This window comes from Bidens hawaiensis, unplaced genomic scaffold (genome assembly GCF_021521415.1).
Source record: "Bidens hawaiensis isolate Kalapana, Puna unplaced genomic scaffold, B.hawaiensis_p1.1 tig00015188_1, whole genome shotgun sequence".
NCBI lineage: Eukaryota > Viridiplantae > Streptophyta > Magnoliopsida > Asterales > Asteraceae > Bidens > Bidens hawaiensis.
Window position 1 is genome coordinate 105,378 of NW_027492346.1, and position 288,358 is coordinate 393,735.

A 288,358-nucleotide genomic window follows, 5' to 3' on the forward strand; every position below is an offset into this window, starting at 1 on the left:
AAATAAATATTACATGAAAATAAAAAAAAACTATTCGTCGTCGTCTTCACCCTCTTCGTCGTCGTCGCCGTCCTCGTCGTCTTCATCGTCGTTTTCATCGTCGCCGTTGTCTTCATCATCGTCTTCATTGTTTCCCTCGTTTTGATTATCGTTTTCACCAGGCAGAGGTCGATACATTCAAAGATGTTGGACCAAATCCTCCTTTAGTGCGTTATGTATCTCTCTTGACCGCACGGAATCCGAGTTTTTGAGTCGTTGCTCCATACTTGCCGGAGTCCGTTGTGAATCCAGGTCCGGTATGAAAGTTGGACATATTGCTCTTCCCTCATCCTCGATGATCATGTTATGCATTATGATACACGCATACATAGCACATCTCATTCTTTCTAAAGATCACAGACGACAAGGAATTTTAACATAATGCCATCGTTGTTGAAGAACACCAAAACACCTCTCGATATCCTTTCTCGCAGACTCTTGCACTTTCTTAAAATACTGTCTTTTTTATCCATCGGGTCTCTGAATGTTTTAACGATTATCGCGAACTCAGGATATATTCCATCACCCAGATAGTACCCATGATGGTAGAAGTTATCGTTAGCCCAAAATGAAGCGACGGGAACGGTCCCAGATATGTAACTCTCCATCACAGGAGACTGCTCTAAGACGGTTATGTCATTGTTGGAACCAGGAACACCAAAGAATGCCGACCAAATCCAAAGGTCGTATGAAGCGATCGCTTGAAGGCTGACCGTTGGTCCCTTTTGGTCACCTCGTGTGAATTGACCTCGCTACGCAGTTGGACAATTAGCCCATTCCCAATGCATGCAATCTACACTCCCTATCATGCCGGGGAAACCATGCACCCTTGTATGTGCCTCGTAAAGACGTTGTAGATCGTTAAAGTTGGGCTCTCTCAGATAATGTGGTCCATATACTTTCAATATTCCTATATTTTACAAAACTTTTATAAAATAAATGATCACAATAAAAGGGTGATAAACTATTTAAAAAAAAAAACAAAACGTACCGTAACAAAAATACTCCAAGGTGCCCCGAGTTGTTTTTTCGGCCATTTTTAAATACTCGTCGTTGATGTCGGTCGTGTTTCCATAGGCGAGCACGCGTATGGCTGACGTAACCTTCTGAATAGCCTTGAATCCTAGCGTCCCTCGAGCGTCAGGCTTTTGCTGAAAGTAATCAAACTCACGCTCCAAATCATTGGTGATGCGCATAAATAAATTTTTAGACATCCGAAAACGACACCTAAAGGTTTTCGGGTTCTTGTATCTCGGCGAGTCGCAGAAGTAATCCGCCATCAACCGGTTGTTGGCTTCGGTACGATCTCTTTCGATATATGCTCTTTTTGAAACGGGTGGTGGTGGAGAGCTAATCGCACTCGTAACGGAACTCATATACTTTGTCGCGAGCATAATCTCACTCGTAACCGCCTGTTCCTCCTCCACGTCCTCGACTAGTTGGTCGGGCCCGAAAAACTGTTTATATATTTCCTGCTATGATTGGAAATCCTGTATTTTACATATCCATACGATTGAGTCCTTGGGTTTCCGAAATAGTGTAAAAAGAAGTGCTTCAAATCATTGCTATTTGACTCGGACCTGTTCTAAAAAGTCGAGGTATTTCGAATTGTTTGTTGACACGGACAAAGTCAGGGAAAACCTTTGAAATTTTTTCAATATTGAACCTTAGACATATAATAGTTCCGAATCGAATCTCTTTAGAAAGAAGATCTTTTGTCTCATGGTAGCCTGCTCGAGTCCCCTTACGAAACTTTCGTTATTGGGTTAGCCATACACTTCACATGTTTATAGCGATTCACATGGCATCATTAAATGATACAAGTCTTGGATAAGAATCCACAACGCACTAGAACGCCCTTGTTGACGATCCTTTACTCCGATAACATCTAGGGTTCCTCGAACAATGTGATATCTCACACCGGGTAAATCCTTAACCCTCCCCCCTCTTACTAAGACTACAGAATGTTCTTGTGAATTATGGCCAATACCGGGTATATAAGCAGTGATTTCAAATCCAGAGGTTAATCGTACTCTGGCAACTTTACGTAAGGCAGAGTTTGGTTTTTTTAGGGTGATAGTGGAAATCCATATATGGTGAATTTTGTGTAAGGAATTATAGAGTTGAAAGAGAATTTTTATAAATTTGATGAGTTTTGATTGGGGATAAAATGGTTTAATATATAGGAAATAAATTTTTTTTTTATTCTCCAACAGTAATAAGCAACGGTCATGTCCTTGAATTTCGTGCCATTCCTAGCGTTTTACATACAACGCAGATAAAAAAAATACATAACGCAGAGGGGGCGGTGAACCCCCCCCCCCCCATTTTCCTCCAAAACGCTGGTGGCAAAAAATTTGATTCAAATCATCCAATTAAATGAGGACACATCATATTTTGACGGTGTATCAAAAAATTGTTAACTTAATATATAGAGGTAGGGGTGTTCTTCGGGTTTCAAATTTTTAAATCTTGACTCGAAACCCAACCCAAATCTCTCACGGGTTTTTCGGGTTGGGTTAATCGGGTTTCGGGTATCCTATCAAAAAAACACAAAACCACAAAATTTTTAATAACTACAATGCTAAAATTAAACCATCATATTCTTCTTTGCTTATAACACAAATAATCAAATAATAAACTAACCTAACTTGATAAAACCATTCAAAAGACGAGTAAAACTAACTCGAACGATAATCGTATTCAATCGGTCGTGTTTGGTTGTTCGATTACGGTTGCTATTAGTAATAAACGGAAAACATAAATTAATAATAAGCAATCGATCCATAATAATAGAATGACAACAGCCGATTAGAGCCAGTTATTGATAACTTTAGTGGCTAAGAATTAACATATTATACAAAAATATATTTAATTTTAAAACTAAAAAGTTTATTCGGGTTTTTCGGGTTGACCCAAATCTTATAAATCAAACCCGAGAACCAACCCGAAATACTTCGGTTCGGGTTCGGGTTAGTCTTTTCTCGGGTTTGGGTTCTTCGAGTCGGGTTAGTTCGGGTTCGGGTACGTGTTTTTTCGGGTCGGGTTTCGGGTAAAAGTGACAGCCCTATATAGAGGTGGTGTTTCAAACTACTAAAAGTACACAAATACATCTTTCCAAATATATTCATCTCTCTCATTCAACTACCCGATCATTTAACTTTTTTTAGTTGGCCGAATCAGTTGAGATATGTGACGCTGAATTACTCGATGTACTTCATGGAGTACCCGTGGTGCCACTAGTGACCTTCAGAAATTTAGTATTGCAAAATGATGTAACATCTCTATTTATTTCATCACTTCAGTATTGTATCTATTGTCCCGAAACAAAGTACACATATTATAACAAATTAGATAAGTTACTCTACCATACCACAATTAACATGTTGTCATAACTACCCGAATGATTTATAATTTTTTTATAATCTTCCACGCTGAACTTCAACTTCTAAAACTTAATTAAATTGCAGTTAAACAGATTAAATTTACTATTGAGTAATTCCATGAATATTTTTAAAATTTATTATTTGAGTCTTTTTACGAAAAAAACTCTCATTTCTTTCAAAATTCGTAAATGGTCATTTTCAAAATACCAATTTATCATGCACAATATTCTTGATTTTAATTAAAATTACATTTATTGTTATTAAAAACTTAACTTCAATTAAAAGCCAACTTTATGTCAATTTGAGGTGGAATGAAAAGAATCTACATCCATCAACAACTTGATCATGTTTAGTTGGTATTAAGCCTTTCATTCACCAATTCTAAAGGAAGTGTCAATTTAAGCCGAACATAAAAAATCACATCTTGTACAATTTAAATCAAGCTTGACTGAATAGACTTTTAAACACTCAAATCTCACCTTCTCAACTTTGCGCAAATTCTAGTTTTTCCTTATTTTATCAATAAGAACAAAACATACCTAAAATGATTTTTTTAGTAATTCACTTTCACACTTAATTAATTTATAATAAATTAATAATAAAGTATTACAATGAAAATTATCGGGTTCTTCATGTAACATATGCAATCAAGGTAGTGAATTTCTCGTGCTCTAGGGTTTGGACTTTGGATGATTAATAGCTAAATCAAAATTGAGAGTTTTCAATTTAGTTTTTTAAACCTTTCATTTTTTTTTGTTTTAACTTAAAGATCCTTTTAACTAGAAGTGTAAATAAGCTTAAATGAGTTAAAGTTTGCATGGTCGAGCTCAACTTATAAGTAATTTTCAGTTTCCGGCTTTCTTGGTTTCGACTAATGTATTATTTTATAACTATTTCATAATTTTACTATTATACATGCGTAACTATATATGTATATATATAGTTGTACTTTTATGCACAAGCTAGGTAGTATATATTATTTAGTTGTTTTATTATAATTTATAAATTCATAAGTGATAATAATTATTCGTAACTATATATTATATAGTTATTGTTTCAAAAGAAAAAATGGTTACTATATGTATATAAATTGTTGACTTGGTTAGGCTCGCATGTATAATTACGTTTGATATTTGAAGCTCAAGTTCGTTTATTAAATGAACTCTAAAATAAGCTTAGCTGGCTCGATTTGGTCTTTTATTGAACAAGTGTTCGGATTATTACATCCTTAGTTAACCTAACAATAACTAAATATTCTGGTCATATCTTTATTGTGACAACTCACAACTATAAAATATTCTCTTAAAGCATAAATCAAACAGTTAAAATGATTAAATTCAAATACTGTTGCACTAAACTCATATCAAAATAAAAATTGGGTCATCTTCGGGCGACTGTTGACTAATCAAGTGGGTAAAATTTAGCCTAGTAATTAGGTCACCCTCCAAACACTATGTTTGGCCTGTTATTGTTACGTTTAGTTTATAACTATTTATTATAAAATTTAGTTATGACTTTTCTTAATTTGCATTACTGAAGCAGAATTTGAAATACAAGAAATATGATACATATTATTATTGGATAAACTCAAGTGCCAATGCACCATAACACATGTATTGATTTTATTCTAAAAATCGTAGGCAGCAATGGAAATGCGACATGCGTATGAGTTTTAGTGGCAAGAGTATTTATGTCCAATTTAAGAACGCAAGTTTCTGGCACCAATATCAGTTTCATGCATAATTGCATAAAAGCACTTGACTTCTTTGTAATCAAAGTATCATTTCAGATCTACACGTAACAGTATAATTCACAAGCCACATAATAACACCGTTAAAATTAGATAACACCACAGTGTATAATGACATAATAGCACCGTTGTATGTACGATGTGTTACGTCTTTTCTATAATAAATTTTATCTGAAAATATGTAGTGATATTTTATTCATATTACAGAGAATAAAATAATTTAATTTTATGATATAGTTTTATAAAAAACAATAAAGTGAGTTTAAAATATCGGTTGAACAAGTATCTAATGAAAAAAGTTAACACAAGAGACAAATTCCCCCTTTTACCCTTATGGCTTTACGAACTTCTAGTTCATTACTCAACTCTTATAGCGTCAATTTTAACCCTTAAATTCATTAAAGTCCCATAACGGTATAATAATTATTTAAAAAAATTAGTAGGGACATTTTTTACTTGTAATTGAACTACCGTTATGTGTAATGGTCTTACTAAAAAGTGTGAAAAATGTTGCCACATACCGTCACGTAGGTAGAAGTATCACACTCCCTAGGATGTGTAACAGTCTCACTTAGAGGTGCACAAAAAAACCGAACCCGGAACCGGACCCGAAATAAATATCCGGAACCGGTTTTTCTAATACCCGGGTTTTTAATACCCGAACCCGAAACCGACCCTACCCGTAGGGTACGGATAGGGTATGCATTTTGGCACTAAAACCCGAACCCGAACTGGACCCGATTTGTACCCGGTACCCGAAAACCCTATTTGTACCCGGTAATACCCGAACCCGGAACCGAGGTTTTCCAATACCCGAAACCGGGTATTTCAAATACCCGATGTATACCCGAAAAATACCTTAAAAATACCCGAATAATACCCCTAAAAAGTGTAAACTTTTAAAAAATTCAATCTATATAAAAAATATACCGGAAAAAAACCCGAAAAAACCCGTAAATATAGTTTTTTCAATACCCGATAATAGGGTATTCAAATACCCGGTTTTAGAATACCTGGTTCTATACCCTACCCGAACCCGATGCATAGGGTATGATTTTTAGAGACAATACCCGACCCGAACCCTACCCGACTATTACCAATACCCGTACCCGGTTATACCCGAACCCGGTTCTATACCCGAACCCGGGTATTTAGAAAACCCGATTTGTGCACCTCTAGTCTCACTGAAGTTTCACTTTTTTATATAAAAAAATTAAAGAATGGTTCTAAAACATTTCCCCCACTATAGATATTCTACATCATCAATATTGTTAGGGATATTGGTTTTTAATACTCTCAACTTTCCCTCAGTGTTAGATAACACTCCCAACTTTCGATTTGTCACCCACCACTCCCAACTTTCACCCTATTTTCCTGTACCACTCCCCGTCTAAATGAACACTAACCTCGTTAATGTTTTGGGCTAAAAATGTCACTCAAACTAGTTGAGGGGGTAAAACAGAAATTTTATTTTAAACACACAACCTCCATTTTCGGTGACCTCGTTTTTATGGTGAAAGTTGGAAGTGGTGGGTGACAAATCAAAAGTTGGTAGTGTTATCTACCAATAAGGGAAAATTAAGAGTATTAAAAACCAATATCCCATATTGTTATTATTATTATTATCGATAATAATCAGCATATAAAATTATGTACATACATAATTCTCTTTATAGCTTTAAATAATTACACACTTATCCTCCTAAAACATTGAAATAAACCACATCAGAATACCAGAACACACAGATAATACTAAATAAATTTCTCATTCTACAACTAACAAAATGTAACTAAATCTGCATTTTAATACACCAACATTAGCCTATTTTCCCAACTTGCTATCATCTACCTGGTTCTATATATACAGCAACTTTCATGGCCAGTTTCTGTTCTAAAACTCTCAGATGACCACTTTCTTCTAATAATACACACCAAACAATCAAATATCAAAGTTAGCATATATACATGGTTAATCACTATACTATACATTAGTCCCTTTGGTTGGCCCATTACTTCAAAGGTCAACGGTCAACCCCCATCTGATGTGGTCAACTCACATCAGTTTCATCTCTCCCCGGCAACACATCCATCTTGCTCTGTGCATGTATTTACCATTCGGTTCACTTCACATGTTTGCAGTTCAGGTTTTTGTGCAAGTGGCTAGCATCGTGCTTGCACTGAACCGTCTAACCCGACCCTTTGACCGGATCTTTCTTTGTTTATTCAGCTTATTTTTCACCTTTCTTTGTTTATTCAATACCCTTTTGACTTTTCCATTTCAGCCTCTTTTTTTCTTTTTTTCTAGTTCAGCCTGTTTATAATTATCTTCATGGGCTTTTCGAAATAACCTCACAAAGTTTAAAAGAGTCTGAGTAACTGCAAACCATAAAAAAATATCCACGTGTTTGTTATTTATCCAACATAGAATTGTAATTTAGAAAAATCAAACTTTTTATAGTTTGTATGTTACCTTGTTCAAAAGGGCAACGAGCAGGGTCTTCACCAAAATATAGGGATAAGGCATCAGCATTTCTACCCTGTAATTAATACAAAAGATATTACACAACCAGAAAGTGAAGATGATGCCATTATAAAAAGGAATATATGTTTCTTGATTCTTACCACCACAGAATACAAATTTGTTACAGACGCCACTTCTGACTCAGCAAAGCCGATGAACTCGTTCAATGTCTAACAGTTCAAGAAAAATAATTACTTGACAGATTGTTAAGTTAAAAACGCAATCTTCAACTATATTTATAGTTGAAATAATTAATTACACAGATGGTCCATGTGGCATGATCATACTGCAACTTTAGTCCCAAAATTTTAAAAGTTACAACTTTAGACCAACCGTTTACACAAACGTAACACAAGCGGTCCCTGAAATGGATGGAGGTTAGCATGTCCCAATAAGCGTGTGTGAAACAATAAAGTATTAATTACATATACGCTTATTCATTTTTCTTTTGTTTTTTCGATATAAGAGTATTTTAGTCATTTTAAAAAGTTTAATGGAAAAAGGTAACCTCAATCCATTTCAGGGACCAATAGTGTTACGTTCATGCAAACACTTGTTCTAACGTTGTAATTTTTTTTAAATTGGGAGACTAAAGGTTCAATACGAGTATATGACCAAACCAAATGGACCATCTGTGTAATTACTTCTAGTCTAAAAAATGCAATGAAAATGATTTTTCAGTTACCTTATGAAAAACTTGAGATACAGGGCCATCATTTGCAGATGCAACCAGTTCTTGTTTAACCTTTTCAAGTCCTTTAATAATTGCCTGCATTTCTTCTGCTAAAGATTTCAATTGTATCTGCAATTCAACCCTTTTTGTTCATATTTTTCTTTACCAACAATAACTGAAGACTACATGTAAATCACGTAAATTATCTTTATACATTGATGTGGATCGCAAACATTGTTATGACTATGCTTAAGTATTTCAATGTTGTTTTCATCAATATGCTTATCTTTGAGATTTCATCACACATAGTGACAACTTAAAATAAGTCATCTAACATTTCATATTTTGACCCATTTTTTATTCCATTGAAGCTTCAAGACTTGTCTTTATAATGCACAATTTAATAAATGTATATGAAGAGGAATGGGTCGGGTCACCCATATCAAGGTAACCCGGTTTTAGAAAAAGGTTACCCCAATGATGTCAATGAGTCCGTCCTTAAATCATGTGGCCCACAAGATGACAAAAAGGAATATTTCAATCAGCCAATAAAAATAAAAGATGTCGCTATCAAGCCGCTCAAATAATGGGGACCGGTAACGTCATCAATGATACCAACCATATTCTCGACCTCTATAAATACTACAGATTAGCTAGAGGTACAGTTATGCTATCTCAATCTCTCATTTTCTTCAATGAGAAGAGCTTGGTACTGATTCTCACAGACGGTGGTTATAGGAAGAACCCCCTTCTGTAATGAGGCTCATAGTGTTCGCTATGCAAATTCTCGGATCTCCTTTTGAAAGATAGATTTGAGGAGTGGAATTCCAACATTGATTTATCCGTACCGGAATTTCCTTCTTCCGAATATATGCCTTTAAAAATGACTGGTTATAAAGAAAATATTTAACATGATGTAAGAGTGGGAGGACTGACCAAGACCCAAAACAGAAGCGTAATTTCAAGCATATGTAAAGGTTTTTCAAGTTAACTCCGAGCTAGTTACAACTTACAAGCCCACGAGTTAGATGACCGATTAATCTTTGTCAAAATAACATTTTATTCATTTTGGGTTTAAATCATCAATCCGCGTCGCATCTGTATCATACATGTCACATTCTTTCATAAAAGCTAGCGAAACTCAAGTACATAAAACCAGTAAAATACACCTGCTCATAGCCCAAATGGACTTTAGTCATAATAGTGCAGAAAAAAAATGCTAATATTACAACAGAACAAGTTTCTGTTGATATCACAACAGTTTTCTTTCAGTTAAATAACAGCAGGAAGCCTATTTAGGACCAATGTCCTTGAAAGCACAGATCTGCTCCTCGCCCATCGCTGACATCACACTCACAACCAGATCTTTTCCCTCTGCAAATCCATCTTTTATCTGCACATTTTATTTAAGCATAAACTTCATATATACATATATTATAGATACAAAAACTAAGTTCATAATTCAATCATTCATAAACAATATATAATATACCTGTGTGAGAAGAGCGTCATCAGTTGGTAGTTTCAGATCATCCTTGGTGTTACCATTTTCGGTCAACAAACTCACCTGACATAATTCATTAATTCATAGTTCATTAATTAACAAAATCAAACCACTATTTAAAAAAGTAAGTTAATCAAGAAACAATGAAAGAACCATACAAATCCATCTTCAGAGATATCAATGAGCTGGTAGTCAGTGCGGCTAACATGTGGAACCTGCAAAATAGATACAAAACAAAAACAAACAACTTGTTTAATAAAATCCATAAAAACTAAAAAAAACCGGTAGCTTTGTGGAAACAGTGATTGCATACATCACAGTTATGGGAGGACGGAACAATATCTTCAAGCTTTTTTCCATTAAAAATGTCAATTGCAACAAAGTGACACTTAGCGTGACCGTGCTTCCCGGTCTTGGAAGTAGAAACTTCAACAACCTAATAATATTATCAAAAAATAAGCACCAAACATGAGTCTAACTTACAAACAAGCAAACTAATAAAACAATTATAACTTACAACCAATTAAAGAAATCAAAATGGTACTACTACTTGATTCTTAGATCACAATCGATTTGATTGATTGTGATCTATTTTTAGATTCATATAACTTTGTATCATGATTGATGATACGAATTCAAATCTAACAGTACCGTCAGCAGCCACGATGATCCAGTTTACTTTATAAACTATGAACAAATACATATAAATTAGATCAACAAAATCTGATAAACGAGTGAGTTATATATATAAATATAATAGAAACCTTGCAGGCTCTGTTTTTAATAACAATGTGACCGCCCTTGCGGATGGTACCAGCTTGCTGAGGGTAGGTTTTGGAAGCTCCGGCGTCGGCTTTCGATTCAAAATGATGCTCTTCGTCCGACATACTTTACCGATTTAATCAAACAGAGGGTGTTAGTAATAGAAGATAACCAACTTTGAAGACAAAAATGATACTAGTTTGGTTATACATTTGGTAAATGTTGCCTCATTTGTTGCATATGAACTAATGTTGGGTTAGACTTGTAACAATAGTGGATGTGATGGTGCGGCCGTTAAGGTGGGCAAATAAACCGGTCAACTGAACCGATTTAAAAATCAAACCGGTTTGAAACCAATTATGTTAGAGGTGGGCAAATAAACCGGTTAACCGAACCAACACGAAAATCAAACCCGAACCCGAATCAAAACTAATCGTAACATGGTAAGAAACCAGTTTCAAATCAAACCGAAACCAATTATAAACCGATTTTGACGTTTGTTAACTAAATCTAACCGGTTTCAGCCCAAACTGGTTTTGAGTTTTAAACCGGTTTGTGCACCTCTAGCGGTTGTCGCATCATTTATGTGTCATTGTTACATCTTGTTTGTTATAACATTATTATTATTATTATTATTATTATTATATAATAATTATTATAATGATAATTATTGTCATTATAAATATTAACGTGATTTTATGTTTGATAGAATAATAATAGTTAAATGTGAACAATTAAAACTTTAGTTTATAAAAATGAAGATGAAGAAACGAAAAGGAACTAAATTGTATTTGCATAATTTAAAAGCCTAGTTTAAGTGAATATGTCTATGCGTGTGCGTGAATGTGTGGGTGGGAGTGAGATGAAGAAGGGGAAGGGTTGATTTTTAAATAAACCGATAACTTAAAACAAGACATTAAATAAAAAAAAAGGTGTTTTGCCTAAGTAGTCCAAAAAGACATCTTGACCTTTCATTTTTTAATCAATGGTTAAGATCAAAATGTAGAAAAAAATATATGAGAATGATCAAACGAAAAAGTTGTTTTGATTAACTTTGAATCTTTGAACTCTATAAATTCATGATTTGTGATGGGTTTAGTATTATGTGATGAACTACACTGAAAATGCTAGCAACTATTATATTAAGTGCATAAAATGTATGCTACAATTAGGTCCAAAAGAGGATTTTAGATGGCCCAGGTGAGAAATACCCAATAAACTTTTTTAAAAACATCCAGCCCAGTTAGTTCTGCTGAGTAGGACACAGTCACACCGTAGAGGTGCACACAGAAACCGGCTGTTAGCCGGTTTGTACCCGATTTTATAACCGGTTACTAACCGGTCTAATTCTAATCGATCCTATCTTTCGGTTAGTAACCGGTTTGTATTATTGATTTCAAAACCGGTTAACCGATTTTTTTAATTATTATTTTATTGAAAATCGGGTTTTTTTCCGGTTAACCAGTCCAGTCTAACTGGTCAAACCCGTTTCTCTAACCGGTCAAAACCGATTACTACCTGACCCGAAAAACCGGTCTAACCGGTTAATTCTCGAAAAAAAACCGGTTAGCATATTAGTAACAGGAGATATCCCTTTCATTTGAACCATTTCCGGTCAACAATGTTGATGTCGTACATTCATCCTCATGCAAATAATTTTATGGTCTGTTTTTATTATTTATAATCATTGTACCAATTAATGGTGTAACTTACATAAACGACGACACTAGAATGATTAAATAAATGTATCTAAATTTGTAGTTATATGTTTGTAGCTATTAGCATTGTTTTCATAATCAAGTCAGACCGACCGAGACGTCTAAGCAACCAATTCGGTTAAGTACTTTAAACCACTTTCATTTGGACAACCGGTTAAACCATACCAACGAAAAGAAAGAAAAGGGAAAATAAATGATGTACACACCAATGAGCATTCGGTAGGTCTCATGACCATTATGAGGGAGGTAAATCACGTATCCCGGAGTAAATCAAATTATGACAGGGATTCATTCTCAGGCCTCCACAACAACAAAAAATTGAGTGCACGTATAAACTATTATTTAATGACTTTAATTAATTAAGAGAAAACTTGGTTACTATTATGTGAAGATTCTCATTTATATTTTTACCCTGTAAACTATTATAACATCACACGGTTTTTTTAATGCGGTCCCATCGAGACCAGCAAGACAACCGATTATGTTGTCAAGAAGACAATGTTTATCCGTGGTCTACGGTTGATGGGTTATTAAGAAGTTACTTTCTCAAGCTTTTCTATTTAAAAATAAACTCTTGATATGGTTTATAAAATGTATCTAACAATCCTATTAAAGCAATACATATTGTCCACATGTCATTCAACTAGCCTCTCCACATCAATGCCAAGTCATCTGTTTCCTTTCCTATCTTGTATATTAATAAATCAAAAATGATGTTAATGATGGGAATCGAACCCTGGCACAAAACCGAGATGGAAACTTAACAAATGCAACAATGGCCAACCAACCAATGACTACTGATGTTCAATTAGTTGAAAACAAATCCTTTACATTGAAAGAACCATTGTAAATGAAAGGTTTTTATAATTATGGAAATGGCTGAATTTCTCAACTTTATACTAATAACAATTGTTGTTTTATATATATTTGAAGATTTAATTTTTCTTTCCTCTCATATATTCCGGCTAATCTAGATCTAGATTTGTATTAATCATTTTCCGGTAAGTTTATATTTTATAATAAACTTTCGATTGTTGATACATGTATTTCCGGCAACATTATATTTTCTTCTGGTTATTGTTTCCTTTAACATTTTTATCTTTATTTTCATTGTTAACTGATTTTATTAAAATCAGTTTAGGTTGTAAATAAAAAACGGCGATGAAGCTAATATGTGAACGTATTTACGTTTTTCCGGTAAGTTTTTCTGGTCATTTGTTATACCTATAACAATGGTTGTTTTATATTTATTTGAAGTTTTATATTTTTCTTTCCTGTTTTTTTTGTTTTACATGTTGTTCTTCTAGGTTCTAAATAAAAATCACCTTCATCCATGGACAATATCATTATTTCGTGTTTCCGGTAAGACACATTTAAATTATCCGATTATAAATTATAATTATAATCTTTCATAATATCAAAGTTATAACGAAACTTTATTATTTCAGATTATTTACCCGATTGATTTACGAAATATTTCAGTTTACCTTCTAAATCAAAATATGAGATACCATGGTTATTATCATTATATTGTTTTTTTTCGGTAAGACATTCAATTTTTCCGGTTATAAATTAAATATCAAATTTTCCATAATATCAACATTAATATTCTACTTTATAATTTCAGGTTAATGTCCTGACTGATACAAGCTAATTTTCATGGATTGAGCATTATTTTATAAAATTTATTTTTTTATATTGATGTATATTTCTTTTTTGAATATTCAATTATATTCATTATTTGTAGATAAAATAATATATTGATGTATATCGGAGATACATTGATTTATATTTTTTTTCCGGTGTGCCATAAAATACATAAATTACATATTTAAGTATCCAATTAATACAATTTATTGAGTTTGACTATCCTTATTTGTTTAAATAACTAATAAGGATAGTCAAACTCAATTAATTGTATTAATGGTTTTAATACAATTTAATTAACATATTTAAACTCTTTTTAAATTCGGAATTTAACCAATCTTTCAACAAAGTTTTAAAGGTTTAATACTCTCCATAATTTTAAACTCATTTCAAATTCTTTTCATACTTTTTTGAAGTTTTCAAATTAACCGATTTGATTTTCATTTTTCTAATTATTCCTAAATTAATTAGTTATAATAGTAAAATTAGAATATATTTGATTTTAATTTTTGTGATTTGACATTAACTAGAATAAGTTATCATTTTAATATTCAAAAACTGATTGTCAAACTAAAAATACTTATCATAATTGTAATGTAATCTTACTTTAATTTACGTGAATATTAGTTATTAATTAATACTAAAATAATAACCGCGTTATTTTAGAACACAATATTTAAATTGATATAATTTCTAATAATCAATACTTAATATATCATAAATTAAATAACCGTTTTATCATCATTTTTAAATATTATTTGGCACATATGATTTAGTGAATATTATTAAACATTACAACTTTTCATAATTTATTAATATTATTATTCCCATGAATCAAGATATTTCAAATTATTTCTATCTTTACATGGAAGACCAAATTTAAACTTGAATTTCGGTCACTTATAAGTTTACCATTCGATATCGTATTATTCATTGATATTCCATCATTAACTACATCCAAATTTCAATATTTTCGCTACAACCATGTAATTTTTTCAACGAATTATTAATGTACATTTCACTTTGTTTTTCATAAATTAAATTAATCACATATTAATTTCTTATTGTTATTATTTATAGTAGATTCAATTGATTATAAGATTCCACACCTGAAACATAATTTTCTTTTTATATTCACCGTTTTAAATTTGGTTATGTATGTTTAATTTTTTTTTAAATTTGTGTTTACAAAATAGTAATGTCACTAAATTTCTCAATAATGTATAATAAACACGTATTATATTTTTATTCATTTTAACTAAAAAGTTTTTTAAACATAATATAAATCTTTTAATTATAACATCCAAACAATTTGATAGTTTAAGTCTTCATAATGTTTTCAAAGAATATTAAAAATATTTGATAATTTATTTCCTATACGTTTATATTTTGTTTTCATTGATTTTTTGTATCATATTTTTTCACATTTAATTATTTTTAAAGTCAACATAAAATTTTTTAATATTTTTAAAGTTATTTGAAAATTCATTTATTGTAAAACGTTTTTAAGTTTTCCAAGTTTAAAAAAATATTAATGTCAGTGATTTAAAAATTTGTTGCAAGATTGGTCAAAATCAAAAAAAAAATTCATAATTTTTTGAAGTTGACTAATTTCATTTTTTTTATATTTTGTAACTATTTTGAAAATATTTCAAAATAGGTTGTTTTAAAAGAATATAAAATTTGTTAGGTATAAAATATTTCAAAATGGTTTAAGTTAGAAAGATGTTTTATGTTATCATTTTACTTTGTTTGTTGTTGTATGTTATTTTGTTTTAATAAAAACAAAAATTTAATAAAAACAACTTTATTAATGTTCAAATGTTACTCATTATTAAACATGTTATTATGGTATATTTAATTTGATGATATTGTTTTATTATATTTTTCAGGTGGTGAAGCAAAATGAGTTTCTTTTGGTAGAATGTTTGAAGAAGTTGATGGTGGTTTAATATGAAAGAACATGGTTGTGTCTTTTGTTGATGTTTCTTGGTTGTTCGATGTACATTAACTTACTGTAACTTTAAGATCTAGACAATGTAAATGGTTAAAGTTTTAGTCTGAAAGTTTGAAGAAGTATTGTGTTGCTTGAATTTGTTGTTTAAATTTATTATGTTTGTTGACATGTTTTTCCACCCGTGTGTAACACGGGCTATACCTTATGAACATGTAACGGAGGGGTTTTTTTACCCTTATCAAAACAAGGTTGTGATCATGTTTGAGAATGGACAGTATAAGAATTTTAAGCCTAAACAACTATTGTCATGTGATGATTTGATCATGCTGAGAGAGCTTGACATGTTGAAGTTATCTAATGCAAGAAAAGAAGTTGCACATCTCGATTTGAAAGCGGAAGTGAGTTTGAAGGTCAAATGGTTAGAACAATGTTGTAACTATGAAAGTGATTATGAAGGCTTTCCACCCGCGTGTCACGCGGGTCTATTTTCCACCCGGGTTTGTTTGGTTTATATTTTATATAATCTGCTATTGTGTTGTAACAGTTTTCAGGTGTGTTAGGAAAAGGGATTTTCTTTTAGTTGAAGTTTTCAATATGTTGATGATGGTTTAATAGCAAAGAACATTATTAGTTATTTTGTTAATGTGTTTTGGTTGTTATGTTCAAGTTAACTTCCTGTAATTTAGAAGTTTTAATATTAAGATAATGTAAATCTGTAACTTTTTGGTTGGTATGGTGATGCGTTTAGTGACAATGTAAATCTATCAAGTTTAATAGTTAAAGAAATATTATGTTTGTTTAAATTGATGTTTGAGTTGATTATGTTTAGTGATATGTTATTCCACCCGCGTGTTCGCGGGTATATACCCTAGTTATTTTGTATTTTATTTCAACAAACTACGACAAAAGTTAACTTTCATATAAGGAAACAAAATATTATGAATTATTTAACAAGTATTTCGACCCCCCGCGTTGTGTGAAATCGTAGCCAAAGTTCAGACGTTTCCCGAAATATACAACAATCATATAACAAAAACTAACCAACCTCACCAAAGGATAGTAAACATGAGTATGAGCACCAAAACTTAAAACTTTATCAGACAAAATAAATCAAGATTTCCACACAAATGTCTCTTATAATAAATTAAATGAAAACTTATATTTACAATACCCGGACCTCAATTTAAGATAAAAGGGATGGAAATAAAAGTGTCCCGGACCTCCACATCCACTCACTCGCCGTAAGCCCAACACCACTATCATCACCCGAAATCGTGACGTCTTCCAATCTAATGTCCTCCAACTACTAAAGATTACCATAACTGTTAGTTACATGACTTGGTATTATCTCTCATGTAGCACAATGACCCAAAACAAACATTAAAGTGATCATATAATCACCTTCTCGCATTAACGGTAATATTAACTTAGTTCGTTACGGCATAGCCACTTTTAGTATTTCATCCAAGTGTTATGTTGACTCAAGTATGCGAAATCTTTGATAACGTCCCCCTGCACCGAGTAGACTGTAGTATATGCTATAAAACATATACGTAGATGATCTAATCTAGTCGCTTTTAATTCATATTGTTATTTTATTTTAATAGTGTATACAGTTTTTCAAGAAAGTTTAAACTCTGAAGTATCAACAGATATGTCATTTTCTTTTGTGACATTTACTTATCTTAATGTACAACTTAAATGGCCGTCAATAAACAGATAGTAGAGTTCTTTCTGGAATTTTGGAAATCATTTCTTTATGATCCTTATTTGTATGAGTTGAGGTTTTGAGCACGGTTTGATGCCCCAACGGCCTCTTTAACCACATGCACATGGCTCCATATTTCTTCCCTATTTTATTTGCAACTTCATATGCAACCCCATTGAGGCTAAATTAATATTCTTTCATTAACTAATTCATGCTATGCAAAAAACAAAACTGTTGTAATGTCATGCTAAATGTGCATTATTGCATGATAGCCACATCATTTGGTACCTTTTCTTAATGCTTTATGCGCAACTATATCTTGCTAAAATACTAAATAGAGCTAAAAAAGAGTGACACCTTTGTTGTTCGTCTACATCTTTACTGCGCTTCCATTGCCTTCTTAACCACCTTCAACTATTGTTGCCGACCTTCCACTTATAAGGCGACTACTTGTTCAGGAGACTCACGTCTCTCTGTTGGAAATTCAAATTAAATTAGGTAAAAAAAACAATTGCAATTGTTATAAAGCATTATCCAATACGTGTTGCACTAAAGTTGTTACCTTTTTCTACTTGCTTCTTGAACTGTGAATGTGATACCTGCACATTTGTTAAGACAAATAAGGAATGAATACACTTCAAATTTCACCAAACATAACGGAAAATACTTGTAAATATATGAAAACGCCCAACTCATTGGATAATAGGCTTAATATATATACCACCTTCACAAAAATACACAAACTTCAATACTGCCGTATAAGAGTGAGAGAGCAATTCAATATAACATTTCATAAACTAAAACATTGTTGGTTGTATCATTGTCGTCTTAAACATTTGTTAACATCCTATGGTTATAATTTCTGAAACAATAAAATGTTTAACTGGTTATTAAGTTATAATGAATTAACAAAAAATTCTCACAACTTAAAAAGCCGTATTTGTAGCATAACACATTAGGACGTAGAATGAACCCACCCAGTATGTGTGTTTTTGAATTAATAATCATCCAAATTCTAATGTAGTAAGTAGAGCATATATATAACTTGATTCTAGTTAAACCAATGCAATCACACTCTGTCTTTCGTTAGTCAGAGGCCAAAAACCCCTAAAATTATAAGCAATTAGCTAAAAATTAGAAAACCCACGGTTTAGTTCAACCAACCAACCAACCAACCAACCTGAAGCTGAAATCTGAACATTTTCAGCACATATTCTGAGATTAAGTTTGTCTTTGGCTAGAGTATGCGGGCCTCCATCGAATCCCTTTCAAGCCTTTAGTGATCTTCGGTCGTCAACATCTTTCTCAAACGCCAATGAGGTCGACCGATTGAAGTTAGAAACTCAGCTTGGCAAACACATTGCAAGAAAAGGAATCATGAGTTGTACTCACAGTTTTAGTGTTAAAATCTGGTCAAAGAGGATGAAATGGCGGTGGAGTTGGCTGAGAAGTGAAGGGTGCTATTTGTGGTCCAATTAGAAGAGCACGCATTTCAAAAATGTTTTAGAAAAAGAATAGGAGAAGGTGTACAATATATGAAGCAATGAGTACAACATTAGAAGCTTTAAGAAGTTCAAAATTAATATATAGGATAATAAGTTACAAAATGATACCACAACAATTGGGTCGTCCAAATTTTGGACAACATAACAATTTTTCTTGTTTAAATATATAAATTCGTGTAAGTGTAAATTTATTTTAGGGTTAACTTTGAAAACTAATAATTTATTTTTACTTTTACCATACATATTGAAGCTTCAAAACCGTTCCCACGTCACATCTTTCTACTTGGTCTATGATTTGCCCTTCTCACAATCAATATTGGCTTAACATCACGACTAAAAATGGCTTAAAAGCCGCATCCCTTACCTTTCTCACTGTCACACCCCCCGTCTTAGGCCTAGGAGCGTGACCCAATAGTTTGTATCAATATTGTAAATAAATCAAAGTTGCGTTAGTTTGCGGAAGTCTTATAAAACTTTAAGCATCAAAAGTGTAACATTTTATATATACATTCAAAAAGACGGGAATTGTAAAACACCCGTTTAGAGTTAACAAAGATTACTTGTTTATGTTTACAAACCACCATATAAGTTTATACAAAATAAAATCCGAGCCATCGGATATATAAGCACTTCGTCATTCCAAGTGCTAAACTTGTTCACCTGCAAAATGTAAGAAAATACGTCAGCAACGAATGCTGGGGAACACGCTGACGCAAAATAATTTCTTTTACTTTATTATTCCTCGAGACTACGCCTGCCTCGGCCCAACGTGGCTTAGGAATAACAAAGTCAAACAACACATTATAAACTTGAGCATCTACTCTAGGTCACCTCAGCAAACACCGCAGCGTTCGACTTAGTTAAGTACTTGTAAATATACACATAAGGTCGTACTCCCTGCAGGAGAGCGTCCTACGACAAAGGGTGGTGTGATCATGCCCATTCATCGCATAGTACCACCTATGTAAGGATCCAGACATATGTATACCACAGCCTGAGGGCTAGGTTTATACCCATAGTTATAACGGTTTTAGGAACACATAGTTCCTTGTAAACAATTTCATATAACAAGTTTGACTCATTTGAAAACAAGTTTGAAAGTTTGGGGGCGTATTCACCTTATCTCTTTAGGATCGGCTTCACTCACCGTGTCTTTCCCTTCTTTTTCTCGCACCTATAGTACGAGTATAAATATTTGTTAGTCGGATACACGATCCGGCTTAAGACCTTTAGTCTTATTTTATATCTCAATCCTCGATTGAACCTTTAGTTCAATTCTCTTTTACTTGAAATCTTTAGTTTAAAAGTAAATTATAAACCTTTAGTTTATATTGGAAACCCGACGTTTCTTCTTCTCTAAGAAACGTAATCTTTTTCTTTTATTATTTAAGAATACTCTTTATTCATTAAGTAATATTTTCATAACAAAGAATATATACATATATAATTACACACATATATATGTAACCACAATATTCAATACTCATTCATGTCTTTGTTATGTTTTCTTTTCTTTTATCGAGGTATCGAGTATAACCTCGACTTAGGGCTTAAGCCTTTAATATAATATTGAATTATATTGAATTCATTATTACGCCTAACCTTAGTGGCGTATAGAAACCCTAGGGACTTGAGCAGCACTCCAACGCCGCTTGATCTTCTTTGTCGTCAATTGATAACGCCAACTTCAACACTCGTCGACACGCTTTACGAGATTCGTCATCATTACGCCAAACACCTTCTTGGTATGTGAGTGGAGGGTGGCACGTACTTCGAGGAAACGTTATACACAAACAAAGGATCGGGACACGTTTTACAAGGGATTATGGCACGCTTATTGAGGTGGATCGCATATACGATTGTCGGGATTTAGAGAGATGTTATAGAGAGAGAAGTAGGCTGTGTTTTGGTGTGACAAATGAAGATCCCGGACCTTGCTATTTATAGACGAAATTTGGGCTCCCATCGCGATACGCGATGGGTCCCTGGGCAGGCCTATCGCGTATCGCGATATAGGCCTGCTGAATCACCACGTAGACCTGCCACGTGCTGACACGTGGCAGGCGCCGCTACACGTGGCAGCACCTAGTGCCACCGTGTGCCATGTGGCACACGTGTCACAAGCTCCATCGCGGTACGCGATGGGCTTCTTCTTTTGTCCATCACGTAGCGCGATAGGACAAGAAATCGGATTTTTTATTTTTAACCCTCAAGTTTAGAATTTGGCAATTTTAGTCCCTAGACTTTGGAAAGTTGATACTTTGAACTCGAAATTTTCACGTTGTTACACTCACCCACTCCTCAAGTTTTATATGCTCTTAGGCCAAGTGTGGTGGGCGGCAAATAAAGGCGATTTGGGGCGACGTTGGTGGAGAGCACCCCCCCCCCCCGGTTGATAAGAGGGGTGATAATTGTGTGTGTGAAAATTGTTGCCGTGGCGATCAAGTATTAGTGGGCGGGGTGATTTGTGAGCTACAACCCACCCCCACCCCCGGGCTACATATCGCTATCTTGGCCACATGTTAAAAATCCCCCTCAATTTTATAGTCATCTACTGCACATAGTCTTAAGTAGTATAGGCACTATAATAAGTACATGTACCCGATTCTTAGGATCATTATTCAATTTTACTTCATGTGGTATTTAAGTATTTTATATAATAGTATTTAAGCATAATGAGTTGCCCAAAGGTCAAAGGTGACACGGGCAAAATATTTAATTGCTAGAGTAAGCAAATTTCGAAAAATACAAGTTTATTATATTTAAGGAAACAATTGTTAATCATATATTATCATTTAGTCATTTTTATCATATAATTTTTTTTTCATGTAAAAGGACTCTGAGAACTTTTATTGAACTTTTATAGTAGATTAAATTCTTATAAAATAAGTCAAAACCATTTTTTCATTACCATAGTTTGTGCCTAGATTTATTTCTTTGACCATTGTAATAGTTATCAAACAAGTCAGGAGGTGCGAGTTGTACGCTTATTGTAGTTTATTATAATCTTAGGGGTGTTTCGGGGGGGGGGGGGGGGATCGAGTTAGCACTCCGGATAGCAGGGTTCAACGGGTGATAGCCCATGGTGGGGCCAAGCGGCATTAGAAATTGAATTTTCAGAATTTTACACATGAAATCCGTGGCCAAAATATGGCGCATTTTAATGCTATTTTGAATTTCAAAATAGAAATTGCCAGACAATTTTTAAGTATTGCGATTCCAACCGACTTGAGTGTATTCCCTGAAGATTAGGACCTGGTCATGTGCTTCTCCTGAGAGGAGCACCAATCTCATGGTAAACCAACAAGTAATCGGTCTTTCCCGTCCTTCAGTAGAGGCAGGGTTTTGATCCATGATGTCTACTGTTAGTGAAGCTTTGTGGGTTCGGTAGCTTTTAAAGGAACATGATATTCCTTGCAACTTTGTGACACCCAACACATATAGCTAATAACCCTATTTTTCACGATCGAATCAGACATTCTGAAATGGATTGTTACGTTGTTCAAGGGTTGATTCCAAAGAGGTTCAAACTCTTGCTTTGACACTAAAATGCAAATCACGGATCTTCTCACCAAAGGATTAGGTACTCAACACCTTCATTGAAATTAAAATTATAGTTTTCTTATTTATGTTGGTGACATTTTTTGTTTGTTTCTTATGTTTAGCAACTGTCTTATTTATCTTGTAGAAGATTTTTATTTAATTAACATTTATACCCATAATCAATATTCATATATTACTCAAAATTCAGTTTTCACAAAACCCTTTTATCATTCACAAAGGGAGATCCCGATTTGATGAAGATCCATCATATCCCTTCTATGCCTTGTTTTCCAATGTTTCTAAATTACCAAAAGACTTCTTATTTTGAGGTACACATCTTGATGTTTTTAGTTAGGAAAATTGAAAGTAAATTACTCCATAATCTAGAAACATAATATTTTTGTTTTTAATTCAATGCTTTCATTTAAAATTGAAAGTAAATCACAACGTGTCAGAAGCTCCATTGCGGTACGCGATGGGCTTCTTCTTTTGTCCATCGCGTAGCGCGATAGGACAAGAAATCAGATTTTTTATTTTTAACCCTCAAGTTTAGAATTTGGCCATTTTAGTCCCTAGACTTTGGAAAGTTGATACTTTGAACTCGAAATTTTCACGTTGTTATATCCTCCCCACCTTGAAACAAATCTCGTCCTCGAGATTGCTTTTACAAGAATAGTTGGGGGTATTTCTTTCTCATTTCCGATTCGAGTTCCCAAGTATATTCGGGCCCTCTACGCGAGTCTCATTTAACTTTCACAATTTTCAAAATTCGTCTCTTTAATTTCTTTGTTTTCGAATATTCAATTTTAATTGGACTTTCTACGAATTTTAAATTCTCGTTTATTTCTACGTCTTTTAAATGGCATAGCCAAAGATTCATCGGTCAAACATTTACGCAGATTCAAGACGTTGAACACATCATGTATCCCTTGCATTTCCTCGGGTAGTCACAAACGGTATGCAACATTTCCGATTCGTTCGAGTACCTCAAAAGGTCCAACGAATCGAGGACTTAACTTTCCTTTCTTACTGAAGCGAACAACACCTTTCCAAGGCGAAACTTTCAATAACACTTTGTCACCGATATTAAATTCTAACGGCTTACGGCGGACATCAGCGTAACTCTTTTGACGATCACGCGCCGTTTTAAGTCGTTCTCGGATTTGTAGTATTTTATCGGTGGTTTCTTGGACTATCTCAGGTCCAGATAACTGATTGTCTCCGGTTTCAGACCAGCACACGGGCGTTTTACAATTTCGACCATATAACGCCTCGAATGGTGCGGCTTGAATACTTGTGCGATAGCTATTATTGTACGAGAATTCCATTTGAGGTAAGTGGTCGTCCCAACTTCCACCTAAGTCGATCACACAAGCGCGAAGCATATCTTCCAATGTTTGAATCGTTCTTTTACTTTGCCCATCGGTTTGAGGATGATAGGCGGTGCTCAGGTTTAACTTCATACCAAGAGCTTGTTGGAAGCTTTTCCAGAAATGAGTCGTAAAACGACTGTCTCGATCAGATGTTATAGACTGCGGTACTCCATGTAAGGCAACAATGTTGTTCACATAAATACGCGCTAGTCTATCCATTGAGTACGACTCATTGATGGGTATAAAGTGTGCGGATTTCGTTAATCGATCCACAATAACCCAAATAGCATTGTGTTGTCGAGTCGTCTTTGGGAGTTTGGTAATGAAATCCATAGTAATTAACTCCCACTTCCATACAGGAAGTTCGGGTTGCTGAAGCAATCCCGAAGGCTTTTGATGTTCAGCCTTGACTTGCAAGCAAGTTAAACATTTCGTAACATGCGAAGCGACATCCCTTTTCATCCCATTCCACCAATAATTTGTTTTGAGATTGTGGTATATCTTATCACTTCCGGGATGCATCATGTATTTCGACTTATGAGCTTCGTTCAAGATTTTCTCACGCAATCCTCCAATGATTGGTACCCAAATCCTATTACCGAGTCTAAGGATACCATCGTCACCTTTGACTAGCGAGTCAATGGTACCGTTACGTTTTTAATCGGAGATTTTGTTCTCATTGATCGCTTGAGTTTGAGCAGATTTGATTTGTTCGAAAAGATCAATTTGAAGTTCTAGGCGTAATGCTCGGACTCTTTTTAGCTTTTCATGCTCTTTACGACTCAAGGCATCGGCCACGACGTTGGCTTTGCCTTCATGATAAACAATCTCACAGTCGTAGTCATTGAGCGTTTCAATAATCGCCTTTGGCGCATGTTGAGTTCTTTTTTATCAAAGATGTGCTTTAAGCTCTTATGATTAGTGTACACGGTAAATCTTACTCCATAGAGATAGTGCCTCCATATCTTTAGCGCTAAGATTATGGCGCCTAACTCTAGATCGTGAGTCGTGTAATTCTTTTCGTGTACTTTGAGTTGGCGAGAGGCGTAAGCGATTACTTTCTTGCGTTGCATTAGTACGCATCCCAAACCCGAGTGAGATGCGTCACTAAAGACTACAAAATCCTCAGTACCTTCTGGCAAAGCCAAGATATTTGCTTGGGTAAGCTTTTGTTTAAGTATATCGAACGCCTCTTGTTGCTTCGTTCCCCATTCATACTTGATGTTCTTACAAGTTAAGGAAGTTAGAGGAACGGCGATACGAGAAAAATTTTCGATGAACCTAAGGTAGTAGCCTGCCAATCCTAAGAAACTTCGGATCTCGGTTGGCGACTTCGTGACCTCCCACTTAGAGATAGCTTCAATCTTAGCGGGGTCCACTTGAATACCGTTGACGTTAATGATGTGACCAATAAATTTCACCTCGTGCAACCAGAACTCGCATTTCGAGAACTTAGCGTACAACTTCTCGGTTCTAAGAATTTCGAGCAAAGTTCGAAGATGAATTTCATGATCGGCCTTGGACTTAGAATTAATAAGTATATCGTCGATGAATACGATAACAAATTTATCCAAGTAGGGCTTACAAATTCGGTTCATCATGTCCATGAACGCGGTCGGAGCATTAGTAAGTCCAAATGGCATGACACTGAACTCATAATGGCCGTACCTTGTTCGAAACGCGGTCTTTGGAATGTCTTCGGATTGAACTTTGAGTTGGTGATAGCTGGAACGAAGATCAATTTTAGAAAAGAAGCTAGCACCTTGAAGTTGGTAGAAAAGATCATCGATACGAGGGAGTGGATATCGGTTCTTGATTGTGACTTTGTTCAACGCACGATAATCGATACACATTCGCATGGAACCATCCTTCTTCTTGACAAACAGAATTGGCGCTCCCCAAGGCGACGAACTCGGTCGAAAGAAACCTTTCTCCAATTGCTCATCGAGTTGTTTATTCAACTCCTTCATTTCGGTCGGCGCTAAACGATACGGAGCTTTTGCGATCGGAGCAGTACCAGGAATAAGATCAATCCTAAACTCTACTTCACGATCGGGAGGGATTCCAGGAAGTTCATCAGGAAAGACGTCAGAAAAGTTAGAATCAATAGGAACGTCTTTGATTTCTTTTGGCTTTGATTCTTCAGTGACGTAGGCCATGAATGCGAGGCATCCTTGATTCAAACATTTGTTAGCCCTAATCATAGAAATTATGCTAACTTGGCCAGCGTCTTTGTCCCCTTCAATTCGAATCGTTCGTTTATCAGGGGATTGAAGTTCAACAGTTTTGCTATTGCAGATGATACGAGCATGGTTATCGGATAACCAATCCATACCAAGTACAATATCAAAACCAGCCAGACTTATGGGTAGCAAACAAATAGGCAAGATATAACCAGCTAAGAGAATTTTTCCGTTTTCAATGGCTTCGGAGATCTTAATGATTTCGCCACTTGCAGTCTAGACGCTTCGAGTTTTATCTAATTTTCTTAATGGTTCGTTTAATAGACTACATAAATTATAATCTATAAAACTTAGATTGGCACCCGAATCAAACAAAACTCTAGCATAGGTGTCGTTGACTAGAAACGTATCGGTTATGGTTTTCGGCATGTCAGCGGCCTTCTTTGTGTCGAGCACGAAGACTCGAGCGTTTCCCTTTTTGTTTTGGCCACTTCCACCCGCACCAGCAGCAGCGGGTTTGTTCTTTGGGCACTCAAAACTTAAATGGCCCATTTCCTTGCAATTAAAGCAAGTCATCTTCTTCTTCCAACAGTTAGCAGCATCATGTCCCGTACGATTACAGGATTCACAGACTTTAGGAGACGGGGCGAAATTGCATCGGCCCTTGTGGTACCTCCTACACGTCTTGCATGGCGTAGAGTTGTTTCGATTTACGCCTTTGCATCTAAAGTTGGAACCTCCTCCAGTCTTTCTTGAGCAGCTGTTGGTGTCACCTTCTTGTCCTCTTCTTTGTTGCGGACCATGCCGCCCATCAAGTAACCAGTCAACTCCATTGCAGAGTCAGCGGTTTGAGGCAAGTGCGACCTCACCATGTCGCGGATTTCCCGCGGCAATCCCCATATGTATCTTGTGACTTTGCTGGACTCAGGGTAACCAGCTGGGGAACAAGGCGACAGTACTCGAGGAATTTGGTATTGTACTCTCGGAGGTTTGTCCCTACGACCTTATGATTAAGGAATTTCGTTTGGATTTGGTCGGTTTCATGCATGGGACAAAACTTTCCCATCACCATGGCCTTAAACTCATCCCATGTCAGACCATACATCACGTCTCTTCCTTTGCTCAGGGCAGAGTACTGAATTTTCTCCTCCTCAGAACACTTACTTGTTATAACAATAGTCTCCATCTCTTCGAGCCATCTCACGGTTGTGATAGCTCCCTTATCACCATGGAACTATTTTGGTCCATAGTATTTAAAATCCTTAAACGAACAACCACTTATCTTGAGTTTCTTGAACTCACGTCTAACTCCATTGTCGGCGTTAGACTCATGAAAACTACCCTTCTCATGAGAGGGTTTTAGACAGGATTTTACAGATTTTGAAGGATGAACAGAAGGATTAACAGATCGGGAGTGTTTGGATTGTCTAGATTGAGATCTAAACTCGGTTTCCTCCCTAACAGCTTTCTTTATCATCATTTGAATTTTATTCATACATTTCTCAGGAATTTCTTCCTCTCGCTCGTTCTCATTTTCGGGGCCTTTCCCCTTATCTTTTATCTCTTTCTCTCTACGAGCATTATTGTTGTTACTTTGTTCAGACGTATTTCTCTTTTTCTTTTTCAATTAAGTCTGAAATTTTAACAACATTTCTTTTATCAAATACACACTTTTATTTATTATACAATTATATATATCCCAAGGATATATATTTCATATTACACATACTTATATATATATATATATATATATATATATATATATATATATATATATATATATATATATATATCGTTTTAACGATATATATAGCTTGTCTTATCATTACATGAGAACGTTTCAAACGTTCTTTATTTATACACATAACATACAGGACACATAACCTCACATCCTATTCCACCATCTTTAGTTCTTCAAGAACTTCTTCACAACCTTCGTTAGTTTGGTGCACTTACGAAGGAGTGTTTCTCCAACTTTCTTCTTTTTCTTTCCTTCCTCGTCTACCTTCTTCCTCCAATCGTCGGTATCGTGTAAGACACGATCCAAATGCTCTTCATACGATTGTGGGACTATGTTGGGGTATCCATACTACGGAGGTGAGTCGCGATAACCCAGTGTCACCATCTCGTAGTGATTCCTCGGTTCTGGATACGGAACATAGTCCATGTCAGATGAAAGGTAGAGGTAAGTCTTGGCAGCTTGGTTCTGCTCTCAGATCTCGTCGGCTTGCTCTTGGATTGATGGAATTTCTCCTTGGAATGGTGGGAAGCTTGATGAAGCTTGATTCCTAAGTTTCTCAAGGTGTTGGACATACGGATCCATAGAACCATAGCTTGCGTTTTGGGAAGTGAGTGATCCATTCATTGAGCTTGACATCTCGTTAGGATTTTCAGGATGCTCTTCTTCCAGTTCTTCTTCAGACTCTTCCTCGGGTTCTTCTTCTTCGGGATCTTCCTCCTCTTCTGGTTCCTTTTCCGGTTCCTCCTCTTCTGGTTCATCTTCCTCCATGGGTTGTGTAGTTTCAATGTTTATTGGGATCATCTGGAAAGTCTCAGAAGGCATCATTATTCTCATCTTGGGTCTACGGGACGGTCCTTCACCGTTGTTTGGTTGGGAACTAACTTCTTTGAAGGTGGAACTTCCTGCATGCCATTCCTGTTGTTCAGAGAGATATCTCATCCACTCGGAGGATGGTTGAGAGTTTGGTAGATATCCGGTTGGATAATATTGTGGTATCTCCGAGGGTTGGTAAGTGGGGATCTCTGTTGGATGGTACGTCGGTATTTCGGAGGGATTATACATCGGTATTGTTGATGGATGGTAGCTTGAGTGTCTTGGTGGCTCAATTCCTTTTTTCGGTGGACTCTCGGAAACATCTATTGGGTAGTGCCTGCTTCCGGGGTAGTACACAGGTTTGGTCAAGTCGTGTTCTACATCTTGATTGAAGTAGGCTTCATAGTTTCCATCACTCATGTTGTCTTCGGGGTAGGGTTCGGCAATTCCATCCTCTTTTGCCTTGCGCACAAAGTCTTCGATGTGAGCTTTGAATGACATCTAATATTATGGGTGGTTTAGAATGTAGAGTGGGAAAGAAAGGTTACCAGCCTATCTTATCCGTAAAACACATAAACAATTATTTCCTATACTTGAATCGAAGTTTGGGTATTGTTTTATGATACCCAATTCGCTAAGATCGATGGCTCTGATACCAACCTGTCACACCCCTGTCTTAGGCCTAGGAGCGTGACCCAATAGTTGGTACCAATATTGTAAATAAATCAGAGTTGCGTTAGTTTGCAGAAGTCTTATAAAACTTTAAGGATCAAAAGTGTAACATTTTATATATACATTCAAAAAGACGGTAATCGTAAAACACCCGTTTAGAGTTAACAAAGATTACTTGTTTATGTTTACAAACCACCATATAAGTTTATACAAAATAAAATCCGAGCCATCGGATATATAAGCACTTCGTCATTCCAAGTGCTAAACTTGTTCACCTGCAAAATGTAAGAAAATACGTCAACAACGAATGCTGGGGAACACGCTGACTCAAAATAATTTCTACATAATATCTTGTAGAAGATTTTTATTTAATTAACATTTATACCCATACATCACGTCTCTTCCTTAAACTCATCCCATAATATCTTGTAGAAGATTTTTATTTAATTAACATTTATACCCATAATCAATATACATATATTACTCAAAATTCAGTTTTCACAAAACCCTTTTATCATTCACAAAGGGAGATCCCGATTTGATGAAGATCCATCATATCCCTTCCATGCCTTGTTTTCCAATGTTTCTAAATTACCAAAAGACTTCTTATTTTGAGGTACACATCTTGATGTTTTTACTTAGGAAAATTGAAAGTAAATTACTCCATAATCTAGAAACATAATATTTTTGTTTTTAATTCAATGCTTTCATTTATTGCAAATATATTAAATATTTTTAATTTAATAAATTGAAGTAAGCAAATATGTTTTAATGACCAATATATGATATTTAGAAGGTTCACAAAGATACACATGATTCTCTTGTCTTATTATTAGGGAAAATAAATAAAATAAATTTGACCAAGATATCATAACATTTACAGCCCAACGAACTTCCATGTTTAAAAAGGTGGCAAATGTCGGATGATTTTAAGGAATGTCCAAAAATAAACAAAACAAAACAAAACAAAACAATCAACCCGCACGCGTGTACAAAACTAAACTATGATTATGAAGTCATGACATTAATAAATACTTACCCATTGATTTATATGCTCAATTTGTTCAAATATAAACAAAATTAAGGTCAACTATAGGAAAATTAAACCCTAAAATGCCGACAAAACCATTAAACTAAATAATTTATTAATATAAAATCAAACTAATCAAAAAAGTTTTCTTTGGTGTACTAAGAATTTTATTCTGCAGGCTCCCCTATATTCCCATTGAATCATTCCACACTTCTCTTCAAATCTTCAACTTGTCAACTCTTTTAATTCAATTTGAACCATCAATCACAAGAACCATTGAAACAAATCGATGTCAAAAGAAAATATTGTATTCATCCTCTTCTTCGTGTTCATCACAGGTAAATTAATAATACACCAGAAGTTTTCTATGGTTTTTTAAGGGTCGGTTTGTATTCATGTATCGTCTTGTCTAGTTTCTTTATTGTTGTCTTCTAAAAGACATATTAAAGTAGCACTAGATAACAAAATTTTGTTCGCTTTTTACGCAAGTCATGTATGGTCATGTCTAGTTTCTTTATAGTTGTCGTTCTAAAAAAATATTAAACACTAGAAGATTAAAAAATATTTTGTTCAGCTTTACAAAAATCGCGTGTTTTAAGAAAAAATAATGAAACTTTATGTTATGTTATAATTTCAGGAAGAGAGACAGTTGGAGAGTTGCTAGACTCCGACAAGGAAATACTCCTAGGTTTCAAATCATTTTTAGAACATAAGAATCTAGTGAATCATGGACACTATAACCGGTGGGACCCACACGCCCCGTCACCGTGCAACTGGCGGGGAATATCCTGCTCAAACAACCGAGTCACCGGAATAAACCTCGCCAACAACAACATAGCTGGAGACATGTTCACAAACTTCTCGGCCTTGACCGAGCTCACCCATCTTGACTTATCAGCAAACAATATCATGGGCCGCCTGCCTGGGGACTTGGGCAACTGTCAAAACCTTAAGGTTTTGAATCTATCCTATAACATGATAGATGGTGAGCTTAATTTGATTGGACTTGATAGCCTGCAAATTCTTGACCTATCGTTTAACCGGCTCTCGGGTGAGATTTCAAAGGGTTTTCCAACAATTTGCAATAGTTTGGTCGTCGCTAACCTGTCGGGTAACAGTTTTACTGGTGAAATCGGGCACTCGCTTGACGGGTGTATGAAACTCGCGCACGTGGATTTAAGTGCAAACTTCTTGACTGGTAATTTGTGGTTTGGATTCCACATGTTTAAAGAGTTCACCGTGTGTGACAACCGGTTAAATGGCACATTACCCGCGTGGGTTTTCCCAGAAAACTGCAGCTTAGAGTCACTAGACATGTCGGAAAACGCGCTTATCGGGGAGATCCCGAAGGAGATATCAAATTGCAAAAATTTAACAACATTGAACCTTTGGGGAAACTATCTTTCGGGTAAAATACCGGGAGCAATCGGATCAGTTCCGAATCTTCAAAAGCTTTTTTTGGGTAATAATACCTTTACAATCGATATTCCCGATTCGTTACTTGATTTGAAAAACTTGAGGTTTTTGGATTTAAGCCGGAACCGTATGGGTGGCCATATACCCGAGATATTCGGACGGCTTACGCAAGTAAAAACTTTACTTCTGCATTCGAATGAGTTCACGGGCGGGTTATTGTCATCGGGTATACTCGGGCTGCAAAATGTTACAACTCTAGACTTGAGTTACAACAAATTAACGGGTTTATTGCCGGTTGAAGTCACTCAAATGGCGAGTTTGAAGTTCTTATTTCTTGCTGATAATCGATTCTTCGGGAACATACCAATAGAATACGGTAATATGCACGGACTACAAGCTCTTGATCTGTCCAACAATCAACTAACCGGGTCAATTCCGTCAAGTTTTGGTCAACTGACAAAACTGTTGTGGTTAATGATCGGGAACAACTCGTTAACGGGTGAAATACCTCCAGAAATAGGGAACTGTAGTAGTTTGTTGTGGCTAAATCTACAAAACAATCAACTTTCGGGTCCGATTCCCGCTGAGATGGCGAATATGGGGAACAATGCAACGCCGTCTTTTATAATAAACCTAGAAGATGACCTAATTGCAGATTCGGGAGAGTGCTCGACCTTGAGAAGATGGATACCAGCTGACTATCAACCGTTTTCTTTCGTGTATACACTTCTTAACATGAAGAAATGTAGAAGTTTATGGGAAAATTTACTTAAAGGGCACGGAGTCTTCCCGGTTTGCAACCCGGAATCTAACATCCGAATCGAGAAGATCTCGGGGTATATTCAACTCAGTGAGAATCGGCTATCTGGGTCAATACCATCAAGTATCGGGAATATGGTTGACTACAGCATGTTGCATTTAGGAGGAAACGAGTTTTCGGGCACGCTTCCCGATGAAATCGGGAAGATGATGCTCGTTGTGTTTAATGTTTCTTGGAACAAATTCTCGGGTCAGGTTCCGACGCAGCTCGGGAATCTGAAATGTTTGAGGAATCTTGATTTATCGTATAACAACTTCTCCGGTACATTCCCGACAGATTTAAACGCTTTGGCCGAATTGAGCCTTTTTAACGTCTCGTACAACCCATATATCTCCGGCTACATTCCTGACACAGGACAGTTAGCCACTTTTGACATATGGTCGTTCGTTGGTGACCCGTTGTTACGTTTACCTTCTTTTCTAAAGAACTCAACAACAGATTCATCTGCAACGACTACTGGGAGACCTGCACGACCAAAATGGGGCGCGCTTTTAGTTTTCGTTTTTCTATTATTCGCATTCACTGTGTGTGGAATAATGACGATGGTCGTCTGCTTAGCAACCAAGACCACCACGAATCAACCACATGTTTTGTTGTCTGGAAGTGGCGGCTCGTCACCATGGTTATCAGACAAAGTGAAGGTAATCCGTTTGGACAAAACTGCGTTCACACATGCTGATATTGTAGCTGCCACCGGGAACTTTTCAAACGATAGAATTGTAGGACGGGGCGGTTACGGGACAGTTTACCGGGGAGTATTACCGGACGGACGAACAGTTGCGGTTAAAAAGAAGTTAAGAGAGGGTATAGAAGGGGAAAAGGAGTTTAAAGCTGAAATGGAAGTGCTAACCGGTAACGGGTTCGGGTGGCCCCACCCGAACCTGGTTACCTTATACGGGTGGTGCTTAGATGGATCAGAAAAGCTTTTGGTTTACGAGTATATGGAAGGTGGCACATTAGAAGATCTAATTCCCGACCGTATTAGGTTCCCATGGAAAAGAAGAATCAACGTCGCGATAGACGTAGCTCACGCGTTGGTTTTCTTACACCACGAGTGTCACCCACCAATTGTGCACCGAGACGTGAAAGCTAGCAATGTGTTACTAGATAACAATGGGACCGCCCACGTGACAGATTTCGGTCTGGCACGAGTTTTTGACCACGGTGGGAGCCACGTCAGCACGATGGTGGCGGGGACGGTTGGGTATGTGGCACCGGAGTATGGGCAAACCTGTAAAGCCACCACGAAAGGCGATGTGTATAGCTATGGTGTGTTGTTGATGGAGCTTGCAACCGGGAGGCGGGCAGTGGACGGTGGAGAGGAGTATTTGGTGGAGTGGTCTAGAAGGATGATGAGGCGGCGATCAATCATCCCTGTGTCGGTCCTGGTGGGGGGGTTAGCTGAGGGGGCGGGGGAAATGCGTGAGTTGTTGCGGTTGGGAGTGAGGTGCACGAATGACGCACCTCAGTCCCGGCCAGACATGAAGGAAGTGTTGGGATCGTTGTTTCAAATATTGGCTAGGTTGAAAGGGTTTTAGACATGGTAATGTGAATCTATAGATTTTATAAAGTTATTGATGAAGGTTGTGTAAGAATGAAATTATTATAGTTCTATCTGCAATTAGTTAGTTAGTTAGTTAGTTAGTTAAGATACACCTTAAATGAATAACATTTTTTAGTCTGATTAATAATCAAAGAAAATGCATAGGTAACATTATTAACTGAGCAATCTAAGTGATGTTTTAGCATCTGAAATTCATAATAAAAAAGGCCAATTTTAACATAACTCATCAACTACATGGATGCGGTAAATTGATAAAACCTTGAATTGAGTTTTACCTTCAAAACGAAGTCCATAGCTTCCAATCCTGCAAAAGCTTTCTTTTCTTGTCATCTCCATTGATTTCTTCATAGTTTTAAGCTTCAATTTCTCCTCTGTGAAACCTTTAAACGAACAACAAAAGAAAGAATGCTATGGTTTTAAGCTTTTCATTTTACAAATCTTACCAACTTACTTTTTATTTAACTCAGTAGCAGGACCCGCGTGTCCAGTACAGATACCGTTGCGGAGAAGCTTGATGAAAATGCAGATAACAATTTTCATAAAAGGAGAGTTTTGACTGAAAACAAGCAAAGTTCATTACGTATAAGAATTTTTAGACTAAAATGGGTAAACTTATACTGCCAACAAAAAACCCGTGCCCTAGCCGCTTGAGAAGCCTCGCCCCTGAAACGGAGCAAACCCGTGCATCGGATCAACTGAAATCCACTAAAACGAATGCTGATCATGATATTGAAACATGTATCTATATTGTAAAAGATATCGACACGTGTTTTACATTAGAAAGATAAAAGTTAAAAACATGTTCACATGTTATACCGGGCTGTAGGTGTATGTGTAGGAAACAAACATATAAAGTATAAAGTACAAGATTTATTAAAAATCAAACTAAAGCATAAAAGTTGTTTTTTTCAAGAAAAAAAAAAGGTAAAAGTTAATAACATTTTTAAGGGGAAAAAAATAAAAGATTATTATAAGATGCATAAATATGAAAGCATGAGCACAAACCAATATGAATAGTGAAAGTCTAATATGAATACTGAAGATGTGTGAAAATAACATTTTTGACAATTAATATATAAATAGAAAACAATATATTTTCTTAAAAAACATCCTTTAAACTTGCCACTAAATTTAGTGTCTATTATAAGATTATGAATTTTCAACAAATTGAAAAAGAACAAGTTTAATACACCCCTTAATATCAATAAATTATAAATTATAAAATCGTTTGTAACAAGGTGTTATGGGTGCTCCCTAGAGGCCCAAGTTCTCCCATCCCAACCCTCGGTGCGCGCGCACGTAGTGGCGTTATAGGGGGTGGGGTTATGTGCATAGCGCCTCCCCAATCTTCAACCAATCATGTTTTTTCCTCGATCACATTTATATTTTTTATGTATATTAAAACATTAAAAATATAATAATTATGTAATGATTAAAATGAGACTTTATACTACTACATTTATTTTTATTATAACTCCATCTTGCTAACATGACTAACATGTGTCACAATGCACCTCACAAAAGGAGTTATGATTACACGTCTAAATACTTTGTTACAAGTAACATCAAAACAACATACAATATTATTTTCTTCAATTAATATTATTTCTAAGGGTAGATATGCACTATTTCCATCTTAGTTTAACTATATATTCTTGAAAGATAATAATAAAAAGAGAACATTACACAAGGTGATCCTTTGGTAAAACAAATTTTTATATTTGATTGTAACTTTTCATGATTTACCTTTAGATAACCCTTTGACCTGTAGTCAAAGTCAAATGCCAGCCAAAAAGACTAAAAGGACTAAACAAGAAAGATATGGGAAGTAGGAAAATCAATGACCAACATTTATGCAATTTAAAAACGTAAAACTATTTCTAAACATAGACAATAATCTTGTGTTTTAGAAACCAAATCCATTATTTTCCCCTGTTTTAGATTTTCAAAATATCAAAATTCTCCCAAAATTTTAAGTTTCCCAAAAACAGGCACCAAATCCGATTGTTGGTAAAAAATCTTCCGCAACTTCATGCAACCAAAAGGGTCAGAAGGTTTCCAAGATTCAAACTCAAAAGGTCTTCATTTCATCATTGACATAATTCACCAACTTTTTTTTTACCATTTGATTGATTCATTATGGCTGTTCCTTCCAAAATTTTGTTTGGTATAAAAACATATTTTCTGAATGTCAAAATGGACTTTCATGTGATCAATATATTATTTTCTTGGTTCAAACTTTTTTAGATTTTTTTCACAATGCATTTGTAATGTCTTGCAGGAACATGGATTCAAATTGAAATCAATAAATCATCCTTTACATGAACCATTCACGAAAAAGCTCACCGAGGACCATCAAAATGGAGCCCACCGGACCAAAGGTTCCAAGCCGGTATCTCACAAGTCCAACAGGTTCATGCCATGATCACTGCAAACCAACCACCCCAACAAAGCCAATAAACCCATTGCCCAAAAGAATATCAAAACCTCATGTAGATCCGGCACCAAAAATCAATAAACCACCTTCGGTCATTCCCAAGATTACAACGCGCAGTTCCAAGAGCGACAATGTTGCCAAGGATCAAACTTCAAAGAGAGACATCCATACTGAACCAAAGAAGCAAGATTTTAAGCTAAAGTCTGTGAATTCACAAGCTAAAACTAACAATCGGACGTCTCCAACAACTCCTAGAAGAAGACTTAGTGACATATGTGTACCCAAAAAGGATATGTCACTCCCATCTCCAAGATTTCCAAAAAGACGACTCAGTGATGTTCCATCGGTTTCTAATGGGTCAATGGCTCGAGGATCTGGGATCAACAAGAATGAATCAAGAAAAGATTCAAAGCTTCCTTCGGCGAACAAGATATCTAGCACATTAAAAACTAGTGCTTCTACCTCAAAAACAAATACAAGGGTGTCACCTTTGAAAAGTTATAGAAGTATCCCAAAACCGGAGCTTAAGGGGCAAAGAAAGTCGAAACCCGTGAAACCCATTGAAGAATTTGTGCCAGAAGAAACTCAGAAAGTTATTGAACCTAATAATGATGTTGGAATTACTAAATGTCAAAGTTTGTCGGATTGTTCTCCTTCAAGCTATGAGGTGAAAGCAATGTTAGATGATCAAAATGAGATGGTTGAACCTTCATCACCATTATTAGATGGTCCAAATGAGGCAGTGGAATCTTCACCGCCATCATTGGAAGATGCTCAAAATGTGGTGGCGGAATCTTCTCCACCATCATTAGAACGGGATCAAAATGTGGCTGTAGAATCTTCACCGCCATCATTAGATGATCAAAATGTGTTGGTGGAATCTTTACAACCATCATCAAATGATCAAAATGAGGTGGTGGAATCTTTACCGCCATCATTGGAAGGAGATCACAATGTGGCGGTGGAATCTTCATTGCCATCATTAGAAGAGGATCAAAATACGGCGGTGGAAACTTCGCCGCCATCATTAGATGATCAAAATGTGGCGCCATCATCAGATGATCAAAATGAGGTGGTGGAATCTTTACCACCATCATTGGAAGATGGTCAAAATGAGGTGGTGGAAACTTCACCGCCATCAATAGATGATCAAAACGCGGTGGTGGAACCAGATGATCTAGTGGTGGAATCTTTACCGGCAACATTAGATGAACAAAATGTGGTAGTGGAATCTTCACCAACATCAATAGAAGACGACACCGTCGCAAAAGATGGTCAACAAAACGACAACATTTCAGATGCTAAACTCAATGACACAAAAGAGACGAAACACGTCGAAAAATTAGTGGCAGAACTTAACGAGTATTCAGTAGATGATCTAAGCTTCAAACGAGGAACGATTCTGAGTCCTAAATCCGGAAACAATAGACTTGCAGAACTGCAATTCAAGAAAAGTAACAAAGACCTAGAAAACGAAACCGAAAAGGGTGAGAACATTAGTTTAAGAAGATTGTCATCTGATGGTGATGTGGTAGGCATTTCCGAAAGTCAAACAATCAGCGTTGACCTCAAACACCAAGAAGTGGAAGAAAAGAAGGATGCAGTGTTGTCCAACAACGTCATTGAAGAGACTGCTAGCAAACTGATTCAAACGCGAAAGAGTAAAGTTAAAGCTTTGGTGGGTGCTTTTGAAACCATAGTTTCCTGTGACTCCCCGCCAAAAACTTATACAACCAGAGGTACTTAGAAGTGAATTGGAATGTTTCAAAGGAGAACTGAAATCTGAATTAATTTCATTAAATATTGACGAGATGCGTTGGAGTTTTCATTTTTCGGACCATGGGGATTTGGTAGCGGGCTCAATAGTCTCGTTGGAGGCGATTTTGCATTAATATACATGATCAAAAGATATTTGTTTACGCGTATATAATTACACCTTGGCAAACTTCACCACCTTCAATACAATCTCCACATTTAATGTTACTTCAAATATTAGAAACTTAGAATAGATGTTATCGGATTTCAATCGAATTTCATGTTAGATATAAATACATAAGATAAATTTACGAAAACCCAAGTCTACAACAATCATAAGTTTCCACAAACATGAGTTTAAATAAAATCACCTAAGTAAATTGTTTAATACAAATCAATAATAATTAAACCTTTGATTCAAGAGGGTTTTGGTTCAAGCATTTCATCAAACAGTTGTTGTGCATAAATGAGTTATGACAATATGACATATACATGCTCAAGTTAGTAACAAAGCATCAACTGATATTGATAATATATAAATATACCTCTCTACAATTCTGTCCCCAAAACTGATGATCTACACGGTTAAACGGATTAATGTTATAATCAAACTTCTTTAGGGTGTCCTCAAATACACCCTTTGAGGAAAAAACTCCGAAAAGTTGGTGTTTGTTGAACAAAATTGGCGGCTAAAGAAATACATTTAATTTTGAGATAATGGCCGAATACACACATGCATGGTTGATGCTATGCGCGGGGAAGTTAACAAAATGTATGCATACAAACCATCAACAAAAATATATCACTATGAACTAAATAAACTAACAATATAGTTACAATTGAATGTAAATAAACAATCAACTAACTAATATTTGGTGATAATAAATTGTTAAAAATATATTGGGAGATAATAAATCAAAAACATCTCGATACAACACTCTCATACAGTCACACTTACGAAGCAAAAAAGAAAATAAACTACAAAAGTAAAGTGTATTGTCAAATCACTTTTGTGCTTTTACGGAAGTAAACGTATAAGACCATGTGTAGTGGATGGAGCTCCTATAGAGGCTTTATGTGTCATGTTACGTCATATTATTATAGAGGCTTAATGAATTAAATAGGTGTAGTGGATGTAGCATCTTCAAATGATTACCTCATTATTTTTTTATTATTATATTATTGAGATTACTTTATTAAATATATTCCAGTTTTAAAATTGTTTCAATCAACACTTATAAAATCTTTTGTTCAAATCAGGTCATTAAAGTTTCATTTGTGTTCCAATCCTGGATATTTTACTTGGATAGCAGGTTATGTTTTTTTTTTATTTTTAAATAGTTTGACATTACAAAATTATTTTTTAAAAAATTAATAAAAATTGAGAAAAGTAATTTTTCAATTGTGAAAATTTGTGAAAGAAAAGTAGTAAGAAATACCCTTTTTTAAGTTACGGTTTTTTTATAAGAAACCAACATTTTTTTAGAAATATTTCAAAAAGATAGTTAGATGATATTAAATATTTAATAGTAGAATTATTAATTGCTTCCATACAAAAAAATAAAAAACAAAAATATGAACATATTAATTATAGTGTAAAGTTAAAATACAAAAATGAGAAGTGTATGAAGAATTTTTGACCACACAAAAAACCCTTTAAAAATAAATTCAAAAAAAATAATAATAAATCATAACTCAAAATATAAATAAAAAACGAAAAAAAAACAAAAATGTTTCCGCCATAATTCCCGTTCAAAATTTAAAAAAATAAAAGAAAATAAAAAAATTGACGAAAAGACACAATGGTGAGATCAAAGACACAATAACGAAAATGAACAAAATACACAATTATAACTAAAAAAAGACACAATAGATCGCAAAATATAACACAATGTTAAGTAATATAACACAATATAAAGAAAAAAAGACACAATGTCAAGGAAAAAAGACACAATCAATAACGAAAATAAACAAAAATACACATCGACTTTTTTCACTTTGCATTGTTTTTTTTGTTTGTTTTTATTTTTTATGAGAACGAGAAAGACAGTGCAAACATTTTTGTGTTTTTACTATTTTCGTTTTTTTATTAAATTTTTGAGTTATGAAATTTTTATTTATTTATTATTTAAATTTGTTTGAGGGGTTTTTTGGTGTGACTAGAAATTCTTCTCATTTTTGTTCCCATTTGTAGATAACTTGACCCATTAATTATATTATTTATTGCAATTTTTCAATTTCTCCATTGTTTTTTTTTTGTTTTTGCATTTTTGCAATTTAAAAAATCTTAAAATTTAGTAATTATTTTTAAAAAATTTGCAATGTCAAACTATATAAAATAAAAAAAACCTACATAATTTGTTATCCAGGTATATATTTAGAATTGAAACACAAATGAAACTTAAGTGACCTTATTAGAACAAAGTATTTTATTAGTGATATGATTGGAACAATTTTAAAACTTAGTCACTATTATGAAGAGTAATCTCTATATTTTATAAAAGAAAATAAACAAAAAACCAAACCCACCAATCAACTTCCACCTATTTCCCTCACTCGGCGCTATGTGGGAAACGCCACCCACCCCACCCCTCCATAGCGCCCTGAGACGGTGTTCTCGACGCCATGGGCTCCATAGGTGGGGATGACGCCCCACTACCGATGGTCTAATAACTAAAATATAAGCTTTAAGATAACTAGTACATTTTGATCTTGGTTCAACCTTTTACTTTTTTTATATATCTACTCAACTTGAACCAAAGCTTCATCATGGCATGAAAAATCTCCACTGCTACATCTTACTTCATTAGTTTTCTATTTAGTTGAGCATTGTCACATCTCAACCTACGGCGGAAATGCCGTGACGTGAACTGATTGTCACAGCTCTCAAGCTTACTATCATGCATTATTAAAAGTTTTGATATCTATTAAATAAGTTTTCAAATAACTATCATCCATACAAATCCAATAAACGAAGTACATATATCAATCAATAACAATATGTCTCATAAAGTTTTTTTCTAGCATAAATCCTTAAGTGATCTTGCACTTCAGTTACTTCACATCAAACGATAACCTGCATATGCGTTAAAAATAGAATGGTTTTTTCAACACAAGGTTGAGTGAGCAACACACCAATTTAAATGATCATATAGAAAATAAGTAATTACAACAAGTCATATGAGGATAACAAATCAACCAATGAGCAAGTATAACTGAGATGTCGAGAAGCACAAAGCTATAACGACTGGCGTATGATCATACTATTTTGCGATTATGTTGGACCTCTCCGAATGCGAAAGCATATAAGCATATAAACAAGTAAAGTATAAGTTGTTAACACATAAGACAATAGTTGTAGTTTTGTGTATAATATATATGAGAAATACAATTTACGCATATGTCCCCAAAACGTAGAAAAAGAAGTAAAATGGGGGAATGTGGTACACACCTGATCGGATGAACGAAATAAAATGGAGAATGTGAGGATGAGAGCAGTTAAACCCCTTCGGGATTCACCGACAAGAATTCATAGTTAAATATAATAATATTATGAGTTCAATTATAAACGATATAACATGTATAATGAGTTTAGGATTTTGATACGATTTGAGTTATGTTTGGGATTCGGGTGTTATTGGTTGATCGATCTCTACGGTTATTGTTATTGCGAAATCGTTATTATTGTCATTATTTGTTTATAACATCATTATTTTTATTATTTATAAAATCACCATTAATTATTCTTATATGACTAATTACTTAAATAATTTAAATAATATACGATATGCTTGAAATAATAAAATCTAAATAAATAAATGATCAAATATACAAATTAAATAAAATAATGCAAATAAATATAAAATGAGATATACTTTTAATTATTTGATTAAATAAAATACTTAATCATAATAATAATGATAAACAATACACAATGATAAACAAAAAGATACAACGACTTTTTTCACTTACAATTGTGTTTTTTTTATGAGAACGAGAAAGACTGTAAAAATATTTTTGTGTTTTTACTTTTTTTGTTTTTAATTATATTTTGAGCTATGATTTTTTATTAGTTTTTTTTATTTTTTTAGGGTTTTTTTTGTATGGCTACAAATCATTCTCATCTTTTTTATTTTTGTTCCTCTTTGTAGAATAATTTGTAGCCATACAAAAAAAACAAAAAAAGTAAAAACACAAAAAAATAAAAAAAACTAATAAAAAATCATAGCTAAAAAAAAACCCTAAAAAAAAGATGAGAATGATTTGTAGCCATACAAAAAAAACCCTAAAAAAATAAAGATTTCTGTTACGAGTGCGATTAGCTCTCGACAACTTGTATGAGTTCTGTTACGAGTGCGATTAGCTCTCCACCACCCCCCGTTTCAAAAAGAGCATATATCGAACGAGATCGTACCGAAGCCAACAACCGGTTGATGGCGGATTACTTCTGCGACTCGCCTAGATACAAGAACCCGAAGACCTTTAGGCGTCGTTTTCGGATGTCTAAAAATTTATTTATGCGCATCATCAATGATTTGGAGCGTGAGCTTGATTACTTTAAGCAAAGGCCGGACGGTTGAGGGACGCTAAGATTCATGGCTATTCAGAAGGTTACGTCAGCCGTGCGCGTGCTCACCTACGGAAACACGGCCGACATCAACGACGAGCATTTAAATATGGCCGATAAACGACTCGGGACACCTTGGAGTATTTTTGTTACGGTACGTTTTGGTTTTTTTAAATAATTATATCACTTTTTTACTTTAATCAATTATTTTATAAAAGTTGTGTAAAATATAGGAATATTGAAACTATATGGACCACATTATCTAAGAGAGCCCAACTCGAACGATCTACAACGTCTTTACGAGGCACATAAAAGGGTGCATGGTTTCCCCGGCATGATAGGTGGTGTAGATTGCATGCATTGGGAATTGGCTAATTGTCCAACTGCATGACTAGGTCAATACACACGATGTGACCAAAAGGGACCAACGGTCAGCCTTCAAGCGATTGCTTCATACGACATTTGGATTTTGTCGGCATTCTTTGGTGTTCCCGGTTCCAACAATGACATAATCGTCTTAGGGCAGTCTCCTGTGATGGAGAGTTACATATCTGGGACCGTTCCCGTCGCTTCGTTTTGGGCTAAAGATAACTTCTACCATCATGGGTACTATCTGGGTGATGGAATATATCTAGAGTATGCGATAATCGTTAAAACATTCAGAGACCCGATGGATGAAACATGATAGTATTTTAAGAAAGTGCAAGAGCCTGAGAGAAAGGATATCGAGAGGTGTTTCGGTGTTCTTCAACAACGATGGCATTTTGTTAAAAATCCTTGTCGTTTATGTGGTCTTTAGAAAGAATGAAATGTGCTATGTATGCGTGTATCATAATGCATACCATGATAATCGAGGACGAGGGAAGAGCAATATGTCCAACTTTCATACCGGACCCGGATCCACCACGAACTCTAGCAAGTATGGAGCAAAGACTCGAAAACTTGGATTTCGTGTGGTCAATAGAGATACATAACACACTAAAGGAGGATTTGGTCCAACATATTTGGATGAATCGGCGTTTGCCTGGTGAAAACGAGGGCAACAATGAAGACGATGATGAAGACGACGACGAAGAAGACGATGGCGATGAGGGCGAAGACGACGAGGACGAATAGGGCGAAGACGACGAGGACGACAACGACGACAAGTAGTTTTGTTTTATTTTAATGTAATATTTATTTAATAAAATATTATTGTTATTTGATTATTCTTAATAAAAAATTAAAAAAAAAACATAAAAGTGTACAAGTGACTGGGCGCCACGTGGCGCATGACGCTTGTGGTGGGGCTTCATGACTACACCATGTTTTTGTAAAAATTATAACTTTAACTGGGCGTCACGTGACACATAATGCTTGAGAGTGAGGCTTTAGGACTAGAAACATTTTTAATCGAATAATTGGTCAGGGTAATAATTCAACACAAAATCTCCAAACTTAAATTTTTTAATAGTTGAATTGAAAACTCTCATTTTTAATTAAAAATAAACAGCCCGTTAAAAGTCTTGACTCATTAAGTAAACCTTCTGTACAGAGTCATCACACCGGCAGCCACCACTCCAACTTTAATCGGTAAGGAGTCATTCTAACCTAGGTTTGTTATTTATTAAAAGTGTTATTAACATATTTGTTTTACTTTAATTTGATTCTTAATTTTTAAGTAATAGTTGATTAGATAGTACGTGTGGAATTAGATTACTTGTTACAATATAGATACTAGTGTAGTTACTTGTGAAGCTTATCAATGTTTAATGTTAGTACTAGTTTCTATTGACATGATTGTTGGCTAATTTTAATTTCATTTTTTTTTTCCAATTTTAGGGATTATGGAAAAATATGAAATTTTTTTGAAGGCATTACAACTTTTGGAAGAGCAAAATGAAACCTTTGATCAGTCTATGTTAGCGGATGCATCGGGAAATAGCCTAATAACATGTCCAAAGTTCCAAAAATATGCCACTGATTGTTTTACACAACAATTACTAAAACAGATTTTTGAAGATCTCGGTGACGATGTGTTTTCATTATTAGTCGATGATTCAAGTGGTATAACGAATGAGCAACAATTGTGGTTATACGATACATCGATAAATGTGGAGTTGTTAAAGAGAGATTTATTGGTTTTGTTCATGTAAAGGAAGTGTCTGCATTATCTCTCAAATCTGCTATCGATGATTTGTTTACCCGATATGGATCGAGTTTGAGTAAGGTTAGAGGTCAAGGTTATGCTGGTTCAAGTGGTATGGATGATGAGATCAACGGTTTGAGAGCTTTAGTTTTGAAAGAAAATCATTCAGCATATTACGTACATTGTTTTTCCTATGAGCTTCAACTGGTTGTTGTGGAAATTGCACAAAAAGATATGAGTGTGCGGAGATTTTTCGAGATGGTAGGGACTTTGGCGAGTATCGTTTGTGCATCTTGCGAACCACAAGACATGCTTCGAGAAAGTCAAAAAGAGAAATTGGAAAAGGTAATTGGTCATTTAGCAATTGACAAAGAAATTGGTTTAAATCAAGAAGTTTCTCTTGCAAAAGCCGGGGATACGCATTCGAATTCTCATTATAACGCACTTACTCATTTGGTTAGTTCGTATTCATCCGTTATTGAAGTGCTTGAATATATTGAAAAAACGGGTAACACTATTGCTAGTCGAAACAAAGCAAGTAATCTTCTGATGGATTTGAATACATTTGATTTTGTGTTTTACTTACACTTGATGATGCGTATTTTAGAGATCACAAGTACATTGTCGCAATGTCTTCAACGGAAAGATGAAGATTTGTTGAATGCAGTCTTGTTGGTTAATTCAACTAAGTTACAGCTTCAAAATTTTAGACAAAAGGGTTTTGATTCATTTTTTGAGGATGTAAACTCTTTTGGTGATCAACATGAGATTGAAGAAGTCAACATGAACGACAATTACGTTAAACCCAAAAAGGCCAAGACAAAGGACCAACATCACGTATCGCCAACATTATGAGTTTGATTGTTTTAACAAGGTGCTAGATATGCAAATCCAAGAGTTTGAGAACCGTTTTAACGATGTATCATCTGAATTGCTAGCATGTATGGGTAGTTTGAGTCCGTGTGACAATTTTCGGGAGTTTAATATACCAAAGATACTAAGGTTAGCCGAAATGTATCCATATGATTTTGATGAAGATGATAAAAGAAGACTTGAGTTTGAACTCCCAATCTACGTTGATAATTTGAAAGCGGATCAAAGGTTTGCCAAATTGAATGGTGTATCTACTCTTGTAAGATTGATGGTGGAAACAAAGAAACATCTTTCATTTACATTGGTGTATCGTTTATTGAAGTTATCATTAGTTTTACCGGTCGCAACAGCAAGTCTTGAGAGATGTTTTACTTCAATGAAGTGCGTGAAGTCCGATTTGCATAATCGGCTTGGTGATGAATATTCGAGCGAAAGGTGTATCTGTTATATTGAAAATGAGTTGCTCATGAATGTTAATGATGAAGATGTAGTAGATCTTCTGGAAAGTATGACAAACCCATAGAGAACATGTGGTCTAGGATCACTGCAACCCATGGTCTGACCTCACTTTTTGTCAACTTAGCCACTATGTTATGTTTTATTGTGTCTTTAATTTACTTTGTGTATGTCATCAGTACTTTTCAGTCTGCATAATATATCAGCTGTCTTTCTTTTGTGGATTGTACTGTGTGTACTAATGATCACATCTTTCACCAAGAAACAAGATCCACAACTGATACTAGGAATAAATACATGAAAGAAACTTTTACATGACCAACATATAATGCATAAATAGTTTTAGTAAACATTAATAATAACCACAAGGTGCTTTTTCTGATTTTCAATTCCCTCGAAAATAAAAATATCCACGATTATATGCTTCAACAAAAAGTGACTTATAACAATTATTTTTAATTTGAAAACTAGAAGTTTGACTACAAAAAGTCAAACATGAATTATCCCCTTTCCGATTCTTGACATACTTGTGCTAGAAATGCACTACGTGGATCGCTGAACGGATCTGTGGTGTTTGCGGGCGGGTGATTGTGGATTGTTTGTGACCAGGGGCCAGTCATTGTTTGCGGGGACCATAAATGGATGCTGATGTGGCAGGGGCATACCCATCTGAAGGCCAAATCCCATTCCCATTTGGGCTAGCATTGACATCTGAAGGTGGTGTTGCTGTTGTTGCAATTGAATTGACATGTTTTTCATTATGTGCACTTGTGTTTTTAGTTTCTTTAAATAATCTATCACTTCATCCAGCATCGAAGCTTTATCCGTCTATACAACAGTTCCCAAGTTTAGATACTTTACAGTTTTCACACTGAAATGAATCGAAATGAGGTACATGTTGACTTGTGAGGTCAAAGGAACTAAATTATAATTCCAAATAGAACAAAGAGTGATAAATTTTTTTATTTTTATTTTATTTTAATATATTTTGACAAACCATTTATCTTAAACAATTTGCTACATATACAAAGGTTTTAATTCTGTGTCTTCAAACAAATGAAGAAAAAAATTTGAAAATGAAATTGGTAAGATTGACTTTAAAAGTCAAACATTACAAAGATTCAGTGTATATTCTGACCTTATTAGCATTAGGCACCAGCTTCTGTAGAGCTTTCATCTTTTCATTAATCCTTTCTCTTCGCCTCTAAATAATGACATACCGTGTATGATCACCGTAAGCGATATTTTCAATTTTTTAGTATTTTTATAAATTAATAAACTTTCAAACAAATTACCCGCTCAGACTGGTTATGAACAGCTGCAGCTCTGCTTGGCCGATTTGACCGTGATCGTATCGTGTCACCCTCGTTTAGGCATTCTTTATCTTCTTGATTTTCCTGTTGAAAATCAAGATTTGTGAATTTCAGTTACTTCAATATACATATATCATCTAAAGTTTTAATCTTTCTACCCATCCATGTTGACAAGCAGAGTCATCATCTGTGTTTTTACTCTTCAAGCTCTGATTAGGCGATTCGAATGAATGCCATGTCATCATTGTTGTGTCATTATCTTTGCTGTTACTAATATTATGTTCTTGCAAACACAAAATTCTTACACACTGATCATGATCAATCACAGACGATCTGGGCCGTTTCTTTATGTAACTCGGGCCTGCGATATCGACCCGTTTCTCACCGGAAGATGCAGCTTGCAGATTTTGACTTTTTTGTAGGTCAGTTTCTTGATTTTGACTTTGGTTGTAACATGTTGTAGCCTGATGAACAATGGATTCTAGTGTTTCATTGGTCCTTCCAAGCACATAGTCACTAAGCCTGAAAAGTCATACAAATAAAGAGGGAGTAGATTACTAAAATACGCATTGCTCAAATTGTAAAAAAGATGATTTCTTGGATGTTAAGCATCAATCTTTTTATACTATTTAACCTGGAAAATGTCATTTATTTATTTGTAAATGATTGAATAAGCAAAAAGGATGTCACTTGCAGGCTTGCAGCTTGCAAGACATGCTCTTTGTAGAATAGTGTAAAAGAAAAGGAAAATGATTTTATAGTGGGCATGTACATTGGGACCAGAGGGGTATGCTGCTGCTTCTGTTGCCTATGCATGTGGGAGGATCTTTATCTTTCTTCTTATTGTTCTATATACGCTTTCTTTTGGTGTTATCAAATTCAATAGTTTAGATTCTCCACTAATTTGGGGTCATTTATAAGTCATGGTTTTAAGTTTAAATCACTGCTTTCAATTTGATGGGGTTTTGTGGGTCCCAACAGGGATTTTACAAATAGGGTTGTGAAGTTGTGATGGACCAAACAGTTAATGTGATGTGGACTGAAGTGGGTCCCAACAGGGATTTTCATATTATGGTTGTGAAGTGTGAACTAGCTAGTCATGGACCAGACTAGTTAATGTGGGGAGAAGTGGATATTATTATTATTATGATTATGATGATGATGATGATGATGATGATGATGTGTTTAGCTTCTTTTCTTTTCAATCATCATATAATTTAGGCTTATTCTTTGTGCATGTTTCTTCATTTGTCCCTTTCTTTTTTGTCAAGTTCTTGTCTTTGTCATCAGTAATGTCAATTACCAACCCCAATAGCATGAAATTATGATGAAATCTAATGCATTAATGCCAATATGTTAGAAGTGGATCAAATCCCATCTTGATTTATGTATTTTTATTGCAATATCAGCAAGATAATTGAAGTTTGGCCGATTCATGGGTTACATATTCCGCTTCAACGGCCCACACAACATCAACCTGGACCTTGTTAGAGATGCAACACCATACCTGTCACATATGTTAGAGATCTAACTAAAAACGTTACTTGTGGGACGTACTATGCGCGCTAATGATCATATTTTCCATGACTATATACGGGCCCGTCTTGAGTGTAACCTGCTTTTTGGTTCTATAAATGTACTTTGACAAAACATATCAAACTGGCACAATTGATACTAGGATCGATAAAAAAAAAAACTTTCAAATGATCAACACAAAATGCACAACTAGTTGTAATAAACATTATCAATAACGACAAGATGCTTTCATGTGTTCGTTTAAGTATAAATATGCTAACCGACTTAACCAACTTGATAATTAAGCGGTTAAGAATTTACAAAACAAACCTCTTTGACTAATATTAACTATTTATTAGCTACTATAGTTCAATAGACATAAGTGAACTAAAGTTAGTATTTAACGTCACATCAGTTTCAAATCTCCTCGATAGAACATGCATCTTGTTCTGTATATATATTTATGGTTCGTGTTCATTTCACATGTTTACAATCCAGCTTTCCAGTTTGGTTCACTTCACGTGTGGCTGCCACTAGCATCGGGCTTGCATTGATCCGCCTCACCCGACTCTTTGACCGAATCATATGAAGAATAAATCCCATTCAGCTTATTCTTCACCTTTCCAGTTCAGCTTGTTCATAGTTCTCTTGACGAGCATCTTGAAAAAGCCTCACAAAATTTAAAAGAGTCTGAACAACTGCAAACCATAAAAAATATCCACGTGTCGGTTATCCAACATTTAATTGTAACATAAGAAAATTATAGTTTAGATGTTACCTTGTTCAAAGGGGCAACGAGCAGGATCTTCACCAAAATATAAGGCTAACGCATCAGCATTTCTACCCTGTAATTAATACAAAAGAAATTTACGCAACCCGAAAGTGAAGATGATGCCATTATAAAAGGGTTTCTTGATTCTTACCGTCACGGAATACAAATTTGTTACAGACGCCACTTCTGACTCAGCAAAGCCGATGAACTCGTTTAATGTCATAACAGTTCAAGAAAAAGAACATGTAAAGTTAAAATGTAATATTTGACAACATTTATAGTCTGAAAATATAATATAAATGTTTTATTTTTCTTTTGAACAAATTGCGTGGGATTTTTACTTACTTTATGGAAAAATTGAGATACAGGGCCATCATTTGCTGATGCATCTAGTTCTTGTTCAACCATTTCCAGTCCCGTACTGATTGCTTGCATTTCTTTTGATAAAGACTTTAATCGTATCTGCAATTTAAGCCTTTTTGTTTATCTTTTCCTTTACCAACAATAAACTGTACGTGATTAAATTTCAAGAAAATAGGTGAACCATGAATATTAACCTTAGTTGCAGACTCCAGACTAACAAGATCCACATGAAAATCTAAAAGCTCTGGTGACTTAGAGGGTAGAACCTGTAAAATGGTGATATAGTTGATAAACCTATCAGAAACTAAAGATGTATAAATATTAAATGGTAGTACTTATGCATAAGTGACTTGAACCTTGCAAAGATAATGCATTAAAGTCCTGTTGCTGTTAGAAGCCCGCGTGTCAGCGAGTTTCAAAAGACTGTCCAGCTTGAAACCGACTGCAGAGCCTGAAAATTTGTAACGAACCAAATGTGAAATGATCATATAATATAGTATTCAACCTTGTTCTTAGTTCTTACCTCTATTGGTTCCTTGATTTAATTTATTCAACAATTGAAAACTTCTCTTCATGATTTCTCTCAGTTTAACAGATTTCTTGACCTAATATCAGACAACAGATTATATGAGATAAATTAAAATAAATTACTAAGGATTACAAACGGAGTCAACTTTTATAATAAAGTACCTCATCACATGCATTGTTTACAGTGTTCAAACTATTCTTTAGCTCTAAAAGCTGAAACAAAGGTCAAAATGAGATTACTATAACAACAATAATATCAAATGAACAGAAAAATAATAACATTAGCATGTGAGTAGAATAATCAAACTATACCATAAAACTTACCTGGGTGTTGAATTGAATTTTAAACAGAAAAACACGTAGCTTTGACTCCATACGTGGCACCTTCATGAGCTCCAGGAAGAACTAGAAGATAATTTGTTTGAAAAGGAATGAAGAATAAGTAAAGAGGTGACATACAAATTATAAAAAAAATGATATATTAATCCATTATTTGGGTACCAACCTTTTCACACTCACCTAGCATCTCCTTGTCACCTGTATAACCCTGAACAGTTGCAATGCACAACCATTAATACATAAACAGATAACAAAACTTACATGTTTTGACCCATTATCTAATCAACCATACCCGTGCATATTGCAACCTCTAATAATACAAAATCATTATAGAATAAAATCTATTTACAGTACCTTGACAAGTTCCATCTCTTCTTTAGTGGGACAGAAGTTGATAAGATTTTCTATTTGATCGGCATCTAAGATTGATTCATCCATAGCTAAAGCTGCAGCCTGTAAATGCCAAATAAACTTGATTTTATTCAACTCATACTCATGCAATTAAGAGTGCAAAAACACTGACATTTATCCGGTATAAATAATAAATCTCAGAACTATAATGAAATTTTAACACCATGAAACCATACATGCAGAAAAGAGCTCTATAACTCTATTATTCACGTCACGAATTTAGGAAAACATAAGCATCAAAATCCAAAAACCAAAAACCAAAAACCAAAAAGTCAAATATATTAAGGCGTTACGCTAATATGATAAGTCCACACTTACCATCATGCCGGGAAGGGGCATCTTAATCTTCGAGAGCATGATTTCCGTCTGATTGGCCCTCCTCAATTCAACCTAATAAAAAAATTGCAATAGCAAAATGGAAGGTCAATATGTAAAGGCCACCTGTATGTAACTCCAGTTCTCAAAGAGTTTACATAAAATAAAATTATCAATTTACTAAAGGTGATTAGTGGTAAATAAACATCTGAATCAATTATACTAATCACATTAGGATATTGTACTACAAAAAAGTAGATAAGATATTTAATTAATTTAACTTGCATTATACCATGTGGACTTTCTCAAGTTTTGAACCGGAAGGCTTGCGCCACCCTCCTCTAGAGGTATCTTTCTCAGGGACTGTAGCAGAAAACAATGTCTCAAGTTCTGACACATCAAAATCTTGTTCACTGCAATCCAATAAAGTTATTATTGAGATGAAAACCAAATTAAAGGTGCAGAAAGTGGGATACCTTTGGGGCTCTCCAGATATTTGCCATTCTTCCCAGAAGCTTACTGGCAATACACCTGGACCCTTGCTCCACTAATATTATTATGAAGAAATCCAATGAGTGTAAGAAAATAATAACTTTGCAGCGGTGTAAGGAAAGGGATGATTACAACGGAAAAGATAATTAATAAATGGGTCGAACAGGGCATTAAACTGAAGTTTGGTGACCTGGATCGATAAATACAAAAAACGCAATTTAGATCATAAGCTCGATCTTTGTAATTCTCATTAGCTCGAAAATTACAATACTCAAATCTCTTAATGATATAACCCATAAACTCGGGTATATATACTAGTTTAAACATGAAAACCTAATTAGACTAGAAAACAAACTCCTTATCATACTCAAATACTAATTAGTAAAAACATATTTAAACAATAATTAATAAATAAATTCCTTGTTGTCCAAATCATTGGCTCGATTTGTTCACCAAGTAATTTATTCCATGTAAACCAAGTTACGTGCTCATCTTGATAAACAAGACACCAACTCATCATATGCTCGATAGGTCGGCCCAACCCGCCTCATTGACTCAAGGACGGAACTTAAGTCCAACATAAACAGCCTAAATAGGTTGATCTATTTGAGTGTTGGAACAAGATTTTTGATCTATCGGAATCATCTAAACAGATCGGATCAGATAGATTCAAATCTAGATCTAGATCCGACCCATGGACACGTCAACTTGCTATAGATGCTTAACAAAAGGTTAGCCATTTAGGCTATTGGAGACAACTACATGAGGAAATGAAACACCCTCGAAACATAGTAAAGGCCTTTTAAGACTGTTCTTTTGGCATGGAGATACTAGGACAATTGTGTTCTATTCGAATCTTCTTACACAAAAATAAGTAACATGATATCATGCATGTAGAAAAAGAATTCTATTTCTTCATATATTTAATTGAGGAAAAGCATGCCATATGTCATAAAGAATAAAAGTTATTTGGGAGAAAATATAATTAATTAATTTAAAATGCAATACCGATAGGACCTTTTCAGGTTTAGCAGTATCTTTCTTTCGAGGCGGCGGTGGAGGAGGAGGCGGTTGTCCTCTCAACAGTGGGGGTGGTTGAGGTGGAAGTGCTCTGCGGATTGGAGGTGGTGGAGGTGGTGGTGGCAGAGTTGGCCTGACCCGATTCGCTTCAACCTGCATCAAAACTAAAATATTACAAAATCCATACACGATTCAATGAACAAAAGGAAGGATAAGTGTGTACAAACAGTGAGACTAATTATGATGGTGTATTTTACCATTGGTCAAAGAACAACTTTAACAGCATTAATTAATATCATGTTCAAATATCACCTATGTCATTTCACTACCTTAAGTCCATCCTCATACTTATTTGGCGGCTTTTGAAAATCAAGCGCTCTCTTCAGCTGTTCTACAACACGTGCAATCGTTGGCCGTTCTTCACGAGATTTTTGCAAACACTGAAACGCAATGCCTGATAATGTTTACAAAGAAGTTGACTTCATTGGTGGCGTTAGATCTTGAAAGACAATCTCATGAAACCTCTTCTGTTTGTAAGCTTTTTTCCATGTACGAACCAAGATATTTAACTGGCCATTGCTATAATCACAGCATAATCTTCCACATAAGACTCCAAATAACACAACGCCAAAAGAGTATACGTCTGATTCTTTAGATAGGATGTATGAATTCATATATTGTGGGTCACAATACCTGAGAGTACCTACAATATTGCGGGTGATGAGAAAAGTATGTGGCTGATTAGCAGGTCCTAGTTTAGATAGTCCCATGTCAGAAACTTTGGCATTCCAATTGTCATCCAAGAGGATGTTGGAACTTTTTATATCACGGTGAATAACTCTTTGCATTGTGCCCGTGCCATCGTGGAGGAAGCTTAGCCCTCTAGCAACATCAAGGCATATCTTGATTGTATCCACGTTAGACGAGTGGAATTTAAATAATGATCAAGGCTTCCGTTAGATGCATACTCATACACAAGTACCCTCTCACCACCATCATCACAATATCCTAGTAGAGAGATCAGATTTTCATGCTTGTATCCAGAAAGCATCAAGATCTCCTTCCAGAACTCAGGGTCTCCTTGGCCAAGCCGAGGATCCAGACGCTTAAAAGCACCCATGCTTTTCCCCTTAGAGTGATAAACTTCTCCTAGATACACCTTCCCAAATCCACCTCTTCCGATGACTTTGTTTTCACCTAAGTTATCAGTGGCTGATTTTATATCTTCTAGTTGGATTTTAAGATGTTCAAACTCCTTCAGGAAGGGGACCATTATTTGAGGAAATGGAGCTGCAGGTATTGGAGGTGGGGGTGGGGGAGGAGGAGGCGGTGGCGGTGGGGCTATATCACCATTTTTAGGATCCGCCTTAATTTCACGTAAAAGATCATCTTGCCCATCAACCACATTGCTAAAAATCTCTTCTACCTCAATAACCTCTGCATGTGCATGACTTTCTGTCTCATTCTTGTCTTCAAATACTTCTCCAGTAGTGATCATAGATGCTAGATCATCAGCATACGAAAAAATTACCTGGTACATCATACATGTATGAAGTATACATTCAACTTCTAGTGTTTAAAAAAAAAGGCATTCTCAATGTACAGAAAGGCCTATACCTCTGCTCTAAAGTTCTTTGGCAACTTGTCTCTTGCATCCCACAAGGCGTCGACTTCATCGCGATTAAGAGAAAGTACATTGCTTCGCACAAATGTTGTGTGAAACATTACTCGAAATATCATTTCCTCATTATTGTCATCCAAATGTATGCATTCAAAAACTACATCTCCTTGAACACGGCGATCAATATTAGTTTTCACCAGTTCACACTCATCCTGCAATCAGAAAATCATATATAAGATTATATCAGATGTTTGTTTTTATAGGCGTTTTGAAAATGATTTATCTGATTATTTTGACTTATAGCCACAAAAGCCAGTTTTTAATGTCTGGATAAACATAATCTGCATCTGATTACTTAAGAGGCAAATAATCAATTTCTAACAATTAGTTTCAAATTACCCGTTCTTCTAACCAAAATTCAAAGATGCACAGATATATATTCTTTTATAACAAGAATGTCATCTTTGATCAGTATATGAACTAATTACGTAAATGATCAGGATTTGTGACACTCTCGAGCAGCCGATTATCTTATTATTACAATTTACAACTTCAAATAATAAAAGCACATTCAAAATATATCTTCTATACCGACTCACTGATTCTCATTATTTAAAGCAAAACAAAAACAAATATAACACCATCCTCTACAGCCTGTTCTATCATGGCTGGCTATCTGATTCTGTTTATCTATATAAAGTCAGTTTCAAAACACCGCCTTAAGAAGGAAGATAAATCTCTTAAACTGTTTGGTAGAAAAACTTACTGGTTGATAGTAGTGGACTGGTTTGTTGGATGTAAACAAAAGCTTAGAGCCCTTATTGGCTGTTGTTGAAGATGAATCCTGGCCATAGATTCGAATTACAGGTCTTGAACCCTTTTCACCAAACAAAGGAAGAAATCTAAGACCACCCGTAGTGGTGGCTTTGCCCGTAGCGTTATGAAGCAAAACGCGGGGGGTACACCGCCCACTGCGTTATGTTGATTTTCATTTTGTGTGCGTTGTATACAAAACGCTAAGAATGGCAAGTTAATCAAAATTTGACCGTTTTTTTTACCGTTGGATAATTAAAAAAAAAAAAAATTATTTCCTATATATTAAACCATTTCATCCCCAATTAAACCTTATTAAATTTATAAAAATTCTCTTCAATTCTATAAAAATTCCTTTACACCAAATTCACTATATATGGATCCTCCATCTATATATAAACAGTTTTTCGGGCCCGACCAACAAGCCGGGGACGTGGAGGAGGAACAGGCGGTTACGAGTGCGATTATGCTAGGGTTTTAGCCCATGTAGTTGGTTAAAGCCCATGGGCCTTTTATGGGTTGAAAGCTAGGGTTTGTTTGTGTATAAATAGATGTAGTTGTCTTTGTATTATTCACACCTTCAAGTAATAAACATTACTTTCACTACAACCATCTTATTCTTTACATGGTATCAGAGCCAAGGCTCTCGGTACAAACCTGAATCCCGGTTCCCGTCCCGACTTCTGTTCCAAGATCTGTTCAAGTTCAGATCTGTTTAAAAGTTCCAAGTCACTGTTTGAGCTGCTGTCCGAAACAAATCTTTTTCGGCAGATCTTTACAACTCACCGCCCCTGCCATTATAACCTACACCCTCTGATTTGCCTTCCCTAAAAATCCGACGTCCATCCGTTGCCGCACGCGCCCCCACGAGCCTCCCGTTGTCCGCCGCTGCCACCCACGTGCCGGCGAGTGACGGCGCGTGACCCCACCTCTGGTCACCGGATTTTTCCTTGTTCATTCTTTTTTCCGTCCGAAGCTCCCTGTGTTGTTAGTTTTCTGATATAACAACCTTTTTTTTCTGTGTGTCTCGGTTATTGTGTTCGAGTTTGTTCAAGCACCTAAGCCACCATATCTGAAACAAACCCCCACACCGGTTTCCGGATTTGTTTCAAACCCGTCCAGCCAGCCACTGTCGGAGTACTGTCACCGTTCACGCTGGATTTACTGTTCACGACGAGTTACTGTTCGCTGCCGGAAGAGTTACTGTTTGTCGCCGGGAATATTGTTCGCTGCCGGAAGTTACTGTTCACTGTCGGAATCTACCATGGGAAACGAAAAACACACGTATACATTTACTAAGGAGGAGTATGATCTGATTCAACGGTTTCTTGCCTCCCAGTTGAATCCTCCTCAAACCAACTCAGCACATCCGGGTAAGTTTTCTAGCCTCGACTCATCGTGGGTAATCGATTCTGGAGCCACACATCACATGACTGGGAATCGGGGTATTTTTTCTAGTCTTCAAAATGTTTCCCATGCACTGGTACGTCTTGCCGATGGATCTTCATGTCCCGTTCTCGGCATAGGATCCATCAGTAACTCGGAAAACCTAAAACTGTCTTCTATCCTATTTGTTCCTAAATTTCCTACCAGTCTTTGTTCAGTGAGTCAGATTACCAAACAAAACAACTGTTCTGTGACCTTTTACCCAACTCACTGCGTTTTTCATGAACTAGGAACAAACCAGGTAATTGGTACTGGTTTTGAATCAGGAGGTCTCTATCGTATATCCCCGTTTTCCCATCCTGTAGCAAACTTATGTGATTCCGCTATCAGGGAGGCTCACTGTTGGTTAGGTCATCCCTCTACAGCAGTTCTGAGGCAAATGCGACCAGATTTACCACTTTCGTCTTTAATTTTCATTGTGAGTCGTGTCAACTTGGTAAACATACCAGGCGTCCCTATCCCCCTAGGGTGCCCAATCGAGTCAGTTCTTGTTTTGAACTGTTGCATTCTGATGTATGGGGTCCTTGCCCTATCAAATCTACGTTGGGTTTTGAATATTTTATTACCTTTATTGATGACTATTCTCGCACTACTTGGGTTTATTTGTTGAAATATCGTAGTGAGGTATTTTCCATATTTCGAGAATTTAATGCTTATGTTCAAAACCAATTTAACACCACCATTAAAACTTTACGATCTGATAATGCTAAAGAATATTTTTCCACCGACTTTTCTTCATACTTAAAAAGCAACGGCATTATTCATGAATCATCGTGTGCTTATACATCTCAACAAAATGGTGTGTCTGAACGCAAAAATCGTCACATATTGGATGTTGCTCGCACAATCATGATCCAATCACGTGTTCCTTATCGTTTTTGGGGAGATGCCGTTCTCACTGCCACATATCTGATTAACCGCAGCCCTCAACCGTTCTTCATGGTAAAACACCGTTTTCTGTACTATTTCCCAACGATGATCCATTTCCTCTCGAACCTAAAGTATTTGGTTGTGTCGCCTATGTTCATGACCATCGTCCGAAAACCATCAAACTTGATCCCCGAGCCATTCGTTGTGTCTTTCTTGGTTACTCACGGGTTCAAAAAGGGTATCGATGCTATAGCTCATCACTTCACCGATACTTTACTAGTGCCGATGTCACTTTTCACGAGTCTCCTTACTTTCCCGAGTGTTCCACTCCTGTTTCTGACCCGTTTCCCGACCTCGATATACCCACATCTCCCTTCCTCCCCACCATTCCTGTGTCGATTCCCTCTACCGATCCAATCTCTACTGATTCTGACCCACCGACAGAACCTCCGCCACTGCTTTTCACATATGCTAGGCGAGGTAAGGGTCAAATATCAGAGACACTTGATTCACATTCAGGCCACAACCCCGAAATACCCTCATATCCTCCGTCTGCATCCGAACAATCTACACCTCTCACTGATACATCCTTACCCGATCCGACACCTTTACCAGAATCTACCCCTGATACACCCGTTTATGATCCTCTTGGTGCACCACTACCCGATATACCTATTTCTTTTCGCAAAGAACCCCGGAAATGCACTCGTTACACAATTCAGGACTATGTTGCCTACACCCACCTATCTTCTGAATCTCATGCGTACACCACTACTCTTGATTCCTACCCGATTCCCAAAAATGTGACGAGCGCTCTCACTCACCCAGGATGGCGAAAGGCTATGGAAGACGAAATTGGGGCTCTAAAGTCCAATCATACATGGGATCTTGAAACACTTCCTAAAGGGAAGCGTATTGTTGGTTGTCGTTGGGTGTTTACGGTTAAACTACACCTGGACAGCTCCTTACACCGCTTGAAGGCTCGGTTGGTCGCAAAAGGGTATTCTCAGGCATATGGCATTGATTATGATGAAACCTTCTCGCCAGTTTCTAAAATGCCATATGTCCGTATTTGTGTTGCTCTTGCTGCCATTAATTATTGGCCGCTCCACCATCTTGATGTCAAGAACGCCTTTCTTAATGGTGTTCTTGAGGAGGAGGTATATATGGAGCAGCCACCAGGGTTCGTTGTTGAGGAGGAGGCCTCGAAAGTTTGCAGACTACGTCGTTCTCTATATGGTCTTAAACAGTCTCCTAGGGCATGGTTTGGTCGATTCTCTAGTGTTATGGGACAGTTTGGGATGACTCGGAGTGCCTACGATCACTCTGTCTTCTTTAGACACCAGAAAGGAAAGAGGATTATCGTAGTTGTTTATGTGGATGACATTATAATCACAGGTGATGACGAGGTCAGGATCACCGAACTCAAGCAGTTTCTTCAGTCTCAGTTTCAGGTCAGCGACTTAGGTCGATTGAGGTATTTCCTTGGCATAGAAGTTCCTCGCTCTCCACAAGGAATACTTCTCTCCCAACGAAAGTATGTCCTTGATATGTTGACTGAATGTTGCTTACTGGGTTGTAAACCTGTTGATACCCCAATGCTTCCTACAAAGAAACTCCTCCCAAAGGAAGGAGATCCAATGAAAGATCCTGAGCGATACAGACGGTTGGTTGGTAAACTTAATTATTTAACCGTCACACGACCGGATATCTCCTTTACTGTTAGTGTTCTGAGCCAATTTATGGCTGCGCCATACACCGGTCACTGGGATGCTGCCATTCGTGTCTTAAGATATCTTAAGACCTCACCTGGTTTGGGTATATTATACTCTGATCAGGGTCATTGTCGTGTGGGTGCCTTCACGGAAGAAGGAGATGGTCGGATATCAGGGTTCTTAGATGCAGATTGGGCAGGTTGTCCGATTTCTCGACGATCTACCACCGGATATTGTGTGTTTGTTGGAGGAAATCTTGTATCATGGAAGAGTAAGAAGCAACACACGGTTTCCCGGTCGAGTGCCGAATCGGAGTATAGAGATGACATGGGTACGTCGTCTTCTCATAGAACTCGGGGTTGTTTCTAATGACTTGATGCGGTTATACTGTGATAGTCAATCAGCCATTCACATAGCCAAGAATCAAGTATTTCATGAGAGGACAAAACATATTGAGGTCGACTGCCACCTTATCAGAGATCGAGTAGTAGGCACACAAACTGATCCTCCATCCATTCAACCAGTTCATGTGAAGACAAATTTTCAGCTAGCAGACATTCTAACTAAACCGCTCCGGAAAGCTTAGATAGATTTTATTTGTAACAAGTTGGGCATGATTAACATCTATGCTCCAACTTGAGGAGGAGTGTTAGTTGTATTTAGTTATAATTAGGGTTTTAGCCCATGTAGTTGGTTAAAGCCCATGTGCCTTTTATGGGTTGAAAGCTAGGGTTTGTTTGTGTATAAATAGATGTAGTTGTCTTTGTATTATTCACACCTCAAGTAATAAACATTACTTTCACTACAACCATCTTATTCTTTACAAATTCTATAAAAATTCCTTTACACCAAATTCACTATATATGGATCCTCCATCTATATATAAACAGTTTTTCGGGCCCGACCAACAAGCCGAGGACGTGGAGGAGGAACAGGCGGTTACGAGTGCGATTATGCTCACGACACAGTATATGAGTTCCATTACGGGTGCGATTAGCTCTCCACCCCCCGTTTCAACAAGAGCATATATCGAACGAGATCGTGCCGAAGCCAACAACCGGTTGATGGCGGATTACTTCTACGACACGTCGAGATACAAGAACCCGAAGACCTTTAGGCGCCGTTTTAGGATGTCTAAAAATTTATTTTTGCGCATTACCAATGATTTGGAGCGTGAGTTTGATTACTTTAAGCAAAAGCCTGACGCTCGTGGGACGCTAGGATTCACGGCTATTCAGAAGGTTACGTCAGCCGTGTGCGTGCTCGCCTACGGAAACACAACCGATATCAACGACGATTATTTAAAGATGGCCGAAAAACAACCCGGGACACCTTGGAGTATTTTTGTTACGGTACTTTTTGTTTTTTTTAAATAGTTTATCACTTGTTTACTGTGATCATTTATTTTATAAAAATTTTGTAAAATATAGGAATATTTAAATTATATGGACCACATTATCTGAGAGAGCCCAACGTTAACGATCTACAACGTCTTTACGAGGCACATACAAGGGTGCATGGTTTCCCCAGCATGATAGGAAGTGTAGATTGCATGCATTGGGAATGGGCTAATTGTCCAACTGCATGGCGAGGTCAATTCACACGAGGTAACCAAAAGGGACCAACGGTCAGCCTTCAAGCGATCGCTTCATACGACCTTTGGATTTGGTCGGCATTCTTTGGTGTTCCCAGTTCCAACAATGACATAACCGTCTTAGAGCAGTCTCCTGTGATGGAGAGTTACATATCTGGGACCGTTCCCGTCGCTTCGTTTTGGGCTAACGATAACTTCTACGATCATGGGTACTATCTGGGTGATGGAATATATCCGGAGTTCGCGATAATTGTTAAAACATTCAGAGACCCGATGGATGAAAAAAGAAAGTATTTTAAGAAAGTGCAAGAATCTGCGAGAAAGGATATCGAGAGGTGTTTTCGTGTTCTTCAACAACGATGGCATTATGTTAAAAATCCTTGTCGTTTGTGGTCTTTAGAAAGAATGAGATGTGCTATGTATGCGTGTATTATAATGCATAACATGATCATCGAGGACGAGGGAAGAGCAATATATCCAACTTTCATACCGGACCCGGATCCACCACGGACTCCGGCAAGTATGGAGCAACGACTCGAAAACTCGGATTCTGTGCGGTCAAGAGAGATACATAACGCACTAAAGGATGATTTGGTCCAACATCTTTGGATGTATCGGCCTCTGCCTGGTGAAAACGATGATCAAAACGAGGGTAACAATGAAGACGATGATGAAGACAACGACGACGATGGCGAAGACGATGAAAACGACGACGAGGACGACGACGAAGAGGGCGAAGACGACGAAGAGGGCGAAGACGACGACGACAACAACAACGACGAATAGTTTTTTTTTTATTTTCTTGTAATATTTATTTAATAAAATATTATTGTTATTTGATTATTCTTATTAAAACTTAAAAAAAAAACAAAAACTGTAAAAGTGACTGGGCGCCACGTGGCGCATAACCCCTGGATGTGGAGAGTTATGACTACAACCTGTTTTTGTACAAAACCATAACTCTGACTAGGCGCCACGTGGCGCATAACCCCTGGATGTGGAACTTTATGACTACACATGGTCTAAGTATGATACAATCCAAAACTAATGGTGTGTCTGATGGCTGCCAATCAACACCTACATTTTTCCTGGATATATACTAAAGATACCTCAGTTGAGAAGGCTGTGGATTTAAAAGTGTTAAAAGATGAATAAGCTCTGTAGGAGCATGTTTATACACCATTTCAAGAGTTTTTTGTTCACCATTATATTTTTTTGTAAATAAAAGAAGAGCTGCAAGCATAAATGCAAGCACGGGCCAGCCACCCCTTTCACAGTGCATCAGAAGCACGTTTTGTTGACCCGCTAAAGAGAGCCAGCTTTCGCAAGATCTCAAAAAGTGATGGATCATTTCTAATGGTAGCATTGGGCAGCCTTCATATTGTCGAGGGTATTCCACTACTGTGATATCAAATTGGGATAATATGTGTGATATTTGGGTCCTTTTGTCACCTTCTCCAAAGTTAAAAACCATGAAAGAAGAATCATGGTAATAGTCTTGAAGTTGAGCCACAATGTCACCCATGTAGGCCTCGTACTCATCTTCTTCAAGTACTTCAGTTAAAAAACAACTATTGAATACTGCAAACAAATTTTAACAAAGTTGTTGTTAACATTAATCTTATAATCACTAACAGCAAATGCAAGAGGGGGGGGGGGGGTTATTATCGAAGGAGAACAACAAACCCTAAACATTCAAGAACTTCCCAATTTCCAATTTGGTTCATATTGTTCTAGCCGGTATCAGTGTGGAACTGTGAAATTGGCAGTCGACACCCGTATCATAATGAATTTCACCCACATTTTGTCATTAATAACCAGAAATATATGATTATCAAGTTCAGGTACACTGCTATACAAGAACCAGAAAGCTTAGCCTCTTTCTTAATAGTTTCAACTATTTTATCATTCAAGTCAACGCTTTCACAGACCTAAAAGAAGTTACTAACAACTAACCGTTGACAGCTTAATTAGTAAACTGATGCATCCTAAATAACATGAGAAATTAAACTCGAGAAACATTTAAAGTAGAAATCACGAGTTCAACCAATAAACTAGACATTAGAAGATGCGTACCATAAACCCTATCGGAGATCTCAAGCAGTCGATCCGGCAGCTTCTGGTAAAAGAAGTGTTTGAACAACGCCATCTAATGGCGTTGACTGTTATGCAGATCCAATATTTTGATATATGCGGTAATTGATTTCGTCGAACTGAAAATGTTGACTATATAATCCCTAAATCGATCTCCCTTTCCAATTAACACCTAATAAACAGATCATGGAGAAGTGTTGAACTTGAATCCAGTCTTCAATTGACAAATTTTGATCCCCAAATTGTGTCAAGAAGTCAATGGAGTAATAATATATTCAAAGGAGACATGGTTTGCGGGAAATTTATTATAATGGGTTAGGTAGCGGTTATTATGGAGGGAGAGAGATGAAATGGTCGACTCTTGAAAATCGTATTCATGCTTTGGAGCCGTTTTTAAAATCAAATAGTCTTATAAATGGTCCCTAAGCTTTGATTACTTTTATAACTCTTGTCTAGAAGGACCCCTCAGGTTTCCCAATTATTGCGGATGCCATCTAAATAAATGATTCATACTCGTACTATTTTCGTCATTAACTTAGGGGTATATCTGTCTTTTTATCTTCTTATTCTTTTTATAATTTACATAACAATAATAATAATAATAATAGTAATAATAATAATAATAATAATAATAATAATAATAATAATAATAATAATAATAATAATAATAATAATAATAATAATAATAATAGTAATAATCCCAACCCTACCCCATCCCCATCCCAATCTCGTCTTCTTCGGCGAATGCCGACAAGACTGTCGCGTGCTTCACACGAACGGAATTCAACGTTGTGTCACCGAGTTCATTTAACGAGAAAAAGAAAGTGTTTTGGATAAAAATCTCTCAAGGATAATGTATCCAAATATGTTATTGTGAGGTCTAGTGCTATGATGATAATAATAATTGTATAATCGAAATCTTGATGAACTCGGGTATTTGATCACGAGGGAAAAAGCCCTTGAATACGATAATCTTACTTCGGTCCAAACTTAACAAGGTAATCTTTGATCGATTGACTTCGGTCAAGGATTAACGAGATAATCTTTGGTCGAATCACTTCGGTCAAGGATCAACGAGGTAACCTTTGGTCGGATAGTACGTGATTATAGTAATCTCCGGCACAAAAAACCCCGGACGGTGAAAACTATCACCGTCGATTATATTGATAACAAAAGGTGGTTACAAGTGTTGTGGAGTTGATGATCAAGATTACAAAGTAAACTAGTGATTAGATAGAGTTTATTGCTTCTGCTCTAGTGTGTGTGATGATACATGTTTTTCCTAACTGATCATCATCTCAATATAAATCAAAGATAATAACTCAATGGAGTTATTAATAATAAATACAATTAACTATTTTTCCTAAAAATTCTCCTTTATCTTGAATATACTTGTAACAGCCACTTTGACCACGTGCTCCATCACTCAGGCTGTGAAATAGGTGGTAGACCAAGTCTTCTGGCCGTTACATCTGTTATATATAATGTTATACACAGGAAACAATCGTTAGTAAATAACAAGTACTGAGGATCCTTGATCCTGACGGGATCTGACTAAGGATCACTGATCCATAAACTTATGCCAGGATAACGTATCCACAGTATCAAATTTCTGTGCACTAACAATTACCCCCCAAAATGGCGGTTTTGATAAGATCAAAGCTGTCATTTTGCCTTTGAATTCAAACTTCCTGCAAAAACATATGAGATTTGACAAGCTGGATATAATTTTCATATTTTAATGGAGTTTCCTTGGGAACTTCCCTTCCGGTTGTATATCCTTCTCCCTGCAAATCATGAACAACTAGTAACACCTGTTTAACCCGGGTGGATGATCCATTTTTATGAATGGTGAAATCCGGGTTAAGATTTTTGGTAATTGCAAGTAAGTTTAATAAATAGTATCTTTTAACTATTTGTTGATTGTCTGTTATTTTGAAAGTTTGTCTGATATAGCTTTAGACTTGTTGAAAGTATTGAGAAATATTCTTTAGTAAAAAGTTTTTAGGATAAAATATCCTTGCAAAAATAAACTAGGATCTTAAATCCTTATAAAAATAGATTGAGAATAATGAATCCTTATATCTATGAAGATATAAACTGAAATCAAATAAGTGTAAACTGATAAACAGAAATCATACCGTAAGGTCTGGTTAGACCTAAGTTACCATAAGTATTGATCCTTTTGCAATCCTTATAAAACTGAATTAAAGGATTATGAATCCATAAGTATTGATCCTTTGGTGATCCTCAGAATCTAATTTATGACACTTGATGTAAATAATTTATGATATTATCTGGGACTAAACCCAATAAACCGGGGAAAAGCCCAAAAAATAAACTGGGGACAAGCCCGTGCAACTGGGGACAGGCCCGTGTAATCTGGGGACAAGCCCGTGTAATCTGGGGACAAGCCCGTGAACTGGTGTTAAACTGGGGACAAGCCCAAAAACTGGGGACAAACCCAAACTGGGGACTGGCTCAAGGATACGGATGTTAACTGGGGACTCGCCCAAACCGGGATTTAGCCCAAACGTGAGTGACGTGAAAACGCCAAAACCTTAGCTAACATGAAAATGTTAGAAACCTTTGTCTTGAGATAATGTGAAAACGTTATAAACCGGTGGTATGGTACGTCTATCAAAAATAGTAGGATCCTTCATATAGCCGAAGACAACGAAATTTTCAGCCACTAAGCGTGTACTGGTCCCGCTGCCCAGACTATACGTTGGATAGCGTGCGCTCCAGGCGAGAGTGTAGAAACTTTAATTTATAAGAAAGGTGAAAACCTTTAAACCTTGGAGGATATGACCATCAGGGGTCATATCCAATCGTGGGCTAGGCCAAGGAAAATAGCAATGTACCTTAAGTGTGAGGGAGAGGTGGCCAACCTCTTAGACATTGAATCTCTTTTTGAAATCTGCATTGTTACTTAAAAACAATTTTAGGATCCTTAATCCTAGATGGATGCTTGATTTTCGAAGGATACTAGATCCTTACTAGAAAAAATACTTCTTGAGATGGATAGCATTCCATGCTCTTGGTAACATGTTGCATTCCTTGGTGAGCAAATGACATGCCCCCTTCCCTGCTTCCGACTCGATCAGATAAGGACCTTCCCACTTGGGTGCTAGTTTCCCATCTGCTGGATTGGTTGTGTTTTGGAAGGCTTTTCTCAATACCAAATCTCCTTCTTGAAATCTTCTTATCCTTATATTTATGTTGTATGCCCCAGCTACCCTTTGTTGATATGCTGCCATTCTGATCTTAGATAGGTTTCTGAGCTCATCAACAATATCTAGATCTTGGAGAAGGATTTCATTATTGGCCTCAGGATCACGGATGCTTGTTCTAGTAGTAGGAACCACCATTTCTGTAGGGATTACAACTTCTGATCCAAACACCAATGAGAAGGGTGTTTGACCTGTTGCATTCTTAGGTGTTGTTCTATCGGCCCAAAGAACATAAGGAAGTTCCTCAGCCCACTTGCCTTTCTTGGATCCTAGCTTCTTCTTCAAGTTGTTGATCATAATCTTGTTGTTTGACTCTGCTGACCATTAGCTTGAGGATGAATTGGTGTGGAGGTAATCATCTTAATGCCCCAACTGTCACAAAAGTTAGTGGTTCTTTTCCCGATAAACTGGGAACCATTGTCACAAATAATTTTTGAAGGGATACCAAATTTAGTAATAATATTTCTTTTAATGAAGAATATCACCTCTTTTTCGCGGACTTGAACGAAAGCTTCTGCTTCTATCCACTTTGAAAAGTAATCAGTCATTGCAAGCATGAATACTTTTCCTCCTGGCACTTTAGGTAGCTTACCCACGATATCCATGCCCCACTTCATGAAAGGCCATGATGAGGATATAGGATACATAGGCTCTGCTGGCTGATGCAGAATATTGCCATGTCTTTGACATGAATCACACTTCTTTGAGTACTCCATGGCGTCTCTCTTCATGGTAGGCTAGAAGTATCATGTTCTCAGAATCCTAGAGAACAGGGCTCTACCTCTGGTATGATTACTGCAATCTCCTTCGTGAAACTCTTTGAGCACCTCTTGAATTTCAGGATCTTCTATACATCTCAAGTATGGACCTGCAAGAGATTTCCTATATAGGATATTATTTAATAAAATGTATTGTGATACCTTAAGTTTGAAGGACTTAGGATTTTCTGTGGCTGGAATCTCTCCATTTTGAATGAACTTCTTGATCGGGAGGATCCAAGATCCTTGATTACTTGAGGATAATGGATCCAAAGACACAATATCTTTGTCAGTTGTTATCTCCCCAACTTCTTGTTCTCCTATTGCTTGTGAGAGTACATGGATGATTGGGATCTTTGTATCTTGTGGAATCTTCAATGATGAAGCTAAATTTTCTAAAGCATCTGCCCCAGCGTTCTCTTCTCTTGGTACCTGCATAATACTAAAAGAATCGAAGAACTTTTATAGTTCCTTCACAACATCTAGATATTTGATTAGTTTTTCACCTTTAACAGCATATGAGCCATTAAGTGGTTAGCCATCAATAACGAATCTAAATATACTTGAAGATACCTGATCCTCATGTGTTTAGCTAATTGAAAACCTGTGATTAGAGCTTTGTATTCCGCTTCATTATTGGTGGCTTGGAATGCACATGCAATGGACTGGGGTATTATGCCCCCCTGTGGCGATTTTAATAGGATACCCAATCCTGTTCCTCTTACGTTGGATGCTCCATCAGTAAAGAGGATCCAAGGATCCTTGGCTTCTTCCAGTTGTTGAACCTCCAAATCAGCTTCCTCTTGCATGTCACTACTGAAATCAGCCACAAAGTCTGCAAGCGCTTGTGACTTAATGGCTGTTCTCGGCTCATACTGAATATCATATGCACTCAATTTCACAGCCCATTTGGCCATCCTTCTTGACAATTCTGGTTTTCCAAGCACATTCTTAACATGATAATTAGTTCTTAAAATAATAGTATGTGTTTCAAAATAGTGTCTCAACTTGGTTGAGGCCATAATCAAAGCAAGAATTAATTTTTCAAGGTGAGAATACCTGACCTCTGCATTTAACAGGCTTTTACTTACATAATATACCGGGTTCTATTGTCCTTCATGATCCTTGGCCAGAACAGCACTGATTGCATTACCTGACACAGCTAAGTACAGGGACAGCGGCTCACCATCTTTTGGCTTCATCAAAGCAGGCGCTGAGGATAGATAATCCTTAAGAGCCTTTAGTGCATCTTCGTGCCTTTGAGTCCATTCAAAATTTTTATTTTTCCTCAAGATATCATAGAAGTCTTTGCACTTCTCTGAGGATCTGGAAATGAATCTGTTGAGAGCAGCTATTCTTCCCGTCAGCCTTTGGACATCTTTAGCATTCACAGGAGACTTTAAATTAATGATGACTTCTATCTGCTCTGGGCTCGCTTCTATTCCCCTTTTGGTCACCATGTATCCTAGAAACTTTCCAGCCTTAACACCAAAATGGCATTTTGACGGGTTCAGTTTCATGTTATATTGGTCAAGGATATTGAATGCTTCTTCAAGATCTCTAAGGTGATCCTCAGCCTTCTTCGACTTCATTACCATGTCATCTATGTAGACTTCCATGGTTTTGCCTAACTGATCCTTGAACATCATGTTGACCAATATTTGATATGTTGCCCCTGCATTTCTTAGTCCAAACAGCATAGCAATATAACAATATATGCCGGTAGGAGTCATGAATGCTGTATCCTCTTGATCAGATGGTTCCATCTGAATTTGTTGAAATCCAGAGGAAGCATCCATAAAGGTAAGAATCTCATGCCCTGCCGTTGCATCCACCATGGAGTCTATATGTGGTAACGGGAAAGGATCCTTGGGGCATGCCTTGTTTAAATCGGTGAAATCGACACACACCCTCCACTTTCCATTATTTTTTGAAACGACAACCACATTAGCCAGCCATCGAGGATATTTAACCTCTCTGATCATACCGGCCTTAAGAAGTTTTTCAACTTCTTCTTGTATGATCGCGTTCCTCTCAGGAGCGAATTCCTTCGCTTCTGATGGACGGGTTTAATAGTATGATCAAGGCCTAATTTATGAGTAATTACCTCCTTAGAATTACCTGTCATGTCTGAATGTCTGAAGGAAAATGTGGGTTTTCGTCGCTTTAGGAAGGATACTATATCCTAATCGATCTCGTCAGGGATACAGGATCCTAGGAACACCTTCATGTCTGGATCTTCAGGATCTAAAGATACTTCTTTTACATCTCGCTCCCAAGCTTCCAGCACGTCCCTAGGATGTTGCTGTAATTGCTATGCTATCGTTTGTTTATCTGTCGGCTTCATGGATGAAGAATAATAATTCTTGGCTTCCACTTGGTCACCATCTATCCTTACTACTCCCCAAGGAGTTGGTAGTTTGATGCACTGATGGTAAGTAGAGGCTACAGCCTTCATTCCATGTATCCAAGGCCTGCCAAGAATAACGTTGCAACAAGAAAGATTGTCAATAACACAAAACTTTTGGTAAGAGTTTAGCCCTTCGATGTATATTGGGAGTTTGATGTCCCCCAATGTTTTCTTGGTTTCACCACTGAAACCCACTAGCACCGACGTTCTCGGGATGATTTCCGAGTCCGGGATGTTCATTTTCTGCAGCACGTCATGTTGGATGATGTTGACCGAGCTTCCACCGTCGACTAGGATCCTGCGTACATAGTGGTTAGCAATAAATAAAGTTATAATCAAACCATCGTGGTGAGGATCCTGGATGCTTTTCTTATCTTCTTCGTCAAAGAATATTCTTTTGTTAGTCGTCAAAGTAGTGGATATGACTGGTCGGTCTCCGTTCTCCAACTTCGTTTCTTTGGCGTGTCTTTTTGCTGAGGAGAAAGAAGTTCCGCATATATCCGAGCCACCGGAGATGAGGTTGATTACTTGTGCGTCTGGTGGGGGCGGAGTTGCTTTCTGCGGTACATCTTCAGGATCCTGGATCCTAGACTTTTTTCTTCCCAAGAGCTCTTTGAAATGGCCCTTGCTCAGGAGGTATCCAATTTCTCTACTTAAACCAATACAACCTTCTGTCTGATGGCCAAAGTCTTCATGGAATGCACACCACTTGGACTTTTCTTTGAAAGATGTTGTTTTCTCATTTTTTCGAGGCCACCTTGCTTTCTCTCCAAGATCCTTCATGGCACAAATCAAACCATAGGTATCAACAGAGAAGCAATACTCGGAAATACTTGGGTAGTCCTCATCATCTTCTCCTTCTTCAACTGCCCGGACATTTTGATTGTTGAATTTTGTGTACGGCTTTGAGTCGTTGTTCCTGTATGAGGATCCTTGTTTCTGGTTAGATGACTCTTGTTTTTTTGGAGCTCCTAACCGTTCTTGGATCTTCTTGTCATCCTCTAGCCTTATAAATCTGAGTGCCCTATTTCTGACTTCATCTAAAGTCCTGTATGGGGTCATCACAAGATCGTCATAAAATGGGGAACCCCTTTGAAGTCCCATATTGAATGCTTCAACAGCCATAGCCATATCAAGACTAGGGATCTCTAGGGCTTCCCTGCCAAACCTTGTAACAAAATCCCTAAGAGATTCATTATAAGGTTGGACAATTCTATACAAATCACTAGTTAACTTCTCAAATTTCCTACTACAAGAAAATTGGCTGTTGAACAAGTTAACTAAATGTGAAAAAGAAGTAACAGAAAAGGGAGGAAGACTTAGCAGCCATTTTAATGCAGATCCTGTTAGTGTGGATCCGAAACCCTTGCATAGACAAGCCTCCTTGAGTTTTTCAGGAATTGGATTGATTTCCATTATTTCCCTGTATTGAGCCACATGCTCTTTGGAATCAGTTGTTCCATCATACACCTTCATATTCGGGGTGTGAAATCGTTTTGGGACTTCAGCATCACAAATAGGTGGAGCAAATCTGGACAACTTGTGGCTTCCTTCTGGTATTTCAGGAATCGGACGGACCACTCCTGGAACGCTGGATATAATATCCTTAACCTCCTGAAGTTCCTTAGCCATAGCCTGGTTGATACCTGTATCCTGCATAGAGCCAAGGTTAGTGTCTAAGGATATATGATTATACATGTTACCTCTCAGTTGATTGAATGTTGGCATCCCAAAAGTGTAGCCAAGTTAAGAAGCATCTGCCATGGTAGCTGGTCCAACAGAGGCAATGGTTTGCATGGGGATGATGTCTCCTTCATGGACCTCCAAAGACCTCTGATGTTGAAGTCCTGAGGATCCTTGATTCTGGAAGAAGGATCCTTGAAGTTGGGAGTTGAAGGATCCTTGGTGATAAATCCTAGAGGATCCTGGCTGAAGGAACGAGGATCCTTGAGTTTGCTGACCCATGGATCCCTGTTGAAGGATAGATGATCCTTGTTGAAGGAACGAGGATCCTTGAGTTTTCTGACCCATAGATCCTGGTTGAAGGATAGATGATCCTTGCTGGAAGATGGAGGATCCTTGAGTCTGTTGAGCCACAGATCCTGGAGTAGTGAAATCCAGAATCCTTGGCATTAAAGGAGCCTGATCCTCCAGCGACCTCTTATTCTTCTTGAGATCTTCAATTTCACACAGGATTTTCTGGTTGGTTTTGTTCTGCTGCTCCATGTATGCCTTAACCTGTGAAAACATAGCAGAAACATCATTGTTAGAGTTAACCACTGAAGTGGCAGCAGTGGTCTTTGAGCTCTGGAAGACTGGAATTTGCGTCTTGTTTCCAGCAGCAGCAGCCCGTGGTCCTCCGGTGATTGGAGAAGGCATCGGCGACAAAGATCTTGATGAGAGAGGAACCGAAGACGGCATGGTTGATGAAGCAGAGGTTGATTGAGAGGTCATTGATGGTGATATGGGTATGAATGGTTGAATATTGATAGGGTATTTTCTGGATTATAGCACCAATGGCCCCATGGTGGGCGCCAAATTGTTTTGGATAAAAATCTCTCAAGGATAATGTATCCAAATATGTTACTGTGAGGTCTAGTGCTATGATGATAATAATAATTGTATAATCAAAATCTTGATGAACACGGGTATTTGATCACGAGGGAAAAATCCCTTGAATACGATAATCTTACTTCGGTCAAAACTTAACAAGGTAATCTTTGATCGATTGACTTCGGTCAAGGATTAACGAGATAATCTTTGGTCGAATCACTTCGGTCAAGGATCAACGAGGTAACCTTTGGTCGGATAGTACGTGATTATAGTAATCTCCGGCACAAAAAACCCCGGACGGTGAAAACTATCTCCGTCGATTATATTGATAACAAAAAGTGGTTACAAGTGTTGTGGAGTTGATGATCAAGATTACAAAGTAAACTAGTGATTAGAGAGAGTTTACTGCTTCTGCTCTAGTGTGTGTGATGATACATATGTTTCCTAAATGATCATCATCTCAATATAAATAAAAGATAATAACTCAATGGAGTTATTAATAATAAATACAATTAACTATTTTTCCAAAAAATCCGCCTTTATCTTGAATATACTTGTAACAGCCACTTTGACCACGTGCTCCATCACTCAGGCTGTGAAATAGGTGGTAGACCAGGTCTTCTGGCCGTTACATATGTTATATATAATGTTATACACAGGATAGTAAATAACAAGTACTGAGGATCCTTGATCCTGACGGGATCTGACTAAGGATCACTGATCCAGAAACTTATGCCAGGATAACGTATCCACAGTATCAAATTTCTGTGCACTAACAGAAAGGAATGAAAGTATGTCCCTTCATTTCCGTTCTTTTTTCTTCATCTACTTTCATTCCCTTTCCTTTCCTTTCTTTCCAATTTGAAGGGAAACAAAACCTCCAAATTTAGCCTTGATTTTATCTCCGTTTCTTTTCTCTTCTTTCTTTAAATGAACGGGAACAAACTTTTTCTTATTTCCTTAAATGAAATTTGTGAACATAACCTTGATACCTTTTCCTCCCATTCCTTTCCTTTCTTTATTTAATTGAAACTCGAGAGTACAACACAAATGTCTAATGTTGGCCACACGTTCTTGTTTTGGTCAAAAATCGGTTTAAGGATAATGTAATCAAATATGAATTTGTGAGGTAGAGTGCTTGTATAATAATGAAGAATATGCAACAAAATAAGGATGAACACAAGAATTTGTTACGAGGAAAATCCCTTGATCGGATTATGATCGCCGGCACAAAAACCCCGGGTGATGACAATTGTCGATCACCATATTAATCAAGAAAATAAGATTACAAGGTTGGAAGCTATGATCAGTGAATACAAAGATTCTAAGTGTATGTTAACTGCTAGGATTTATGAGTAAATCGTGAGCTATCACCTTGTTAGGCCACGATTTTTATACTGAGGATCCTTTATCCTTAACTATCTAATGGATAGTTTATCCTTGAAATTTGTGTCAGGATATAAAGGATCGACGATCCTCGGTATTGTTTGTTAACTAATGATTGCATTTAGTATGGTGATGTGTTAGACAGGTGTATCAACTCCAAGATGAATTTGCATCAATTATCCTCATGGAACATCCTATAGCTGGAACATGGATATAGGATCCTAATTCAACATAGCTGATTATGGACGAACTCTCTAGAAGATTGAAGTTTAAATATCATCAACGGCTGTGTGACTTATTCTTCCGCTTATTTCGCTACTGGGTGACTATTGGCACGTGGTCAAAGGTCGTGGAGCGGCTAGGTGGAAGACTTCCGGATAGATAGGAAATGTTGTTATTGATATTTTCTTATTTAATCGAGTAATGGTCGAATAGAAAACACACATGTACTTACACACACACTTGAGCAGAACTAAACACTCTCTCAACACTAGCTTTCATTGTAATCTCGATCATATTCTCCAACACACTTGTAATCGCGTTTTGTTCATTAATAAACTTGACGGTGATAGTTTTCACCGTCCGGGGGTTTTTTTGTGCCGGAGACCGAGATAACCATATACTCATCGACCAAAGGTTACCTTGTTGATCATTGACTAAAGTGCTTCGACCAAAGATTATTTTATTAATCTTTGACCGGAGCTATTTAACCAACGATTGCCTTGATAAGTTTTGACCGAAGTAAGACTATCTTGGTTAAGGGCTTTTCCCTCGTGATCAAACCATTGTGTTCACCGATATCACGCTTATACACTTGTTATTATCGAATTGACACCTTACCTAACATAACAGATTTGGATACTTGATCCTTAGCTGATTTTTGTCCAAAACAATTTGGCGCCCACCGTGGGGCAATTGGTGCTATAATCCATATTGTTCTCATCAAGCTTCATTTTTCCATACCCTGAACACTCACAATGGCCTCTCAATACACCTCTGCTTCGTCTATGCCCTCATCAATTCCTCTCTCATCGAGGACCTTGCCACCATTGCCTCCGCCAATCACGGCAGCACAACGAACTACTACTGGAAGCAGAACGCAACTACCAATCTTCCAGAGCTCGAAAACCACTGCTGCTGCCCCGGCGGTTAACACTAACAGTGGTGTTTCATCTATGTTATCGCAGGTTAAAGCGTATATGGAGCAACAGAACAAGACTAACCAGAGGATCCTTCGTGAGATAGAAGATCCCAGGAAGAATAAGAGGCCAGCAGAAGATCTCACTCCCCTGGTGCCCAGGATGCTGGATTTCACCAGTCCAGGATCCATGGCTCAACTTTCGCAAGGATCTTCACTGTTTCAGCCAGGATCCTCTATCCTGCAACCAGGGTCCATGGGTCAACCGGCTCAAGGATCCTCAATGTTTCAGCCAGGACCCTCTATCATGCAATTAGGATCTGTGGGTCGACCGGCTCAAGGATCCTCAATGTTTCAGCCAGGATCCTCTATCCTGCAACCAAGGTCCATGGGTCAGCAGGCTCAAGGGTCCTCGCTCTTTCAGTCAGGATCACATATCCTTCAACAAGGGTCCGTGGGTCTACAGGCTCAAGGATCCTCACAATTTCAGCAAGGTTCGTCAATCATCCCGCCGGGATCATCTGGGTTATATGCTCAAGGCTCCTATGGTTACCAACCTCAAGGACCCTTTGTTCAGGATCAAGGATCTTAAAGAATACAACAAATACAGTCTTCCGAAGTCCATGATGGAGACATAATCCCCATGCAGACCATAGCTTCCGGAGGGCCCACTCAAGGCTCCTATGGTTACCAACCTCAAGGACCCTTTGTTCAGGATCAAGGATCTTCAAGAATACAACAAATACAGTCTTCCGAAGTCCATGATGGAGACATAATCCCCATGCAGACCATAGCTTTCGGAGGGCCCACTCCTATTGCTGACTCCTCTTATCCCAGATACTCGTCTGGAATACCAAACTCCACCCAGCAGAGAGGTAACTGGTACGATCCTATATCTTTAGATACTAACCATGTTCCCATGCAGGATTCAGGTATCAACCAGGCCATTGCCAGGGAGTTGCAGAAGCTAAAGGATATGATATCCAGTGTCCCGGGAGTGATACGTCCAATTCCTGAGATGCCGGTGGGAAGTCACAAATTATCTAGATTCGCTCCGCCCATATGTGATGCTAAAATTCCGAGGCGGTTCCAAACTCCCAACATGAATACGTATGATGGGAGCACCGATCCTGAGGAACATGTTGCCCAATATAGGGAAATGATGGAAATTAATCCTGTTCCTGAAAGGCTCAAGGAGGCTTGCCTTTGTAAAGGATTTGGAGCCACATTAACGGGAGCTGCACTAAAATGGCTGCTAAGTCTCCCCCCTTTCTCGGTTACATCTTTCTCTCATTTAGTTAATTTGTTTAACACTCAATTTTCCTGTAGTCGGAAATTTGAGAGGTTAACCAGTGATTTATATCGTGTTATCCAACCTAGTGATGAATCCCTTAGGGATTTCATTACCAGGTTCGGAAAGGAAGCTCTAGAAATCCCAAACCTTGATATGACTACCGCTGTTGAAGCATTCAAGGTGGGAATTCAAAAGAGCTCCCCTTTTTATGATGATTTAGTGATGACTCCGTGCAGGACATTAGATGAAGTCAGAAGCAAAGCATTAAGGTACATCCGCTTGGAAGAAGATAAAAAGATCCAGGATCATCTTGGGGGACAGACAAAACATGAAACTCCTGAGAAGAATAAAGGATCTTGGAATAGGAACAACAATTCGAAGCCATACGCCAAGTTCAACAATCAGAACGTACGGGCAGTTGAAGAAGGAGATGACGATGAAGACTACCCTTGCATCTCTGACTATTGTTTCTCTGTAGATACTCATGGCTTGATTTGTGCCATGAAGGATCTGGGAGAAAAAGCAAGGTGGCCCCGAAAGAATGAGAAGGTCGTCGGCTTCAAGGACAAGTCTAAGTGGTGCGCCTTCCACGAAGACTTTGGCCACGCGACAGACGAGTGCATCGGCTTAAGGAAAGAAATTGGGTACCTCCTGAGCAAGGGTCAATTTAATGAACTCTTGGGAAGGAAGAAATCCAAAACCCAAGATCCTGAAGACCTTCCACAGAAAGCAACACCACCACCGCCAGATGCTCATGTGATCAACTTTGTCTCCAGAGACTACGAATTATTCAGAGACTCTTGTGCCATAGAAGAAAGCCCCATAGAGGAATTCGAGTTGGACAATGAGAGAAGACCACTCATCCCTACTACTCGGGTGACTGATCAGAGAGTCTTTTTCAACTCAAGGATCCAGGATTCTCAACAAAACAAGCCAGATGTGCCAACCGTTAATTTCATCTCGGGGGGTTCAGACATATGCGGAACTTCTTTCTCCGCAGCCAAAAGATTTGCCAAGGAGATCAAGATGGATAACGGAGATCACCCAATAGTCTCAACTACATTAACAACAGACAAGAGAATCTTCTTCGATGAGGAAGACAAGCTGAACATCCAGAATCCTCATCATGACGGTTTGATTATTACTTTATTTATCTCTAACCATTATGTACGCAGGATCCTGGTGGACGGGGGCAGCTCAGTTAACATTATCCAGCATGACGTCCTCAAAAAGATGAACATCCCGGATTCAGAAATCATTCCTAGAACATCGGTGCTAGTCGGTTTCAGTGGTGAAACCAAGAAGACATTGGGGGACATCAACCTCCCAATTTATATCGAAGGGTTAAATTCATACCAAAAATTGTGTTATAGATAACCTTTCCTGTTGCAATGTTATTTTAGGTAGGCCTTGGCTCCATGGAATGAAGGCCGTAGCTTCAACTTATCACCAATGCATCAAACTACCAACTCCTTGGGGAGTTGTAAAGATAGTAGGTGACCAAGCGGAAGCTAAGAACTACTATTCATCATCAATGAAGCCAACAGCCAAGCAAACTATAGCATAGCAACTACAACAACACCCTAGGAACGTGCTGGAAGCTCGGGAGAAAGACCTCAAGAAAGTATCATTGGACCCCGAAGATCCAGAGATAAAAGTGTTCCTAGGATCCAGTATCCCCAGCAAAATCGAGGAGGATATAATATCCTTCCTAGGGCGAAGGAGATCAACTTTTGTCTTCAAGCACTCAGACATGACAGGTATTTCGAAAGAGGTAATTACTCATAAACTCGGCCTTGATTTATCTGTTAAGCCCGTCCATCAGATGCGAAGAAAATTCGCTCCTGAGAGGAACAAGATCATACAAGAAGAAGTTGAAAAACTTCATAAGGCCGGTATGATCAGAGAGGTTCATTATCCTCCATGGCTAGCTAATGTGGTCGTTGTTTCAAAAAAGAATGGAAAGTTGAGGGTGTGTGTCGATTTCACGGATTTAAACAAGGCATGCCCCAAGGATCCTTTCCCATTACCACATATAGATGCCATGGTGGATGCAACGGCTGGACATGAAATGCTCACCTTTATGGATGCTTCCTCTGGATTCCAACAAATTTAGATGGAACCATCTGATCAAGAGGATACAACATTCATGACTGCAACCAGCATATATTGTTATACTTCTATGCCGTTCGGACTAAGAAATGCAGGAGAAACGTACCAAAGACTAATCAACATGATGTTCAAGGACCAATTGGGCAAGACTATGGAGGTATACATAGATGATATGGTGGTAAAATCAAAGAAGGCAGAGGATCACCTCAGAGACCTCGAGGAAGCATTCAATATCCTTGACCAGTATAACATGAAACTAAATCTGTCCAAATGCCATTTTGGTGTTAAGTCTGGAAAGTTTCTAGGATATATGGTCACAAAGAGAGGAATTGAAGCAAGCCCGGAGCAGATCGAAGCTATTGTCAATCTCAAATCTCCTTCAAATGCCAAAGACGTCCAGAGACTCACCGGAAGAATAGCAGCCCTGAATAGGTTCATCTCAAGATCCTCCGAGAAGTGCAAAGACTTCTACGATATCCTTAGAAAGAACAAGAAGTTTGAGTGGACTAAAAAACATGAAGCTGCTCTTACAGCCCTGAAGGATTACTTATCCTCGGCTCCAGCTCTGATGAAGCATGTGGATGGAGAATCCTTGTATCTATATCTTGCTGTTTCAGGAAATACAGTGAGTGCAGTCTTGGTAAAAGATCATGAAGGTGAACAACATCCTGTATACTATGTAAGTAAAAGTCTTTTAGATGCGGAGTCCAGGTATTCTCATTTAGAAAAGCTAATTCTTGCACTTATTATGGCTTCTACTAAACTGAGACATTATTTTGAAACTCACCCTATTATTTTGAGAACTAACTATCCTGTAAAGAATGTTCTTAGAAAACCAGAGTTATCAGGTAGAATGGCTAAGTGGGCTGTAAAGTTAAGTGCATATGATATACAATACGAGCCAAGAACAACAATAAAGTCTCAAGCATTAGCGGACTTTGTGGCTGATTTCACTAGTGATCTACAAAAAGAAGCTGACATGGAAGTCCAACAACTGGAAAAGACCAAGGACCCTTGGATACTCTTCACGGATGGAGCATCCAATGTGAGAGGAACAGGATTAGGGATCCTACTGAAATCGCCACAGGGGAACATATTACCCCAGTCCATAGCTTGTGAGTTTCAGGCAACAAAAACAATGAAGCAGAGTACGAGGCTTTAATAGCAGGTTTGCAATTAGCTAAAAACATGAGGATCAGGTATCTTCAAGTTTATGTAGATTCTTTATTGATAACTAACCACTTTAATGGCTCGTATGCTGTTAAAGGTAAGAAACTAATGAAATATTTAGATGTTGTGAAGGAGTTATCGAAATCCTTCGAAATATTTAGTATTACACAGGTACCGAGGGAAGAAAACGCTAGGGCAGATGCCTTAGCAAACTTAGCCTCATCTCTGAAGATTCATGAGGATTTGAAAATCCCAATAATCCACATTCTCTCGCCAGCAATAGGAGAACAGGAAGTTGGAGAGATAACGAATGATAAAGAAATCGTGCTCTGGGATCTTTATCCTCTAATAACAGAGGATCATGGATCTATCCTATCAAGAACTACATTCAGACTGGAGAAATTCCAGCCATAGAAAATTCCAAGTCCTTCAAACTCAAGGTATCCCAATATATTTTATTAGATGATATGGTATATAGAAAATCTCTTGCAGGTCCATATCTGAGGTGCATCGAGGATCCTGAGATCCAAGAAGTACTCAAGGATTTTCACGAAGGAGATTGCGGTAATCACACAGGTGGAAGAGCGTTATTTTCCAGGATACTCAGAACTGGATACTTCTGGCCAACAATGAAGAAGGATGCAGTGGAATATTCAAGGAAATGTGATGCTTGCCAAAGACACGCGAACATCCTTCATTAACCGGCGGAGCCTCTGTATCCTATATCCTCTTCATGGCCCTTCATGAAATGGGGTATGGATATTGTGGGCAAGCTACCAAAAGCACCCGGTGGAAAGGTCTTTATGCTTGCTATGACTGACTACTTCTCCAAATGGATTGAGGCAGAAGCATTTGTACAAGTCCGAGAAAGGGAAGTAATATCTTTTATTAAACGAAATATTATAACTAGATTTGGTATTCCTGCTGAAATTGTTTGTGATAATGGTTCCCAATTTATCGGGAATAGAATCACTAACTTTTGTGACAGTTGGGGCATCAAAATGATTACTACCACTCCAGTTCATCCTCAGGCCAATGGCCAAGCAGAGTCTAGCAACAAGATCATCATCAACAATCTAAAGAAAAAGCTATGATCCAAGAAGGGAAAATGGGCTGAAGAACTTCCTTATGTTCTTTGGGCATACAGAACTACACCAAAAAATGCAACAGGCCAGACACCCTTCTCTTTGGTCTTTGGATCAGATGTAGTAATTCCAACAGAAATGGTGGTTCCTACTGTGAGAACCAGCATCCGTGATCCTGAAGCCAATGAAGAAACCCTTCTTGAAGACTTGGATACTATAGAAGAACTCAGAGACTTAGCTGTAGGTTCCCAGCCGGATCTACACGGAATATCTCGTTCTACGTAGGTGCGGAATCCCTACGTAAGACGTTACGAGCGTAGAAGACGATACGAGCTAACACGATCGAACACACGTTACAATAAACAAAGACACGTTGTATTGCAACTGGAAACACGTGATATAATGATCACTGATTACACAAACTCTCTGACTCGTTACAACTCGATTAACAACGAATCCTCTGTTAACCTAAAACTGCCGTAACCTAAACCTTATAAACACGACAACTTCGCCTGGCATGTTCAGGCGAAGTTGTTCCTAACTTCGCTTGTTCCACAAGTTCGCCTATACAAGCGAACTTGTGAGAACTTCGCTTACATACAAAACACAAATCCAACTAACTCGATTACTGACACTATATACTGAACTACTGACATCATGCACCAACAGACTTCCCCCTGGCAGTAGCTTCATATCTTTATCTTCAAACACGTGTCTTGTAATCTTCAACAATCTTGTATCTTTCGTCTTCAAGCATGAACTCCTTCTCGTACACATACCGAAACAACTCTTTGATATTACTTCGCTTCGTCTTTCCAAGCAGGAATATAAAATATCTTCTTTTCATTCAGCACCTGCAGATCAGCTTGAGACAAGTTCACTAGATGCATCGGATCATAAACTCTCAGCAGCTCTTGTTCATCTTCATCCTCCATTACTGCCTCAGCTGTTTCACAATCAACGTACCACCACTTCAGATCTTTCAGCACATCCTTGGGCATTTGTTTCATCGGCACTTCTTTCAAACACCGGATCGGCTTATACTTCATGATCATCCAAGGCTTGCCATCTGCTCTCATTCCTCTATCTTTGTCTTCAATAAGTTTTCCCTTTTGTGGTTTCAACAGCTCGAACTTCTTTTCTTTTATACTTTCCTTCCAAACAATCTTCCCAATGACTCTAGCCATGTTATCATCACTCCTGTTTATTAACCCCAATCTGGCTAAGTCCTTCACTTCACACTCTGGCAATGTATTCAACGATCTCAACAGCCTTTTGAAGTACTGAACACCATCATACCTCTTAATCACAAAGAGCCTCAACTGCTCATCATATATCCAGCATATAGTCCCCTTTCTCGATTCAGCATAACCTCTAATGTTGTAACTTTTCTTAAACATAGTAGGGACCGCTGGTTTCTTCGTTTTTACGAACCACTGAGCATAGCCTTCTTTCCATCTTGGCTGCTCTTCCCATTCCGTCTCATCACTTCCCATATCTTTACTCATATCTGCCTTATCAACATCCGGAATCTCATGCTCAATATTCTCCTCTACAATCTCTCCCTCTTCAATCTCACTATCAATAACAATCTCAGCACCAATCTTCTCTATCTCTTCAACTGGTAATACATCATCATCACCTATAAACTCATCATCCATCTCCTCAACATCCATGACCACCACCTCATCACCTGTACCGCCCGCTGCACTTGTTGACTCCCCCTGAGATGTGGAAGTCCCAAGAGCTTGTTCAGTTCTTTGCAACTCTCCACCTGCACCTTTCGATGCATTGGGATCATCGTCTCGATCATTTCGCTTCTTAGTCCTCAGCTCATCGCCTTTACAGCTCGTCTCCCCCTGAGATGCCAAGAACTCCTTCAAAGCATCAATGATTTTGCCATGTTCTATCAGCAGGGACGACTGTATCTGATTCTCTGCAACGAGGCGCTGAATAGCATGGGTCTGGATAAGATTTACCATTGATTGTTCTGCCATGACCCTTTCAAGCGCTGCTATTTTTTCCGAGTCGGATAAGGTTGCATCAAAATCAAACCTCAGATGTGATATATCTTGAGTGTACTGAGGAGGGATTTCCAATGTAACCGGGACCTCAGAAGTAGGCATAAACGTAACCGCAGGTGGTATCGTAACTGACAACCCTGCAGTCGCTACAACCGTCGACTCAATAAATCTTGTGACGACCTCCGATGGAGTAAGAGTTGGAGGTGGCAAAGATATAATCTCCGGAGTCGATAGTTGGAATGTAGTGGGCGGGAGGCCGAATGAGGATGAGGTAGCCACCACGGGAACGTCCGTGGCGCTTGGCCTTGTAACTGGTAATGGTGTAGGAACCATAGTCATACCGGATAGTGCGGGTGGGGTGAAATGAACCACCCTTGAGCTCTCACCAGCTCCTGAACCTGCACCTGTCCGTTCCCTTCTTGATCTGCGAACCAACTGATGTACTTCTTCCTCATAATCTGACTCGCTGTCATCATCGGTTCTCTTCCTTTTCCCATGAATTCGTTATTGAGTTACCAAAATTCGTCTCGCTTCAGCCACATCATCATCAGAATCAGAATCAGCCACCGTTGTAGCTGTCCTAGTCACATTCACACTCGAAACCCTTTCAACTGAGACTTGCACATTTTCCTCAGGGTCAACCCTCTCCATATCAAAGAATCCTTGACCGCCAAACGCAGCATCAAGGTCTACATTCTCCTCCGGTGACACAACAAGAGCAGCAGGTATAGCTTGAGGTGCTCCAGCCTGTTGTGGTTGAGGATCCCGAAACTCGTCCCCACGAGCTGGAACATACTCCGGGTTGATCAAGTACCCGAATAATGGAGTATGTCGAGGACGGAGCTCAGGTTTACTCCTTGCACTGGAAGATCTGCACTGGGCGAAAATCCTTTTGCTTACACTTTCCACGTATCGAATCGGGCGATGCTGAGGTAACGTGGGAGCAACATGATTCAAGATCATTTGGAGGAATCTTGGATACATGAGAAATCTCTCACGCGCCACCGCTCTTCTCTGACGATCTATCTCGTAGAAGACCATCTGACTGAAGCTGTAACGCTTATTGTAAGTCAGAGCAGTCATCGCCGACTGCATGGTCGCGCCCATCCCATCAGTACCAGCCTTTCTCCCTGACATGCACACTATCATCACATGCATGAGAAAGCGCCACTGGTCGAGCAAAAACCCCTTGCGTCTCTGAGTGTCCCCAAGGGACCAGAGTATCCCATTCTCAGAAACGCTCCATCTCGGAATGGAGCCACAAAATCTGTCGGATCGTCTCTTGTTTCATCTCCGAACCGCAAAGCCGCCCGGATCTGGTCAGATGAGAACTGAACAATCTGATTGTTGACCGTTGCTCGCATAACCGGGGGCTCGACTCGACAGTCATATTCCACTGTCTGCCAAAAATCCTCAATGTTTGGCAAGGATATCGGCAGTGTTGTGGTAATCGCGTGGAATATACGCGAGCGTAGTAGAAACGTGATGATCTCGTGGAAATCATCAACACCGCTCGCATCCGGGTCCAATGTGATGTACATGTTATGCCCCGGGAAAAACTGTCGATGGTTATCTCCTCCTTCGTCACCACCTGCACCGCCTGCTCCAGCTACAGCAGCCATTTCTGCAACAAACAGGCTAAGTTAGATAAACGTCAGGGCAAATCACAAGTTCGCCTCTTACCATGAACGAAGTTATGATTTATTCTGTATAGGCGAAGTTAGAGGTGGGGCGAAGTTGGGAACAACTTCGCCTCAACTTGAACTTCGCCTGTTAACAGTTAATTAAAATTAAAAGGGCCAGGCGAAGTTAATGATAACTTCGCCTAACCACAAGTTCGCCTCATATACTGTTACATAATTAATTATCAGGCGAAGTTAAACCTCAGGCGAAGTTACGGATAACTTCGCCTAAACTGTAACTTCGCCGAATATGAATCGGCAACAGTTTAATCTGTTCAATCGACGTGTAGTTGGTGAATTTGGAGATTACGGATCTCGTAGAACATGTTTTTAAGACGATCTAGACGTCCAAGTTGATTGTGACCACGTAATAACAAGTTTGAAAATCGGGTAATGAAGTTCCGAATAAACGGGGTCGTGAATCGGGTCGATACGACCGATGATTAACGTCAAGGATAGTGATTCTACGACACTACAAGCCTACACACCTTTAATCGGAATAGTAATCGAGAAAATAACACAGATCGGAATGATATGTAACTTCTCTTAGGTTTCAGGAGATAAGTTCGCTGGGTTAAAGAAAGACAAGTTCGCGTGTTTTTGAAATAATGAACAGTTTGACCTTTAATTTCCTTTATATAGGGTCAGAGTTATACCGGCGAAGTTATGGATAACTTCGCCTATTGCAGGCGAAGTTATGCACAAGTTCGCCGATATATTGAACTTTACAAAACAAACCCCATAATTTGAACAATTTGCAATTAAGTTTTAAAACAACCTTTAAAGCGTTAAATGATACGATCAAGACCAAGTAACCAGGTATAAAATCATACAACTACATAAGTAAAAAAGAATTTTAACAATAAAGTACACGGGATCAAATTTCAGTCTCAACAGGGACCACTATGTTTTAGAAAAGATCCGAACAGGAATCATACTAATTAAGTGACTGTCACACAGATCCGTGTTCAGCTGTATTATGACATAAAGAAACAGGTTGTAAGCAGGTAAATAACTTAAAATGGTTTTCATCGCTTCTGTGATACGGGTTAGGTTCAATTAAGCTCAAAACTTAAATGGGCAACAACTCAGAGATTATGATGCCTCCTATCTATTCTCAAAGCGTATTTGGCTTTCCCCAAGTCACCCCGAGTTGACCTCGACCCGTAGTGTTTGATTAAATAGTAAGTACTCTTCGATCTTTAGACTCTTTATCCCGTTCTCTTTCTTACATCTTGATTGAGAAGTATGAACATTATGAACTCTAGAATGTCTCATAACACACCCTTTTTTTAAGCATTTAAACAACTTCAGAGTAGTAAACAACTGCAAGTCCCGAATCTGGATCACTGCAGTTTCTTGACACGCTATCTTCACGGGAATCAGAACACTCACGGGCTCGTGTATGACTGGGTAATCGCTTTTCTGCCTATCATTCGGAAAGATATATATGGAGACATACACAACTCTTAAGGAGTTTCCACGTAAAATCGAGTAGATTTAGTTAGTATCACTTCTACTTTTACGCACCATAAGAAGCTACCATGACATACAATGATTGTTCTAAAGTCTTTTAGGCCTAATAACATCACTAGTTAAGCACACAGAATCAGTATATATATCACTTTCCAAGGTTGGATCAATTTTCTGTTAAACATAGTAAAGGAACTTCATACGAAGTAGTAGACTTGAAAAATAATTTCATCTCCCGAAAAAAAAAATTTAAGTTCTATCGCCCCGATCAAATTGAAGTTTTCAGGTAAACGGCTATCCTGAAGATCCAATGGATCAGCTGGACCGACCACATACAAGTATGTGTCCTTCTAACTAAGTATGATCGACTAATTTTCAGCGAAAGAATAAAAACACATCATAAACCGCCCGGTCACTTTCAGTCATCTGGTTAATGGCTATCCTCATAGTCTACAAGTAGAAATGAGGACCAAACATATCCGAAGATATGTCCTTCAAAATGAGGCAACCGACATAATTCTAAGCGATAGTGATGTTTTTTTTTTTTTAAACAAAAACACAAAACACGGTTACTCGGGATTGATCATCCCATTTAGCTCAACAAAGTTTTGAAAACGATTTTTGTCAAACGCTTTAGTAAACAAGTCAGTGAAAATATCTAATGTATCAACCTTTTCGAGCACAATCAGTTTCTTCTCAGCACAATCCCGTATAAAATGATGACGGATGTCAATATGTTTAGTTTTGCTATGCTTTACGGGATTTTTAGTTACTGAGATAGCAGCAGTGTTATCAATGCAAATAGGAGTATGAGTGAAATTCAGACCATAATCGCGCAATTGCTGTTGAATCCAAAGAACCTGGGAGCAGCAGTTCGATGCTGCCATGTATTCTGCTTCACAGGTTGAAATGGCGACTGAGGTCTGCTTCTTGCACTGCCATGACACTAATCTGCCTCCAAGAAACTGACATCCACCTGTTGTTGACTTCCGATTCTGATTGCACCCTCCATAATCAGAATCCGTGTAGGCGACCAACTCCAAGTCTCCTCCTTTCGTGTACCACAACCCCAGCTTAGGTTTGCCTTTGAGATAGCGCAATATCCTCTTCGCACCCTTCAAATGAGATTCCTTTGGGTTTGCCTGAAAGCGTGCACAAAGATAAACTGCAAACATAATATCAGGTCTAGAAGCAGTTAAGTACATTAAAGAACCTATTATTGCCCGATATTGGGTTGGGTCCATGTCTGCATCACTGTCTGAATCAGCACCCAATTTATGGTTGACGCAGACTGGAGTATCAAATGGAGTGCTGTCCTCCATCTTGAAGCGTTTGAGAACATCATGGACATACTTAGTCTGATGAATGAACATCCCATCTTTCTTCTGATCAACCTGCAGTCCTAAAAAGAAAGTTAGTTCACCCATAGCACTCATTTCAAACCTCTTTTTCATGACGGCCTCAAACTCCTGACACATGACGACTTTTGATGCAGCAAAGATGATGTCGTCCACGTAGACTTGCACCAGAAGAAAGTCGCTCCCTTTTCTCTTAAAGAACAGTGTGCTATCAATCTTTCCCCTTTCAAACTCATTCTCAAGCAAGTAATCGGATAGTGTTGAGTACCAGGCACGAGGGGCCTGATGTAGCCCATACAGTGCTTTACTTAGCTTGTATACGTGATCAGGAAAGTGTGGGTCAGGAAAACCCGGAGGTTGCTCAACGTACACAACCTCATCGACTTTACCGTTAAGGAACGCACTCTTCACGTCTAACTGAAATACCTTCATCTCCTTGTGTGCAGCAAATGCCAAAAACAATCGAATGGCTTCCAATCTCGCCACAGGAGCAAACACCTCATTGTAGTCAATCCCCTCTTGCTGATTAAAACCTTTTACAACCAGCCTCGCCTTGTTCCTGATAATAATCCCTTTCTCATCTTTCTTGCATTTGAAAACCCATTTGGTGCCAATCGCATGCACATTCTTCGGTTTTGCAACCAAGTTCCATACCTCCATCTTTTTGAACTGGGCTAACTCTTCTTGCATGGCTTCGACCCACGAGCTGTCCTTGAGAGCCATTTGATAGTTCTTTGGTTCAATCTGGCTGATGAAGCAGGTGTACAAGCATTCGTTAATTATGCCCGTATCTTTAATGCTTGTGTAAACACAGCTCATTCAAGCTTTGTCTTGTTTGTACACCGTCGGACAGATCACCTATCACATTCTCCAAAGGGTGATTTTTGTGAACTCTCGTAGTCGGAACCGAAACGACTTGCAGATTGTCTTCCAGGTTCGAAGGTAGCTCATCAATGGGTGATTGTTGTTGAGAGTGAAACGGATTGAAGAATTCCTCTTCTGTAGAGGTAGCAGGGGTATCGACAGTATTTGACGAGGAAGGCTGACATTCATCGTACAGCGGTCTTTGCACAACATTGTCTTCCTCATCGTAAAGTATCTTCGTAGCTATTCTTTCATCAACTTCTGCACAATCCAAGTAAGGTATGTTAAAAGATTTAAAAAGCCTATCATAGTCGAAAACCCCAGCGGGTCCTGTGCTTGGTTTTGGTGATTTGTAACTTGTGATATCAGTGTTACACACCACCTCAACCTTGCTGGTCGATGTATTAAAGACTCGTCTGTTGGGAGTCCCAACAACATATTCGACTAAAATACCTTCGTCGGCTATTTCACCAAATTTAGAATTTGTCTTTAATATCGAACACGGGGACCCGAATGGTTCGAGACCACTCAAGTTGGGCTTTCTCCCATGCATAAGTTCATAACATGTTTTATTCAATCTTTTAACAGTTAACACTCTATTAAGGATATAACAGGCTGTTGCAACAGCTTCAGCCCAGAACACCACAGGAAGTTTCGAATCAGCCAGCATGGTTCTGGCTCCTACAATTAACGTTCTGTTCTTCCTCTCAGCCACCCCATTTTGTTGCGGAGTATACGGAGCGCTGTACTGGTGTTCTATCCCTTTCTATAAGCAGAAGATCTCCATCTGATAGTTTTTGAACTCAGTCCCATTGTCACTCCTGATGTATTTAACTCTTTTCCCCATAATATTCTCAACTTTGGTAATCAAATTTATTACCATCTGAACCGTTTCATCCTTTGACTTCAGGAAATATACCCAAGAGTATCGAGAGAAATCATCAGTGATCACCAAGCAGTATGATGTTCCACCTAGGCTTTTTACATTCACGGGACCGAAGAGATCCATGTGAAGTAGGTCTAGGGTACTGACTATTGAATTAACCTTCTTGGTGTGATGGGATTTCTTGTGTTGCTTTCCCTTTTTGCACGATAAGCATTGGTCTTTAAAGTTGAAATTCTTCAAGGGAACACCCAGCACCAGCCCATTCTTGACAATGTAGTTCATTTTCCGAAGATGAATATGCCCCATTCTTCTATGCCATAATTCGGACTCCGATTCAGTTGCTTTTGACAGAAGACACGATTCTTCTGTTGCCATCTCAGTCGACCTCATATCCATAACATACGTATTCTTTTCCCTTGGAGCCTTCATTACTATCCAATCTTCTGGTATCTTGAAACCAGGATACAGCACGATCGCTTCATTCTTGGTAAAGTGCACGGTGTAATCTTTGTCACAGATCTGCGATACACTCAGCAGATTCTGCTTCAGTTCTTCAACAAAATTCACTTTCTCTAAAGTCATTTTTCCATTAGTCACCGTCCCAATTCCAGTAATCCTTCCACCGCTCTCTCCAGCAAAACTCACTCTTCCTCCTTGAACAGGTTTCCATTCGTGTAACAAACTCTTGTTACCCGTCATGTGCAGGGAACAGCCGCTATCCACAACCCATAGATTGTTTGCAGCCCTGTTCAACTGTTCCTGCACGATTAAAGCAGAGGATTAAAATCTGGGGACCCAAGACCTATTGGTCTTGGGTCGATACATCCCGTACTTTGGCTGTCCAAAGTTAGTATCAGAATAATTTCTTTAAGTCCTAAAAGGATACCTTCTTGTAGATTGACTATGAGGCCATCCAAACCTTCGAGAATTAAATGAATTATTACTTATGGTTTGGTTGTTAGCAGTGAAAAACTGAGATCGTTTTCTTTGAAAACCTGGATTAGTCTAATTTCTGAACTTTGATGAGTTTCATTTTTACCATTATTGTACTTACTATTAGTTCTGTTCTCAGTTTTCGAAGGCCTCATACCTCTGAATCTCTGCTTCAGAGGGCAATCAGCAATTAGGTGTCCTAATTGATTTCATCTGAAACAACTCCTGTGTTCAACTTTCTTTTCAATAGTTGTTTTAGATGTTGAGGCTGCATTACTTCCCGTTTGTCTCACATATGGTGGGACATACGGGTTTAGTGGAGAATTCTTTTCATATGATTTATGTTTCTCTCCACCTTTTGGTAACACTGCTTCTTCTTTTGTTTCACTCGACTCGGATGACTTGTCCGAGTTTGATGAGACAGGACTAGGAACAGAAATTTTAACACTCGAAACAGGCTTACTTGTTTCACCTTTACTAACTTCTGGTTCTTTAATAGTAACCTTAACCGGAACTGTCTGACCAAAATCAACATCAACAGATTTCTGATTACTAGGATCATAAGTATAGTTATGATTGTAAGGTGGTGGAACTTCATGATATCCAATTCCTCCCCTTTTAACTGGGGAACCTTGATCACTAACGAGGTGATCAAGTATAGCGGAGGAATTTCTAAATTGCTCAAGTTTCCTGTTTAGTTCCACCACTTTCACCTGGTGATCAGATATCTGTTTATCCCTTTCAGCTATTAGTTTGGTTTTCTCTTCTAACACTTCATAGCTAAGATCAATTACTTGAATTTTTTCAGCTAGATTTGCTTTAAGACTTCTAATATTTTTTCACTAGCTTTTATTTTTACCTTATAACTATTTTCTCTAGCTTTAGTGAAATGATGATCTTCTTTTAATGTTTTAAATTGAGCATCCAAATTAACAAACTGATCAGTTATAGTTGTCAATTGTTCAGACAGATTTTCACATTTCGTACAAGGGAGTTTAGTACTTACCTCGGTGAGCTGGTCTACCACTTCTGCCATGTAAGCTTCATTTTCGCCAGTCACTTTCTCACTATCTGCAGTTTCGATGTTCGCCAAATTGGCATGTTCGAACACTTCTTCAACATGCAGATTCCAGTTGTACTCCCCGTTCTGTCTGGATATCATGGCTCTATTCTTATTACTTCCACCACTCTGTTGTGTAGACCTGGTCTGAGTGCGTTCTACACGTTCATTTGTGCACTCCTTCGCAAAGTGGCCATTCTGTTGACAGTTGTAACACCTAACCTTCGACTTATCAAACCCTGGTCTTTCACCCACAAACTTCCTACCAGTCTTCTTCATAAACCGTTTAACCCTTCTCGCAATCATCGCCATCTGCCACTGCAGATCCATCTCTTCCAGATCATCAGCATCGATCTGATCATAGTCTTCGTCTAACGTTGCAGGATCAACAATTTTACCTTGAATGTAATTTTCATACGAAGCAATGAAAGATGCATAGAGAGCAAACTGCTGTTCGGCAGATTTAACACTCATGGGCATCTTAGAGTAGTTGATGTTTGGAACATTTGAGGAAAAACTACTCTTGTTTGCTTGAGGTTTAGAAGCATTTGATCCACCAGCAACAAAACACACATCACCATTCATGTTGAGAGATACATGACCTTCATGTGTTGAGTTAGCGCCCGACTCTCCTTTGAGTAGTAAGCAGATGATTCAGACTTCGAACTTGAACTTGCATTAACTTTTGCACCATACATTCCCGGATCCTGAACCTGATCAGTAGGTGTCTCTTTTCGAACCATGTTAAGTTCAAAAGTTCGTAATTTGTTGACTGCTGTTTCCAAGTCATAGTCGGCAAACTCTTTGTCTTCTCTCATCAAGACAGTGTACATCTCCCATTTCGGTGGGAGAGCATCAAGAAGCTTTTCCACGATCTCATCTTCTTTGTAAGCAATTGAATAATTGCTGAGTTCTGTCATCAGATGATAATATCTCGTGATGATATCATCAAGTGATTCATTCTTCAAGTACTTGAACACCGAGAATTGGGTTTTAAGTAGTTTAATCTTTGATGCACGTATCCCCACATTACCATCAAATCGGCTTTCAAGCGCTTCCCAAAGTTCTCTAGCACTTTTATACTTCCTGAAGGTGTGAAGAATCTCTTGTGGAAGAGCCATAGTTATCGCTGCATGAGCTTTGCTTTCAGCCTCATACATTTTCTTTTCTTCTACTTCCATCTTATTGTATTTCTTAATCTGATCACGACCCTCATACTCAGCAGTTGGTGGAATGTATCCATCTTGAATGCACACCCACATTTTAGCATCTTGGTACTTGAAATATTGCTCAAACCGATCTTTCCACGCCACAAAATCGGTTCCCTTAAGCATCTTTGGTGCCTTAGTAGCTGAACCCGCTTCCACTTCCATCTTCACCAGTTCCGTAATATTTATTGAAGTCATCTTTCACGAAACACAAAGAAACTCGAAAAATAAAAATTTTATTCTTAACAGTACTGTAGGCGAAGTTGTGGATAACTTCGCTTAAGTCTTAACTTCGCTGATTCTTAACTTCGCTCCCCTTTTTAAATTCGCCTGATTCGGCGAAGTTGTAGATAACTTCGCTTGATATAGGCGAACTTGTGAAGTAGGCGAAGTTCTGGATAACTTCGCTTGAGATAAGCGAACTTGAGAGGTAGGCGAAGTTGTGGATAACTTCGCTTAACCTTATATCTTCTCCTAAACCCTACAAACAGTGACGACAACTTCGCCTGATGAACACGATGATTTTGCAGGTTTGATTTCTGGATTTTGCGAGGTATGTGAAGGTGTTATGGGTTGTTTATGATGGTGGGAGGTGAGTAGGACACAAAAACTCGGTAAACTCGTCCCGCGAATAGTCAAACGGAACGATTTCTACACCCGCGTGATAATCCCGAACCACACAATCACGAGCCAATGCTCTGATACCAATTGTAGGTTCCCAGCCGGATCTACACGGAATATCTCGTTCTACGTAGGTGCGGAATCCCTACGTAAGACGTTACGAGCGTAGAACACGATACGAGCTAACACGATCGAACACACGTTACAATAAACAAAGACACGTTGTATTGCAACTGGAAACACGTGATATAATGATCACTGATTACACAAACTCTCTGACTCGTTACAACTCGATTAACAACGAATCCTCTGTTAACCTAAAACCGCCGTAACCTAAACCTTATAAACACGACAACTTCGCCTGGCATGTTCAGGCGAAGTTTAAGATCGGATGGGGCTGTCGGGGCTTGGACTTGAAGATAAAACGGGCAGAAACGAAGGTAGTGAGGTTATACCGATAAGACAACTCCGGAAGGCCAAAATCAATTTTTTCCTCCTTATTGATTCTTTCGATGGTGCTGAGAACCCTCCAAATCATCGGCATGGCTTGTATGTAAGATATGCCGGTTGAATCGAAAAAACTTTGGGTAAAAGGCGGAAAGGGGTATTTATAGCCGATAAGAAAGGGATTTGCCGGAAAGTAGACCCAAACCTTGGAGTAAATGTCGCATCTAATGCTGGATTCATAGGGTCGGAACAGGGTTTCTGGAGGAAATAATGTACAAAAACTGTCGACCTCGGGATCCGTGAGCTTACAAATTTCAGAAGATGGGTTGGAAAGCAGACCTTGGGGTTCCATTTCGACCAGTTCGGAACCACCGGATGACTGTTCGGAAGGTTTAGAAGGGGCCGGAGAAGAAGAAGAAGCGGCGGACATGATTAAAGAAAATAAGAAACGAGGGTTAGAAGAATACCTGATGCGTCGGATGAAGGTGTATATAATCAAAGATGTAGGGCGGCATATATAGACGGTTATAATTAACCTTGAGGGCTAAATGGTAAATTTTCTGGTAAAACCGTCCCATCATGCAATTTTCACAGTGATTTTGAATTTCATAATGACAGCTGTGCTCCACTGTCACCCGCCGATTTGGTGGCAATTGTTAGGCCACGATTTTTATACTGAGGATCCTTTATCCTTAACTATCTTATGAATAGTTTATCCTTGAAATTTTTGTCAGGATATAAAGGATGGACGATCCTCGGTATTGTTTGTTAACTAATGATTGCATTTAGTATGGTGATGTGTTAGACAGGTGTATCAACTCTAAGATGAATTTGCATCAATTATCCTCATGGAACATCCTATAGCTGGAACATGGATATAGGATCCTAATTCAACATAGCTGATTATGGACGAACTCTCTAGAAAATTGAAGTTTAATATCATCAATGGCTGTGTGACTCATTCTTCCGCTTATTTCGCTACTGGGTGACTATTGGCACGTGGTCAAAGGTCGTGGAGCGGCTAGGTGGAAGACTTCCGGATAGATAGGAAATGTTGTTATTGATATTTTCTTATTTAATCGAGTAATGATCGAATAGAAAACACACATGTACTTATACACACACTTGAGCAGAACTAAACACTCTCTCAACACTAGCTTTCATTGTAATCTCGATCATATTCTCCAACACACTTGTAATCGCGTTTTGTTCATTAATAAACTTGACGGTGATAGTTTTCACCGTCCGGGGGTTTTTTGTGCCGGAGACCGAGATAACCATATACTCATCGACCAAAGGTTACCTTGTTGATCATTGAATAAAGTTCTTCGACCAAAGATTATCTTATTAATCATTGACCGGAGCTATTTTACCAACGATTGCCTTGATAAGTTTTGACCGAAGTAAGACTATCTTGGTTAAGGGCTTTTTCCCTCGTGATCAAACCATTGTGTTCACCGATATCATGTTTATACACTTGTTATTATCGAATTGGCACCTTACCTCACATAACAGATTTGGATACTTGATCCTTAGCTGATTTTTGTCCAAAACACCTGTCATGTCTGAGTGCTTGAAGGCAAAGGTAGATTTTCTTCGCCTCAGGAAGGATATTATATCCTCCTCGATTCCGCTAGGGATACTGGATCCTAAGAACACCTTTACATCTGGATCCTCGGGGATCTAAGGATACTTCTTTTAGGTCCTGTTCTCGAGCTTCCAGTACATTCCTAGGATTTTGCTGTAATTGCTATGCTATCGTCAGTTTAGCTGTCGGCTTCATGGATGAAGAATAATAATTCTTGGCTTCCATTTGGTCACCATCTATCCTTACTACTCCCCAAGGAGTTGGTAGTTTGATGCACTGATGGTAAGTAGAGGCTACAGCCTTCATCCCATGTAGCCAAGGCCTGCCAAGAATAACATTGCAACAAGAAAGATTGTCAATAACACAACTTTTGGTAAGAGTTTAACCCTTCGATGTACATTGGGAGGTTAATTTCCCCCAATGTTTTCTTGGTTTCTCCACTGAAACCAACTAGCACTGACGTCCTCGGAATGATCTCCGAGTCTGGTATGTTCATCTTTTGAAGCACATCATGTTGGATGATATTGACCGAGCTTCCACCATCAACTAGGATCCTGCGAACATAATGGTTAGCAAAAAACAAAGTAACAATTAAACCGTCTTGGTGAGGATCCTGGATGCTGGTTTTGTCTTCTTCATCAAAGAAGATTCTTTTATCAGTCGTTAAAGTGGTGGATATAACCGGTCGTTCCCCGTTATCCAACTTGGTTTCTTTGGCCAGTCACGTAGCTGCGGAGAAGGAAGTACCACATATATCCGATCCACCGGAGATGAAGTTGATTACTTAAGTATCTGGTGGGGGCGGAGTAGCTTTTTGAGGAACCTCTTCAGGATCATGGATCCTGAACTTTTTTCTTCCCAACAGTTCCTTAAAATGGCCCTTACTCAGGAGGTATCCAATTTCCCTCCTTAAACCGATGCAATCATCCGTCATGTGGCCACAATCTTCATGGAATGCACACCACTTGGACTTGTCTTTGAAGTATGTTGTTTTCTCAATTTTCCGAGGTCCCCTTGCTTTCTCTCCAAGATCCTTCATGGCACAAATCAGACCATGAGTATCAACAGAGAAGCAATATTCAGAAATACTTGGGTAGTTCTCATCATCATCTCCTTCTTCAACTGCCTGGACGTTTTGGTTGTTGAACTTGGCGTACGGCTTTGAGTTATTGTTCCTGAATGAGGATCCTTGTTTCTGGTTAGGTAACTCTTGTTTTGCTGGAGCTCCTAACCATTCCTGGATCTTCTTATCATCCTCTAGCCTTATAAATCTGAGTGCCCTGTTTCAGACTTCATCTAAAGTCCTGCATGGAGTCATCACAAGATCATTATAAAATAGGGAGCCCCTTTGAAGTCCCATCTTGAATGCTTCAACAGCCGTAGCTATATCAAGATTAGGGATCTCTAGGGCCTCCCTGCCAAACCTTGTAACAAAATCCCTTAAGGATTCATCATAAGGTTGGACAACTCTATATAAATCACTAGTTAACTTCTCAAATTTCCTACTACAAGAAAACTGGTTGTTGAACAAGTTAACTAAACTTGAAAAAGATGTAACAAAATAAGGAGGAAGACTTAGCAGCCATTTAAGTGCAGATCCTGTTAGGGTGGATCCGAAACCCTTGCATAGACAAGCTTCCTTGAATCTTTCAAGAATTGGATTGATCTCCATCCTTTCCCTATACTGAACCACGTGTTCTTCTGGATCAGTGGTCCCATCATACACCTTCATGTTGGGGATTTGAAAGCGTTTCGGGATCTCCGCATCGCATATCGGTGGAGCAAATCTGGACAGCTTGCGGCTCCCATATGGTATTTCAGGAATTGGACGGACCACTCCTGGCACGCTGGATATCATATCCTTAAGCTTCTGAAGTTCCCTAGCCATAGCCTGATTGATACCTGTATCTTGCATAGAGCCAAGGTTAGTGTCTGAGGATATGTGATTATAAATGTTACCTCTTGGTTGGTTTAACATTGGCATACCAGAAGTGTAGTTAAGATGAGAGGCATCTGCTACAGTAGCAGGTCCACCAGAGGCAATGGTCAGCATGGGGATGGTGTCCCCTTCATGGACCTCAGAAGACCTTTGATGGTGAATTCCTGAGGATCCTTGATTCTTCCAGAAGGATCCTTGAGGTTGGAGCTGAAGGATCCTTGAGAATACAACCCAAAGGATCCTGGTTGAAGGATGGATGATCCTTGTTGAAGGAACGAGGATCCTTGAGTTTGCTGACCCATGGACCCTTGTTGAAGTATAGATGATCCTAGCTGAATGAACGAGGATCCTTGAGTTTGTTGACCCATGGACCCTTGTTGAAGGATAGATGATCCTGGCTGAACTAACGAGGATCCTTGAGTTTGTTGACCCATGGACCCCTGTTGAAGGATAGATGATCCCTACTGAAAGACCGACGATCCTTGAGTTTGTTGACCCAAGGACCCTGGTTGAAGGATGGATGATCCTTGCTGAAGGATCAAGGATCCTTCAGTATGTTGAACCACGGATCCTGGAGTAGTGAAATCCAGCACCCTAGGCATCAAGGGAGTCTGATCCTCCGCTGGCCTCTTTATTTTCTTGAGATCTTCAATTTCACGTAGGATCCTCTGGTTGGTTTTATTTTGCTGCTCCATGTATGCCATAACCTGTGAAAACATAGCAGAAACATCATTGTTAGATTTGACCACCGAAGTGGCAGCAGTGGTTTTTGAGCTCTGGAAGACTGGAATTTGTGTCTTGTTTCCAGCCGCGGTGGTCCTTGGTGCTCCCGTAATTGGAGGAGGCATTGGCGGCAAAGTTCTTGATGAGAGAGAAACCGAGGATGGCATGGTTGATGAAGCAAAGGTTGATTGAGAGGCCATTGATGGTGATATGGGTATGAAAAGTTGAATATTGATATGGTATTTTCTGGATTATAGCACCAATTGCCCCACGGTGGGCGCCAAATTGTTTTGGATAAAAATCTGTTAAGGATCAAGTATCCAAATTCGTAAATGTGAGGTAAGGTGCTAACTCGATAATATCGAACGCGTAATCATAATCTGGGTGAACACAATGATTTGATCACGAGGGAAAAAGCCCTTAACCAAGATAGTCTTACTTCGGTCAAAACTTATCAAGGTAATCTCTCGGTCGAATTTCCTCAACTAAGGATTAACAAAATAATCGATGGTTGAATCTTTTCGGTCAAGGATCAACAAGGTAACCTTTGGTCGATAAGTATGTGATTATCGTTATCTCCCGCACAAAAAACCCTCGGACGGTGAAAACTATCACCGTCGATTATATTGATAATAAAAGGTGGTTACAAGTGTTTGGAGATTGTGATCGATATTACAACGAAATGCTAGTGTGTAGAGAGAATTATCAGTTCTGCTCTAGTGTGCGTCTACAATGTGTTCTCCAACTGATCACAATCTCCATTATATATATCAAAAATAATAACTCAAGGGAGTTATGATTAATAAAGACTATTAACTAATTCCCTAAAAATCCTCCATGTCTTCAATATAATCGTAACAGCAACTTTGACCACGTGCTCCATCACTCAGGCTGCGAAATAGGTGGTAGACCAGGTCTTCTAGCCGTTACACTTGATAAATATCAGCCTTCATATAAGAAACAACCGTTAATAGCACCAAATATCGAGGATCCATGATCCTGACATAGCTCTGGACCTCTTCAGAAGGATAATTGATCCAGACACGTCAATATCTTCTTGACTGCAAGTTAGTGGATAGACTGAGTCTTCTAACCGTTATACCTGCTAAATATAAGACTACACATGAGAACAACCGTTAATAAATAATAAGTATTGTGGATCCTTGATCCTGTCGGGATCTGGAACACGCTAAGGATAACTGATCCAAAACATATGCTAGGATAACATATCCACAGTGTCAAATTTCTGTGCACTAACAATCTGAGTGCACTGTTTTTGACTTCTTCTAAAGTCCTGCATGGAGTCATCACAAGATCATCATAAAATTGGGAGCCCCTTTAAAGTCCCATCTTGAATGCTTCAACAGCCGTAGCTATATCAAGATTAGGGATCTCTAGGGCCTCCCTGCCAAACCTTGTAACAAAATCCCTTAAGGATTCACCATAAGGTTGGACAACTCTATATAAATCACTAGTTAACTTCTCAAATTTCCTACTACAAGAAAACTGGCTGTTGAACAAGTTAACTTAATGTGAAAAAGATATAACAGAATAAGGAGGAAGACTTAGCAGCCATTTAAGTGCAGATCCTGTTAGTGTGGATCCGAAACCCTTGCATAGACAAGCTTCCTTGAGTATTTCAGGAATTGGATTGATCTCCATCCTTTCCCTATACTGAGCCACGTGTTCTTACGGATCAGTGGTCCCATCATACACCTTCATGCTGGGGGTTTGAAAGCGTTTCGGGATCTCCGCATCGCATATCGGTGGAGCAAATCTGGTCAGCTTGTGGCTCCCATCTGCTATTTCAGGAATTGGACGGACCACTCTTGGCACGCTAGATATCATATCCTTAAGCTTCTGAAGTTCCCTAGCCATAGCCTGATTGATACATGTATCCTGCATAGAGCCAAGGTTAGTGTCTGAGGATATGTGATTATAGGCATTACCTCTGGGTTGGTTGAACGTTGGCATCCCAGAAGTGTAGTTAAGATGAGAGGCATCTACTACAGTAGCAGGTCCACCAGAGGCAATGGTCTGCATGGGGATGATGTCCCCTTCATAGACCTCTGAAGACCTTTGATGGTGAATTCCGGAAGATCCTTGATTCTGCCAGAAGGATCCTTGAGGTTGTGAGCTGAAAGATCCTTGAGGATACAACCCAGAGGATCCTGGTGGAAGGATAGATGATCCTTGTTGAAGGAACGAGGATCCTTGAGTTTGTTGACCCATGGACCCTTGTTGAAGGATATATGATCCTGGCTGAACGAATGAGGATCCTTGAGTTTGTTGACCCATGGACCCCTGTTGAAGGATAGATGATCCTGGCTGAAAGACGAGGATCCTTGAGTTTGTTGACCCACGGACCCTTGTTGAAGGATAGATGATCCTGGTTGAAAGAACGAGGATCCTTGAGTTTGTTGACCAACGGACCCTGGTTGAAGGATGGATGATCCTTTCTGAAGGATCGAGGATCCTTGAGTATGTTGAGCCACGCATCCTGCAGTTGTGAAATCCAGCACCCTAGGCATCAAGGGAGTCTGATCCTCCGTTGGCCCCTTTCTTTTCTTGAGATTTTCAATTTCACGTATGATTCTCTGGTTGGTTTTGTTCTGCTGCTCCATGTATTCCTTAACTTGTGAAAACATAGCAGAAACATCATTGTTAGATTTGACCACCGTAGTGGCAGTGATGTGTAGTAAAACACACTTACTTTCCTTATGATTTTATCATGGTTTTTGTGCTTAATTGTTTATTTTATGAAAGTATTGGGGGTTAAGTGCAATAATTTACAAAGTTTAAATGTTAATTGTAGGTTTATGAAAGATGGTGAAAAAAGAGTTAATTTGGAAGATTCTAGAGGCCTTGTTGGTCAAGTTTCAAAGCTACAACTCAAGGCCCAACCCAAGCCCACAAGTTAGAAGCCTTGCATGATATTATATTAAGTTAATAAACTTAATTCTCAGCCATACTCCAGCCAAGAAACCCGAAAATAAAAAAACCCTAACTCCTATAATAAGTTCCGATCGGCAGCAGCATAAAAAGGAAGAAAAAGAAGAAGAAAAGGCGGCTGCGGTAGCTGTGACGGCTGGAGAGGAAGAAGAACATCAAGGAGAGTCTTGTGCAGCTGCTAGGCATCAAATACATCCATAAACTCAGCCATATAACCCTAAGTAATCATCTTTAAACTTTGTTTATTGTTCAAGAACCCTAACTAGTTGAATTGATCTTTTTCTTTGGATTGTTTTGCAAGTAATTGATTTTTTGACTTTGATTTAGTTATTCTTGGATCTTGAATGAGTTTGATTATGTTTATGTTGATGTTTATGATGATTTACTTGAATGTTAATGGCTGTCCAAAATTAATGAGTAGCTAATCTTGTTTGTTCTACCTAGGTTTGATGAATATTGTTAGGTTTTGACTAGTAATATGGATTGTTAATGATCATGGCTTAAATTGTTAATGTAAAGTTTGATTTAATAGTAAATTAGATTGTGTTTGGTGGCTGTGTTTTGTTTGATTATACCTAATAACCTCGTGCTTTAATTAATTGAATCGGTTTTGATTAGTTGCTGCATGTTTAAGGCTCTTTACTTTGTGTTTAGGGTTTGTTTTCGGGGTGTACAACCGTAGGGATAAGTGGGTAAATTAATTAAATAAAATCAGTTGTGAAACACCTTCTTAGAGACCGAGAGCTGATAAGAAGTAAACTCGTCTCATTACTTTTGCTTGTTAGAATTAAGATCGCGCGAGAGCGGGTTTTGTTCTTGTCGGGTTTGGGTGTTTGAGCGATTAGTTGGTCTAGTTTAAGTTAAGTTGAATTGTTCCTCTATCCTTGGTTGCGTAGTATTCGTTTCCATTAGGCTAGTGTGTCGGTGAGACCGAGAGGTGAGTCGGCATTAGAACTCGTTAATAATTTGTTTTCACGGTTTGTTCTTAAAATCAACTAAGATAAGTTAGAGTTTGTTAGTGAGACCGAGAGGTGATCTGACCTTCTTGAGTGAACCTTAGTTGTGTCATCCTTTAGAACCGGTGTCGTGAGAGTTTTTCAATCCATTGTCTTGTTATCTCCTTCAATATGATTCTTACCTAGGTAGACTTTTTTATCATTGCAGTCAAAGTTTCCGAAGTTTTGTTAAAAGTTTTCATTTAGTTAAGTTAAGTAGTTAAAATAAATCTAAAAAAAATCAATTAAATATTTTGGTGAGTCTTGGTTAGAGTTTAGTGATTATAAACGTTTTCACGTGTCTTTGAGTTCGATATCCGGACTTTCTTCATTTGTGCTATACGCGACCGATACACTTGCCGTTTGTGTGAACTAGGATAGATTGTTTGGTTTTTAAAGCTTAGTTGCGACTTGTGTTTTATTTATATATATATATTCGCACATCAGGCAGCAGTGGTTTTTGAGCTCTGGAAGACTGGAATTTGTGTCTTGTTTCCAGCAGCGGTGGTCCTTGGTGCTCCCTTAATTGGAGGAAGCATCGGCGGCAAAGTTCTTGATGAGAGATAAACCGAGGATGGCATGGTTGATGAAGCAGAGGCTGATTGAGATGCCATTGATGGTGATATGTGTATGAAAAGTTGAAAATTGATAGGAAATAATCTGGATTATAGAACCAATTGCCCCACGGTTGGGGCCAAATTGTTTTGGATAAAAATCTGCTAAGGATAATATATCCAAATTCATAATTGTGAGGTCTAGTGATATGATGATAATAATAATTGTATAATCGAAATCTTAATGAACACGAGGATTTGATCACGAGGGAAAAAGCCCTTGAATACGATAATCTTACTTCGGTCAAAACTTAACAAGGTAATCTTTGATCGATTGACTTCGGTCAAGGATTAATGAGATAATCTTTGGTCGAATCACTTCGGTCAAGGATCAACGAGGTAACCTTTGGTCGGATAGTACGTGATTATAGTAATCTCCGGCACAAAAAACACCCGGACGGTGAAAACTACCACCGTCGATTAAATTGATAATAAAAGATGGTTACAAGTGTTGTGGAGTTGATGATCGATGTTACAAAGTAAGCTAGTGTGTAGAGAGAATATATGGTTCTGCTCTAGTGTGTGTGAGAATACATGTGTTGTTCTAATCGATCATATCTCAATTATATATATAAGATAATAACTCATTGGAGTTATTAATAATTAAGACTACTAACTAATTTTCCTAAAAATCCGCCTTTATCTTGAATGCAAATGTAACAGCCACTTTGACCACGTGCTCCATCACTTAGGCTGGGAAATAGGGGGTAGACCAGGTCTTGGAGCCATTACACTTGATAAATATCAGCCTTCATATAATAAACAACCGTTAATAGCACCAAATACCGAGGATCCATGATCCTGACATAGCTCTGGAACTCTTCAGAAGGATAATTGATCCAGACACGTCAATATCTTCTTGACCGCAAGTTAGTGCATAGACTGAGTCTTCTAATTGTTACACCTGCTAAATATGAGACTACACATGAGAACAACCGTTAATAAATAATAAGTATTGTGGATCCTTGATCCTGACGGGATTTGGAAAACACGCTAAGGATAACTGATACAAAACATATGCCAGGATAACATATCCACAGTGTCAAATTTCTGTGCACTAACAGAAACCAAGAAGAAGAAGAAGGAGAATCGGTTTTCGACCCGAGGTAAGATTAGTATGATGATGAAGTTGTTAGATCTAGTCACGAAATGACGAGCCGACACCTTTAAACCGTTAAAGTCGCGAGATCCGGGTGAAATCGGGTATAAACCGAACCTAAGATGAGCTTAGGGGTCACCCTAGCTCAGATCTGGATCAAACGGGATGACAAACGGTGAAAACGGTGGTGAAACAGCTGAGATATCGTTTTTCCGGCGATATCCGGTTTTCCGGTGAAGGCGGCGCCGGAAAGGCGGCGTCGGAGTTGGGTGTACGAGGTAAGAATGTTAGAGAATGTTCTCTGACATTCTGACCTAACCCTAGTTCGTTAGCGGCAACTTGACGAACTAGAAGGTAATTCGTTAATCCATTTCGTTAAGAGGAAGTAACGAACTAGAAGCTGTTCGTTAAGTCGTTCGTTAAGGATATGTAACAAAGAAACTCCATTTCGTTAAGTAGTTCGTTAAGGAAGAACTATCGAATGAACCCCAGTTCGTTAAGGGTTCAGGGGTCAGTTCGTTAAAGGACTAGTTCGTTATAAAGGTCCAATTCGTTATGAAGGATGACGAACTAAAACCAGCTAACGAATCAGATCATGTGTTTTGATAACGAATTAGACGGTGTTTTGATAACGAATTAGGCTTAATTCTTTATAGTAAAACAAGTGGGCGAATTAAATAATAACTTAAAATCGTAATGGAAAATGTGTTAAGACGGTTAACGAATCAGCTCGACCCCAGCCAGGGGCTCTGCCCCTTGGACCCTGCTAGGGGCTGCCGCCCCTAGACCCCGCTGCCAGGGGCGCCGCCCTCGGACCCCCGTTCATTGTGGGTTGTAGTTGAACTAGAAAATACGATATGGATAGATATAGTTATTTGATATGTGTAATTGTTATACAGTTAGCCGTGCACAGCCCAAGAAGGGAATAACTATTAACAGTGAACGTAACCGAGATCAGATGAGTTTCTAGCCCCATTTCCTTGTTATGTTTTCGGGGCTGTGTGCATACTCGATGTAAAGTGTGAATACACTTACCTTAAGTGGTAAGTGTATGCTATAGATGTTATACGAGGTAGCTATTATATAATGCTTGTCGATGCGTGAACGATCTTCGGATATTGCACGTATTGTTAGGGCACGGAAATTTGACACTATGGATACGTTATCCTGACATATGTTCTTGGATCGGTTATCCTTAGACAGATCCTGTCAGGATCAGTAATTGGTGTTATTAACAAGGAAAATTGGTTATAAATAATCCAAACTATGGCCTATTGATAAATATCCCTCCCAAATTTACACTTGCCTGCTGGCAGTACCAACTACATATGCATTTGTTTTAAACCGGCCGCGACTAACGGATGTTAACTCCGTTAGTCTTTTGCTGACGTGGCCATCCGAGCTGTCAATAATTAGATTAGGTGGACGTCTACGTGGCATGCTGACTGTGTATAACGTATATGTGTAACATTACGTGGCCGGCTCACTTTATATAACGATTTTTGAACCCTAAAACACTAATTTTGTTCAATTGAAAAACCCTAAAATACGAAATCAATCAATTGAACAACAATCGATAGATGGAAATGAGCTCATCCACCGTGTCTTCATCTCGTGCCAAGAAAAACCCTAAAAGGTTTAAGCTTGATTTCGATGGAAACGTTTACTGCAATCATGATATCCTTGCCATTCCAAGGATTGCTAGGCGTAGAAGTATTCGAATTTGGCATGAGTTTTATGGTTGCCCTTTATGGCCGGTACATCACTTATCTAAGTTTCATGTTTTTATTTACAAATCTAATTAGGTTAATTGATTTTATGAGTAGAATGAAGATTGTAAGTTCTTCATGTGGAAAAAAGAAATTTATGAATTCTTGAAGCAACGTGGAGTATGCAACTGCAATGCAAGAAAAGATCAAGAATTTAAAGATATAAAAATAGAGAATTTGAAGTTGCACAATATTATCTTGCAAGAAGAGAACAAAAACCTGAAACAACAGTTGTCATTGAAGTCCAATTGGAAGAATAAATGTGTTTTAGGTTTAGTGGTCTTTCTCATAGCAACGTGGTGGATATTACATGTGTAATGTTAATTATGTTAATGGCAATCAATTGAATCTGTGTTGGTAATGTTATGTATGGAACCTTGTTATGTAATGTTAGTTGTTAATTAAGTAATGGAATATTTGTTTGTTAATCTTTGTTTTAGAATTTTGATTGTTAGTGTTTGATACATAGTCTTTGATTGTTGCACATGTTGCTCTTATGACAATTTGACCCCGATTGACCATTATGCCCATATTGACCATTTTACCCCTAAAGACCATCTGTGATCTCTAAACAAGTTGCTGCACATGTTGCCCCTACTGACAATTTTACCCCTAATGACCATTATGCCCATATTGACCATTTTGACCAACCATATGTTATAAATGAGCATTTGATACATGCTGCAACATATTGACCATGTTTAACAGGCTGATGCAACTTGAGTTGAATGTTGGGGAACTTGAGTTGACTGCAACATATTGACCAACCATATTGATACATGCTGACTTATCATATTGATACATTTTTGACCATTTTTGTTGCACAACAGTCAACTCAACCATTTGATACATGCTGCAACATATTGACCAACCATATTGATACATGTTGACTTATCATATTGATACATTTTGACCATTTTTGTTGCACAACAGTCAACTCAACCATTTGATACATGCTGCAACATATTGACCAACCATATTGACCAGTTTTAACTGGTGCTGCTGCACATCTTAACAGGTTGTGACCTCTACTCATAGGTTGCTGCACATGTTGTGACCAATCACAACTGATACATTTTGACCTCTAAACATGCTGCTGCACATGTTACCTCCCTAATGACCATTTTGCTCCTAATGACAATTTTGGCCCTAATCATAGGCTGCTGCACATGTTGTGACCAATCACAACTGATACATTTTGACCTCTAAACAAGCTGTTGCACATGTTATCTCCCTAATGACAATTTTGCCCCTAATAACCATTATGCCCATATTGACCATTTTACCTCCCTAAACAGACTACTGTCTAAACAACTAACAAACAATCATGAATAGGAGACTGCAAAATACATGAATAAGAGACTACAAAATACACATACATGTTGGTACATGTGTGTCAGTAGTTCATAGTCTAGCAATTGTAATCGAGTCTGTAATGTAATTATGTTTATAATTATGTTTATGTTTTTGTAACAAGCGAAGTTGTCAACAAGTTCGCTCAGGCGAACTTGTTGAACAAGCGAAGTTATTGACAACTTCGCCTATGGCGAAGTTGTCGTGTATATAAACTGTTCAGCGGAACAGTTTCGGGTGTTGGTTTTTAGGTTTTCGTTTCAGTTGTTCAGTAAACGAGTTACGTGTCAGTGTCTGTAATAGTGACATCGAGTCACGTGTTCGGTTATCAATATAACGTGTGCTTTCATTGTTCGTGTGTTTCTTTATACATGTTCTGCACTCGTATCTAACTACGCAGGGATTCCGCACCTGCGCAGATAGCGACATCCCGTGTACGATCCGTCCAGGAGCCTACAATTGGTATCAGAGCCATCGGCTCGATTGTGAGGTTCGGGATTTCACGCGGGTGTAGAAAACGTCTCGTTTGACCTATTCGCGAGACGTGTTTTTGTTGGGATTGTGTTTTACTCGTGTTTGACAGTAATTTACAAGCCATTACATCGATCGGAAACTGCTAGATTGACGAAATCAGATCTGAACAGTTTCCTTGTTCATCGGGCGAAGTTATCTCTTCAGGCGAAGTTGCCGTCACCGGAAATAGGGTTTCGGCGAAGATATAAGGATTAAGCGAAGTTAACCACAACTTCACCTATCCTCATAAGTTCGCCTAAGCGAAGTTATCCTCAACTTCGCTCACCTCCCAAGTTCGCTTACCTCCTAAGTTCTCTCATTCTAAGCGAAGTTATTCTTAACTTCGCCCAGTCAAGCGAATTTCAGACCCAGCGAAGTTACACTTTCCAGCGAAGTTAACTTTCAAGCGAAGTTATTCTTAACTTCGCCTACTGTGCTGTTTGGAAGTTTTTTTTTTTTAAATTTTCGGATTTTTCGTGTTTTCGCAAAGATGTCGTCAATTAACATCTCCGATTTGGTCAAGATGGAAGTAGAAGCGGGGTCAGCCACTAAGGCCCCGAGGTTGATGAAAGGAACTGACTTCGTGGCATGGAAGGACAGATTCATCCAATACATTAAATACCAGGATGCAAAAATGTGGGTGTGCATCCCGGATGGATATATCCCCCCAACTATGCAATACGAAGGTCGTGATGTGGTTAAGAAGTATAGCAAAATGGAGGACGAAGAAAAGAAAATGTATGAGGCCGAGAGCAAGGCCCATGCTGTGATAACAATGGCACTTCCTCAAGAGGTTCTCCATACGTTCCGAAAGTACACTTCTGCGAGAGAGCTTTGGGATGCTCTTGAAAATAGATTCGAGGGGAATGTGGGTATCCGTGCATCGAAGATTAAACTTTTGAAGACCCAGTTCTCCGTCTTCAAATTTTTGAAGAACGAATCACTGGATGATATTATCACTAGATACTATCATCTAATGACAGAGCTTAGCAATTATTCGATTGCTTACCGAGAAGAAGAGATCGTTGAAAAGCTTCTCGATGCTCTCCCACCGAAGTGGGAAATGTACACCGTTCTTATGAGGGAAGACAGAGACTTTCCAAATTATGATCTGGAAACGGCAGTAAACAAGCTCAGAACTTATGAGCTTAATATGGTTCGAAAAGAAACACCAACAGATCAGATACAAGACCCTGGTATGTATGGTGCAAAGGTTAACACAGGCTCAAGTTCGAGGCCTGAATCTGCTGCTTATTACTCAAAAGGGGAGTCAGGTTCTGACTCTTCTCATGAAGGAAACGTTTCTGTAAACTCGAATGGTGATGTCTGTTTCATTGCTGGAGGATCAAGTACTTCAAAGCCTCAAGCATCCACAAGTGGTTTCTCTGCAAATGCCTCAAGCAATAATTATTCCAAGATGCCTATGAGTGTAAAATCTGCTGAAGAGCAGTTTGCAGTCTATGCATCATTTATTGCTTCCTACGAAAACTACATCCAGGGGAAGATTGTGGACCCTGCTGTTCTGGATGAGGATTACGACCAGATCGATGCTGATGATCTGGAGGAGATGGATTTGCAATGGAAAATGGCAATGATTGTGAGGCGAGTAAAACGGTTTATGAATAAAACTGGGAGAAAGTTTGTTGGTGGTAGGCCTGGATTCGACAAATCTAAGGTAAGGTGCTATAATTGTCAGCAATACGGGCACTTTGCCAAAGAATGCAGAAATGAAAGAGTTGAACGTGGACAAGGTCGGCCTACACAACACTCTGGAGTTAATAGAGAGATTAATGCCATGTTGACCAGAGAGGCAGGTGAATACAACTGGAACCTGCATTCAAATGAATCTGGTGAGCAAGCGAACATGGCTGAGGCTGAAGTTAAAGAATGTGAGAAGGTTGATGGAAATGAGAAAGCTACTGAAGAAGAAACAGCTTTCATGGCAGATGACAAGGACACTCGCTCCGAGGTAAGTAATAAGAATATTTGTACTAATTGTGAAAATTTGTCTGAGCAACTAACAACAATGACTGATCAGTACGTCCGTTTAGATGCTGATTTTAAAACTATTAAAGAAGATCACCATTTTACGAAAGCAAGAGAAACAAGTTATAAAATTAAAATAAAAGCATGTGAAAAAGACATTCAAAGCTTAAAAACTAAACTTGCTGAGAAAATTGAAATAATTGATCTTAGTTATGAAGTTTTAGAAGAAAAAACTAAAGTGATTGCTGATCGGGATAAACAGATTGCTGACCACCAGGTGAAGGTGGTGGAACTGAACCGCAAACTTGAGCAGTTCAGGAATTCCTCGGCCATCCTTGATCACCTCGTGAGTGATCAAGGTACCTCTGCAAAGAGGGGAGGAATCGGTTATCACGAAGTTCCACCACCCTTTAACCACAACTATACTTATAATCCGAGTGTTCAGAAATCTGTTGATTTCGAGGTTACTCAGACAACTCCCATCAAGGTTACAAATATAGAACCAAGTGTTAGCTGTGGCGAAACGAGTTCGCCTGTTTCTAGTGTGAATATTTCTGTTTCGATTCCAGTCTCATCGGATTCGGATAAGTTGTCCGAATCTGGTCAGACAAAAGAGAAGGTAGGGTTACCCACCGGTGGAGATAAAAATAAAATTTCTAAAAAGAGTTCTCCACTCAATCCGTACGTCCCACCTTATGTGAGACGAACGGCTGGTAACACAGCCTCTACATCCAAACCAACATTTGACAAGAAAATGGAGAGTCGATGTTGCTTTAGATGTAACAAGTTAGGACATCTAGTTGCAGATTGCCCTTTGAAGCCGAGATTCAGAGGTGTGAAGCCAAATAAAACTGAGTATAAGCGTCATTGTGTTACTGCTAAAAATGAAAACTTTACAAAATGCCAAAATGTAACGAATTCAAGTTTTCATAAAAACAAACCTCAGTTTTACAACCAAACCACAAGATATAACACTTACAATTCACAAAGGTTTGGTAGGCTTTACCCTCAATCTGTAAGGAGATTTCCTAACAGGACTTACAGAAATTATCCTGATGCTAACTTGAGAAAGCCAGGGTACGGGACGTATCGATCCAAGACCAATTGGTCTTGGGTCCCAAGATTCTAACTCTTTGTTTTATTGTGCAGGAACAGTTGAACAGGGCTGCCAACAATCTCTGGATTGTAGATAGCGGCTGTTCCCGGCACATGACGGGCAACAAACACTTGTTGCAAGATTTAAAACCTGTTCAGGGAGCAAGAGTTAGTTTTGCTGGTGAGAGCGGTGGTAGGATTACTAGTAGAGGAACAGTGTCGAATGGGAGAATGACACTTGAGAATGTAAACTTTGTGGAGGAGTTAAAGCACAATCTGCTGAGTGTGTCGCAGATTTGTGATAAAGATTACACTGTCCATTTCACGAAGAATGAAGCGATAGTATTGAAGCCTGGTTTTCAGATACCAGACGAATGGATAGTAATGAAAGCTCCACGTGAAACGAATACATATGTGATGGACATGAGGTCTACTGAAATGGCCACCGGAGAATCTTGTTTAATGACAAAAGCAAGCGAATCAGAATCAGAATTGTGGCACAGGAGAATGGGACATATTCATCTTCGGAAGATGAACTTCATTGTCAAAAATGGGCTTGTGATGGGCGTTCCCTTAAAAAGTTTTAACTTTGAAGACAAATGCATAGCCTGCAAGAAGGGAAAACAACACAAGAAATCCCATCTCACCAAGAAGATCAATTCAATTGCCGGTACTCTAGAACTACTTCATATGGATCAAGTGTTAGCTGTGGCGAAACGAGTTCGCCTGTTTCTAGTGTGAATATTTCTGTTTCGATTCCAGTCTCATCGGATTCGGATAAGTTGTCCGAATCTGGTCAGACAAAAGAGAAGGTAGGGTTACCCACCGGTGGAGATAAAAATAAAATTTCTAAAAAGAGTTCTCCACTCAATCCGTACGTCCCACCTTATGTGAGACGAACGGCTGGTAACACAGCCTCTACATCCAAACCAACATTTGACAAGAAAATGGAGAGTCGATGTTGCTTTAGATGTAACAAGTTAGGACATCTAGTTGCAGATTGCCCTTTGAAGCCGAGATTCAGAGGTGTGAAGCCAAATAAAACTGAGTATAAGCGTCATTGTGTTACTGCTAAAAATGAAAACTTTACAAAATGCCAAAATGTAACGAATTCAAGTTTTCATAAAAACAAACCTCAGTTTTACAACCAAACCACAAGATATAACACTTACAATTCACAAAGGTTTGGGAGGCTTTACCCTCAATCTGTAAGGAGATTTCCTAACAGGACTTACAGAAATTATCCTGATGCTAACTTGAGAAAGCCAGGGTACGGGACGTATCGATCCAAGACCAATTGGTCTTGGGTCCCAAGATTCTAACTCTTTGTTTTATTGTGCAGGAACAGTTGAACAGGGCTGCCAACAATCTCTGGATTGTAGATAGCGGCTGTTCCCGGCACATGACGGGCAACAAACACTTGTTGCAAGATTTAAAACCTGTTCAGGGAGCAAGAGTTAGTTTTGCTGGTGAGAGCGGTGGTAGGATTACTAGTAGAGGAACAGTGTCGAATGGGAGAATGACACTTGAGAATGTAAACTTTGTGGAGGAGTTAAAGCACAATCTGCTGAGTGTGTCGCAGATTTGTGATAAAGATTACACTGTCCATTTCACGAAGAATGAAGCGATAGTATTGAAGCCTGGTTTTCAGATACCAGGCGAATGGATAGTAATGAAAGCTCCACGTGAAACGAATACATATGTGATGGACATGAGGTCTACTGAAATGGCCACCGGAGAATCTTGTTTAATGACAAAAGCAAGCGAATCAGAATCAGAATTGTGGCACAGGAGAATGGGACATATTCATCTTCGGAAGATGAACTTCATTGTCAAAAATGGGCTTGTGATGGGCGTTCCCTTAAAAAGTTTTAACTTTGAAGACAAATGCATAGCCTGCAAGAAGGGAAAACAACACAAGAAATCCCATCTCACCAAGAAGATCAATTCAATTGCCGGTACTCTAGAACTACTTCATATGGATCTCTTCGGTCCCGTGAATGTAAAAAGTCTAGGTGGTACTTCTTACTGCTTGGTGATAACTGATGACTACTCGCGATACTCGTGGGTATATTTTCTGAAAACGAAAGACGAGACGGCTCAGATGGTGAAGAATCTAATTACAAAAGTTGAGAACGTCATGAGTAAATCAGTTAAATTCATCAGAAGTGACAATGGGACAGAGTTCAAGAACTTTGAAATGGAAATCTTCTGTCTTCAGAAGGGAATTGAACATCAATACAGCGCTCCGTATACTCCGCAACAGAATGGAGTGGCTGAAAGGAAGAACCGAACGTTAATTGAAGGAGCCAGAACTATGCTGGCAGACTCGAAGCTTCCTGTGATGTTCTGGGCTGAAGCAGTTGCTACAGCCTGCTATGTTCTGAATAGGGTGTTAACCGTTAAGAGACTTGGAAAAACTTGTTACGAGCTTATGCATGGAAGGAAGCCCAACTTGTGCGGTCTTGAACCATTTGGGTCTCCTTGTTCGATTTTGAAGACTAATTCGAAATTTGGTGAAGTAGCCGATGAAGGAATCTTAGTCGGTTATGTAGTTGGGACTCCTAACAGACGGGTCTTCAATACTTCGAATTGCAAGGTGGAGGTGGTTTGTAACACCGACATTACTAGTTACCAATCGCCAAAACCAAGCAATGGACCTGCTGAGCTTTTCGACTATGTTAAGCTCTTTAAGTCGTTTAACGTACCCGATTTAGACAATTCTGAAGAAGACGAAAGAGTTGTGACGAAGATGATATTTGATGAGGAAGAGAATCTATTGCAACAACAGTTGATTGAGAAATCTCAACCTTCCACATCAAACACTATTGGTACCCCTACTGCCTCAACTGAAGATGAGTTTATCAATCCTTTTCACTCTCAGCCAGAAACAACCATAGATGAGATCTCTTCAAATTTGGAAGATAATTTGCATGTCGGTGCTGTTCCGACCACGAGAATTCACAAAGATCACCCATTGGAGAATATTATAGGTGATGTGTCCTCCGGTGTACAAACAGAAGTAGCTTGAATGAGCACACCTGTGTTTATACAAGCATTAAGGAAACGGGTATACTGAACGAATGTTTGTACTCCTGCTTTATAAGCCAAATTGAACCAAAGAATTATCAAATGGCTTTAAAGGACAGTTCGTGGGTCGAAGCCATGCAAGAAGAGTTGGCTCAGTTCGAGAAAATGGAAGTTTGGACTTTGGTTGAAAAACCAAGGAATGTGCATGCTATAGGCACAAAATGGGTGTTCAAGTGTAAGAGAGATGATAAGGGAATTATCGTAAGAAATAAGGCGAGGCTGGTTGTTAAAGGTTTTAATCAGCAAGAGGGTATTGATTACAATGAGGTGTTCGCTCCTGTTGCCCGGTTAGAAGCGATTCGATTGTTTTTGGCGTTTGCTGCATTTAAAAAGATGAAGGTATTTCAGTTGGATGTGAAGAGCGCGTTTCTAAACGGGAAAGTTGATGAGGTTGTGTATGTTGAGCAACCTCCGGGTTTTCCTGACCCAGACTTTCCTGATCACGTATACAGGTTGAGCAAGGCGTTGTATGGGTTACATCAGGCACCTCGTGCCTGGTATTCAACGTTATCAGACTACTTGCTGGAAAATGGTTTTGAAAGGGGATTGATCGACAGTACGTTGTTTGTGAAGAGAGAAGGATGTGACTTCCTGCTGGTTCAAGTCTACGTGGATGATATCATTTTTGCTGCATCAAGAGTATCCATGTGTCAGGATTTTGAGGCTGTCATGAAGAAACGATTCGAGATGAGTGCTATGGGTGAACTAACTTTCTTTCTAGGATTGCAGGTTGATCAGAAGAAGGATGGGATGTTCATTCATCAGACGAAGTACGTTCATGATGTGCTGAAGAGATTCAAGATGGAGGACAGTTCTCCATATGACACTCCAATCTGCGTCAATCACAAATTGGGCGCTGAAACAGATGGTGACGCAGATGTGGACCCAACTCTGTATCGGGCGATAATAGGTTCATTAATGTATTTAACTGCCTCTAGGCCTGATATAATGTTTGATGTTTGTCTTTGTGCACGTTTTCAGGCAAATCCGAAAGAATCTCATTTGAAAGGTGCAAAGAGGATACTACGGTATCTCAAGGGCAAGCCGAAGCTAGGGTTGTGGTACCCAAAGGGAGGAGACGTTGAACTGGTGGCATATACAGATTCTGATTATGGAGGATGCAATCAGAGTCGGAAGTCGACAACAGGAGGCTGTCAGTTTCTTGGAGGAAGATTAGTTTCCTGGCAGTGCAAGAAACAGACATCAGTTGCAATTTCAACATGCGAAGCTGAATACATGGCAGCATCCAACTGCTGCTCTCAGGTTTTGTGGATTCAGCAACAATTACGCGACTATGGTCTGAATTTCTTACTCACTCCTATTTTAATTGATAACACTGCCGCCATCTCAGTAATTAACAATCCCGTGAAGCACAGTAAAACTAAGCATATTGACATTCGTCATCACTTCATACGGGATTGTGCTGAGAAGAAACTGATCAAGATCGAAAAGGTTGATACACTGGAAAACTTTGCTGATTTGTTTACAAAAGCGTTTGATAAATCCAGATTTCAAAACCTAATTGAGCTGAACGGGATGATCAATCCCGAGTAACCATGTCTTTGTGTGTATTTAAAAAAAAAAAAAAAAAAAAAAAAATTGTGTCATTATTGCTTAAAATTAGTCGGTTACCTCAGTTTGATGGGCATATCCTCGGATATGTTTTGGTCCTCGTTTCGACTTAGAGAATGAGGATCGCCATTAACCGGAAGACTGAAAGTCACCGGGGCAGTTATGACGTGTGTTCTTTCAGTTGCTGAAAATTAGTCGGTCATTCTTAGCAAGAATGACACATTCTTGTATGTGGTCGGTCCAGTTGATCCATTGGATCCTCAGGATTGCCGTTTACCTAAAGACTTTGACATGATCGGGGCGATTGAAATCAAAAATTTTATAGGGAAATGAAATTACTTTTCAAGTCTATTACTTCGTATGAAGTAAATGTGCTATGTTTAACAGAAAATAGATCCAACCTTGGAAAATGATATATATACTGATTGTGTGTGCTTAACTAGTGAAGTTATTAAGCTTAAAAGGCTTTAGAACAGTCATTGTATGTCATGGTAATTTTTATGGTGCGTAAAAGTGTATGTGATACTAACTTAAACTACTCGATTTTACGTGGAAACTCCTTAAGAGTGTTGAATGTCTTCATACATATCTTTCCGAATGATAGGCAGAAAAGCGACTACCCAGTCATACACGAGCCCGTGAGTGTTCTGATTCCCGTAAAGAAAGCATTTCAAGACACTGCAGTGATCCAGATTCGGGACTTGCAGTAGTTTAGTACTCCGAAGTCTATAAGTATGTTCGTTTAAAAAAAAAATGTATATATTTTTCAGTACTTATGAGTCATTGTAACAATCCAGACTTCTTAATTCTGGAGTAAGAAGAGAACGGGAAGCAGACAACGAGTTCTACAAGTTAATCAGACACTATGGGTCGAAGTCAATTCGGGATGACTTGGGTATAGCCAAATACGCTTTGAGAATAGATAGAAGGCATCATTATCTCTGAGTTGTTGCCTACTTAAATTTTGAGCTTAACTGAACCTTAATCCGTATCACAGAAACGATGAAAACCATTTAAGTTATTTACATGCCTACAACCTGTTTCTCTATGTCATAATACAGCTAAACACGGATCCAAGTGACAGTCACGCAGTTAGTATGATTCCTGTTCGGATCTTTTCTAAAAACGTAGTGGTCCCTGACTAGACTGAAATTTGATCCCTTATTTCGTAAATTTTTATAAGTTTTTCTATTTTTGTAGTTGTGTTATTGTAAAACTGGTTACTTGGACATGATCATTTTTGTTTAACTCTTTTTGGAAGCTTCTAATGTTAAGTGCTAGTTTCTTCAAACTTAAAGGGTTGATTTTGAAATTACGGGCGAAGTTGTTGAATTCGGCGAAGTTGTGCTTAACTTCGCCTAGGCGAAGTTAAGCGTAACTTCGCCTGAACAGAATCTGCCCTATATAAGGACTTTAAAACTGGAACAGTACCATTATTTTCATAATTCCGGCGAACTTATAATCAAAAACAAAAACGGTTATTTCGGCGATCTTGTTTACTTTTCGATTTCGATCTTTGTTTCCAGTTTCTAGTGTTTATTGACGGTATGTGTGGTCAATATCGATCCCAAACTTACTCGTTCGTTATAGTTTTACCCGGTTCGAGACCTCGGGTCGTCGAACCTTCAAAACCTAGTTTTTCAACCGTGTATTACGCGTTCATGGACGACCTTTTCGTCTCAAAACCATTAATATAAGCTGTTCTCTACTCCTGGATCGTCAAATCGTTGCGAAAACATCGGATCTATGCCCTTTGAATCTGAACAGTCGCCGTTTCAGATTCAGGCGAAGTTAAGGTTTAGGTGAAGTTATCCACAACTTCGCCAGGAGATTAATTTCGCCTGTGGCGAAGTTATCCGTAACTTCGCCTTGAACTCAATTTCGCCTGAGGCGATGTTGTGATAAGGCGAAGTTATCATCAACTTCGCCTATACCAATTTACTTAACAGTTTTTAGACGAACTTACAGTTGAAGCAAAGTTATTCCCAACTTCGCCTCACCTTTAAGTTCGCCTATACAGGTTTAATCACAACTTCGCTCGTGGTACAAAGCGAACTTGTGAGTTGCTTAAACGTTGTATAACTTGTTTTGTTTTGTGCAGATATGGCAGCTATTGGCGGTGCTGGTGGTGACGACGGTGATGATCAACGACAATTCTTTCCGGCCCATAATCAGTATATCATTTTAGATCCAGACGCAAGAGGCGTAGAAGATTACAGGGAGATAATCACATTTCTCCAGCGATCAAGAGTCTTTCATGCGATCACAAACACACTGCCCATTTCACTGCCTAACATTGAAGACTTTTGGCAGACAGTGTACTATGATTGCAGGCCTGAGCCTCCGGTGATGCGAGCAACCGTAAATGGTCATGACATACAGTTTTCTTCGGAAGATATACGGTTAGCTCTGCAGTTTGGGGAAGAAACAAGAGATGACCCAACGGAGTTCGTAGCTCCTTTTCGTGATGGAGCGTACCTGAGGATGGGTTATTCAGGACCGTTGGGGGACACGCAGAAGAGGAAAGGGTTTTTGCTGGATCAATGGCGCTTCCTGATGCATGTATTGATTGTATGCATGTCTGGGAGGAAGGCAGGAACGGATGGGATGGGCGCGACGATGCAGTCTGCCATGGCTGCACTGACGTACAACCGACGATATTCCTTTAGTCAGATGATCTTTTACGAGATCGATCGTCAGAGGAGGGCTGTGGCGCGCGAGCGATTTATCATGTATCCTCGATTCTTACAAATGATTCTAAATCATGTCGCTCCGTCGCTACCGCAGAGACGCCCTATTAGATACGTCGAATGCGTGACGAAACGTATCTTTGCTCAGTGCCGCACTTCGAGCACTCGTAGCAAGCCTGAGCTGCGTCCCAGGCATACTCCATTATTCGGGTATCTCATCAACCCGGGGTATGTTCCTGCAGGAGGGGACGAGTTCAGAGACCCACAGCCACATCAGGCGGCAGCACCCCATGCTGTACCAGCTGCGCCTGCTGTATCTACTGTGGTTTCTGCTGCTGTGCCAGCTGCTGCATCTTCTGCTGTGCCTACTTCTGAAGATGTAGATCTTGATGCTGCTTTTAGTGGACATGGTTTGTTTGATATGGATGTATCAGTTTCTCAGGTCATGGATGTTACTAGAGCAGTTACTTCGGTAGCTGACTCCGATCTTGACGAAACGTTTGCTGAAGCGAGACGACTGATGGTGTCTCGGGAGAGAACTACGGGAAAGAGGCCGAGAAGTGTTGACGAGGATGATGAGGAAGTTGATGAAGAGGAAGCAGTTCAGATTGTGCTCAGACGTTCACGAAGAGAACGGACAGGTATGGGTTCGGGAGCTGGAGAATCTTCGAGGCTGGTACGTTTTGCTCCACCTGCCTTGTCTGGTATGTCTCTTATTCCTACTACAGCACAGGTTACTGCTGTCGAGACGTCGGCCCCAGCAGTTGTGTCTCTACCACCCCAATCGCTTACTCCACCGGTGGTAGTTGCACGATTTGTTGAGTCGACCGTCACCACTACTGCAGGGTTACCAAGTGTACCACCTGCGGTCACTTCTGCTGCTGATGTCCTGCCAACTCCAACGCCTACTTCTGACAACGAAAGGATTGCATCGCTAGAGCGGATTGTTGCTGAACAGACAAAGACCATTCACAGCCTAGTGGAATCCAATCGATTACAAGCAGCCCTCCTGGTTGAACACGGAAAAGTAATAGATGCCTTCAAGGCATTCTTGGCATCTCAGGGGGAGAAGACTTGTAGGGGTGATGAGTTGAGGACGAAACGTAGAGAAGATCATGACGATGATCCCAATGCACCGGAAGGTGCAGGTGGTGAGCTGCCAAGAACCTCTCAGGCTCTTGGGGCTTCCACAGCTGAGGGGGAGTCTACAAGTGCAGCCGGTGACGACGTTGTAGATGTGGATGATGATGCTGATGTTGAAGATGTAATAGATGCGTTGAAAGAGTTGGATGAGGAGGATGATGAGTTTATGAATGAAGATGATGTGCTGCCTGTTGATGAGATCGAGAGGATCGGAGAGCAGATTACTGTTGAAAACGTGATAGAGGAGGGTGAGATTGTAGATGACTCCGTGGAACACGAGATTCCGGAGGTTGAGAGACCAAAGTTGGGTGATGAGAGCGTGGTGGAAGATACTGAATGGGAGGAACAACCGAATTGGAAGGAGAGTTGTGCTCACTGGTTCATAAAGACGAAGAAGCCGGCGGTCCCTAAGATGTTCAGAAAAAGTTACAATATTAAGGGATACGCAGAAGCTAAGAAAGGTATTATCTGCTGGTTATATGACGAGCAGCTGCGGCTCTTCGTGATCAAGAGATACGATGGCATTCAGTACTTCAGGAGAACGTTGAGATCTCTAAACACACTTCCAGAATGTGAGGTAAAAGATTTAGCCAGACTGGGATTGATAAACAGAAGTGAAGACAACATGGCTAGAATCATCGGGAAGATCGTGTGGAAAGAGTGCGTTAAAGAGAAAAAGTTTGAGCTACTGAAACCACAAAAGGGGAAACTTGTCGAAGACAAGGATAGAGGTCTGAGAGTTGATGGAAAACCTTGGATGGTTATGAAATATAAACCGATCCGGTGCCTTAAAGAAGTACCGATGAAGCTCATGCCCAAGGACGTGCTCAAAGACCTGAAATGGTGGTTCGTGGATTGTGAGACAGCGGAGGCGGTAATGGAAGATGAGGATGAACAAGAAGTGCTTAGGGTTTACGACCCGATGCATCTTGTTAATCTATCGCAGGCTGATCTGAAAGTGCTCAACGAGAAGAAGATCTTCTACATTCCTGCTTGGAAGGATCAAGCTAGGAAATATCAAAGGGTGGTGTCGGTATGTGTTAGAGAAGGAGCGCACGCGTAGAGATGCAAGATTACAAGACTCAAGATTTGAAGATCAAGATATGAAGCTACTGCCAAGGGGGAGTCTGTTGGTACATGTGTGTCAGTAGTTCATAGTCTAGCAATTGTAATCGAGTCTGTAATGTAATTATGTTTATAATTATGTTTATGTTTTTGTAACAAGCGAAGTTGTCAACAAGTTCGCTCAGGCGAACTTGTTGAACAAGCGAAGTTATTGACAACTTCGCCTATGGCGAAGTTGTCGTGTATATAAACTGTTCAGCGGAACAGTTTCGGGTGTTGGTTTTTAGGGTTTCGTTTCAGTTGTTCAGTAAACGAGTTACGTGTCAGTGTCTGTAATAGTGACCTCGAGTCACGTGTTCGGTTATCAATATAACGTGTGCTTTCATTGTTCGTGTGTTTCTTTATACATGTTCTGCACTCGTATCTAACTACGCAGGGATTCCGCACCTGCGCAGATAGCGACATCCCGTGTACGATCCGTCCAGGAACCTACAATACACAATTTCAAAAGTTTCAAACATCAAACACACAAACAAGTTTACCATCATACATATTGTTTCAAAAGCTAAGTTTAGCATCATTCAAAGGTTCAAAAAACATAAGTTTCAAACATCAAACAGTGAAAAAAACATTCAAAGGATCAAGCATCATTCCCTTTGGCCTTCTCCTTTGTGCTTCCCCTTGACCTTTGTGAAGCTTGAGTTGACTGGGAAGCTTGAGTTGACTTCTGTGAAGCTTGAGTTGACTTTTGCTTTGCTTGATAGAACCTTCCTTTTGGCAATTCCCTTGCTCTCTTAGAACCTGATAACTTTTTGGAAGCTTGAGTTGACTGGGAAACTTGATTTGACTGTTGGGAAACTTGAGTTGACTTTTCAGAATCTTTGTTTGACCTCCCCTATGGCCTTCCCCTTGATCTTTTAACACCACCACCATCATCAATGACTTTGCCCTTGGCCTTATCAGGGCATTTTCTTATGTTGTGCAATGTTGACTTGCAACAGCTACACTTCATCTGAACTCCATGTTTTGTCAACTTTCCTGGCCTCTTTGGATCTTCATGTGGATCTCTTTTTCTGTTTTTCTTTGGTCGTCCAGGCATAGCTTTGACTGGAGGTGGGTCAATGGGGTAATCTACAATTGGCCAATACTTTTCACTAGGCAAAGGTGGAATTGTGAATTGGTAAGACTTCAAGTATTTTTCCTTAAGAAAACATTCATGAACAAACTCCTCAGAATTCCTTTTCATAAAGCCAGCCACTGCACATACATGCTTACATGGTATACCAGATAATTCCCACCTTTTGCGAGTACAAGTTTTGTTACCTATATCCACTGAAACATCATCCCAATCACTAACTTGAAACACAGTTGGGGATGATGGGTATACTTTACATTTATGGGCCCAAATTTTCTCTTTGTCAAGTTTCTTTTGCACCCTCGGACACACAAAAACATATTTTTGTAACATTTCAGTGTACCTTTTAGTTAGCCTAGTCATTACTGACACTCTTATATCCTCTAACATGTGAATGATATGTTTGGATCTTGCCTGAACTATGGTTCCATTAAAGGTTTCAGCCATGTTTTTGACTATTACATCACACTTTGTATTAGTGTCAAGAAAACACCTTGAAAAACATTTAGGGTTCTGTTTGACATAAGCTTCAATTGCATCTGGTGACAACTCTAACATATCCTTCATAGCAACATTGTAATCAGCTTCATTATAAGCCCTGCAAGCCCTCCAGTAAACCTCCTTATAATCTTCACCCTTATACTCTTTTTTACAATTTGCATAAATATGCCTTGCACAATTTCTGTGCCCAGCATTCTTCCACACCAAATTTACAGCATTAATCAGTCCCTGACACATTATAATTGTTAGAAAATATATGTAATTGAGACACAGTTAAGAGAATATATACTTACCTTCTATTGGTCTGATATAAGTGTCCAACCTCTTCCACCATCTGTGACCTCTAAACATTTACTCAGCTGATTCATAAACCACTCCCAACGTCATTATTTTCACCTTCAACAATAACCCATGCTACAGGATACATTTGGTTGTTTGCATCCCTACCTACAGCAGCCAATAAAATACCTCCTAGAAAGGTTTTAAGGAAACACCCATCTAGACATAACACCTTCCTATAACCTGCTAGGAATCCCTTCTTCAAACCATCAAAACACACAAACAACCTTAAAATAAACTCTAATGATCAAGATGAACTTAATAAACTCTAATGAAAATGAGATTGTACCTGAAAAAAGTCTCCAATGATGAAGATGCATCTGAATCCTCCCTAAGGAACCCTGGTGGGGCAGTTAGGAGTTCAAATGTGGAACTTGGGTTTGCATTCTTTAAAGCTGCTATATATGATCCAAGTTTACTATAATGGTCCCTCATTGACCCATGAAGCTTCTTATAAGCACTCCTTTTAGCATTATAAGCCATTCATTTATTAATGATCACCTTATACTTTTCTCTAACAGCTATTTGAATGTCTGCAGCAGGCCAATTAGGTTTTGCCTTGAACATTGGCATAAACTCATTAGCAATGAAGGTAGATGTCAATTGCCTATTCCTTATCATGTTCCTTTGGCAGTTGTGCTTGTCTTTTACTCCTTTAACAATATAGAAACTTTTGCCCTTATGAAATTAACAATACAAATTAAAAGGACACCCTGCCACACACTTGATACGTAATCTCCCACCTCTATTCTTGTTACTGTCACTGATGACTAAATTTCTACCATTTGTTACAGCATATTTCCTAACAGCATCTTTAAAAGCATCCCTAGTAGGGAACCTTATACCAACAACCCACTTGAAATTTTCCCACTCAGTTTGCTGACCTACAACTGGAACATCTTGTTTGTACTTGTTCCCTCTGATGTTATCATCTTCACTCTCTCCAGGTGAGTTAACATCATCATCTGAATCCTCGTAGCTGCTGTAAGTTTCTACATATGAGGGCCTTGCATCACCAGATTCTTTCAAACCTACATCAACCAATTTAACAATTTCTTTCAAGCATTCCTCAAGCACCTTATTTTGGGTTGCAACAACCTCTTCACGTACTTGTTTTCTTGCAACAATTGAATCTCTCAGCTCCTCATCATCAGATTCATCATCATCCAAATTAACATTGTAAGACTCATCATCAGAATCATCACAGTCTTTATCTAACTCATCTGAACTACTATCAACTGGTGGTGAAGTGTTTGTAACTGCTGGTAGTTCAATTGGTGGTGAAGTACTGATAATTTGTGGTAGTTTACTAGGTGGTGAAGCTGGAAATACCTGTTTTCTTGCTGTAAGCTTGCTGTACCTCACAGGACTCAATGTTGGATGAGAAATGGTTGGCTGGGAATGTGGTTTACTATGCATTGTTGGACGAGTTAAGGGGCTAGTGGACTGCATAATGGGCTGGGCTTCAGTGTTAGTGGGCTGGGATTGAGTGTTAGTGGGCTGGGATTCAAGGCTACTGGGTTGTGGTTTGGGTTTCCTTAGTTTTTCGGTTTGAACGTATACAACTAACCTTTCATCAGCTCCAAGCAGAGATGCCATCTCGTTTACTACTCCATCACTATTTAAATGTTTTACCCGACCATCACCAGGTATTAAGAAATATAAGAAGAAATCCTCCTTCTTTTCATATGAACCATAATCCATTGCATAACCTAGTATCTCAAAATACGAAAGCTTATCAACATCTAACCCTAATGATGTTGTTTTCCCCCCAACATACCTTAATCTAGGAGGATTGACATCAAATTTCCCACCAGTCTTGAAGTCGATATTGATTTTATCACCCATTGTTTCAATCGTCTGGCCCTAATGATGTTCAATCGTCGAGCAATTAGGGTTCATTCTTCGTCTACAGAGTATTACCGTTGTTGAGATAGAATTAGGGATTGTATTGAGTTAGGGATTTATATTAAGTTAGGGACTTGTATTTTTATACAGATTGTATAAAGTGATCCGGCCACGTAATGTTATACATATCTGTTATACACAGTCAGTAGGCCATGTAGACGTCCACCTAATTTAATTATTGACAGCTCGGATGGCCACGTCAGCAAAAGACTAACGGAGTTAACATCCGTTAGTCGCGGCCGGTTTAAAACAAATGCATATGTAGTTGGTACTGCCAGCAGGCAAGTGTAAAGTTGGGAGGGATATTTACCAACAGGCCATAGTTTGGATTATTTATAACCAATTTTCCTATTAACAATTGTTTCTTGTGTGTAGGTTGTTATTTAATAAGTATAACAGCGCCAAGACTTATTCCACCGGATATCTCGCTATTGAACTTGTCAAACACGTGGTCAAAGTCGTGGATGAAGATAGTGGGAATGTGGCGCATTTATTGGACTTCTTATTGTATCACAAATAACTGAGTACTGAGGATATGTTATTCTTGAAGACGTGTCTGGATCAATTATCCTTCTGAAGAGTTCCACAGCTATGTCAGAATCATTGATTGTAACACCCCGTAACTGCAGCGGAAACGTAAACGGGATGCAACAGACGCATCTGATATCAACAGCATTGCTTATAAAGAAAACACCACTACATTAATTTACATCTCAATACATTGTTCCGAGTTTCGTTATCATCTAGGCGTTAACACATAAGTTTTACCGATAGTACATTAGCATATTTAATACAAAATAAAGATCCTTAAGCTTCCACAAAATAGCACACATCATCAAGCACGTATCACTCATTCCAATTTGGGTGTACCTAGAAAGCATGTAAAGAAAACGGGTCAACTACGAATAGTTGGTGAGTTTCACTAATTTAAGTAAACGATGACAAATCATTATAATAATCATATAATAGCGATGTAATTATGCTAAGCCTACAAGTGAAACCTCTGTTAACCCAGAGACACATCCAATAACCTCTGGGGACACTGTTAACCCAGAAACACATTTAATAACCTCTGGGGACACTGTTAACCCAGAAACACATTTAATACCCTCTGGGGACACTGTTAACCCAGAAACCCATTTAATAACCTCTGGGGACACTGTTAACCCAGAACACTGTTTCGGGCCTTACACTGTTAGCAACTCAGACAATTACCATCTTAATACATTACCGTACGATTCCCGTACAATAAACATTATATAAATACATTCATTTCCATGCGATCAGCATGTACTTAAACATTTTGATAGAAACATGCTTTCCGCCCCGGGAAAATATTTAAAACAGTTCAGTAAAAAGGGGCTCGTGAAACTCACCTTCTCGTGAGTCAGTATGTAGTACAGTGAACAGCTATGAGCCTGAATCTGTAATATGATACCTAAGTCGTTACTATACAATTTCCATAAATTAAATCCGTGTCAACCGGTACATCTGGGGACACTGTTAACCCAGTACTGTACTCGATCCGGGGACAATATTAACCCAGAGACACTTCTCAGGACTCAGATTGTGATATCTCTTAGAGTTTATCCGTCAAAATTATTATTATTATGTTTTCCCCGTTTTGCGTGCCTAGCACGGTTATCCGTTTTTATGTTTCAAAAATGAGTTTGGTCACACACGACCCGAAAATAGTGTTTGACTGATATTTTAGTTAAAACCGTGAATTTAGAGCTCGGTTTAGACGCCCCGTTTGGCCGCGGGACCCGTTTCCGTCTTTAGGGTACCGGAAACTGTTATTTCGGATAAAAATACCCAAATCATCCGAATTATTTTCGGATGATTTATTTTTACTTGATTAACTTAGTTTCATGAAAATAGTTCATTTTTAAGGTTTTTATACACCAGTCAGCTCGCTTAGGCGAACTTTGCCGGTTTACGCGTTTTAAGCTTTAAAAGTTTGTTTTTATGTTCTTTTTAGCACAAATAATTATCCGTTTAGTCTCGGATCTTGAAATTTTGTACAGATCACTTTTTGACAGTAAGGAATTTTATAAAAATATTTCCAGAATTAATTTTTATATTTAACATTTATTTATCTATTTTTAAACGTCATTTAAACACCAAATATATCGAAAATACCAAACGACCTTAAAAAATCCCAAATTTTTCTGGGATGACCCCTGCCATTCACATAGTTCCCTGTAATTTTTCCAGAACCAAAATCTCATTTTTCATGCCATTTTCACCAAAACCGAGCTAGAAAACCCTAGAACTCATTTTACCGAAAAGCCTACTTAGACTTCTCCAACGGATCTGAAATTTGTGTGTGACTTTTATATGTTATAAAAAGCTTATCTGGAATTTTCCAGAATTTTTCATGATGTTTAACTATTTTTCATCATTTTTAGCCAAAACCGAGCATTAAATTCACCAAATATTCATCCTTTGTCCAAAAATTACCAAATTTTCATAGATCTCATATTTTCATGTGTAGATCATCTCTGTGAAATTTCATGACCCAACTCTAAGTCTATCACAATCTGTCCAAATCATATAAATCATACGAAAAACCGAACTACCTTGTGTTTCTAGCTTTAGATCACAAAGATCTTGCTTTCTAGCCTTTGCTAGCAACTAGATATAACACCTACAAGCACAATAACACCACACCAAGCAAGTTACACCCACAATCAAGCCATTTCTTTCATGGTTTCGGTTAAGACATCAAAACAAAGATTTTTAACCGTAAAAATTCGTTTTTGACCCTTTTAACTCATTTCTTGGACCAAGATCCCTTGTATAACTTGTATACATCACTTGATCACGCAAGAATCGGTTTCATCTCGGGTTTTCACCCATTTTTCACTTGAAACCTCATTTTCTTGTAAATGACTCGAGAAAAGAAGATGAACACGACTATAATCCGATCTTTACCTCGGTTTCTTGGTATAAATCAAAGGGAAGTTGGATGAATGTTTGAAGGGTTGAGAGAATTTGGGAGTTTGGGTTTTAGAAAAAAGAAAATGAAAGGGATGAGGGGAACACCCTCATCCGATCGGTCTCCATAAGGGTGTGGGGTGGGGCCCACACCTCCATTCTTGGCCACACATTCGGATTACGTGATCTGGATAATGTTGTGGATAATCTGGTTCAGTTCGTTTTTCGGTTAAACGTTTAATTCCGCTCAAAACGAGGCCAAAACGGTCGTTTTTTCGGCTTAAAAAAAATAAAATTTATATAAAACCGATTTAAAACTTTAAAAACTTAAACCATGACATTTATTTACTTGAAACATCATATTGTTAATAATTGTGCATCTTTTCGGCTTGATCGATCATTTCTTGCTTGGTTTGGTATAAAAGATTTCGTTTAACGTACCAACGTACCATTAAATCGAAATTCTTTTCTGTGCTTTATTTCACTTATCCCGAAGCTTTAATACTTCGTAAACATCACTAAACATTATATATTTCGTCTATAATGTAATCCCCGATTCATTCGGGTTTCAATAACCGTCAATCGGTTAACCGTACTTCCAATACGATTAACTGTATAATCGAGTATAATTCGTACCGTGAATCATACATACTCGTATAAATTCATATATTCAGTATTAAATGACACATAAATAGTATATACCGGCTAGGGTATACCTGAATTTGCCGGAATCGTTACATTGATCCTCGGTATTTGGTGCTGTTAACGGTTGTTTCTCATATGAATGTTGATATTTATCAACATTAACGGCTCCTAGACTTATTTTTCCACTTATTTCGCTACTGGACTTCTATGGCACATGGTCAAAGTGATGGGAGTGGCTAGTGGAGGACTTGCGGATTTTTAGGAGTTATTGTTAGTTAGTTATGTTATTTTTTCTTTATAAAGATTTGAGTTGTGATCAACCCTAGGACACACACGATTCACTAGCTTTACTAATATAGAATTTAGCTCACAAATTCTCTGTAATCTCACACACACTTAGCTCGTTTGTAATCGTTGATCAACAACTCCACAACACTTGTAACCACTTTTTACCATTAATAAACTTGACGGTGATAGTTTTCACCGTCCGGGGGCTTTTTGTGCCGGAGATCACGATAATCACATACTCATCGACCAAAGATTACCTTGTTGATCCTTGATTGAAGTGATTCGACCAAAAATTAGCTTATTAATCCTTGACCGAAGTCATTTTATCAAAGATTACCTTGATAAGTTTTGACCGAAGTAAGACTATCTTGGTTAAGGGCTTTTTCCCTCGTAATCACATCACTGAGTTCAACAAGATTTCATTCATACCTTAGTTGTTACCGAGTTAGCACCTTACCTCACTTAACAGATTTGGATACTTGATCCTTAAAAGATTTTTGTCCAAAACACGTATCGCCAAGGATAGTGATTTCCAAGTGGTTGTAGTGTGTACGAATGTTATGATGTGACTTGCTTATTATATAATGATATGAAGTGTGTTGTAGACAAGTAGAGGTAGAGTGTGTTAGAAGTGGCAAGAGTCTAGTAAGAGTGTTAGTGGCATGACGATAGTACGTGGTAGGGTAAGCCTATACGTGACTTCGTTATTAAAGTGGCAAAGTGGCATAACGTTATTCGTTATTAAAGTGGCAAAGTGGCATAACGTCATTCGTTATTAAAGTGGCTAAGTGGTAGGGGTAAATAAGAGGTTAAGTGGTAATGTGAGCAGGTCAGATAGTGGGCTACGTGCCTACGGATACGTATATGATGCATGTAGTGGTTGTATGATAAGTTGCTTGATTAACTAGAACTCACTCAGTGTAGCTGACTTTTAGTATGCACGCAGGTGAGCTGATTGTAGAGTTACATGAAGATGACACATGGCATGGATTCTGGCATCTGAAGAAAGAAGAAAAGATGTTTTAAATATAATGTTTTGTGTTATAGTATCAAAGAAAAGATTTAATGTTTTGTAATAAACGGTTAAAGTTTTATATTCCGCGAAAGTTTTGATTAACTCTGATTTGTAGAACTGTGTTTATGAGTAAATCCGACGTCCAAAGTAGGGCTACCGGGAACGGGACCTTACATAAAAGGTCAATACTACAACGATATTTATGATAAAACTAACAAAATAAAGTTATTGTAACATTGATCTAATTATAACTCGTATACTTAAATAAATCGCGAGTCTCTTCTAACGTTTATTATTTTAAATGAAAAGTCATTTTGGTTTTTAAATACAAAAAATAAAATAATATGGTAAAAAAACATTAACAAAATATAAGACACACGGTGACTAGATAAAAGAGGGGGCATATTAAATAAACTAATAAGCATACATAGTTAAGACCCCAAATTTAAGTGAGGCTTGTGCTTCCCAAAAAATAAACTCATAAAAACTGCCAGATGCAAGAATCGAACCTAAGCGGGCAACATGACAGAATGGAATCCTACCAGCTGAACCAAATTCAACTTATGAACTTATATTGGTTTGTTTTTATATTGTATAAAAAATGCAAAAAATATTTATGGGCCCTAAAAGATGTTGGGCCTTGGGCTGTTGCCCTCCCTGCCTACCCTAAAAGATGTTGGGTATATATATAGGGCTAATATTCTATATTAGTATTAAGACTGCGTGTGTCTTTATATTTGTGACATTCGTCAATTCGGGTCTTATTTGTATTCGTTTATTATGTAAACCGACCCGTTTTGTAAACCGAAACCTTCGATATAATCAAAATGATGGATTTTATGTTACAATATTGTTTTACATTTGTTGGGTCTTGAAAACACCCTTTTTGGTCCATAAAATGGCCTTAAAACGCTTAAAACCAACTCCGGGGGCCAAAACTGCCAATTTTGAAAGTCAGAATTTTCCACCAGGTGACCTTAGCGCTGCGCTAAGGTCAAGGGCAGAGACCTTAGCGCCGCGCTAAAGGCAGTCTGCAGCAAAACTCGGATGTTGTTGTTTTGTGATTTGTTTTGATCCATTTTGCATGCAAACTCTAGATATTTACACCCATGTTTGACCCAAATCTTTCCCCTATATATACACCACCATTTCCATCCATTTTCCCCTGCTACAACTCCAAAACTTTCTCAAACATCAACGATTCAAGGTTATTTTCTTAGTGTTCTTGAAGGTTTGACTTCCAAAAGTCAAACTGAGTTTAATCTTTCATTCTAATTAGTTCATATGGTCTTATTAATACTTGAATATGGTGGAACAACATATATATAATATACACCCCTTGTTACCTTTGGTAGCTACTTCTCCGATCCCGGTCGGTTAAGTTCCGGACCTCGTAGGACAAGGCTTCATGAAGGACTTCGTGTTCTTGATATATATATATATATATATATATATATATATATAACTTGTTTATACATATTAACCATGCTTAACTTCTGTTCATTTTAGTTTATTTACAAGTTCCATGGTTATGGGTTCTAAGAGTCTAGCCTCGGTTTAACCGTAAATAGCTCTAGACCGTACACCGAACTTGTTTACTAGTTTTTGTTCAATAATTGTTTAAACATGTTTAATGTCAGATTTAAGTTTTTAAAATCATTTTTTTTTTTGAGTTATGTGGTTATGGGTTTGTAGAATCTTACCTCGATTTTAACCCGAACCAAGATCCGAACCGAAAACCGAACTTTTGTTTAAAAGACTTTATTGTTAACTTTTTGGTTGTAAAACTTAAGTATTTTCATTTGTAAATTATTATACAAGTTCTTTGATATTTGGGCATGTGGAAACCATCTATGAACTTATTATGAGATGGAAACCGAACCAAACCGAACTAAACCGATTTTCACTCGCTTAAGACACACAAGTGTGTTTTTAGCTATCAAGACTTGTATATTTCTTTAAAAGTAGTTTACAAACTGATTTTAATTATTTTATTAAGTACTTGAAAATGTTGGATCCAATTTGATCTCATAACAAAGTTTGGACCGACAAAACCGAACACTCGCTTAACGTGCGTTGTTAGTTCTAAAACAATAGAACTACATACTTGGTTAAGTCTTATTAAGTTTTATTGAGTTATCTTATAACATTCATTATTTTGGAAAGTTGACTTTGGGTTTGACCAATTACCAAGACCCGAACCAACAACCCGAACACTCTTTAAAGACCCGTTTTAGTATCTTTATTCCAAAGGGACTTGCATTCTTGCATTTTTACCCACCTTATTACTTAACATAGGTTGAGTAAATATTAAGGTTATATACTTTAACCCTGTTTCGAGCAAAATTACATTTTTAAAGGGTTATTATAAATTCTTAAATAGTTACGTTTTAAACCTTAAACTTTAAATTGTTTACATTTCGTATCTTGTATTTTAAAGTTTCCTAAAACAACCTTCCTAATTCAAGACTTTTACTTTCATTTAGGCCTTGCTCTTTAAACCCGTCATTCCGGTTAAACTCCAAATCATCCAATCTTTCAAGTCTATTACTTGAACGTGAATACTTTCATACCCCATTTTTCTACCTTTCGTTTTGGGGTGACATTTCATACTTATTCAACTAAATGATTTATACTTGAATCTTAACCCACAAACGTTATTGTATACTTTACTTAAATAAATGCTCGATTTGGTGTTCTATGATTATTTTGGTTGGTGGAACTATAAAATCCTAGTCTATTTGGCAAACCCCTTATAGCAAGGTGTCGTTAACGTAATGCAATTAACGATAACTATAAAATCTTAGATTATTTGGCATCTCTTTATAGGTAGGTATCGCAAATGTGTTAGCGATATCTATTTATCCAAGTTATTGCTTTTATTTATCGTTTCGTATACAAGTTTTGTGGCTTTTCTTACTATATATTTATATGCTCAAACTTATTAATTGCTCACCAACCTTTGTATTGATAAACTTTATTTTATGAAATGTTACAGGTTTGCATTTAGCTTGATTATGGAGCTTGAAGAAAAACGTCACAAATACCTTTATGATATTAGTAACAATGAACAATATTTGATTTGCTACATTTTGTAATGTTTTGTTATATTTGTCTTAAGAATATTGTTATGTGACATTTTGATGTTGTGAAATGAAATGATTAAATATTATTGCTTTAAATAGTGTCATACGCTTATGGGTAATCCGTTGCATCCCGGCATGTTCCGCCGCCTTTGGTCGGGGTGTGACAGATTGGTATCAGAGCCGTGACAATAGGATATATGGTTAGACGTAACGACCTAGTATTGTTATGCTTAGGGTCCTATACGTGTGCTTATACGTATTTACTCTATTTTGATTGTTCATATCGCATGTTATTTATAAACTTGTTTAAAATTCACCATATCATAAATGTTCACATATCATAGTATTTCCAAGTTATCCTTACCTTAAAACACAAAAAGTGTATTTTCATTGTGTTTTATGAATTACAAGATTAACTTGGATCCCGTTGTTTCAAATCCCTTAAAGGTTGCTTTATATAGGATTTGTAGCCATCACAGAAAACGAGACATTATAAAACGACCATTTGACAAAAAGATTCCAAGAATCGAAGGTGATTTACTTACCTGGGATGGTTGAATTATAGTTCTCGTTTTCTAGGCCACAAATCGTGTTATACATGTCAATTCTTTAAGTAGTCGAATGCGAGCGTTCCGGTCGCCATCTTAATTTTCGGTGTTAAAACAATAGAACTACGGTGGTTCGTAGACTAGTGTTTTGACATGACGTTGTATCTCGATTTATTGTGTTATTATCGCTATTTGAGTCGAAAACATGAAAAAGTCGTGGTGGTTCATGAACATGTTTAGACTCCAACGTGGTGTTTTAGAAAATATTTTAGCGTCGGAATATCGAATCACGGTGGTTCGTGAACGATTTCCCGACTCTACCAATCTCAAAATCTCAAAATTTTCAAACTACGACATCTCAAAAATCTTTTACGTTTGTTTCGGTTTTGCTATTTATATACAAAGTTTTATATTTTATCTAACACTAACATCTTCTCCTCACTAACTCTAGGATTCACAATAAAAAAAAATTGAAATCTTATTTTATTTTATACACCCTCATGTTCATTTCTTTTATCTCAAACTTTTCCCATTTTCTTTATAATCTTTTAGCATGTCTCCGGTTAGCCGTCATCCACGCAAGAACTCCAACCGACGTATGGCTGCTTTCGTCGTCAAGCAAATGGCCGCTGTGATTCCCAAACTTAAAACCCAAATCCAAGCTACCCAACCTCCACCCGTTGTTGCACCTGTTGAACCCAAACCCGCATCCTATTTGTATAAGCAATTTACTAGTGCCAACCCGTCCGAGTTCCTTGGAACCAACTGTGCGACTACATTGTTGCAATGGTTCGAATCGATCGAGAGTGTGTTTCGACACAGCGAATTCCCCGAAGCGAAAAAGACAAATTTCGCTTCAAACATGTTTAGAAAAATCGCTCTAACATGGCGGGTAGTGTTATGCACCTCCAAGGTTCGGATACGGCTATGGCTCTTCCATGGTCCGATCTAAGGCACTTATGATGAAGAAGTTCTTTTCCAAGCACGAACTTCAAAAGCTCGAGGAAGAATTTTGGAACCTAAAGCAAGAAAGTGGTGATAACGCCGCTTATTCACTTCGTTTTCACGAGTTGAGCATTCTTGTCCCTCACTTGGTTACCCCGACTGAGCGCGAGCTTGACAAATATATTGGGGGGCTACCGATGCAAATCCGGGACTCTGTTATGAGTAGCAAACCCGTGAACCTTGAGGACGCAATCACTTTAGCCGGTGCGCTATCGGGTGACATTTCATACTTATTCAATCAAATGCTTTATACTTGAATCTTAACCCACAAATGTTATTGTATACTTACTTAAATAAATGCTCGATTTGGTGTTCTATGATTATATGCCTATGTGTTTATCGCTTTTGGTTGGTGGAACTATAAAATCCTAGTCTATTTGGCAACCCCTTATAGCAAGGTGTCGTTAACGTAATACAATTAACGATAACTATAAAGTCCTAGACTATTTGGCATCCCCTTATAGCTAGGTGTCGCAAATGTGTTAGCGATATCTATTTATCCAAGTTATTGCTTTTATTTAACGTTTCGTATACAAGTTTTGTGGCTTTTCTTAGTATATATTTATACTAGGTTAGATACCCGTGTGATACACAGGTTGAATAATTTTAATTCTATAAAAATTCGAAATCATATTAGATTAATTAAATAAAATGTTAAGCTACAATTATAGTTCACAAACATATAAATAATTCATAAATCTAAGATTTTATTGTATACGACATTGTGATATTTTGTATAGTTCAGCGTATTACATCGTTTGAATAATGAAAACAACATATATATCAAAAATATGTAAATACATATTATAAATTATATTACAAGTTATATATAATAGGAAAAATGTGATTATAATTCACAAAACTCTATGGCTTGCATGTCCTCACAAACTTGGTTCACCACTTCACCCCACAAACATTGTTGGATATTTTCTTACGCTAGGCCGTCCACAAACTTATGGTCAAAATAGTACCTGCAAGTTCAAAATGTTCAAATTATGGTTAAAAATCTAAATAAAGATCATAATGAAAAATGTTTTTATATCAGGATTATACAGAATAGTTGTTATATAGCAAAAACCAACACCTAAATATTCTCAAAATAGATGCGTATCATGATGTTCAAATATCGTAACTAAGAATTTCCTGGTTCTATGAAGTAACCATGTTGATTTTGAAGTGTGAACTTTAGTCATTTGACTCAAAAGTCAAAACCATGTTGATTTTGAAATGTGATAAATGACCATAATAAACATGAACATAAGAAATTAGTATAACTAAATGCCAATTAAATAGCCATGAAAATGAAGCTATAAATTGGGCATACAGTCTTTCTTTACTCATTTGTTTAAACTAAAATCCATTATACTTTAAAAATAAAAAATATGACTTTTAACTTTCACTCCATTTTTATTGGTAACGGGTCAAAGGGATTCCGTTTTATCATGCGAACTTTTAATAAACACGTACATAAAAAAGTAGGTCAAAATTTATAAGTCAAGAAAGAAATAGGTAAAAATTTTAATGAGCCAAAGATAGTCAAAAGTATGTTTTTCATGACCCATTTACTTTTTATCCTTTCAATAAAATTATAATTTGACTCGTTAACTAAAAATGATATTTTTGACTCGTTTACTAAAAATGATATTGACCCGTTTACTAAAAATGATGAGCTTAACATGTTTATTAAAAATTATGAGTTTGACCCTTTTACTAAGGTAAAAGGTTATTGGTTTGTTTGACCACAAAAGTCAAACACCAAAAACGAAAAACTCTCCCATAAAGCATTCAATCACTACAAGAGCATACCATCCAAGCTAATCATAAGAAAAAAAACATTGAAGGTACATTTTCCTCATCATAACTCTTGGTGTCTAATTGTCTATAAAGAATAAAAGATAGTTAAACCAATTTCAAAATATATATTAGAAAGTTTATATAAAGATCTGTAGATGGATATATGCATTATGCATACCTTTTGGTTGCCCGTAAGTAGCCAACCATCCATCATTATCTTCATCATCAAGCAATATTTCACCATCAATAGCTTCATACTCTCTTAAATTGATGCAACTCTTCACATACAAGGAACTGAATAAAGTTTGTATTAAACTTAAAAAGATTGCTAGAAACATAATTTGTACAAATCCGTCCAAATTTTAAGGTCACAAAACTAAAGTTCTAATTATGTTAGTGTCAGACACAAAAATACAGTTAGTCTTCACTATAAATAACTCAAAGAGCTTGCACAAAAAAAGTTCAGGAAGTTAATGAGATGTAATCATACCGTTTCTAACATAGTGATATAAAATCTAAATCCAAAAGGCATGACCATTTTACCATTTCTAGTGATAAAAAATTGTTTATCAAATGACAAGTATGACTTCCTCTTGTTTTGGACTACTTAATTCCTTATAAATAAAATGCAGAAAATCAATGTGAGTCAACTCATTCTTGCTTTTACAGGTCAGATAACTGTTGATAGAAGCTTTAGAGAGAGCTCATTATAAGGAAAATATATAAGTTCTTATCGAAAGAAATGTTAGAACATAGGGTAAATACGGTAATTTCAAAAAAAATGAGAACATGTACAGATTTCAAATGAATTTTATTAAAAGCTATTAAAGTAATGGGCTTTAATATTATGGGGGCATGTAATACTATATACCAAGATTCATGATTTTAGATATGAAGAATTAGTACATAAATCAATAATGTAACAACAAACAAACGGAAAACATGCAGTATAAAAAATCTTAAAACTAATTATGTGCTTTTGGACTGCTACTTACTCATACCAAACTAAAAGAATAGAAATTTATAGTTACTTACTTATATCATGATCTTCAACACCTTTCAATTGCTTTACAAATCCTTCAAGCTACACATATAAAGCCATTTCATTCTTAAGAAAAATAACAATATATTTTTGTAAAAACTTAAATAAGCAAATGAAAAAAATAAGCTAACTTGTATGCCTTTGATGGATCATCATGGTTTGGTACTTCATTTGAGATGTAATCCACTCTCTTATTTTTAATATCATCAATCTTAAAGCTACAATTAAAAGAAAAATAAAGCAATAAAATTATTCCTATTAATCTCTCACAATTCAAATAGTAATAAATTTAAAAAAAGAACCCCAATCTCATCCCCTTTCTAACAAAAATCAGTCAATAATCAACTCAATAAGCGTGCCAAAGTATAAGTTTTATACAAATTAACAGGGAAAATCGGTAAAACAATATGGGTGCTGCTAAACGTACCCCCCCCCCCCCGCCTCACACCATTTTTACTAAATATACACCCCCTTACCTTATTAGATAAATTACTATTACCTCCTAAAATTTTTTATATACATATTAGTCCCTACAACATTTTTGTCACTTAATAGTTAATAATCAATACTACATATATCAAATTAAAAACTATCAAGTATTACTATTAATTTATTTTTTTAGTATTAATATTGTAAATATTTATAATATATATTTTTTTTTAATTTTAATAGTATATATATTTATAATATCCTTATTTTACCTCTTTATCTTTTACAAAATAAACCCGAAACCCGAAACCCTAAACCCGAAACCCTAAACCCGAAAACCTAAACCATAAACCCTGACCCCGAACCCTAAACCCGAAACCTGAACCCGAACCCTAAACCCGAAACCTGAACCCGAAACTCTAAACTCGAAATCATAAAAAAAACGCAACTTGTAAAAAAATAATATGAAATCCTTATTTTGTGCTAATTTGGTAATTATATGATTTCAATGGTTAATATGAAAGTTGGTTTTTCCAATGGGGGGGGGGTATGACAAGCAACCAGGGGGGTACATTTAGCCTAACCTAACAATATTGAATGGAATCATCTTAACTAACAAAATTGCATATTAAATAACATACCTTCAGCTATTGTGAATCTAGAGATGATTAATCAGTGGTTGTGTGTTTATCGACTGAACTGAACCGAACATAGCCTTCCGATATTGTGAATCCGGAGCATATAGAAGAATTAGGGCTTGATCTTGAAATTGAAAATGATGTTGAAGAATCGAAGAGTTATTTGTGAATGAACCCTAACTGTGTTCCAGAGTCTCATTTAACCGAGGGGAGGGGAGGGAATGAGGAGAAAATATTAAAATATCATGTTACAGAGATTTTTTAAGGAGAGAATGGGAGGGGAGGGAAAATACTATAAAATTTAAACATATATTCATCCTTCTAGATTGGAGAGATTAGGAGAGAAAATCTTTCAATTACTAAATTACCCTTAAAACTAATTTTATTTTAGTTTTACTTAAAGGGTATGATAGTAAAACTATAACTTTCTTTTCTTTTCCTCTCAAACTCGGGAACATATGAAATATGTAAATTCCTTGATTTTCCTTTCCTAATCATTAAACTCGGGAACACAAAAAAAAAACTTTTCGTCTCCTTTCTTTTCTCTCCTAATTTCTTCCCCTCCCCTCCCTCCCGAGTTAACTTAACGAAAGAAAAGAAAGGAAATGAAAGGAAAACTTTCTTTTCCTTTCCTTTCTCACCTCCTAACTCTTTTCCTTTCCTTTCCATTCAATTCTTTCCATTTTGGAAAGAAAACTTTCACCCATTAAAACCTTACATTTCCCTCACTTTTCCTTTCCTTTCTCCCTTTAAATGAAACTTGGGAACACAAATTTTGAACTTTTTATTCCTTTCTTTCCATAAAAAAAACTTGGGAACACTCCAACATCTATCTTTCCATCTATTTCTTTTCCTCTCTCTCCTTAAGTGGAGCTTGGGAACGCAGCTAAATGAGACTCTGGAACACAGTGTAATTGTGAAACAGGCGATGTTGGAGAATAGGAACAATTTCTAATATTAATCACCTGTGGAGATTGGATAATCAACTTAACATATGGGCGGGAAAATAAAACATTTGGGGGATTAGTAAGAGGACATGTGTCTAATATTGGATTCGTTTATTAGAGATGTTAGATGCTCAAACTTATTAATTGTTCACCAACCTTTGTGTTGATAAACTTTATTTTATAAAATGTTATAGGTTTGCATTTAGGTTGATTATGGAGCTTGAAGAAAAACGTCACAAATACCTTTATGATATTAGTAACAATGAACAATATTTGATTTGCTACATTTTGTTATGTTTTGTTATATTTGTCTTAAGAATATTGTAATGTGACATTTTGATGTTGTGAAATGAAATGAGTTTGTTAAATATTGTCGCTTTAAATAGTGTCAAGCGCTTATGGGCAATCCGTCGCATCCCAGCATGTTCCGCCGCTTTAAATAGTGGTTAAGAATTTACAAAACAAACCTTTTTGACTTGAATTAACTAAATGTTAGCTACTATAGTTCAATTGACACAAGTCCTTAAGGCTGGGCTCATTATTTCAAAGAATAACCCCCCATCTGATGTGGCTAACTAGAGGTAGTATTTAATGTCACTTTGGTTAATATATCCCCGATCGCAAGTGCACCTTGTTCTATGTATATATTTGCCATGTTCTTTTCACGTGTTTGCAATTCAAAGGGCTTTACAGTTTGGTTCACTTCACGTGTGGTTGTGACCAGTGGCGGATCTAGGAATATTTTTCAATGGGTTCACTGTTCGGGTTGGTCTTACGGTTCAGGTCGTTCCGACTGTTCGAATCGCTTCGATGGTTCGGTTCAATTCGACGGTTTCGGGTCGATTCAGTGTGCCAAGAATGAGATTTTACTAAAGATCATATTTGTTTCCTCAAAATAATGACCATAACATTTTTTTAGAATGGCTAAGCTTATCTCTCTTTCTATGTAACACATAGCAATCAGATTTGCATGCTGGCTAAGTTGTTGGGCCAAGCATAAGATAGTAAGATACACACACCAATGACTAAAGTTATAAAAAATTTAAAGAATCTGCTATAAGTGGGAATTAGGTAAAGAGGAAGGAGTCACGTGGTTAACTACTCTGTTCAATAGTATTCTCAAATCAGGTAAGATGCCGGACCAGTGGAGGAGCAGCGTTGTAGTTCCTATCTATAAGAACAAAGGAGACACCCAATGTTGTGGTAACTACCGAGGAATCAAACTACTAAGCCATACTATGAAGCTAAGGGAAAGAGTGATTGAGGTTAGATTTAGACGACAAACTCAGGTTACGGTCAACCAATTTGGCTTCATGCCGGGGCGTTCCACAACAGATGCAATACACCTTATAAGAAGATTAATGGAAAAGTATAGGGAGAAGAAGCGTGATCTACATATAGTGTTTATTGACCTGGAAAAGGCCTACGACGGTGTGCCACGACAGGTTCTTGGGGAGTGCCTGGTGGGTAGAGGGGTACCCACGAAGTACATAGAGATAATTACGGATATGTATACAAAGAGTTAAACAAGTGTTCGTGCGCCAGTGGGTGGGGGATACTGATTTCTTCCCTGTAGAGGTGGGTCTTCACCAGGGGTCAGCGTTGAGTATGTTTCTTTTTGCTTGTCAAAGACGATTCAGGGGACTCTTCCGTGGTGCATGATGTTCGCAGACGATATTGTGTTACTTGCTGAGAGAAAACAAGATCTAAACATGAGGCTTGAGGAGTGGCGAACAACCTTAGAGACAAAACGCTCTAAGACAGAGTACCTACACTGTGATTTTGGTGGGATAAATGACAATGAGGACGTACAGATCACCATCGAAGGGCAGGTGGTCTCGCAGGTAGCGAAGTTCAAGTATCTAGGATCATTTGTTCAGAGCGATAGGGAATTAGACAGTGATGTGACTCATCGAGTTCAGGTAGGATGGTGTAGATGGAAAGCAGCCACAGGTATACTGTGCGACAAGACTTTCCCGACTAAACTAAAGGGAAAATTTTATAGGGTTGTTGTTAGACCTGCAATGCTATTTGGAACAGATTGTTGGGCCATCAAGAAGGCACAAGTACGGAAGATGGAGGTAGCAGAAATGAGAATGCTACGTTAGATGTGTAGGCACACAAGGCTAGACCGAATAAGAAACATGTTTCGAGAGAGATTAGGGGTAGCAAACATAGCTGACAAGATAAGAGAGTGGAGATTGAGATGGTTTGGGCATGTGATGAGAAGACAGTCGACGAATCCTGTTAGATCCGTAGAAAACATTACTATAGAGGGGGGAAGGGGTAGAGGACGACCTAAATTGATTTGGGATGAAAGGATTAGGCATGATTTCATAGACCTAAACCTCTCCGAGGACATGGTTGAGAATAGGAATCTTTGGAAAAGTAGAATTAAAGTTAATGATTTTTAGAAATAAATGAATACCTTAGGGCTTATACTTAACTTATTTAGGTCACATATTATAATGGTATTCCCCCTCATATATTATTATTATTATTATTATTAGTTTTGATATAACTGTTGAACTTTAATTCCCTTTGTTCTACTTCATACATATTATTATTAGTAGTAGTAGTATTAGCTCTTTACATAACTATTGAACTTTGATTTCCTTTCTTTTGCTCCATACATATGACTTAGAGCCGAGGGTCTCTCTGGAAGCCACCTCTTTATCCCTTTGGATAGAGGTACGATGTGTCTACATCCCACCCTCCCTAGACCCTACTTATAGCTTTGTTGTCGGTGGGACTTCACTGGGTATGATTGATTGATTGATTGATTTGCTATAAGTGGGAATTGAACCCAGGTTCTCACAATACTAAAGTAAGGTTTTTACCATTAGATCATGGCTCAACTTTGATTATTTGTTCACTCACAAATTTATCTGATGGGTTCACTATCATATTTTATATAGGCATTCTATATAAAATCCGAAACTCAGTGGGTTCCCGTGAACCCACACCCAATTAACTAGATCCGCCCATGGTTGTGACTAGCATTGGTGACCGAATCATATGAATGCACAATAAATCCAATTCAGCTTATTCTTCACCTTTCTAGTTCATCCTGTTCACAGTACTCTTGATGACTTTTTTGAAAATGCCTCACAAAGTTTAAAAGGGTCTGAGTAACTGCAAACCATAAGATATATCCACGAGTCATACGCCGGTTATTAATCAAAAATAAAATTATAACTAAAGAAAATGTCAAACCATTCATTGTTTATAACTTTATATGCTACCTTGTTCAAAAGAGTATCGAGCAGGGTCTTCACCAAAATAATGGGATAATGCATCAGCATTTCTACCCTGTAATTAATACAAAAAAAAAAAAAAAAACCTAAAAGTGAATTTTGTGAAGTGGTTTATTCTTACCATCGACAAAAAAAAAAAACCCAAAAAAAAGGAAGATGATGCCCTTAATAAAAAGTGGTTTATTCTTACCACATTACTATAAAAACTTATTAAAGACCGCATTTCTGACTCAGCAAAGCGGAAGAACTCCTTTAATGTCTAACAGTTAAAACAAAGAATCACTTGGCATGATGTAAAATAAAAAATATAATCTTTGACAACATTTACTAACCTTATGAAAAACTAGAGATACAGGGCCATCGTTTGGTGATGCATATAGTTCTTGTTCACCTATTTCCAGTCCCACACTGATTGCTTGCATTCCTTCTGATAAAGACTTCAACTGAATCTGCAATTTAAGCCTTTCTGTTCATATTTTGAACAAACAATGATTATAATTTGAAAAAAAAAATTGAATGCGAACCTCGGTTGCAGACTCGAGACTAACAAGATCCACATGAAAATCTAAAAGCTCTGGTGACTTAGAGGCAAGAACCTGTAAAATGGTGACATATTTATCAGAAACAAAAGATGTATAAATATTAAATAGCAAGACTTACAGATAATAAACTTGGACCTTGCAGAGATAATGCATTAAAGTCATGTAGCTGTTAGAAGCCTGTGTATCAGAGAGTTTCAAAAGACTGTCCAGGTTGAAACCAACTGCAGAATCTGCAAAATCTGTATAGAACCATATGTGAAATAATCATAAAAAATGGTATTCAAATTTTGTGGTTCTCACCTCTATCAGTTCCTTGATTTAATGTATTCCACAAATGAAAAACTCTCTTCATGATTTCTCTAAGTTTAACAGATTTCCTGATCTAATACCAGAAAGAGGATTATATGAAATAAATATGTAAGGATTACAAACAGTGTCAACGTTTATATTAAAGTACCTCATCACATGCACTATTTATAGTGTTCAAACTCTTCTTTAGCTCTGAAAACTGAATGAATTGTCAAAATGAGATAATAATAATAATAATAATAATAATAATAATAATAATAATAATGTCACAAACGGAGATTGAAATCTTCATCTTATTAAAGCACAATCGACAGATACAATATAAACCAGACTACAATGAAGATCTCAAAATAAACCAGAAGAACTGAACTCAAATCATCAACAAGATGATTTGAATAATAACAAAAAAACTCTATCGATAATTCTGAAGATCGAAGAGATGAAATGAAACCACAATCTTAGATGAAATAAAACTAGCGAGAGAAAGTAATAATATGAGTTATTAATCGTCTGAATTCTTTCTCAAACTCAACTCGCCATATTACAGATCAGTTGTTTTGTACTGGGCCGGGCTTCTACTTGGACTTGTAATCTTGGACACAAACTTCTAGCAACCCAAATGCAATCCAGCTTCCAAAGCCCAAACGCTCTTTTAGTTTGACGACCACTCAGCAACAATATTACACAAACAAATATAATAAAAAAAAAATTAGTAACTATAAAATATAAAATGAACTGAAGAGATAAATTCAACATATTTAATGTTACCTTTTAACAAATAATAAAATCAAATAAAGAACATATAATAGCATTATTATGTAATTACAATGCTCAATCTATACCATAAGAAATACCTGACTGTTGAATTGAATTTTGAACAGAAACACACGTAACTTTAACTCCATACATACATGGCACCTTCATGAGCTCCAGGAAGAACTAAGAGATAATTTGTTTGGAAAAGAATGACGATTAAGCAAAGAGGTGACAAACAAATTATAGAAAATGATAAATTAATCCATTATTTGGGTACCAACCTGTTCACACTCGACTAGCATCTCCTTGTCACCTGTATAACTCTAAACAGTTGCAATGCACATCCATTAATACATAAATATATAACAAAAGCTAACAGATATAAAACTATTGATTTCAGCCCATTTACCCATCAACGGTTCGATTTGAGTTATATTTGATCGCTAATGAGTCAAATGGGCAAAATCAAATAAACTACTTTTCAAGAAATTTTATAATGCATGTTACCTCCTGAATTCTTTTATTTAAAAATTTAATTATTATTGAGATAATAGGGATTTAATTAGTAATAATATTGCATTTGATAATTATTCATAATAAAAAGTGACAAAAAGTGTCTCGGGTTGTGTAACATTCGTTTATTTTCAAATCCGAAACCCGACTCGTTTTAGTTTTCAATGTGATTTTAAACATTTATAATCAATGAAACGTTGGATGTCTATGTTTTAATCATGTTATTGGATATTGATACTGTAGGTCCTTATTTACGGATCAAACAACTACAACTAATGTTCTTGGATCAATCTAGACCACCTAGCTAGCGGAAATCACTAGTGGTTAACCAAGATCTCAGATCTTGTTGTGGCTAAGTTATTTCCGGAAGTAGAAAGGGAGGAGAGGGAGTAGAGAGAGTTAGATGGATAAGATTTTGTCAAAAAGTTAAGTGTAGTATGGGCATGTCGGTGAGGTCATGCCATACTAGTTTTCTATTCAAACGGCCCAATGGGCTCTAAACATATGGCCTCGGGAAGTAAATTATTATAAATACTTTTATGTCGATCTCGGGAATAATACATAAGACTAAATATACAAAATGGACTCTACATATACTAAAGTTATATCATATTTACAATTTGCAAGTTTTGATGAATTGAAAATCGTTACCTCACATCGTTACTTATACTGTGTTACGTATTTAAAGCGTTTAGAAACTCGTATTACCTAACTCGATATTTGGAGTCCCTAATAAGTTATGTATATGTATTTTGCTACATAATAAGTTATAACTCAATGTAACATCGTGAAAATTTCGAGATTAAAATACCAAGTTCCAAAAAGATGAAGGGCCAAAAATGAAACATTTTGATTCCCTGTCCCGTCGCGATACGCAACGACACAGAAGACAAGCCCATCGCGTATCGCGATGGGCATGGTTATAAACCCAAGAAAAGTGGTCCATAGCGACACGCGATCGCTGATGAACCAACGTCATCGCGTATCGCAATGACTTGGTCTGACAGCCAAGACACGTGTTGCCACGTGTCAGTTGGTGGCACATGGTCTCGCCGTGTGGCAGAGATAGGGGTGATTGGTCATGCCTACGTCGGGATATGCGACGGGCTAACCAATGGCCATCGCGTATCGCGATGCCCCTCCTGGAAATGTCTATAAATAGCAAGAATGGACATCTCACATTTCACACCAAAATTTCACCTACAACTCTCTCTCTAACATCTCTCTAGACCCCATAAAAGTACACCCTCGATTACCACGAGTACGTGCCCCCAATTCCTCGTAAACCGTGCCAAAATACAGACGTTCCTTGATATTCGTGCAACACACGAACGGCGTTTCCAACAAAGAAGGTGTTACCATTCCGACGTCCCGACGATCCGTCTCGTAAAGCATGCCGACGTGGGAAGAAGTGTTGGTGTCTTGATATACGTGCGAAGGAAAAGGTGTTGAAAGGAAGGTGTTAGGAAAATGAAGTGGCGACGAAGTGCTGCTCAATCGTGTAGGCTGTTATAAAGCCAACAAAGGTAGGCATGATGTCCGAATAAAATAATAATAAATTATTAAAAAGACTTAAAACCTAAAGTCGAGGGTATACTCGATATCTCGATAAATAAAAGAGAGTATAAGAAAAGAAAAGAAAAGAAAAGAAAAGAAAGTAATATGAATATATGTATATATGTCAATGTGATATTTATATAATTCTTTGTTATAGATATTATTTAAGTAATAATGAATATTCTTAAATAATAAAGAAAAGAAAAGAATACGATTTTTAGAGAAGAAGAAACGTAAGGTTTTAAAGAAAATAAGATTTAATTAAAGGTTTATCTTATAAAAGAATATAAGTTAAAAGAAAGACTTTTAATTTATAAAATAATGAAAGAATAGTTTTTAAGTAAGGTTTTAAAGTAAACAAAATATAATCGAGGTAAAGAATATAAAAAGTTGTGTTATGCATGGAGGCTTGCACTATTTATATTGCCAGCTCCATGTACCACTATATCATTATCAACGGCCCATTAGGCTCAAAGTTACAAGGTCTCAGGCCAAACATACATAAACAAAACCGTAAGCTAGTAAATTACATCGTGAATAGTTCTAAATAATACAAAAGATTAATGTACAATTGTACAAATAGAGCCTAACACGCCCGACCCTTTGACCGGATCATTTGAAGAGTAGATCCGATTCAGCTTATTTCCTGCTTTTCTTTGTAAAATCAATACCCTTTAATTTCCCATATCGGCCTCTTTTTGTGCTTTCTTTTCCTCTGGTTCAGCTAGTTTACAATTCTCTTCGTGAGCTTTTCTAAATAGCCTCACAAAGTTTAAAAGAATCTGAGTAACTGCAAACCATGTGTCATCATTGGTTATTTATTCAACACAGAATTGTAATAAAAGAAAATAAGACCCTTTATAGTTTATATATATGTTACCTTCTTCAAAAGGGCAACGTGCAGGGTCTTCACCAAAGTATAGGGCTAACGCATCCGCGTTTCTACCCTGTAATTAATACAAAAGAAATTAAAAATATCCGAAAGTGACTTTTGTGAAGGGAAACAAATTAAGTAAGATGATGTCATTGTGAAAGGGTTCTTGATTCTTACCACAATTGAATACAAATTTGTCACAGACGCCACTTCTGAGTCGGCAAAGCCAATGAATTCGTTTAATGTCTAACAGTTCAAGTAAAAAAATTACTTGGGAATGCAAAGTTAAAAATGTAATTTTGACAACATTTATAGTCTTGAAAAATGTATCAAAAAGGTAATAATTTGGCGAGATATTTACTTACGTTATGGAAAACTTGAGATACAGGGCCATCATTTGCTGATGCATCTAGTTCTTATTTAACCTTTTCCAGTCCCTTAATGATTGCATGCATTTCTTCTGCTAAATACTTCAATTGTATCTGCAATTCAACCTTTTTTGTTCATTTTTCCTTTACCAACAATAAATGATGATTAAAAATTTGACAAAATATGTGAATGTGAACCTTAGTCACAGACTCGAGACTAACAAGATCCGCATGAAAATCTAAAAGATCCGGCGACTTAGAGGCAAGAAACTGTCAAAATGGTGATATAGTTGCTAAATTTCTCAAAAATGAAATTAAGATGTACAAATAGCAATACTTATGAAAAAGAGACTTGTACCCTGCACAGATAATGCATTAGGGTCATCTTGCTGTTAGAAGCCCGTGTATCAGCGAGTTTCAAAAGACTGTCCAGCTTGAAACCAACTGCAGAACCTGCAGAATTGTATAGATCCAAACAAAATATATTAATAAAACGCATTCATTTTGTAGGAATATAGTGCTAAAATTAGCAATTAAGTCAAGTGGGAAGTTCGATAGGGAGTGTGTGGCAGGAAGGTAGAGCAAGTGATGCTACCATTGATGTAGGTGTTTCATATGTTGGAATTTGCTACCGGAAGAGAATAAAGCTCGATAGCTTGTGTTCACTACTGAGGAGGTTTAGAATAACGAATTTGGTAGCTACTAGCTAATGTTTACCACCAATGTAACAGAAAGATTCTCTTTCGTTTATGATTGTTGTAACCACCTAGCTGTTAATATTAACAGATCTCCATCATCAGCGGTGGGTATGAAACACACCAATAAATCAGTTGTGATCTGAGAAAAAGACATAGTATTCTAGTTTGAAGGTCTTTTGATCATTGGCTTATGCCATGTTAACCAACGGAAATTTAAACCAAGGGTCCAAAAGTGTATTTCTCTTGGATATTCTAATGGAGTCAAAGGCTATAGGCTGTGGATATAATATTGTTAAAGTTCTCACTTATTGTTAGAAGGGATGTGGTGCTTAAAGGAGACACATTGTATAAGGATCTGGCCGGTAGCAAAAGTGGTAAAACTTTTTAAGAAAACATAGTGACCAGGGTATTCATATAGAGGTGGAGCTCTCAATCCAACGGTGAAAGGTGGTGTAAATGAAAATATTCAACAGCTAAGTGGTTATAACTTGGCTTGAGATATACCAAGCACGAAAATTGTTCCTCCTACAATATAGGAGCAATAAAGACATATGTGCTTTTATGTTTAGAAGTAGTCTTGAGCCTTTATCACTTAGTGATGTTGTCAGTAATTCTGTTGATAAAGAGAAGTCAATTAAAGCAATGGGAGATGATTGTTCACGAATGAAACTTGGGTTCTGTTGATCAGTTCTTCATGTAAGTAATATAAAACATGATAAATATTAAACATATGAACCTGTTACAGCATGAAGAGTCGTAACCGCAGCAGGGTATGATGTAGTCGACATGCTTGTCATCTTGATCGAGTTCCCCTTTAGGATGTATTGTTAAGGATGGTTAGGGTTCTTGAGAGGAACCCGGTTTAGGAGAGAGGAGGCACACAATATTATTATGTGTGTATGATTAGGTTATGATGTTAATTTATTCTCTCTATATATACACCCAAGGGGAAACCCTTTATTAGCTATTAAGAGTAATATGACTCATCAACAATTACCAAGCTAATATATAATAAGGTATAATTAATTATTTTGATCTATTATTATATAAATGATAATGATGGCCATATAAATAAATATATAAAATATATTTATTCTTACAGGTTCTAGTTAATAAGCCAAAGGATCAGAAGTTGAAGGAAGGTATTCGAGGGTCAAGTCTAGGTTCGTGGCTAAGGAGTTTGGTAATGGCTTCTAGAGATTTTGGGCTGGAATTTGGTAATGCTCACGATGAAGAAAGTATGGTTCTTGGTTATGTGGATGTTGATTTTGCAAAGGATTTTGATACTTGTTATGCATTAAAAGTTCATAGAAGCTTGGTCACTTGGAAATCATCTTTACGCACAGCATGCGTGGTATTTTTGTCAACCAGAGTATATTGTTTTGACTAAAACAACAAAGCAATCTATATGGTTGAAGGGCTTTGTTTCTGACTTTTATGCATTGGTTTTATGTGATAATCAAGGGGCAATCCAGTTTTCAAAGAACCAGATGTATCATGAGAGGACCGAACATATCAACGTTAGATTGCTATTTTATCATGGATCTCATCTCTAAACTCAAAGGAGGTGAAAGCTGACAAGGTTTATAATCATGAAAATGTTTGCTGGCCGGTATGTTGGCTAAAGCATTATCAGGTCAACAGTTTCTATAGTGTTTATTGCACATATGGCGATTTGATTGGGTTTAACTTTGCACTAAGGTGGATATCGTCGGATTATACAGTGATAAAGTACACATATTTAAGTCTACTCAGACAGTTAGTAGGGACTGTACGTTACGTAACGGTCCTTTGATAGGGAGAAAATCAGGTGATGATACCGCTGGTGTAGTGCTGCTACAGAAATGTCGGAGTCTGATATCTAAAGAGATTAAAGCTTGGTAGCGTGTGTTCGACTCTGAGGAGATTTAGAATCAAGATCGACTTCGGTAGCTAGTATTTTCTACCGAGTGCAACAAAAGATTCTCTTTCCTTTATGTTTGTGGTAACTGGTAACCGTTTAGTTGTTAGATGCAATACACGTTAAGGAGAGAGCTGTAGGAGTATTCATTCGATTGTAATTTCATTCTTGTTCTATAATTAGTAATATTAATATTACTATATATATTATATATATGTAGTATTCCAGATTGATGATGTTCTTACCTTTGGCAGTTCCTTGATTTAATGTATTCCCTAAATACAAAATTTGCTTCATGATTTCCTTTAGTTTAACCGAGTTTCGAACCTAATATAAGAAAGAGGATTATATGAGATAAAATATATATAAATATTTAAGGATTACAAACAATGTCATCTACTACATTGATCAAGGTACCTCATCACATGCACTTTTTACAGTGTTCAAACTCTTCTTAAAATCTGAAAGCTGAAAGAAAGGTTGAAATGAAACAATTAAAAATGATAATAATAGTAATATCGAATAAAAGAAAAAAAAAATACATGTATAGCATTGTTATATGATTAGAACACTCAATCTATACCGTAAAAATTACCTCAGTGTTGAATTGAATTTTGAAAAGGAAAACACGTAACTTAGATTCCATACGTGGCACCTTCATGAGCTCCTGGAAGAACTATGAGATAAAACAAAATTTTCAAAAGAGCAAGTAAGAGGTGCATACAAATTAACAAAAAATTGATATAATGATTCATTATATTTGACTGCCAACCTGTTCACACTCGCCTAGCATCACCTTGTCACCTGTATAGCTCTGAACAGATGCATTGCACAACCATTAATACATAAATAGATAACAAAAACTAAATGATTAAAAATTATTAATAATAAATTTGATTACAGCCCATTTAATTATTAATGTTTGATCTCTCTTGAAGCATTTCTAATGGGTTCTCCATACACATCTCTATTTCTAAAATTTAAAAAAAATATCTAAATAATTACTCCAACTCATTCTTTATCTCCAAACTTCATCTCGATATTTTAATGAAATGCTACAGTAACCCTCCAAATTTAGAGCAAGCCACAACAATACTCCATTTTCAACTCCTCCTTCATTCTCTTGCCTTTTGTCTTCTAGCGCTCATTTTTCTCTCTCAATCTTTGACTTAATCAAATTGGGTATTATTAGCCAAGATACAAAAAAACCCTTCACTTTCACTGTCTTGATTTCTTTGGCTATCAAATGATCAAACACTCGTGATTCTAGGTCATCTTCTCAAATATTCTTTCTTCATTCTCATGTAATTCATCTTTAAATCCATATATCTTTTGTAATTCATTCATATTGCTGGTTTGTAATTCCCAGTTTGATTCTAATTTGATAAATTTTGATGCAAATCCTATTACACAGCTTCTAGGGTTTTATGACAAAATTAGTCAAAACTGATTATGATGCTTAGATTGTGAAATTTTCGATTCATGCTATAACAGAAACTGATATGTTATTTTTATCAAATGTTTACTTTACTGTTCTTGAGAGTTTGTTGGTAAACTCTAAAGTGATTCTATTATATTTGGTTTCTTATTTCCAAGCTTTGGATTTGATGGTGATATTCTTAGATCGATGATGACGATAGAGTTTGTTGTTAAACTCTAAAGTGATTCTAAATGTTTACTTTACCATTAAGATCTAAAACCGAACCAAATCAAACCGTTACTAAGGGTTGATTTTGGTTTAGTGCACCCCATAAATATAACAAACTAACTAGCTTTAAAGGAGCATTTTATATCCATAAATATAAAGATTATAGAAAATTTTGGCCCCAGAGTGGTTACCCATAGTGCACTACTAGGGGTGTTCAATATTCGAATCGAACTCGAATAACTCAAAATTTGATTCGACTTGCATTCGAATTTGAAGCTTCAAATTCGATTTTAGAAATCAAATACGAATTTATGATTTTAAATTCGATTCGATTCGAAATTCGAATTCAAATTATACATTTTATTTTTGTTATATATATACATACTTATGAAAAGATAAATTAACCACATAATTCTTTTGAGTTATAGAGATTAAAAGTTGAAAGTTAATCGCTTTAGTCAATAATTAATGTAATTGAACATTATCATTTTGAATATTTATGATGTTATATCTTTAAATGATTTATTTATTTTATGCGTTTAAACTTTTGTTATTAAAAAACTCAGATTTGTAATGATTTTGAATATGAAATACTTCCTCCCCCGTCTATTTGAAAGTGTCCACATTTCCTTTTTAGTTTGTCTCATTACAAATGTTCACTTTTAAAATTTAAAATAAACTAATTTCTAAGTTTACCCATACATAAATACAATCATTCAAACTTTCTTAAATTTTGTCTTTTTATATATGTCAAAGGCATTATAGTCATTTGTTAAGCAAAAAATGCAATCATTCAAACTTTCTTAAATTTTGTGTTTTTCAAACTATGACACTTGTAGAGGGGTGGAGGGAGTAGATTTTTTTAATTGAATTCGAATGGATTCGAATTCGAACTTCATTTTCGAATCGAATTTGTCGAGTCTATTTCGAATTCGAATCCATCTTCAAATTTCAAAATTCAAATAACTTGATTCAAATATTCAAAATTCGATTCATTGAACGCCCCTAGCCCCTACCCTTAGCCGGTCGCCCGGTCATGTCTATCATACCCATGCATATCGTAAATCTAGTAATGTAATATATATATATATATATATATATATATGCGGTGCGCGCATATAATGTATATATGTGTGAACCCTCGGGTGGGCAAAAGTAAAATTGCACTAATTTTGACGTTATTTTACTAATCTCGTGAAAATAACGTTAAAAGTGGCGGAAGGTTAATCAGGCATCATGTGGTGGCGTTGATAGCCGAAAGACAAGGGCACATGCACCAATCAGCCGGTGTCCCAATGATTGAGTGCTATGTGCCTTATGTCCAAGGCTTGATGCAAAACTACAATCGAGCCGGGGGTCTTACCGGAAGCAGCCTCTCTATCCCTATGGGATAGAGGTAAAGCTGTCTACATCTTACCCTCCTCAGACCCTACCATAGCATTGCTATTGGTGGGATATACTGAGTACGATGATGATGATGATGATGATATATATATATATATATATATATATATATATATATATATATATATATATATATATATATATATATTGTAGTACCTTAAGCAGCTCCATCTCTTCTTTAGTAGGATAAAACTTGATCATATTCTCTATATGATCAGCATCTAAGATTGATTCATCCATAGCTAAAGCTGCAACCTGTAGATACAAATATTCGAATCATTGGCATGCAAGTAAGAGTGGAAAACACTTCCATTTTTCTAGCACAAATAATTAATCTTGGAGATATAGTGAAAACATTAAAAAATAGCATAACATTGCAACAAATGTACCAGAGCGTCCAATGTAAGAGTTGATCTATATGACAGTTGGACAAATTTTGATCTTCTGGGTTACTCTAACTTTAGTAAACATATCAGATCAAATCTAGATACCACCAACTGACCAACGTGCTATAGACGCCTAACAAACCTTTAGCCGTTTAGGCTTTTATGGACAGCCACCTGAGGTTATATATATGCAACATCCCGAAAACATGGTAAAGACCTTTTTAATGTGAAACAAACAAAGTAACAAATTGATACTAATTCTTTTGGCATCGCCATGTTGGCATATAACTAGGACAACTGTGTTTTCTTCAAATCTTCTTGCACAAACATATACATGTACAAAAGAATTATATTTATTCACGTCACTAATATTTTAGGAAAAAGTATAAGCATTAAAATCCAGAAACGAAGCCGAATAAATTAAGGCGTTATGTTAATATGATAAGTCGGCACTTACGATCATGTCATGAAGGGACATCTTAACCTTCGCGAACATGAGTTCCGTGTGATTGGCCCTCCTCAAATCAATCTGGTTGGAAAAAAAGACACGCCAAAATTGGATGATCAGTATGTAAAAGCCACCCCGTAACCAGTTCTCAAAAGTTTACTAAAAGAAAATTAATCTTTTTTTCTTTTAACCAGGAAGTATTATAACAAAAAAATCCTCTATATTTTAAAGGTGATTACGGGTAACAAAAAGAATAAACGTAATTTCATGAATAAGATATTTAACTAATTTAAATTGCATTACCAAGCGGACTATCTTAGAATTTGAACTAGTAGATTTGTGCCGCCCTCCTTCAGAAGTTTCTCGCTTTGGGGCTATAACAGAGAAGAATGACTCAAGTTCTGACGCATTGAATTCACTGCAATTTTTTTGGAACAGTTATACATATTACATTTTGCACTAATGATTCTACACTATTGCTCAAGTTTAAACATGAGCACTTATTTTTATAGAGGCAAGCGCCTATACCAAGTAAGTTAACATACATTGACTAATTCAGTGTAATTAAATGATACGTTTGACCATAAAAAAATCTGAACTTTTATTTAAAAAATAAACTTCTATCTTTTCGCCAGTTGCATGTATACAAAAATTGGAAACACGCCAACCTACATGCACAATAATAGTTTGAAGATGGTCAATAAATGACGAACAAGTTGTTTGGCTTTTGTGTTCAAAGATGGTATGAGATGCTCAAATAATGAAGTACAAGTTGGTTTCAATTTTTTTTTGTTGATAATAGTTATTAGGTCTTTATGTCTAAATGATTAAATTTGTATCAATTTGACATAACATTAAATACGTGTAGCAATAAAATATTAAATGCACGTAATCAAAATAAAATATTAAATGTACGTAATCGGATATTACATGTATGCAATACTATTACACACATACGTAGTGTAGTATGAATAGTTACAATTGATGATTATAAAATTTCGTTTTTATAAAGTAACATTTTTTACAAATGTTTTAAAAGTAATGATATTGTTTCCAAATATGGGTAATTTGCAAGTTACATTATTTAAAATTGTAAAAAAAAAGTTGTTTTTTTTACGTTAAAAATCATTTATTTTATGAAAACCAGTTACTCCCTCCGTCCCATTATAAGTGTCATATTTTGACTTTTCAAGTCTTTTATTTGCAACTTTGACCGTAAATATTTTTGTTCGTGTCATATCATACTTGATGAAAATTATATCAATGTAAAATACATTTAAAACCCAATCCATTCATATATTTTACATCAAGAATTATATAAGGCAAACAAAAATATTGTCGGTCAAAGTTAAACAAGAAAAACTTGAAAAATCAAACTATAACACTTATAATGAGACGGATGGAGTATTTTATAAATATATTTCTATGGTTTTGTAATAAAATGATTTTAAAAAAGTGAAGTAACACTAATGTGGAAGACGTATTCCCCTCCAACCTATATGTTGTATTTTTTATGATCATAATTTAATTTCTCATGATGAATATGCAGAAACGTAGTTAAAAGAAAACCAAATTAAGGATGCAGAAAATGGAATACCTTTGGGGCTCTCCACGTCTTTGCAATTCGTCCCACAAGCTTCCTTGCTTGGCACGAGTAACTTTAACCCAATGCAGTGGCTTTAGATTAGATCTTTGTGGTGTCGTAGCCATTCGAGTTGGACGCATGAATGCAGGTGCACGGGGAAGCGGTGGAGGGCCAGCACTTGGAGGTCTTGGTGGTCCATACGCACGGCCTCCAGGTGGAGGTGGAGGTGGTGGCGGTGAACTACTGCCTGGTTGTGATGGAGGTGGAGGTGCTCTGCGGATTGGAGGTGGAGGTGGAGGTGGTGGCGGTGGCGGTGAACTACTGCTTGGTTGTGATGGAGTTGGAGGTGCTCTGCGGATCGGAGGTGGCGGTGGTGGTGGTGGGGGTCCAAGTATTCTAGAAGGTAGACTGGAATACCTTTGGGGATCTCCAGGTGTTTGCAATCCTTCCCGCAAGCTTTCTTGCAAGACACGGTTGGTAACCTTGAAATATTATGAGAGGAAAACCAAAGAATATTAAAAAAATGAAAAAATAAATAAATACAACAGTAAGGAGAAAGTTAACATATAAAATAAATTAATGTGTTAACTTTTAGATAATCAAACAATGTAATTATATATACAACATAGTGATTAGTAATTACATCGTTATTCAATTACACTATGTTGTATATATACATAATTACACTACTTGATTCTCATTGTTAGTACGTTCATTTAATTTGTATTTGATCCAAACTCATAATAATAATAACTTTGTGGGGTGTAAGAAAATGTATGACAGCCAATTAGCATATAATGGTGTGGTAAGTAAGAGACTTGCTACTGTTTCATGTGACTAGCTCAGGTTTGATTCATGATCTCATCATTTAATTTGGGTGGCGGCTGTAACACCCTGACCAAAGGCGGATTATACATCGGGGCGTCACATATTGTTTCATTACTCGTGACACTATTGGGTGTCAATATTTAATAAATACATTCATTCGCGCACGCGCAGAGTAAACACAAGATAACATAAATCATTAAAAATCAATATATTATAAATCATAATATTCGAACAGCAAAAACTTGTCTTGATACATTTTAATCTAGGTCCAAAATAAAGAAAACTTCCTAAATGTCCACAAGCTCCAAAACAGCTACTGCAAACCTGAACATGTGTTAAAATAAACGTCAAACACTTGCGTGTTGGTGAGAAATCAAGTTTAATACAATACATAGATAACATTAAATCTGCGCGCAACACGTGTATGTCTGGTGTTTAACAAGGGTGCAATCAGATTGTGATCAAGCCTAAATAGATCATAGCTCATAGTTCATAGTTCAATCCGTGCTCCCAATTGAGCACAAAAACGAGAAAACATCTGTGCAAGTGTAAACAAAGAAAACCGTAAACGATAGGTCTCCCGTGTTCATCTAATGGATCCATGAAAACTTCGGAATAGGCCGAACAAAGCGGTTAATGATACACACATACAAATAAACAGCCAAGTAAACGTCCTCAACACATGGGATACTGCGCGACTAAAGTTCATAAACAAGTTTAAGACTCAAGTTTGTACGAACACATGAACATCCCAAAACATTAAAAATAAAAAGGGATTAGGTACGAGATTACTCACATGATAAACGATGCGGTGTAAGATAAAGCAAGAACCAACTTTAAACAAGTACCAGTTAACCTATAAACAAGATTATTGTTTTAATGATTTGTTTTAAGTCTTGATTATAAGTTAGCATAATTAATAAGTAAATTATTATATATAATATATATTACCGGAAAAGCAGGGTAGAACAGGGAGGAAGACGGAGGCAGAGAGGAGGCGGCAGAGAGAGCAAGGAGCAAGAGAACAGGAGAGATTAAGTGTTTGTGTGTGTAGTGTTATGAAAATATTATTATTATTTATAGAGAAACCCTAGGGAACACAATCCCTAGAAAAGGGGAAAAAGATCTCAAAAAGCAAAAGATTCCAAAAGCAAAAGATATCAAAAGATATGGCAGCAGGGAAAAAGAGAAAAAGGCTGACAGGGAACAGTAAAAAGCATGGGCGGATCAGAAAAAGGTACTGGTCAAAGCATGGAAAAAGCAGATCTCCAAAGATAATGTCAGTCACTTTTTCTGCCAACCAATGGGGTTGGTGCGCATGCTGCGCCAAAAGTGGCTTTTCAGACATAAAGCAGATTAGGTCAACGGCTCAAAAGATAAGACATCACAAAAGCAAACGGCTGGGTTAAACAGAAGAAAAACTCAAAGGGTTTAGCGCGAGAAAGCTCGAGCGCGAAGGCAGACACAGAAGGTCAAGAGAGCGCGAGCGCGAAGGCAGACAGAACCAACCTTAACGCGTCGCGGAAAGAACTACGTTTCTAAGCGTGCCGCGGGAAGAATCACATTTCTTAGCGCGCCGCGGGAGGAACTAAAATTCCTAGCGCGCCGCGGGAAGAACTATAATTCTTCGCTCGTCGAGGGATGAACTACGATTCTTAGCGCGCTGCGAGAAGAACTACAAATCCTTAGCGCGTCGCGGGAAGAACTACCGTTCTTAGCGCGCTGCGGGAAGAATTACAATTCTTAGCGCGCTGCGAGAAGAGTTCGTCTCGCGTATCGCTGTAACAGGTGGTCTTCACGCAGGCTTCCTTGTAAGGAGTCTGGCGCGTGGAGCTGCGCAGACAACCTTAGGCGGGAAGGAACAAAGTACAAGCAAAGAGTTAGAAGAAAAAGAGGGAAACAAGGCGTAAGGGCGGGACGGCGACAAGAGGGAAAAGAAGGCGGAAAGAGAGAAGGAAGAGGGACGGGACGGCGGAAAGAAAGAGAGAGAAAGAGGCGGGAAGGAAAATTAATATTATTATTAAAAGTAAAATATAAGTATAAATAAATATTAAATCATAAAAGAGAGAGATCGGGTCAGAGAAACGGGTACCTGGGTCGGGTCGGATCGGGGCAGATGCTACAGTCTCCCCTACTTTAAGAAATTTCGTCCCGAAATTTATCTCGAAGTAGGTTGCGCAGAGAACAGGTGCGGGTACTTGATCTTCATTTGATCTTCCCTTTCCCATGTAAACTCGGCTCCGCGCTTGGACTCCCAGCGAACTTTCACGATAGGGATACGACTGCGCTTGGTTTGCTTAACCTCGCGATCCATAATCTCAACAGGCTTCTCAACGAAATGCATAGTTTCATCAACTTGAACTTCATCAAGTGGAATGTGAAGGTTCTCGTCAGCTAAACACTTCTTGAGATTGGATACATGGAACGTTGGATGCACATTACTGAGCGCGGGCGGCAGGTCAAGTCTGTAGGCAACTTTTCCCACACGCGCGAGAATCTTGAATGGACCAACATAACGAGGAGCAAGCTTACCTTTCTTCCCAAAGCGGACAACACCCTTCCAGGGAGACACTTTGAGGAGAACAAGATCACCAACTTGAAATTCGAGAGGCTTCCGCCTACGATCTGCGTAACTCTTCTGTCGGCTTCTGGCAGTCAGCAGATGATCACGGATCTTGGCGATTTTATCGGTTGTCTCTTGAACAAGTTCGGGTCCTGTGATTTGAGCTTCACCCACTTCGCTCCAACAGATCGGGGAGCGGCACTTACGACCGTAAAGTGCTTCAAATGGGGCCATACCGATACTGGAATGATAGCTGTTATTATAAGAGAACTCAATCAAAGGCAGGTGTGAATCCCAATTACCTCCAAAATCAAGAACACAAGATCGGAGCATATCCTCAAGAGTTTGAATAGTTCGCTCAGACTGATCGTCAGTCTGAGGATGATATGCCGTACTCATGTCCAAACGAGTTCCTAGCGCAGATTGGAGAGATTTCCAAAAGCGAGATATAAAACGGCCATCGCGATCGGATATGATGCTCAAAGGAGTACCATGGCGGCAGACAATCTCCTTGACATAAAGCTGCGCGAGTTGCTCAACACGGTAGTTTTCACGAATGGGCAGGAAGTGAGCAGACTTAGTCAAACGATCCACTATTACCCAAATGCTATCATGTTTGCTTGCTGTCAAAGGTAACTTGGTAATGAAGTCCATCGCTACACATTCCCATTTCCACGTAGGAATTTCTGGTTGTTCGAGCAAACCAGATGGGCGTTGATGTTCAGCTTTTACCTTAGAACAAGTCAGGCATTTAGCTACGAACACAGCAATATCCTTCTTCATACCGGGCCACCAATAAGTAATGCGCAAATCCTTGTACATCTTATCAGCGCCGGGATGAACGGAATACCGAGATTTGTGCGCTTCACTCAGGATATCAGCGCGAAGATTCTCATCACAGGGAATCCAGATGCGATTAAGATAGCAGAGAATTCCACTCAGATTAGGGACAAAGTGCGCTTCCGCGCCACACGCTAACTCGGCGCGAAGGTTACCATTACTGATGGATGCGCGCTGCGCGTCACGAATGCGCGATTCAAGGTTGCTTTGGATCGGCGCGAAGTGAAGCTGCGTGCGCGGCAAGATACAGTTAAGCTGGCAGGGTTTTCGGCTGAGCGCATCGGCTACCACATTAGCCTTACCAGGATGATACCGGATCTCACAATCGTAATCGCTGATGAGTTCGTTCCATCGGCGTTGCCTCATGTTAAGTTCCTTCTGATCAAAGATATGCTGAAGGCTTTTATGGTCAGTGTAGAGGATACACTTAGTACCATAAAGGTAGTGTCTCCAGATCTTCAAGGCAAAAACAACTGCACCCAGTTCGAGGTCGTGAGTTGTATAATTCTTTTCATGAACCTTGAGTTGCCTTGATGCGTAAGCGATAACCTTGCCTCGTTGCATAAGAACACAACCGAGACCTTGGTTGGATGCATCGCAATACACGACAAAATCATCATTACCCTCAGGTAGCGCAAGAACAGGAGCTTCACACAACAAACGCTTGAGCGTTAGAAAGGCTTCTTCTTGCTTCGAGCCCCAAATATACGGTTTACCTTTGTGCGTTAGAGCTGTTAAAGGCAAAGCGATTTTCGAGAAGTTCGAAATGAAGCGCCGGTAATAACCAGCTAAGCCCAGAAAGGAACGGATCTCGGTAGGAGTAGATGGCGTAATCCAGTTCTTGATTGCTTCAATCTTGGATGGGTCGACATGGATACCCATCTTGTTCACAACATGGCCAAGAAACTGTACTTCATCAGACCAAAATTCACACTTGGAAAGCTTAGCATAGAGTTGCTCAGTTCTAAGCTTTTGCAACACCAACCGAAGATGTTGCTCATGCTCGGCCTTGGTCTTAGAATACACCAGAACATCATCGATAAACACAATCACGAATTTATCCAAGAAAGGCCTACACACCCAATTCATTAGATCCATGAAAACGGCGGGTGCGTTGGTTAAACCGAAGGACATGACCAAGAATTCAAAATGGCCATAACGAGTTCGAAAAGCAGTCTTCGGAACATCTTCATCGCGGATGCGCAACTGGTGATAGCCAGAGCGGAGATCAATCTTGGAAAAACAAGAGGCACCTTGGAGTTGATCAAAGAGGTCGTCAATACGCGGTAAGGGATACCGGTTCTTAATGGTGAGTTTGTTCAACTCGCGGTAATCAATACACATGCGAAACGATCCATCTTTCTTTTTAACGAACAACACCGGAGCACCCCAGGGCGAAGAGCTAGGGCGGATGAATCCTTTAGCAGTCAACTCTTGAAGTTGGCTTGCCAATTCTTGCATCTCAGCGGGTGCAAGACGGTAAGGAGATTTGGCTACGGGGGAAGCACCAGGGACAAGATCAATACGGAACTCAACTTCACGAGCGGGAGGGATACCAGGAAGATCATCAGGAAAAACTTCAGGGAAATCACGCACAACAGGGATATCGCGAAGCTTCAACTTTTCTTCAGCAGGTTTAACCACATGGGCTAAGAATGCAATACACTTCTTCCGCATGAGTCTTTGGGCTTCGGCGCAAGACATAAGTTTAAGACCGCGGGAGGGTTTCTCGCCGTAGATATGAAGATCACCATTTTCTCGAGGTATGCGAATCATCTTCTTGGCGCAAATAACTTCGGCGCGATTATGCGTAAGCCAGTCCATACCAATAATAACATCAAAGCTTCCAAGAGGCATGGGGATGAGGTCGATCAGAAAATCGTTTTCGTTAAGGTTAAGCGTACAATCTTTAATCACTGAGTTAATTAAAACAGTTTCACCATTAGCCAATTCAACTGAAAAATTTTCTTTTAAGTTATCGCGCGGTCGCGCAAGCTTTTGCTCAAACGCGCGAGAAATAAAACTTCGATCGGCGCCAGTATCAAAAAGTACAGAAGCATAAAATCCGTTAAGCAAAAATGTACCATTAACTACGTCATTATTCGCTTGCGCTTGGTGCGCGGTTATATTAAAAGCTCGTCCACGTGCCACGGGAAGAACTATAATTCTTCACATTTCTTAGCGCGCCGCGGGAGGAACTAAAATTCCTAGCGCGCCGCGGGAAGAACTATAATTCTTCGCGCGTCGAGGGATGAACTACGATTCTTAGCGCGCTGCGAGAAGAACTACAAATCCTTAGCGCGTCGCGGGAAGAACTACCGTTCTTAGCGCGCTGCGGGAAGAATTACAATTCTTAGCGCGCTGCGAGAAGAGTTCGTCTCGCGTATCGCTGTAACAGGTGGTCTTCACGCAGGCTTCCTTGTAAGGAGTCTGGCGCGTGGAGCTGCGCAGACAACCTTAGGCGGGAAGGAACAAAGTACAAGCAAAGAGTTAGAAGAAAAAGAGGGAAACAAGGCGTAAGGGCGGGACGGCGACAAGAGGGAAAAGAAGGCGGAAAGAGAGAAGGAAGAGGGACGGGACGGCGGAAAGAAAGAGAGAGAAAGAGGCGGGAAGGAAAATATATATTATTATTAAAAGTAAAATATAAGTATAAATAAATATTAAATCATAAAAGAGAGAGATCGGGTCAGAGAAACGGGTACCTGGGTCGGGTCGGATCGGGGCAGATGCTACAGCGGCATGCAACGAGTAGATGTCGTTCATTAGTCGGATCCTTAAACTGAATAACTTTTATCTAACAACATTGTTGTGCCTTCGAGTGAGTGTTCATGGACATTGGCCTTTAAATGAGGGTTTTCCGTGAAACAAAAGGCGAGTGTATTCTAATATGATAAATGTATAGAGTAACTCATTTGAAGATTCGTTAACCATTATAAAAGAAAAGAAATTGGAATGATTAAAAAAAAGTGGGGGTGGGGGATAATATGGTTTGACCGGGGCATTTATAAGTCTAGGTAGGATGACATATCTAACTGTAGTTTTATTTTTTTTATTTTATTATTTTTTCTATTTAAAGTTGTAAAAATGTGGGCTGAATCAAATATAGATGAAGATCCCACCCTTAAACTTGTAACTTGCAATAGATGCTTAACCTTTAGTTTCTGAAATTCAAGTGCAGTCTCTAGCTTTTTCACAATATGTGCAATCGCTGGTCGTTCTTCATGATCTTCTTCCAAACATTGATATGCAACGCCTGAAAATGCTTCCAAAGAAGTCGGGTCCATTGGTTGCACCAGATCTTGAAAGAGAATCTCATGTAACTTCTTTCATTTGTAGGCTTTTTTCCACGCAGGCACCAAAACATTACCATTGCTATAATTGCAGCATAATCGTCCGCATAAGACTTAAAACAAGACAACGCCAAAAGAGTATATGTCTGATTCTTTCGTTAGGGTGTTTGAATTCATATATTGTGGATCACAATATCCACGCGTACCTACAATATTTCCGGTGATAAGAAATGTATGTCGTTGATTAGCAGGTCCTATTTTAGACAACTCCATGTCAGAAACTTTAGCATTCCATTTGTCATCCAGGAGGATGTTGGAACTTTTAATATCTCGGTGAATAACTCTTTGCATTGTGCCTTTGTGAAGAGATAGGTCCCAGCAGAGCCCAGTTGGACCCGCAAGACTCACCTCAAAGAGGGACGTCTGCGCAGTTGAACCCGCAAGACTCACCTTCAACAAGGACGTCTGCGCAAAGGCTAAACTCGCAACTCACCTTGAAGAGAGACGTCTGCGCAGAAACCAACTGGATCCGCAGGACCCACCATGCTCAGAGACGTGACGTCCTTACGCGCAGTACGCAAGCTGTTCCCGCAGGAAAAGCCTCCCGATGGTGAAGTACCCCGCCTGTTCCCGCAGCTGCGGATACAAGCCATCAGGGAAGGCTACCTGCGCAGCAAGGCTACATGCACAAGGCACTTAACTCTTAAATAATTCAGTAATGTCACCTGAAGGAGTGAGCAAGCCGGGAATACTCCCGCACAAAGCCGGGAAAACTCCCGCCCAAATGGGCCAGTCCGTACGATACTGGAGGATCTTTTGTACTGTACCTGACGAGGTATGGACAAAGATCTGACCAAAGATACGACAGCTCACTGACAACAGTATGACGAGCAGCACGCTCTTGTACTGTATGTCACTATCAGCCGCTGCCTACTCACCAACCTGTCGGAGGACGTGCATAGCCTGCAGTTGGTGGAACAGGAATAGTACACAGCCGGCCTGGTCACTATCAGCCGCTGCCTACCCACCAACCACTAGCATGGCATGTGCGTAGCCCACAGTTGGCAGAACAGGAATACTATTCAGCCGGCTGTACCTTCTTGGAAACCTACCTTCGGCTATAAATACTCCAACACCTTGGAACGGTATTATCATCTCATCTCATACCATCATATCTGCTCTAGTCATTTCTCTTAATATACACATATTCAATAGCAATCTAGTCTGATTCTCACGCCGGAGGGTGGTCACAAGGAGGTACCCCCCCCCCCCTTCTCAGTGACGAGCTCACGGTGTCTGTTTTGCAGGTCATCTGAAGAACCATCTTTGCCGGATCTAACCCCTCGTGGGAAACATCTATTTAACCCCCAGATTATCCGTAATCTGCCCGGGGTCAATTAGTGTTTCTTCATTGGCGCCATCCGTGCATAAAGCTAGAACTTATTCTTTTTCAGTTTTTTCAAAACTTCTGGAAAGATGGTTAACGTTACTCCAGTCCCCAGGCCAGGGAGTAACCAAGAAACCCCGGTAACCATAACCCCAGCTACTGGTGGGAACACCGGCGAATGCACACGTTTTACGAACACTACCCCGGTTACCCAAGCCGGGGCAAGTGCAGTAAATTTTATGTACACTACCCCGGTCACTCGAGCCGGGGCAAGTGCAGTAAACAATCATCCCCAGGGATTCATTGATACCCAGGTGGAAAGACAACAGACGAGGCTCCCCCGCCAAACACTTGAACAAGTTAAAGCGTGGGCGGAAGCACGTCAGAAGGAATTCCAAGCTGAGTTGGATGAACGCTTGCGTTCACTTCAACAGGCTGAAGAATTCGGAAGTACTCGACAACAGCTCAACATGAGCAGTGAGTGCGAGTACTCGGACGATGATCGGGAGGAATCCGACACCGACGTAAACCCTCGCCATAGGGCGAAAGGGAAGCGTAAGGACACGGACTTCCAACCGAGAAGAAATTTTGGAGAGACTTTCAAACCAAAAAACGCGGGTAGAAACCCACGTGACTTCTCCAAAGCTTTTAGACCAACTGTTGCAAATGCGGGAACGTCCAAGTTTGCAAGGGACATTGCGGAAGGAATCGCCCCGAAGAGTGCCAAGCAGATGCCCAACATCGGCACTTATGATGGTATATCCGACCCAGACGATCATTTGAACAGATTCATAGCGGGGGCAACCGTCAGCAATTGGACGGAACCCACGTGGTGTTATATGTTCCAGATGACGCTAGTTGGAGCGGCTAGAGCGTGGTTTGACCGTCTACCGGTCCACCACATCTATGATTGGGCAGACTTCCAACAGAAGTTTAGCCAACACTTCATCCAACAAAGAAAGTATACCGAAGAGCAATGGACAATCCTCAATTGCATTCGAGAGGAAGATGAATCTTTGCTAGACTTCATCACTCGCTTCAACTCAAAGAAGCTAAGTCTGGGTAGTATTAGCGAAGATCTTGTTCGCGCTGCTTTCATCCAGGGTGCAAAAGACCCAGAGCTCATCCGCACCTTAACGGGTAAAGATGGCATGCCATCCACATGGGATGCCATCATGACAGCAGCTAAACGCTTCGCGGAAACGGAAAAGCAACTGGGTAGAGATCTTCCCCAGAGCACAAACCTCTACACCCAGAAAACAAGAGAAAACAATGTCCTTACCGCCCGACTAAACAAAAAGAGGAAGCTAGGCATTTGGCAGTCAAGGGTAAACTTTGACACCTCATCCGGCTCGCACCCTCGGTTAGGCGGAAAGGATAACATGCAGTCGTCGAACCGGAACTCCAGATGGACGCCACTCACCAAAAGCGTCACCGAGATATTCGACACCGAGAGGCTCCCATGGCCAAAGGCTCCAATAATCCGAGAGCGTCACAACGCTGATCAGAGCAAATTCTGTGACTTCCACAGGACAAGAGGCCACAACACCGAGGAATGCGTAGACTTGAAGGACATCGTCGAAGCATTTGTCAGAGATGGGACGCTGACGCACCTCGTGGCGTAATGAACGCTGAGCAGGCTAATGCGTGTAGAACCCCAGTTGGGGAAAACACGAATAAAACTGCAGCTTCAATGTCGGAGACTACATAATGCGTAAACAACGAGATTCCGAACCAAGTGCATATCGGCTCGAAAGGCTCGATGACACTCCCAAGAACATGGAAGGGTGCTCAATTACACAGTCTGCATGTAGATCAATTCCAAACTTGTAAAAGAAAAGACCTAGAGCCACTTCTAATGGAAATGATTCTCCTTATCACATTGACGCTGATAATCTTACATTTATACTTATGAACTTTCCACACTGATATGCCGGTCTTCACCGCATACATAAGTGGGGAAGTAAGTCGTTGCATGTGGAAGGCGGCAAAACCAACATAAACACAATAAACGGCCAACCTTCACGCAGGTCAGTTATAGGTAAAGTTGGGTCATCCCACTAAATGAAAGTGCCGGTCCTACCCGCACAAATCATGATAGAGGAAACCGAACTAACCTATTGACAACCGCGCGTCGAACGGTTAATTTACTCAAAACACTGATGCCGGTCTTCACCGCATAAATAAGTGTGAAGAAGTCGTTGCGTGTGGAAGGCGGAAAAACCCGCATAAACACAAAAAACGGCAAACCTTCACGCAGGTCAGTCATAGGTGAAGTTCGGTCATCCCACTAAATGAAAGTGCCGGTCCTACCCGCACAATCATCATAGAGGAAACTGAACGTTAACCTATTGATAACCGCGCGTCGAACGGTTAACTTATCCAAAACACTGATATGCCGGTATTCACCGCATAAATAAGTGTGAAAAGAAGTCGTTGCGTGTGGAAGGCGGCAAAACCCGCATAAACACAAAAAACGGCAAGAATTTCTAAGGAAAAGATGAGGAAAACCTTCACGCAGGTCAGTCATAGGTAAAGTTTGGTCATCCTACTAAATGCAAGTGACGGTCTTACCCGCACAATCATGATAGAGGAAACTGAACATTAACCTATTGACAACCGCGCGTCGAAAGGTTAACTTATTCGGAACACTTAGAAAATCTCTTCAAGGAAAAAATGAGGAAAACCTCCACGCAGGTCAGATATAGGTAAAGTTTAGCCATCCTACAAAGTGCAAGTGAGGGCCTTACCCGCACAATCACGAAAGAGGAAGCAAAACTTTAACCTATTATCTGCACGTTGATAGGTTAACTTATCCAAAGTACTTAAGAAATTGCTAAGTTAAACTAAAATATGCACAAGCGAATCATATATTGTTTATGCGGCAAAATAAGTGCCAAATTAAACTATAATATGCATGAGTAAGTCGTATAAGGTTTATAAAGCAAGAGTGACGGTCCTACCCGCACAAAAGATTTATATTCCATAAAAATTCAACTGTTACAAGAATGGCCGGATATCTATCCGCCTACAAGAATATAAATCTATACAAAGATATAGACCTATCCTAACAGTGGGAAGGATCTAAAGGTTCAAGCTTCAGGACCACTCCCTCCAAACCCACTTGTACCCGCACCATCACTTGGCTGTGGCAGTTCAAGGAAGGTCTTGAGAATGGTTAGCCCATCATCAGCAGCAGCAACTTCGTTCACCTTCTCCACCACCGGGTGCGGGAAGGCGGCATACTGGTTCACTGCTTGGTCATATACAGCTTCAGTATCCACATCATATAAAGGGAAGTTGGAAGGCGGGATGCCCTTCTCAACGAACCCTAGACCAAGCAGGAAGCCAGCCTTTTCCCCATCCTCATGAGAAGCGTTGAGGGCTGCGCTCATGGCATCGTCATATGATGTGTCCGTGAAGACCCGATGCACAACCTACAAAACAAAAATACAAGTATCAAAACCTTTTCTAAGTACAAAGAAAAGCGTAAAGATATTATGAAGCTATGCATACCTGCGACAACGCTTCTCGTAGAAGCCATTCCTTGGTAACCAGAGCCTCCTGGAGGGCAGCTTGAGCTTCATTACGGGCGCGTTCGGCTTCATTCTTTGTAAGGTTGGCAAGCAACACATCTTTGGCTGCAGCCTCTTCGACGCCCCTTAGCTTACGCTCAGTGTGGTCAAGCACCCCCCTCTGGTCCAAGATCTCTTGGAGCTTCTAGGCATCTTCCATGGCCAAGACATCATGAGCCTGCTGGAGCCTCTCTAATTTGGCTTTGAGCTCCTCATTCTCAGTGCGTAGAGGCTCAGCAACAGCTTCAGCCTTGGTGGCCCTCTCAGTTGCGTTCCGTACAGTTTCCTTAGCCAACCGAAGCTGTTCATTAACAGCTTGGGTAGCCTTGGAACGGGCCTCGAGACGGGCCTGAACTTCAACCTCAAGGGCCTTGAAGGCCTTCTCCTTCTCCGCAGCGACGGCGGAGAGTCTCCTGTTCTCCTCCCGGATAGCCCGCGCCTGAGCTACTTCTTGGATACGAGCCGCCTTTAACTTGTCATTTTCACGACAAAGCAGCTCGACGCGCGGCTGCATCCGGGCAAGGAGAATTCGAAGCTCGTTTGTCAGCCTACCCTCTTGGTAGCTCGACATAGCTTCTCCCAGTGCACCACTGGGGGAGGCGTGGCGCGCCCACTCGAAGCAATCCACAGTCGTCCGAAGGGTGGTTCCCCGGCGGATGTTCCACCGCGGAACAAACACCTCATTCGAATCCGACACTGCAAAAACAAAAAGCAGTTAGGAAAAGATGATAAAAAAAACATGACAGGCCAAAATAACCCTACGCACCTGTAGGGTCGACGACAGGCCTGTAGCCGCCAAACCCATCACCCGAACCTAACGGATATCCATCCAAGAGGTCAGGCAGATGGGAAGGTGGCAGATTGGCTAGACGCCCCAACCCCAAACATACCTGCTGAACCGGCCGGGGGCGAGGTGGTCGCCGGTGTCGGAGGCGCGGTTGAAGCCGCCGTCGTAGGAACCAACGGGGGTGAACTCACCGGAAGTGAACTCACAACCATGGTCGCCGCTGCGGAAGAGCCCGCAAAAAAACTCACCGCCGGCTCAGTGAAGGAATCAGTGAATATGGCACTGACAGCCGGCGGAGACGACGTCACAGTTGGAACAGTTGCCTCAACCGAGTGAGCAACTGAACCAACACTTGAAGCAGGCGCAGCCGCCTGGGTCATCGCCTCGGGTAGGTTGACCAAACCTACCGTCATGGGTCCAGAGCTGCTCCTCCCCGCATCACCTTGGAATGCGGTAGCATCCACGCCTGCATGAAGACAAGATATTAAAAACAATGGCGGAAAGAAATTGCGGGTAAGATTAATTTATACTTACGAGTTCTCTTCAACTTGAAGGTTCTGACCGGCGGGGACGAACCCGACGGAGCCGGCCTCTTCACGCCGGTCACCGTCGTAGAACTTGGTCGCGCGGCAGTGGCAGCTGTCTCAACCTCCGAGACTGTTGTCTCACCACCACCAGGGTTCCCCGCCACCTCTTCGCTTTCGGTCTCTGAGTCAGACCGATTCACCGGATCGGCAGTAGAGGCAACCTTCGCCTTACCCTTCACGCCAGCAGCCTTCTTCTTCCTCACCAAGAAAGGACCATCTGCGGATTCCTCATCAGAAGATGACAAAATTAGAGGAATTCCAGCAGAGGTTTGAGCATTCACAGGGCGAGGGTTAAATAACTCCTTACCTGGCCGCGTGGCGCTCATGATCGGGTGGCCCGGCGGGTAGACCTCCACAAACCGATCCGCCGTTTGCTCCAAGATGGGCAACTCGTTCTCATCAAGAGCACGGGTACCCATCCGAGCGGGACCACCAGCTTCCCGCGGATGCAGGAGCGACTGTAGGTCGTTTCCCTCTGAAAACAAAAGAAAAACAGTTAGAAGAAAACTTTAAGTCAGCAAAGAAGACGGAGCATACCGTAAGGGATAGAGTTCAAACCGTATTCGAGGACGATGGGGATCTGTGGCACCTCCGCCCCAGCATCTTTCCACACCCGGCTCATCCCGAGCATCACCATCCCGGACTCCACAAAGCGGTAAACCGGAGACTGGACCCGGGAAATCTTGGAGAACCATTCCGCCTCCTCGTAGTTGAAGGCGTGAAGGTTCGGGAGAGCTCTCCCATTCTTGAACGTCATCGCTAGGTGGACGACGCGAGCGGAGATATAGAAGAACTCCCGCTTCCAAGACCAAAGACTGCGCTCGGTAGCGCAGATTTTCAAACCCTTGATCCGAGTGACCAAGGTATACCACCCCTGGATGCACCTCCAGGAATAGAAGGTCATCAGGCGGTCGACATGGGGCTCCACGCCCAGAATGAGGCACACCCATTCAAAATGGCGGATCTTTGCGATCGCCATTGGGTGTACCTCCGTCAGGTGCACACCGTGTCTCTCCAGAACACGGTATACAAACTTCGTCAATGGGAACCTGAGATTCCCATAGATGAAGAATGCAGCATACACCCCTATTTTGCCCTTGGGGGCATCGTACACCGTCTGGTGTGGCTCAGGAAACTCAGGCTCGAAAGGCTCGAGCATGAACTTCCTGACGATGTACTGATACTGGTCGACAGGAAGAGCACACTGGCACTCGCCAGCAGTACTCTTATCGTCCCTATCAGAAGTGGACGTCGGGTTCTCAGAATACACGTCCGACTCTTCAGCAGTAACTTCAAGATCATGAGAAGACATGTTTTGAATGTAAACAAGAACGATTTCAGAAGAATGTTCGACAGAAAAGTTAGAGTATTCGCCGGAAATCGTTTAGAAGAAGAAGAGAGGTGAAACTGTGAGTTAAGATGCAACCTCTCCTTCCTTTATATACTCATCGCAATGAATGCGATGAATTTAATGCGGAAGAGAGAGGAAAACGCTGGTGCAATGAAACTATGACACGTGGAAAAAGCAAGCTGGCAACAGCTGTTAACAGGACGCGTGCCGTAAACTTCGCGGCCACGCGCCTGAAAACTCGCGCCCACGCGCCTGAAAAAGCCTCTGGAATGACCATATACTGTCACGTCGCCATAACTTCCTGCACGTCCTGACACTGTCAGAAGAAACCGTCGGACGACGTTTCAATAGTTTGGACTGTTCTTATCCTTTCACCAACTCTTCGAATTTCAAAAAGATTCAAAAGTAAGCGGGACTATACCCCTTACCTTGGCAACCAAGTAACTATAAGACAGGTGCGAGTACAGTGTTAAGGCAAAACCCTTCACATACTTAGCACCTGCAGGGAATTGAAGCCAAGAATACCTCGGCAACCAAGTAACCATAAGACGGGTGCGGGTACAGTGTCAAGGCAAAACCCTTCACATACTTAGCACCCGCAGGGAATTGAAGCTAGGAATACCTTGGAAGTAAAGTAACTATAAGACGAGTGCGGGTACAGTGTCAAGGCGAAACCCTTCACATACCTAGCACTCCGCAGGGAATTGAAACCAAGAAGGATCTTCTGGGCCATGCTTGCGGAAACGGGAATAACATCCCCGCATAGCGGGAACGTCGAGAACTAGATTGTTTGAAGCTCCAAGATGGAATTGGTTGTTTTAACATAATTGATCACTATGTTCAAAACTACCAAAACCTCATGGAGAATCTATACAAGTGGAACTCAACGCTCCTGACTTGCGAGGAGGTTACAGACCTACCCGCATCATACCCAAAGATCAAGCAGAAAAGTCGGGAATTTCTGCACGTGACATTAGGACTTCCGCGGGAAGAATCCCCATGGAAAACCTTAAAACTAAACCCTTTTCAAAACCCTTTGCTTAAGTCCAAAAGTTCACCTCACTTATTAACAATTCATGAGAAGAACATTGGACTGGGGGGACTTGAAGAGGTAGGTCCCAGCAGAGCTCAGTTGGACCCGCAAGACTCACCGCAAAGAGGGACGTCTGCGCAGTTGAACCCGCAAGACTCACCTTCAACAGGGACGTCTGCTCAAAGGCTAAACTCGCAACTCACCTTGAAGAGAGACGTCTGCGCAGAAACCAACTGGATCCGCAGGACCCACCATGCTCAGAGACGTGACGTCCTTACGCGCAGTACGCAAGCTGTTCCCGCAGGAAAAGCCTCCCAAGGGTGAAGTACCCCGCCTGTTCCCGCAGCTGCGGATACAAGCCATCAGGGAAGGCTACCTGCGCAGCAAGGCTACACGCACAAGGCACTTAACTCTTAAATAATTCAGTAATGTCACCTGAAGGAGTGAGCAAGCCGGGAATACTCCCGCACAAATCCGGGAAAACTCCCGCCCAAATGGGCCAGTCCGTACGATACTGGAGGATCTTTTGTACTGTACCTGACGAGGTATGGACAAAGATCTGACCAAAGATACGACAGCTCACTGACAACAGTATGACGAGCAGCACGCTCTTGTACTGTATGTCACTATCAGCCGCTGCCTACTCACCAACCTGTCGGAGGACGTGCATAGCCTGCACTTGGTGGAACAGGAATAGTACACAGCCGGCCTGGTCACTATCAGCCGCTGCCTACCCACCAACCACTAGCATGGCATGTGCGTAGCCCACAGTTGGCAGAACAGGAATACTATTCAGCCGGCTGTACCTTCTTGGAAACCTACCTTCGGCTATAAAAACTCCAACACCTTGGAACGGTATTATCATCTCATCTCATACCATCATATCTGCTCTAGTCATTTCTCTTAATATACACATATTCAAGAGCAATCTAGTCTGATTCTCACGCCGGAGGGTGGTCACAAGGAGGTACCCTCCCTTCTCAGTGACGAACTCACGGTGTCTGTTTTGCAGGTCATCTGAAGAATCATCTTTGTCGGATCTAACCCCTCGTGGGAAACATCTATTTAACCCCCAGATTATCCGTAATCTGCCCGGGGTCAATTAGTGTTTCTTCACTTTGTCATCATGAAGAAAGCTCAACCCTCTCGCAGCATCAAGGCATATCTTGATACGTTGGCTCCATGTGAGATCAATTGAACTTAGATGACGATCAAGGCTTCCATTAGATGCATACTCATACACAATTATCTTCTCCCCTCCATCGTCGCAAAATCCCAGTAGAGAGATCAGATTTTCGTGCTTGTAATCGGAAAGCATCACGATCTCCTTCCAGAATTCAGGGTCTCCTTGCCCATGCCTTGGATCTAGGCGCTTAAAAGTACCCTTGCTTTTCCCCTTAGAGTGGGAAATTTCTCCTAGATACACCTTCCCAAATCCTCCAACTCCGATAACCTTGTCTTCACCGAAGTTGTCAATGGCTAATTTTATATCTTCTAGTTGGATTTTAAGATGTTCAAACTTCTTCAGGATGGGCGCCATTATTTGTGGATCAAGTAATAGCGATCTTGAAAATTTAAATCAAGTGTTCCAATCAATAGAAAGTTTCTAAGATGAAAGCTACAGATAGTAATGCACCCAATGTAGTATTGTAGAAGAACCAACACCGGTGGGTGTTAACATGTATTCTTTGTGTGAAAGGAATTGTAAGATTGGTTGAGCATGAAGAAGAAAGAAACACTTCAATACAGAAAAGATGTGTGTTCAATGAAAAGCAAGTTAAACTGACTTCTTAACTTGGTCTACCAACCCAAAGGCGTTGATGGTGTTTTACGTTTCCAAGATGCCAAAAGTCAACCCACCATGTGTGTGTTTTTGTGTGTCAGCTCAGATATCCTTGTCACATGATTTTATAAAAAGATGTTTAATGTCACTTGTCAAGCATTCACATTCGGTTTCCAACCGAATATCCATATATATCATATCTAGAGCATTCATATTTAGTTCTTTACTATATATCAATATATCATATAATTACATTAAAATTTACTATGGTTTTTCTCTTATTTTTAATTAAATAATACCCTTTTATACTTTTATTATTATCATTTATCTCTCATTCACTCATAACCACTTTTTAAAAAAATATTAAAATATTATACGGTATGAATAGTGAAAACCCCAAATTTAACTTTCTCGTATAACATTTTTTCACTCCTCTACTCAAAACCACTTATAACCTTACCATATAATTTACAAACTTTCTTTACATATTTTTAGGGAATATGTTGAGAATGCTCCAATTATGTTAAAAATCACTATCGTATCTATACTCCTCCACTCGCAACCATTTTAAAAAAATATTATAAATTGTTAACAATGAAACCTCAAATTTAACTTTTCTGTATAACATTTTCTTTATCCTCTACTAATAACCACTTATAACCATATCATATAATTTACAAATTCCCCTCACATATTTTTAGGGAGGTTGAGAATGCTTAGAGCATTCTCATCCAGCCCCCTATTGTTTGAGTCGTGTTTTTAATTTAGAGAATGATTTATAGTGTTATGAGTGAATAGTTTTTATATTTTAGAGAATGCGATTATATTTATGTATATTTGAGAAGCTATTGTTCATTCTCTATAACTTTTTAATATATTTTGAAAGTGGTTGTGAGTGATATAAAGATAAATGGTAATGATAAAGGTATAAAAAATATTATTTAATTAAAAAGAAGAGAGAAAATGTAGTGTGTTTTAGTGTTATTTTGGATCTAGGAATAGGGAATAACATTGACAATTCATTCTCCAAATTATGTGAGGGGTTCTCTATTTTTTAAAGATGGTTAAAAGTGGTTGTGAGATGAGGACAGAAAAAAATGTTACCGTTCATGATTAATTTTGGAGAAACAAACTGTTCACCTCTATAATTTTTTTATATTTTTTGAAAATGATTGTGAGTGAATGAAAGAAAAAATATAATGATAAAAGTTTAAAAAAAGTATTAGTTAACTGAAAACTAGAGAGAAAATATTCTGTTTTTAATATAATTATAAAGATGGAGATGAAGATGAAGAATGATCAACAATGCTCTTATAGCCTTAAAAAATTATGGGTGGTTAACAAGTCTCTTTTATTGACATAAGACATTATGTAAAATGGCTCTTTTAACCGGTAGTAAGCACATGTTATGGTGAAAGTTAACCTTCTATGCGTTCCAGACTAGATGCGACTATCATATACAATCACCTGTTGGCATATACAATATCAAAAATTTTGTGTGGTTAATTAGGCATTAATTATATGTAGATTGTGCTACTTACATTTGCACGTTACCGAAATCATTGGTGTTGCAGTGTTGCTTTATATAAATTAACTAGAATATTGACCCGCGCGCTTTGCGGCGCGAACCAAGGAAAACCGGTCCCAACCCAAAGCCAATTCGGCCTAAACCCAAGTTTGCCTGAACAAAAATAACACTTTTGTGAGTGCACCATTCGACCTCGACATACATCGGTTTGACCCGCATGTTGTGGTACCCGGGCGTAGGGCGTGGTAAGTGACAAAGAATAAAATCATAAACATGATATATATATAACGTGGAAAATTAGACAAAACCATTGAACCACATACGGGCGTTTCAGTGTTATAACTCACAAAATTCAAACCGAAATGTTAAACGAAAATTATAAAAAAAAGTATTAAGGGCCAAAGATGAATATGTAAAAGAGTTAGGGTTAAAAATAAAAAATGTTTTGTAACAGAGTTGTACAAGATTAAAAGTATAAGGTTAAAATTAAAATAAAAAAACTTTGTATGCACAACGTACAAGTTGTGATGCATAAGAAAGTTGACAATTATATATATATATAATGGCAGTGAGTTTGAGACAAGCGATTAGCTTAAAAGGATGTCTACTTTAACAAGGCCTAGTAAGAAACCCTGTGAATATGTTAATTTACCTGTAGAAGTTGAGGCATGATGCCCAAAATCAACTACCTCCATGTGTGTAAACTTAGATGCTGTGATCAATTATTGAATGTAAAATAATGTTTAATTCCAGTTGTGATATATTATTTAAAGTTTAGGATTATCATGTCTCTATAGTTGACTTTAGACGCTAATTATGCTTAAACAAAAGGAATTGGATTTTAATAATCCTAACTTTATGCAGTTGGTTGATAAAAATCCATACTTAAAATATATATGTCATTGGTCCTGACTTTCACACAATTTGTTTTCGTTGGACCTCCGTAAAAACACTTAATGACGTTAAGTTTTTTCCGAATTTCAGATTGACGTTTTAGGGCTTAACTTACCTCGAAGCGTTGCTCCAAACAACTTAATTAATGTTAATTAAATGTTTACACACCGGAATTAAAGCATTCTTTAGTCATTTGGACCACCGTTTTGAGGTAAGTTTTACACCAATCGACTTGTATCCTCATTACGAGCGAAAGCCCTAAAACATTAATTTGAAATTTGAAAAAAACTTAATGCCGTTAAGTTTTTTTAACGGAGGTCCACTAAAAACAAACAGTGCGAAAGTTAGGACCCGTAACAACTATTTTCTAAGTTTGAATTATTATCAGTCAAGTGCATTAAGTTGAGATTATTAAAATCCAATTTGCAATCAAACAACACCCATCTTGTTGGCCCAGATTTCTCGATCAGATTTGAAGAGCACACATAAAATGGTTACCAACTCGGTAAACGACCTTTAATTGATAAACAAACTCGACACACTTAAATTCAATTACATTACATGACTCAATGTTTATACTAGACTAAATCCTAAACCTAAACATATTCACGCTCAACCTCATTAAATATACTAATTTAATCTAACCATTAATATCCTTAACTATATATAACCAATTAAACTAAATAATTATCTAATTAGTAAATAAACTAGTTTAACTCATAATTAAAACATCCAAACGATTTACAATGAAATGGCAGGTAAGCGGGCAACAAGCTGTGCCGCAACCCCCTTCTGGATCACAAACTCAGTCCTACTACAAATAAAATTCCGGTTCTTATGAGTCGATAAGTTACTATGCACGACTTTCTGAACTTTGTTCAAAAGGTCTACGACATTCGGAGCTAAGAAACCAAAAGTGTCAAAGGCAAAGGGGATAAACACGTGTTGATTCTCCAAACAGGTTCTCTTGTGTTTAGCAACTTTTGTGCCACACTCATATGTTTTAATATATTTGGTAATAGTTTTGTTCATTTACATAGAAAATGCGTTTGGTTGGATGGTTGTGATGTTTACTTTAGAAGATGTGTGCCGATTGTTACCATGGTTCAAGGGTTTGCTACTCTGCTGAAGATACAAATGCTTTTTTTCAATTTTTTTAGTATATGTGTTATTATGTGTCTTTCAGCATTAGATAGTTGTTGATGATGAAGCTTTCACCACCAAACCAACTTCTAGGTGTTAGGATCGAAGGCACACACGAACAACTGAACACTCTCTCACTCTCTGCCACTCAAGAACACAAGATGAACACAAAGATTTAAAGTGGTTCGGTCGCTACACTTCAACCTACGTCCACCAGGTAACTAGGAGTTTTTATTACTTGTGATGGTGCAAGATTTACAAATACAAAGATATCTTATATAGAGATTGAGAAAAAACAAGAACCATGGAACATGCCGTAAACCATGGAACGAGACTTGAATTTTAAGGAGTCACAAATGTGTTTGTTCTCTGCTGCCTACTTTCAGCCACAATCTTTGACAAACCTCAAAGTGGCTTCACACATAACAATCTCCCACTTGAAGCCACAGAACAATCCTCACCAATGCTTCAACTGTGCATCTGTATTTTTGTAAGAAACTTTTCATCTTCAGTATCTTCCTAGTTACCCCGGCCTTCTCTACAATTAACCTGAAAGCCCGTTGAAGCTCCCACTGAGCTTCAACCCATCAGTCATGACTGAAACTGTCACTGACCCATTTTCTGTCCCTATCGGCTCCCACTGATACGAACTGCCTGATCCTGTAACATCCCGAGAATAAACACTCCCCGAATAAAGCAAATAATCAACTAGAGAGACTTTGACAGCTGGAATACTGGTTCTCTTAACCCACTGTAGTCTGGTAACTCTGACTGAAACACGTCCCGTGCTCCCACTACCACGAATGCCCCTGACTGGTTTCCCTGAACTTTTCTTAGCACGTTCAACCTGAATCTGACCTGTGACTCTGGGTTTGCCATCTGCAAAGCAAACCTTCTTCTGCCCACAAGATTCTGTGAACCGGATCTTGGTCTTCTTCTGAACTGGGACGGTTACTCCCTCAGACGGTAAACTGACCATATACAGCGAACCTGGTTTCTTTCCTCGAGCTATGACAAGATTTCCCTTTAGAACCTTCCACTGCCCGTTCCTGAACTTAACCTCGTGCCCCTGTTCATCCAGCTGCCCAACAGAAATCAACTGTTTCTTTAGACTTGGAATTACCCGGACATCCTTCAAAGTCAATGAACCGACTGGAGTCTTCATATCTAAGTCACCCATGCTCGTCACCTCAAGAACCTCATTGTTCGCTAGTCTTACCTTACCAAAATCACCTTTTTCAGATTTCGCAGTGCTTCACTGCTGTGGGTAGCGTGAAATGAAGCACCCGAATCCATAACCCAGGAATCCACACTGTTCTCCACACAACAGATCAAAACATCGTCATCTAAGTGGTCCACTGCAGCGTTAACTTCTTTCTTCTCATTTAGACATTGATTCCTAAAAAATGTCCAACTTCTTACAGTTCCAACAGGTCACATCATTTCGAGTCCTCGACTGACTCCTTTTCTTGTTCCCACTCCCACTACCTCTGTTATTTCTTCTTCCTCTGCCAACATGCAATAGTCCACTAGAAAACTCACCTGAATTTCTTCGTCTGATGTCTTCACCCATAATGAGATCCTGAATCCCATCAAAAGTGAACTTGCTGGTAGAATTAGTAATCGCTATAACAGTTCCTGACCAGCTATCAGGCAAGGATGATAATAGTAGTAGAGCCTGCACCTCATCCTCGAATTTTATACCAACTGACCCAAGTCTGGACAAAATCGAGTTCATATTGTTGATGTGTACAGTTACTGAACTTCCTTCTTTTAACCTTCTGTTAATTAACTCACGAATCAAGAAAACTTTATTTGCTGCCGAAGGCTTCTCGTACATATTAGAAAGCGCATCCATAATCCCACGCGCTGTGGTCTCCTTCAGAATATTGAACGCAACATCCTTCGTCAGCGATAATCTAATAATTGCCTTGGCCTTTTTATCCAAAGTTTCTCATTCGTCTTCTACCACTTTCTCTGGTCTATCACCCAAGACCACATCCACGTCCTTTTGAACGAGCAAATCCTCCATTTGCATTTTCCACCAACCAAAATCTTTACCATCAAACTTCTCAATCTGAAGTTTACTACTTTCTGCCATTTATCAAAGTTGAGGGGTCTCTTGCGTCAAATGACTAAATTGGTGGACTTGTTGAAAAATAAAAAAGAATCTTTTCTTTTCCTTTTGATTAAAAAATTGAATTATTTGGTTTGGGACTTGGAATCTGGTCACGTGGTTCTCCACAAAAGAAAAAAAAATTCCAAAGCTTTACCCACAATCCACTTTCTTCTTCTGCTCAAATATTGCCGACTGCTCAAACTTCTTCTTCCAAACGATAGCACCTTGACCACACTATCACAACAGGTTTTGATCTTCTTTGGTCGGCGATTGAACTGCCGAAAACGAACTGATCGACGGCGCAAATAATTAACAGTGGTTACTGGTGGTGTTTCGTGGTTGACAGAACCCTAGTCGCGATCGTTCGGCTGGGTTTAGTGGCGGCGAAACAACTGCGGCTGGTGAACAGCGGCGGCGGTGGCAACGACTGACGAGCGACGTCGGCAGTGAGCAGCGGCGTCGGAACGAGCGGCGGTGGTGGTTCTGGTCGGAACCCTGGTTCCAGTTTCACATGTTAGTATCTTCTCTTTCCTGTACACCTCCTTCTCTGTGTGTAACAACCAAAGCTCTGATACCAATTGTTAGGATCTAAAGCACACACGAACAACTGAACACTCGGGCCATACTCTCTCACTCTCTGCCACTCAAGAACACAAGATGAATACAAAGCTTTAACGTGGTTCGGTCGCTACGCTGCAACCTACATCCACCAGGTAACTAGGAGTTTTTATTACTTGTGATGGTGCAAGATTTATGTCACACCACAACCTACGGCGGAAATGCTGGGGCGTGAACTGATTGTCACAGCTCTTAAGGTACTATCATACAATATTTAAATGACAATATCTATTAATTAAATTCAATTATCAAATAAATCAATTACAAAAAAGTACATAATTCATACAACAATACAAATTTTATATTTCTTGATTAAAATATTATTCTAACTAATTTCTTCACTAAGTTTTCACCAACCTGCATTAAATTTCTACGATAACCTGCATATGCGTATAAAATAAAATATTTGTCAACAACACATGTTGAGTGAGTAAAACACCAGTTTAAGACACAACAATAATATTATATAATAAATAAATAAAGATGCAAACTGTTCCTGTGAGAATAAACAGTTAAGCCATATCACATAAACAATCAAGCAAACTATAAAGAAAGCAAACCATAAAGAAAGGGCTCAACCAATCCATATAAATGGACATTGGTTACCAAGCAAGGACTAAACCGTTGCCATAAAAATGGACCTCGGTTGCCGAAGTAAGCAAATAGTGTTCAAATAAAGCAAGTAAGCAAATAGCAAGTTAAGCATAAACTGATATACACACAAGGATTAACAGTTGCGGTTTTAAATACTAGATAATAGTTAAATATATAAGATACGCACATGTCCCCAAAAAATGTTTAAAAATAAGTAAAATAGGGGAGTGATTACTCACCTTAGCGATTAAGCAAGAGATAATGATGAGGTAAGAAAACGGTAAACGAAGCTCTTTGGGAATTACCGACAAGAATCCTATTTACAATAATTGAGGGAAATAAATATGGATTGAATAATGGAACTAAGATTAGATAAAGGTTCGGGATTTGATGATCGAGGAAAACCTTACAAAAGCTCCTTATCTCATAAATTTATTATAAATTTTATTATCAAAGATTTATGATAAATAATACGATTTAATTATATAGCAATACATAAAAATACTTAAATTAATATTTTTAAGGATTTTAAAGTTTATATAAAGAGATTTGTTTTTAAAAGTTTATTTTAAACTAAAATACGTTTAATATATTCATTACTAATAACGATTTCTTATAAATAATTATCGTAAATAATAAATAATAAGACTTATATAATATCTGATTTTATAAAATTTTTATAACTAAGTCTTAATATACTAATTAACAATATTAAATTTAAATATATATATTTTAAATTAAAACTCTTTAATAATTTTAATACTAAAAATACACACAAATATATATACACACACAATTATATAGATATAAACATATATATATATATATATATATGGTTTTAACATCGGTTAATTTGTCGGTTTTACAAAATACTAATTTGTTTATATATTTGAAGACATTTTTAAATCTAACTGATTAGGTACTTAATACGAGGTTTAAATGGTTTGATCAAAACAAAGAAAAGAACCAAAAATAAATTAAAACAGGTCTGGAGGAGGGTTTGAACCCCTGACCTCTAGCCCAAAATAACACATGCACCACCAGCTGAGCTACTATGTAAGTTGTTATTATTATCATCTGAAAATTAGATAACCAGAAACGCAAAAATCAATTCCAGTTAAGAACCCTAATTATCTTAATCGGCCAGATTGATAATCGATTGGCCGATTAAGCATAGGGGTTTTGAAGAGCAAGTCACGACGAATTCAAACATATAAATAATTACCTGCAACGATGTGGGATTGATCTAGAACGGCACAATAAACCCGACGGCACTAGCGCGATGAGAAACGGGCATATGAAGGTCACAATAATCAAATTGGTATTGGGGGTTTTATTGGCGATAGATTTAGGGTTCTAACTGCACGTTTAATTGAATTATGAATATCGTTATGCTAGATATTGATTAATGGGTTAAAGACGGTTCGTTAATGTGAGTAATACATATCAAATAGGTTGTTGTTTCTTAATTGATTATGGTGGTGAGATCGATTAGGTAATATGAATCAAATACACAACTAATTTCCATACTTTGGACGAGAATTAAGGCACAAGATATCTAAACGGGTCACCGGTTTGGTATTCGGGTATGATATATGGGTTTGGTTAATTAATATAGGAATATAATCAGATTTTGAAATTTAGTCCCTCTATTTTGAATAAGGGAACAAAAATTGGTTAAAGGTTTGCTTAAGGTTAAAATTATATATATTTCAAAGTACTTTTAATAATTCAATAAATATTAAACAATAATATTAAAATAATAATAATGACTCGATAAACGTGATATTTTATTGGTAAAAATTTCAGAATATAAAAACGCGTCGGGTTACGTTTAGTGAATATTAATGTCTGAAAATACGAGTTGTTACAATTTACAAATACAAAGATATCTTATATAGAGATTGAGAAAAAACAAGAACCACGGAACATGCCGTAAACCATGGAACGAGGCTTGAATTTAGAGGAGTCACAAATGTTTTTGTTCTCTGCTGCCTATTTTCTGCCACAATCTTTGACAAACCTCAAAGTGGCTTCACACATAACACCAGGGTCATTATCTTTCCGACGAATTTATAGTTATGGTGTAGTCATCACTTAAAGCCACACAAATGAGTTAAGGTCAGAATAAGCCACAAAGAAAGTTTTAAATAGTCATGATTTAGGTCGAAGACATTTTATGGTTATCAATGTGGTGAGGGAAATTGGTTATTGTTTTAGTTCCGGTATCGAAATAAACGTGAGAAACATTGTAATAAAACTATTATTTTACATGTAAAATTATAATGAAAAATGTTATTTTACATGTTAAATATTAATTAAAAATATTGTTTTGTGTATAAAATTTAATGAAGCGTGTTTTTTTACATATAAAAATTAAATGAAAAGTTTTTGTTTGAATATTTAATGTTGATGAAAACTACTATTTTACATGAAAAAATATAATGAAAATTGTTATTTTACATGTTAAATGTTAATGAAAGTTTTTTTTTGAATGTAAAATAAATCTGTAGCGGTTTATTGTTCATATTCTTATGAATTATTTGGTCTTTTTTATGGTTTGTTGCAACTTGTTTGAATTTAAAAATAATTCTTAAAGAAATATCTGTAGTAAACTTATTTTCATAACCTTAAATGAACAAAATTATGATATTGAGTCTAATTGTAACATAACTAGAAAATATAATAAGTGTAGGTCCCGTGGCAGGATCAAACAACAAACAAAATAAGTACTAGTCGTCTTTGATCATCCTCTCAACTAGTTGGCGGAAACAACTAGCTAGGACCGAGATCTCGGATCTTGTGGTGTTGGTGAGTAGGGCCGAAAGTTAGAGAAGGGAGGGAGAGAAAGTTTGTAGGTTATGAACTATATTATGGCAAAAGGTTAATTGGTGTATGTGATACACACACTATATATGTGTGTGTGTATTCCCATATACTCTTTCATTATAATCGGCCCAATGGGCTCCAAATACATAAGACCTCGGGCCCAAACATACATAAGTAAACAAACTAGAAACATAAACGAAACTAAATACAAATACCAAAGACTAATACAGAAATGGGCCTAACAATAAGTAGCACAAACAAACAAGATTACAAGACCAACAATCATTGTGAAGCAACTGACCTATGTTAAACCCTCCAAATGCAGCCAAAGTGTTAGCTAATACACCTTTACACACTTCAGCTGCTTTCTCAAAAACAATAGTGTGTGAAATTTTCCATGTAGATGTTGCGTGCAACCCAAATTAGACATATTGCAGCAGCCTCACTGAGCCAAGTCGGTTAGAAAAGTCCCCAAGTATTGGTCTTGGCAAGTTTGACTCGAGGAAGACTCTTATTATTTCAACGAGTCGATTGAAAACGACTTTCATTATCTGCTTGTATAATCATTTGCCTATATCACACTATATGTTGAGTTGGCAAATCACCTATAGCCCATAATATCCAGCTAACTTATTGAATGACACACCAAAATGATAATATCACAACAAACTCAAGCTTTGGATACAATGATTACACGGTTGCAGTTGTATCAGGTAACGGTAAGACTCAGCTACAATCAATGTATGTCCTTTAATTAGTAGTGAAGAAACCCAATTTCAATGGAGGTGCTCGATTCAGTAGTCGTAAGATACATTATTATGCTCTTAGATAATATTGCAACTATATCTAACCACTTTGACACTACTGTAGATCGGAGACATTGAAACTAAAGAACTTTTTGATAATATGCCAGAAGACCATGATGTTGTTGCCACTATGTATCCTTTTTCACTTTTTTATCTGGCCCGTTACCATTTAGACCAATTAAATATACTTGAATTTTCATACATTTGTTTTGGTTTTACAAGATGTGTCGCTCGTTATCAACAACCATTTCAACAATGGGGTCCACAACCCCAAATTTGAATGCATTCGATACCACCCTGATGACCGTCGTTTGAGTCAATCAAAAACCTAGTTAAACTATATAGATAGGATAAGTAAGGTATCGTATCCACCAGGAGTATGTGGTCAATGTAATCGTGTAAACAATTTCAATATTAAGAAATAACAGATTTAGTGCTGATCACACAAGCAATTAAGTTGAATTTAGAGAATTAAGAAAACAAACAAGTAAATGAGTTTCAATCAATTAACAAAGCAAATCACACCTGGGACTTCAAGTAGGTAACTTACAATAATCTCATGCAACCTAACAGATTAATCATTAACGGTTAACTACAGACTGATCAACTAGACAAAACCTTAGGCAACAATAATTGCTTTACACACGAAACTGGTTATCAAACGGTCCCTGTCAGTATGACTCAGTTAAGAGCAATTATATGCTTTGTCGTATTCAACCTTATCAAACAACCCTATGATCAATTATTATAGCAACTTGTAACTAATCGTTCAGATCAACGTAAACCTAAACCGACTGAACACACAGAAATACTAAACATCAATAGTCATAGATTAACCATAAACAATTATACATAAATGTTCTTAGTCACATGTGGAAACTGAAATTGTTACAAACTTTACATCCTAGGTATGATTCCGAGAAGACTAGCCGAGCATCGTCATCGATAGATCTTCAATTATGATGAGGAAGGCCATTAGGATTGATCAAGAGATGATTGGTAGCCCTGGAATTCACCCAAAATCGCCTAATAGTTGCTGCTGGTCGTCAATCTTTATTAGGGTTCAGAAAAATAGAAGATATAGGTCAAAATCCGTTTTTTCACGTTTTTTAAGACCATCGCGTATCGCGATGGCAATAGACCCTACCCGTCGCGTACCGCGACCTAAGAAAACCTGATATTTGGATTCCTCTCGTCGAGAAACCCAAAATTCATATATTATAGGTCCCGTAACTCATTTTCTAGCTCAGGATATGCTAGTTTTACTTCATGGTCGCATTTTGTCAACCAATCTTGTTCAGTTCTCATCCATGCTCTTCCCGAATCCTTGTAACACTTTCCAAGACATCAAATCATGCTTCGGTCTTCCCGAGATATCATTCCATGCTCGTACAGGTCTCCCATTTAGCATCTTTAACGATCAATTACCTGAAATACAAAAGCACGTATGAAGTACCAAAGTTCTAACAATATATTCAACAAAACTACATAATTAATACACTAATATATATACAAAATACCCGACCATCACATCCCCACACTTATCTTTTGCTTGCCCTCAAGCAAAACTCTAAAATAAACATTAACCTCCATCATAGGTATGTGAATTATCACCATTAATACTAGTAAGGTTTAAGGTCATACCCAGTTTACCAGACTGACACTTTCTAGATTGATATCCTACAAATACGGTTAATTGCTATAATAAAAACAATAGTGCCGCCCAGACAAGTGTACTTTTTTTCCGGTTAAGGCACACATGCTCATACCCCTCATAATATAATAACTCTCCTCTCGGTTTAATATCTGGACTAGCAAAAGATGTGCTAGTATCACTCTGCTTTCAGTATCACTCATAAACAGGTATCCATCCATAAAACTTCTTTGACACAAAAGAAAATCAAGAGGTCTTAAAAGGGTTGTAACGGGGCCAGGTGTAAGGGTATGGAAGGGAAATATTTAAGTAGCTCAAACGATCCGACCCGGCTTGTTACAAAACATCTAAATAAACGAAACTGCTATACAAACTGACTGACTTATTATAAAACTCTAAATAAGCAAACTAACATACATACTGATTTCATATTTTTTTTTCTTTTTTTTACATAAACGAACTACTGAATACATAACTGAATATAAACAGACATCTTTTTGGCCTTTTCCTCAAGTTTTTTTTTTGTTTTTTTAAGCATAATAACGTGATGCTTAGTAATGGGACAAATACAAAAACAAAAACAAAAACAAATACAATTATAAATAAACCTAGTAAGCCGGATCGTCTCGTAACATAATGTCGGGGGTCAAACAATTGAAAAATAAGTCCAAGAAAGGTTTTCTAAGGGACCCAAACCCCCGCCCCTCACATTAACCATCCTCATATGTATAATGTATGAGGCCCCAAACCCCCAGTACCCACACTCACGCTTATCCAGACGAGGCTTAACCTAATTGCCTCTATCACTTTTGCATCTTGCCAACTACGATCCCGTAATCCATGAACATCAATGAAAGCACTCAAATGACATGTGTGTACTATATATTATATGTGTATTATATATATTTGGGTCAACTCACACACATACCGGAGGAATAGGGTTGACGATATAAACATGTGTACCTGTCCCTATGACTTGTTATCCCCGCCTAAACGACCCCATTTTCAACTTCTGTTATAAAAACATTTGTGAGTAAGACTAATGAGAAGCTGACAAACCAATCATGACCAGAAACCTATGACTTGGCATTAATGGCAATAATTAACAGTTAACAACTTTGGTTTCTGAACACTCTTCGAGGTACTATCGGGCTAAAATTTTTCAAATTTCCCCCATCTTCACACTTGAGGTTTACATTTTCCTCAATGTAAGTATACTTAACATTGTCCTCAAAGTTAAAATAGATAAAACGATTAATGAACATTTGAGGGACGAGGTTGAAATTGACTTTTTGACTATTAAGCAATTTAAAAATTCGGGGCTCAAATGTGGTTGTTCAACTAACAATTATACAATTACACTTTTAACATTGAAAGTAATAAAAACAAAATAAATTATGAAACTGAAATCACCTGATATCAACGGGACTGGAAAAGGACCAGTCGGCTCGTGAACTCTCGTAAACACTTGTATATCCTCGCCTCAACCAATTACTAAACTGACAATCGAACCTGCAAAATCTGGAGACGTGTAGAAGCAAGCTTCTCACAAGTGTAAGACATAGGTCTTTTAAGAGTTATGAAAATGATTTTTCTGTTATTTTATTTAAAACAATTACCGAGCCAAATTAAGTCGTTTCATAATAAATTCTGTTAAATTAGTTAAAAACGTTAAAATACCTAACTCACTTTCGTAGGAATCACGATTGCATTTAGCGTATGCAACAAGCCCTTTAAACCTCCCGGTAGCCCGGGAGGACGAGTGGGGTCTCGTGAGGGTTTATAGTGAACTACACCCACAAAGTTCCAAATACAACAAAATATACACGTACCTGGATTAACCATAGCAAAATGAACATGAAAGCACTCTGGGTAGTTTAACTGTAACCTCGTTGTCGGAAAAAAAAACTTTACCGAACGCATCAAAATCCCAACTTTTCTCGTGCGGTATCCCCACACTTAGCTTTTGCTATGATGGTACGCTTAAAATACAATTAGTAATATAAAAGCTAAAACAAAATAGAAACTAAAAATATACAAAATGTACAATTACCACCCTTTTGAAATTTGTATGCCATTTAAGGTGGGCGTCTGGCCCGCTCCCATGCAACATTCTCATTATAAGCACGCTTTTCTTCAATCATTTGTTGCCAGTCTTCAGATAAGCCAGGATCTGGCCCGAACATCCTCAATCTCAACTCTCGATTATTTTTTTTGGGTGGATGTTTCACTTTCTTCTTCCTTGGTCGGTTACCTTTCTCTTTCATCTTCTCACTATGTTGTTTCTCAAATCTGCTCTTATCTATCCTGTCAATCACAAAACATTCCTTTTTTGTGTGATCCTTGTCCAAGGATACACACTTGTCAACAAGAGGGTTAATAACATTTTCAAACAATAATAACCATTTATCACGGTCTTCACACGTAATTTCCAATATCCCATTAGCGCAATTAATCACCACATGTGTTGTGGCAAGGAATGGCCTACCCAATATGACTTGTGGTTGTGTATTATTCACACGTTTAGCATAGTCAAGTACAAGAAAGTCAACTGGGTAGAAAAATTCCTCCACCTGAACCATTACATTAGTCACCATGCCCCGAGAAAGTGTATGAGTTTGGTCCGCCAACACCACGGTGGTGTTTACCCTTTCTAATGAGCCAAATTCATACTGATCATATAAACTACCAGGCATGATACTAACACATGCCCCAAGATCTAGAAGTGCCCGATCAGTTTTAAATTTCCCAATTTGAATTGATAAAAGCTGTACTCTCGGGTCTTGAAGTTTACTTGAGGTGGTATTATTCTCCACATCCTCATCTCCCATGTTGGTCAATTTACCATTTAAACATTTTTCACATGAGCAATTTTCACAAAAAGACATTTCATATGTTTTTGGTTCTGATTCATTTTGAAAAATTAATTCATTTTGACCAACACAATCACTCTCATCTCTAACATCTTCCACCACCCCCTCAACAAACTGTGGTGGGGAATCAACTTCAACACAAGAAATTTCAAAATGAGGCAAAAGACTTATAGCATTGATGTGCACATTGTTTCCCTTCTTGGAGCTTGAGCAGTAATGGTTCGGGTTGACTGTAGTATCACTCGGGAGTTGACCTGCACTCTTTTGCAATTTTGCCACATCTACTGCGAGCTGACCAATCTGTTTTGACATTGCATCTACCGATTTAACATGTAGCTCAAACCGTTTCTTCGTTTTAGCCTTATGATCTGTCATAATCTTCATTAATGCATCCAACTTTGAGTGCACCGACTCATCCGCATTTCCTGAGGACCCCCTCTGCTGGTCCTAATTACCCGATGAATTTTCGCCCCGGTTATCTTCTCTCTTATACCCCCGATTCTGATTACACGAACCCTGCTTCTGCTGACAACCACCTTGGCGGTAATTACCCTGCAACCTGTTCTGGCTCGATCCCTGAAAGTCCGGGTTCAACTGAGTAGACACGTTCCCGTAACGAAAGTTCGGGTGGTTCCTCAGGCACGGGTGATACGTGTACGAATTGAACCCTTGGCCCTTGGAATCCCCGTAAGCATAATTAACCTCTTCGGTGTCATCCTCCTCGTCATCATAAAACTCAGGGCAATTTTCTGCCTTATGCCCGGGTTCACCACAATCATCACAAACCGGGATTTTTACTCTAACTTTCCTGACTTCCTTCTTCTTACCCTTTCTGTACCCAGCCAGCTCACGTTCTAACTCAGCAATTCTTTCAGACTCACTCGTGACTGACTTTATTGACCTGGAAGAAGTACCATGTCTTTGTCTTTCAGCTGCTGCTTCTACCTTTGAATCTTTACACATAAACTCCAAAAAATCCCAATAATCCTTTTCGGGTTGATTCAGGAGCTGACTGTTACATGAGGCTTTCAGATGTTTTCGGTCCTCGTAAGTCAACCCATCCACAAAACACTTCACCAATTCCCACAATTCAATCTGGTGGTGTGGGCATATTCTGATCATCTCCTTAAACCTGGTGAATGCTTCGTGAAATAATTCGCCTGATAACTGTGAAAAATGGCGAATTTCCATTCGGGCCTCACTCGTCTTTGACTGCGAATAGTACTCGTTTAGAAACACTTGCTGCATCTCGGCCCAATTCCCAATACTGTGCATCGGTAGCGAGTTAAACTAGTGCTTAGCTTTATCTTTTAACGTAAACTGGAATAACCGCAACCGAACCTCATCATGATCATAAGTGCCATCACCAATCACCCGCAAATAGCCGAAAAATCGGACAAATGAGAATACGGGTCCTCGGAAGCCATCCCGTGAAAATGTGGTACGATGTTAATGTAAGATGGTCGGGACTTAAAAGTCTGTTGTCTCGGCACTCGTACCTGTGGGACCAACGGGCATGCTACATCTGAGATAGCCGGTATGAACCGACTGTTAACACCCTGAACCGGGGCCACAAAGTTCCTTCTTAGCCCCCCAGGGTTCACCAAACCGCCCCGGTTAACCTGAATACGACGAACTCTTTCGGGTCTTTCCTCCCGATTCACTCTGTTTTGACCCAAACCATTTCTTTTAACCGCTTCAACCCGTCTTCGATTCACTGGCTCTTCCAACTCTTCATCCCAATTCTGATTTCCCTCATTTTCCATCTCAAAACCCTCATTCTCGGGCTCAACTGCCCGATTCCTTCTAACCCACCGGTTTACCTCGTTTACAACCTCAAAACCCTCGTTTCCATTATTATCTTCCCCCTTTTCTTCATCATCTGTTGGAATACTAGGAATAGCATCATCCAGGTTAAGCCGAAATCTGCGGTTAGGGGTGTTGTGTGGAAATGCTGGTTCAGTCTGATCAAGGTATAGGTTTTGGATTCGGTTTCGGTTTCGGGTTCTAGAAGCTTGAGCTGAGTTGTTTTGGTTGTTTTGGTTATTGAAGTTCGGTGGTGGAGATATGTTATCTAGGTGAAACTCGTTATTTTTTGGAAGTGAGTTTTGGTTTTGGTTTTCGTTTTGGTTCTGGTTTTCATTCTGGTTCAGGTTTCGGTTCTGGTTCTGATCTTCCATATCTGAATTTCTGTTCTGAACTCGGTTCTGCCGAGCTACTCTCTCGATTTCGGGCTCGAAAATTAATGGTGACTGTTTGCCCGAGTGGCGGGTGCGCATAAACATGTTATCTACACAAACAACACACCTCGCGTAAAATAGAAAAATAAAATTTCAACTAAAAACTGAAAACAAAAATTAAGACTAAAATTAAAATTAAACACCAAAATCAAATAACACGAAAAACACTAAGCGCACTAACTCCCTGGCAACGGCGCCATTTTGATGACCGTCATTTGAGTCAATCAAAAACCTAGTTAAACTATATAGATAGGATAAGTAAGGTATCGTATCCACCAGGAGTATGTGGTTAATGTAATCGTGTAAACAATTTCAATATTATGAAGAAACAGATTTAGTGCTGATCACACAAGCAATTAAGTTGAATTTAGAGAATTAAGCAAACAAACAAGTAAACGAGTTTCAATCAATTAACAAAGCAAATCAAACCCGGGACTTCAAGTAGGTAACTTACAATAATCTCATGCAACCTAACAGATTAATCATTAACAGTTAACTACAGACTGATCAACTAGACAAAACCTTAGGCAACAATAATTGCTTTACACACGGCACTGGTTATCAAACGGTCCCTGCCGGTGTGACTCGGTTAAGGGCAATTATATGCTTTGTCGTATTCAACCTAATCAAACAACCCTATGATCAATTATTATAGCAACTGGTAACTAATCGTTCAGATCAACGTAAACCGAAACCGACTGAACACACAGAAATACTAAACATCAATAGTCATAGATTAACCATAAACAATTATACATAAATGTTGTTAGTCACATGAGGAAACTGAAATTGTTACAAACTTTACATCCCAGGTATGATTCGGAGAAGACTAGCCGAGCATCGTCATCGATAGATCTTCAATTATGATGAGGAAGGCCATTAGGATTGATCAAGAGATGATTGGTAGCCCTGGAATTCACCCAAAATCTCCTAATAGTTGCTGCTGGTCGTCGATCTTGATTAGGGTTCGGAAAAATAGAAGATATAGGTCAAAATCCGTTTTTTCACGTTTTGTAAGACCATCGCGTATCGCGATGGCCATAGACCCTACCCGTCGCGTACCGAGACCTAAGAAAACCTCATATTTGGATTCCTCTCGTCGAGAAACCCAAAATTCATATATTATAGGTCCCGTAACTCATTTTCTAGCTCAGGATATGCTCGTTTTACTTCATGGTCGCATTTTGTCAACCAATCTTGTTCAGTTTTAGCATCGGCTTATGATTTCTCATCCATGCTCTTCCCGAATCCTTGTAACACTTTCCAAGACATCAAATAATGCTTCGGTCTTCCCGAGATATCATTCCATGCTCGTACAGGTCTCCCATTTAGCATTTTTATCGATCAACCTGAAATACAAAAGCACGTATGAAGTACCAAAGTTCTAACAATATATTCAACTAAACTACATAATTAATACACTAATATATATACAAAATACCCGACCATCACACCCCATCTAGTATTAACATGATTTAACATACTATCAAATTCAAGTAAAATACTCATATGTATACCATCGTACCTTCAACCACCACCACCAAGGATAGTTGTCAAACAAAATTTACTACACACTAACAACCCAAGCTAGTAATATATTGCAACTTGTAAATATGCCTGTCACAACACCTACAAAATATGACCTCTATTTGTGCACGCGATACATATCATGGTGACTCCACCATATGTTATTGCGTGTTTGCAATGAGACCTCTACATCCTGGGCAAATCCATCACCACTTTCAAAGTAATATTATTCAGTTAGAAGCAACTGAGAAAACCAAACTTAAGTAAATAATGAAAATAAATAATTAAGAAAAAGGGTAAAATTGATTACCTTAGTTGTAGTTGTGAAAAGAGAAATATGCAATTTGCCTCCCTGAAATATATCTATAACATCCCAAAATTTCGAATAATAATAATATTGCATATTGACTCGTTATGACGGAAAAGTTTACTTGAGTTAATAAATAGATGGTAAAATGGTAAAAAGGAAGGATAAGTAGGTTATTAAATAGAATTAATCATGGACTAAAAAGGAAAGATGGGCCTTAGGTCCATGGGCTTAAGGGAGTATAAATACCCCCCTTAAACCCTAAATCGTTTCATTTCCATCCATCTTATCCATATTATTCCTTGCACACCTTAATACACACACTTAAGCCAAGTATACCTCCATAGCCGTCGGCCACCATCAGAACCCAAAACCAAGCATCATAACATAGGATCTTTGATCATACAAGTGAGCTAACGAGTCCTCGATCACGTACCAAGCTAGCCATGACCTTAGAAACATCTAAAGGTATGTTCTTTAACCTTAAAGGTTACGTTTTTATGAACGGTTTGCTATGAAACTTAACCCTAGAGTAGGTCGGGTCTAAATGATTCATAAAAATGCAAACTTGATGATTAGAATGAACTTAATAGGCCTATGGCAATATACGGCTCATAGATAAACCCTAGATCTAGCTTACAACGTTTTAACCCTATAAAGGTTTAAGCTTTATGTCTAAAGCGGGTTAGATCTTGGAGCCATGGTGATAATGGATGTATAACGACTAAAATGGTGGAGAAAAATGGTTAAGTTCATGGTATAAACCATAAAATGGTTAACTGAGCTAAGGAAAGAAACGATAAGGTAGAAAAATGAGCTGAAAGCATATGACCTGAAGGTTCTCGGCCAGGACTAAGGGTTTCCGGTCAAAATGGGTTCTCGCCAACGAGGGTTCTCGGGGTTCTCAGTCACCAAAGGTTTTCGGTCAGATACAGTCCTCGGCCAAATATGTGTTTTCGGTCAAACAGGTTCTCGGTCATGAGTTCTCTGTCAAATGGGTTCTCGGCCGAGCTGTCTCTATTGGGTTTTGGGCCTAAATCCAGTTGGGCCCAGGTACCATAATGGACAGTTGGGCTAAGCCCATACCTAAATTAAAACAAACCAGCCCATTATCTTAGGCTTAGCAAATAAGCTCAGCTTAGGAAATAATTTAAAATGTTAATGGAAAATGTGTTAAGACAGTTAATGAAAATAAGCTCAGCTTAACCCCAGCCAGGGGCTCTGCCCCTTGGACCCCGCTAGGGGCTGCCGCCCCTAGAATCCCGCTGCCAGAGGCGCTGCCCCCGGACCCACGTTCGTTGAGGGCAATGATTAAACTAGAAACGCGATGTGGGTAGTGATAGTTAGATTGATACGTGTAATTGTTATACAGTTAGCCGTGCACAATTAAAGAAGGGGATAACGATTAACGGTGAACGCAACATGATCCAGGTGAGTTTCTAGCCCCATTCATTGTTATGTTTTTCGGGGCTGTGTGCATACTCGATGTGATTAGTTAATACACTTACCTTAAGTGATAAGTGTATGCCTATTATGATATACGTGAAAGTTATGAACGTTTGCTTGACGGTATATGAACGATCTTCGGATATTGCATGTACTGTTAAGAGATTGTTTAAAGATATGATTGATGATATAAGTATATGTGTGATGTATGTTATAGATTAATGAGTATGTAAGAAAGTATATTTATATATAAATGATTCATAAGAGAAAATAAAGTATGAAACGAAGGAATTGACGATAAAGGGTGGCATACCCTAATAATATATGTGAAGGAGGGTGGCAGACCCTAATAATATCTGTGAATGAGGGTGGCAGACCGTAATAATATCTGTGAGGTTATAGGGCGAAAGGCTCGTTAAAACATATAAGTATATATATAAAGGAAGGTTAAAATATGAACGTATGAAAGAAAGAGAGAAAGAAAGAAAGAATGAATGAAGGTATGTACTTATATAAAAGAAAGATGACAAGATAAGTAAGTATAATGTATCTCCGGATACCTATAAATAAGTATGTGAATGTATTGTATGATGTGTGATTACCTAGAATCACTCAGCGTAGCTGACTTTTAGTATGCACGCAGGTGAGTATGATGAGGCAGCTCGCTTGAGGGGAACACGTGGCATTGAATAAGAGGCTGGCATCGGAAGACTCGTGACGTTTATGTTTAATGATTTGTATTTCGAAAGACAAGATGTTTGTTTTGATTTAATATTATGGATTTAAGTAATATTTTATGAAAGTTTTAATATTCCGCGTATGTTTTTATTAACTCCGATGAATAGAACTATGTTGATGAGTAAATCCAACGTCCAAATGTGGGGCACCGGTAACGAGGCCTTACAATATCGGAATAACCACTGAAAACGAAATTGCGAAGGTTCTGCCACTGTAATATTTTGGCGGGGAAGTATGTGCCCTTCCGTTAAATATTTTCGTTAATGACCGTTGAGATGGAGGGTGTTTTAGACTTTTACAAATACAAAATTGGCGGGTCACAGTGTGTACCATTCTGTTTATTATTTTTTTCAAAAGCTAGGAAAAACCAGCTTGCCGGGAAAAATGACAGTCCGACCACCGAGTATTATCTTCTTCCCTACTTACTCCGTACGCCTTCCTCCTCCCTACTTCCCCCTTCTTTTCCTTACCCCTCTCAACTTCCTCTACACTCAATATATATATATATATATATACACATACATACCTCCATCTTCATCTTCATCCAAGACCCACCTCCACCGTAGCAGCCCGAAAACCATCCACCGTCGCACCGGCTCCCACCATCTCCCCGTCGCACTCGACTCTGCAACCCGTCGCACCGGCTCTGTTTCCCAACGCACCGGCTTCCCGGCTCCCACCGTCTCCCCGTCGGACCTGGCTCCGTCTCCCCGTCGCACCCCGGCTTCCCGGCTCCCCGTCACACCTCTTCAAGATGGTTCTAATAATCACCCTCAACTTCAATCGGGCTCTATTAGTAGTCCCAATTGATTTCAATCTCCGGATACAGGTCCGGAATCGAGCGATTGCGGTTCGATTTTTGGTCAACTTCGCTGGCCAAAACCAAATTAACTTCCACCGTATGTGGAATCTTGGGCGCGTCTCAGTAGGCTACCGTTGTAAAATCCCGAAGTTTATAATTCGGGTGAATAATTATAAGTATGTTATGTATGTAAAATCCCGAAGTTTATAATTCGTGTGTTTTATTATATGTATTTTGTATTCATGTTATATATATAAAACAAATGTTTGTGTTCATTGTGTTCGGGTTCGGGTGGTTGGGTTCGGGCGAAAAGTTTACTAAAAACGGCCGTTTTGTTGTTTTCTGACGAAAAGTTTACTAAAAAACTGTCCGTTTCGTTATTTTCGGGTGAAAAGTTTACTAAAAAACGAGTCGTTTCGTTGTTTTAGGGCGAAAAGTTTACTAAAAAACGAGTCGTTTCGTTGTTTTCGGGCGGAAAGTTTACTAAAAAACGAGTCGTTTCGTTGTTTTCGAGCGAAATGTTTACTAAAAAACGGTTGTTCGTTGTTTTCGAGCGAAAAGCTTACTAAAAAACGACTCGTTTCGTTGTTTTCGAACGAAAAGTTTACTAAAAAACGAGTCGTTTCGTTGTTTCCGGCGAAAATTTTACTAGAAAACGGCTTGTTTCATTGTTTTCGGACGAAAAGTTTACTAAAAAACGGCCCGTTTCGTTGTTTTCAGACGAAAAGTTTACTAAAAAACCGGCCGTTTCGTTGTTTTCGGGCGAAAAGTTTACTAAAAACGGCCCGTTTCGTTGTTTTCGGACGAAAAGTTTACTAAAAAACGGCTAGTTTCGTTGTTTTCGGGCGAAAAGTTTACTAAAAAACAAGTCGTTTCGTTGTTTTCGGCGAAAAGTTTACTAAAAAACGGCCCGTTTCGTTGTTTTCGGGTAAAAAATTACTAAAAAACGGTCCGTTTCGTTATTTTCGGGCGAAAAGTTTACCGAAACGATCGTTAAGTTTTTTACAAAAAAAATAAAAAATGGTTGTTTTCGGGTAAAAAATGTTAAAAAAAAGGTTTACAAAAAAAAGTTGGGAGATGATGATGAGGAATTCCTTACTGAGTGAGGAATATATATTACATATTGTATAGATTTTTCAAATGTTAGTTTACTTCAAATGGTTGGTTACTTCAAATGCTTTACCGCGGTGCGGTAAATTATTGCAAAATGAGGTTGCTAGAGATGCTAAATATTCAACTTGATCTGATCTTTGCATACATAAGAAGTTCAGATATATTCATTCCTGATAATTGTATATAGTGATAGACTAATTAGAATGTAACTATTTAAGTGGCTTATAAAAATGCCTATAAAATCTGCTCTTTACATATATACAAATCGTAATATTATCCCTGGGAATTGGATATATTGCTAAGCCAGCAACATTACTGGTAACATGGCTGCTGGTCTTCACAAAGTTGGTATTTTTTTGCAGAGTTGATCCTGAGCTAGCGGCCACTTTGCGTTATCGCATTATGCACATTTAGGTAAGCCTTAGTAACTGAATGAGTAGAAGGGATAAAACAGGTCGGCCTAACGTTTTGAGTTAATACACGTATATACATATACATACCAATATGAACAAAGCAACAACTGCGGACAGTAACAGTCAGTAGCGCAATAACAAAAGAAAAAATATTTGAATGTTAAATTGAGTTTTATACAAGTGAATTTATATTAAAATCATATAGAAACCCTTTATTTCTAACCGGTGTCCGGGTCGGTATATTAATGTTTGAACTGCTTATCTTAACAAACGATCCACTTTGTTGTCCAACTACTTATCTAAGCAACTGATCAATTTCTTTGTGAACAGTTTTGAGAGTTCGGATATAGGAAAATGTCTATGCTTATGTGGTAAACGCACACAACCAGAACCCAAAAGCCCTAAATCTGATGATACTTCGAATCGAGAAACCAAACCTGCCATTCCGTAATCAACTATTCTCTGCGAACAACAGATGAAAAGAATGGAGCTATAACCGAACTCCTGTCGTCACTTGCAATAGAATAAATGCATAAAACAACCAAAGGAAAGTGGTGACGAAACCGATCTTAAAATCAACATGCATAATCCCAAAAACATCAAACATCATTACACAAACATTCAAGCAAGTCATGTCGCTCAAAGCAAGTGAAAATATACAAAAACAACACTAATACCTAAAAGAACAATCACCATGCAATTATAAAATAATCAACATACCTTGTAAGGATATCGACAATCTCTGGAGAACATAGGGTCACCGGATGTCTAAAGGCCACCGATAAAACTCCTAAGCCGCGTCCTAAGCCCGCCGAAACGGAGGTCTAAGTCATTGACAGTCACAATCGTCCCCTGGAATTGTAACTGGTGACTACCACAGAAACATTAATTATTATCGGACTCGCCGAAAACCGATATAGCCACTGTTACGGGACACAAGCACCAACCACAGCAACGGATAAAACCACTAAAACCCATCATTACGGTCGTCTAACTCATAGACAAGCACAATCGTCACAGAGAATTGTAACCAGCGAGCACCATAGAGACAATCGCCGCTTTAGACCACACCACAAACCGCCACCGAGGGTTCGGAAAAGGAACCCGGCAAAAATCGGTGTGTATCGAAATCAACGACCACCATGAAGACAGTCGTCGCTCCAGCAGACCACCACCAACCAACCGCTACCTAGGGTTCGAAGAACGAACCCGACAACAATCGTGGTGATTCGTAATCGGTGACCACCACTGAGGCATGCAGTCTTCATCATGATGACCGAAGGGATCACAGAGGGGAATAGAGATGCATCAAAAGTAATTAAAGTGGAATTAAAATTTAGTAGAGGTAACAGGTGCCTTCAATTGCAAATGGGATCGTGGCTGTATAGACGATGACAAGGAAGAATACAGGTGTGGCGGTGGTGTGAGTGGGATCAACAGATGGGCTCTTATAATTGGCTAGGCGTATGTTAGCATAAATGGCTTAAACTTAACTGTGGTGCCGAAGATTTCTTTTATACTATGGTATAATTAAAGACTCTGGGCTAAAATAGTCATTTCAACCTTTTTTGGTCAGTGAAATCACGGTCAACTGACGGCAAGGGCACAGACTGTCCCGCCAAAGTATCACAGTGGCAGAACCTTCGCAATTTTGTTTTCAGTGGTTATTCCATCCAGCGACGATACATTTCAGGGAGGCAAATTGCGGATTTCTCTTGTGAAAAATAAGAGTTTTTAAATAATTTTGACAAACTTCTAGGTTTGGTTGTGACCAAACCAACAACACATATAGCTTGTTCCTCAACACTTTATAAAGAGCATTGACCATCATTAAGTAAAAAGTAAAGAAGTTAAGATTAGTTTACACATCAAGAAAGAATAATAATAATAATAATAATAAATAACTAATTTTACACCAACTTCAAAACTTGTATGAAACTCTCATTTCATAATTAATGACATGTACATAATTAAACTCGCTTTAACATTACTTTTTCTTTAATTGTAACTTTCTCACTTTAACATTACTTTACTTTACATGTGCACAATTTATTTTTACATAATTTTACATGTAAGATAAAAACTTAATTTAACTCGGTCAATGTGTTAGTATGTATCGTTCAAAAATATATGTTACTCTGTATCGACGAACGCATTGAAATGTTTTACTCATATTTGCATAATCTTAGAAAAAAATATATTTTCACATGTACAAAAACTAGATTTTGTATACTAATCTCCGGAAACACCTAAGCTTGGATACACCACACTACAATTAGAATAAGCAGAGCTCACGATAACACAAAAGAATATGTTTAATTGTCAGTTATCAAACAAATCAACAAATTAATTGCGATATTTGGATCCGAACAAAATTCACTCGATAGGATGAACAAAAAATGAGGAAACTGTAACAGGACGTAAAATTAGGTCAAAAAATCAGGGCATGATTTGACCTGGGAAGTGGTTTAGGGAAGAAAAGATGTGCTATAACTTAAGTTTGTTCACCCTCCCATTTGTTCTAACCAATATGAGCAATCAACTTTAACACATTAATCAAAATTTAATAACTGATATTGAACAATGGAATTAATCATAAATTAACAATTAAACTGAAGAAGATAATGGATTAGTTTTTTTTGGTTTAACCTTTGATTTCTTTCAAATCTAGGTTTTCAATATGTGAAGATGACGCACATTGTGATGAACTACTTCCTCTGCGAACAAGAGGACTCACTACCTTTCCTCCAGCCACGAACAAGCTCTGATCCACCATTGTTACATCAATGAAACTTTTCATTGATTTTTGTGTCATGTTTGTTGTGGATCATAGTACGATGTGAAGAACCCTAAATTGGGGAAGACTGACTTGTTCCGACTTTGGTAATTTAATTAAGTGTAGAAGTTTATTTGGACAAAAATGCCCTTCTTCCTTAGTTCTTCACTTTTTTGTGGGATCTAATGAACTCACCTATATATATATATATATATATATATATATAGAGAGAGAGAGAGAGAGAGCAATGTTATAATAAGAAGTAGATTTTTCCTAAGAAGTGTAGAAAGTGTGTATTTACCATTAGACTAATAAAACACACCGCACAATAAACACACCACCACTAAAATAAAACACATCGCACAATAAACACACTTTCCATATCCACCGTTAGATCAACATATCTAATGCACCAGATTACTTCTTACACTTCTTAAACACATTTCACTTCTTTTTTAACCCCACCATATATATATATATATATATATATATATATATATATATATATATATATATATATATATATATATATATATATATACACACGAAATCTTTAAAAGCTTTCTAGTTGTTTTCTACATTCTCTCAAGCCACCATATTGCATTATTTGTAAATGGAGGCTTCTCATGCATTTGACCCGAATTCCCGAGTATGGGTCTCACCAAACCCAGATAGTCTTTCAACGGTTTATAATAGCTCATTAAAACAAAAATTAATTAATCTCACCACATATTTGATATGAAAATCCTATAAAATATGATTTTATTTAAAAAAAAAGATATAATTAATAATTAAGAAAAAAAATTATAGTAAAAATAATAAGTGGGTCATGTGTCTCACCAAACATATATAGTTTTTAAACCGGGTTATAACATCGCATTTATTTGTAAAACCCTTTAATCATCAAATCCTAAGTTTATTATTAACTTCCTTATAATAAATAAAATTAAAATTCAAAAAATATGTATAAATATTAGAAACGAATATATAAAACAACCCCGTAATACCGGGGATAAAAACTTGTGTGTGTGTGTATAGAGAGAGAAAGAGAGAGCAAAGTTATAATAAGAAGTAGATTTTTTATAAGAAGTGTAGGAAGCGTATTTTCACCATAAGATCTAATAAAACACATTGCACAATAAACACACCGTAACTAAAATAAAACACACCGCACAATAAACACACTTTCCGTATCCACCGTCAGATCAACATATCTAACGCACCATATTAGTTCTTACACTTTTTAGACACACTCCATTTCTTATTATAACCCCACTCTATATATATATATATGGGTGGGATCTAGAGAGAACTCCTCTTAAAGAGAGAACCAAAGAACTCCTCTTAACACCATTGATTTTAATAGATCAAAGGCTTAGAAAAACATAAGGGGAAAAAAGAAAATAAAAGGGGGGTTTTAATGATGAAGGGTAAAATTGTCTTTAATTTTCCATTGCTTCCTCTCAATTCTCCCTCTCCCATTCCCGTCGTCTGCATCTTCTATGAATCTAGGGTTTCACTTGCAAATTATCAATATGGCTGCACAATTAAGCGATTTGAATGCGAAACCAAACACCTATACAAAGATTTCCATCAGGTAAACAAATGTAAGAGCCAATTTCACACATTATATGATTAAATTAGGCGTATCACATGGAAATCAAGCCGATAGTATCTGTTTTTGTGTTTTTTTCTTCAATCGAAGAACAATAAGACGTAATAACTAGATACAAAAGTCATGATTGAAGCGTATTTTGACATCAGTTCATATAATTTGATTATTAGTCGAATATTACATATATGTAGTACATAAATGATATATTTTACTGATTTTTTGGTTATATGTAGTGTAATTGTATGAATTTATTATAATACATATGTTAAATGATCTTCTTTTAGTTACATTGCATATATGATTGTTCAATTTTTTGGTGTGTATCTAATCATTATATGCTTAATTTGTTGTATCATTTGGTATGCCCTCCAACTATTTGATGAAATGTCTAAATGAACACGTTTTGATACTAACATGTTTGAATGACTATTTTGTACAAAATTATTATTTTAAGACTTCAAGATACTTAGTCTTATAGGTTAACATGCCTTGAATAAATTTGATAACGATTATAGTTGTACATAGGGTTCGTTTTTCAATTGAATCATAAAAAACTTACTCATCACTAGTTTCCCGATAATGCACAGCAACATGACAGGGGAGATGCTAGCCACGCATCGCCAGAATCTCAGCTCACCTAATTCCTCTCAAACTGTAGATTTTATTCTAATCCAATTCTTTGTTTCATCATTTTTAGATGCCCGATATATACGCTCGGTTCCCTCAGTAAAAAATCGTGGTGATAGAAAACATATATGTAGCAATACTTCATAACATATGTGTAGTAACATTGCATATAACATATGTTCAGTACTATTGTATTACACATATGCAATAATATTTGGATATACGTATTACAATTGTATCATATATATGTAATAATACAATATGTGCAGTACTCTTGTATTACATAGATGCGGTACTATAGTATTGCCTATATGCATTAGTACTGCATAACATTTGTTGTATTACATTTGTGCATTACTGTTATATTGCATATTTGTAGTTATTAACTACTAAATGCATATGACTCTGTTGTATTGCATATGTAATGCTATTATTATTTAACTACTAATAACATATATGCATTACTTGTGTTTTAATCGACAAATAACATATATGCATTATTAATAACATATACGCAGGCGTATGTTGCTATGAGGCACATGGAATGTTTCAAGGATAAGAATGAAGTTTTTGATTAAGGCTTCAACGATGAAGATATCGGAAAGATTGAAGAAATAAAGCTTGTTAGATAATTATATGGCACGAGTGTTTTGCTTTCTGATATTAGCATACGCAAGCAAGGGATGATAGAATATGCAATAAAAAACAAATATGGAAGATCCAACAATGGCACTAGTTAAAAGGGTGTATTTTTAGTAGTTTTATTTTGTCGTGTATGATGGAATTTGTTCATCGATTGTTGAAACATGTGAGTGAATTTGAATATGGATGTTTTTGTATATATTTACATGGTGGTGTTAATTGATGGATGAAATTTTTAGCCGACCGTTATGGTAGAAACTCGTATTCATATGTGCATTAATGTATGCCTTACATATATGTAATACAAATATATAACGTTGAATGAATGCTGCAAATTATGTAGTGCACACATAGTGAGACCTCGACTAACTACATGGAAAGTTCTTATAATTAATGCATCACTTATCTATTGAGTGATGTCGGCGCTGCATATATGCAACACTTATAACTATCGCATCACTTATCTATTAAGTGCATATACAATTGGTTATAATACATATATGAATTTAGATATTATATGCATATGTAGACTGCTATTTTACATGTGTAAAGTATTTGTCTTAAACGCATAGAGGGTATGTTGTATTACATACATACGAGTAAAAATACAATGAACTATGTAATATTATATAAGCCTACACAGGGGTTATGAGTTTGGTATTTACGTTCTCCAAGTATCAACACCTTACAAATATGTGACACTTTAAAGATTCCAGTTCGAATAGAGAAAAACCAAAATCGGGTTGACCTCGTTTTATGCATTTGTCACATTATGATGGAAGATAAACTCAGTTAAAAAAATAAATAAAATATGAAGATATCGCATAATCAGTCTTTGTTGTTACACATTTCAAAGAATTCAAGTTTTATGCAGCATATACATAAACTGTAATAAGTGAATCATTGTTCTTATTATAAAGACGCTTCATATAACTTCATCAGGACCAATAGTAAAAAAAAACATATCCTCTTTAGGCTTTAATAAGAAGGGTAATGATACCACTCTGTTTTTGCAAATAAAAATATAAGATGAGACAATTATAATATCATATAATATAAAATTTATAAATTATTAATTAATTATACCTTTTCAATGAGATCTAAAACATCTTGGTTATCAATAAATTCAATGTAGCTCCAACTAATAACCTCCCTTTTTATATTTTTCCTGCCCCACCTTAAAGACCTTATGAAATTTAAACATTACACTTACTATATTCAGTTTTTTAACAACAATTTTATTGCTAACACCAATTAAAAAACTCAACAATTACCTGGTTAAAATGTTGCTGCAGTTTCTCATTTGTGAAGTTAATGCAAAATTTCTCAAAGTTGCACGCGTATGACGTCTTTCAAATATAACAACCATCAAAACTGGTTATTTATCAAAAAGCAAAAACATATTATTTCTACTACCTATTGTTCTTAAATTTCTTGAAGCCGAAGATATCAAGCACGCCAACAAGAGATTTTGAACCCGCATCTTGTCCGATTGATACATTGAATTTATTCACTAGGCTGAAAAACAACGAAAAGGATAAAAAATTAAACACCACAAGTTTATTAAAGAAGGTTTTCTTAGTGTACCAATCAAATAATCTACAATATAATGTTTTAGCTAACTTGTCTTTACTAAAAGACACTAAAATGATAATAATTTTCATTTATATGTTCTTGCTTATACTCTTAATGAAAGCTGCACATGCTCCAAATTGTGTAAGTGAAAATATTGCATATATGTAGTATACAAAATAATATTTTACCTTTTTGATCAACATCATCTATTCGCAGCGAAAAATCATTAGAATTGCAAAACTTCAAGTAATTTAAACAGATAAACTCATATGGGTAAAATACACATATAACAAAATAAAATAGTTGTGAAATAGACATAAAAGTAATGTTACATTTGGGTAATAATTAGACAACTGTATACTTACTATATCTATATATCAGTATTACACGTATGCATTACACGACTTGCTTGTTGGCTTATTGTTCGGCACCAGCTAATTGCAAAAGATTATAATGCATACATGTATTACATAAAATAAGATGCTACAGTGGAATGAATAGTACTTGCAGCAACATCAACATAGGAGCTCGATTAGGCATTCAAATCAAACAGAACATGATTTTTTACTTTGAGTAATAACTATTAATGTACAAATTAATGTTGATTATAAATATATATTTTAATCATATGCAAATATATATTACATATATGTAATACATATAATCTTATTACATATATGTAATATATATATATATATCCTTGTTAATCAATACCAGCAAATTACACTGGTATACCATTAAAATTGACAGAATTTGAATCAATAACAACAAAGGAGCTTAGTCAGGCACTAAGATTAAACAATTTATGGGTTTCATCAATAAGAAACAGTTAATCATCTAATTTTTTGAGTTATAATGTCGATTTTTCTTATAAAACTTTCAAGCAAAGCAACGTCTAATCGATTTAGCATTAAAACGATTATAAATTAGTAAAACAAACATGAATCAGTAAGAGGATAATCGTCGAATCAGAATTACCTTCAATTTTAATGTTAAAACGAATGAAATCGTTTTGAATCAATCTTCAATGGAAATCGAGATGTAACGACACACAAGTATAGAATCGATCTTCAATTATTAGGGCTCATAATAATCGACATACAGGTATAGAATCGATTTGTTGAAACCATCACATGGTTAGGGTTTTGTTGAACAGGGGAAGCACGGAGGCAAATCTATTGAAAAACAATTTTAAAATTATAACCCTATAGTTAGGAGTTCTCTAGTTCTCTCCCTAAAATGAAGTTCTCTCTTGATCCTTCCCCTATAATATATATATATATATATATATATATATATATACATACTAGGTTAGAACCCGTGTAATACACGGGTTTGTAATAAAATAAAATAACAAAAAAGAATAGTATAAGTAATTACAAAATGTGAAACATGAAAAAAAAATATTCACAAGTCACTTAACTTCTTTTTTTCTTCTTATTTGTTACAATTGAAATTTTGAATGCACTTTAACCCTTGATTTAACCATTTTAAACTGAGACAAAGACTTTTATCATCAAAATTTAGAAAAAACTCTTATTATTTTTCTTCTTTTTTGTTGCAATTGAAATTTTAAATGCATTTTAACCCTTGATTTAACCATTCCAAATTGAGGCATAGACTCTTTTATCATTCAAATTAGGAAAATTCTTTGTTAACAACTTGCCTAATCCTAAATTTGACTTTTAACCAATCAACCTTGTGTCTTAATAAACTTCAACATTAGTATTAATTTATATAAAATTAAACATTAGTATTTTGTAGTAGTTAACAAATGTTTTTACAAAAAAAAATATCTCAAAAAACCAACAAAAAATCATGTAAAAAAGACCATCTTCAACAAAATCATATAAAAAACCGAAATAAATAAAAGATCATATAAAAATACGTCATATTTTAAGTTAATTGCCTAAATGTACACATTCTAGAAATTGTCTAAATGCTAGTTGCTAATTGAAATAGTTAGAAAAAAAAATATTTAACTATAAAACAATTGTTGTAGTGATCAAAATGCATAAAACTTCAAAATGGTACTCTTTGTTAATGAAAGACATATCAACTCATATTCAGTGTTCAAACATCCATAAATCTAATAAAACATGAACAAAGAATTATAAAAAGAGAAGCATGCATACTACTACTTTAGACCTCAATATGATTAAGCAAAGTAAATGCCATAGCCCATATCACCACTCACGAGTCACGATGCAACCAAAATTAATAAGATACAACCAAAATACAATGCATGGGCCAAATTATAACTAATCGTCTATAAAGATTGCAGAAGATATATAAGTTTTTTACATTTTATGTTGCCATTGCAACAATCCAAGAAGCATGCCTGCACATAATAAACAACAAAAAATAATGACAACGGAATATACAATACGTATGCAAGAAAGCTTAAATCTTTAATTTATGTAGCTATGAATTCATATTCAAATATAATGGAAATAATTTTAAAAATGGGAACCGAATTTTAAATCCTTACATGTTGTAACTATGTTATAGTAAATAAATATTAGATCGACTTAAATTTGAAATATCGGTAATATGGGTATAATCAATACACATGACATTTATTACGTTTGAATATATAAGACACCATAAATCTCAATATGTTACATAAATCGGGGAATTATGTACGTTATGTTTTGTTTAGTGTTAAGTAATTATAATACCATGGGATATAATAAAAAAATATTAAGGTTATTCCCATTTACAACCAAACCCAACACAACTTTTCATTAAAAAACTAATCTCTCTCTTCTCCACCTACACAACCCAACTAAACACAGTTTTCACTCTCATTCACAATCCAACCAATCTAACTTTAAATTCAACGTAATATATATTGTAATAAGTTTTATTCTATTGAAAAAATAATGGAAAACTAAAAAAAATAATATTATGTAATCTATTATATAAAGTTAATAAAAAGATTAGAATTAATTGTTTTGTTTAAAAACTAATACTTACTTGTAGACGGGCCATTTTAAGTGTTCCTATTTCTTCATTGTTTATTTCTAATATATTAAAACCGTTATTAATAAAAAATTGATAAATATCAAACTACGTGAATATAATATGCTCTTTTTAGTTTGGGAAAACTTATGAATTCAAAAATTACAATAAGTAGCTATTTTTTTCAAGTTTCATAATCATCATCATCGTACTCAGTATATCCCACCAATAGCAAAGCTATGGTAGGGTCTGAGGAGGGTAAGATGTAGACAGCCTTACCTCTACCCCATAGGGATAGAGAGGCTGCTTCCGGTGAGACCCCCGGCTCGATAGTAGTTTTGCATCAAGCCTTGGACATAAAACACATAGCACTCAATCATCGGGATACCGGCTGATTGGTGCATGTACCCTCGTCTTTCGGCTATCAACGCCACCACATGATGCCTGATTAACTTTCCGCCACTTTTAACGTTATTTTCACGAGATTAGTAAAATAACGTTAAAATTAGTGCAATTTCACTTTTGCCCACCCGAGGGTTTACACATATATACATAATATGCGGGCACCTCAAGCAGGGTGTATATTTTTTTCAAGTTTGAATAAGATATTATGAAAATTTTAATTTCATAAGTATTACTTAAATAGAATATATAATGAATCTAATATAGTATTTTGTGATGAAACAACCCAATAAAAAATTAGCCAACCAAGGTTGGTGGAACAACTTAGATTGGCTTTGGTTGGTTGAACTATTGAATTTCCAATTTTTTTCCTGAAAAGAGCCGATCGACTCTCTATCAAAAGCCACCGATGGGAGTGATCTAATAATCATCTTTAAGTTTCCAAAACAATCTTTTGTTTTGTAAATAAAACTTACCCAAAATGCCTTTTAGATTTTTCTAAGAATGCTTGTTAGAGAGAATTAATGTTTTTTTTTGTGAAAATATGATATTTTTTAAATAATAATGAAAAAAAAGTTAAAAAATGCCACGTGGCAAATTGAAGAATTTTGGTGAAAACTAAATTGAGGATTTTATGGAAAGTCCACTCTTTTATTATATAGGTATATACATTCAATTGAATAACCGAACAGTTAGCATTTTAGTTGCAATACAATTAAAAATATATATTTGCAATTGATAATGTGTTGGCTGTTATCTTCAATTATATTATTAAAACACTATATTGACCGATTTTCATACATAATAATCAAACTTATCATAATTTAACACTTAATCATCATACTTTGACTTTAAAGCATTTGGCCATCCTATTTGTTGACACCATTAGTTGAATATCAATTTCTATCTGCCTTGTGTTTAAACATCATGAGCATCAGCTCCTTCTAAGCATTTTGTTGCTATAATCATATATTTACCTATTTGCGATCATAAATCAAAAGATATATCATGTCTTCCTCAAAAGAAAAGTTTGAGATTCCTTTCCAAGACATACATCTGGCCACAGGCCACTAACAAATTTGCAGAAGCAAACGTGATTGGAAAGGGTGGATTTGGCAAAGTTTACCGATGCCAATCAAGACAACATGGCATGCTTGCAGTAAAACGGTTGAATCCTATGCTCGGCCAAGGAGATCATGAATTTGGGACGGAGGTTGCACTGCTTTCAAAATATAAACATGAGAAGATCCTTGTTTACAAATATGAAGCAAATCAGAGTCTTGACAAAAATTTGCATAGGAAAGACATATCACATATCACGGATGCATCGTCTACAGATTTGCATTGGTGCTGCGCGTGGGTTGAGATATCTTCATAATGAAACTGGAACTGAACATAGAGTAAGCGACATCAAGAGCTCAAACATTCTTTTGGATGAGAGTTGGAAGGCCAAGATTTCAGATTTTGGATTGTCTAAAATTTCTCTTATTAATGCACCCATTTCAGTCATTTACTCTGCTGCTTGTGGAACATTGGGATATACTGATCCAGAATTACTAGATGATACTCTCACACAAAAATCTGATGTTTATTCTTTCGGGGTTGTATTGTCCGAAGTCTTGTTTGGAAAGCTTGTGAGTATTCCAGGACATCTTGATGATCGTCATTTTACAGGCGAAATGGTCTAAAAGCATTATGAAAAGAATACAATGCATATGATGATTGATCCTGATCTAAGAAATCAAATGAACGGAGCTTCCTTGAGCGTGTTTTTGAACATCATCTATCAATGCTTAAAGAATCTTAGAGAAGAATGTCCTACAATGAGCTTAGTCGTGGAAGCGTTAGAGAAAGCACTAGGTTATCAACAAGTAAGTTTTTGTAACTCACTTTATCTACATTTCATATATTCATTCATGATTCTTGAAGTATTGTTTTCTCGTAGGCATCAAGTGGTTTTATTCATGATGTAGATATAAGTTATAGAGATCAAACCTCTGGGGCATACGTTGATCGCGTGTGTGACGTTCTTAAAAGAGAAGGACTTTCCACTTACAAGGACAACATCACAACTTCGCGTTGGGATTCAGTACTCCGATTGGCCATCAAACCATCAAGGTCTTTTATCATTATTTTCTTTAAGAACTTCTCTGGTAATTCTGGAACTTGGATGAAGTTGCAGAGATTATAGAGTGTGTGAAAGAAAAAAGAAATGTTGTTATACCTATATTTTGAGATGTGTACCCCTCTGAGGTGAGAGAACAAAAAGGTTTTTTCGGCGTAGCCATGTCCAAATATGACATACACCCGAAGATAAAAGTATGGCGAAATGCTCTCGTGGAAGCAACTAATGTACCTGGCCTTGAAGACTCGGACTTTCGGTAATTCCCTTCTCTCTATTGCAAAATTATTATGAACAATAGAGCTGCTTTAGTTTCACAAGTTCAAGATTTAATATATATACCTCTTTTGAAGTCTGAAATTGCATAGTTTCTCTAAGGTTTTGGCTTTTTTAGAAGCATGAAAAGTTGAACAAGTATTTGATATATGTATTTTACCATGGTCACCCACCCCATATATACCGATAGCTTTTGTTACGAGTGAGATTTTCCTAGATACGTTTGTTTATATTTTGAGCATTTAAAAATATTAATAGTCGTTTATTAACTTGTCTGCAGGTCTTGTGAAGATCTTGCCAAAGAAGCTTCTGCGAGAATCAAAGGTCATTTATCAGGAAAAAGATAAATAACTCATTTGTATTTCTCAATCACATGAGCAACAATTTATGATTGTTCAATTATGAATTATTAATCTTAATTGTTTAAAATGATACCAGAAAAGAGCTTATGATAGGAAACTTTTACATGGATGGAACTTGTTAAAGGCCTCAATTTAAAGAGGTTGATTTATTTTTCTTTTTTCTTTTCTTTCTTTGTTTTTGTTTTTGTTCTTGTTTTTTTTATATTCAGTCATCCATGATTCAATGTCTTAAGGTAACCATAGCGCAGCATAGTTTACCTCTATAGTTGTAACTTGGTATTCAGATTCTGGACAGAAGAGAATAACTCCCTTGTATTTCTCAATTTATGAAGTACATGAACATCCTTATTTGGATACACGGGCTAATACTAGTACTAAGCAAGTGAACAAGTTGGTACGACAACTTGTAGTGTATAGTGAATTCTATCTTACCTAATAGTAAGTATTATATCATCTAGCAATAGTTAAGGTATATTCAGACAAGAACCACTGGATATTTTAAAGTAACTGTAAATAAAATACTCGTATTTATCAAATACCTGATTTATACAAATACGCAAAATTATAAAGTATTCACTTGAACGAGTAAAGTTATTATCGAGGGTTGGCCTAACCTTTTTATAGTCTAATACTCTCAACTTTAACTTATTGGCCAATAAACTCCCAACTAATAATTTGTCTCCCAACTTTTAACTTGTTTTCTTTTGTTACTTCCGAACTTAACGAACCATAACTCCGTTAGTTTTTTTGATGACATGGCTTTTCTTACTAATAAAAAACAGAGTGTGGGCCCCACACCATCACATTCTTCCTTCCACATTCCACAACCTCCATTACCACCACCCAACCCAACTTGTTATCGATATCTAGATTTGAGTTTTCGGTACCGGTATTTCCCGAATTTTGCATGAAGTAGCGGTATAGTATCGGTACCGATTGCATCTCTAGTGTTAAGCACATCTTATTTATATTTATATAATGTTTTTAAAGACAAAACGAGGGTAAATGATTTCAAATCCAGGTAGAATGGTGATTTTGACCGGACACTGGTCAAATGTTATGTTGTTTAGCAAACTCAACTCAACTCCTGTCCTGTTTTTAATCAAACTCCATTCGACTAAACTCGTGTAATACTCATACGTGAAGATTACAAATCAGCATCCCCTCTTTCATCACGAATTCTTCTGCTAAATTACATTGTCTAATTCAAAATCTTAGAGAAGGTAATTATTAACCCCTTTTCAAGATTCTCTGAACTGCTAGTTTTTGTGGGACAAATTTCTTACACTGAAAGTAGATGTAGCATTCACAATTATAATTATATTTCAGCCTGATTTTTGTGAATTTGCAATTTCAAGACTTTGTGGTCACTTGTTTTTTATTTTATAACCTTGTGCTTGACAAAACAGATATATTCATCATCAAGAATGATTCTTTTGTTCATAAATGTTTGATTGTTTTTTTTAATATATATTGTAGCTAGATGTCTACTTTTTTTAGTAGTTGCAGTTGCTTTTTGGGTGATGATGAGTTATTACAGTTTGAGGCAAGATGTAAAGAGGTACATTTCATGCTGATCAAATCCCATGTTAATTAGTTTTAGAATTTACATTCAAGTAATGTGGCACTTAAAATTACTTATGTGTCTTTCATATCGTTCTTGGATCAATGTAGTTGAGGATAGAAAAAGACATGTTGAAGCAATCAAGTTCTGAACTCATTCGGGTCAGTTATCCTTGTTTTTATTGTATGGAAACCTGTGTGAACTAGTTTTGACCCGATGGTTTACTTGCTACAGAGCCTGAAATCTCATGCTCGAACGTTATCCGAAACTCGATCAAATGACAAGAAGCGTATCGAAGATTTGGAAAAGGAACTTAGTAACTGCTCCCAAGAAATAGGTACTAAAAACTAGCCTGTTTTAGTTGAAGGGACATACTATAGTACACTACCCCCAAAAGTGTACACCAGCTTACATGTCACATCATACAAGTTGTGTGAGCTTTTCGGCCTATAATACGTGACACATGACTTGGCAAAGAAAGGTCATAGTGACCCGTATGGCTTTGTTAGTGGTAACATCTATCATGTATTTGTCCCCAAAAAGATCACACAGGCTGTATGATTTGGCTCTAATATGACATTTTTCACCTTATCATTCGGCCTGCATGACTATCCAAACGGCTCGCTTGACCACTTTTCGCAACGCTCGTCTGAGCATACGCGCCGCCGTAGGAAACTTAAAGCAAGAATTGAAGGCATGCAAGTTAGAGAATTCAACTTTAATGAAGAAATTAGAGGACAAAGAACACAAGTTACATAATTCAACATTATACATAAAGAAATTAGAAGAGACCATTTCATATATTGCATTAGATTTCCAATGTGGCATTGAGAGCATGAAACTTGATTTAATGATCATGGAGCATAGCTTTCTTGAAGCTAAAAAACTGCAGGAAATTAATAAAGAATTGAGGGAGAAGCTTACAATATTTGAAATCAATGCAAATTCAGAAACCAAAATACAAGAGTATGAACTTCTTCTAAACCAGCTGAAGGTATGTTAAACTTTAAGTGATAGGAAATAACAAACGGGTCGCAGTCTTTATTTATATTTGTCTCATATTGTTGGCAGGGACAACTAAAAGATGAAAAGTTGAAGGCAAATGAAGAAGCTGAAGAGTTAGCTCGGGAAATGGCTGAGTTAAGACATGAGTTAACTGGATTGCTTGAAGAAGAATACAAAAACGTGCATGTATAGAAGAAAGAGCTTTACAAAGAATAACCGAGTTGGAGGCTCAGGTATTGATATAATTAGTTTAAATGCTATGTAATTAGTATGTGCTATGTAAGTTTGTAATTAATATGTGGTTTATTTTTATGTGGAGATATGTTATCAACAAGTTGTCTAAGATAATAGAAATAGTTTGTCTAAATTATAGGGGTATGCGAGTCAGCTATATTTGTAGTTTGTTAAGATAATTTGTTCACCCTCTTTATGGAGGTGGGCAAATCGGGTAGGAACCAGTTCAGGGTATGGTCAACAAAAGTCAAAAACCGGGTCAGTATGAACCGGTTCCGGGTATGGTCGGGTTTTGACCGGGTTTTTGTCCGGATTTGGCTGGGCCACGTCCAGGTTTTGACTAGGTAGAGATGGAACCGGTTCTAGCGGGTTCAGGACGGATCCGGATATGATTTTTCTAGAAGAACCGAAACTTGGTCCGTACCCTTAGGTCGGGTCCGGAACCGGGGTTTTTTTCCACCTCTACCTCTTTGTATCCGTCATGACATTACAGTTTATTGAACTTATTGATTTCATAGCTTAAAGTTCTTTAATGGTACAAGAGCCTTACTAGCCTAATTGCTGTCTAGCAGGATTAATAGCATTGATATGGTTAAATTTTTAAACGTTGGTATGTAATTAATTTGTAGATTCCAAACATATAAAGGAACATATAACACTTTTGATGCAATTAGCCCTCCAAAAAACTAGATGCATACTTGAATGTAATGATGCCAATATGCCATGATGATTTTTGGTATTATATATTCCCAATTATATACCGAATTGAAGTACACTGTCAATATATATTCACTACGTAATTGATTGCTCACTATGTGAAGATTCATTATAGTCGGTGGACCACATTCTACTATCATGCTATGCGGCCACAGGCGGGCGGACGGAGGCATATGTCAGGGGGGTTAAGACCCCCACTCAAATTTTGCTAGGTTTGCTCATATTATATTATTTAGTGTCACTATGGTGAAAAAACATACTAGGCACCCCTTTTATTATTTTTCCAAGCCCCCATGCTCTAAATATCTACCAACCTAGCCAATTAATTGATAAACAAATGTCCACTCATTCGGTCCATATTAGTTAATGAATATTGTTTTATTAAAACAAAACCTAAGATAATATGATCTCATATGTTAATATATTATATATTGTTTCTTTTGAAAATGGTTCATATAATGTAGTTGTGTAGACAGATGACAATTTTAATTTATTGATTTTTTATTTTTTGTATTCTAATCCATCTTTACAGTGGAAAACATAAAACATATTTATATTTAATGAAGTTCATTTTTACATATAGTTTTATTGGTTATTTTTTCCCCACTGAATTAATTGTCTGGATCCGCCAGCGGCCTCGGTTATAAAACAGTTTCGTTAGTAATTAGTGTGGAATTCCACCAATCTATGCATTCAAGGTGAAGGATTTGCTAGATTCATGTTATTGTCAAGGAACATAAAGGCAAACAAAGAGCAATACAATCGATCATTATCATAGCATGTTGGAGTTTATGGAAGACATGAAACTACTTTCAACAACGCATGGGTCACACCTCGGCTTAAGGCCTAGGCGTATGTCACACTCCGACCAAAGGCGGAACATGTCGAGGCGTAACGCATTGATTGGACAGTAGCTCAAAAGACACTAATTAAAGCGACAATACTTATTTAATTCATTAATATCAAAACAAGTACACAATTATAATAATCAAAACAAATACATCATATTTATTGTTTTTCTTTGAATAGATATCCTAAGGTCAAACCATTGTCTTTAATCTTTAATAATATCAACTACTTGTACCTGTAACATGTATAAAAATAAAGTTTGTCAACACGAATGTTGGTGAGAATACATAAGTTTTAGTTTATATATATATATATAAAGAGAGAGAAATCACAATTCACATGTAAATGATGAGTATTACAATTCTTATGAAAAAGTAAACAACTAAATAGATGTGGACTCGTTCCTATTGATACGAAATCAAAGTACTCGGGTAAGTGTATGATCATACTATATGAGGATAGATGAGGATGAGATACCAACCACCAAACATAAAATAAACAATTAAGCACATCAAGCATTATCATAGAGCATGCAATAATCACACATAAACATATATTAAATTGTGTTTAGAATAGTTGTGGAAATAAAAATGTGTAATGTAAATAGGGTATACATGCCACCCCCAAAACTTAAAAGATGGAAAATGGGATATATAAACTCACCTGATAGGAATTTCAGAGAACACATGTATTAAAGTCGTGTGTTACGTTGTGCCTTATTTTAACAGTAAAATGTATCCTTGCGAGAGAAGTAAATCTTGCCAAAGCCTATAATCATTGTTATGATAAATACTTTAATTTCCTTTTGACATCCGCATGTAACCTTTTAATCGTTTATAACTATATTTATAATTCTTGAGCATGTGAATAGTTTCCCAACAAAAAAAAAAGAAAAGGAAAGAAAGAAAAGAAGAAAAAACGGAATCGTTATAAATTTGAAAACTATTTGCTATAGCCCAGTAATCCAAATATATAAAGTTGTTTTCTTATTTTAAGGTAAGATACATACTTTCATAGAAATATTCCTTATTTTTATTTGTAAAGCAAACTTAAAGTTTCCGAAATTTATTTACATACATATCTTATCAAAATAATATTTATAGCACCGTTTGCTCATAATCAAATAAATTTGTTTATTATGAAATTTTGAAATACAGTTATAATTTAACTTGGATCTGACCTTGTAAAAGCAATAATAAGGAAATGTGCTAATCTTATTCAATAAAGAAAATCATGGTAAAAGAAAGTAAGATCATCCTACATTTGGAGTTACAAATGGTGAAAAAGAAAATTAAAGTTTCAAAACTTTATGCTCTATATATGTGCATCTACAAATCTTCAAAGGTATGCATATATCTATTTTGTAAAATAAATATGTCACTAGACTATTTACAAAATTCCATTTAGTTAGTAATAAAAAGAAAGAAAAAAATCATAACTCAATTGGGGACTAAAATGGCAGACTCCAAAACAAACCAAAAAAAAATTAATAAAATTAACATACAAATTGTATCTTTTTCATTAGCCAAACACTAGAAAACGCCCCAATTCAACCCAAAATTTGTGTTATAACTTTAACACTTAACAATATGACAAAAGTAACATTAATAGGTAAACCATACCTTAAAAAAAACGAAGATTCAACTTGAATTATTTCAATATATGTCTTGAATATATTGATCATGACCCTAGACTTCAAAGATATGCCGGCTTGAAGTTTATGTTATTTATTTAGTGTGTGTGTCTTATACAACATCACATGAAATATATAATGACCAGGTCTCTATAGAAGTATATATACAAAGACTAAGAGAAGGGGTATCCATTATGGTAAATTATTATTGTAGGAAAAATTGATGCCATAATAAAGGAATTAATTTTCTGGCGAAGATAGAGCCATTTACACATTGCAAGCTTTGTGAAATTGAAAATAATAATAATAAGTTTCAAAATGTTGACAAAGTCAACATTACACTGACGCCAATAAAATTAATAATTCACACAAATTTCAAGTTTCCATTTTAAAGACTTTGGCATTTCAACACTATTGATCTTTTTTTTATAATTAATATATAATTTTTACATTTAAAAAAATAATGCTAAAATACTATAACCATTTGTAAAAGCCGACGCATTCGTTACGATATTAGTAAATTTTAGGGTTTTGAAAATCGAATCGGTTGGGTTTAGGTCGAAAATTGACGAATGTCACAGCGTACGACTAAGTTGGTACCTCTTTTGTAAATACATCAGAGTTGCGGTTTATTTTAGCGTAAGACTTTGGTTATAATAAAATATTAATTTATTTGAAACTTTGCTCGGATAATAAATAACCGAGTGTTTGATTTATAAATCTTGTTTATAATATTTTAATAATTTAAAACTAAGCCATCACTACCTCGCGAGCGTCTATCTTCATGAATGACTATATCCCTTGCTACATGTGCTAATATGTTTCCCTAAAATGTGGGTGAACACATATGACTCTATAAAATATATGAATGACGATTACAATACAAACATAATTTTCTCGACAAATTCAGTGGAAGTATTTCTACTTCCGGTATATGTACCACTGCCCTACACACATAAAGGTATTCTCTGAGCCACACGGCCCTGATCAGAAAACTAGTCATGACCGTTTAGCCCGTGGCTACCTCGCCTTTGATTGATTGATTGGGCTTAACAGTTATGTTTGGATCCAGACACATGCGTATTCGGTCTGAGTTGATATTATTCTCTACTTTGTATTATAACGTTTTAGAGATCACATGATCTCATGTAGACATTGTTTACTCGTTAAGACAAACACTCGTTCGTCTTATTGAGTATAGATATGTTTTGACTGATTTAAAAAGGTTAACGTATTCACCTGTGACTGTCTGTTCTGAATGATATAGTGATCTCGTTTGAAACCTTGACTGTGAATGAATGAATGATTGATGATTGACCTATAAAATAGGTTTATATAAATACCCGGATCGTTTCTTGATCCGGCTATAGACCTTTAGTCTAGTTTTGATAGCTTTAAACCTTGATTGATCATTTGTTTGAATAAAATATTGAGACCTATAGTCTTTTGGTTTATTTACCAATCATATACTGAGTTTCTTCTTCATGAAGAAACATCAATAATCTGTTTCTTCTTCAAGAAGAAACATTCATTGACTGCTAGCTTTGAATGTAAAATCTTATGTTTCTTAATCATAAAGAACAATAGATTAACTATATTCCATGTACATAAAATGCTATGTTTCTTAATCGTGAAAAAACTATAATTTGACTATATTCTTATGAATGAAAAATATGTGTTTCTTAATTGTAAAGAAACATTACTATAATCCTTATATGTTTAAAGCATATGTAAACATATTTATGATCAAGGTTTGGGCTATACCCCTGACTATGGTCTAAGCCATGTAATATATTAAAATAATGACTTAGGCAGAAGCCCTACCTTACACGAGTATTCGAAGTTCTTATTACTAAGATTATTTGAGCAACACTTCCACTCTTTATCGCGTTCTAGAGCTTAGGCTGTCGGAACCTCAGAGCTTGGCACGCAAAACGAGGCGACATATGGTGGTCGTCGTGTCGTGCACGTACTTCGAGATAGAATTTCGAGTTATTTTTGGGTGGCACGCACTTCGAGGTATCGTCGGTATATGGCATGGATAACGAGGTGATGATTGCCGGGTCAGGCACGGAAACCGAGGTAGTGAGAGAGTATTTCTAGAGAGAGAAAGGTTTTTGGTGTGAGAATGAAGGAGCCGTGAGCCCCCCTTTTATAGGCTGAACTTGCAACCCATCGCGATACGCGATGGGTTTTCTCAACCCCGTCGCGTATCGCGCCGCCGCAAAAATTCGACACCATACCACATTGCTGACACGTGTCTGCTGACTCATCAAGGTCCATCGCGATACGCGATGACCTGTGTTCTCGGCTCATCGCGTAGCGCCATGGGTCCCTGAACTCAAATTTTCACTTTTTGTCCATTGTCTTTTGGTAGCTTGTTACTTCTAGGTTTAACTCCCGTTGTCCAAAAATACTAAGGCGGCTCTCAAGTGGCGATGCGGCGTGCGAAGTGCAAAGTTCAAAGTGCGCTATCAAAGCGCCACATTGCGCCCATCGCCTTCGCCCGAGCCCGTGCGCGTCGGGTGCTTTGCACCTTCTGCTAGGACCACCGGGTGCATACTAGGCATAAAAGAATATTACTATGGAAAATCTATTTCTTATAAAGAGCTTCCATTTCTTTACCACTTTCCATGTGGGATGGATTCCATTTTCCTTATTTATACCCAAGTGGAATGCTTTCACTTTTTTGCATCTTTCCATGTGGAATGGAATTTCCTTATTCCATATTCTTAACATAAGATGACTTTATTAAGGAATGTTTTTTTATTTTCTTATCAAATGATCTTAGTTAAATTTTCTTATTACTTAGTTTAGAGAATATTTTTGATCCTTTTTCTTTACTAAGTTGTCAAATTTGGACCCAAATTTGGGGATGTTACAACGGGTGTTGATTAATACAATTAAAGAGGCTATAATTAAATAAGACTCGTGTTTATACTGGTCAAGAATTGGGGGGGGGGGTGGCCGGTCTAGATTGGGAGACGTGTTTGATTTGCATGATGTAATAAGGTGAGCATATGGTACTTGCTAGTCTCATGATGGTTTTAATAATAAAATTTGTTGTTAAAATTTTAAGTCTGTACTTGCTATTAATAATACTTAAAGCATATATGCAAAACTCTCAAAAAGAGTTGAGTGACTAATGTCGGTTTAAGAACCCTCTAGAAGACTCTCTGAGGAGGGATGGGAAGAAGCCACCAGAGATAGAAGAAGACGAAAGCTTGGAGTAGGAGGGTGTAACGGATACGGCGGAGGAGAAGCCACTGTGAGATTTTTTGTTTCTAATTTGCCGGATAAGTCCAGCAGGAAGGAAATGTTAGAGTTTTTGGGGGAATTTGGATCGGTGAGAGACGTTTACATTTCCAAGAAGAAGGACAAAGGGGAAACATCTTTGGTTTTGTCTCGTTTTCGAGAGTTAGGGATGTGGGTATTCTTGAAGAAATCCTAAAAAAGCTAAAAATGGGTTCAAACAAGTTGTTCATCAAGGTTGCAATGTTCGTGGGAGAAATAATGAAGACAAAGGCGGGGTGGACAAGAATAACGAACGGGTAAAGGAACCTGAGAAGGAACAGTCAGAGAAGATTATTACTCGGACAGAGTATGTTCCGGGGTCTTTGGGGAGGTCGTATAAAGATGTGTGTGCAGGTAGGGTTGGCGAGGGGGTGAAGGAGGTTGAAGTGACGGTTCCGGAGGAAGTCAATGCCATAAGCCATCTACACCATAGAGCTTTAGTTGGGAAAACGATAGATTTGACTACCCTAAGACACCTCAAATCTTTGTTTAAGGAAGCATGTGTCTTCGATGTCAACATTCATTACATTGGAGGTTTATTGGTCTTGGTGTAACACCCCGACCAAAGGCGGATTATACATCGGGGCGCCACATATTGTTTCATTACTCGTGACACTATTGGTGTCAATATTTATTAATACACATTTTATCGCGCACGCGCAGCGGGGAAAATAAAGAACATAAATCAAACATAAATCAATATATTATAAATTATAACATTCAAACATCATTAACTTGTCCTGATACATTTTAATTCTAGGTCCAAAAGTAAAAACGTCCTACGTGTCCACAAGCTCCAAAACAGCTACTGCAAACCTGAACATGTGTTAAAATAAACGTCAAACACTTGCGTGTTGGTGAGAAATCAAGTTTAATACAATACATAGATAACAATAAATCTGCGCGCAACATGTGTATGTCTGGTTTTCAACAAGGGTGTAATCTGATCGGGACCAACTCTAAGAGACAAGACTGCCAGTGCTCACAATTGAGCTCACAAACAAGACTAACTGTGCATGTGTAAACAAAAGAGAAAATTATAAACGAATGTTCTCTCGTGTTCATCTAATGGTACCATGAAAACTGCGGAATAGACCGTCCATACGGTTAATGATCCACACATACAAATAAACAGCCAAGTCTACGTCCTCAACACATGGGATACTGCGCGACTAAAGTTCATAAACAGTTTAAGACTCAAGTTTTGTATGAACACATGAACATCCCAAAGCATTTAAAATAAAAAGGGATTAGATACGAGATAACTCACTTGATAAACGATGCGGTGAAAGATATGCAAGAATCAACTCTTAAACAAGCAAAGTTAACCTATAATTAAGATTATTGTTTTAACGATCTGTTTTAAGTCTTGATAATAAGTTAGCATAATTAATAAGTAAATTATTATATAATATATATATATTACCGGAAAAGCAGGGCAGGACAGGGAGGAAGACGGAGGCAGAGAGGAAGACGGCAGAGAGAGCAAGGAGCAAGAGAACAGGAGAGATTAAGTGTTTGTGTGTGATGTGTTATGAAAATATTATTATTATATATAGGAAAACCCTAGGAGACACAAACCCTAGAAAAAGGGGAAAAGATCTCAAAAAGTAAAAGAAAAGATATCAACGGTAAAAAGTTCTGAAAAGTAAAGATATCAAAAGATATGGCAGCTGCAGGGGGCAAGATAAAGCTGTCAGGGAACAGTAAAAAGCATGGGCGGATCAGATAAAGGTACTGGTCAAGCATGGCAAAAGCAGATCTCAAAAGATTATGTCAGTCACTTTATCTGTCAACCAATGGGGTTGGTGCGCATGCTGCGCCGAAAGTAACTATTCAGACATTAGATGGGTTAGGTCAACGGCTCAAAAGATAAGACAACACACAAGCAAACGGCTAGATTTAAACAGAAGATACAAGGGTTAAGCGCGGGAAGGCTGAGTGCGCGAGCGCGAAGGCTGGCACAACAACCCTTAGCGCACTGCGGGAAGAATCGCATCCTTAGCGTGCTGCGTGAACTAGAATTCTAAGCGCATCGCGGGAAGAACATACATTCTTAGCGCATTGCGGGAAGAACATGCATTCTTAGCGCGCTGCGAGAAGAGTTCTCTTCACGCATCGCAGGAACAAGATGTCTTCACGCAGGCTTCCATGTAAGGAGTCTGGCGCGTGGAGCTGCAGACATCCTTAGGCGGGAAGAACCAAAGGACAAGCAAAGAGTTGAGGGAAACAAGGCTTAAGGGCGGGACGGCGACAAGAGGGAAAAGAAGGCGGAATGAGAGAAGGAAGAGGGAGGGGACGGCGGAAAGAAAGAGAGAGAAAAAGGCGGGAAGGAAATATATATTTTTATTATTAAAAGTAAAATATAAGTATAAATAAATATTAAATCATAAAAGAAAGAGATCGGGTCAGAGAAACGGGTACCTGGGTCGGGTCGGATCAGGGCAGATGTCACAGTCTCCCCTACTTTAAGAAATTTCGTCCCGAAATTTATCTCGAAGTAGGTTGCGCAGAGAACAGGTGCGGGTACTTGATCTTCATTTGATCTTCCCTTTCCCATGTAAACTCGGCTCCGCGCTTGGACTCCCAACGAACTTTCACGATAGGGATACGACTGCGCTTGGTTTGCTTAACCTCGCGATCCATAATCTCAACAGGCTTCTCAACGAAATGCATAGATTCATCAACTTGAACTTCATCGAGTGAAATGTGAAGGTTCTCGTCAGCTAAACACTTCTTGAGATTGGATACATGGAACGTTGGATGCACATTACTGAGCGCGGGCGGCAGGTCAAGTCTGTAGGCAACTTTTCCCACACGCGCGAGAATCTTGAATGGACCAACATAACGAGGAGCAAGCTTACCCTTCTTCCCAAAGCGGACAACACCTTTCCAGGGCGACACTTTGAGGAGAACAAGATCACCAACTTGAAATTCGAGAGGCTTTCGCCTACGATCTGCGTAACTCTTCTGTCGGCTTCTGGCAGTCAGCAGATGATCACGGATCTTGGCGATTTTATCGGTTGTCTCTTGAACAAGTTCGGGTCCTGTGATTTGAGCTTCACCCACTTCGCTCCAACAAATCGGGGAGCGGCACTTACGACCGTAAAGTGCTTCAAATGGGGCCATACCGATACTGGAATGATAGCTGTTATTATAAGAGAACTCAATCAAAGGCAGGTGCGAATCCCAATTACCTCCAAAATCAAGAACACAAGATCGGAGCATGTCCTCAAGAGTTTGAATAGTTCGCTCAGACTGACCGTCAGTCTGAGGATGATATGCCGTACTCATGTCCAAGCGAGTTCCTAGCGCAGATTGGAGAGATTTCCAAAAGCGAGATATAAAACGGCCATCGCGATCGGATATGATGCTCAAAGGAGTACCATGGCGGCAGACAATTTCCTTGACATAAAGCTGCGCGAGTTGCTCAACACGGTAGTTTTCACGAATGGGCAGGAAGTGAGCAGACTTAGTCAATCGATCCACTATTACCCAAATGCTATCATGCTTGCTTGCTGTCAAAGGTAACTTGGTAATAAAGTCCATTGCTACACATTCCCATTTCCACGTAGGAATTTCTGGTTGTTCGAGCAAACCAGATGGGCGTTGGTGTTCAGCTTTCACTTTAGAACAAGTCAGGCATTTAGCTACGAACACAGCAATATCCTTTTTCATACCGGGCCACCAATAAGTTATGCGCAAATCCTTGTACATCTTATCAGCGCCAGGATGAATAGAATACCGAGATTTGTGCGCTTCACTCAGGATATCAGCGCGAAGATTCTCATCAAAGGGGATCCAGATGCGATTAAGATAGCAGAGAATTCCACTCAGATTAGGGACAAAGTGCGCTTCCGCGCCACACGCTAACTCGGCGCGAAGGTTACCGTTACTGATGGATGCGCGCTGCGCGTCACGAATACGCGATTCAAGGTTGCTTTGAATCGGCGCAAAGTGAAGATGCGTGCGCGGCAAGATACAGTTAAGTTGGCAGGGTTTTCGGCTGAGCGCATCGGCTACCACATTAGCCTTACCAGGATGATACCGGATCTCACAATCGTAATCGCTGATGAGTTCGTTCCATCGGCGTTGCCTCATGTTAAGTTCCTTCTGATCAAAGATGTGCTGAAGGCTTTTATGGTCAGTGTAGAGGATACACTTAGTACCATAAAGGTAGTGTCTCCAGATCTTCAAGGCAAAAACAACTGCACCAAGTTCGAGGTCGTGAGTTGTATAATTCTTTTCATGAACCTTAAGTTGCCTCGATGCGTAAGCGATAACCTTGCCTCGTTGCATAAGAACACAACCAAGACCTTGGTTGGATGCATCGCAATACACGACAAAATCATCATTACCCTCAGGTAGCGCAAGAACAGGAGCTTTACACAACAAACGCTTGAGCGTCAGAAAGGCTTCTTCTTGCTTCGAGCCCCAAATATACGGTTTACCTTTGTGCGTCAGAGCTGTTAAAGGCAAAGCGATCTTCGAGAAGTTCGAAATAAAGCGCCGGTAATAACCAGCTAAGCCTAGAAAGGAACGGATCTCAGAAGGAGAGGATGGCGTAATCCAGTTCTTGATTGCTTCAATCTTGGATGGGTCGACATGAATACCCATCTTGTTTACAACATGACCAAGAAACTGTACTTCATCAGACCAGAATTCACACTTGGAAAGCTTAGCATAGAGCTGCTTGGTTCGAAGCTTCTGCAACACCAACCGAAGATGTTGCTCATGCTCGGCCTTGGTCTTAGAATACACCAGAACATCATCGATAAACACGATCACGAATTTATCCAAGAAAGGCCTACACACCCGATTCATTAGATCCATGAAAACGGCGGGTGCGTTGGTTAGACCGAAGGACATGACCAAGAATTCAAAATGGCCATAACGAGTTCGAAAAGCAGTCTTCGGAACATCTTCATCGCGGATGCGCAACTGGTGATAGCCAGAGCGGAGATCAATCTTCGAGAAACAAGAGGCACCTTGGAGTTGATCAAAGAGGTCGTCAATACGCGGTAAGGGATACCGGTTTTTAATGGTGAGTTTGTTCAACTCGCGGTAATCAATACACATGCGAAACGATCCATCTTTCTTTTTAACGAACAACACCGGAGCACCCCAGGGCGAAGAGCTAGGGCGAATGAATCCTTTAGCAGTCAACTCTTGAAGTTGGCTGGCCAATTCTTGCATCTCAGCGGGTGCAAGACGATAAGGAGATTTAGCTACGGGGGAAGCACCAGGGACAAGATCAATACGGAACTCGACTTCACGAGCGGGAGGGATACCAGGAAGATCATCAGGAAAAACTTCAGGGAAATCACGCACAACAGGGATATCGCGAAGCTTCTTCTCTTCAGCAGGCTTAACCACATGGGCTAGGAATGCAATATACTTCTTCCGCATGAGCCTTTGGGCTTCGGCGCAAGACATAAGTTTAAGACCACTGGAGGGTTTTTCGCCGTAAATGTAAAGATCACCATTTTCTCGAGGTAGGCGAATCAATTTCTTGGCGCAAATAACTTCGGCGCGATTATGCGAGAGCCAGTCCATACCAATAATAACATCAAAGCTTCCAAGAGGCATAGGGATGAGGTCGATCAGAAAATCGTTTTCGTTAAGATTAAGCGTACAATCTTTAATCACTGAGTTAATTAAAATAATTTCACCATTAGCCAATTCAACTGAAAAATCTTCTTTTAAATCGTTGCGCGGGTCGCGCAAGCTTCTGCTCGAAGGCGCGAGAGATAAAGCTTCGATCGGCGCCAGTATCAAAAAGTACAGAAGCATAAAATCCGTTAAGTAAAAATGTACCATTAACTACGTCATTATTCGCTTGCGCTTGGTGCGCGGTTATGTTAAAAGCTCGTCCGCGCGTCACTTGGTTCGAAATCTGGTTCACCGGATTCGCTTGTGTGATTTGCACTTGCAGTCTCGGGCACGCGTTCCGGAAATGACTGGGATCACCGCAGTTAAAGCACGATCTGGGTCGTGGGTTTTGGTAGGTTGGTTGTGGATTCTGCGGGTAGACTGGTGGTGTTGGCGCAATTGGATTGGCGAGAAGGACTCTACAGTTCTCAGCAGTGTGACCAGTACGGCCACATCGGTTACAAAGTCGACACGGGGTTTGGGTTGGGTGGTGAAATCTACATGTTGGGCAAAAGGGATGGTTTCCTGTGTAAGGTTTCTTAGTTGGCGGGGCAGGGAGTGCTGGATTGGTTAAGGCATAGTTATGGACTACAGGAGGTGCTGGGTAGGTTGACAGTGGGTTAGGCGCGTAAACTGGGGGTTGGTAAACGGGTTGCTGGACAATGGGCGGGTTGGTAAGCGCATAGGCCTTGCGCCTGCGCTTGAGGTTGTTACGGTTTGAGGGTTCTGGTTTGGTTTCTGCGGGTTCAGGGACAGTTTTGGTGGTTTTGGTCTTCTCAGTTCCCCGCAGGAACAGAGTTCCTGCTCTGACATGGTTGTCGCTGAGCACAGCGGCCAACTCAATAGCGTCAGGGAGGGTTACTGGGTTTCTGGCCCATACAGAATCTTGAATTTCCATGGGGAGACCCCCAAGGAATTTCTCTATGGCTCGGCGGGAAGGGGTAACAAGGTGAGGGACAAGCAGGCTTAGTTCATGGAAGCGCGTCGCGTACTCGCGCGCTTCTCCACTGTATTGCTTCAGGTTCCAAAATTCTTCCTCCAGGCGCTTTACTTCTTTGGGAGGGCAGAATTCTCGCGTAAGAATTTCCTTGAATTCCTCCCATGTCATGCTAGAAGCAGCCTCTGCGCCACGCGCATGGGCTACTCCATTCCACCATGTAAGCGCTCTGGATTCCAGGACACTGGAAGCATATAGGGTTCGTCTGTCTGAGGGGCATTGGGTGTGAAGGAAAGTGTTTTCTATCTTCTCGAGCCACTGGAGCATCACGGTGGCTCCTTCGAGACCTGTGAACTTTGGAGGGTTACCCGCATTAAATGTCTTAATGTTATAACTCGAGGTATTGGTATTGTTTTGGCTCAAAGCTTGGGCTATTGCGGCGGCCATTTCCTGGGAACGTTGCTGTCTACGCATGCGCGAGGCTTCTCTTCTCTGAAATCGGCGAGATAGCGGAGGCATTCTATAAAAGTTTTAATTTTAGTTAATATCTTGGTTTTATCGCAAAGTATAACTTTATAAAGCTTGGTTTCACGGAGTTAGATGCTATCAAAAGTTAAAGTAAAATAAATGACCAAAAATGCAGACTTAATAAAGGTAACAAATTCGAATCAGAAATCGACAATTCATGCATCACCATGACTTTCCGAATTCCCAATTTAAAATATACGAGTAAACGAGTATTGGAGATTGACGATTCATGTATCACCATGACTTTCCAATCTTCAATATAAAATATACAAGAAAATGAGTATTGGAGGTTGACAATTCATGTATCACCATGACTTTTCAAGTCTCCAACCTCAGAACATAATCGTAAATGGAAATTGAAAATCAACTATTCATGTATCACCATGACTTTTCGGATTTTCAAATCCCACAAACGAATATGTAAGTAAAATCAATAAAAATCGAAATTCAACCAAAATCGAAATATCGCGAAATAGAACATAAAATCATATACTGCGCAAGTGCGAGCATATTCATAAATAACGAGTAATTAACAATAAGCGCGCAAACATGAGATTTCTCTCATGCGCGAGAAGGGACTCTTAGGTATTCTAGGCCGTTACGTCTAACCACCTATCCTAAAGTCAACGAGCTCTGATACCAATCTGTAACACCCCGACCAAAGGCGGATTATACATCGGGGCGCCACATATTGTTTCATTACTCGTGACACTATTGGTGTCAATATTTATTAATACACATTTTATCGCGCACGCGCAGCGGGGAAAATAAAGAACATAAATCAAACATAAATCAATATATTATAAATTATAACATTCAAACATCATTAACTTGTCCTGATACATTTTAATTCTAGGTCCAAAAGTAAAAACGTCCTACGTGTCCACAAGCTCCAAAACAGCTACTGCAAACCTGAACATGTGTTAAAATAAACGTCAAACACTTGCGTGTTGGTGAGAAATCAAGTTTAATACAATACATAGATAACAATAAATCTGCGCGCAACATGTGTATGTCTGGTTTTCAACAAGGGTGTAATCTGATCGGGACCAACTCTAAGAGACAAGACTGCCAGTGCTCACAATTGAGCTCACAAACAAGACTAACTGTGCATGTGTAAACAAAAGAGAAAATTATAAACGAATGTTCTCCCGTGTTCATCTAATGGTACCATGAAAACTGCGGAATAGACCGTCCATACGGTTAATGATCCACACATACAAATAAACAGCCAAGTCTACGTCCTCAACACATGGGATACTGCGCGACTAAAGTTCATAAACAGTTTAAGACTCAAGTTTTGTATGAACACATGAACATCCCAAAGCATTTAAAATAAAAAGGGATTAGATACGAGATAACTCACTTGATAAACGATGCGGTGAAAGATATGCAAGAATCAACTCTTAAACAAGCAAAGTTAACCTATAATTAAGATTATTGTTTTAACGATCTGTTTTAAGTCTTGATAATAAGTTAGCATAATTAATAAGTAAATTATTATATAATATATATATATTACCGGAAAAGCAGGGCAGGACAGGGAGGAAGACGGAGGCAGAGAGGAAGACGGCAGAGAGAGCAAGGAGCAAGAGAACAGGAGAGATTAAGTGTTTGTGTGTGATGTGTTATGAAAATATTATTATTATATATAGGAAAACCCTAGGAGACACAAACCCTAGAAAAAGGGGAAAAGATCTCAAAAAGTAAAAGAAAAGATATCAACGGTAAAAAGTTCTGAAAAGTAAAGATATCAAAAGATATGGCAGCTGCAGGGGGCAAGATAAAGCTGTCAGGGAACAGTAAAAAGCATGGGCGGATCAGATAAAGGTACTGGTCAAGCATGGCAAAAGCAGATCTCAAAAGATTATGTCAGTCACTTTATCTGTCAACCAATGGGGTTGGTGCGCATGCTGCGCCGAAAGTAACTATTCAGACATTAGATGGGTTAGGTCAACGGCTCAAAAGATAAGACAACACACAAGCAAACGGCTAGATTTAAACAGAAGATACAAGGGTTAAGCGCGGGAAGGCTGAGTGCGCGAGCGCGAAGGCTGGCACAACAACCCTTAGCGCACTGCGGGAAGAATCGCATCCTTAGCGTGCTGCGTGAACTAGAATTCTAAGCGCATCGCGGGAAGAACATACATTCTTAGCGCATTGCGGGAAGAACATGCATTCTTAGCGCGCTGCGAGAAGAGTTCTCTTCACGCATCGCAGGAACAAGATGTCTTCACGCAGGCTTCCATGTAAGGAGTCTGGCGCGTGGAGCTGCAGACATCCTTAGGCGGGAAGAACCAAAGGACAAGCAAAGAGTTGAGGGAAACAAGGCTTAAGGGCGGGACGGCGACAAGAGGGAAAAGAAGGCGGAATGAGAGAAGGAAGAGGGAGGGGACGGCGGAAAGAAAGAGAGAGAAAAAGGCGGGAAGGAAATATATATTTTTATTATTAAAAGTAAAATATAAGTATAAATAAATATTAAATCATAAAAGAAAGAGATCGGGTCAGAGAAACGGGTACCTGGGTCGGGTCGGATCAGGGCAGATGTCACACTTGGTGTCGTTCAACGGATTCGCAAGAGCTAGTGAATTTGTAAAGAATAAGAAGATTTGGGAGAATTGGTTTGTTAAGGTGGATGAATGGAGGGGGCAATCCCTTCCATCTGAGCGAATTGCTTGGGTCCGTATTGTGGGAGTCCCCCTTCATCTGTCGGAGGAGGATTTGTTCAACTCAATAGAATCTAGATTAGCAAAAATCATGCATAAGTCTCAAATCACTTGGAACAATGGGGACCTTTTGGTCGATTGTATTGGTCTTTTAGTCGAGGACGGGGAAAAGGATCTCTGAGGTGATAAAATTACGCTAGAGAGAAAAGGTTTACAGAGTTTAGATAACAGAGGAGCTTGGAGTTTGGGAACCAGAAATGTGCGGGGAGGGTCGAGTCTCCGAAGGGGTTGTTAGTAACTCTAATCAGAGGTCACGGGAAGTAGCGGTAGAAGACTGTGCGCCGGATATCAGGGTAATGGAAGTGGAGAAGTCGCTGAAGAAGTCAGTGGGGTGCATGGAGAAGCAAGACACATTTAATGATGCATTGAATAAGGTGCAAGGGAGTGTTTAGAGGTTAACAGTGAGAATAATGGTCAGAGGCGAGAGAATGGTTTTAATGACGAGGATACACATGGGATGGAATTTTTTATAATGCTAAAAGCATGGAAATAGGCGGTTCTGAAAGAGTTTATGGTCAAGTCATTGAAGGCCCAATCTCTTGCAAGCCTAGATCGAAAAAAAAGGCCTAGATTGGATGACCCTTTTGGTTTAGACGAGTCGTTGGGCCTGGACAGAGACCATGCTAATCTAGTGAAGCCTAAACTTCACTCATCTACAGTGGCATAGAGAAGAAACAAAAAAGGAACATGAAGGAAATTAAGAGTTAGGCCTGATGAAGGGGAAGAGGACAACAGAGCGGGGATAAATCAAGTTTGGGAGTTTAATCCCGTTTTGGGAAGTTTGGAGAGGGAGGGTTAGATGGAGGAGGTGGGAGGGGTAAATGAAGATATGGACAAGGAAGTTGCAGTCACGGTTGAAGTCGAGGCCAGGGTTGGAGCGGAGGTTAACATTGTCCTCAATTTTAATTTTTCCCCCATCCCCACACTTGAGGTTAACATTGTCCTTAATGTTTAAAAATATAACTTTTATAAGAACAGTACTGAGGACAAAGTTAAAATTGACTCGTTATAAATTTTAAAATCGGGCCTAATGTGATGGTCATAACAAATTATACAATTACACTTCTAACAAACAAACTAGCAACACAAAGAAAATTATGAAAACGAAATTATCTGATATAGGTAACTCGTGTGCACTTGTGCTTGCTCTAGACGAACCTATCTCCTCAACTCACTTAACAATATCTGTAAACTCTCACACGTGTATAAACATGCTTCTCACAATATTAGAATAGGTCTTTTAAACTGTTTGCAAAACTGTTGATTTTAATTACCAAGCCGGGTTAAATAAATTTCATAATTAAATTTGTTAAATAAGTAAATATGTTAAATGACCTAACTCACTTTCATTGGAATCATGATTGCATTTAGCATGTGCAACAAGCCCTTAAACCCCCTGGTAGCCCGGGTGGATGAGTAAGGTCTCGGGAGGGTTTATAGGAAACTACACCCACAAAATTTGAAGTACAACAAAATATACACGTACCTGAATCAACCACAGGAAAAGAACCCGAGATTCCGCTCACTAGATATCTTTCTTAGTAGAAACTATGAACTCCAACTAGTCTTATGGCTTCCCCACACTTGATCTTTGCTATGGTGATACACTTGAGACAAGCGATTAAAAAAATACAAAACTACAATAAATACAAACCAAAAGTAAAATCTGGGTTGCCTCCCGGTCAACGCTAAGTTTTTGTTAAGTTATTCAGCCGGACCGTTAGGTAATTCGGTGGTTATAGTGGTCGAATGGAGTACTTACCTTTCTCCATCTCACTTTGTGTACTTCTCTAGCACAATGGTACCTCTAATGCCCCCCCCCCCTGCCAAAAACATGCAACCTCCTTTGTTCATTATCGAATCCGGGTGGTTTCTTTACCTTCTCTTTCTTTGGTGGTTTCTTCTTGCTTGTTCCATCCTTCTCCTCATTGGCCACTACTTCAATCACTGTCTTGGTATCGTTTGTTGAACTAATAAGCTCCCCATTTTGAACTTCTACCGCATTCAACTCTTCCTTCTATTTCTCACACTTAGACCTGTCAAACAACAATATTCTCCTTTTTAGTGTCATCCTCACTTCCATGAGAAAGACACCCGATAGTAACACATGACCTAAAATATTTATTTTCAAAAGAATAATCATATGAATTTGAAAATATATTTAATATTAACTTACGATTACCAAAGGTCATGCACACTGTTCCGTCTCTGCAGTTAATCTGAGCATTTGAAATAGCCAAAAACGGTCTCCCCAATATCACACGGGGTTCTTCTTCCTGTCTCTAACTATACCCACTCTGATCATTACCTGAATTGTTCCCATACTGTCTTTGACTATACCCACTCCCCAATATCACATGGGGTTCTTCTCCTCCATACTCTCTTTGACTATACCCATTCTGACAATTACCTGAAGTGTTCCCACACTCTCTCTGGCTCGACTGATAACCTATTTTATGACAATTGCCCTGAAGTTCGGGTTCTGCTGAGTGTTCGGGTTTCCATAACTAAAGTTCAGGTGATTTCTGAGGCCCGGGTGATACGTATGTGCATTCATGTTACTATTATTATTGTACCTTCTTTCACCCTGCACATAATTCACCTATTCCCATCATCTTTCTTGTGTTGTACAACCCCAAAACTCGACACATCATGCCCCGACTCACCACACTGTTCACAAACTGGGATGTCTTTCCTGACTTACTCTTTTCTTTTTTTAAGCGACCAACAACTGATCCACTTTCCTTTCCAGTCTCTCCATTCGTCATCTGGCCCTTTACTATCTACTGCCTTCAGAACTGCCCTCTTCACCATTATTTTTTATTGAGCTTGTCTCTTTGAGTTTGTTTCATGTCTCTCAAGATGCCTCCAGTCCACATTTTCATCATGTGCAAGAAAGGATCCATTAGTAGTAGCTTGGAGATCTCGAACATCATAATTAGACAAACTGTCATGAAATGCCTTTATTAATTCCCACAAGGCAATTCCATGGTGAGGGCAAGTCCTTAACAACAGTTTAAACCTCTAAAAGGTTTCATAAAAAGTTTCACATGTACGTTGCTGATTATTTTTTATGGTTGTTCGGGCTTCTTTGGCGTATAATATTCATCTAAGATCTGTTGTGCCAAATCTTGCCACGTATAAATACTAGCTGAAGGTAATGATAGAAACCACTGTTTTGGTGCATCCTTCAGACTGAACCGAAACACAACCATCTTCACTTCATCTGCGGTGAACCCTTCACTTGAGATGGTTGCACAAATCAAATTAAAACCACTCAAGTATAAATATGGTTCTTCTGTTGCTTTTCTACGAAAAGTGGGTAGTCCAGTTAGACTGCTTTGTCTCACTGAAAATTGTTCTCCCATCTATAACTGGAACAATGATCGGTAGAGGTTCGTGGACAATTATGGAATAAAGTGGCTCTAAACCCCCCGAACTGGTGGTGGAATATTAGCTCGCGGGACCCATCACAACAAGGAGCTTGAGGTCCCGGGTTAACTTGGTATCTCGGGGTGCCTGTTGTTGGTGATTATAATTTCCCGGATACTGATTTTGTTGAGGTGCTTGGTTATTTTGTGAATATTGATACTGACCCCATGAGCATCCTCAAACTCTTCTTCATCTTCATACTCAAGGTCCGCATCATTCCTTATGTTCCAATTCTCAACCTGTGCATCACTTTGATTAACCCATGGTCCTTCTTCTCTGAATTTTGCTGGCCTTTGACGTTTTTGTGGGGCTGATCTAACCGAGCGGTTAACATCAAAGTTCAGTTGTAGTCTCTAATTTCGGTTGCCACCCCCATGTTTCACTTGATTTATGTTATGATTAGCATTCCGGTTTTGGTTGGGATGTGGGTTGTTTTGAGGGACTGGTTGCTCTTGGTTTAGTGGTTGATCTTAGTTGTCAGGTGCATAGGCAAATGAGTTTTGATTATTCTGGTTATTCATATTTCCTTCTTTTGATTTTGAGGTTGTAGCTACTAATTTTCGGTTCAAACCCGTCATTTGAGCTGCTCAGTTTCTTTTTGTTGTTTTTTAATTTCTAGATCAAACTGAAGTGGCTCCTTCTCTCTAGAATATCTTGTGTGTATGGACCTGTAAGAATCTCTACACACACGAAAACACACAAACCCCGTGTAAAATCAACGAAGAAACAAATAAAACAAAAACTAAAACCTAAACTAAACTAGCACTTTGCGTGTTGATTCCCCGGAAACGGCGCCATTTTAATCGATGTCGAAAGGTCAATCAAAAACATTTATAAAAATAAATTTACTAGCAAGAGCAAGTAAGGTGTCGAATCTACAGGGAATCAGTGGAAAGTGCAACTCATGGTCATGTTTTATTGATTAATTAAATAGGGTTGACGGAAGATGTCAAACGATTTGAAAATTGGTTTGGTTGTAAAACAGTTTGAGAAAAGTAACCAAACTCCATGTTTTAGGCTGTGAAACCAACTAGACCAATTGATTAACTTATTTGGAAAACTCGTTTGATTACACCTATTATCAAAGGACAAATATATAACCTTACTGATTGACAGAACTTAATCCGAACAAATGGTTTGGATGAATAATAACCTAATTGATTACCAGTTTTAGGGTTTAATAAGTATAAGTGATTTAATGGCTAAAGATAAACGGGCCAATGACTCTAAGAACTTAATCCTAAAGGTTGATGACCACAAATCAATAACTGATAAAATCACAAAACATTCAATTACGAAAAATTGTTGAAACGCATAAACAAATACAAAAGATTAATTAACCGAATGTTAATCAACTCTAGTTCCAATGTAAAGATTCAAAATACCAAAAAGTCTTGCTTTCAAACACAACCTTACTCCCGAAGATGGTCACGAATGGTTTAGCCTTGCATCTTGATCTTGAATAGATTCATTGATTGTTGCAAGGATGATAACATGGATGATTATTATGACCAAAAGGTGTTATGATGGTGGATAATTGCACCAAAATCGACCTTGGTGGCTAGGGTATGAACAATAATCAATTTAGGGTTTATCCTGGCTTAAATATGGAAGAAAAACAAGAAAAATCGGATTTCTCGTTAGACCAGGCCGTAAGCTACGACCTTATCACCAAATTAGTTTCTTTAAGCTCCGAGCACCTATAAACATAAAACCACTCAAAGTACCCATGTTCGATACATATAAACAAATTAAATACACGAGATTACACACTATAAACACATGCAGTGATTATTCTGTGTATTTGAAATTATACTGTTAACCCCCTATAATTTTTTATTATTTTTTAAAGTGGTTTTAAGTGAAGTAAAGAGAAAAATGTAATGATGAAGTTATAAAAAAGTATTATTTAATTGAAATGGAGAGATAGAAAATAGTGATTTTAGTGTAATTTTGGATTTGAAGATAAATGATAAGTTGTGAATGCTCAAAGATCGAGCATTCTCAACCTATCCACATCCTATCTCTATAATTACACTAAAACACACCACATTTCTCTCTCATGTTCAATTAAATAATACTTTTTATATTTTTATTATCATAGTTTTTTCTCTCATCTACTCACATCAATTCAACAAATATTAAAAAATAATTAAATAGGGGCAAACGTTGTTTCCACAAATTAACAAAAAATTCAATACATTTTCTCTCTCAATCCTATAATTTGCACTCAAAACCACACCCTATAATTTATAAACTTCTCTCACATTATTTTGGAGACCCTTACATTATTATGAAGAATAGGAAGAAATGGTCTAACAAATTTATAATTCCATGTAAAAGGGGCCCTCTTGTACTGTTTAGATCATTTAGTGGCAGATAAATTTTCTTGAGCACTTTCTTTGTTTACTTCTATGCATCCCTTTGTATCAAATATGTACTACAAGGTACCTCTAGTAGCAAGTAGAGTTACTTAAAACGTTAACGATGTTAACAAACTAAGTTTGGAGCATTTTCTTTAAACAAACTTTGACCCGTTTAGTAAAGATTTGAACAAACAAATACTAACGTTTCTCAATGTAACGCATCGGGAATAATATGCTAGTGAAGTAGTCATTCCGCAATATGCTAGTGAAGTGGTCGTTCCATATAGTCTTGCCAAGTGCATTTTTTGTTGTAAATATTGTGTAGTCTATAACCCAAAATCAATCAATTAAACAAACCTGGTAATCTTGTATGCGATTGTAGATGAAGAAATTGCAACATGGATCATTCTCTGAATCGTGTAATCACTATCAGATAAACCTATTTGTGGGTTACACACAATGATTTATCGGATAAGACAGAGAATTCTATATATGGAATTGAATTTGTTATTGTTCCATAAGAATCATAGAGAGAACCCAGTAACCATTGTTCAATTCTATATGTGTGTCATCGAGAGATTATTTTCATCTGCCAGGGAAAACCGATCAATATATTGTTATATTGATTCCCACATGAGCCCAACATTTAATATTAACCTTAAGCCCAAGTAAATTAATTATTTAAACCAAAGTATAAAATCCAATAATAAAGCCCAAATAACATTAGAATTAAATTGAGCCCGCACTCCAGCGTCACCTAACTCGTTTAATCTCTAACGTTATTTCCTCGATCGACAAGTTAATCTAATAGCACTAAAATAACCAACAATCCTCCCCCATTTTAGTGATATCCATGATTAACTTAACCATCCTCACAGAAACACAAACACTATGCATAAATGAAAATGTCCTATGGATTGAATTTTCATCTTAGTATTTACGCGTTACAAATATTAGAATATCTTGGGTGTCACTATGGATTGAACCCAAGTTATCCATTTTTAACACTTGTAGGTAAATACACATGCGTTTCCAAATCCAAATTCCACTTGACACTATATTTTACTAGCCTGTGTCCTAATCCTTCAAAGAATATATCAAAGCTCAAGTTCAAAGTTTCTTGAAGCGGCTAAACTTCATATTCTTATAGGTAGTTCATTATTCTCGCACCCGCACTGCAATTTATCAATGAACTATTAAGAAGCTATACTTCAACCTACTTTATCTCGCGGTCCGAACACATACCTTGGGATGATTATATTAATGTGTTCCAATATCGTTATGACAAGCTTGCCACATTGAATTAAGCATTTAACGTTGTATTAGATGGGAATTAGGTGTCTTGACATAAGATATTAAAATGGACTTTAAACCCATCACCATGACTGATATGTTCACGAGATCTCTTCCTAACCATTTATTTAGATCACCAGCCAAATTATACTCATATATTACAAACTCAATTGATATCACACCTTGCATGATGAGCTCATGAATCATGCTATGTATAATATATATAACTGTAGAGACTTTCCATTATACACCTAACTATTACCCTTAGTCAGCACTATCCCACTTGATAGATTTTGGTGACATCGGTTTAACCACAATGAAATGAAATTTCATAAATCCATTCAACCACTTTTATCAGTTGTTGCAAATGCTAGAAACTCACATTCCATTGTCAAGTGATGCAAATTCATTCTTTAATTACCTAAGAAATGAAACTTCCCTTTGTAAGAGAGTACACATCCACTTAGTTATACAATCTGCATTAAAATACTCTTCTAAAACTAAAGGTAACCTTAATAACACAAACCAGGGGCGGATCCACCTGAACCTGTAGAATTAGTAAACGTACCTTTTGGAGCATTTGAGTCCTTCGACCCACCTGAACCTGCAACATTACACTCAGGGGAGGATCCAACCCAAAAAGAGGGTGGGCTCAGGCCCACCGTCCAGTCCATATTTTCATGTAATAGATAGCCTATTTCTCATGTTTAAGACCCAATGCCCACCATGAAAATTACAAGTCTAAGGCCCAGTGCCCACCATGAAAACTGATAGGGAATTAGCCTCCCATCTAATCGGATGAAATCTTAATAAAAAGGTTATGTTGATTTACGTATTGAGATGTAATGCCAATATGCCATTATATAGGCCATATATTACAAGGAAATAATTATGAATGGGGAGTGATATATGGAATAATTCTAGGTAATTTCAATATGTTGCCAAATTATGTGGCGTTTCCTTGTTTGAAATCCATCCATGATTTGTGCTAATACTCTACGGGTCTATGGCATCATCTAAGGTGTTTGCTTCTTTGGAGTTAATAACTAGGTTAATTTGTTACGTAGACTTATTTATTGGCATATCAGCAGATGACTAGCTTGTATAAACAATAGAATAGTAGTAGTAGTAATCTAGAATTAAGTTTTTTAAATTTGATATGTTTCTTTTATAATCTTGATTCCAATAAGTTTTTGTGTTGGTTTATAATAGTGTATAATATTTTATAGTCTTCTAAGTTGTGCCGAACATTATTTTCTTGTCTACATAAAATTTTTTTAGATCTATTTTAGCTCATTTAGTGAATTAGTGATTTGATCATGACTCATTTAGTGAATTTGTGATGTCTTTCAAAATAAAACAAAATGAAATGTTTAAGGAAATGCTTATTTTTTACCCTCTTATATAATTGTGTTGTATTGGTTTGTGTAAATTTGTTTATATTTAGTTTTCATGTAAAGACACTTAACAATTCTTTGGAAATAAGTTTTATTTAAATATTAACAATATATATTGAAATTTCATAAAGAAATTTATAAAAGGCCTTCGAAAGTTCATTTTGTTTTAGGCCTCCATAATGATTGACCCGACCCATTTTTACCTGCTTTATTTTGTGCCCACTGTAACAAAAATTTCTGAATTCGCCTCTAATTACACTTGTTTCCACCAGCAAGCTTTATTCAACAATCTTTCTCAAGATGTCACGACTTGCCACGTCTCCAACATAACTGGTTAGGCTTCTTTTTGGATAATCTTTGGCCCGGTTAAACTTTTGTTTATTTCCGGTTGCCAAAACCAATTAGTTGAATTATCTTTGTAATCTGAAACTTGTAATAGATTGAAACTGTACATTCTAAAATCAACTTTAATCCGTTGGATTTCACATATAACACCAAAACAAATTAAAATACTAATAGCAATTAATTTGATTAATATCAGTTTCAACCTATTGGCAAAATACAACTAGTTCTAGTTCTAATAATATGCATCACAAAGCATTTCAAAGTTAATTATTCATGCACCATGTAATTTAACTTTTACACAGTATCCATGATACCATGTGAATTTTATAACATAAAAGAATTTAACATAAAATCCCATAAAAAAATATCTACTGGACTTTGTTTTGTCTCAAATATTCATGCTAACATTCAATAGATTAATCAGATTGAATAACTAATTTATTTAATTGATTTAACTTGAAGAACCAATCACATGAAAAACCATGCATTAAGACCGTATATATAATTCAGGTTTTAGAAAATATAATAAACTTTCTCCTTTGTAAAATTAAAACTTGAAACAAAATCACCAATTCAGTAAATCATACGAAGTAGATTCACCATATGCGGTTAGGGTTTTATCAAAATTCAGTCTAACCAAACAAATGACCAGAATCGAAAATTGAAAATCTATAACCAAATCAAACCCAAAAGTAGATATTTTCAATTATCAATTCCATAAAGAGAAAATATTGATCCTTTTATATATAACACAAATCGAACTACATCTGGATAATGGGTAAGCGAGCAACAAGCTGCGCCGCTATCCCCTTTTGAATCGCAAAGCCTATTCCATAAACAACAAAACTTTCTCATACTTAGAATTAATATTAATTGTAGATACTTATAATCATTATCCATTCTAAACCAACGTTTCCACAATACATTCACCAATAATGCATTCATTATCCAATGTATTTGTTATTCGATTTCTTTAACTTAAAGATAATGTAATTATTTATTATTAATAATTACCACTTGATAATTAAGGTTAATTCACAAATCACAGAACACGAAAATATTCACGAGTCTCAAATTTAATAGTTCGGTTGGTCATTTCGACCTGACCATTTGCCTGCGGGTGAGCTACCGAGGTGAAATTTTGAATAAATTGAAGTTCTTTCAACCATTCCTGTAGTCCGCTATCGGAAAATTAGGTCCCATTGTCACTTACTAGTTCTTGCGGAAGACCAAACCGGCAAATGATGAATTCCCACAGGAATTTCTTCACACTTGATGCCGTTATCGATGCAACCGGTTTGGCTTCCACCCATTGGTGAAGTAATCAATGGCCACTATCAAAAACTTGACCTGTCCAGGGGCTTCCGGGAATGGTCCCATATTGTCTATAGCCCATTTCTGAAACGGCACGCAGACGTCACCGGAATCAGTTCATTTTTTGGGCGCAAGGTGTTGGGGGCATGGCGCTGGCAGGAATCACACTTTCTGATTTCTTGCACAACGTCTAAATGCATGCCCGACCAGTAGTACCCTGCATTCATGATCTTCGCAACTGTCATTCTCTGACCCGCGTGTAATCCGCAAATGCCTTCGTGAATTTCTCGGATTAGATAATTTGCGTCTTCCGCGTCTACACAACGTAGTAGCGGACCGAGGAATGATCTCCGGTATAAAATACCATCGTTCAACTGGTAATTTAGAGCTTTGTGCTTGATCTTCCGAGCCTCAGCCTTTCCTGCTGGGAGAATTCCGGAAGATAAGTAAGCTTTGATCGGTGTCATCCATGATTCAACACCCGTTTGGATTACCAAAACTTGATTTTGAGGAACGGACGGGTGGTCCAAGACTTCGACACAAATGTCTTTAGCAAAGTGTTCGAAATTTGTCGAAGCTAGTTTGCTAAGAGCATCCGCAGACTTATCCTCGCTCCTTTTGATGTGGAAAATGTTGAAGGAGGAGAATTGTCGGATTAAGACCTTTGCTTGCGAGAGATAAGAAGCCATGATGTCGTTTTTTGCTTCGTACGTTCCGTTTATCCATCCCGCGATCAGCATGGAATCCACCCGTGCTTCCAAATGTTTCACTCCGAGCTTTTTAGCAATCCGCAAGCCTGCCAAGAAAGCTTCGTATTCTGCCTCGTTGTTAGTGCTTTTGAAGTCTAACTTTATGGCATACGTAAACTCGTGGCCTTCAGGATTGACTAGCTTGAGGCCCGCGCCGCGTCCTTCACTACTTGAAGCTCCATCCGTGAATAACAACCAAACTTGCCCTTATTCCGGAGGTGCTTAGGGCTGTTGCTCGATTAAACATTCTTTTTCTTTGTGTTGCGGAACTTCAGTAACAAAGTCAGCCAGTACTTGCCCCTTGATTGCTGGTCTGGGTTTGTATTCAATTGCATGTTCACCCAACTCGATGGCCCATTTTGTCAATCGTCCAGAAAATTCGAGCTTACTTAACACGTTCTTGAGCTTGTACCCAGTTAACACATTGATGGGATGACCTTGGAAATATCTTTGGAGCCGTCGGGCTGCATAAACCAATGCTAAGACGAGTTTTTCTAACATCGAATATCTGGTTTCCGGGTCTGACAGTGTCCGACTAACATAGTAAATTGGGGTTTGGACATTTTTTCTATCTGTCAATAGCACATCCCCAATAGAAATATCAGAAGCGGACAAATACAGTGTCAGAGGTTCACCCGCCCATGGTGCTGTTAACGTGGGTAGTTCCATCAAACATTTTTTATATTCCAGGAATGCTTGTTCGGCTTCTGCGGTCCATCTAAAATGTGCCTTTTTGATGCAGTTTCTTAGTGTGGACACAAATGGATAAGACTTGGCCGCATGATTTGCTAAAAAACGATTGAGTGCCACAAGTCTTCCATTGAGTGTCTGAACTTCTTTGAGGGAAGAAGGAGAAGGCATGCGGGCTATAGCCTGAACCTTGTCGGGGTTAGCTTTGAAGCCCGCATCTGTTACAATTACTCCCAGAAACTTTCCTTCTTCCATCCCAAACGAACACTTAACCGGGTTCAACTTCATATTGATGCTTCTCAATGTTTTGAAGGTCTCTTCAATATCTCTTAACATTTGATCTTCTTCGACGCTTTTGATCACTAAATCATCCATATAAACCTCCAGGTTTCGGCTTATCTGATCTTTGAAAGCTTGGTCCATTAACCGTTGGTATGTGGCACCCGCATTTTTCAATCCGAAGGGCATCATATTATAACAAAATATCCCCTAGTCTGTGCGAAATGCTGTCTTATCCTTGTCACCAGCCGCCATGAGGATTTGATGATAGCCCTTATAGGCATCAAGGAAGCATTTAAACTTAAATGGGCCACAGCGTCTACCTTGAGATCTATTTCTGGCAATGGATAGCAATCCTTTGGACAAGCTTTGTTTAGATTTTTGAAATCAATACACATTCGCCATGTTCCGTTGCTTTTTGGAACAATGACTAGATTGGCTACCCATGTCTGATATTTACTTTCCCGGATGATCCCGGCATGAAGAAGATCTTGTACTTGCTCTTCATAGCTTTCGTTTGTTCTGGGCCCATCTTCCGCTTTTTCTGGACAATTGGGGTAAACATCGGGTTTACCCTTAGCTTGTGTTCAGCAATGCTCCGCGGGACACCAGTCATGTCCGCAGGCTGCCAATCGAAGATGTCCAAGTTTTTTGTCAATAGCTGCTTTAGAAAAGTCCTAACTATCTCGGAGATAGCAGGTCCAATCACGATTGTTTGATTAGGGAACTTTTTGTTCAACACCCATTTTTCTGGTTCAGTCCTTAAAATTTTCTTTGGGACCTTCCCGGGTCTTGAACTCTCAGTTGCAAAGCAATGCCGATTGACATGAATTATTGCCACACCGGTGCGGGTTGGAACTCCTATTGCATCGTGGGCTGTGGACGGGTGGGATTTGAAGTCACCAATCGCCTCTCATTCTAAAATGATGTCATGTTTAGAAGTTGCTAGTAGGACCAAAAATTCAATTTCCTCCGTTCTTGAATTGATTCCGTCGCTGAGTGTTACCGGGAACGATATCACTCCTCGCGGATGCATTATTTCTCCTCCGAAACCAGAAACGGGGGCATGAATTGGTTTCAACCTTTCTTTGTCTTCCTCGTCTAACTGTTCGAAACATTGTTCGTACATGATATCAGACGTACTGCGAGTATCAAAAAACACATACTGTGATCGGTAGTGGCCGAAGAGAGCAGTGATTATCAACGGATTCTTGTTACATGGTCCGCCCCTAATTCGAGGAAAAATCATGGGCTCATTCTTCCACTCTTTATCCAAATGCTCCTTCCTTTTTCCTCCAACCCACTGTTCACCCTGAATCATGTGAACGTTTAGATCCTTCACTTGCCTTTTGGCGGGGCCCTGGCTATCCCTTGCGGGAGGCTTACCAATCCCTGGTCGTGTATCTTTGACCAAATGCTCAAGTTTATCATTTTTAACAGCTGCTTCAATTTCATTTATAAGGGCTACACACTCGTTCGTGTTGTGTCCAATGTCGTTGTGGTATGAGCAACGTTTTTTATTATAGAGGAATGACTTCCTCGGTAATGGTTGAGGCGTCCTGAAGGTCAAATTCTCAGTTGTGAGGATTTCTGAGGGAGTTTTTGATAATAGGGTCCAATTGTTAGAGGATCGAGCTGAAAAATTACTCTTTCCCTTATTGCCGATCAAGGACCTTGCATCGAATTGCTTTGGTGGTTCCGAAGTCGGTTTTAGTCTTGACCAAATTGTTCCCTTGGCCTGCCTATTTGGTCTCGGAGTTTGGAACTCGACCCTTGGTAATTGCTTTTGACTACTGGAACCAAAGTTTTTTCAGTTCTTGCAAACAACTTTGCCGCTTTCATGATTTCATCCCAAGACTCGGGCATTCCGTCTCTCCCTGTGAGGGTGCGGATCAAAGCATCACTATGAACATTCTTGCGGAATGCCCCCCTCAACATATCCTCGCTAACCCCGCCAATATTAAGACTCTCGTTAATAAAACGAGTAATGAAATCTTCGATAGACTCATTATTTCGCCTTGTAACATCCAATATTATTTCTGAGGGGTCGTGGGTATGTTTCTTTTGTTGACTGAAATGCTAAGAAAATTTTGTCACAAAGTCATTCCAGCTCTTGATCTGTCCGTCGGGCAATTTTTCGAACTAATCCCGGGCGGCCTCAATAAACGTTAATGCAAACATATGACACCAGTATGGGAGAGTCCATCCACTGACTCCTCCCACTGCTACAAACCTTAACAAATGACCGCTGGGATCCGACATTCCATTATATGTCCCGACAGACGTCGAGATTTTTGCATTCATCGGAAATGGAGCTGTCGCGATGCTTGAAATGAACTTTGACTTCTCAGCGAAAGATTCTGGACGATAAGGTTTGGAAAAATCGTGCTCAGCGTTACTATGGTATTCCGCATGGCGGACAACTGGTCACGAATAACTAGCCCCTCCGTATGAAGTGAGACGGCTGTCTCCGCTGTAATAACTTCCTTCCGGACGATACGTTGAATCATGTCCGTCAAGTTTGTCCTCATAAGATGGTAACCGCATATCTATACGGGGACAAGGGCGTAACCTTCGGATCTCATCCAAATTTTGTTCTAGTGGCTGACTGTACTGAATGTGACTTCCTCGTATGGGAGGAGAAACCGATCTCCTGGGGGGATTCATCATACGTCAGGGTGCGAGCATGGAACTGCTCGTTTCGCACCCTACGTTCGTACTCAGCAACCAAATTTTCTTGTTGAATGCGGAGCCAATCGTCCTGAGATAAAATTCCTTCAGATCTAGAGTTATGACGTCGAACTCTCCTTGGAGTAGAATCACCAGAATTCTCTTCCAGGCCTAACTCTGAGTGAGTTAGATGAGCATCTCTCATAATTCGTTCCAGATCTCCAAGATTGGAACCCCCTAAAGCTGTAACACGCCGCAAGTCGGTAATTGGTGTGATAATATTTCCGGTGTCCACCGGGTAACACATACTTGTTGAGCAAACAGTCCCCGAGCCGTCGAACCACCCAAGGTAAAACCTCCAGGGTTTACGGCATCGGTTCGTGTACAAGGAGTCGTGATTTAAGGAAAAACAGACGTTGCTCCTTCACGTGTTCCAAGATTGAGATCTCGTGCAGATTGCGCCTGGTTCTCCGTCGGCCCTTTAGGTAACTGATTCATATCGTAAAGAGAATGGAAAAAAATTCTTGCTGTTCTAACAAAAATACGGATGGCGCCAATGAAGAAACACAGATCTACTCCACTAGATGAGTCCTAGATCCAATGAGTCTACAGGGTAGGATGTGGTTAACTGCCAATACGATATGAACTCAATTCTCAAAGTCTAGTGACATGAACCTGCAAAACCAACACCGTGAGCTCGCTACAGGAAGGACAAGAGGGGGGATCTTCCCGTAACCACCCTCCGGCGTGAGAATAAGTACAATTCTGATGAAGATAAAGTACTTAAGTAAACAGTGAGAGTACAATGGGAGTGAATGAATACCTCATGATGATTGAGAGGGTATTTATAGCCGAAGGGTGTGGGAAGGTGATTGGGCCAGCTGTCTCTTTAGAAGATGCGCTAGTAACCAACTGGACACGTGTCCTCATGCGATAGGTTCAGCTTATACGTTGCATGTGCATGTATAACAACCTGGACACGTGTCTTCTTACGATTGGGTTATGGATGACCTTGGCCAAGTGCACGGTTATAACGGCCTTGCCAGGTGTTCTAATCTGGTTAGTTGAAGGATCACGTATTGCTTAAGAAAGCATCTTGGTAGATCTTCTAGAACGTTACTAGCTAATGACAACTGTCCCGGGGCATTACCTCGTAGTTATTTACGCGGACGAATGTCCCGTCCTGCGGATGACTTTTGAGGGTGCCAGGATGCTTCCGCACACTTTGCGGGAGTATTTCTTCCGCCAATAATTTTGCGGGTGGTTCATATGTCCCGCGGGTGTCTTATGAGGAGTTTCTGGTTGACCCCCGGGCACTATTTAAGGGTATTTGGGTCTTTTCGGTACCCTACCTCTATACTTTCTCAAGATGTCACGACTTGCCACGTCTCCAACATAACTAGTTAGGCTTCTTTTGGATAATCATTGGCCCGGTTAAACTTTTGTTTATTTCCGATTGCCATAACCAATTAGTTGAATTATCTTTGTAATCTGAAACTTGAACTAGATTTAAACTGTACATTCTAAAATTAACTTTAATCCGTTGGATTTCACATATAACACCAAAACAAATTAAAATACTAATAGCAATTAATTTGATTAATATCAGTTTCAACCTATTGGCAAAATACAACTAGTTCTAGTTCTAATAATATGCATCACAAAGCATTTCAAAGTTAATTATTCATGCACCATGTAATTTAACTTTTACACAGTATCCATGATACCATGTGAATTTTATAACATGAAAAAATTTAACATAAAATCCCAAAAAAAATATCTACTGGACTTTGTTTTGTCTCAAATATTCATGCAAACATTCAATAGATTAATCAGATTGAATAACTAATTTATTTAATTGATTTAACTTGAAGAACCAATCACATGAAAAACCATGCATTAAGACCGTGTATATAATTCAGGTTTTAGAAAATATAATAAACTTTCTCCTTTGTAAAATTGAAACTTGAAACAAAATCACCAATTCAGTAAATCATACGAAGTAGATTCACCATATGCGGTTAGGGTTTTATCAAAATTTAGTCTAACCAAACAAATGACCAGAATCGAAAATTGAAAATCTATAACCAAATCAAACCCAAAAGTAGATATTTTCAATTATCAATTCCATAAACAACAAAACTTTCTCATACTTAGAATTAATATTAATTGTGGATACTTATAATCATTATCCATTCTAAACCAACGTTTCCACAATACATTCACCAATAATGCATTCATTATCCAATGTATTTGTTATTCGATTTCTTTAACTTAAAGATAATGTAATTATTTATTATTAATAATTATCACTTGATAATTAAGGTTAATTCACAAATCACAGAACACGAAAATATTCACGAGTCTCAAATTTAACCATTTAATAGGTTTATCTTTGTTGTAAATATTGTGTAGTCTATAACCGAAAATCAATCAATTAAACAAATAAATAAACCTGGTAATCTTGTATGCGAAAGTAGAAGAAGAAATTGCAACCTGGATCATTCTCTGAATCGTGTAATCACTATCAGATAAACCTATTTGTGGGTTACACACAATGATTTATCGGATAAGACAGAGAATTTTGTATATGGAATTGAATTTGTTATTGTTCTATAAGAATCATAGAGAGAACCCACTAACCGTTGTTCAATTCTATATATGTGTCATCGAGAGATTATTTTCATCTGCCAGGGAAAACCGATCAATATATTGTTATATTGATTCCAACATGAGCCCAACATTTAATATTAACCTTAAGCCCAAGTAAATTAAATATTTAAACCCAAGTATAAAATCCAATAATAAAGCCCAAATAACATTAGAATTAAATTGAGTCCGCACTTCCGCATCACCTAACTCGTTTAATCTCTAATGTTATTTCCTCGATCGACAAGTTAATCCAATAGTACTAAAATAACCAACATTTGTTTTTCTAATTAATGAACCCAAATGCATAGATGGCGTTTCTTTGTTTTTTTTCAGCATGTAGATCGATGGGACAAGAAGCACAAAGTCAACCCTCCACGTGTTTGTTTTCTGTTCTTGTGATAGTTAATACATCAATTTTCACAAATTCAACACTCCAGCTATTAAAACATAAACTTTGGTTCTTTTAATCATCGGTGGAAGCAATCTCATGTGATAACTTTGTAGTGAGTTACCTTCATGGCGAGTGTTAATTAGGATTTATGTGTGCCCTCCTGCATGCGCTAATTTGCATACAAAAATTAAATATATTTACTTTGATAAGGTATACGTATAACAAGCAGTCCCTCATGAAAGGGGATGCTAATTTAGTCCCTCATAAATATGTTGAAGTTGGGACAAGATGCCCAAAGTCAACTCTGTGTGTGTCAGCCTAAATGCCGTTTATCATGTGATTGAATCCAAAACATATAGTTTAAATCCACTTATTATTTATAAATTATAATCTAAAATAGTTTACAATTGAGTTATTCTTGATATATGGTTGATTTACTTTGTTATCCGCAAATGCCGTATGAAGAATATGGAGAAAAAAAATAAAAACTCAAGCTTGCTTAAGAACTCTTTACCTTGCCTATTTTATTATTACATATATCATAATATATAAGTAGTTGCTATATCTTTGGGCGTTGCCCATGAGTCGTTTCGAGTTAGAACTTTGAATTATACATAATTATGAAAATGTTTCTAGATCAGTCAGCGTCAGTAGCAACATACTCACGTATTTTCAAATTGTTTTCTTGTAATTAGTAAGGTATATGAGATTAGAAGATGGATAGTCATTAGATTCTATCTTTTCATACGATTAGTAATTAATTGGAAAATGTTTAGTATATGAATTAGAAAAAATAGATGTTTAATTTCAACTACCTCATAAAATATCTATGGGTAGTTAACTAGTTATGAAGTCTCTTTTATTAACGTAAGACGTAACATATATAATTTACCTGGACATAATGCACAAAGTCGACTCTCAATATGTCAACCTAGCTGCCGTCAGCATGTGATCGAAACCAAAACATATGCATGGTTTGACTACAGCTCTTTATTTTTTTTATTTTTTTTATTTTTTTTTCATGTATACCGTATATATGAATAGGTATTAATTAGGGATAAAAAAACACAAGTTCATTAATTAGCGTAGACATTGATTTAAGGTTTAGCAAGATAATTCTTTAGTCGGTTATTGAACAGTGCATAACATTGTAACTACGGTCATATATAAATATTAAGGCTTTGATATAGAACATAGCCACATCATTTATCTAACGTAATTATCTCTGTGCATGTTCTTATATGTAATAATTATTCTACAAGGACAATCATGTATGGTCTTAGGTTTCAACGGTGGTTCGGAACGAAAACGGACAAACCTTTTGAACCCGTTTATTTAATTATTTTCGTTTCAATAAATATTAATCAATATTAATATATAGACATTTTAACGAACTATAAAATGCAGCGGAAAGTAAAACGATTAAGCGAACCATAAACCGAAACCCAAAACCCGGATCCAATTACAACGTTAAACGAGTACGAATAAACAATAATAAACAACCATAGATTAGTTTGTCGATATACCTCGATTATCGAAACCGGGAAGACACCGAGAGCTTAACGAAAGTGCTAGACTTGACACAATGAGATCTGGCGACGTTGGTGATCCGGCGGAGCGACGGCAGTGGTCCGACAAAGCAACAGCGGCGGCAGAGTGGTGGTCCGGCGGTATAGGAGCGGTGGCGATGGTCCTCGGCAGAGCAGCGGCAGCTTATAGCCTCGGACAGCAGCGGACAGCGGTGGACGGAAATAAACGGCAACCAAACAGCAGCAGCAAGTCACCGGAATAACACTCGCGGAAAAACGAGCTTGTTGGATCTGTACCGTGTCGCCGGAAAAACGAAACTTAAGGTCTCAACAACACTGGAGCTATTATGGAGCTGCGGTGGCTCTTGCGGTGGCTGGGGAACAACTTGAGGTGGCTGTGTTAGGTGTATATTGGCCAGAAAATACCCGCCGGAAAACCGACTTGCCGGAAATCGGCGGCGGCTGATGAGATGGTGATGATTAGGGTTATGCTTTGTAAGGTCTTGGTTTAATAATACTAACATATACCATATATAGTAATATTATTAGGGTTTAAGCAAGTTAAACCAATTGGGCTTGAGCCCAATTAACTAAACAAATCCTTTAACCATCATCCGGTCCATATCATAGATTGTGTCGGGCCCAATAAACATTTTAGTGGGTTTATAATTCGTTAACCCCCGGTGTAACTCATACCGGGTCACATCGGGTCGGTCGCGTTGACTTGACCCGAACCGACCATTAAATCCAACAGTCTCCCACTTGGAAGGATTTGGGTCAAGTATCACAACGCTAACAGCTAGAGGCGATCTAGCTACACATAGCTGTCCCCAATCAAATATGACATTTTTAAATCCACAACCAAAGTATCTTGGAATACCTTATTGCAAGATAATGAATTTATAGTAATCGTTGTCATCTATCCTTTATGTATAAGACAGTAATTAAACAATGAGACATGGATCAAATCAATCTTATATAGTGTTCAATTATTGTAGTTCTCGATATAGAGTTAAAGTGGTCCAATCAAACACACAGTAAGTTTGGGTGAGGCCTCACACTTTACTAGTTTGAATCAACGAGGGCGCCAATATGTCTAACTGTTACATTTTAATGTAAGAGTACAGAATTCCATTTTGACTACATACAACTCCCACTGAACTCCAGAACATTCCCAATCAATGCCTTTATGGCTGGCAGTTACGCAACAGCGGTTGACATGATCAAAGAATATTCCTCGGTAAATGAAAGTTCCAATATGTATCTCAAGTCTAAGGATACTAAATGAGCATACTATTATCAAAACATCTTATGATGAAGATCCATGAAGATGATTTGATGCGAGTTACATCCAACGTCATTCATAATGAGGTCTGTGAGTTTGGAAGTCAACTGCTTGAGTCCAAAGTCAGAATAGTCTTAATTCAGAATCGTTCCCACGAGTCTGACCGACTACGGATAATTTAGAATACAATATTCACGGATTAAACGTATTAAAATGAACACGGTTGTACTATTCAACGTTTGCATTTAACCATTAAATCAAAAGTGAACAGAGAAGTACAACTGATTAAACGTTTATACATCCAAATACTAAATCAAAATAAATCACTAGCAAGTCTAAGCCCGATAGCGTCTCTATGCTGATCATGCTTGTCCTGAGTCATCGGCTTAGTGAACGGGTCAGCTAGATTTTGATCTGTGTCTACTTTGCTTATCACGACGTCACCTCGTTCGAATATTTCCCGAATATAGTGGAACTAAAAATGTGCTTGGTTATGTGATGATAATTGGGCTCTTTATCTTGAGCAATAGCACCTGTGTTATCACATATCACGTCGATCATTTTCCTAAACTTGGAATTAGATCGAGGTTGGCTATGAATTTATTCATCCAAGCAGATTATGAGTGAGAAACATCTCGGTCATTCTGGAAGTCAGCGTCAGTATAATACCTTACAATGAGCTCCTCTTCCACTCCTCCAAACACGCATACGAGACGTCAGGTCTAGTGCATAATATAGCGTACATGACAGAGCCAATCGCTGAAGCATATGGAATTTCTTGCATGTGCTTTGTCTCAATGTCCGTTGCCGGAGATTGCGATTTGCTAAAACGGTTCCTTTTGCAATGGAATAGCTCCTATCTTGGAGTTGTCCATTGAGAAGCGTGTCATGAGTTCGCTTATGTATGTACTTTGACTTAGCCCTAGAAGTCACTTAGATCTATCTCGGTAGATCTTTATTCCCATAATATAAGCAGCTTCACCAAGATCTTTTATTGCGAAACAAGATTCCAACCAGTGCTTAACTCCCTTAAGCATAGGAATGTTGTTTCCAATGATCAGTATATCATCCACATACAAGATGAGGAATGATATAGTGCTCCCACTAGCCTTTGTGTAAACACAAGGCTCATCTTCATTTTTGATAAAATCAAACTCTTTGATTTTTCTCATCAAAATGTAGATACCAGCTACGAGATGCTTGTTTAAAAATCCACTTGCTCCCTATTGCCCGACCTTCGGGGGTTAGCTCAATCAAGTTCTAGACTTGATTGTCATGAATAGAGTGCATCTCGGCGTTCATGGCATCTCGCTGTTTCTCAGATTCCAGATCCAAGAATGCAGATATGTAGTTAGTAGCTTCGTCGCCAGACTCGGCTACTAATAAGACTTCCGGACCATCCAGATGCCATAGGTATCTAGGATTGGGTGCGAGAGTCCTAGTACTTCTGTGAACGCTCGTGTTCATGTCTGATGTATCAGCAACAACTTGTTGATCAAACACTCTAGCTTCTCAACGGTTGTTTGTGGTTCTTGAATTTCTTCAAGATCGACAAAATAATCTCCAGTTCCACGATCGAGAAATTCTTTCTCGAGGAAGTGGTCTTTCCTCTTGATAGAAATCATATTTGTATCAGGATGAAAGAAGTAATAACTGCTCTGGTAGTAGTATTTGTCAAATGCGGGAAACAGTCATAAGGGCGAAACTCCAAAAGGGAGTGAGGCAAGTTAGCTCTACACATCATTGATCGAATCATGTTTAGCAAAGTTCGACTCATTCTCTCGCTCACGCCATTATGTTGGGGTGTGCCAGGTGGAGTGAGCTGTGAAAAAATTCCACACTCTTTTAGATGATTGAAGAACTCTGAGCTGAGATACATTCCACCTCGATCTGATCGAAGTATCTTAATGGTTTTACCAAGTTGGTTTTCCACTTCGTTTTGAAACTATTTGAACATTTCAAAAGTTTCATGCTTGTGTTTCATAAGATACACATAAGCATATCGACTATAATCGTCGATAAAAGAAACAAAGTATCTTTCATGGTTTCTAGACATGGTTTCGAACAGTCCACATACATCAGTATGTATGAGTCCTAACAGATCTCTTCCTCGTTCACTTTTATAAGTGAAGGAATTTTTGGCGAGTTTGCCAGCTAATCAAGATTCACAATCATCAAAAGAGTTCGGTCCTGTGGATTCAAGTATCCCTTCGGATTGGAGTCTTTAACTCTTGCCTTGCTTATGTGGCCAAGTCGGCAATGCCATAGAATTGTATCATTGATGCCAGATCTGATACGTTTTGAAAGATTATATATATACACGTTATTATTAGTTTGAACAACAATCTAATATGTATCATTTCAAGGTTTAGCCTCGAAATAAAAGATGTTATTTAAGTAAGCTTTCACACCCTCAAAATCCACTAACGAAGTTTTACCGTCAGAGGGTGCGAACTAACAGGATCAGATTCATTAGTTATAATCAAACCATAAAACAAAGTTTTCAAACCACAAAACGTTTACGAGTAATTAATGCGGAAGTGTAAAAACCATAAAAACAAATGTTGCGTCACGCAGGACGACTTAAAACCCAAAGATAACAGTTTAAAATAGTTTGCATAAACAAAAGCGTTTTCAAGCAATGCATGATCCTATACCGCACGCCCGCCTCGGCTACCTGAGAATAACATACTAAAAGTGTCAACACGAGGTTGGTGAGTTCACAAGTTTATATAAAATAAAGCGTTTAGCGTTTTGCGTTCAGCGTTCTGCGTTCAGCGTTTTGCGTTTAGCGTTTACCAGATAGTGTTAAATCAATTATATATCTATAGGTAGCTAGCCTATACAACAAGTATTACTAAGTGTTCGACACTGAAGCTGACTGTTTATCAAGTACCTTGCCACCAGGTCATCCAGACCATGGTAATGTGTTAGCCAAAATTACACCCACTCGACCTCCAGTCGAGTTTAGCGTTGGGTGGGGTTTGTCAAACCCAGTAGTACTACTCAACAGTGACTCGCTATTTTCCAATACTAAACGGTTCGATATGTAGACTTCAATTGTTTCGTTTGCCACTTAGCCTTTACAAGTGATATATAATTTACTAACAAAATCTAAAAATGTTTTCGGAGTATGTTATCTCCCCCAAATGAAAAGCGTTTAAAGAGTTTAAAAAGGGGTAAGTGAAACTCACTGTTTGCGAAGATTACTAAAAACCAAAGTCCGAGAGATGTGCGTCACAGAAAAATCCTCACTCGCGTTCTAAGACACAAAAATGAGATTTTTCTAAGTATCGGAACTATTATCGAGTCTCTAGACCCGGCACATAATTCCTAAGCACAAAAATACGTTTCGTGTTTCGTTTGTGAATCGTGTGTGAATTAACAAGTATATTTGTGATACGTTACACGTGTAAACAACTTCCCAAGCATCAAGTATAAACATAGCATACTTCTAGTAATGTTCTAACACAAGGGTATTTTGGTCAAACACGTAGTAATTATCGATTATCAACATATTTCATGTACTTTCGCCTAACTCAGCAACTAGCTTTACCGAGACAGATTACTACTAGTAAAGATTACTCTAATTCACAGATCACAACTCATCCATTAATTCATCAAAAATCACCACAATAGCATACATGTGTTAGGTTTTCAGAACATATTTTGTTGTATTTTTATTCCACATATATTTCTCACAATGATCAATTTACTACAGCAAACTTACAACAGTCAAATTCATGGGCAACAGAATGTTATTTGAAATTTCCGTTAAATGGAAAATCCAACAAATGCAAGACTAATTGGGTTAGGTTATTAACTCAACAAGTTGACTTCCAGAAGTGGAACCAACCCATTTGGTCTTGTAGTTCATGAGATATAATATTTACAAATCAACCTAACAGCAGGTCTCACAATTCAGATTTGCACAACGTTTTTGTAAAATCATAAAAGTTAACTTTTTCACGTTCAAAAATTGCAAATTTATATTCTTTAGAAACTAGACTCAACCTAGTTCACTGTAGTATCAATTATCTCGACCAATGTTCAAATTCACACCCCGTTACAGTCAATTGAACATCAACAACACAATCTGTCCAGAAACTGTTTACATCCAAAATCAACATATTAACCATCTATAGACCATAATCCGTTCATATGACATTCTAGACACCATAATCACTATCCATGCACATCAAATACACACCACATACATGATTAGGTTTTACTTGAACTCAAAATCAAAGAAACAAGCAATTAACATGTAATAACACCAATTCTAGTTATCAAATCACAATCAATACATCATCTAATCAAACAAAACATATGAACACCATACATATGATTTTCGGACCTAGGGTTTATAATTATACCTTCAAAAATACCAAAGCAAGCAAGAGGAAGGTAGAAGATGGCTAGAAACGGGTGTAGGATGCTTCAATTGAGAAGGACAAGATCAAAAATCAAGTAATATGTGTGTGTGTGTGAGCCGATCACAAGGAGAGGGGGGGGGGGCTGCCGTCGGGTTTGGGAGGAGAGAAAGAGAGGGCTAGGGTTCTTGATTAATATTATTTAATAACAATATATTACACTCAAGTCCCTCAACTTTCAAATGTTACTTTTCTAGCTTAATTAACTAGTTCTTGTTTCTTGTCTAGCATTACACATAATATCATCAAGTAACACATATGTCTAACACGTAATTATCACATAATTATTGTTTTGACGTTTTTCGTTTATTCACCAATTGTTTGCGTCAACTCGTTTGCGTTTCGGTGCAATTCCCGAAAGACTACACATGTAGTAATTGTTCAAGCGTCATTTAAACCATAGTTTAAATGTAATGAGGTGTGCGTTATAGATTCAATGATCTTTAAGTTTGAATTGACGGAGTTGAGTAACAGGGTTAACCTGAAATTTACGAGTGTCACATAAGCAGAAATAGCTGTGCCATTAAAACACGTACTTAAGACCTTATTCAAAACAGTAAAGAAACTGAAACGATGTTGCCGGTCAAACCAGGAGTATACAAATAATTATTCAAAAGAAAAACTAGGCTAGATGGACATGTAAAATGAAATACTCCAGTTGCCAGAACTGGTACTCTCTTCTCATCTGCAATGATGGGTTTCATGTTGCCTTTATTCAGTTTCCCCCACTTCTCAGGCTCCTGCAAGACATTAATGATGTGGAAACCACATCCGGTATCATATACCCATGTGTTGCTAGAGACAGTAAAAAGTTCAATAACGTATATGGAAATACCTCGAGAAGAACCTTCACCATTGGCTCTCTTCATTTTGATCTAGCAAGGTACTCGGGACAGTTTCACATCCAGTGTCCCATTTGGTTGCATCGGTGGCACTGGCGCTCCTCAGGGGGCGACGGTGGTATCTTTGGAACCCCTTTGTTAGCATTGGTGGCACGAGGGGCAGCAATGGTAACATTCTTCTTGTCTTTACCCTTATAACCCCGGTTCTTGGGATTAGGCTTTTTGACACCAGCAGATCGAATGGTCAGAACTTGATTGGTCCTTGAAGGAATGTTCATCTCAACCGTCTTGAGCATGTTATGAAGCTCCGGCGCTATCTTCACCCAACCATTCATGTTGAAATTCATTACGAACTGGTCGTATGAGTTGGGGAGAGAGTTGAGGATGAAATCAGCTGCCATCTCTTCGGGCAGGGGATAATCAAGTTTCTTAAGCTGATCGATGTGCCCCTTCATCTTAAGAAAATGTGCACTGACGGGAGACCCTTCTGCCATCTTGCAACTAATGAGTTGTTTCATGGTGTAGAATCGTTCTCGACGGGCTTGTTTCTGGAACATGCCCTTGAGTTTCTCAAGCATCTCATAGGCACCAAAGTCTTCCAAGCCTTTAGCAAGCTCAGAATTCATGGTGGCTAGCATAATACAGGAGACCTCAGCCGAGTCATCCTTATGCTTGTCAAGAACTTTTCGAGCAGCGGCTGTGTTGTTTTCAGGCTCGGTTGGAACAGGTCCATCGAGAACATACAGGCGCTTTGCCATGGTGAGAACAAGTCTCAAGTTGCGATGCCATTCGATGAAGTTGGTACCGTTCAGTTTATCCTTCTCAAGGATAGTCTTAAGGGCGTAGGGTGAGTTTTCGTTTGACGACATCTGATTAATTAAGCAAAAGTAAATTTAATTAGTATTTTCGACGTTGTAGACCTATTATCAATTACCCAATAACATTAATAAAATAGGAGTGTGAGAATCTGGCTTCCAGTTATTAAAGGCAGCTGTAGCACACAACATTAATAAGTGGTTAGGCAGACCGACAACGATTGCCAATTGTGAATAGAGCACAACTCTCGGTTATGAGGCCTAGAGAGACAACGATTGTCTGTATAGATACGTTTAGCCTCATATTTGCCCACTTTAAGTCTCCGGACAGCTTTAGCACGTAACAGGAGAGTAAAGTAATAGTTGTCCTAGTATAGTGACGTGTGAAATGGCCGGATGTGTCAACGAAACGCTTTCACCTTGATGGGATAGACTAGAAAACAAGTGCGGTGATGTAGCTCCAAACACTCGAAATTTCGCAGTATGCCTCAAGTGTGACTTGTAGTAGGATTGGCATAAACTATTGTTTTAAATTGGGATTAATTTTATAATTATCAAATAGAGTAAAAGTCAAATTTTGCTGTATTTATTATCGGGACGAATTGATGAACCCTTTCATCTCTCAGAACACTTAGTTTTAAATAACCTATTAAAAACTAAGTTTGTTGCAATATGACTAACCAATTTTAAGTTAACAGAAATCTATTAAGTTATTAGTTTTGGAAATCAAAACGCTTTTAATTTGCAAAACCTAATTGGTTAATAAAATGTTTATTTTCAAATTTATTTGGTATTAGGTCGGTGATATTATAATCCTATTATAAACAATCCAAGCAACCACAAATAGCAAATAATAATAATAATATGTAAATCCTTATGGCCAAAAGGTGATCGGTCTCGCTAGAGCCAATTAGGGAGACCGATCGGGTCAAGGGGTTCACAACACAAAACAACCACAAGGATGGACTTCTTCGTGCATCCCGTCATCTTGCCCGAACTCCCACTAACTCCAATAACTCCTTGAGCTCGTCCTCGGTTATCTTCGCGTCTTCTTTATTACAAATTTATAAACTAACAACAATTTGCCCTATTACAAATTTGAACCATCTTGATGGCCAAAAGAAAACCGAAAAATAAATAATAACCGTTTACAACTTTTGAACCATCCATATGGCCAAAAACAAGCTCAAACACCAAACACAACCAAACAAACATAGGTCGGGGCCGGATTTACATATTCAAAATAAATAAATTTCGGGTCGTTTTGACTTGGTCAAATAAAATAAACAAAACTTTGACCAACTCTAAAATCACCCGAAAATAAATCTAGATCTATAAACTGCAAACGATTTAAAGTTTAAGATGTAGATTCGGTTTTAAACGACCCGGTATCGACTCGTACGTTGTAACCGCAGCTCTGATACCACTGTTGGGTTTCAACGGTGGTTTGGAACGAAAACGGATAAACCTTTTGAACCCGTTTTATTTAATTATTTTCGTTTCAATAAATATTAATCAATATTAATATATAGACATTTAAACGAACTATAAAATGCAGCGGAAAGTAAAACGATTAAGCGAACCATAAACCGAAACCCAAAACCCGGATCCGATTACAACGTTAAACGAGTACGAATAAACAATAATAAACAACCATAGATTAATTTGTCGATATACCTCGGTTATCGAAACCGAGAAAACACCGAGAGCTTAACGAAAGTGCTAGACTTGAAACAATGAGATCTGGCAGCGTTGGTGATCCGGCGGAGCGACGGCAGCGGTCCGACGAAGCAACAGCGGCGGCAGAGTGGTGGTCTGGCGGTATAGGAGCGGTGGCGATGGTCCTCGGCGGAGCAGCCGCAGCTTATAGCCTCGGATAGCAGCGGAAAGCGGTGGACGGCAACAAACGGCAACCAAACAGCAGCAGCAAGTCACCGGAATAACATTCGTCGAAAAAACGAGCTTGCCGGATCTGTACCAGGTCGCCGGAAAAACGAGACATAAGGTCTCAACAACACCGGAGCTATTATGGAGCTGTGATGGCTCTTGCGATGGCTGGAGAACAACTTGAGGTGGCTGTGTTAGGTGTATATTAGCAGGAAATACCCGCCAGAAAACAGACTTGCCGGAAATCGGCGGCGGCTGATGAGATGGTGATGATTTGGGTTATGTTTTGTAAGGTCTTGGTTTAATAATACTAACATATACCATATATAGTAATATTATTAGGGTTTAAGCAAGTTAAACCAATTGGGCTTGAGCCCAATTAACTAAACAAATCCTTTAACCATCATTCGGTCCATCTCATACATTGTGTCGGGCCCAATAAACATTTTAGTGGGTTTATAATTCGTTAACCCCCGGTGTAACTCATACCGGGTCACATCGGGTCGGTCGCGTTGACTTGACCCGAACCGACCATTAAATCCAACAGGTCTTACTCTTAGTACTTCAGTAGTCGGAAGTGACTGTGAGGTGCCGATCGATGTGCGTATTACATATTAGACCCAAAGTGCAATAACACATAAGTTGGACATAAATGCTTGACATGTCATTTCTACTAAAATTAATCCCTCACGTTCAATATATAAGCTAGACAGCTCTCTAATTAGTTTTATGAACATCATTATTAGCATAATAATAATAAAAGTGGACTTGGATAGGGGACAAATTAACATGGTTGACCTTAATTTGATGCACACAAGAGTAGCTACCAATAAATTCATCTCTAGCTAGCTTCTTAGAACAAACATCATAACATAATCAGCTACGGCTATTTTTTATTGCTATAACCCTTAATTTCCCTCTTTCTAAATTTGCAATTATGTCTTCCTCTAGCAAATTGAAGATTCCTCTCCAAGAGATATCATTGGCAACTAACGGATTTGCTGAAGAAAACATCATTGGAGAGGGTGGGTATGGCAACGTGTAACGAGGCCAATCAAAACAATATGGCGTCCTTGCCATAAAGCGGCTGATCATCAGTGGTCCATACCCACAAGGAGACCATGAATATGGGATGGAGGTTACACTGCTTTCAAAATATGAACATGAAAATCTTGTTTCTCTTACTGGATTTTGCGGTGAAGGTGGTGAGAAGATTCTGGTGTACAAATTTGAAGCAAATGGGAGTCTTGATAGAGTTTTGCATAAAAAAGATGTATCCTGGATACGTCGTCTTCAGATTTGCCGGGACGCTGCCCATGGGCTGAGGTACCTTCATAATGAATCTGGATCTCAACACGGTAGCGTTATCCACCATGACATCAAAAGCTCCAACATCCTGTTGGATGAGAACTGGAAGGCCAAGATTTCACATTTTGAATTGTCTAAAATAGCTCTTACAAATTCGGCCGAATCAGTTGTGTTCACTACTCCTTGTGGAACACCTGGATATGTTGATCCACAAATACTATATGGTGGTATTACACAAAAATCTAATGTTTATTCTTTTGGGGTCGTGTTGTATGAAGTCTTGTTTGGAAAGCTTGTAGCTATTCCAGGTACTCTAGATGATCGTCGCTTTACTGTTGAAAAGGCCAGAAAACATCACCAAGAGAAAACATTGCATAGGATGATTCTTCCTCATCTAAAGAATGAGATGAACTCCGATTACTTGAGTACATTTTCAACACTTGCCTACCAATGTGTGGAGATACGTACAGAAGATCGTCCTACAATGAGCTCTGTGGTGGAAGCACTAGAGAAAGCCTTGGGTTATCAGCAAGTAATTCGAACTAAAGAAAGCTTTGGGTCATCATCAACTGGGCTTTTGCATGATGTATACATCAGTTTTAAAGTAGAAGCCTCCGGTAATTACTACATGTTTAATAGCTTATGTGATTTTCTTGAAAAAGAAGGACTTTCCCCTTACAAGGGCAACATTATAAATTCCAGCAACGAATCAGTGCTCCTATCGGCCATCAAACAATCAAGGTCTTTTATCATTATTTTCTCCCAGAACTTCGGGGCTAGTCCTAGGAACCTGAACGAAGTTGCAGAGATTGTTAAGTGCATGAAAGAAAGAGGAAGTGTTGTTCTACCTGTATTTGATGGCGCGGACCCCTCTGTGGTAAGGAAAGGAAGAGGGTATTTTGGGCTCTCCACGTCTTCACACCCATGGACGGAAGTATGGATAAATGCTCTCGTTGAAGCAACTAATGTACCAGGCTTGGAAAGATCGGATTTTGAGTAATTTGCTTTCCTGCTCTTTGTTTTCAAGCCTCAAATTTTATGGTTCCTCGAAAATTTTAAATTTTGTAGAAACATGAAATGTTTAATTAATATCGGATGAAGTTGTAATGCATTTTAACAATGCTGATTTTCTTTTAATTTGTTTAACTATATATTCTGCAGGTCTTCCGAACATTTAATTAGAGAAGTTGTTGCAAGAATTAAGGGAAAATCAAAATCACCAAACCAACTGTTAGGATAACAAGAGTTAAGGAGGCTAGGTGACACGGGTGACGGGGCTGAAGTAAAAATCACAGGTGCACCTGCAACTTTACGGTTGTCCAGTTATGTAAATATTTTATATGTCAAGTCATTTAAAAATAACACTAGATGTATGTATGTGTTCAAGTTTATTTGCTTATTCTGCTTGGCCAATTTGATCGAGATCGATTTGTTTCACCCTAATTTAGGCATTCTTCTTCTTGATTTTCCTGTTTAAAAGATTTTGAGTGAACTACGGTTTTCGTCCCTCATGTGGTTTGTCTAAATATGCAATTTTAGTCCAATAGTTTCAAATTTACGATTTTCGTCCATATGGTTTCATTTCACTTGCAATTAAACCCAAATTTATTAACCCCGTTAAGTCTAGTCGTTAAATCCATCAGCGTGCCCCTCACGTGAGGGCATTTTTGTCGTTTTTCTCCCCAAATAAACCCCAGTCGTAATTCGCAAGCCTTCTCACGTGAGGGTCTGGGTGTATTTGGGAAAAAAGGACAAAACTGCCCCTTATGTGAAAGGTACGCCGATGGGTTTAACGACCAGACTTAACGAGGTTAATGAATTCCGGTTTAATTGCATGTGAAATGAAACCACCGGATGAAAATCGCAAATTTGAAACTATTGGACTAAAACCGCAGATTTGGACAAACCACAGGGACGAAAACCGCAGTTTACTCAAAGATTTTTCATCAAAGTGTGAATCCTTTTTCCGATCCATGTTGACAAGCAGAATCATAGTTATCATATTTCAAACCAAAACTTCTTACAATCCCAGATGATCTGGGCTGCCTCTTTATGTTGTGTGTTCTTGGCAGAATTTGACTGTTTTGTAGGTAAATGTCTTGATTTTGACTTTGGCTGTAACATGTTGTAGCCTTATGAACTATGGGTTCCAGTGTTTGACCATTTTCCCATGTTATTTGAAGTTAAGCCCGATTACATATTCCAGTGCCACGGCCCACATGACATCAACCTGCACATTGTTAGAGATGCAACACCATACCTTTCACATTTCTTATTATGTTCTTTCCTTATCAAACCACAACTTAAAATTATATAATGCACTTTTTGCTCTCGATCTAACTAAAAACTTTATTTGTGAGACGTACTATGCGCACTAATGATCATATCTCTCACGAAAAAATACGGCCTGTGGAATGTAATCTGCTTTTTGGTTCTATTGTACTTTAATAAAACATAACAAAACCAGCACAATTAATACTAAGAATAGATGCATAAAAGTACTTTCAATGACCGACACATAATGCACAAACAGTTGTAATGAACATTAATAATAATGGCAAGACCCTTTCAAATGATCATTTAAGTATACATGAGCTAACCACTTGACAATTAAGTGGTTTTAGAAATTACAAAACAAACCTTTTTTTTTACTTGAATGAACTATTTATAATTAGCTACCATAGTTCAACAGACGTAAGTTAACTAAAGGTAGTATTTAAGGTAACATCAGTTTCATATCTCCCTGATAGCACGTGCATCTTGCTCTGTGTATATATTTACCATTCTGTTCATTTCCCGTGTTTGCAGTCCAGTGGGCTTTACAGTTTGGTTGACATCATGTGTGGCTGTGACTAGCATCGGGCTAGCATTGACCCGCTAATGGAGTAAATAATATATTCTAGTACTCGCATCATCTGACCCTTTGACCAAATCATATAAAGAATAAATCCCATTCAGCTTATTCTTCACCTTTCCAGTTCAGTCTGTTCATAGTTCTCTTGATGAGATTTTTGAAAAAGCCTCACAAAGTTTAAAAGGGTCTGAGTAACTGCAAAGCATAAGATATATCAACGAGTCATACTCCGGTTATTAATCAAACATAATATTTTCCTCTATTCTACAAAGAGCATGTCTAGCAAGTGACATGATTTTTTCCAGGCTACTAATAGTATGAAAAGATTGTTGTTAAAACAATCAAGAAATCAATTTTTTTTTTTCATTTGAGCAATGGGCATATGAGTAAATTACTTATTCTTTGTTTGTATGGGAAAATGGTCAAACATTAGAATCCATTGTTCATCAGGTTACAACCAAAGTCAAAATCAAGAAATTGACCTAGTCAAATTCTGCCAAGAGCAAAGAAATGGCCCTGTAACTTGTCTTCAGCTCTATTGTTGGTTCAGGCCTTGGTTGCAAAACAAGCAATACACAAATATGTATATGAAAGTAAGGTTGCAGAAGGTAAATGAATTAATGAAATTAAGTCTGTATTCGATAAACAAATTAAGGGTGCAACCTAAAACAAAGCTATGCAACTATTTATAATGTAAAACAAAGAAAGACATGAACCCTCGGGTGGGCAAAAGTAAAATTGCACTAATTTTGACGTTATTTTACTAATCTCATGAAAATAACGTTAAAAGTGGCGGAAGGTTAATCAGGCATCATGTGGTGGCGTTGATAGCCGAAAGACAAGGGCACATGCCCCAATCAGCCGGTGTCCCGATGATTGAGTGCTATGTGCCTTATGTCCAAGGCTTGATACAAAACTACTATCGAGCCAGGGGTCTCACCGGAAGCAGCCTCTCTATCCCTATGGGATAGAGGTAAGGCTGTCTACATCTTACCCTCCTCAGACCCTACCATAGCATTGCTATTGGTGGGATATACTGAGTACGATGATGATGATGATGATGATGATGATGATGATGATGATGACAAATAAAGACATGCACATGGTAGATAAAATCAAATCAAAACAACCCACGTAAAGCTGCATGCTCCATGCCTTCCACCACATGGAACTCCAACTTACTCGGACAACACATGACCAAGTAATTTTAACCGATAGACTATCCGTACTATCACTCATGATCTGCTAAGGTACTGACCGGCTAACCGGTGACACGTGAACAAAACCCGATTAACCCAACGCCCGTGTCGCCTGATTTATCCATTTCCTCCTAATATTTGGTTGGGATGATGGTCCCTTTATAATTCTTGCAGCTGCTTCTTTGCCGAGATCTGTGTAATACCTGCAGAGCAATTAGAAAAGGATGATTTGCGCCCTTAAAGGTTTAACATGGATAATGACTTTATCGGATACTAATTCAACTTTTCATGTTTACACAGAATCCGAAATTCTTGTGGAACCGTAAATTTGAGAGTTGAAAGCAAGTTTTACGGCTCATAATAATTTTGGATCAAAGAGCAGGAACTTACTTATAGTCCGACAAATCCAAGCCTGGTGCACAAGTTGCTTTGACAAGAGCATTTCTCCATTCTTCTATCCTTGGGTGTGTGTCGTATTTGGACATGACTTTGCCAAAATACCCTTTCTGTTCCCTCACCTCAGAGGGGTACACGTCAGAAAATACAGGTACAATAACGCTTCTTCTTTCTTTCACGCACTTAGCAATCTCTGCAACTTCGGTCAAATTCCAAGAATTAGCCGCGAAGTTCTTGCAGAAAACAATGATAAAAGACTTTGATCGTTTGATGGCGGACACGAGTTCTGATTCCTTACGAGAACCTCTGATGTTACCCTTGTAAGTGGAAAGTCCTTCTCTTTCAAGACCATCACATAAGTGATTAAAAATGTACATATCGAAGCCTTCCAATCTAAAACTAATGTATACATCATGCAAAAACCTACTTGATGATGACCCGGAGCTTTCTTGTTGATAACCCAAAGCTTTCTCTAGTGCTTCCACTACGGAGCTCATTGCAGGACTATCTATTCTAAGATTCTTTATGCAATCATAGACAACGGATGAAAACGTGCTCAAGGAATCCGAGTTCATTTGATTTCTTAGATCAGGATCAATCATTATATGCAACGTTTTGTTTTGGTAATGCTTCTTGGCCATTTCCACGGTGAAATGGCGATCAGACACGAGTTTAGGAAAATAAGTTACAAGCTTTCCAAACAAGACTTCAAACAGTACAACCCCGAAAGAATAGACATCAGATTTTTGTGTGAGAGTTGCATCTTGTTGATATTCTGGATCGAGATATCCGAGTGTTCCACAAACACCAGTGAACAAAAGTGAATTGGCCGAGTTTTTAAGGGCAATTTTAGACAATCCAAAATCTGAAATCTTGGCTTTCCAGTTCTCATCCAACAGGATGTTGGAGCTTTTGATGTCACGGTGGATAACACTACCGTGTTGAGATCCATATTCATTATGAAGGTATCTCAACCCACGCGCAGCACCCAGGCAAATCTACAAACGACGCATCCATGATATGTCTTTCCTATGCAAAATCTTGTCAAGACTCTGATTTGCTTCATATTTGTAAACAAGGATCTTCTCCCCACCTTCACCGCAAAATCCAATAAGAGAAACAAGGTTTTCATGTTTATATTTTGAAAGCAGTGCAACCTCCATCCCATATTCATGGTCTCCTTGCGCGTATGGACCACTGATTAGCCGCTTTATGGCAAGGTCTCCATACTGTTTTGATTGTCCTCGGTACACACTGCCATACCCACCCTCTCCAATGATGTTTTCTTTAGCAAAGCCGTTAGTTTCCGATATTAGTTCTTGGATGGGAATCTTCAATTTATCAGAGGAAGACATAATTTCATATTTAGAAAGAGGGAAGTTAAGAGTTATAGGAATAGAAAATTAAGAACCCGCTGGCTATGTTATAATGAATTATGATGTTTGCTCTAAGTAGCTAGAGATGAATTCATTGGTAGTACAAATGACCTGTCATGCATTTATTGGTAGTAATCTTGTGTACATGAAATTAAGGTCAACCATGTTAATTTGGCCCCTATCCAAGTCCAATATTACGCTAATAATGATGTCCATAAAACTAATTAGAGAGCTACCTTATTGAATGTGAGAGGTTAACTAGAGTACAAATGACCTGCCAAGCATTTATGTCCAACTTCATTATGTCATTGCACTTGGGTCTAATATGTAATACGCACCTTGTCACCTCGCAGTCGAATTTGAACTTCCGACTACTAAGATTAAGACCATAGATAATTGTCCTTGTAGAATAATTATTACATATAAAAACAAGAATATATGGAGATAATTACGTTAGATAAATGATGTGGCTATGTTCTATATCCAAGCGTTAATATTTACATGAGACCATAATTACAGTTTTATAATATTGATATAATAACCGGGTAAAAAATTCTCTTATTAAACCTTTTATCAACGTCTACACTAATTAATGAACTTGCGTTTATTATCCCTAATACCTATTCATACAGTATACGCACATGGGAAAAAAAAAAACTTAACAGTTGTAGCCAGACCATATGTTTAATTTGGTTTCGATCACATGATGACGGCAGCTAGGCTTGCATACTGAGAGTTGACTTTGGGCATTATGTCCAGCTGGTAAACTATGTTACGTCTTACGTTAATAAAAATGGACACGTCAACTTGCCATAGATGCTTAACAAAAGTTTAGCCATTTAGGCTATTGGAGACAACTACCTGAGGATATGAAACACCCTCGAAACATAGTAAAGGCCTTGTAAGACTCTCATTTGAAACAAACAAATTGTTAATAATTCTTTTGGCGTTACCATGCATGTTGACTAGGACAGTGTGTTCTATTCAAATCTTCTTACACAAAATAAGCAGCATGATATGATGCATGTAGAAAAAGAACTCTATTTATTCATATCATTGATTGAGGAAAAGCATATGTCAAAAAGGAAAAAAGTCATTTCGGAGAAAAGATATTTAATTAATTTAAAATGCATTACCGATAGGACCTTTTCAGCTTTAGAAGTATCTTTCTTTGGAGGCGGTGGTGGAGGTGGAGGTGGTTGTCCTCTCAACACTAGGGGTGGTTGAGGTGGAAGTGCTATGCGAATTGGAGGTGGAGGTGGTGGTGGTAGAGTTGGAGCTTGTGGCCTGACCCGATTCGCTTCAACCTGCATCAGAACTTAAACAAAATCCATACAAGAGTCAATGTACAAAAGAAAGGATAAGTGTGTACAGACATTGAGACTGACTATATCACCATTTTCAGCTTCTAGTTCTAATTCTTCTTTCGAGACAATATCACCATTTTCAGCATCCACCTTAACTTCTTTAGAGAAAAGATCATCTTGCCCATCATCCATGTTCCAAAAAATCTCTTCTACCTCAATAACCTCATAATGTATAGGACTTTCTGTCTCATACTCATTGTCACATTCTTCTTCAGTAGTGATTATAGATGCTAGAGCCTTAGCATCCGAAAACCATACCTGATACAGTATAAGTATGCATTTAACCTCTAGTGTTTCCAAAATAACGGCATACTCAGTGTGAATAATAAAGGCTACCTCTGCTCTAAAGTTATCTGGCAACTGGTCTCTTGCATCCCAAATAACATCAACTTCATCGCGATCCAAAAAAAGTACCTTGCTTCGCACAAATGTTGTGTGAAACATTACTCTAAATACCATTTCCTCCCTAACATGGTCCAAATGTACACATTCAAGAACCACGTCTCCTTGAACACGGTGATGAACATCAATTTTCACCAGTTCACACTCCTCCTGCAGCCAAAAAGTCATAATTATATTACATTATTGCATTTTGAAATAAATAAAATTTTATTTCATGAAAAAAAAAAATAAATAAAACTGATGTAATATCTATGTTTCATCAGTAGAAATAAATAAAATTTTATTTCATGAAAAAAAAAAATTATTGCATTTTGAAACTTATCATCTGATTATTTTGACTTACTGGTTGATAGTAGCGGGCTTGTTTTTCGGTTTTGGAGGATGTAAACAAAAGCTTAGAGCTCTTATTTGCTGTTGTAGAAGACAAATCCTGACCATAGATTCGAATCACAGGTCGACAACCCTTCTCACCAAACAAAGGAAGGACTTTAAGTATGATATGATCTAAAGCTAGTGGTGTGTCTGAGAGTGGCCAATCAGAACTTACACTTCTACTCGTTATATACCGAAGATACCTCAGTTGAGAAGGCTGTGGATCTAAAGGTGTTAAAAGACGAAGAACCTCTCTAGGGGCATGTTTATACATCATTTCAAGAGTCTTTTCTTCACCAATATACTGTCTTCTATTTAAAAGAAAAGCTGCAAGCATAAAATGCAAGCACGGGCCACCCGCCCCTTTCACAGTGTACTAGAATCATATTTTGTTGACCCACTACATAGAGCCAGTTTTCACAAGACCTCAAAAAGCGATGGATCTTTTCTAATGGTAACATTGGGCACCCTTCATATTGTCGAGGATATTCCATTACATTCATACTGTATTGGGATGATATGTCTGATATTTGGGTCCTTTCGTCACCTTCTTTAAAGTTAACAACCATTAAAGATGAACCGCGATAGGAGGCTTGAAGTTTAGCCACAATGTCACTCATGTAAAACTTGTACTCATCTTCGTCAAGTGCTTCAGTTGAGAAGCAGCAATCGAAAACTGCAAACGATGATTGTTGGCATTTCTTATAGAAAAGGAAAAACAAACACTAGAATTTCAAGCATATCCCATTTTGGTTTATATCAGGGGATAGCATATTCTTGAACCTAATATACTAAAGTTTGGGTTCTTAGTAGAATATTGTTCCAAGTATCAACGTGGAACTTGAATTTCATAACAGGCGGTTGGCACTCTTTATAATTAGCATAATGAATTTCATCAGTTGTATACCAAAAATACTCTTTATAATTAGCATAATGAATTTCATCAGCTATATATTAATTGTGTGAAGTCAATGGAGACATGGTTAGTAATGGTTATGGAGGGAGAGAGATGAAATGGGCGAGTGTTGAAAAACACGTAGCCCCCATTCTCCAACCGTTTTTTTAAAATAGAATAATGTTGTAATTAATTTAAAACAACTAAAATAAAAAATAAAACAAAAAATTAGAATAATAAATCATTGTTGAAAACACATTTATTTTTAGTTTCTCACCTAATTATTTCTTTATAAAAAATATCTTATTATTATGTGTATTTTATAAATTTAACTTACTATAATAACATTTCTAACACGGGTTTTACATTTAAAAAGTAGGATTGATTGGTTTAGCCACATGACATTCAGTGATTGGTCCAAAAGTTTTTCTTTTCTTTCCCTTAATCAATGTTTGCACGGTAGACAACCATCGTTCCCATCTCGGGTATTGCTGCACCACCACAACATAGGGCGTACGTGTTGGTTCGGATGTGGTTTCACCACCACACTAGTCGTCGGAAATCACGTACCAAGTTCTAGGGCAGATCGAGATAGACATAGTGATACATATACAAAGAAACCAGGGATTTCTTGATATATTCAAAAATAATGGTGGGGAGTGTTGGTTGTGCGAGGGTAGTCCTAGTCTCCTAGATGATATGCAGGGCTCGACTTTCATCTTGGGCACCTTATCGGCGATGGCCTGAATTTTGTTTAAGAAAATAGTATGTATATGCATAAATAATTCTTTTTTAAATACAATAAAAAAGAACTTATTACAAAACTTCCAATAAGGCGTAGTGGTAGAGCCCTTCACTACCACATTATGACTCGATTTCAACTCCTTTTTACCGCTTTGCCACTATTTTTGGCTTGTCGCAAGTTTGGATTCCTTTAGGCTATGTGTAGTGGAGGGGCTACAAATTGGACGAATTGCGACTAGTGACGGTCAGTCAGCAAATGGTAAGAACTTGTTTTTTGGGTGTAATGGTGTTGTAGACTTGTAGCCCCTCCAGTGCCACATCACCTTTTTTTATTATTTTATTTTTGTAATTAAAGTAAACAAACAAAAACCATTTTAAGTTTTAAAATTTATTAAATTAACTAAATAAAGAAATATAAATTATAATTAAAATAAAAAAAAACACACCAAAAAATAAAATAAAAAATACATATAAAAATACTAATCTATTCATTATCTTCATCTCTGTTCTCGTCTTTATCTTCGTCTTCCTTCTCCTCCTCGTCCTTGTCTTCCTCATCGTCTTCGTATTTGTCCTCTACTTCAAAGGGACTATTATCCCACATGTGTTGAACCAAATCCGCCTTAAGTTGGTTATGTATCTCACTTGATGTGAGCTCGTGAAGGTTTCGCGTTTGTTGCTCTGTGGTTGGTTGAGGGAACTGTTCTGGAACGCTTCCTAGTATATAGTATTGACATATTGCTTTGCCAGTGTCTTCTAAAACCATATTATGCAATATGATACACGTATACATGGCATCGCTCATTTTTGCCATCGTCCATAAACAACATGGGTTTTTCACATAATTCCAACGGATTTTTAAAACCCCGAAACACCTCTCAATATCCTTTCGCGCGAACTCTTGTTGTTTCTTAAAGTATTCTCTTTTTTCTTCGATCGGGTCTTGAAACGTTTTAATGATGACCAAGTACTCTGGATATATCTCATCTCCCAAATAGTATCCGTGACGATAGAAGGTGTCGTTGGCATAAAACGGTAAGACCGGTATGCTTCGGCTGATGTAATACTCTAGCACGGGGGACGCGTTGAGAACGTATATGTCGTCATTGGAACCGACGGAGTCGAAGTAGGCCGACCAAATCCAGAGGTCGTGTGAACAAATGGCTTGAAGACTAACCGTTGGTACTCCATGGTTACCACGAGTGTATTGACCTTGCCATGCAGTTGTACAGTTGCCTCACTCCCAATGCATGCAATCTATACTTCTGATCATGCTAGGAAAAGAATGTTTGTTTTCGTGTACATCGTATATGCGAGTCAGGTCGTTTGAAGTTGGAATCCTTAGATAACGACCAACTTATAATTGTATTATTCCTATACAAATAAATTATTAAAAAAATATTTATATTAAAAACAGTAATTAATGTAAACAATTTAAATTTTACCGATGCAGAAATTCTCCAACGAGTCTCGCGTCGTTTTCTCAGCCATCTTTAAATACTCGTCGTTGATGTAGGCCGTGTTGCCGTATGTGAGGATGCGTAGCGCCGGAGTACACTTTTGGATGGCGGTGAATCCTAAATATCCTCTTGCTTCGGGTTTTTGTTGAAAATGCGTATACTCTCGCTCCAAATCTCCCACGATGCGCAAAAATAAACGCTTAGACATCCGAAAACGACGTTGAAACATAGTGTCGTTAAATATAGGTGTGTCGTTGAAGTAGTCCTTCATCAAGCGATCGTCCGCTTCAGTACGATCCCGATGGATATACGACCGCCTGCGTGGCAACGGAGAGCTTGTAGAGCCAGACACTATCGTATTGACGACGGCCCGCATTGCGCTTATGGCCTCTTTTGTCTCCTCCAATGCTCGTTGTTGCACTTGACAAATTCTATGACTCTCCTTAATTACTTGATCTCAAATTTCGGAAGAGTTCGGGGTATCCAGGGAATCCATTTTGAGATAGAATGAAATGAAAATGTGAAGAAGCTAGTATGAAACGGTGAAAATGGTTGAATTAGTTTGGTATTTATATTTGAGTTTGTGTATGATGTTAGCCACGATTTTTATAGTGACGATCATTTATCCTTAACTATCTTATAGATAGTTTATCCTTGAAATATATATCAGGATATAAAGGATCGACGATCCTCGGTATTACTTGTTTACTAATGATTGCGTTTAGTATGGTGATGTGTTAGACAGGTGTAGCAAGTTTAAGACGTAGTTGTACGAGTTATCCTCTTGCGACATCCTACAGCTGGAACGTGGATCCAGGATCCTAATTCAACATAGCGGATTATGGACGAATTCTCTAGAAGATTGACGTTTAAATAACAACAACGGTATCTAGACCTGGTCTACCGCTTTATTCGCTAGTGAGTGGCTATCAGCACGTGGTCAAAGAGCACGTTGGTGAAGAATGGAAGACTAGCGGATTTATAGGATGAAGTTGTTAAGTTTGTTAATTACTTTTTCCTTATATATTTGAGTATGATCGATAGGAATAAACACATCTACTTACACACACACTAGAGCAGAAGCAATTACTCTCTCTATACACTAGATTTCGTTGTAATCTCGATCATATACTCCACAAACACTTGTAATCACGTTTTGTTCATTAATAAACTTGACGGTGATAGTTTTCACCGTTCGGGGGTTTTTTGTGCCGGAGACCGAGATAACAATATACTCATCGACCAAAGGTTACCTTGTTGATCATTGACTAAAGTACTTCGACCAAAGATTATCTTATTAATCATTGACCGGAGCTATTTTACCAACGATTGCCTTGATAAGTTTTGACCGAAGTAAGACTATCTTGGTTAAGGGCTTTTTCCCTCGTGATCAAACCATTGTGTTCATCGATATAACGCTTATACATTTGTTATTATCAAATTGGCACATCACCTCACATAACAGATTTGGATACTTGATCCTTAGCTAATTTTTGTCCAAAACAATTTGGCGCCCACCGTGGGGCAATTGGTGCTATAATCCAGAAAATACCATATCAATATTCAACCTTTCATACCCATATCACTATATATGGCCTCCCAATCCACCTCTGCTTCGTCAACCATGCCCTCATCAATTCCTCTCTCATCGAGGACTTTGCCACCTATGCCTCCGCCAATCACGGCAGCTCAACGGACTACTGCTGCTGGAAGCAGAACGCAACTACCAATCTTCCAGAGCTCGAAAACCGCTGCTGCTGCCCCGGCGGTTAACACTAACAGTGATGTTTCATCTATGTTTTCGCAGGTTAAAGCGTATATGGAGCAACAGAACAAGACTAACCAGAGGATCCTTCGTGAGATAGAAGATCTCAGGAAGAATAAGAGGCCAGCAGAAGATCTCACTCCCCTGGTGCCCAGGATACTGGATTTCACCAGTCCAGGATCCATGGCTCAGCTTTCGCAAGGATCTTCACTGTTTCAGCCAGGATCCTCTATCCTGCAACCAGGGTCCGTGGGTCAACCGGCTCAAGGATCCTCCATGTTTCAGCAAGGATCCTCTATCCTGCAACCAGGGTCCGTGGATCAACCGGCTCAAGGATCCTCAGTGTTTCAACCAGGATCCCATATCCTTCAACAAGGATCCATGGGTCAGCAGGCTCAAGGATCCTCACTCTTCCAGTCAGGATCACATATTTTTCAACAAGGGTCCGCGGATCGACCGGCTCAGGGATACTCGCAATTTCAACAGGGATCACCAGTCATTCCTCAGGGATCCTCTGGGTTATATATTCAGGGGTCCTTTGTTCAAGATCAAGGATCCTTAGGAATCCAACACATACAATCTTTCGAAGTCCATGATGGGGACATAATTCCCATGCAAACCATTGCTTCTGGAGGACCCACTTCGATTGCTGACTCCTCTTTTCCCAAATACTCGTCTGGAATACCAAACTCCACCCAGCAGAGAGGTAACTGGTACGATCCTATATCTTTTGATACTAACCGTGTTCCCATGCAGGACTCAGGCATCAACCAAGCCATGGCCAGGGAGTTACAGAAGCTAAAGGATATGATATCCAGTGTCCCGGGGGTGATACGTCCAATTCCTGAGATACCGGAGGGAAGTCACAAGTTATCCAGATTCGCTCCACCCATATGCGATGCTGAAATTCCGAAGCGGTTCCAAACTCCCAACATGAAGACGTATGATGGGAACACCGATCCTGAAGAACATGTTTCCCAATATAGGGAAAGGATGGAGATTAATCCTATTCCTGAAAAAATCAAAGAGGCTTGCCTTTGTAAAGGATTTGGAGCCACACTGATGGGAGCTGCACTAAAATGGCTACTAAGCCTACCCTCTTTCTCAGCTACATCTTTCTCTTATTTAGTTAATTTATTTAACACTCAATTTTTCTGTAGTCGGAAATTTGAAAGGTTAACCAATGATTTATATCGTGTTGTTCAACCTAGTGATGAATCCCTTAAGGATTTTGTTACCAGGTTTGGCAAGGAAGCTCTAGAAATCCCAAACCTTGATATGACTACTGCTGTAGAAGCATTCAAGATGGGAATTCAAAAGAGCTCCCCTTTTTATGATGATTTAGTGATGACTCCGTGCAGGACATTAGATGAAGTCAGAAGCAGGGCATTAAGGTACATCCGCCTGGAAGAAGATAAAAAGATCCAGGATCGTCTCGGGGGACAAACGAAACAAGAAACTCCTGAGAAGGATAAAGGATCCTGGAATAGGAACAACAATTCCAAGCCGTACGCCAAGTTCAACAATCAGAACGTACGGGCAGTTGAAGAAGGAGATGACGATGAAGACTATCCTTGCATCTCCGACTATTGTTTCTCTGTAGATAGTCATGGCTTGATTTGTGCCATGAAGGATCTGGAAGAAAAAGCAAGGTGGCCCCGAAAGAATGAGAAGGTTGTCGGCTTCAAGGACAAGTCTAAGTGGTGCACCTTCCATGAAGATTTTGGTCACGCGAAAGACGAATGCATCGGCTTAAGGAAAGAAATTGGGTACCTCCTGAGAAAAGGTCACTTTAAAGAACTCTTGGGAAGGAAGAAATCCAATATCCAGGATCCTGAAGATCTTCCACAGAAAGCAACGCCACCACCGCCGGATGCCCATGTGATCAACTTTGTCTCCAGAGACTACGAATTATTCAGAGACTCTTGCGCCATAGAAGAAAGCCCGTAGAGGAATTTGAATTGGACAATGAGAGAAGACCGCTCATTCCTACTACTCGGGTGACTGATCAGAGAATCTTTTTCAACTCAAGGATCCAGGATTCTCAACAAAACAAGCCAGATGTACCAGCAGTTAATTTCATCTCGGGAGGTTCAGACATATGCGAAACTTCTTTCACCGCAGCAAAAAGATTCGCCAAGGAGATCAAGATGGATAACGGATATCATCCAATAGTCTCAACTACATTTACAACAGACAAGAGAATCTTCTTCGATGAGGAAGACATGCTGAACATCCAGGATCCTCATCATGACGGTTTGATTATTACTTTATTCATCTCTAACCATTATGTACGCAGGATCCTAGTGGACGGGGGCAGCTCGGTCAACATTATCCAGCATAACGTCCTCAAAAAGATGAACATCCCGGATTCTGAAATCATTCCTAGAACATCGGTGCTAGTCAGTTTCAGTGGTGAAACCAAGAAGACATTGGGGGACATTAACCTCCCAATTTATATCGAATGGTTAAATTAATACCAAAAATTTTGTGTTATAGATAACCTTTCCTATTGCAATGTTATTTTAGGTAGGCCTTGGCTCCATGGAATGAAGGCCGTAGCTTCAACTTATCACCAATGCATCAAGCTACCAACTCCTTGGGGAGTTGTAAAGATAATAGGTGACCAAGCAGAGGCTAAGAACTACTATTCATCATCAATGAAGCCAGCAGCCAAGCAAAATATAGCATAGCAACTACAGCAACATCCTAGGAACGTGCTGGAAGCTGGGAAGAAAGACCTCAAAGAAGTATCGTTGGACCCCGAAGATCCAGAAATGAAAGTGCTCCTCGGATCCAGTATCCCTAGCAAAGTCGAGGAGGATATAATCTCCTTCCTAGGGCGAAGAAGATCTACTTTTATCTTCAAGCACTCAGACATGACAGGTATTTCAAAAGAGGTAATCACTTATAAACTCGGCCTTGATTTATCTGTTAAACTCATCTCTCAGAAGCGAAGAAAATTCGCTCCTGAGAGGAACAAGATCATACAAGAAGAAGTTGAAAAACTTCTTAAGGCCGGTATGATCAGAGAGGTCCAATATCCTCGATGGCTAGCTAATGTGGTCGTTGTTTCAAAAAAGAATGGAAAGTGGAGGGTGTGTGTCGATTTCACGGATTTAAACAAGGCATGCCCCAAGGATCCTTTACCATTACCACATATAGATGCCATGGTGGATGCAACGGCTGGACATGAAATTCTCACCTTTATGGATGCTTCCTCTAGATTCCAACAAATTCAGATGGAACCATCTGATCAAGAGGACACAGCGTTCATGACTCCAACCGGCATATATTTTTATACTGCTATGCCGTTCGGACTAATAAATGCAAGAGCAACATACCAAAGACTAGTCAACATGATGTTCAAGGACCAATTGGGCAAGACTATGGAGGTATATATAGATGATATGATGGTAAAGTCGAAGAAGGCAGAGGATCATCTCAGAGACCTTGAGGAAGCATTCAATATCCTTGACCATTATAACATGAAACTAAACCCGTCCAAATGCCACTTTGGTGTTAAGGCTGAAAAGTTTCTGGGATATATGGTCACAAAGAGAGGAATTGAAGCAAGCCCGGAGCAGATCGAAGCTATTGTCAATCTCAAATCTCCTGCAAATGCCAAAGACGTCCAGAGACTCACCGGAAGAATAGCAGCCTTGAATAGGTTCATCTCAAGATCCTCCGAGAAGTGCAAAGACTTCTATGATATCCTTAGAAAGAACAAGAAGTTTGAGTGGACTAAAAAACATGAAGATGCGCTTACAGCCCTGAAGGATTATTTATCCTCGGCTCCTACTCTGATGAAGCCTGTGGATGGAGAATCCTTGTATCTATATCTTGCTGTATAAGGAAATGCAGTAAGCGCGGTCTTGGTAAAGGATCATGAAGGTGAACAACAACATGTATACTATGTAAGTAAAAGTCTTCTAGATGCGGAGTTTAGGTATTCTCATTTAGAAAAGTTAATTCTTGCACTTATTATGGCTTCTACTAAATTGAGACATTATTTTGAAACTCATCCTATTATTTTAAGAACTAACTATCCTGTAAAGAATGTTGTAGGTTCTCGCGGGGCGTCGCCGATCGATACGAGATCCGCACGAGGTCTGGGAGTGCGGAATCCTCCTAGACTCGTTTAATGGTGTAGAAGACGAAGAACACGATTACACACATACAAACACACGAACAAACACACGAATGGGATAAACACATCTGCAGATCTTTTATATCATAACCAAACCATGTTACAAAACGAACAAAAACAAAGACACGGCCGACCCGAGGTGAGCTCTACCTCGGGCCGTCCCACACGACTCTGCCTCTCTGTTTCTCTCTAGCTACTTGAACTGAACACACAATACTCTAATTTTCTGGATTGCCAAAACCTAAACAAGACACACATATATATATAAAAACTTCGCGGGCTTGGGCTAACTTCGCCTAAGGCGAAGTTGTTATAACTTCGCCTATGGCAGAAGTTGTTACAACTTCGCCTATGGCGAAGTTGTTCTAACTTCGTACTTCGTTTCCGCTGATCAGAATTGCATAGCGACGGTCACAAAATGCACCAACAGACTCCCCTTTGACCGTTGCTCTCAATTCTAACAAACACAAAAGATCATCTGTTACAAAACATGCACCAACAGACTCCCTCTTAACTGATGATCTTCTGTTTGCTCTTCAACCAGCCGTGTCTGAAACTGTCTAGTAGCTTCACAAATCTACCAATCACCCAGCGTCTTCCATATCAGATCTCCCCTTCAGTGTAAGCTTCTCCGACTATATAGATTGAGGTCTTTGAAATGCATGCATCCCCGTGCCTAATTGATCATCTCAACCAATCACATGAGTCCTTCTGACTTCACCAACACGTGAAGTTGGGCTCCCTCCACAACTTCACCAACACGTCGGCATACGATAAGGTTTAATCTTCAACTACTCAACATCAAGTGATCAATTTCATCACAAAACCACCTTGACAGAATCTAACACACATGACCATTAATTAATCCGAAGCATCTTCAATCACCAGGGATAACGATCAAGAACATAAACACTTTAATTCCCGATTAAATCCAACTTGTTCCAGAATTTTTACTTTAATAAATAAGCATCACGTTTCAGGATCCAATTCTCGAACGCCTTGAAAATAACATAAATAATATGCTCTGACCACAATCCAGTAATGACGAAAATCTTCAGTTCAATTTGATGACTTTCTTCAGTTGGTCAACCTCGAACAACAACTATTCTTTGCCCACAAACACCCAAAAATGTTTGGTCCTCATTTCTACGCTTAGAATTACACCCAAAAAAAAACATCACTATCGCTTAGAATTATGTCGGTTGCCTCAGTTTGAATGACATATCTTCGGATATGTTTGGTCCTCATTTCTACGTGTAGACTATGAGGATAGCCATTAACCAGATGACTGAAAGTGACCGGGCGGTTTATGATGTGTTTTTATTCTTTCGCTGAAAATTAGTCGATCATACTTAGTTAGAAGGACACATACTTGTATGTGGTCGGTCCAGCTGATCCATTGGATCTTCAGGATAGCCGTTTACCTAAAAACTTCAATTTGATCGGGGCGATAGAACTTAAAATTTTTTTTTTTGGGAGATGAAATTATTTTTCAAGTCTACTACTTCGTAAGAAGTTCCTTTACTATGTTTAACAGAAAATTGATCCAACCTTGGAAAGTGATAGATATACTGATTCTGTGTGCTTAACTAGTGAAGTTATTAGGCCTAAAAGACTTTAGAACAGTCATTGTATGTCATGGTAGCTTTTTATGGTGCGTAAAAGTAGAAGTGATACTAACTAAATCTCCTCGATTTTACGTGGAAACTCCATAAGAGTTGTGCATGTTTCCATATATATCTTTCCGAATGATAGGCAGAAAATCGATTACCCAGTCATACACGAGCCCGTGAGTATTCTGATTCCCGTGAAGATAGCGTGTCAAGAAACTGCAGTGATTCAGATTCGAGACTTGCAGTTGTTTACTACTCTGAAGTTGTGTAAATACTTAAAAAAAAAAAGATGTGTTATTGAGACATTCTAGAGTTCATAATGTTCATACTTCTCAATCAAGATGTAAGAAAGAGAACGGGATGAAGAGTCTAAAGATCGAAGAGTACTTACTATTTAATCAGACACTACGGGTCGAGGTCAACTCGGGGTGACTTGGGGAAAGCCAAATACGCTTTGAGAATAGATAGGAGGCATCATAATCTCTGAGTTGTTGCCCATTTAAGTTTTGAGCTTAATTGAACCTAACCCGTATCACAGAAGCGATGAAAACCATTTTAAGTTATTTACCTGCTTACAACCTGTTTCTTTATGTCATAATACAGCTGAACACGGATCTGTGTGACAGTCACTTAATTAGTATGATTCCTGTTCAGATCTTTTCTAAAACATAGTGGTCCCTGTTGAGACTGAAATTTGATCCCGTGTACTTTATTGTTAAAATTCTTTTTTACTTATGTAGTTGTATGATTTTATACCTGGTTACTTGGTCTTGATCGTATCATTTAACTTTTTAAAGGATGTTTTAAAACTTAATTGCAAATTGTTCAAATTATAGGGGTTTGTTTTGTAAAGTTTAATATCGGCGAACTTGTGCATAACTTCGCCTGCAATAGGCGAAGTTATCCATAACTTCGTCGGTATAACTCTGACCCTATATAAAGAAGTTTTAAGGTCAAACTGTTCATTTTTCATAAACCGGCGAACTTATCTTCTGAAACCCTAAGCGAACTTATATCTCGACTATTGCAGTTGTCCCTGTTGATAGAACATGGCAAAATCGTTGATGCTTTGAAGGAGTTCTTGGCATCTCAGGGGGAGACGAGCTGTAAGGGCGATGAGCTGAGGACTAAGAAGCGAAATGATCGAGACGATGATCCCAATGCATCGAAAGGTGCAGGTGGAGAGTTGCCAAGAACTGAACAAGCTCTTGGGACTTCCACATCTCAGGGGGAGTCAACAAGTGCAGCGGGCGGTACAGGTGATGAGGTGGTGGTCGTGGATGTTGAGGAGATGGATGATGAGTTTATAGGTGATGATGATGTATTAACAGTTGAAGAGATAGAAAAGATTGGTGCTGAGATTGTTATTGATAGTGAGATTGAAGAGGGAGAGATTGTAGAGGAGAATATTGAGCATGAGATTCCGGATGTTGATAAGGCAGATATGAGTAAAGATATGGGAAGTGATGAGACGGAATGGGAATAGCAGCCAAGATGGAAAGAAGGCTATGCTCAGTGGTTTGTAAAAACGAAGAAACCGGCGGTCCCTACTATGTTCAAGAAAAGTTACAACATCAGGGGTTATGCTGAATCAAGAAAGGGGATTATATGCTGGTTATATGATGAGCAGTTGAGGCTCTTTGTGATTAAGAGGTATGATGGTGTTCAGTATTTCAAAAGGCTGTTGAGATCGTTGAATACATTGCCAGAGTGTGAAGTGAAGGACTTAGCCAGATTGGGGTTAATAAACAGGAGTGATGATAACATGGCAAGAGTCATTGGGAAGATTGTTTGGAAGGAAAGTATAAAAGAGAAAAAGTTCGAGCTGTTGAAACCACAGAAAGGAAAGCTCGTTGAAGATAAAGATAGAGGGATGAGAGCAGATGGCAAGCCTTGGATGATCATGAAGTATAAGCCGATCCGGTGTTTAAAAGAAGTGCCGATGAAACAAATGCCCAAGGATGTGCTCAAAGATCTGAAGTGGTGGTACGTTGATTGTGAAACAGCTGAAGCAGTAATGGAGAATGAAGATGAACAAGAGCTGCTGAGAGTGTATGATCCAATGCACTTGGTGAATTTGTCTCAAGCTGATCTGCAGGTGCTAAACGAGAAAAAGATATTTTATATTCCTGCTTGGAAAGAAGAAGCAAAGAAGTATCAAAGAGTTGTTTCGGTTTGTGTACGAGAAGGAGTTCATGCTTGAAGATGAAAGATACAAGATTGTTGAAGATTACAAGACACGTGTTTGAAGATAGAAAGATGAAAGATATCTCGTTTCATCTGTGTTCATTTTTCCAGTTCTAATCCGAGTTATAGTTGTGTAGTGTCGATAGTATCATCTAATCACTGTCCTTAACGTTAATCAAAGTGTATTTCGACCAAAAAAAAAAATGTGTCAATATCCAGTATCAATCAATATCCCATTCACAACCTCAACTCCATATCCAGAGTTGACACGTATTTGTTCACACGTAAGACCAAGAGATAACAAGTTTCACTCGTTGACGGAACAACGTCTTCGATCTGACAATAATCGTGTACACCTGGCCATACAGACGAAAACTCCAAACACTTTTTTTTTTTTTTAACTTCGCTTAAAGTCAACTTCGCCTAAAAGTCAACTTCGCCCCTTCTTAACTTCGCCTGTTCATAACTTCGCCTGACTGATAACTTCGCCTAAACCCTAAAATTTAAGCGACAACTTCGCCTGAACCCCATAACTTCGCCTGCGGCGGCTGTTCGGCCAAAAACGCGTCAGAAACGTGCCAGAAACACCAAAACGCAGATCTCGAACCATAGCATAAGAGCCTAAGGCTCTGATACCAATTGTAGGTTCTCGCGGGGCGTCGCCGATCGATACGAGATCCGCACGAGGTCTGGGAGTGCGGAATCCTCCTAGACTCGTTTAATGGTGTAGAAGACGAAGAACACGATTACACACATACAAACACACGAACAAACACACGAATGGGATAAACACATCTGCAGATCTTTTATATCATAACCAAACCATGTTACAAAACGAACAAAAACAAAGACACGGCCGACCCGAGGTTAGCTCTACCTCGGGCCGTCCCACACGACTCTGCCTCTCTGTTTCTCTCTAGCTACTTGAACTGAACACACAATACTCTAATTTTCTGGATTGCCAAAACCTAAACAAGACACACATATATATATAAACTTCGCGGGCTTGGGCTAGGCGAAGTTGTTATAACTTCGCCTATGGCGAAGTTGTTCTAACTTCGTACTTCGTTTCCGCTGATCAGAATTGCATAGCGACGGTCACAAAATGCACCAACAGACTCCCCTTTGACCGTTGCTCTCAATTCTAACAAACACAAAAGATCATATGTTACAAAACATGCACCAACAAATGTTCTTAGAAAACCAGAGTTGTCAGGTAGAATGGCTAAGTGGGCTGTGAAATTAAGTGCATATGATATCCAATACGAGCCAAGAACAGCAATCAAGTCTCAAGCACTAGCGGACTTTGTGGCTGATATCACTAGTGATCTACAAAAAGAAGCTTACTTGGAAGTCCAACAACTGGAAAAGACCAAGGATCCTTGGATACTCTTCACAGATGGAGCATCCAATGTGAGAGGAACAGGATTAGGGATCCTACTGAAATCACCACAGGGGAACATATTACCCCAGTCCATAGCTTGTGAGTTCCAGGCAACAAACAATGAAGCAGAGTACGAAGCTTTAATCGCAGGTTTGCAATTAGCCAAAAGCATGAGGATCAGGTATCTTCAAGTTTATGCAGATTCTTTATTAATAACTAACCACTTTAACGGCTCGTACGATGTTAAAAGTGAGAAACTAATGAAATATTTAGATGTTGTCAAGGAATTATCAAAATCCTTCGAAATATTTAGTGTTACACAGGTACCGAGGGAAGAAAACGTTGGGGCAGACGCGTTAGCAAACTTAACCTCATCTCTGAAGATTCCTAAGGATTTGAAAATCCCAATAATCCACATTCTCACGCCAGCAATAGGAGAACAGGAAGTTGGGGAGATAACAAAAGATAAAGAAATCGTGCTCTGGGATCCTTTATCCTCAAATAACAAAGGATCATGGATCCATCCTATAAATAACTATAACAAACTGGAGAAATTCCAGCCACAGAAAATCCCAAGTCCTTCAGACTCAAGGTATCTCAATATATTTTATTAGATAATATGGTGTATAGAAAATCTCTTGTAGGTCCATATTTGAGATGCATCGAGGATCCTGAGATCCAAGAAGTACTCAAGGATTTTCACGAAGGAGATTGCGGCAATCACACGGCTGGAAAAGCATTATTTTCTAGAATACTTAGAACTGGATACTTCTGGCCGACAATGAAGAAGGATGCAGTCGAGTATTCAAGGAAATGTGATGCTTATCAAAGACACGCCAATATCCTTCATCAACCAGCGGAGCCTCTATATCCTATATCCTCCTCATGGCCTTTCATGAAATGGGGTATGGATATTGTAGGCAAGCTACCAAAAGCACCAGGTGGAAAGGTCTTTATGCCTGCTATGACCGACTACTTTTCCAAATGGATTGAGGCATAAGCATTTGTACAAGTCCGAGAAAGGGAAGTAATATCTTTTATTAAACGAAATATTATAACTAGATTTGGTATTCCCGCTGAAATTGTTTGTGACAATGGTTCCGAGTTTATCGGGAAAAGGACCACTAACTTTTATGACAGTTGGGGCATCAAAATGATTACTTCAACTCCGGTTCATCCTCAAGCCAATGGCCAAGCGGAGTCTAGCAACAAGATCATCATCAACAATCTAAAGAAAAAGCTAGGATCCAAGAAGGGAAAATGGGCTGAAGTACTTCCTTATGTTCTTTGGGCAGATAGAACTACACCCAAAAATGCAACAAGCCAGACACCCTTCTCTTTGGTGTTTGGATCAAAAGCAGTACTTCCCACAGAAATGGTGATTCCTACTGCGAGAACCAACATCCGTGATCCTGAAGTCAATAAAGAAGTCCTCCTTGAAGTCTTGGATACTATAGAAGAACTCAGAGATCTAGCAAAAATCAGAATGGCAGCTTATCAACAAAGGGTAGCTGGGGCATATAACAAAAATATCATAATCAGAAGATTTCAAGAAGGAGATCTAGTATTGAGGAAAGCCTTCCAAAACACAACAAATCCGGCTGATGGGAAATTAGCACCCAAATGGGAAGGACCTTATCAAATTGAGTCGGAAGCAGGAAAGGGAGCATATCATTTGCTCACAATGAAAGACAACAGGTTACCAAGAGCATGGAATGCCATCCACCTCAAGAAATATTTTTTCTAATTAGGATCCAGTATCCAGAGATGATATATTATCCTTAAAGGATCAAGGATCCTAAAACCGGTAATATCTATATGATTACTTATTCATTTTATATTCTTGTTATTCTAAGGATAATATATTCTTAACATTTATCTTTTCCAAGTTTTTAAGCAACAATGCAGATTTCAACAAGAGGTTCAATGTCTAAGAGGTTGGCCACCTCTCCTTTACATATAAGGTACTTTACTACTTCCCTTGGCCTTTCCCACGATTGGATATGACCCCCGATGGTCATATACCCTAAGGTTTAAAGGTTTTCACCTTTCTCACGATCGCCAGTTGCGCACGCTATCCGATGTATAGTCCGGGGCAGCGGGACCAGTACACGCTTAGTGGCTGACAATTTCGTTGTCTCCGGCTATATGGAGGATCCTACGAATTATGGTAGACGTACTATACCACCGGTTTATAACGTTTTCACGTTTACGTTTGGGCTAAATCCCGGTTCGGGCAAGACCCCAGTTAACATCCGTATCTTTGGGCCAGTCCCCAGTTTGTTGGGCTTGTCCCCAGTTTATTTTATGGGCTTGTCCCTAGTTTGTTGGGCTTGTCCCCAGATTACACGGGCTTGTCCCCAGTTACACGGGCTTGCCCCCAGTTGCACGGGCTTGTCCCCAGAATATTTGTTGGGCTTGTCCCCAGTTTAATGGGTTTGATCCCAGTTAATAACATGAATTATTTACAGTGAATTGTCTAAGTTCTTATTGAAGATCAAGAAACTAAGGATCCCGGATCCTAAAGCTACTCTAGTAAGGAACATTAAGAGTTCCACACTTCTGGTAACCTAGGTCTATCTAGACCTTCTGGTATGATCTTTATTGATTAACTTAAGTTTGATATTTGTTGCAATAAATTTGGATAAGCTATTCTTTTAAAGTTATTTAATTACTAAAGTCTTTAACTGTTTTCGGGATACTTTATCCTAAAATTTACCCTTTGAGATTTGTGGTTTAAGGATATTCTATTCTAAACGATTTTTAAAGATCATTAATCCTAAAAATCTTTTACTTAAGAATATTTGGCAAACTATTAACAATGCTAAACCTATATTTAACAAGTTTTTGAAATAAATAACAAGCAAATACTCAAAAGGTTTATAGATTAATTAAAATAAGCCACAAGGACTTATCCAAAATTCTTAACCCGGATTTCACCATACGAAAAGATGGACCATCCACCCGGGTTAAGTAAGAGTTACTAACAGTTTAAAAGTGCAAGAAAATTAAAAACAGGGGAAACAAAGGCTTCATCCCCACAAACAGAGGATCCCTCCACCTTTGTCACCCCCGCAAATTGTCTTAAGGATCATAGATCCTTTATCCTAAAAACTATTGTTTATTACAAACCATAGAACTTGTTCATAAAAACATCAACACCAAATAACAAAGTGGGCTCGGGCCTTGTCTTTAATATGCTTCATCGCCCACTTAAGCTGCATCTTCAACCGCAGCATCACCTTCCCCCTTGCCAGCTTCAACCACCTCCTTAACGCCACTGGTCCCTGCCTCGGTGTTCTCGACCATCTCTTCATCATCCTCACCACCAAGGTCGTCGAGAGCAGCCTTCCATTTCTCTACATCCCAGGCCGACTTGTCGAAAGTAGGATCACCGGCCTCCTTCGCCATCTTGATTCGCGCCTGGAATACCGACCTGGCAGCCCACACCTTGGCTTCATCAGTTGTTTACTCCACTGCCTCTTGACGTTGGGCTTCGGCTAAGGATAGCTGATCCTCCAGTTGCTTCTTCTCCTTGGAGAGTTGGGCCATTGCTTTGTCCTTAGCAACCGCAGCTTTCCCCAACCCGGACATTTTCTCGCTCATCTGGAGAATAGTCTTTTCATAATGATCCCACATAGCAATCACAGCCTACTAATAAATTTCATGTCAAAATTAGGATAATACTGGATCCTAAATCACTAAAGGGGAAAATACGATATACTTACAGAGCAGACAATATCACAATGAGTCTCGGGGTCAGAAGACCTTTTCCTCTTGGAAGCTGCGAATTTGGCCCTGGTAGTGGCGGTCTTGGGTTCGGAGCTGGTACCAGCCTTTGAAGCCTCCTTCTTGACAGTAGGGGAAGTAACCATACAGTCGATGTCGTCAAGAGAGAACTTGAGAGCGGACTTTTCAGATTTCTTGGTGCCTGCAGAAGAGAAATCAACAGATAAGTATTCTATTTTATTTGATTTACTTTATAATGATTAACTTACTTGACATATTTGAACTTGAGGAGATATCACAAAAACCTTCAACAAACCGAGCTAGAAAGGTCCTAACTTCGGTATCCAGTGCTATGAACCGTTTTGCCTTTTCTTCTGTTCCAGGTAGCTTGCCTAATGAAGCGAAGTTCTCAACTGCAGACAACTGAAAAGAATAAGTCTTAAAACTGAAGAATAAAGGATCCTTCTATTCCTTAAGGATCCAGGATCCTACCTTCGTGACCCACGTTGAAGGGAGATTAGTCCCCCCCCCCGGTATCGAATCGCGTTTAACGAAGAAAAATTGATTCTTCCACACGTAATCGTTTAGCGTGGCTTTGGAGATCGGATGGGGCTGTCGGGGCTTGGATTTGAAGATAAAATGGGCAGAACCGAAGGTAGTGAGGGTATACAGATATGACTACTCCGGAAGGCCAAAATCGATTTTTTTCCTCCTTGATAATTCTTTCGATAGTGCTAAGAACCCTCCAGATCATCGGCATGGCTTGTATGTAAGATATGCCGGTAGAATCGAAAAAACTTTGGGTAAAAGGAGGAAAGGGGTATTTGTAGCCGATAAGAAAGGGAGTTGCCGGAAAGCAAACCCAAACCTTTGAGTAAGTATCGCATCTAATGCTGGATTCGTAGGGTCGGAACAAGGTTTCTGGAGGAAATAATGTATGAAAACTGTCGACCTCGGGATCCGTGAGCTTACAAATTTCAAAAGATGGGTTGGAAAGCAGACCTTGGGGTTCCATTTCGACTAGTTCGGAACCACCAGATGACTGTTCAGAAGGTTTAGAAGGGGTCGGAGAAGAAGAAGAAGAAGAAGCGGCGGACATGATTAAAGAAAATAATATACCAAGGTTAGAAGAATACCTGATGCGCCGGATGAAGGTGTATATAATCAAAGATATAGGGCGGCATACATAGACGGTTATAATTATCTTTGGGGGCTAAATGGTAAATTTTTTGGCAAAACCGTCCCATCCATCAGATTTTACAGTGGTTTTGAAATTCAAAATGACAGCTGTATTCCACTGTCACCCGCCATTTTGGGGGCAATTTTTAGGCCATGATTTTTATACTGAGGATCCTTTATCCTTAACTGTCTTATATATAGTTTACCTTGAAATATGTATCAGGATATAAAGGATCGACGATCCTCGGTATTACTTGTTTACTAATGATTGCGTTTAGTATGGTGATGTGTTAGACAGGTGTAGCAAGTTTAAGATGTACTTGTACGAGTTATCCTCATGGGACATCCTACAGCTGGAACGTGGATCCAGGATCCTAATTCAACATAGCTGATTATGGACGAATTCTCTAGAAGATTGACGTTTAAATAACAACGGTATCTAGACCTGGTCTACCGCTTTATTCGCTAGTGAGTGGCTATCAGCACGTGGTCAAAGAGCACGTTAGTGAAGAATGGAAGACTAGCGGATTTATAGGATGAAGTTGTTAAGTTTGTTAATTACTTTTTCCTTATATATTTGAGTATGATCGATAGGAATAAACACATCTACTTACACACACACTAGAGCAGAAGCAATTACTCTTTCTATACACTAGCTTTCGTTGTAATCTCGATCATATACTCCACAAACACTTGTAATCACGTTTTGTTCATTAATAAACTTGACGGTAATAGTTTTCACCGTCCGGGGGTTTTTTGTGCCGGAGACCGAGATAACCATATACTCATTTACCAAAGGTTACTTTGTTGATCATTGACTAAAGTACTTCGACCAAAGATTATCTTATTAATCATTGACCAGAGCTATTTTACCAACGATTGCCTTGATAAGTTTTGACCGAAGTAAGACTATCTTGGTTAAGGGTTTTTTCCCTCGTGATCAAACCATTGTGTTCATCGATATCACGCTTATACATTTGTTTTTATCAAATTGGCACCTCACCTCACATAACAGATTTGGATACTTGATCCTTAGCTGATTTTTGTCCAAAACATATGATATGGTGAAAAATGAGTTGAATTGGTTTGATATTTTTATTAAGTTTTTATTTTTATTTTTTTCTTCTTTTTTTAAATGTGACCGTTCAACGGTCACATGAATTTATTATTTTTATTATTATTATTTTATTATTATAATAGATAATTATCTAAAAGTCGGTGCCACACTTTGGCCTACTACTTCTAGATCCTGATTTAAGTAGACATTTAGGTATCTATACCATTTCTCGCATATTGGTCTGGTGGTTGGCATTCTAATTCATAAATCTCAACTCGCCCATCCTTTCTGTTCAGGTTCGAGACACCTTCATTTCTTTTTTATTTTAAAGGTCTTTTTTGAATCTTTAAGGTGGCTCAATCCCTTACTTGCATTTTTATTTTAAAGGATTTTTTTAGTTGAATCTTTAAGGTGGCTCGATGTCTGACACTTTATTGTTTTCTATTTGTTTAGATCAGTTTATTTATTTTTTTCGTTTTATTTTAAATATGATAATTTTTAATATATTTTTGAAGTTTAGTTACGATACAATATCGTCGTCGCAAACTCGTATCACTTCGATAATAAACGTTTGGGGTAAATACAAGTTGTTTTTACTCGCCAACGCAACGTTCAGCTTTAGTAACCGAATAAACACTTGTTTATTTCTATCATAAATATACGAGTGTTGCCACTTTTCTTGGCGTGTACTACTTTAGTTTTTGATTTTAGTGTTGGTATCCGATACCGCCCAAATTCGTATCACTTCGATAATAAGTTGTGCGTTTATAGATTCTTTCTTTTTCTTTCTTTTTTTTGGCATTTAGTGCCGGTGCTGTAACGGATGAACTGACAACGACCGAATTCACGTAGCTTCGTCGTCGCAATGCGACAGGTTTGCTTACCTAGTTATTATTGTTTTCCACAACAACACGGCGACAAATAGATTGTGCCCCCCTATCGCCCCATATTTCAAACGCGCGGGGGGGGGGGGGTGTTCTCGCCCATGTCGCCGCACAAGGTCGCCCACTACGGGTGGCCTTACTACCTCACACTTATAGGTTTTTTTTTGTCTAATCTTTTTATTTATTTTATTTTTACAGTTATTAATTATTATTACTATATAATTTTGAAACCTTTTAACTTTAATCTTATTATTATTTAGATATTTAAAATTTTTAAATAAATATTTAGATTTGAGTTTTAAAATTAATTTTAATATGTAGTTGGGTCTCTAGATAGGTTAACTTTTTTGAAAAGAAAACCTTAAGGAACTTCTTCTCTGTTATCATCGATTTTTGCGAAAAAAATTATAAATACGGCCCATTTTTACTCGTTTGGGGTGTCCGAAATCTCAAAGACAATCATGGGTTGTGCTATGGTGGTAGCGTTAGCTATTGCTGTAGTGGTGGCGTGTAGGTGTTTGGCGGCGATGGCGGTTTTGTAGGTGAAAAGACAAACTTAGAGAGCGACGTTTAGGTGGTGGTTGTAGTGGTGGTGTCGTAGTGGTTTGGTGGCGGTTCAAGTGGCAAGAGAAATGGAGGTAGTGCGCGATACGTGTGTGATACAAAAATGTCTAAATACCACATTTCAAGGCCGACTTTAAAGGGGGGAGGGGGGTTGACCGTCCCAACCTCATCACATCGGTAGGCCTAGGTCTAATTTTTTCAGTTAACATATTGAAAAAAAATTGTATTATTAATGTTAAACCCAATTACCCGATTCATTTAAGTCCTTTTGATAAGAATAATAATAATAATAATAAAATTTGCACAACCCAAATTATATCCAATAAACACATTTAAATTTGATGTTTAAGCCCAATAAAAAAATATTTTTATTAAAGACCCAAATTTCAAAAATATATATTAATTGTGAGAATTTAGGTGCGCGCACCACCAATTTTTTCTTGTATTCGGTCTAGATTTTCTTAACAATCATCGGTGACTGCCCAGCTGCCCTGCCACATTTGATGAAGTAGCTCATAGTTTATAACTACTTTTGTCAAAAACTCTATGCAACTAAAATACTACAACGCAATCGCGGCTCATAAATCATAATCAAACATAACAAAAAATCAAAATCAATTAAATAGATCAAATTGTCATTTTTTAGATCTCTCTGTTTATTCTCGTGCTCCCCCCTGTATCAAATATGTACTACAAGAGTAGCTTGTGGAGATGAAACGCTAAGGGATTCAACAATCTAAAGTATGGACCATTTTCTTTAGTAAATATTTGAATACATGTAAACTTTA

At 38.1% G+C, this 288,358-nt stretch overlaps 4 protein-coding genes, 1 long non-coding RNA gene and 5 pseudogenes across 5 annotated transcripts; 2 read left to right on the forward strand and 8 right to left on the reverse strand.

The window, feature by feature from the left end:
• Positions 1 to 6,883: 6,883 nt before the first annotated feature.
• LOC143548494 (uncharacterized) lies at positions 6,884 to 161,663 on the reverse strand (annotated as a pseudogene).
• LOC143548484 (eukaryotic translation initiation factor 5A-like) lies at positions 9,502 to 10,794 on the reverse strand. Its single transcript, XM_077039638.1, has 5 exons — positions 10,638 to 10,794; positions 10,187 to 10,309; positions 10,032 to 10,088; positions 9,862 to 9,936; positions 9,502 to 9,762 (listed from the first exon to the last, which is right to left on the reverse strand). Exons 1-5 carry the CDS (start codon positions 10,758 to 10,760, stop codon positions 9,661 to 9,663), a joined length of 480 nt encoding a protein of 159 aa, XP_076895753.1. The 5' UTR covers positions 10,761 to 10,794; the 3' UTR covers positions 9,502 to 9,660.
• On the forward strand, positions 31,027 to 34,299 carry LOC143548517 (putative LRR receptor-like serine/threonine-protein kinase At1g74360 pseudogene; annotated as a pseudogene).
• On the reverse strand, positions 47,053 to 49,302 carry LOC143548485 (transcription factor PIF7-like). Its single transcript, XM_077039639.1, has 5 exons — positions 48,489 to 49,302; positions 48,013 to 48,376; positions 47,837 to 47,938; positions 47,680 to 47,745; positions 47,053 to 47,369 (listed from the first exon to the last, which is right to left on the reverse strand). The coding sequence occupies exons 1-5, from the start codon at positions 48,500 to 48,502 to the stop codon at positions 47,085 to 47,087; spliced, it is 831 nt and encodes a 276-aa protein (XP_076895754.1). The 5' UTR covers positions 48,503 to 49,302; the 3' UTR covers positions 47,053 to 47,084.
• On the reverse strand, positions 54,342 to 57,001 carry LOC143548490 (uncharacterized). The gene is made up of 4 exons (XM_077039643.1): positions 56,830 to 57,001; positions 56,701 to 56,738; positions 55,227 to 55,442; positions 54,342 to 55,140 (listed from the first exon to the last, which is right to left on the reverse strand). The coding sequence occupies exons 1-4, from the start codon at positions 56,999 to 57,001 to the stop codon at positions 54,484 to 54,486; spliced, it is 1,083 nt and encodes a 360-aa protein (XP_076895758.1). The 3' UTR covers positions 54,342 to 54,483.
• LOC143548491 (formin-like protein 20 pseudogene) lies at positions 57,094 to 63,259 on the reverse strand (annotated as a pseudogene).
• LOC143548509 (uncharacterized) lies at positions 140,926 to 141,507 on the reverse strand. Its single transcript, XR_013137966.1, has 3 exons — positions 141,351 to 141,507; positions 141,149 to 141,215; positions 140,926 to 141,038 (listed from the first exon to the last, which is right to left on the reverse strand). It is a non-coding gene; the product is annotated as an uncharacterized LOC143548509 (long non-coding RNA).
• Positions 161,664 to 171,491: 9,828 nt separating the features above from the next.
• LOC143548495 (putative receptor-like protein kinase At5g59700 pseudogene) lies at positions 171,492 to 171,929 on the reverse strand (annotated as a pseudogene).
• Positions 171,930 to 210,413: 38,484 nt separating this feature from the next.
• On the forward strand, positions 210,414 to 221,888 carry LOC143548496 (uncharacterized; annotated as a pseudogene).
• Positions 221,889 to 238,534: 16,646 nt separating this feature from the next.
• LOC143548497 (uncharacterized) lies at positions 238,535 to 239,152 on the reverse strand. The gene has a single exon (XM_077039646.1). It carries the CDS (start codon positions 239,150 to 239,152, stop codon positions 238,535 to 238,537), a length of 618 nt encoding a protein of 205 aa, XP_076895761.1.
• Positions 239,153 to 288,358: the final 49,206 nt, after the last annotated feature.

Bases quoted from the DNA above. Each gene is read 5' to 3' on its own strand.
- LOC143548484 (XM_077039638.1), bottom strand. From the start codon at position 10,760: ATGTCGGACGAAGAGCATCATTTTGAATCGAAAGCCGACGCCGGAGCT. The intron at 10,089-10,186 runs GTATGCAATCAC...TCTATTTTGCAG, and splicing joins CGTCCTCCCATAACTGTGAT to GTTCCACATGTTAGCCGCAC. The intron at 9,763-9,861 runs GTATATTATATA...TAAAATGTGCAG, and splicing joins ATGACGCTCTTCTCACACAG to ATAAAAGATGGATTTGCAGA.
- LOC143548485 (XM_077039639.1), bottom strand. The intron at 47,746-47,836 runs GTAATTTGTTTG...GTCATTATTTAG, and splicing joins TTCATAACCAGTCTGAGCGG to AGGCGAAGAGAAAGGATTAA. The intron at 47,370-47,679 runs GTCAGAATATAC...ACTGTTGTATAG, and splicing joins TGGTGCCTAATGCTAATAAG to ACGGATAAAGCTTCGATGCT.
- LOC143548490 (XM_077039643.1), bottom strand. From the start codon at position 57,001: ATGAACAAGGAAAAATCCGGTGACCAGAGGTGGGGTCACGCGCCGTCA. The intron at 56,739-56,829 runs GTGAGTTGTAAA...GAACTTGAACAG, and splicing joins AGGTTATAATGGCAGGGGCG to ATCTTGGAACAGAAGTCGGG. The intron at 55,443-56,700 runs GTTTGTACCGAG...TTCTGATTGCAG, and splicing joins GGACGGGAACCGGGATTCAG to GATGAGTGTGAACTGGTGAA.
- LOC143548497 (XM_077039646.1), bottom strand. From the start codon at position 239,152: ATGGCTTCTTATCTCTCGCAAGCAAAGGTCTTAATCCGACAATTCTCC.